A 269355-nucleotide genomic window follows, 5' to 3' on the forward strand; every position below is an offset into this window, starting at 1 on the left:
ATAATCAATAAAACTGTTTGGTGCTTCTTTCTTTTTCTAATTTATATTCACAAGAAAAAAATAGGATGAAATAGCAATGGGAGATCAGTTAAAGCTATCAGTACAACCAGTCTGGGAAAAGAAATGTGGTGCAGATGTGAGTGGATTGCTTTTCAGTTGTGAATCCAAGGTAAGTCAAGTCATACATCTGGACTTGTAAACACTCAGTTAATCTTTTAGTCTCTAAAATACGTCCGCTGTAGATGATGCTGAACTCTTATCTTTCTGAATCGTTGTATTGGTTTACTTGCTTCTAACCTAGCATGGAAATGGTGTGTGTGCTCTGGGGAGCCCCTGGCTGGTGTTCTGCTGGCCACGGCGCTCTAGATTGGACCTGGCATCATCATTTACCTCTGGTGCATGGCTGATCTGATTTGAGGACTGCAGTCATTGAATCATTTGTCATCTCTTTCCTCTGTTGGAACGTAATTTTTATCAGAATTCTCTTGAAGAATGCAGTTTGTTACCAAACTGAGAGCTGTTCCTGTGTTTCCTGAGCACGACCCTTGTCGCACGCCTTCCTTGTATCCCAGAAATGCTGCTTGTGGCAAGAGGATGCTTCTAATGGACCTTTTTAAAAATACCATAGAACTTGTGTAGAGATGGAGCTTTTGATTGCAGGTGTTCATAATTAGATTAATTTACAAAGTAGATCAAGCCAATGAAGGAGCCATAGAAAACTGACTGAGAGCTTATCAGATTAGCTAAGTAGAGCAATTAATCAGACAGACCATAACTGCTTGGTTTCCTTTCTTAATCATCATCTTGAGCACTGTGTGGTGCTTTTCACCTTCCATTAAAGACAGTGTTTAATGGGAAGCGTGTTTGATGAGACAGTTTCCTTCTTGTCTCCTTGTGACACGCATGTCCTGGGCAGTGTCAGCAATGGCACCGAGCAGCCCCACCAACGCTGTGCTGCTCTCAGAAACCCACTGACATTCCCAGTGCACAGAGCAGTGTCCTGGAAGGGAAAAAATGTACAGCATGCTCTAGCAAATACCTGGGACCTTTGGCAGCCCTGCCTGGTGGTGTGCTTGCTTCTTCCGTCAGCACCAGTGTTGTCCTCGTGGTTGTTCCAAGTGGCATGAGTTCCCATCACAGACAGTTCTCTGCACTCCGTAGCAAGTTAGGTATTGGTGTAGGCCAGGAGAAAGAGTTGGGTTTGGTTCTCATTATTTAGATGGTTTTCCACCCTGAACATCTCTCTCCAGACCAAACCTCCAGAGTTACCTTTTCCTTCTCTTCCAGAGGTCAAACCATTTGCTTTCCCACGTTGCCAATGAATCCTAAGGCACGTCAGAAAGTGAGGAAGTGTAAGAGTTAACGCTTCTTACGCCAAAGCTGAAAAAAGACAACTTAGCCAGATTTGGCAGTGTGTGGTTTCTGCTTTCAGAATTTAGAGTGTTACCATGCACTTATCTTTAAAGTGATTTTCATTCTTCTTCTGCTATAGAGCAGCTTTCTCCCCATGAGAGAAAAGCTGATTCCAAAGTTGATTTTTACTGTGAGTGCCCTGCCCTTGTGTGCTCACCCAGGACACTTGCTGCGACACTCCAGGCTGCCGAGCGCCCGGCAGCACAGTGCTAGGGTACGGGCAGCTGTGCTAGGGGGAGGGTTTTCCTGGCTGTTCACACACAGAGATCAGGGGTTAACAGGTTAACACAGAATCACGTCTGACAGGTTCCAATATGAGACAGTTAAGAATGGTTCCATCAGCATCGCACCGCTGGGGGACTGTGCTGGCGTGACCTGTGTTGCCGTGGTGGTACTGGGGATCCCAGGACTGTTTCAGGTTTTTCTTTGGTGTCTCTGAACAAGGGCAAGATGCCAGGATATGACCAATAAGTGAATTGATACAGCTGAACACGGCCTCTGTGTAGCTTGTGTCTGGAGAGAGCCCTGAGGTGCATGACTTGGGGAGGGTATTTTGCTGTGCCTAGGCTTGAGTTAGTTGATTCTTTTATCGCTTTGTTGAACCTAAGCTGAGTGCATGCGCTGTATTTTGCTGGTAAAATACAGTGTTTTTACCAAAACATGTCAAGTTCTAAAACCGCTGATAAGACAGGATCTTAGTTTATAAACCTTTATTACTGCTAATTAATTGGAAGCACCGGTTCTGGATTTCCAGTCTGGAGGGGGTTCCATTTATTGCACCACTTCCTGAAAAACAAGCGGCATTTCTGAAGCATGAGGATACAGCAGCTTCCATGTCTACATGTGGGGAACAGTGGCACAGTTTAATTATCTGGTAGAAGATGTCACTGAGAAATTCAGATGCAAGATCAAAAATACCTGTCTAAAAGGTGTCAGAGATCATTTATCTACTGGTTAGGTCAGTGTGTACTTAATTCTAGTCCAAGGCAACCCCAGAACTCGGAGCTGTTCCATACCAGGGGCAGCTTACAGTTGGAACTAGCTTCTGGCAGCCTTTTGGTGGGGGAGATGAGAGCAGCACCAGGCTAGATGAGGCTGTTGTGTCAGTGAGGCTTGGCTGCGCTGGCCGGCGAACGTGCAGGGGAATGTGTGGCTCTGTCAGCCGCCCCTCTGCCTCCAGCGAAAGCACCGACGACTGCCGGTGTCACCTGCCTTCGCTGCTGAGAACCAACTGGTGTGCGCAAAACTGACTCGCAGAACAGGTAGCCCTTTTCCACATGGCTGAGTGCTCGGAAACTATTTAATTTCTCAAAGCCTTTCCCTGTGGACGTGCGAAGTAGCTCCTTGCCTGCTGTTCCGTAGGGCGCTGTAGCTTTGGGGCAGGATGAGCCTGCTCAGCAACCTGAAACAGCTACTTGCCGCCTTCATTTCTTTCCCAACGCTGTAGTAAAATATTAAAAATATCACCTTGGAAGAAAGACTTGAGAGCTGTAAGAACAGGGAGAGAAATCATATTATGCTATAATAGTGCTCTATAATATATGCTGTTATATTTATTTAAATCTTTCCATTTAATTGATTCCCTGCCTATATTCCACTGGAGGCAATATTGTTTTACCATTCCAAGTGGCAAAGCTGGAGAACAGGTGATGCAGTAATGGCAGTCAGTAGTCCTTCTCAGTCTCATTTCTGTGGGGTATAACCATTATTTATGCTTTTGTTTAATCCTTGTAAGTCTGATATAACTATTTATTGTCCCCTGGTTAAGTATCCTTAAACTTGCTTTCATAATAGCTTCTCTGTCACAAAAAGGATGTGTTTTGTCCAGCATCCTTAATCAAGGTCATTGTTATTTTTGGTTTGGTAGTTGGGTTTATTTCTCCTCCATGGAGTACATTATTTTTCTATGAGAACCTTGATGTCATGGATGAAATGCTGTATTCAGTAAAAAGCAGAATAAAATCCCTTTTGTAATAGTCCGAGGTTTATGGCACAAATACTTATATTTTTAAAAAAACTTACTGTTTTCTATCAAGTAAGAATATTTTTACATTTACTTAAACACTGCATCAATATTTCCAGAAAAATACTTCTTTTCCTCAAATTTCCTTTTTAATAAAACATAGCCTCTTTGAACTCCGCAGACCTCACCATCTGTTACTCAATTTTCACTCCATAAAATTTTGCTGACATCTGTTTAATCAAAAATATTTTTATAGTCATGGAGAAATTTAGTTCAGACTTGGTATTATCCTGTTCCTGCGCGCCAGCCAGAGAACGTGAAAATAATGGACAGGAACCCAGGGGAAAGGAGAAGCCGAAGATGGGGTGTGTCAGTGCCCAGGGCGCCGCTCAGAGCTGGACGTGCTGGTCCTGCGTGTGGTGCAGAGGCAGCCGGCGATGGTGCAGCTCTCCCTCGGCGCGGGTGGGAAAAGCCAGTGCCAAGCGTGGCAGGTCTTCGTTCCTTGCCCCACTGTCCCCAACCGTGTACGTTGTCCGGTTGAGGGCCCTCACCCTGCAAGCTCCATCGCGCGGTGGAAACTCTCCTTCCAGCACGGTCGGTGTTAATGAACTGCCCCAAGCTGGGGTTGGAAACTTTCATTGCATCCCTCCCGCTGGGTGTCCTGCCCCTGGACAGCGAGGCGCTCCCTGGTTTCCTCAGGCTTCCATCAGTGCACGCCTGTTGGAGTTCGTGGGGGATGTAAGAGTCCCTGTGACAGATCCACTGAGAATTATTAGTAAGATCTTACTTTTAGTCTGTTTTTTTAGAGGACATGAGGCATATGCAGTCACTGCCTCTCTGTCAATCTATTATTTGGTTGTCTGTCAGGCTTGATTAGGAAATTTTCATCAGGATTGTGGTCTGACAGACCCTTCCCATCTCCCATATGGCATAAAAGAATTAACATGTTTTTCAGCAGTAATTTACAACATTTGATAACCAAATAATGATGTATTTTTCCATTGTGCCTTTTAGTTTTCATCAACGTTTGTCAGTTAAATTGATTTATTAAGGCATGATATGTTGTACCACGTATTCTAGCTCTTGGAGAAGTGGCAGTGTTGTGGCTTTGCTGTTGTGCATTTTCTCTGTAGCTCTTGGGCTGGCATATAGGCAGAATTTCTCTTCCAGAATGATTTAGCTGTTTACTGCAGATTTATGTTCTTTTGCGTGCAAACTGAATTGATGTTAACACTGAGTAATAAATTTAGAATATTGTTATTTAATTGAATCTTCAGCAGAATATGCTGATTATTTTGAGTTTAATGATGAAGAGCAATGCTTTTTAAATTTTTCATACAAATCCTGTTAGCTGCACACTTAGTACGTATGTATAATTAATCTGAAGTTGTTATATTGTATTTTAAAATAGTATTTTCTTAACTTTCCTAAAGAAGAAAACCATTTTTTTAAAATGATGAGGTAGAAAATATCAATTTAAATTACTCATGACCATGGTTTTGTCATGCTTAGAGCCCCTCCCTAATTCTTTATCCGCAAAGACACTATTTATCTACTCATAAGTTTTCTTCATTCAGAGGGACTTATTAAGGTATGCTTGAAAGAAAACTATCTGGAAGCATTCTTTGGTTTGTTTCTTCAATACTTCTGTGCCCAGCTTGTTGCCACTTTCAGGAGGCTCTTTGAACTGGTTTTGTAGAAGAAAACCAAAGGTAATATGCTGTCAAAACTGTTCATTAACAGGAATGGATTTTCTTCCCTGACTCAAAGTTTAAAAACAAGTGAAAAAGTATCTTGGTTTGCACACTCCATGGATTAGTTACATGCTGGTAGCAAATGTCTTCAGATAGGAGAAGGAGTGGTTGTTTCCTGGTTAGTCTCCTGATTTTCAGAAAAGCAGCTTCTGTGCGTTTAACCTGTGGCCATATGGCACATTTCGTGCATTGTTCATTTTGTTTAAGGCCATTTTTCTAATCTAAGTGACTTTTACAACCAAATTCTTTTTATTACAACTGTTTCCCTGATTTCCTCCAGTGCTGTAGTTTCTCTTCATAAGTAGGGGAGGAAAAACCTGGCCACATTAAAACCCAGAGTGGCCTCTTTCCTCTTGTGGCCGCTCCTCCGCAGGTGAGGGCGCCGATGGCTGAGGGATTCACAGTGAAGCTGACACCCACCTGCAGTTGGTGTTTCTGCGTTCCCCCTCCCCTCGGTTCCGTTTGTGTTGTCAGGGGTGCTGTGGGCTGAACCACCGGGGGTCGCAGAGTGTTCTTGTTTGGCCCTAAGTTTGTCTGGTTATAAAGTACAGATGTTTGCAGAATGTTGTCCATTTTTTGTTTAGCTTCCCACCCCAGCTTTGGCCACACCTTTTTGTCAAATTTGACACAAATCCATGAATAGTTCTAAATACAAAATCTATTTTCAAATGAGTTAACTTTTACTGAAAAGTATTTCCAATTCTCGTGTTCCACAGTAGATTATAAAACTTTGTGTAAAAAGTGAAGTTTGAAATATATGCAAAAATTTTAAGTGCCCCTTTTCTTTATAAAGCTAATAGAAGGTAAAGTTAATGGAAAGTATTCACTTTACACTTGGATGTGGAAGAGAATGGGAACGGTTTTATTTTTTTCTATAAGTAGTAACTTCATGGGATTATAATGTCATATTTCTTGATAATACATAAGTGCTTTTACTCCTACATGTACTTTCACAAAATGTAAATTTAGTGAGTCACATTCAAAGTACAAAGGCACCGGGAGTTTGAAAAATTATTTTGCTTTATGCAGCAGAAACCATTATTTGATATCAAGTCTCAAAACTTTTAAATCATCGAAGTTACAAAAGTATTGCAATAATTATAGTAAATACTGTGAATAAGCTATTCAGTTGATATCTAAATATAGTTTCTGCAGAGAATTAATAGACTCTTCTGGTTTACATTTGTAAAATAATTTTAATTGGAAGCAATTAAATAAAATCCCATTACTGCAAAGTAAATTACTGCTTTCCAAAATGTTTTTAAATATACATATATTCCACTTCTATGTGAAAGCCTACTGCAATTAAAGTTTGACTTGTTTATGTTCCATAGGAAGAGGTGGAAGTCAGACCAAGGAACCCAGCCATGTAGGTAGGGTTACCCAATTGCAGAATCACCAGACTTCTCTTGTTTGCAGCAGTTTCTTTTCTGTGAAGCGTTTGGCACTGCCACTGTTCGAGCCAAGATGCAGAATTAAATGGACCACTGCCTGAGCTCTCTTTCTGAATTTATAATAATGTTTACGGTGTTGGTATTGTCTTGATGTTTCATGTATTTAATATTTCAGTTCACAGAAGCGTCTGACCAAAAAATGCTTCTATAAATTGATCCACAGGAAGGGTTTCTGCTGGAGTTTTATAACAGTGACTATGTTAATGTTCACATTAAATGCCTTCCTTTTACACTAACATGGTAGCAGTGTTGTTTTGGCATAAATACTTGATGGTAAAGATAGCCTAAGGACAAAGTATTCCCTGTAACACTTCTTTCTGAGTGCCTTATGAGTCAGCCATAAATAATAAAAAGCCAGTATTTTGTTCTGGAACAACATCCGTGCATAGGAACAATGAACATAAAATAGTCTGTGGGATAAGTGGAACTTGGTTTTATGATCAGAATGTTTTGAAGAAACTGAATTGCTTACCCAAAAGGCAGCGGATAGAAGGAGACACCTTTCTGCTGCCGTGAGTAATTATAGGGTGAAAAGGTCCTTGCCAGTCAAAAACGGAGTAAGCTGGCCCACATGCCTCGTCCAGCATGCCGATGGGTGTAAGAAGACGTTGTGCTGTGTCCCTTCCATCTCCAGCTGCAGTGCCACCTCTCTGCGTGGGGACTAGCAAATGAGCTCGAGCAGAGCAGGCACTGGTAGGAGCAATGGTACCGAGCAGTTGTTTCCACTTGTGGTTCAAGTGTTCAGGTCATTCAGAGAACAGGAATAGGTTTTCACATGATTTCACATGCACCTGGATTTGAATGCTGTTACTGGTACATGCAGGCGCCTGCACACAATACTTCCTATCCATATGAACATACACTTGATTTCATCTGCTGCCTAAGAAGTGAGAAGATGAGATAGCAGTGATAATGCATTACTGTAACCTGGAGTCAGCAGGCAAACATGTATTTAAATGCTAGGAACAATGCAGATGTTTGTCCAGTGTAGCAATGGCTGGGAATGGGCAAAAATTGGCCGTTTCCTTCATCCCTTTTGCAGTGACGTGCCCTTGCTCGAGAAGATACCAGTGTAGGTGACATTGCTACGGAAGTAGTGGTGTGGCAGCTGCCTGTGCTTCCTCTCGAGTGCGTCACTGCCAGATGAAATGTTTACCCACCTGCCTGGCAGAAAAGCACATTGCAAGGGCTCGGAGAAGCAGTCCCATCCAATGGGTGTGTTTATGGTTTGTGTTATGTTCTCCATAACTGGACATAAAAGGTCAGGAACGGGAAAGTGGTGGCGTTATACCGCAGTGCTGATTAGTCTCCATTATTTAAGACAAGACAGTTGTTATGAATTCGTGTCTGCCTCCTGCTCCAGCGATGAAGGATCACTGCGTGAGAGGTGAAAAGGCTTCTTACAAGAACTATAAACAGCAGTTCCTATCCTCCTCTTTCACTTATTTTCCTACTCTCGGGAATGGTCTGTGCCATGCTGCGTAAGAGAAAAGTCGTTCCATCTAGCTAACTTTTCTAGAAAGGATATGAAAAAGAGATTTTATTATGTGAACATGAATTGAAATGTCTTTCTAATGTGATGTCCTTTGTGTCAGGTATTTCATGTACACAAGAGCATTTTGATATTGTAGTGACATTTACTATATTTCAGACTATTATGAAATTTAATGCTTATTTTAGTCACTTGACAGTAACATTTTTTCATCTACTCGTAGCTGAAAAGTCTATTATATGGGATTATTTTTTAGATTTTGTTTTATTTTTTTATCTTTGTTAATAGGACATTTTCCATGGAAACTTACACTTAGTTTGTGTCTCCAAGGATTAGGACAATTCTAAATTGATGACTTTTATTCTTATTACATTTCTTCTTGTCAGATTAAATTTGTATTATATATGAAATATCAAGTGAAACTGAAAATTTCTAGATGTGTTCTAGGTATTATTTGCTGTTGCATTTGGTATGTGTTACATGATAGGACATCAAGCAAGCTTTCTGTGTTCACTTGTCATAGTGTGAGGATCAGCTGATGAGAAAATGATGGTTGAACATCTCTGCAAAGGAACATTTCAGCAGCTTTTATGTACTGTAATTTAATGCCAACCTAATTACCTCTATTTTGACAACATTAGAATGAGCACTGTTACACGGGAGATAGCAGACTAGTTAGTAAGACCTTGTAGTCAGTATTTATGTTTTCCTTTCCTATTGGTTGATCGCGTTTCCTCAAGCCGTGGATGACGTGTTCTCTGCTGGGGCGTAACGTGCTGGCGCTCGCGTTAACCTCCAGCTCCCTCCCGGAGCTCTCAGTGTTCAGGTTTGTTTAATCACAAATGAAATGAAATCTGTGCAGGAAACATTTGATCCTTTTTGGATCAAATGAAAATACTTCTGGCTTTTCTCATTTCTTGATACAGAATGATTCTGTAGCGATCCTCATGGTATTGCTGCTCGCACTCGATCATCAGGAGCTGTCGCAGTGCTGCAGCCTAAACAGATCAGTTACCTTGAGCTGAAGGTGGTTTTGAAAGAGGAGAAATAGCTGTATGTGCCTGTTCCGCTATTTAACAGTCGAGCGTGGAATGTCTTCAGGTTTAGGGCTTGTTTTTAATGGCCACGAGTCCATTTACTTAAAAATCGCCAGGAACCCGCAAGGGCAGTCAGCAGTCCTGCTGCGCCGCTGCTTGGCTTTCATGGTGAAGGTCAGACCTGTTGGCCTCCCTTCCAGCGGAGCGGAGCGCAGGGCTTGGGACCGGGCTGCTCGCTGACACTCATCGTCTGGGCTGCCCTGGACACAGAAGGCTGACGGCACAAAGAGCCAAAGTAGTTTTTGTGTTTGCAGAGGTTTCTCCTGGTAATTCAGCTAAGGACTCCTCTCAGTTCTTCATTAACAGGCTCGTCTGTAATCAGCTCATGGGGTGCCAGGGGAACTTGGCGGTGTTTGGGAACTTGGCTGGGTAACTTCCAGCCACTCATAAATCGTTGTAACCAACTGGCATGCTCACTGCGATTAGAATTCAGGGATTTCTGAAGGAGCTAGAGGAAATCTGTGATGAGAAGACAGCCTGCCCTACGGGGAGTGCCCATTCTGAGACTCATCTTTGGTCATTTTGAGACCAGTCCAGAAGCCTTTGGCTGTTTTCATCACTCTGGCACGTGCAGTAGTTCTCAAGTGACGATCCTCTGGACTAAGGGTTCTCGTCATTTACCTTGGATGTTCTCTCTCTATTGCTTTCTTTGAGACTTCAGTCAAGAGATGAGCATTTAAGGAAAAATAACTTGAGGAAGACAGAGGACAGGCTTCTAAGTGACTGCGTACTGTTTATATGAAGTCACATATAAGGCTGTTCAGAAACATTTAGGGAAATGAGATAAACTGGTTTAAATTTCCTTTGTGATGATACTGTGGGTGAGTTCATGAGGATGGTACTGAATTTAACTCTCAACATCATTGGTCACAAACACACATTGTAGACTAGTCTTTGCTTAATTTTATATCTGCAATTATTGCCAATTTAGTGTGTTACACTGTTTGTAGACAGATACTTCTTTTTTATTTGTTCAGCCAGTGCTTGTCTCAATTGATGGTCTAATGCAGCAATTCCAAGAGAAAATGGTGCTCAATGCGCATGGCAGAGATCTTCCTTCAGTGCAGTTTCTTTTATGTTCACATTGTGGGGAAAAAAAGGAATCAAATATTCTCCTCTGAACTTGACACTGAAGGGTGCAGCTCACATTCTGTTTCCCTTATTTCATCCAGAGCCCTGTGAAGGTCTGCAGAGGCTGAAGTCAGATTTCTGAAGGGAGAAGGGGCACTCGGTTGTCTGGCAATATCCTGCCCTCCGTGATACAGACCGTTATGATATACAGCTGGGATTTGGTTTGTGTGGCTCTGGGTACATGGGAACATGTGTGTTTGTGTTCTGTTTTTCTGTGAGCATCCAGTATTTGTCCAGAAAGTATACATAGAAGCATTAATACTTTCATTAAACCTTTATCTTTGATTTTTTCAGGGTTTTTAATGTGTGTGTGTGTATGTCCTGACAATTCTTACCCTAAAGAGCCTGGTTATCTTCACACCTCTGTTTAAGAATCAGTTGTGCAATTCCATGCCTACCCTGTGAAAGGCAAACCTCCTTAGAAACGTTTTCACCCTGATTCCCATCCTAGTCTGTGGATGGTGACCTCTTTTCTTTTAGATAGAAGACAAATGGAGGCATTTTACTTGAAGGAAAATGCATACAATGATTTTTTAATGTCTGCATTTTCTCAGCTGGCTCCTGAAATTTGAACGAAAGGAAAAGAAATTATTCCATTCCCTTCCATCTCTTAAAGGACAACTCCAGTGTAACTCATTTGCATGAGTTGGAAGTCTGGATAGCCCTAACATTATTATCAGGTCTCAAACCTCATTAATGTCAGCATCTTGATGAAGAAGCAGAGTTTACTGTTTATATTAAGACATGCCTGCGATATGTCTCTTTATTGCGATCTTTCCAGTCTGGTGGTAACTGGGAAGGTGAGAACCGCATCAAAGTTCCAAGAAGAGCTGTGTGCTAGAGCTGAGGACCTCAGGGTGTTTTTCACTAAACACAAGAAGGTGAATTATTTCCTTTGTAGGTGCTGCATGCCTACTAGAGGATCAGTCAGGCTGCTCAGTCTAGAGACTCTAAAATCAGTATTGTGCAAACACCATTCCCTCTTACATCAGGTGCTGACAGTTCGAGCAGGACTTGCAGTGTCAGCACTGTGTGAACGTCGGCACCGAGGCAGCGAACCAGCCCACTCCTGCTTGCTGAATTCAATGTATTGGTGACAGAACTTCCAAAGGCTTTATCCATTTATATATAACCACTCAAAAAAGGGCACACATACATGCACGGATACATGCAGATGTAAAAGTGGTGTGCTTTGTCATCTACAAAATGATGCCAAATTACGCTAAAAACATTTTAGCGCATTTTCCTTTGCAGCACTAAGTCAACTGGTTGAATTTGGGCTTTGTTTTTTTCCCCTTGAGCACTGCAACTATCACAGTTCAAAGATGCTTAGTTCAACCTCATTTGTTTTTTCTGTTTTAACACCACTGCTAATAACTATTCTCATGTGCCTATGGCACTTGTGATTTGTTATGAAATGTTTTTTTCTTTTGACCATATGACTTAAGGCTAGTGATATTTTTACTGAATCATCACGACTCCAAGAAAACGATGGCTCTCAATGGCAAAACACAAACTGTTATCTGCGTCAGAAAGCCTGCTCAGCATGCATCACAGGGCTGCGCTTGCTTTGCTGCTGCAGAATTCCCTACCGCGTTGCCATTGGTGCCTTGGAGTTAGTGAAACCATGACTGCTTGGGGAAGAAATTAATCCAGATAGGAATTTAGGATTAAGGATTAGTTCAAATGTTTTTCGGTTTTTAGAGAATGGGGAAGCTTTTTTGATGATAGAACTCTGGGTTTGACTTCTGGAGAACCTCATTTCTTCCACTGCTGTGATGTCAGACCTGATGGGCAGTCAGCCAAAGGAGTGAGGAGAAACAAGTGCAGCAGGAGAGCAGAAGGGAGAGGAGACTGGTGGAGCTCAGCTCAGGGATACAGAACATGGGCAGCACCAGGAAAAGGCTTCGGTCCTTTGTGTCCAACACTTCCCCTCTCTACCCTCACTTTCTGAGGAGAGGGGACAGTTGCTGATTTGTAATTTATTTTTTTTAGTAAAGAATCCTGCAGAGATTTGTGGGATCTCACTGCTGAGGGTTTTTTTTGTTATTCCTCCCCTTGGTGCTATGCATAAACTATCCTCCTTTCTATCTTCAGCTCCCCATCTGTTAGCAGAAAGTGATGAGTCCGAAGAAAACTGCTTTGGAAAGTAGGGTAGCTTCCCTCATGGTGAGGAGCTGTGAAAGCTTGACAAGTTCATTGTGACCATTTGACTTCTTTGTCCTCGTTGCTAATTATCAGAAAATGGCTTGGTTTTACCTTGTGCAAAATACGTGTCTAGCTAGAAAGAATAAATTATTTTAATCTCCTTTCCTGGGCTCATAATAAATGCAGTTTGTTGAGATTCCTGTTGCATATGCATGATTTCTTGCTGAGTTTCCAGAGAGAAAAGAATCTCATAAAGAGAAATGTTGTGAGGTGATTCATTCCCGAAACCTAGATTCCCTTCCTGACTTAGTCCGTGTGTCTGAGCGGGCGTAGGAGAGGGGAAAATGCAAAGGGAGAAGATGAAATGGCTGAGGAGGAGCTGTGAGGAGCTGGCAGCTGCTACCCTCAGAAACATTCACATCAGATCTGGTGGTGCACTGTCGCATTCATCCTCATTTTCCCCACACCAGTAATTCCTGAGTCCCTGGGCCAGCAGTGGTCACTTTGGCAGGCAGGTAGGGACAGAAGGACACTGAGTGCCTGCCAGCAGTCAAAGCAGATGACGGTGCTGAGGGAAAATAGCCCTAAGAAAAGGCTGCTGATCCCTGCTGAATACCAAAAAGCTGCTTGGGCAGACGATCTTGAGGAGTGTCACCACTCTTGGTAGAAACTTCCCTTCTAATCCTACGTGTTATTAGACAGCAGAGGAGCAAGCAAGGCAACCTTAGCTGAGCTAGTCACAGAGCTGTTGGTCTTGAGTTTTTCCTGCTCTCAGGTGTATAACCATTCTACATCCTTAGTTTATATTTCCCTAGGACTAGTTTCTTCTCAAGCTCTTGCCATTGCTGGCATTCTTCTCTGGCTGAGCTAGAACTTATTTTTACTTAAATGGTTTGAACTATTGTTGCTGTTGCAGTAGTCTGGAGCACTTCGTATCTGACAGATCAAGTGCCATGAAGGATCTATACCTTCTCTAACAATTATACGCCAACCTTGATAATACTGGAAATCAGAATTGTGCTGATTTTTGCATTGAAAGCTTGGATCTTGTGTTGTGATCCCATGTATCTCTTCTTATTCGGGATTTGCTGTTACACTGTACGTGATCACTGGAGTCTGCACCAGCCTTTCGTTGGAAAAGCTTGTGGTATATTTACCCGTTGTACAGGCTGGGAGTGTGTGAGCTTCTGTTTGTCCTTTATTGTGTTTTTCATAATTTAGTTGCATCTTCATCACCTGCATCCCAGAACCGACTCACAGCAACCCTGTGTGCCACTTACATAAGCTTTATTTTTATATGCACAAAACTAGACTTCCTGCCCAGAGATAAATCGTGGATGCACTCTGACCTGCCTACATTTCTATTATCTGGGTCTGTATAATCATTGTCTAATAGTAGTAAATAAAAAAGAAAATAATTGCTGAGAGTATTTGCTCAGTGAGCAGGGAAATCCCTTTTGACAGCTGGAACACGCATTGAACCTTAAGGCACACAACAAAAAGTGATGAATATCTCTAGAGGGGCTTTTCCTTTCTTCCCAGCCCTTTAAGGAAGATTGAGGAGGGAAAGCACCAAGGAAGAATACAATTAGCTGGCAAGATGCTTTACGTTGCCTAAAGCGCACATAAGGTTTACTCAGAAACAAATAATCAGTTTGATTACATTTATAGAAGTCCAGGCATGGGAGAGATAATTAATCCATACAGTGGCCGAAAGGAATTCCTGTGTCCATGAACTTGAGCGGTGATTGGTTTCCTTTTCCATAAAAGATCAGAGTGAGTTACTGTTTTATTCTGTAACTCTATTTTACTTACAAGGTTCTAAATTAGGAGGCCTGCAGGGTAAAAATCCCATTTTCAGCAGTCGTTTCTTCCTTTGTTCCTTTCCCTCTTCCTGCCCCCTCCTGCTTCCGTAACTGCAGCTCCTGTCCTAGCCAGGTAGGGTGGCCAAAATAGCTCCTGCCATCTGGAGCAGCCACTGGGAACCTCACGGTGACTTCCTCTCCGTTGAAATGTCAGCTTGAATCTTCTCTCCCTCGCTTACTGCTCCTTACTTTCCTTTTCATTTTGTTATTCATTATTCAACAAGGTGACTGTTGTGTTTGTGTTGATGTACAGTGGGCATGAAAAATGCTGTGACGAGAGAGCTCAGTGTTCTTTCTCCTCTGCCTTCGCCATTATCCTGATCCCCATCATGGTCTGGCTGCTACTGATAAGTCATCTCTCCTGTGAGAATTACCTAGCAGGAGGTATTGCAATTATGTTTAGATTCAACATGAGTGCAGAGCTGTCTAAATTTTGTTTTAAAAGATATAAATAAAAAAAAACTTTGGACAAGCCATTGTTTTTCAATTAAGATGAGGTTTTCCCTATCATTTTTAACACATTCTTGCATTTTCAGATGTGTAGTAAATTGCTGAGCTTTGTGATAAGCAAACTAAGCGTTGCTTTTTGTCCACAAAGGTTATTGCTGCCGGCGCGCCACTAGATGGGCACGTCCACGTAGTTCTGTTTTTCAATAAGCTGCACTTGTAGTTGTAAGGTTGGTTGGGATTGTGCCGTGGGACCTTGATGATGAAAAGTCAGGAGCTTATTAAAAATAATTCTTGCATCAAATTAGTTTAACGATGATTTTAAGACACTCTTCTGATTAATCGTATGAATGTTTTAAGATGTTCAAGTGGATGTTGGGGTTAGAAGAGAGGCAGTAGGTGGTTGCAGCAGATGACACAAGGCTATTGGCATTTGGCTGTGCAGAGTATGAGCAGGAAGGTCTGTCAGCTTCTCCACACAGCTCTGCCAACAGCGCCCCGTCCTTGGTTATTGTGGACAGCAGTGTTGTAGAGGACTGGAATGTTTAATTGGTTTATTTGACTGAGGAGCAAGATGTTTTAACTAGACCCTGGTTTCTCGAAGCATTTGTGTAGTTTCTAAGTTGGAAATGAATAATACACAACGTGTGCTTTAGAAATACTCATTGTGTTGAAAATTGGGAAGTGAGTATGATGTCTGATATTCCTTTCAAATATCTGTCCTGTCATTTTTGAGTTGTCTTCCCCTTGGTGATGTCCCCACAACACGTGCAGTGCCGCAGGCTGTAGCACCAGCCGTCTGCCATTTCCAGAGAAGGATTTTTAGGATCCCATGTATCTGTTGCTTACAAAGAGCTATTTCCATTGCTGTCTTGCACTACACTACACACACTACACTTGATCTTAGCCAAAAGGCCGAGAAGCACTCTTACATGAAATCAGTCTATTCTGGGTCAAACCTTTCTTATTGGTATGGAATTACGGACAACAAAAGATGATGGGAGGAGGTTACTAGTGAACAGCGTTTTGGTTTCCACAGCCACTTTTGTTGCTGAGGTGTTCCCGCTCGGGAAGGGAGCTTCCCAGAGATGGCTACGTCCCAGTTCCCCCTGGGATCTGAATGGCTGAGGTTTGTCCACGTGCCTTCAGCAGCGAAGACTTTATTCATGGCCTTCCTTTATGTTCTTCCCAGTCTGACAACTCACCATCACAACTTAGCCCATAAAGAAATGGGGTTGCTTAAAGAATTAGGGGTGAGACCTTGAGCTGCTTTTGGAATTGCCTGCGAGAGACTGGATATACAGCTGCTGTGTGACAGCGACGTAGAAGAGAGCAGGTTGTCACAGCTGGTGCCAACCTGAGCTGGTGTATCATCTTCACCCTGTACTTCAGCTCCACTGGAACGATAACCACAGCAGTCTGTGCCCAGAAAGCCGGCCAAGGAGCTGCAGTTTCCCAGCAAGCTGGAAGTGAAAGGAGGAGGGAGAAATGGCAATCTGTGTTTGGTGTTGCTATAGCAAATGGCTGTTTCATGTGCCTCTTGAAAGCCACTTTATCTGCGAGCTGAGTTTGGGTATCTTGCTGCCTGCTCCCTGTGACTGCGGCTCGCGCTGGGCACAGCATTTGTCGGTGCCTGTGGGGATGCAGGAGCCCCTGCTGCTTTTAGTGCCGTGGTGCGGGGCCAGTAGCTGGGGGAGCTGGGCCAAGGCTTTTCAGTGCTTGCCAGTGTGACAGTCCCTCAGACTATCGCTGCAAACCCAGGAAGGGCTGCGAGAGATGCTTTTGCCTAATTCTGCACCAAGTGGCTACCTTTGGGGTGTCAGAGCTATAAGCTACACTGGTCACCACAGAAATCTTTCAGTTTTAGGGGTAGCATTTGGATGTTTTTCCTCCTGGATGAAGGCTCAGAAGGTTATTTTTTCATTTGCTCCAGTATTAGATTTCTTTGCCCTGTTTCTTGAGAAATTAACCTTTGAGGAATTCAACAGATAAGGAAATCCTGCAGGGTATGGAAGCTGCATTTTAATTTTAGGTGCTGGTTTTAAAGGAGGAGGCATTTGGGCAGCTATCATTCCTTGTACAGAAACTCTTTTAAGCACTAGAAATCTGGAACAGTCTTTGTGTTTGAGGCAAATAAAATATGCCTTTTTTTTTTTTTCCCTGTGAGCCAGGTTAAATTAATTGGAAAGAAATGAACCTGTTCTTTCTGACTTATCCTTTTTGGCTTCAGAAGGCTGTTTTGAAGATTGATCATTCTGAGCAGGAAATAGGATGGCGTTTTGCATGAAATATCTAAATTATTATTGGTGATTGCAATACCCAAGTCAAGGTGATGAGCTTTGTGTAGGGCTATCATTTAGCAATCTGCAGCAGCTGACTGAGTAGATTTTGCTTTACTGGTGTCTTTGGGTAGGAGTCTGAGCAAAAAAAAGATTGCAGAGTTGCCTCGTGCAGAGCAGATGGTAATGGCTGTAAGGAAGCAGGAGACCAGAAGGCTTTGTACAGTGCCCGTTAAAATACTTACGTATCGGATTTATTCACAGCCTGCTTCTGGGGTGGATGCATGCAGAATGTGCTGCTCTAAACTCTGACAGTAACAAAAGCTCTGGAGGAGGCACCGTGACTGGTGACTCCATCGCCTGCCCTTGGGAGAACGGGTGCATGGCTGGCGTGGCTCTTGGGGAGCGTGCTCCGTAGGGCAGTGCTGTGCAGGTGAGGCTTTTCCAGGCATCAAATGCTTCCATTGATCCACAGGACAAAGGCAGTCAGGTGGGGTTCCCTCCTGAGAGCGTCCTTTCCAGTTAATGACGGAAGTGGGAGGAAGACCAGCAGTTTGGAACGGGTGCCTGCTCATTCTCACCCATGCAGGGAGCACGCAGTTGCGCTGCTGCCGTTACTGGGGGTAGATAAAAAGCAGAAAGCATTGTGTTTGTTATTTTCAAATTGGAAAGCAAAGAGTGAAGATTTAATGTTGTAAATTATTATTAGTACTAAACAGAGTATTTTTTTCTTACTATGGTAGGACTGCAGTTATCAACAAACCCTTGGAAGGCTGAGAAGCGTTGCCCCTCCCAAGCGTGGTACTGCGTATTTTGATGGGCCAGGGTGGTTTTTTAAAGGATTAGGTATGTCTAGTCCCATTGGTTTCCCAGGAACTGATTTGTTACATTAGTTTCATACTTTTGCTTTTGATCTCTGTAAATAAGGAAAAATATTCTGGCAATCCAATTTCCTTGTGGTAGATGACAGTGCTGAAAGTCTGGTCTTCTACTATTGAACGCTGGCTGTGCGGGTTCATGCCTCTGCTTTTCCTCCTCAAGTGGTTTCTCTCTTTTACTTTAAATAAGTAGGCTCCTTACTTGACAAAGACTAGTCTCACTCAAACCTGAGGTGTGTAGGTGTGCCACTGTGCTTCCTCTGATTCCCACCTGCAAGAACATACTCATCTTTTGAGCCATTGTCATATTTTCCCACCTGCTCTAATTGATTGCCGTAAATTCCAGAATTACACTGTACGAGGTAGGGAGAGCAGCCCAGGGCAGGTCATTAACAGCAGCACATGCACATGGTTTCGGTGTTACCTGACAAAGCACTGAAGTACCGTTGAAGTCCCGTGAGCTTCTAAGATGCCTTCTCCCAAGTGACAATACCTCTGAAGTGCCATACGTAAGGGCAGCTGCGGGCTCAGGAGGACTTCATTATTTCTATATGTATTTGAATTCTGTTCTTTCCAGCTTCAATTTTTGCAGTGCCTAAATCAAAATGGCCCCATTATAAACTTACAGTCAGTTTGGTAATAAAACAACTTAATGGTATTGTATAAACATGTTTCTTCCAAGGAGATTTGTTTTGAGTGAAACCATATGCACATGTTAATGGGAAATACTTGACACGCTTCTGCTTTTCTGCCATCTTTTGTATTTGTTTTCAATAGTTATTAATAGCATCCTTCTGAAACTTCGTTGTGAAGAGAATACACAGCAGATTTTTTTAGTGCCGTAACCAGAGAACAATTTTAAATGTCTTGGATGTGATTCCAAACAGAGCTGAAAGAGAGTGAAATACTGTGTAGTCCCTGCGTGAGTACAGAGCTGTAATTACACTTGGGGACTTTGCTGATGTTACAGAAACCACTCGAGCAAAACCCCATCAATAGATAAATTCTCAGTCTATTTTCAGTATAAATCAATCTGTAGGGAGTCTTCCCTGTGGAGCTCCTTCTTTGGAACTTGATATATAGTGATCTTGCTTTGAGTTCTGCACTCATTCTTTGGAGTGGCCGCAGCACTGGGTTGGACCGCTTCCCACCTCACCCCTCCAGTAACACAGCTGCGTTCCCCGGGTGGTACCTTTGGGGTGTTAAAATTGTTGAGTTCTGACAGATGTGGACTCTGCTCTCTCCCAACACGACGCTGTGTTCTGTGTGTGCTGTAAATCATGCCTCTGTCAAAGATGTGCTTGGCAAGCAGTGCTCGCTGGTGCTCGGTGTCTCACACCTCAGTCGCCTCGGGAATTGGGTGTGGATGATTGTCTGGCTGTCAGCAGTGTCCACTTGACTGCAAAAATATCGCCTCGCTGTCAAGAGGTTTCCGCTCAGCTGAGAGGCCGTGGCGCTTGCACAGGGACGACTCTGTTCTGCTGTGTGAAGCTGCTGCCAAGGCTTCTGTGTTTGCAGACATGGGGGACGTTGGCCCAGGTCAGGCCAGGTGTCCACAAACGTCCTCAAACCTGGCTCCCATGTCGCAATGATGAGCTCAGAGACCACCCAGTTGAGCAACAACATCAGAATTGTCTGCTATGTGCATCGTGTCATGGATTCCTTTACTGAAATTCCTCTGGCACTTCCATGTCTGGTCACAGGGTCTTGGAAGCTCTGTTCATGCTGCTTCATGGTTCAGCCATCAGCATTTTCACATGAATAGCTTGGCTTTGCTCGCTGCCTTTCCTGGTTACGGGGGATTCCGTGGAGCCCTGGTCGCAGCTCAGTTCCCAGAGGGCTCTGCTGGTGCCCTGCTGCAGGTGGGGGATGCAGCGCTCCTCCCGCTCTGCTTCCCAGCTCCTAACCGGCTGTGTCCTAAAAGCTCGGGTTGCCTGTAGGATCTCTGGGTGACTTCATTTTCAGAGGACTCCCTTCATGAAAGGTGTTGTGGAAAGCTTGCTTACACCTACTAGATTTTAGACTATCCAGATGCATCACTTCATCTGACTGTCCTCATGCATGTGCCTGCAGCAGGTCTGTGCAGTTCCCTTCACAGAAAAGGGGAACTGATGTTCCTTCCTGAAATAGGGTGTTTATCTAGGTGTTTATTTATAGATTTTAATAATTTCTGCTTATGTTCATGATCAAGGTGCCAGGGTTACCGGTCAGCATTACTCAGGTATCCACTGTAACGTTAAAAACTGAAAATATCCACCTCGCCCCAGCTCAGCTGCTCCGGTCTGTCCGCACTGGAAGGGGGTTTTCTTCACTCGTCAGCCGGCAGGTGCTGCTTGGGAACGGCAGCTTGGTTCAGGCTCAGCTTACTCTGCCTGTTACATGCAAACCTATTTTGATAAAATCATTACTGAAGCCAAAAACGTGGCTGAAGCTTTAAGCTATCATTAGTCTTGCCAGGGCTCAATCTATTGGGTTTTATGCTCTTGATACCCAACAGATTTTTTTTCCCACATCCTCCTCCTCTATTTCTTTGTCATCCTGCTTTTACATGCAATATTCCTTTCTTTCTTATTTTTTAACCACGTTTCTGCCCAGCTGGAGAGTGTTACGTGTTCCTTGCTGTCAGGTTCCGTTGCCCGGGGTTTTCAACAGCCCAGTCAGTCCATGGGAAGCTCTGTTTTCCATCATGAAGGATAGGTGGCACTCTTGTTATTCCTGTGTTGTTCCCTGAAATAAATCAGGTGTATGTACTCTCTCAGTCAGATTTCTTTTTATAGAGTAAGTGCTTTAGAGAGCGTTCTTGAACATTGAAGAGGTTTTCATTTTTATTTCTTTAACATATGACCACATACTTAACTTGTCTGAGTGTGGGGCTGGTTCACGGTACTCTCTAGGAAGAGAAAATGTTATCTTTAAGAAGACCTCACAAGTAAGTGCTCAGTCAGATAGCATCGGCTCGTTTTGCATAGATTATTTTTGGATTTATGTATTTTCTTACATTTCATTAGCCAAAGAAGAAAGCCAACAAATCTTTTAATGTCCTTTTAACTGCAGTTATTTTTACCTTTATCCGTAGTACTTTCTTGTTAGTTCTGTGTTGAGTATGGAGTTCAGCTGGCATGACAGTCCCAGCACCCTTGAAGGGAAGGAAATGGCATGTTAGCAAGTGCTAAACAGCTGATCGCTGTCCCTAGTTTTATGAATTGGTTGTAGAATTATGTAGGGTTGTGAACTAGAGAGTTTTCTTTTATACTTTAAAAGTCCTGAAACATGGAAAACTGCATGCTGTGTAAGGTAGGATGTTTTGGATGGTTTCTGTAACTTGTTCCAGCTCTACAGAATGCTTTCTCCTCTTACCGAGCACACAGCTAGGACGTGGTTACACAGAGGTCTTTCAACCTTGGTGCTTGATTACTTCAAATCAAATCCATTTCATTATTACTCCTGGCTGACAGCTTCGTATGGTCGAGGCAAAGTGACTTGGGGACCTCAGTCCGGTTGCTCTTGATCCATCTGTCAATCTATTGATTCTGTTATAGGTCTTTTATCCAAGAGTCTCTTCCACGTGAATATCTCTTCACAGACTTAACTTGTCAGACTTAACTTCACGGAGAGTCCCAGTTGAAGTCTTTTCAGTGGAGCCATTCTCAAGCCCTGAGTGTCCTGCAAGGCTTCTTTTGCCATGCAGTTCAACTGGAAAATAAAGCAGCTAATGTGGAGGAAAGTGTGAATAAGAAAGGAGAAGCTTATTATAGACAAAAAATACATTGGTGTGATTTTCATCAAACATCCAGTAATAGGTGTGACCACCTTGTCACGCATAACGTGTGCCAGGCTTTTCGATGTGTTTCTTCAGTGCTTTCATTTTCATGAAGCCCAGGAGGCTGAAGCATGGCTGGGACACTACCTTACGGTATAAACTTAGTTGAAAGAAAATCCCTTCTTGGAAGAGTTCCCAATCTAATTTAGATTTTAGACATCTTCACCTGAAAATATTTAATTGGTATATATGCAGTTGGAAAAGAGTGCTTGATTTGAATTCTGATGGTGATTGCATTCTGCAATTAAAAATGGATTGGAAAGTTGTTTTAATGGATGAAGAAACGTTTTATAACTTGGCAGTTTATGTTACAGTTTATATTTTTGGTGCCCTGTGTAGTACAGGCTCTTGTATTACTCATCCCTTCCTTTCTCTCCTGCAGAGGGCAGTTTGGTTTTGTTTTCTGGTTTTTCTCTTTTCCTAACAATACCCTGAAGTGTTTGAATTGAAGAGTCCCAAATAAAAACCTGTTTTGGGGCAGGAAGTATCTGTGATGACTTGGTTAACATTTGATTTTACTTCCTAATACCAGGTCAGCTTTCCAGCTATTAGATGCCATTAAGGCAAAGTGTTCTGTGTATTTGATATAAAATGCAGGCCCCAAATGGTTGTGGTTTTTGAAGTGGTTTTTGAAGTTCACACTTTTTTGCCCAACTGTGGGAGTATCAGCATCTTTCAGAGATTCCAACTTTGGTTCTTATTTAGGCTTGACATTTAATGTGCTTGTCATTCTGATTATTTTACACCTACCTAACTTCTTCGAGCTTGAGGGATAATGACAATACTTGAAGCAGTTGTGAAGGGTAGCTGTATATTATTAAGCAGGTACCACACTACAAGTGGAAGGAAAAAGTCCTCAAGCTAGTTCTAGAATCATTTGATTTGTCTTGCATTATCTCAGGTTCAGCTATGCGGCTCGGTTATCTGGTTTGTTGCCAGGAAGATAAAGCCTTCGTAATGTTTGATGACCTTTTATTTACCACTGTGTTTGTGTGTATGTAGATGTATAAAAAATACATAATGCTGGACTGTGTGCTTACGTTGTGTCCTTTATGACCTGGGGGTGTGGCACTGCAGTGATAGGTTTCTGAATAGTTACTTAGGGCTTACATTTTTCCTGAACTTGAATTAAAAATGAAAGTTTTTAATATCTAGAACGTATTTTGTCCACTAAACCGAGATCGTGCAGAGTTACTAGCGCAGAGTTACTCCTGGTATGGTGGATCTTAGCAGCTGTCCTTAGTCTTGGTTTATAGATAATTGGTTTGTAACTTCAGCAATTAAAATATGATTGAAAAAAATACTGAGTTGATTGTAAGTGTACTTTGTGTAAAGTCTTTTCTCTCCCTTTGTGAAATAATTACATTAGCCATTGGTGTTGAGCTGTATTCCCATGGAAATGTGTGGTTCCCTGCAGACGTGTTCACACATGGAGCTATCGTGCATCCAGCAGGTACTCCCTGCCTTGCAGGACTGCTGCCCGTGAGTGCCATCTGCCTTCTTGAGCATCTCTTATGAAACACATCAGAATGTCATTTATTCATGATGACACCATCATGCTGACCTTCAGAGCGCTCAGTTATTCACTTCCAGGTTCTTCTGTCACACAAGACACACGTGGAGAATCTTTCTCCCCAGCCCCCTTCCTCCCTCTGGCCGACACGCAGATGAGAGGCCAGAGGGCTGCAGCACCGATGAGTGACGGGAGTGACTGCTGGGACTGAGACTCGTAGTGCTGGGCTAATAATATAGATCTTTGGTCACAGAGTTAGAACTTTTAAATCAGTTATTTAACTGCAGAATGGTCTGTAACCATTTATGACGCTGGATGTTTGCTCTTGCATCTGTTCCTCCTTTGTGGTATCCTTTAGATCCATCCTCATTTGTTCTGTTAATTTACTTAATTCTCTGGGGTTTGTCAACTCTAATTATCTTTCTTCCAGTTTTGAAATAAAGATTGATGAACCAACACGAGAAGACCCAGCTGGGTATGTAACTTGGAGCCCTGTTGATGAAGCACTCATTGGTTTTCATAAGACAACAGCACGGTATGTTGGTTTTTCTTTTTCTCCCCAAAATGACAAATCCACTGTTGTAACTTAATAGAAATCCTAGAAAATGGAAATGGAAAATTCCTGAGGAATTCACCTCTTACTGATCAACAAGATATTAATTTTTGGATTAGTGACACCAGCCAAGGAAACAAAAGTTCACTTTGCCATGCCACCGGTCAGAGATTTCTGCCACGTAAAAATGCTATTTGCTCTTCTCATCACTGAGGGAGACCTTCCCCTAATTCAAAGACCGATTTGCTTTCTCTGACCGTTGCGTTGTATGTAAGTGTGACAAATGTGTGGTTTGGACTGCGTCCACGCTGGCTTCTGCCATGGCCAATACTGAAACACAACTAATTTTTTTTTTATTTATATCATGAGCTATATTGTATAAACTAAAACTTAATAAAATTAAATTCTTAGGTCCTGGTCAAGTGCTGACATGCGTGTCATCATGCGCTGTGTGCTATGAATCTCATCCTTGTCTGATTCTGAAAATGCTCTGTCTAAGAAGCGAGGAGACCTTTTCATTTCTGTAATTAGATGGTGGGGTGTCTTAATTGTTAAGTTTTGGAAGCAATAAATTTTGCATGATGATCCACTTAGACCAGCAGGAATGTAAGTGACGCTTTTGGGCAGGGGGCAGCACCAGATTATTTGAAGCATTTCTGTTGGTACAATGGCACTAGGAGTGAGGACGCTTGCATCAGCTGATCTTTATAAACGTTAAAACAAAGTTGCCCGGCTTGCCCTGAATGAATGGAAATTCCATTATTTTTAATGTGAAAATTTAAAAAGTGGTACTTATTCTGGATTTTCTGTTGAACAGGAAGTGATTCTAGTGATTTGTGAGTGGTGATACAATAAATGTACAATCTCTATTTTCATTTATTACCTCTCTTGTCGTGAAAGGTTCATTAGACAAAAAGGGAAAATGGGGCATAATAATCAAAGTAATATAGAAAAGAGGGAACTAGGACTCACTGTCTACTAAATCAAGTCTTGGGCTTATGAAATAGTAGAACCAATAAAGAAAAATTAATAAGTATTTACTCTTAAATAGTTTTGTACAGTGAAGTGTAAGATTACTTTTAATTTAAAAAATTACTAGGAGATGTCTGAGCAAATTTGCTTTATGACAGCAATAAATGCAGTCCCAGCATGGTAGTGACATTGGTTGCCAATTTCTTGGGAAAGAAAAAGAATCACACTTGTCTTTTTTTTAGCAAGGAGACAGAAACGTACTAAGAGTCTGTTTGTAGAATGTGTCCTCCTCTGTGACCTGTGCCCAATTACTTTTGATAGGAAAAACACAAAACAATTAATGACCACTGCTTCGATACAAAGGCTTTGCATCTTTCCCATGAGCAGTTAAGGAGGCTTTCTGCAGCGTAGAGCAGCATCCTGCCGGTGATACACACTGCTCTGATTGAAAATAGTTTTGAAAAGTTGAACATTGCTAAAAAGACAAAAAAATAAAGCAATAACTGTCTTGTTTTGGTAATATTTTTAAAATAATTTTTTAAAAAGAGTTATGTTATTTTTGTGTGCTGTGGGTGATTTTCATTTTGTCTTTGCTGTTGGTACTTCCCAGCTTTTGCAACAGTGTGTGATCCTTTGCACTCCCTACGTCCCTTTCCGCAAGCCGGAGAGTCTGTCAGCAAATCCAGAGAAACTGGAGAAGGGTTAGTGACTGCTCCAAGAGGAAAGGTCCCTTGCCGCACTTCCCTGGTCAGCCTGGCTGCTCTGGCTCCTCATGGCTTTGTTCCTTATGTGTCTCTATTGTTCCAAGATACAGGGTTTGATTTTTTGGGAGTCTTGGTCCTCGGCACTGTCTGTGTGGATGGACTCCGTGACTTATGAAGTGATGCTTTGCTTTTTCTGTACACAAGCAACACATGGGCTGCAGCCAGTGACTGAAACTCACAAAGTATTTGAGAGTGTGTTTAAATGCAAGGTTTTATAGAAAATGTGAATGTGTTACTTACTACTTTTAATTTGATTCTCATGATAGGTTTCTGGAGAGTGCTTTGGGGCTTTTTTTCTGGCGCTATCACTCTTTACCTTCATGCTTATGCTGATTTTCCTTCTTTGCCTGAGCCCATCACACTTGCTATCAGTAGCTCCAATTTCCTGCCACCTGTGGTGGAATGCATTTCTTCATTATGAGCTTTTTGCTGCTTCCTCAAGTTTTATTTTTCATCAGCTGCTATGGAATTTTTACACATCATTTGCTTGTCCCACAGAACTTTATCACAGGATAGATAGGAAAATTGCTGCTTTCTAGTTCACGTTAGCCCAAATCACTGAGTGTCAGCTCCTGGCACTAGCGCTGGACTGGCACTAGGTTTAGTGCAGGAGGATTCAGTGCAAGGCTGAGTTTGTTTGGTTTGGGTTTGTGGTGGGATTTTACTTTTTTCCTTACCTTCGAGTGATAGGGTGCTGAGATGCCAGGGCTCGGTTCTGAGGGGCTGCCCTGAGCTGGGCTGCAGTATAGGAGAGATCACTACCTTTTGTTCTGAATTTGGTGAACATTTTTCTTCGTGTCATTTGCAGTAACTTTACATCTCTGTTTTAGAAGTTATTGTGTTTTAAAGAACCTCTTGAAAATGAGAATATAAGCAGGATCTTACTGCTCCCTATTAAATCTTCATGGCAGTGATATGCTATGAGTCCTCCTGCCCAAATCAGAACAGAGGAGAACTATAAATTACATCTCCTGCTGGTTTTATAAACACAAATATATATCTCACTGTTGTCCATTAGATGGACTTTCCCACACTCAATTTAAAAACCTCCCTTTTACCACAGGAACAGCTGTCCAACACCTCATCTGTAGTAGGCAGTTTATTCTCTCCATCAGCGTTGTATTGGAACAAGGATAAAAGCCGTGGCGATGTCAGCGTTACAGAAATGAGCGCGTGTGTGTGTATGAAGGCAAATGTAAATGGCAATGGCTTCCCAGCATCCAAAAAGGGACTTGACAACTGCAGATGTCTAGCTTAGAAACTGTTGGAGGAAAGAGAAGCACTTGGTTTGTTTCTCAGTGCCAAATTCTGTGGTGTGCAGCTGGTGTGAGCTGGGCACCAGAGGCGAAGTGGCATCGCAGGTGAAAGTGTTCATCCAACGTTTGCCTGTGAGGCTGCTGTGGAGTAACACCTGGTGAAAATAAAAAGCAAGGAATAATTTTCTATAGTTATTTTATTATAGTTATTTAATAGTTCTTTATTGGTACTTTTATCCTTACTCTTTCTGAACAGTCCTGGCCCCTGGGATATAAATTACGGCTTGAAGGGTGATGCCTCCACATTAGTCTCTGTAAATGGCTTGTGCTTGGCAGGAGGAACCTCTTCATGCAGCGGTCCATGGTGCAACTGAAGGAGCTGTGGGAATGACCTCAGTGGGTCCCCCCGACCTCTTCCAGTTCCTCTGTCACTTCCTGGGATGTGATGCTGGCCTTACTCCCATCAGCTGGGGCCTGCCTCCTTTTCTTTTTTTCTGTGGTAGTTCTGGGGTTTTGTGTTAATCTTCTGCCAGACCTCACTGCTGAGGAATTCTTCCTCTTTCCATCATACCCCATGTCCCCAGAGAACTGGCGCGCAGTCAGGCTGGAGTAGTGTGATTCATCACTGTGAATGTCTCTGTCAGTCTTGCTGGGGAGATGCCTCTGAGACAGAGCCCAATTCTGTGCCCAGTGTGCAAAGCCTTCTCTTTCAACAGCTCAACTCTTTTCCTTTTCCTCTCTTTCTTCTAAGAGTGCACAGGTTTCTACTTGCCAGTGTGCTTTATGGATGAGATGAAAATACTTGACGAGGTGGTGAGGTTGCAGATGGTGCTGAATCTTTGTTTTCTCATACACTTTTTTCAAATGCCAAGAAGTTGCATTCCTGAAAATTCAGAAGGGCAAATAGTCCTGTACGATTTCTGACAAGGGCTGGCAGAAGGTCCTTCCTCTGTGGGAAGAGTTTTAATAATAAGGGAGCTTCTTGTCTCTGGAGCTGGTTCATGAGAGACATTCTGGATCAGAAGTTGCGGTTGAACTGGAGTTTGTGATGATCAGAAGTGGGTCACCTCTAGTTATTGGAGAACCACAGCAGGTGTAAGAGAGACTTGTTAGAGGTTGGCTGGTAAATTTTGCCTTTTGTGAGCACATGTGGTGGTATGTGGGCAGTCAGAGATGGCTGCAGAACACAGGTGTTTGTGGCTCCAGGTGAGCAGCTCAGGCAGAGGGAACAGTGAGGCACTGTTTGATGAGAGAAGAGAAGAGAAGAGAAGAGAAGAGAAGAGAAGAGAAGAGAAGAGAAGAGAAGAGAAGAGAAGAGAAGAGAAGAGAAGAGAAGAGAAGAGAAGAGAAGAGAAGAGAAGAGAAGAGAAGAGAAGAGAAGAGAAGAGAAGAGAAGAGAAGAGAAGAGAAGAGAAGAGAAGAGAAGAGAAGAGAAGAGAAGAGAAGAGAAGAGAAGAGAAGAGAAGAGAAGAGAAGAGACACGCCCCCAAGCAATCCAAGTAAAGACCCAGCACAACTGGTTTAGTATTTTAGAATAGAATTAAGGGATAGCAAATTGGGATTTGTGAAGGCTAAAGTGGAGGAGATTGCGATAGTTAAGACGTGGGATTATTAAGGATCAGAGAATTTTCTATCTTGCTTTCATGGAATTTGAATTAGTTTTGATAAAATATACAGTGGTAAAAAGAAAGGAAAAAAAGAGAAGGAGAAAGGAGGAGAAAATTACATTGTGCAAACCTGAAAAAAGAGTTTTATTGCAGACTGCACGTGAAAGAAAAGTGGCAGAAACAGAAGATTCCCTGAAATCATAGTAAGTATTTTGAATATTAAGAGTAAAAAAATGAACTTTAACTCACAGATTTCTTTGCACACGCATGCACAACATGGGGTGTGTGTGCCTGTTCAGACATGGACTATTATCACTCATCACCAGCCGAGATGCAGTGAAGATTTCATTGCAAGATTTAAAACTTATGAAAAGCTCTGTTGTTTTTCATCCAGAGCCTCATTTTAATCCTTTGATTTTGCTGTAGAGGTCTCAGCCTGTGTTTCATGTTTTTTTCATAAACTTTGTGTGTAGCAAGACTTTTGTTAATTCTGCTGTCAAATGACAGAGGTAGTTTTCATACTATAAATTAAAGAAGCATCATTTAGATATTTTTTTCTTGCTTTACATTACGACATTGCATTGTGCTTACAAAATGCTTTCCCAGTATAAGACATTTTCAAGCTTTATGCAGTGGCGGTTCAGTTCCTGTGTTACAAGGAGCTGGAAACCAATATGAATGATGCATTTTGAACAGCTATTTTGGTGGTGCACTCATCAGCTTAGGTACGACTTTACATCAGATGGGGGCAATGCTAGTTTATATACCTCCTCCACCTAGCTATTGAAATGAAAATCCATACAGCTGGAACAGGAGACTGTAATTTGGATTTATTTGGAAAGAACATACCTTAACATACAGTAGGGAAAACCAAGGCAGGAGCTCAGGGGTGGCGAGTAGTGATCAGGGAGCTGTGACGTGGGAGAGGTTCTGTGGGCTTTCATCCACAGATGTTTGTGGTGCCCCAAGAGAAAACAGTCCAAAGAAGCTAAAATAATATTCAAACTGCACGGAGGCATTATTGACCACAACACCATTCGTAGATTTTGAGTGTTTCTGTAAGTCCAGGATTTAAGAGTTCTTTCTAACAGATCTTTAACATTTCATTTTTGTGATTTTTATCTTTTTCTAAAGTAGCCCTTTATCTCGTATTCAGAAATAAAAGGAAGTTCTCCTAGAAGAAACGCATACTACTTTCTGCAGACTCTCTTACAGGGAGAACTCCTGTTGCAAAATGACCTGTATCTTTAGTGCAACTGATTTGGAAGAGTAAAAGGTCAAGAATCTCCTAGTGTGTTTTTGAAATCCATGTGTCAGCATGGCGTGTTCCAGAAAGGCTCTTGGGACTCTGTAGAAATTGCATTTCTCTTTGGATTTTAACATTATACCTAGAAAGGATTAGGTGATATTCATTTTGGCTAATGGCCAAAGGGTAAAATAGAAAATATTTTTAGAATGGAAGATGCATATTGGAAAAGATACGGACTCAGAGGAATGCGGTGTGATGAAGTATTTAGGGTTTCATTATCTTATGTGAGTGATGTAGAAAACTGCTTCAGCGAACTTCTCTCTGTTAGGCTAAATTTCCATGTTTTGTTCGCCATCAGTTGGTTAGTGCAGTATTATTCATGATCTTGTTCCCTGCAGAAATGTAACTCACCCAGCACAGTATTGTCGAAACAAAAATAGAATTTCCTAGAAAGCAATATTTAGCTGTTGATTTGTTTACTCACTCTGCCTTTCTATCACCCATTCTTTTTCCAGAGTTGCTCCCTGTTGGTAGTACCCGTACAAGACGAGTCTAATTTCAGTGTTTAGGAGCTTGTGCAGACTGTGCTCAGTCTCGTATTTTACAGTATGTCTATGCAGTATGTAGTGTTCTTTAATTCAATGTAAAGTTGTTTAACTTTGAACTACCCATCCTCAAATGCAGGAGAAGCTGTAAGAGCTCACCCATCTCTTCTCTGTGCTCTGCCCTGAGTAGCTCATACATTCCTCCTGTTGTCTGAGGGTCCTTTCCCTCTAATCTCATCAGTGGCACTGAACCCAGCACTGTAAGCAACCTGTAGAACCTGTATCCAAGCGGAAAAATCAAACAAGACAAAGATTTATGCAGTTTTTTGATTATGAGCTTGTTCTGGGATAAGGGAGCTGTGTGACTCTCACAGACATTAACAGGAATGGTGACGGGTGTTTGTCACTTACGAATGAGAAACCTGAGGGTGCAGAACCTTCCCGAGCATGAGCAAATACAGAGCTCGATGCGCAGAGGTTAACTTTGCAATTCTCACCAGGCCTCATCTACTATGATAATTACTTTCGGCACCTTTGTGTCGAGGCCTAATTCATCTTGCAAAGATAAGGTAATAATTTACCACTTAACCTCATTCTCCGTGTGCCAAATAACATAATAACACAAGAAAAACTTAGACGTGCAAGTTGGGAGCGAAGAATGGAGGCCAATGTCTTGGGCAAAAGCAATATTTGAACAGTGAAATAGTCAGGATGGGAAGAAAATTCTACCTCAAAACAAGTCGTGCTTTAGCAAAGGGTCTTGCATTAGGATTTTTACTTGGTAACCTGAGATTTGCTGTGGTGAAACACGTGCAATTCTCCAGCAAACATTTGTGGATTTCCAAAGAGGACATGGTTCAGGCAGGATTGCTGCCCCACCAGCGCCGTTTTATGGTGGGCTCTATAGGGCTGCATGCTGCTAGTTAATTTTTAGTTTTGTACTGTTGCCCAGACACACCATGTGCAAACAGGCCTTGGCCCAGGCTGAAAAATCCCAAAGCTGAGACCGTTTTTAGTGTATTTGGAATAGGGATGGCACAAGTTAGTCCAGATAAAGGGGGGAATATTTGAGAATTCCCCAGGTGAAAAAGACTGCAATTGCAACTCGGCATCTGCCAGGGAGATCTAACATGTAGTTGATAGCTGTCTCGATGCTTTCTCCATTAAGTCCTGTGTGAGCTGTGTTTACAGTTGAATAATTGTTTGTCTGTAAATAAAGCTATTGCAGCTTTCTTTCCCTCTGTAAGGACAGTTTTAGCTTAATTATGTAGAAGAGCGATGTGTGGGGAGCTGGGGAATGTTCATCTTGTGATTCATTTTAAATTTGCTTCCTGTGCGTTTGCTACTCACCACACTTAATTGAGCTTTTTTTTTCCTTTCTGCATGGAAGAACGTGCTTTCTTTCTTTCTGTTTTTCGTTTCATAGCTGACGTTTTCAGTCTTTCTAGAGAATTGAAGAAAGGTGAACAGTCCCTTCTTTCCCGGTCACCCAAGTGGGATGATACACTGCTGTCATTTCTCACTGTGTATATTTGAACAGCTGGGGAATCACTTTAGAATTGTTCATGTTGTGACTTTCTTAGGGAGCAATAGAATAAAAATCATGAATTAATCGCTTCAGTGGACCTTTACTCCTCTCACGGCAAAGTTTCACAATACTGGAAGCACTCGGTATTGTGTCAGTTCCCCAGAAGCAGTCATTATCACCTACACACTCGGTGTCAGTGCTGCTTTCTGAAGAGATGAGTGCCTTCTCCTCCTCCTCCTCCCCCGTGCTTGCTCAGCTTAGTAGGAGAAGATCCAAATTACTGCAGCCGTACAGGATGGAAGGCAGAAAATAGTGCCCTGGATCTGGCTGCTGCTCCAAGGAGAGAAACGAGGCCCAGAGTTCTGTTCCCCTTCCCAAACACGCTGATGCTGCGCTCGCTTCTGCCGCCAGCGGAACAAGCCTTGGTGCTGCCTGAGCCGTGCCGGGGGCTGGGGGGCGCGGGGGCACAGCCGCACGCACTGGTGTTCGCTTTCTCTGCCATACAGAAGGGAAGGGAAGCACAACTGCAAAGTAACAATAAACACAAATCCAAATCAAAGGGGATCTTGAACCAGAAAACAAGCTTTTCTTTGTTTTTTTCTTTATCCGTTTCCTCTGTTCCTCTCATCGGGTACCTGTGCCTGTGAGAAGAGATGGTTAATTGGCCTCCCAGTTATTCACCAGTCACCTGGCAACCACCACTCACACCTCTTCTTTGAGCATGAATATGTTGTCTTTACCTGGAAGGACTGACAAAAGAAGAACAGTGCAGCGCTTAACTGGGGAATAAAAAGGATAAAAACCATTATTTTCTCTTTCCACGGCTGCCGTCCCGTTCCCTTGGACACTGCCTGTGCACCCAAGAGGAAACCCAGAACAAGAACAAGGAGTGGTATCACAAAGGAGAAAGTTACTAAAAATGCCCCAAGCAGCATGCACTTGTATCAGTGATGCTTGCTTTTGTAGAACAGAAAGAACAGCAGCGTTCTTTGATCTAAATTGTGTCTACCGAGGTGAGAGAGAGACAGCAGAACAAACTGGGAGGAAGCAGGAGCTGCTGCCCCATTGGAAGGATGGGGGCGGAAGGGGGTGGATGGTTTTTTCTTTCCCATCTCTTAAATTTTTTGAATTTCCAGTCATGCTAGCTAAGCACTCAATCTGGGTGTTTCTGCTGAAATTTGCACTGAAATGATTCTAAAAGCTTTTAGATTTTCTTTTGCTTCCTGTTTAGCATTCCTTTGAAACAAATGGCTGAGATTATAATTCCTTGCTGCAATCTTTTCCTGTCTTTAAGCAGATTCATGCAGCTAGAAGTGTAAGATTTTAGGTTTGGACAGTCATCTTCGTAAAGAAAAGGCTGTGATGGCAAGATTTAAATGCTGCAGAGAAAGCCAGTGGCAGCAGAAGTCTGGGTGATGGCATTTCCATGTATTCTATGGAATTTTCATTTCAGAATGTTTAATAGGTCTCTTCCACTTATCTTTTCTGGAGGGGTTGTATGTTTTTGGAGCAGAGGTTTCTAAACTGTGGTGCTAACGTCACTAGTGGTACGTTTCAAAGTGGTGTGCAGAGATGGCAGCTCCCCATTCTGTCTGCACAGATAAAATGCCTTTCTGCAGGCTGTTCCTCTGGTGTGGATTGGTCCCCAGCAGCTGCTCCTCTGCACCCTGCTCGCCGTTCCACGCTGCCGCCCCGCAGAGGGCCTTGTTGGGAAGAGGACCACCAGGCACTGGGTAGAGGGCAGATCCTCGCCACGGGCGAGTGAGCCCGTGCACCACGACAGGGGGCAGAGGTAAGCGCGTGGCGCTGGGATTCCAGTTTTGTGGAGCAAGATGGGAAAGGATTCTGAGGTGCCGAAGGTGAGGTCCTACTGCCAGCGTTAGTGCACAGGTGAAATAAGTTTGGAACTCCTGCCCTGCAGAAAACAGGGCTCTTAGTGTCACTAATGGTTTTCATATTTAAATAGTGGGCATAGAGATAACACAAACCCTCAGATCGGTGCTTTGTCACTAGGAGCTCATAGAAGGACAGAAACAGAGTTGTAGAAATGTGGTAGTAGGAATGAAAAAAACCCAACAGTGACCCTTTGTACGGAGTTCCTTAAGCCCTGTGCATGTGTGGGATTTGAGGAGATGCTCCAGGTGTTGCTCAGTGCATACAGAAATTTTGCATGCACTTAACACAAAACTTGCTGCATTCTGAAGGAGGTTGGTTGGTTTGTTTTAAGAGATCCTAGCTGAAATCTGAGTAACCACTTACAGTCCAGTTTTATATCTGAAGGGATCTGGAAATAGAATTAAATTGAGAGGGGTGATTTTGCCACAGGAACAAAGAACCTTGAAAGTGGAAGGTAAGCAAGAAGAGCAGGAATTGTCTCACAAGATCAGATGGAAGTGCTGGATGTCCTTCATACCTCAGTCTCACGTGGACTTTGATGCTTGGTAAGTTTATGTTCTGAGAACTGGCCAGAATGTATGTCAATTAAAAATTGGGATAAAGACCTCTTGAACAGTTGAGGTTATTTCCCATGCATGAAAAGAAGTTGTTCAGTGTTTTTAAGAACTCACTGGATGAAGTCTGTAGTCCTCCTCAGCTCTGTGTGGTTACGTTCGGTAGCGCCTGAAAGATGAGTTTACACCTCTGGATTTTTGCAGCAGTGCAGCAGAGTGCAATCAGATTCTTCAGTGGTTCGGCTACTTAATATTTCTTTTATATTTATGCTATAGATTGTATCTGTCTACGAAAGATCTTCAGTACTGAGAGACTCTCTGAGTGCTTAGCAATCTTGTGCTTGTCCTTACTGTACATTTGGGAGCTGATCTATCGTGTATATATTTAGGAAATGGACACGGTGAAATTAAATCACTTGGTCAAGGTTACAGGGAGAATTTGTGATGGGTGTTGAAATTGCACGTTGATCTTCCTAGCCCTGAGCTAATACTGTTGCAGCAGGGTCATCTTCCTATCTCAAAATCTCTTCTTTCATCATGGGCTTGTTTGTGGCTGTGGCAGTTTCCTGCAGACACAAACTGTGATTACCAGCCTGGGAAATTTCCATTGGAAAGCTATTAAACACGCAGCCCCTCTCCCCCACCCCAAGCTGTTGAGCAGGATGAACTCCAGCCTCCTTAAGTACTGTGAAGAATTTAGAGCTGTAAATTTGGAGCTCAGAAGAGCATCAACCAGTGTTTTAGTTGGATGGAAGGGAAGTACTTTATTTGAGGTAGTACTTTGAAAAAAGTGTCTTGGAGGTAGTTTGAGTAGGAGGAGCAGAACTTAGCTTGGAGTTGAAGGTGTTGTCCTGCCACAGACCACAGTGGCAGGTGGTTGCTGCAGAGGAGTCATGGGGTGGAGGAGGATGTGCCCACAAGGTTCTGGGTAGAATTACCAAACCCAGGTTTAAGTATCTGGCTTGAATAGTGATCATATCCCCAGTGTGGAGCTCAGCACAGACTAATTGCTCAGTCCTTCAGCATTTACCAGGCTGGTTTAACTGAACATAAGCTGTGCTAACATTCATCCTTTTACAGCTAAATATACATCTCTGTAGTCTTGTGGAGCTCGAGCTGATTGTGTGCTGATGAGAGGGGCGACTTTTTATGTAAGATGTGTGTAGGAGATCTGAGAGAGATCTCCACAGGGATCAAAGCTTATAAATGTGGAAACAATTATTTACAGATGAAGGGTGGAGTGAGAGACGAAGGGAGTAAAGGTTCTGAATGTCGCTGTTATCTCCAGAGAGTGCAGAATATCACACTGTTTGCTTAGTATAACCCAAAACTGATGCCAGACTTCGTTAGGTGCCTGATTTATAAAAGGTTGGCTATTGGTTTGAAAGTCAAGAGTGAGATTAGTCAGGAGCCTTGTTGCTTTATCTTCTTAACAACTAGAGGTCTGAAGACTTTAAAAACAACAAAAAATCCAAACAGCTCTTTATAAAGTTATGGCTCAGTCTTTGTAAAACAGCATTGCTTCAACTGGACTCGATGCTGGGTTTTGTAAGTCCAGTGGCAAGTGTTTGCGTTCCTCTTGCTGAGTGGCTGAGCGCTGCACGAGTCACTGGTTGAGTCTGAATAGAATCCCTTGGATTAGTTCTGTAAGGGACAGAGAAACTGAAGTGCGTGGCCTCCAGCTTCTCGTACTACTTATGCGTTTCTTCCGTAAGGATTGGAATCACCAATTTACCTTACTCGTGCGGATTCTGCAAACACACATAAGCATACTTAGTGATGTAACTCCATTGCGATTGCTTTCTCTGTTCATATTGCCCAAACAAATCATACATTTAAGTTTTCTCATGAGACAGGAGAAAAGAAAACGAATTTTCTTACAAGTGAGGTAATTTTGGCCTCTACAGGCTGTGATTTCAGGATGCTTTCAGGATGTCTGTCCTTTGTTTGTGGTGACTATTACTTTTCTTTCAAGAAAACATAGGATCCAAAAAGCATATAAATTAAATATCCTGGTGCAGATTCTTATTTTATTGCTGCTATATCTCTGGTTTGTATAATTCACATTTTCCACTGAATTTCTTTAGTCAAACATGGGTGGATTTCAGGTGGCTTCCACCCCTGTCCTCTGTGAACCGTGCTCATCATTTTGTGGCTCTTGTTCTGTAGGAGACGGGCAGAGACACAGCGTCAGCTCAGAAATGGGCAGAGCTGAACCATCAGGATTTTGTGCATAAGCACTAGAAAAAGAGAGTAACAGTATTTCTGCCTTAGGATCTGGCTTTCCACAAATGAAAGATAAGTTTTGGTGTTGGTGGAAGAGAGATGACTTCACAGTAGCTGTGTGGGTTTGTATGTTTTGGGTTTTTTTGTTGTTTGGTGATTTGGGTTTTTTAGCAATTCTATTTATTTTAAACTGTCAGAATGTATTGGTATAAAATTTGGAAAAGTTCCTTATCCCCACAGTTGAGTGCTGGTCTCTAGTTCCGTTAGTCTCTTCTGTAACAGGACTAGACATGATACTTGATGAAAAGATCTGAAAGTGTGAAGCTTCAATGCAAGCGGGCACTCTTCCTTCCAGAACACTGAGTTTCTTCCATCAGCTGGTTTGCAAACACCTCCTGCCACACCCAGTGAATTACATATTCTGAACAGAATGAGCTTATTCTGATTCTTAACAATGGGACAGACTGGGAGCTTGTTTCTGTGTAATTATATTTAATTTATTTTTGGTTTAGACTGTGAGAAAGTAAATGATGTGAAGCCAGTGCTGGTTTCTTATCTCAGTGGGTTTTGGAAGCTTGGATTGGAATCTTCTCTCCCCATTCACAGAAGTTACCAAATTTCCATTATTTAAAAAGTAGAAAACAGAATTCTGAATTATGTTTTGTTATATATTTTAATATTTTCTCTCTTACACATATTATGATCCTCCTTTGTTGTTCCTGAGGTAGAATTAATGAAATGGCAAGAGCAGCAAAACCTCAGAGGGATTTAATTTTACAAGTAATATGCTGAGGGTTCTCATCACTGCTTTATCTAAATATAATGCTGTAAGCGTCTCTGTTGCTCATGAATAAGATGATGTTTGGAAGCTAGAGCAGCTCTCAGGAAACCTAATTTTCCTCTCCACAAATCAAAGTTAGGAGCATTAAATATAATTAATATGGAATATCCATATTTAACTGTTTTATGGTATGTAGGCACACAACATTCATATGTCTTTAGTGAACTAAGCGACAATGTGATGCAGGACTGCAACATTTATTTTTATCCTCAAGGTCAACTGACTTCACTGATTCAAAAAATATAGGTCTTAATCCTAGCTTTGAATGTAATTGTGTTATTTCGCTGTATACAAATTACCTCTATATAAAAGCATATGCATTACTTATTATCTTCTTTTCCTTGCGCTTTTGAAAAGAACTCTATAAACTGTGTATTTTTAGAGCAGGAATGTCTGACTTGAACAACAAAATGACAAGATACATAACAAAGGTATGCAGTTCATCTTCATAGGACAATGCTGTGTAAAAACAATGACTATTTGTATACAGAAATGATTAAGGAATCCTTCCACATACAGGAATTGCTAAGAAGTAATGCTATTTAGAGTAGAATTTTAGTGGCAATTGCTTATCTGATGGTGCTGGTTGCTTTCAGAATTATTAATCTGAAATGGCAGCTGAATGCTTAATGGTCTTAAATTATCAGCCCCTTAACAGCCCCTGTGTGAACCACCTCCTAACAGTTTAAAGAGCAGAAAAGAATAACGCTTTTCTGGCTTTGACTGGTTTACAAGTGCTTCAGATAATTTCCCCCTCTTGTTCCCTTTTTTTTTGCAGTGATAATAAACATTGCCTATTTATTTTCTTACCCTTCCAGTGAGGCTTTTGTATTTATTTACTAGTAATTTACTTTTATTTTCATCCATTCTTCATATGTTTCTGGAGACTGGGAGGTTAGCGTGGTCTTCACATATTGGTCAGGTAAGGGCATGTGCCAGGGAACAAGTGGTACGGTGGTTTGTGTAGCCTCAGCAGCGATCTGCAGATTTATTACTGGATGTTAAGGGATCTGACAGATTTGTTTGGAACAAAAGCCTTGCGAAGGGGTCATGTCCATGAATTAGCCCTGGAAAAAGGTGATGATGGTGTTGGTCATCCAGACAGCTGAGTTCTGGAGGAGGCCTTGAGTTATGGGCTCCCAAATTTGCCTGCTGGTCCTGGATCGCCTCCCTGTGGGCTCTGCTGCCCTGTGGAGGGGAGCTTGCCAGGGTTTGTGATGTGAGCCGACAAAGAACCCAAGTGAAACACACCAGTATCACTTTTCCCCTCCAGTATCCTGTGTCTAGCTTAAAACTAGCTGTCATTTCCTTCCTCCATTGCAAGCGTGCTCACAGTTTCTGAGCATTGTTGGATTTTTTTGAGTGAAGACGAGCAACATTTCTGCTTCTGAGAAAAAGTAGTTAAAAATCTAGTCAACAGCTCACCTAAAGCTCACAATCCGTGCTGACTGGTAGGTGAACCCAGGTGGGATCTACCATAACTTTCTGTAAGTAAGAAGTGTTCTGGGTTCTTTCTCCTTGTTCTTCTGGTTCCTACACTGCCTGGCTGCTTTACAGCACCCTTGAGTGGCAGAGGAGATACTGCCACGTACTGTTTGCCCCCGAATCCTTTCTTGACTCATTTCTGACGAACACAAGGATATGTTTCTTTAACCCTTTCTGAAGGAATGGAACTTTTCTGTTAGCGAGGAGTGTAGGTATCTGCTGCCCAGGAATGTTCCTTCTGAAAGAAGATTTGTTTCGAGTGTCAAAAAATAGTTTTTCACATCTGCATGTGATATGGAAGAATCTGTCTTTAAACTAAAAAGAAGGTGGAATGTTTGTATAATGCTGTTGTCATACTCTTAGGAACGTCTTAGACTGTTGAGCTCATGAAGAAGCTGATTTCAGCTGTGGATTTAGGTTTAGCTGTATCAGATGTTGCAGATGCTTACTCTGGCAAGCACAGATCACTTTGGAGGAGACCGTTAAGATGCTTCTCTGTCATTGCTGTGGTTCGGCACTGGCAGGGGGCCAGGTTTACTTCAACTTTATTGGGAAGCTCAGGCTTATTAATGCTTCTTCCAGTTAACTCTGCTCTCCTTAGATTTTGTTCTTCTTGAAAGGGCCTAATGACTTTTGTTCCTGCTGGAGAGTCTGGAGCAGTAATGCTGTGGCAGGGAGGACAGCAGTGCCAGCCCAACCTTGTAGGCATCTGCTCTGTTTGGGCAAGGCTGCTGGGGGATGGAAGAAGAAAAATGTGTATGTTCATAGGTGTCAGATGGTAGAGGAAGGACAGGAGGTAACTGCAGTGTTGGCTGGCTAGTAGGTTTCCATTCAGATGTCAAGAAAGCTGGGGTTCTGATCTAGGAAGTGAGCCGATCAGGACTGCAATAATTTATCAGTCAGAGCAATCAGTGATTTCTGCAGTAAAATAAGTGGGGTAGGTATAGGAGACAGTCCAAGGCAGCTGTCAGGGTACGTGTTTAAATGCATGCTGCTTATCTCCTAACCTTCAGTACTTCACCAAGTAGACTCAGGTATGTCAAATACCATTCCCGCAAAGGCAGGAAAGGGTTAAACAATCCAGCAAGTTATAACTGCTGTAATTTAAACTGGTGAATACACCTATTTTATAGTTAGGGAAATTGAAGCACAGTGGGATCAAGTGACCTACTAACAACTCATAGTCAAGAAACAGCAGGACAAGTCCTTGAATCAGAGTGCTCTGAGGTCCCTCTCCTCTGCTTCTTTTATTAGGTCATATTGCTTCCCAAGATAACAACATGTTTGTGCAGTTTGGAAATGCAGGCTGTTTCTTTGCAGAAATATTACTGGTGGATGTTACAAAACTGGAGAAGCACTGAGTCTGAAAACAGATTTAATTCTTGCTTTTAAAACGTAGCAAATGAGATTTAAAAATATGAAAGGCTGCCAGTCTGCTGTTGCAGTTGAAGGATCTGGGTTGTGATTAGAAAAACGTTAGAAATCTGCTGCTGGTTTCCAGTGTTGCTCCTCTGGCGGGACCGTTCCCAAAAAGGAGGTCTTGGTCCCCACCATCCTGAAAGAGGAATTAAAATTATGTTCCTGCATTTCCTGTCATTAATATCTCATAAAGACCTTGAAATGTTCTTATGATTCTATCACCAGCAAGTATGGAATGAAATTTTTCCCCAAAGGAGTTCATAAGACTCTTTCTTTTGCCTCTGAATATTTTCTGAGTCGTCAGTTGAAGTTTTACTAGAGAAGCAGTCTTTCAAGCCACATTTGTAGCTCAACAGCTCACGTCTCATTCCTTTCGCATCCCGTTGTTGTGGGGGTTTTTTAAACTTCGTCCCAAGGAGCATTTTTCTATTTTCCTTGCCATTTCTCTGCTCCTTTTCTGCTCCATTTCCACTTCTTGCCCCCAAGTTAACACGGTAAATTATTCTGTTGGAGCTAAATATGCCACGGGATGCTTTAATAGGCATGAAGATGCGCTGACAACTCTCGGTTTCGGCGGAGGGGCTGTGCAGGCGGGGTGTTGTTTGGCAATGCCTCGCTATTAAATTTTATGGTGGAATATCTAGAAAAAGCGCCAGCCAGCGTCGCCGCCACTTTGTGTTGCACATGTGGAAAGCCAAGCGCGTCAGAAAAGTTCACTTGTTTCACGGTTATGTTTTAAGGAGCAGAACAAATGGGTTTGGGTTGGGAGGGTGGGTGTTACAGTCGGTGTCGGTGCGGGTCGCGGGGCGGCAGCGCGCGCCGAGCCTGCAGCCAGAACCGCGGGGCTGTGCCCGGGCCTCGGCGCGGCGGGCGGGCCCCGGGCCGGGCCGGGCTCCCGGGGAGCCGCCACGGGGCTGAGCGGCGCGGGGACAGCGGGCGCGGGGCGCGGGGCGCAGCCCGGAGGCTGCGGGCTCGTTCACGTTCGTGGCTGGCGGCTGCCCTGGAGAACCGGCCCTGGGTGCGCGCGGGCAGCGCGCGTGTCAGGAATGACTCCGGTGCACTGGGGCTGTGACAGTATGTTCAAACTAGGATTTTTTTCCTTTCTGATTTTTTTTTCTTATTTTCCTTCTCCTCTTGTTCCCTCGCCTATTCTGTTAATCAAAATTAAGAATTCGAGTACTCCGGACTAAGTGTAATGTGTGCGTTGTGGTCCCGTAGAGGTCAGGGGTGTCTGTGAGCCGCGGGGCTCCCGCTGGCGACACCCGAGCGCGCCGGTTATTCTCTTTGAACTGTTTTCTCTCCACCCAGGGAAGACACCTTTAAAAAAATCTTTTTTTAATGGATTTCGGTACCGCGTCGACCAACGTTTTATTGCTTTTGAAATTATCTTTAAAATTTGTATAGGAAAAAAAGGGTTTTTCGCAGCAAAACCATTTCGGTTTATCTTCCAGCTTTTGGGCCCGAGGCCCCCGGGAGGCGCCCCGGAACCCGCGCCGGTGTCCCCCCCCCCGACCCCCGCTGCGGTGGTTCGGTCCGCGGCGGCGTCCGTGCCGTGTCCCCCCCGCGCCCCCGTGGTACTTTCCGCGCGCGCCCGCCCCGCGCGGGAGATGCTCGCGCCCCCCCCCCCCCCCCCCCCCCGGCGCGGTGGTTCGGTCCGCGGGCGCCGCGCGCCGCCCGCCCCGCAGGTGCCGCCGGCGGCCGGAGCGCGAGGGAGCGGTAAGAGCCGCAGCGGGGATCGCGGTCCCCGGCTCTGACCCCGCTCTGCGCCGCCCCCAGGCCCCCGGCCCCAGCCCCTGCATCCCCCTCACCCCCGTCCTGAGCGCCCCCAGCCCCTGCTCTGCCCCAGCCCTCGCATCCCCCTAACCCTCATCGCCGTCCCCTGCTCTGCACCATCCCCATCGCCGTCCTCTGCATCTCCCTCATCCCCGTCTCCTGCATCCCCCTCACCGCCATCCTCATCCCCTGCGTCCTATCCGTCCCCAGCCGCTGCATCCTCCCCATTCCCATCGCCATCCCCTGCTCTGCATCCCCCTCACGCCCATCGCCATCCCTTTCTCTGCACCATCGCCATCTCCCGCATCCCCTCTCCCTCGTCCCTTCTCCCCCTCCCCCCCATCCCCGTTCCCCCGGGCTCCGGTCGGTGTCCGAGTTGCCGGGAGAGGGTGCGGGTTGCCCCGGGAGGGGTGGGAGCTGCTGCGGGAGCCGCGGAGCCGGCGCTTGGCGAGGAACCCGCCCCCGTCGCCGGCGGCGCCGCTCAGCGCGGGGAGATGCGGTTGGAGATCGGTAACGAGGGGTTGTTGTTGGTCTTGGCTTCGTAAAAAGGGATTGCGGATCCACTTCGTAGCCCGCAGCTTCTTTTTTTTTTTTTTTTTTACCGTCACGATGCGTTCCTGATCAGCATTGACTCTGCGCGGCCCCGTGCGCGGGGCTCGCTCCCTGATCCCAACAGCTCCTGATCCCTGGTCCCAGCAGCTCCTGATCCCTGATCCCCAGCAGCTCCTGATCCCTGGTCCCAGCAGCTCCTGATCCCTGGTCCCAGCAGCTCCCTGGCTCGGGGTCCTGCGGGTCTCCGGTCACATTCGGATTTTACTTTGCTCGTGTTCCTCTCATTTTAACAAAAGTGCTGCCTGTGAAGAAGTGTTCCGTATTTTCCCCGCAGTGCCTTTAAAATGGTTAAGTTTGTGACTCAGGCAGTGCAATGAGGCTCTCGGTAGGTTCTGTTCAGTAATGCAGCATGAACATTCCTCCCCCCCCCCCTTTTTTTTTGGCGTGTGACCCTTTTTTCATCCTTTTCACATATCTATCTTCATTCCTGTCACAAATTGCTTTTGGTCCAGCACAGCAATGGTAAATACATTTGCATTTTCACAGAAAAGGTAATTTTTTTTTCCTATTGCAAGTCAAAGCTGAATGATATCTCTCATGTTTTCTGCATATATAAAAGGGTTTTATGCATGTATATTGAAACAGCTTGAAGAGTTTCATGCTTCTCGGTAGGATTATCGGTTACAGAAGACACGGTAATGATGAACTGGGTATCATACTGTTCTTCTAAAGGCTTCCATTAAGTGACTTTTTAAGAGTGCTTTTGTCTTTTAAATTTAATATCATATATCTAGGAAGCAGTTCTAAAGGATTGTTTTTTTTCCCCCTTGCCTCTTGCTCCAGCATTTAAAATACACAGCTTATCTTCTCTAATGCTGTTAAATTTGGGACGCAAACATTTTTTAATCATACTAAAAATTTATGTATTCTGTCTGAATGTTGACAGCGTGAGCACATATTCTGCTGATATATAAGAATGTTACCAGTGTTTTCATTTTTTTATTTTCATCCTTCACTTCTTATTTTCAAGTATCAGTTGTGCATGTACTAATTCCTTGTTACATTTTGAAATAAATGTAGAAGTCGTGACCTTGTACCTCTCTGTGACGTTTGCTGGAGCCCCGTTATGCTGCAGTAGGACTCCAGCACCTGGTAGTTCTGTAAATGGAACCCTCCTCCTTTTGATGAATGTAAATACTTTCACAGGTCAGACTTAAAATAACGTTTGGAAGGGAGGAAAACAGCTTATTTGATTCACCCAAATGTGGAACCTTGTTGAGAATAAGCTTGCGTTTTGCCAGATTTTTCATGATGTTTTCAGGTAGAGACAAAGAAGATATTACAATTCAGTGGAATTTAGCAAGTATTGCTGTGTTTTTCTTGCTGGTTGTTGAAAGTTAACAAAAATTAGTTGTACTGATATTATACATTATCTGATCAAATGGAAAAAAATCACAATTAAAATTACATGTTTCTGAATAATTTTAATATGTCGGTTGAAAAAAGGGCTAGGAAAAAAAGCTGAGGATGCTTATGATTTAGTCATCTGCTCCTAAAGAGGTGGTTTTGCTTATTTCATATACTAAAATCTGATGTTAGAGCTGCAGTCTCCCCCTTGCTCTCATTAAGATTCTTCTCTTGTTGAGCCCAGAAGGAAGCCATGAATCCTGTCCGAGTGGAGGCTCCCTGTCCGTGTGGCTCAGCTGCAAATCAAGCAGCAGAAATCTGTGTGACTGGGATAGTTCTGCTGCCTCTGCAGCACCTGCAGTCCAGGCGCGGTGCTTGCGATTAGGAAACCTCAGCTCAGATTCAACTTGCCAGGGCGTTATTATGCACAGCAGGGATGCTCAACACTGTGAGTCTCTGTGGAACTGATGCTTGTAGATCACCTCTACAGACATTGTGGTCACAGGTAACATATCCTTAGTGGAGTGGTTGCATAAGAGTGCAATATTTTTTCCTAGATAGGTTATGTTTTGTATACTATATTTTATAATATGCAAGTATCTATAAGTAAAGGGCATATAGGTTATATAAATATATAGGCTTTAATTGCATATGTAAACTGATGAAGGTGATTGGTAGCAATTTATGGTAATTTTTATTTTAAAATTTTGTGCCCTTTTTTTCACAAAGCATAAACGTATGGTACAATTTTAAAAGCTATGGGGTTTTTTGTTTGAAATTTTACTGGTTTTAATCACATCTAGGAGAAAAACCATGCTTTTTATGTTATTTTTCATGATGTACGATCTTGTTTTGTGCATTAAAACTGGAAGTTTGCAAGTGAAGAAAAAAGAATCAATTTATAATAAAAGGATTGGGAATGAAGCATATGTTGAAATAGCCCAAGGATCGGAAAATAGTTCTAAGAGGCTGGCGTACTGTAACATGCAGGGCATATATGTACCTTCCTAGCACTGCAGGTCAGTGAAGCGCAAGGACTCAGAAGTGATGCGGGATGCCAGCTTAGGTATCGGACTCTGTGTGGTTGGGAACTGGGAACCGAGTTACAAAGTACGTCCATTCTACCACATCATAGAAGACCAAGTTCATCTTGTTGGTAATATGTTTAACCTTGTCTTTAAAGCAGCCATGCATGGTTCAAGCATATACAGATTGTGCCCCACGCTGCCAGAGAAATCCTAGAAGCAGTTCTTGTGAAATCCTAGAAGAGAACCAGTCATAATAATTGTGATTTATTTGAAAGAGCTTATGCATTTTTTACTTTTTGTCTCCTTTCCACATCCGGATCAAGGTGAAATGTGTGGTAGAAGCCAGCTGATCTCAGAGTCAGAGAACAGTGACATTGGGAGGCACCTCTGGAGATGTTCCAGTCTAGCCCCGCTGAGAGTGTCCAACCCATAGTGGGGTCTCCTGGAGCAGGTTGCTCATGGCTGTGTCCACTCAGGCTTTGAGTATCTCCAAGGGGGTAGGCTCTACAACCTCTCTAGGCAACTTGTGCCAGTGTTTGGCCACCCTTACAGTTTTCACACCTTTAAATGGAATTTTCTATGAGCGTTTGCTCTTGTTGCCTTTTCCCCTTGCACTTGGGCGCTACTGAGAAGAGTTTGGCTCCATCTGCTTTACTGCCTCCCATCCACTCCTCATGCCCATTGATGAGGTCCCTCCTGAACCTTCTCCAGGCTGAACAGTCCCAGTTTACTCAGCCCCAAGCTTGCATGTCAGGTGCTGTAGTCCCTTTATCATCTTTGCATCCCTGCATTGGACTTGCTCCAGGAACTCCATGTCTCTCCTGCCTTAGGAGCCCAGCACACAGCATTCCAGATGTGCTGGGTGGAGGGAAGTCTCGCCTCCCTCATCGTGCTGGCAGCGCTCTGTTCAGTGCAGCTCAGGAGTCTGTTTGCCTCCTTTTCTGTTGCTGGCTCACGGTCAGCTTTGGGTCTGCCCCAAGCCCCGGGGTCTTTCCTGCAGAGCTGCTTTCCAGGCAGCTGGCCTCCCTTTGTTGGGGATCCCGAGGTTCCTGTTGGCCGTTGGTCCTGCCCACCCAGCGCTCTGGAAATGGCAGCTCAACTGCCTGGTGTTACCAATCTCACCTCCCCACCTGTCATCTGCAGGCTGCTCTGTAATGAAGACTTGGCTATTGTGTTGCAAGAAGTCTCTTGGAAGGAGAAATCAGACCTGGAACTATAGTTTCAAAATGTAGCCCAGAAGGGAAGCACTGTGTACTGAAAAATAGCAAAATGGGGCCAAGATCCTGGACACAGTTATAATTAGGAGTGTGGAAGTTATGATGCTGAAGTCCAGTGGGTTGCACCAGTGTCCTACGTGCACTTTGATATCTATATAAACTTTTTTGAGGGTGAAATAGGAAAACCAATGATTTAGGTTTACTAAAAGCTTATTTTATATATAAAAGAACGAAGATTCACAGCTGATGAAGTAATTTCAATTGACAATTTCGTTCACTGCGTTTCAATTCAAGTGAGTTAAAAATAAAACCATATGAACTGAATTAAAAATAAATTGAGTCTTAGTCCAGTAGGATTTGAATATTGCTGAAAAATCTATCACATAAAGTAAGGAAATAGGATGGAGAAGATGCTTATCTGTTAGATGTTGGGCAGAGGTATCTCAGTAGCCATCTCCTGTCCAGCTTACTGGCCGTCCTAGCTCTTGATCTCTGGAAATTAGTTAAGAATTTGGGGTAAACGACATACCTCATACTCATCTGAGAAGATGTTTGCTTAGACTTTATTGTCTTTAGTACGATAAGTTATCTACCGTGCTCTTTTCGGGTTGTGCACCATAGTCCGCTTCAATGCAAACTTTGTACCTCAGTTTTAGGACAAGAAACAGCATTTTAAATGTCTGAAAAAGATTCCTCCCTCAGCCAAAGCCTGATAGAATTCCCACCTTGCTTGAGATAACAGCCAGGGCACTGCAATTGTGAAGTATTGGTTAAACCGTGCATTGGGTTGTTGAACACATAGTTTAGGTGAAAGCTGAGTCCCTTTGCATACTATCCCAATGCTTCCAGTTTACTATAGAATGGGGGTTTTATATTGGCCTTTCAACATCAGGTCAGAAAGAGTCAGTCTGAAGCATTCTGGGAAGAGTGTGAGTGGAAATACCTCAAACTTTTTCCATTAGCCAACAGGCTCATTGAAGCCGTAACAGCATGTGAAGAACCAGAAGGGTGGGCTCACGCTGACCAGGAGTGAGAGCTTGCCGTCCTTGGTCCCAGAGCGTTGAGTCAGCCAGCGTCACAGGGGAGGCTGGACATGGCAGACCATACTGGGCTTGGATACTGGGGTTTCTTCAGGATGCAACAAGCCTAGAGCTTTTACCTTACTTGATCTCTCACACACTGCCCTAGGCTTCCCCACAGCATTTGTCTGCATGCATCTCAGAGCTCCTGGATCTTCCCTCACTGCCAGGGTCTTTCATCCAGTCTTCACTTTTTTCATCCTGGGCACCCTTCTTTTTGCTGAGTCTGCTTTGGGGAATGCCTTTTTTCAGCCTCTCCCTCCTTCTGGAACTTGAGGGTCTCGGTTTTCCAAACAGGAGCACAGCATGTGGTGCTGCCTCCTGTCTTTCCCTCAGAGGACGTCCCGCTGTTCGTTGGTCCAAGTACTATCAGAATTTGCAGCCAGCAAGAAGCAGGCTTATGCATGAGAGTTGAACAGGTTTGGACATACTTATACTCTCCCACACATCCTGCTATCTGCTGTATTCTACATTTAAGCAGAATTTTTCACATACAACTGTAGTGTGCTTCTCCACAAATAGGAATGGTGAGACCCTCCATTCCCGTTGCCTTTCGGAAACAGCCGTTGCCACCCAGTCTTTGTTGCAGTATGCTTCTGTCTGTCAGTGGACCTCAAGAAAACAGCTACACCTGACACAAGTGTGGTGACTGCTTTGGCGTGTGCAATATGTATTGCAGGATGGATGAGTAGATTGTATTGGTCACGCTCAGCATCTGACTAACCTTGACACAAACACTGATGCTGATGAAGCACAATAAAAATCTGCTGCTGCCGTTGCGACTTGTCTTTCAGAATGGTACTCTCTGTGTCACAGAGGTAATTAGAACAGTGTTCCCAATAAACTGTTCCAGCCTCCTTGGGAGATGTGTGATCCCAAATGTCAGGAGGCAGCATTGATTTGTGTCCTTTGTAAGTCAGTTTAGGAGGAAACAGTTGTCCTGGCTGAGGACAAGTACTTAGTTTTATGCTGCAAGCTTACTGCATTCCTTTCCTTGCTTCAATTATAATGAAGAGTTTGCCCGTTGTTCTAAAAATGAATCAGCTGATGTTTGATACTAAGGGACCAGTGAAATGTAATTGCAATGTAAATGCACGTTGCTTTTCACGATGAAATGAGATTGTCATCCTCCCTCGCCCGGTACTTAAAGGAATACCTATTTATGAATACCATAGCTGACCTGGGAAATGCAACAAACTCCACACAGCTTCTTAAGATACAATGCAGAATGTTGCACTGCCCAGGGAAGGCACTGGCGTTATGTTGGGACAGGTTCCCTCTGTAATGCTGTCATGGTGAATTGTTATGCAGAGAACTGCAGGATAAAATGGTAGTGCTAAATCAGCAGGACTGCGTAAGATGGCTGAAAGTGCCATGAGAACAGACTCTTGGAGCAGGAGGATGACAGGAGCAATGATGTGCCTGATTGCCTTGCAGGCCTGGGAGCAACCTTTTAGTTTTGCAGGTTATTTTCTTTGGTTGCTACTAAGTGTTTGGTCTCTCTCATCCCCACGCTGCATGACTTCGCACTGCGCAGGACATATCTCTGTCCCTGAGGGGCAGGGCAGAAGGGGCTGCCTTGTGTGCCTTGAGCTGACCTGAAAGAACATGAGAACTGCCCTAGTGTTTCTCTTGCAGCATCAGGAAGTCCCTGTCAGAGCACGGGGGGGTTTGACCTACTGTTTTATTACTGAACACGTGTGGGGAGCTGTTAGTCCCTGGTTTACATATATGCACCACTATTTGCAGAATCTTGTTTCTGTTCATCCAAAAGACTACTGGGTACTTGTATCTGACCTGCGTAGCGCTTAAATATTGGAGATAGGTATAGAATGTGGAGGGGTGGAATTAATTTACACATTTGGGCTGAAATGGGTGGATGAAAGAGGGGAGTATGCCTTTTTCAGGAATATGTGCTGTAGCGGCAGGTGAGATGCGGAGGTGGGGCCTGGCCTCTGCCCTGGCTGGGGGAAGCTGGGGTGGTCCAGCTGCTGCTGGGGCTGCTCACGGGCTTGCCCTTGGTGAGGGCACAGTGTGCTCGTGGAGACAAGGACTGCTCTGCTGCAAAGGCTGGGTTATCTTCTTACGAACCCGAGTATAACTGCTCACTGTAAGAAACTATAGGTACCGTGCCATTGCCTCCCCTGTGATGGATTCTTCCCTCCCCAGGCAATGTTTACTAACTGATAAAAAGAACCAACAACCCGAGGAAGGGACAAAAACCTGCAATGCAGAAATAGGATTATATATTTACCAGACTTCTTGTGTAGACAGATGATTAATATAGTACCAGCTACAGGGTTTATAGCTTGGTATATCATTGAGGCTCCCTGTAACTCTAATGTGAAAAGATAATAAATTAAGTGTCCTCTTCCCTGCCCTTGTCCTCTTTTCTCTAGTTTAGCAATATGCTTAGAAATTCTAATCTGAAAACATGATTCTGATAGTGGAACTGAGGATGGAAGGAAATGAAAGAGAAAATGGAAGACATCTGCAGTGTTTTTTTCTTGAACCTTTTGAGGCATTAAAATTGAGTGCATGAGATCTTAACATACAAGCCTCATTTACATATCTTCTTTTGGATTAAGGGGGTTGTCTTTAAAAATATTGCTAGGAAGGTATTTTTGGTGGTTTTTTTTTTTACTTTTTAGAGAAAATGAATATAATTTCCTAATTGTGTCCCATTTCCTTCTAAGGAAATCTAATTCCCTACCTTTCTCTTATCTGGAGCAGATAAAAGCCAGAGATAGAGGACATGTTATTTTTAAAGTTTTTATTATAAGTAAGGTAAGTAGTGGTGCTTTTGGAGCTTTAATTGTCAAACCCTGAGAGAAAGGTAATTATAATATTTAAAAATTGAACTGAATGAGAATGCTACAAAGGAAAAAAACTTGTATAGTAGCTGGAAAAATGCCTACATGTTATTCCTTTAAGACAAGGCATTTTATATTGGGAGCCAGTGCCCCCAGTCTCACTTCTGAAGTCCTCTGGCTTACGATCCCCTGGAATCAAAGCAGACTAGAGTCCATGATTCTGAATGAAGCCTCTGTGCCGGATTTCCTACATGAAGTGAAATATAATGCCTGACTCTCCTCTCTTTAGGTAGAGGCATAACCCAGGGGTAGCGACCCTGGTGTAAAGACTGAAGTAGTACACTCAGTGCAGAAGCTGGTAGCACAGAAACCAGAAACTCTGCAAAAGATTGTCTGCTCATTAGGACAGTCCTTTAATGCAGAAAAGAAAATACATATGCATGTATATATGTATGCATCTATAAAAGCAGCCCAAACAGGGAGCTATTGCTATAAAATCCCTTTTGTAGTTTGGTTTACTGTGTAGTTTAATTCCATTCAAAGTTATTCTTTCAGTGGCTTTCTTGAAAACAATAACAATCTTGTACTCCCTCCCACGCACCACATCCACTCCCTTCCTCAGTAATTCCTGTTTGACCTTACAGTTAGTTCTCCAAGAACTTCCATAGCAGCTGCAAGATATTTCTGTTTCGGAGTTGCCTCAGGACCACTAGCAGCATGGTGCCACATTGGTCTGCTTTTTGTTTTGTTCTGCAGTGAACATGGTGCCTAGAAGCCTGAGGTCTTCAGTAACTTGAAGTTTTATATGGATTTCACTTTCTCTTCTATGGTTCTGCCTCCAAGCTCCCCTACAGAAATAAAAAGACAAATATGAGACCACTTGTGAGAGAAACGTTTCTCGGAAGCTATGGAATTTGTTCCTGCGAAAGACTGGACAGACCGTGGAAAGAACCTTTCACTCCATTAAGTCCCACAACACAAAACCTCTATGGTGAAGCCCATAAGGGCGTGATGAAGCCACTTTTAATTCAGTCTAGGAAGGAAGAGGGAACATATCTTTTTTTAAACCTGTGAGGTGCACAACCCAACAGAAGTCTAGAAATAGCAACTCTTCCCCAAGCCTATTATTATGTGAGTTAAAGTAAAGATTGTTCAGCTTCCATGAGAGGCAGAAGGTGTGAAGTTCCGTGCTTGCCTGTAAGAAGTAGCCTCATAAGGAAAAAATATGTAGGCCAGTGACAGGAGTTTGGAGGTTTTTTTGAGCTGTTTAGAGAATGGAAAACTGCTGGATGTAATTAAGGAATTTCTGAGGGTCTGTGTTACTAGTGGCAAATTCTTCTGTCTGTCTTGGTGCAGACTGAGGTCTTGACCCTAGCGAGCCTCACAGATGTTTACAGTAAGATTTTATAACCACAGCATGTGCCTGTGATGCTGGAGTTGGAAGAAGACTTCCATGGTACAGCTCTCTGGTCCTAGTGCACAGGCTTGACCAGTAGCGCTAGTGGTGACTGTCTTACCTAAGGAGTACAGTAAATATGTAAAGAACTATTGACAAGGAAATAAACCAACTGAAAAGCCCGTCTGTCCGAATTGAAATCTCTGACATGCATTCTCCCAGTGCCTCCAGAGCAGTGCAGCTGCTGTCAGTCTGTCCTTCCTGTATCCATACCATCTACATGTCCCAAAAGCCTGCAGTGACTTGCCTCCCTTGAGCCTCATCATCAGAGCCCAGCAAGGTTGATTTTAGCTCTTCATCTCTCCCAGATATATACCCATAGGAGAAATGTAATTTGCTGTGTGTCTTTGCAAGTCTTTTTGAGATGAGTTATTGAGAATCGAGGTCATGCTAGTTCAGCGTGGCAGCTGAGTCCCTGTGCTTGGTTTTCCTTATAACCAGTGTCTCTGCAGAAATGTTTGACTTGGATTTATTGCTTGACTGTGTCACAGTCTTTCCCCTTTTTCCAGACCGTGGTTGTATTGGTGGTTGTTGCTTGTTGATCTTCTTCAGCATCATCTGCTTTCATTAGCATTTTTGAACAAAGGCGTGAATCAGGATAAATCACAACTAATAGAAATATTGGAACAGATTATCATTTTGCAAAGCTGAACTCTCTCAAAGGAGATTACGTATTTAAATTGAACAAATGCAACTTCATAAATAAACTAAATTAAATATCATCTAATTTTACTTTTGAAGCCAAGTAATTTTAATCCATACTCCACTTCTCATGTAAATATTTCCCAACTCAGTTATATTCTTTGAAGCATTCTTATTCATATTTTAAACCTAAAAACATGCCAAATTGAACCACAGTTGTGTATGCTAGATAACTGTAAAAGCTTGGGGGTATCACAGAATAATCTGGGAACTAGCAAGAGGAAGCAATTGCTTATGTGAGTGTAGCAGTAGCAGTGTAAAAATGTTTTTGGGAACCTAATATTTCTCTCTTAACACTATCTGACCGACGGCATGTCTGAAAAATCCTTTCCATAAATCCCTTATGTATAGTTCAAAAGGAAGCAATAGATGATTAGAAATCTATATATTTCCCAAGGGAGAGTTTGTGCAGGATCTCTGGTGGTGCATGTATTGCACTGATGGTCTTCTTGTTCATAGATGGAAGAGATGCCTCTACTGCATAACGCTTTCTTAGAATTGGGAGCACCCCTAATGCATTATGTTGTGATGGGAAATACACTTTAATTATCATTTTGTTAGACAAGAAAGAACCTTTATAAAAAGAACATATGGTAATAAGGTTCAAGAATCCTTGTTACATGTTTCACATAGTGTTTGAGAAGCTAAAATACAGTTTTAGGCCACTGTATGTTAAGCCTCAAAACCACAATCAAAAGTCGTTCTTCAGGAGCAGACTTGAATGCAGATCTTCTTCACGTGTTTGTGGAATTGTTATGAACAGGTTGTAGAGCTGACCTGTCCCATGACTACAGGGGCTGAAGGAGCTGACAACAGTTTTCAAATATACTTCATTTGCCAAGTAGAAGAGATGTAATATTTTAGACCAAATAACTCTTTTTTTTGTCTTAATATCTTGAAGACCACACAAAACAAGAACAGTGAAACAACTGTTGGCATTTTTTTTCTGGTTTTAATATGAACACATATATTTATGTTGTAACTCAGCAGTTCCTCTCCAACAGTAGAAAAACTCTTCTATGTAAGATTTATTTTCAGATCAAAATCACTAATATTGATAGTTTTAGTAAAATTATAGTTTTATTACAACTCTTAGATTTTCATGGTTATAGCTGAACATAACTTTTCCCAGTATTTGAATTGAGCGTGTGCTGCGTGTAGGAACAGTCAAGCAGAGCTTGCTGATTCTCTGGCACTGCTGCAAATGACTGAGCGTTGTGGGGAAAATGCACAGTTAGGAAATACCTGATGCACACTAAAGTCTTTAGCTTTGCTAACGAAGATGGCTTTGTTCTGGCTGCTTAGGACCAAGCTCTGTGGCAGCCTTGATGCAGAGACTCCTGTTAGGGATGCAGCCGCCGGAGTCCTGGGCTTTTTTTGCTGTATATTTAAACTGCTGTGCCCAGTGATGTGCGCAAGAGCACCACAAGGACGCTCTGACTCATGCAGGCTGCATCTACAGTGAAGGTCTGGCTGGCAGTAAGGTTGTTGGGAGTCTGGTTTTGCACGTACTGCTGAAGGGAGGTGCAGCCCCTGGCAGCGCAGATGTGCTGCAGGCAGGCTGCTGGTGGCCATCAGCGTCAGACCCCAGCGATACGGAGTGCGAGAGCATCCCTCGCAAATAGGAGCTCTGAACAGGTCTCCTGGCTAGGAATTCTATCACATGGCAAACAAAAAATAATGGTTGGTCTCCAAATGCAGTTTCATCTGGAATCACAGATAACTGCTAGCCCACAAAGGAGATGTGCAGATAGGATATTTGTTTGGTGTGGAGGAGGATGGGTGGTGATGGTATGAATGTTGCGGCATTAGTGCTTTCCTACATTTTCAGGCTGTCCTTGAGCACATTTGCAGTGATGATGAGATCACGGGAGGGGTAGCTTCATTAGTGGAAAGAAGCAAGAGAGCAGTTCACAAGCTAGATGAGGGTACTACACAAGTGAAATATTTCCATAGCCCTGCATCTTAGAAGCCTCACTGATGCACAAGTGCTTGTCCCCAAATAGTCCATCATTGGTAGGCAGGTGCTTTTCAGGGTGGGAACCAGGGGAAAGGTCGGATACAACTGTATTGATTTAAAAAAACATTAAATGAGACCCAGTAGAAATAGTAGTTACTAGATTTAGACTATTTTTGCAAAATGTGATGCAAAACATTCAGCTTAACAGCTTTGGTATCTTTTGGTAGTGCATACACCTGCAGAGAAAGAAACGGAAAAGCGTAATTTAATGTATTTTTTCAAAACAATATTTTAACTCTTCTGCTGTGATTGTAATAATTTTCTCACCACTGAACTCCTGGATACATTCCAATATTTATGAATATGCCTGTTATGATGGACATGATTAGATTCTATCCTTCATTTCAACTGTCTGTTAATTGCAACAACTGATTTTGACGTATTCAGATCTTCTAAACATATTGCTACAATTAAAAAAGACTGATAAAACCCACTGTTTTATAGCAGGTGAAATACAACCCACTTTTTAGTGGGTGCCATTGCCTAGTGCCCTTCCCGGGGTGCACGTGAAGGAAAACCAGCAGAGCTGAACTGCAGGGTTAATGCCAACTACTGGTTGTGCAGGTGAAATGTCTGGAGCTGAACGCCTATAACTGCTGATGTGACGAAAACTTGTCACCAGCCAATCTCCCTAGAGGGAAACATTCAAGAGCAAGCCTCGAGGGGCTGTGGGATGTGCCCTGTCTAGAGGAAATATCTCCAAAGCTGTTTAACAGTGTAAGCCCGAAATATGGGCTGAGTCACTATCTGTTTTTCAAAAGATCCCATTGATCCCATTAATCCCATGGCCTCCTCCAAACATCCTCTGGTTCAGAGTTGTGTTACAGCAGATTTGGAAGAGTAATATATGCTATATATGGATAGGTATCATTAACATCAGCTGGCATCATCCTACATAGCAGTTGGGATCATGACCAGTAAAATATTCAGATGTTAAAGAAAAAAATACCTGAATTAATTAGAATTACTTGTTTTTCAATTAATTTTTAATTAGGTCTATTTAAAGCGTTTCAGCCTTTATTTTCATGTTCTACAACTTTTGTTTACTAACTGTTTGTAATGGCATGTTTTTTCAATCACATCTGTTTTGCAGGGTTTTAACCAAAATGGTTTCTTTCTAGTGGAGCTACACTAGACAGGGCAGGCCCCGGAGACGTATCAGGTGTCTCATGTTGAGAATAGCCAGTGTAAGTCTCAGTGGAGAACCTGCAGGTTATCCATACAAAATCCATATGAAAGAAATGGGATGAAGAGAGAGGGTCTGTATTCTCCGTCTGTATTTTAGGCATATGTCTAGAGTAAAGGCAAATAACTTAAGTTGGTTGACACAGCTAGGTGTCTTTTCACATCCTTCCTAGAAACCTCTGCCGTAATCTCATTCTTGGTTAATGGATGCAATAGACTCTTGTTGCAAAGTTCTCAGAATAATGATTTCATTCCAGTTTGTGCAGTGACTGTTTTTTGCATGCATGGTGTTTGCACACGTGGATGTTGTTATAAGCCTCACTGTGCTGGTTGTACGAAGCGTAATTTGAATCTGTGCTACGTGCAATCTATATATTAAATAAATAGTGCATGTATATATGCATCAAGAAGTAGGAAGAGGCAGGATCCTGTGGGGCCAAGAACATGGGAGAGGCCCTGGCAGTACAGGATGTGAGGACAGGATAAAGCAGAGGACCACCAGACCAGAATATCAAGAGGGGGGGAAAGGTAGGAGAAGTGGATGTTGCCTGCTGGAATAAACAGAGCCAGACACATCTCAAGATGTAGGAGTTATTAGAAGGTTCTGGTTTATGATACACTTTGTTTCAGGTACTGAAGGACTCCTTAGACTCCCTTTCCCTTTTAAAGCAGTTGATTATGGTGGTTGGGTCGCCTTCCCTGGAGGTGTTTAGGGTGCGGGTGGATGAGGTGCTGAGGGACGTGGTTTGGTGTTTGGTGGGAATGGTTGGACTCGGTGGTCTGGTGGGTCTCTTCCAACCTGGTGATTCTGTGATTATAACTGTTTTGTAAAAAAGGGCTGTCGTAAATACTTTAGACGTGATTATAAATATCACTTCTCTGTGTCTGAAGATCTATCAAAGCTCTACATACCATTCAAAATGAACCCAGGCCTTTGCATCTGCCTGATCTTGTCTATTCCCTTTTTCTGAGGATTTGAGAAATGTAGAATTTTTCTAGGAAATGGAAAAATATGCAGTTACTTTTAAAACGTCCCGAAGTTAGCTATCTCTTTTGCAGTTCTTTCTTTTTAATGGTATTTTCTGGAGAAAACCGTGTAACTACCGCATACATTTCTGCAATGGAAAAAACCCGTGGGAAGCAAACCGAGCAAGCTGTAATGGACTATTAGTCAGATCGTTCTCGAGATGAGACATTTAATTTCATGCAAATTGAGGACTGTTGTCTACATAAAGCACGTGGTCATAATACATCTCTTGTGTTGTTCGTTTTTAAAATGTGCAAACAGCATTAATATAATCTAAAAGCTTTGTGTGGTTTTTGAATACTTTGAGCTGGCATTACTTTTCTTTCTCCTCATTTGAACGCTCACCGGCAGTCCCTGTCAGGATGGGAATCTCCTTTAGAAGACTGGTCGTGTTTGTTCCTGCCACTTGGTCCATGACACGTAGAAGCTATGTGCAATTTGTGATTATCTCGTTTGGTCCCTCTTGGCACATGCTAAGAATGCAGCCTATTCCAGAGGTAGCAAATGAATGTATTCTCTTTTCTTTGACCTTAATTTTATTTATGGTCTGTGGAAAAACCCTGGGCTGCTTCAGTTAAATCAGACAAATCTGATCATGAGTTGGGGCGGTGTGGGAATATATGTTCTGCCAGTGTTGCATTTCATCTTGTGTTTCATTCTTCTTTTTATTTTCATTTTTCTTTTAAAAAAAAATTCTCTCTCCTCATGTTTGTGAAGATTTAACTAGAAATTTGTTTTAAAATATGGGATAATTGTCAGAATCGAAATTAAAATTACTTGTTTTGTATGACTAGTAGGTGATGGAGAAAAGAGACAAACCTGGAGTCTCTGCTGGGCGTAGAATTGGGTATTCTGTGAAGCTAATTGATTGAGTTTTCAGTGTATTTATGGAAGCAGGCTGCTTTTGAAAATGAGCTGAAGAAAGCAGGTACAGATGCAGGCAATAGCTTATGTGGTTTGAGCCCAAGGCTGAGATCATTTGTAAGGTAATATCAAATACCTGTGCTTCGATAATTCCATGTATATCTTAGCATTTGCTGCTGAAGGTTGCCTTCTTTTTCGGAAGGTCACAGAATCATGATTCTTCTTTGACTGTAATCATTCCAGTATAAAAGCTTTCGATTCAGCTGTTGGACATGATTGAGATTAAAGCTTAGTCCTTAAGGATGAACATCTTGGGCCAGATAACCTGAAAATTGTTGAGCTTCCCATCTGCCAGGAGAGGGGCTGTGCTAAAACTGCGCTGGACCACGGCTGAAGGCATCAGGTTAGACCCTGTAGAAGGTGCCATGGATTTCATCGGTAACTCTGCGGGCAGTTGTTCTCTCTGGAGCACTCAGATTTGCACTCTGAACTCTCCCAGAACACTCCTGTCTGTGTGTGTTTGTATATATTTATATATAGGTATAGAAGATTGTTCTATAGGATTGCTTACTGAATTACCTGGCCAGGTTTGAATTGTGAATGGTTTAGTGTAGGTTCATTTACACATTAATTGGATAAAACTTAATGAAGGATTAAGTACAAACTTTGTTAGCAGCAATGGCAAAGTGGTGTAAGTCTGTCAGATGTTGTTGCTGTGCCGTTTGTTTGAGAGAGAGGAATAAGGTTATAAATGGCACCTGCCATCTGAACGTCTCTGAAGGATGGGGAAGGAGCCTTTCAGGCACATGTATTTTGCTCTAAATCTGCAGTTGGTTTTACATGGATACGTGTACACAGGTCTGTCTTCGTGCAGGAGCATTTGTCAGGGGAGCCGTAGGGCTGCTCTGTCGGCAAAGGCTGAGAGCTTATAATGGAAACCTTTTGACAGGTTTTCCAGAGAAGAACATATACATGAAAATATAATAATAAATAGCCGTGCAGGTATTTGTAGCACTTTAAAAGACTGAAAAAATGTCTTAGAGAAAAGTTATTACTTTTCTTAAATAAGGGTACTTTAAAAAGTATTGGAAGTTTCTTCTCTCATTTCAGTCTCTGTCTTCCCACTTCCTGACAGCTGCTGCTCAGCATTTCTCTTCCTCTGCTCAGTCTTGATGAGCAGTGGTAGAGTTTTTGGGGTTGGTTTTTTTTAATTCCTGTTGGGCTTGAATGCAAAGCAGTGGGTGCAGCTGAGAGGGGAAGGAAGGAGCAGGTAATGCCATGAATTCCATTGCAGCTCTGAACTGATTATAGATTTTTTACAGGACTAATGTCAACTATGTCTTCAGTGTGGGGGTTAAAAGGCTAATTAGGCAAATATATCTTTCGTTAGGGATGGATAAACTGGTCTGGAAAGTTTAAACAAGATGACAGAGAGTGTTCCAAACTGAAGCCAAGTGGAAGTCTTCTAAATGGAAACCACATCTAAAGGAGCTGTTCTACTTAAGTTGTCTGGATCTCCATCCATATTTTACCCATTGACAATCACATCATCATCTTTGAACTCATGTAAGCAGCATTAAGAACATCTAATAGCAGTTCTGTCTCTTTTGTATCTTTCATCTGTGTTCATTCCCAGTGTGTTAGATGGTAGCAGGCGTGGCAGCACTGTTATTTCATATAAACACATGCCTAAACAAGTTCTTTTTATAAGCAGAGCAATTTCTAAAGCCAGGTTACCTACAGTTCTTGTGCTGTGTCCCTAAATTATTATGCCACGATGTCTCCATTCCCTTGCAGATGTTGTGTGCTTCCCCTGTAGTCTTGCGTTTGATCTCCATCTCTGTTTCCAGCCTACCCTCACGACATCCATATCCTACTGTGGTACATCCACAACTTCCTTTCCTTTCTCCTCTCCCTACAAGCACCCCTGCCTGTCCCTGATCCCCTTTGCCGAGTGGTGCCAGGGCCCCCGGCTGCCTCTGCTCTTGGGGGTGTGCAAGGACTGACCATTGGGTAGCCTGAGAATAACTGCTAAGCCACAACTTTTCCATCACAATCTAATGTGGTTTCCTCCTTCTAATCAGACCCGGAGAGATAAGCAAATAGTCAGGAAAACTGTAGAACCTAAATATTGGTGAGTTATCTGTCCTTCATCAAATTGTCTGTAACTGGCAAGTGAATTGGAACTTTCTCAGGGGGGGAGGTGGGGATGGGCAGCGTTACCGAAGCCTCGTTTCCTGGGGAGAGCAGGCTGAGCCGTGAGGAACAGTGTTGGAGAAGAAAACTTGTTTTAGAAGTATAACTTCTAATTTTGCCAGTGGTTTAGTAATAAAAGCTGCAAGAATACTAATTGTCTTCTACAATAAAATGTCAGAACTATGTTTCAGAAGATCTACTTGTGTTACTTGTGTTAATACAAACATTCTATACCTGCTTGTAGCATGTTAAATGGAGGAATGTATATTGATTTCAGATACATGTGCATGCCATGTATGTTATAATTCACCTGTTAGAGGTGGAAATGTCCCAAATTATGCTAGTTATACTAGGCTGAAAATAATTTAATTGCATAATTTCTTCTGTTGTTATAGTATCAGTGACTAAAATAATTATTTATTAAACATTTTTGCAGCAAATGACCAAGATGTTTTGTTGCTCAGTACCAATTGCTGGATTAGGAAAATGGATTACATCTGTGAGTAATGAGTTCTTAAAGCTCCTGAATGAGATGATTTCTGTAAATGTCTGCTTGATGTCATTAACCTTAAGCATTCTGAGAAATAACTGACCCTATTATATAGATTTGCCTTTACCTAATGTTTTGTACCGAATTTACTCTGTGTATTTATTAATACACTTGTGAGATCTAACTGGAAGTCACTTAAATTAATGTGCTGGATTTCAAAAAAGATGTAGGAACTTAAGAACTGCTGTACTTGAACAGACCACAAATCTGCTTAGACCTGTGTTTGCACAGTCCTGTTCATGAAGTGATGAGTGATCTTACAAAATAATGGCATGAACAATGAAAAGATTGTGTGTTTAAATGAGGGCATTACTTAGTAAAATCCTTATCTTATGTTTTCTTGCCAACAATACCACTTTTTAAGGGTTTGCCTGTAGTGATCTCTCAGTCAGGGGAAGTTCAGCTCTGAAATTAGGGTGCAGCTGCCATTGTGAAGCCTTGGAATTAAGTCTCGGTGCCAGGCACTGGCATGCCTTATTCTTTTCCAGGCAACCTGTGGAGAGTTCACCGTAGAGCTAGTACAGGAAAATTTACTTATTTCAATTTTATCTGTCTAAAGTAGCTAAAATGCCAGCAATAAACTGAGTGAGATGTAGAGCTGGAAATTGTTTTCTCAAATCTGAAATGATAAATTATAACTTCAGTACTGGTCCAACTGGAAATGCAATTGTGTAGGCATACATTCTCTGGCTGGGTGTCTTGTTTTAAGGCATGTGGTGAGAAATATGCCATTGGGCAGTGGGAAAGAAAAGCCTTAGAAATGAGGTTGGTAACTGAGCTTGTTAACAAGGACAGCTTTGGGGATTTTTTTTGAGGGGTAAATGTTCTGCATTGCCATCAAGCGTGATATTTAGTTATGATGCTCTTCACATGCTGTTCTAATTTGGTGTATTTTCCTTTCAAATTGCTTTTGCTGAAAAGATGAACAACACAGCACTGCAAAACCAGCTTTTAGGGGCAGGTGTGTCACCGCACATCGGCTGCTGTGGGTGAACTCAGTGCTGGTGGCGGGAAAGCTCGCCACGCGTCTCCTGCTTTTAGAGCAGCCTGGTTTTGGGTTGTGGGTGGTTGTGGATGCAGTGACTCACAGGGTAAGGTCACACATAGCCAGCTTGGCTTGGAACAAAGACTCTGATTTTCTGCCTAACGTCTCCCTTGGCTCTGTAGATGGGAGCCTGCAGCTTTGTGGAACTGCCAGACAACAGAAAAAGGCAACGTCAGTGTGCTAGCATCTCCCTCTTCTCTGAACCCTGCTGTCTGGATCAGCTGTATTACACCCACAGACACAACAATGATGTAGAGGAAATAAACAGTGTGAGTGACACTGCGAGGACCACAAAACCCCAGGTCAGGCAGGCGACCGCAGCCTCTTAAGAAAATCCATCCTGGCCTTCTGTGTAGCAGGTCGTTAGATAATTCAAAGCAAACATGGGCATTTGACAGTAACATGAGAAGAGCAGGAGATGGATGGACTGAAAAACCTAATTTTTCTTTTTTTTTCCCCAGCCCTGTAGTGTAAAGGAGTTCCTGTTGGGCTCAGGGCTGCGGAGAGGAGACAGGGGCCTCATCTCCACCTTGTCTTCTCCCTTGGTCCCTCTGTGGCAGGCAGCAAAATTCTCATCCTCATGAGTTTTGCCAAGCACTTCTTTTGAGAGACCCATCATTTCTCTTTCTGAGTCCTGGAGTTATCTTCTGGCCTGGATGAGTTCCTAGTTGTCTTTGCCCTGTTAGTCAGGTATTCTTTGTGCAGTGGGCTGGGAAGGAGTGGGAAGAAGTTTTCAAATAACATCCTGGATTGGTGAGAGGAACCTCTTTCTGATGGTTTGGTTTGGGCATCAGCTGTAGGGTGAGGAATGGCTGTCCTACTTCTGATTATTGATTTCCTGGGTGATGCTGTTTGTTCTCTCTGTGCCCTTTCTCCATGGTTCCCTTTTGCGGTGTGTGTTTGAAAGGTTTCAGCTCCTGACAAGATGATGTATTATTTTTCTGTCTTGCTGGCGAGGTTCCTTTCCTACTTATTGATGCTTCCAAATTTAAGCCTAGATTACCTGGTGGCAATTGAATCAATAATAACAGAATTTTATCTTTTTTTTTCCCTGAACATTCGTTAAAGAGACTAAAAGCATACAGTGAACTCCGTGCAGATTTTATGGAAAGAAAGGGACTGAACTGAACAGGTAGTATTTTATTTGGTTGTCATCAGACTGGGTTTAAATTCTGTATTTTTCTGATTGACAAATAGAAGTCAATGTAGCAGGAGAAAAGACAGTAAAGAGACTTAAAGTGGTTGGTTACCTGTCTTCTCATTCAAAAGCTATTGAACTGCTGTGGTTTGCAGTACAATGTTTTTGAAGCATTCAGAAACAAAATGTTTGTCAGATCAATGTGATAAAATTTGGAATTATTGACCTTTGCTAACTAAAAGACTATTTGTAGTCTTTGCAAACTTCTTGGTGGAATATTTTTGCAAAGACTGGCATAACTGATGAAGTTTTGTAGAGGCTTTGGCCTTTAGAACTGTTTTCTCCAGAGTGATTTCTGCTCTCTTCTTAAATGAGATGATTTCTGAAGATCCCTCAAGTGAGGGATTCCTGACAGAGGAGAGGCAGCTGGTGGAACTTTTTACCATAGTTACTTTTCTATGTACTACACAATGGGTGCATACTGACACATTTAAGTAGGTAGTTTAACATGTGTTTGGTTTCCTTTGGGTTCTAATTGTAATCATCTTGGTTTAACCATGATTGCATGCTTTGATTTTTTCCAAAATTATTTTACATTTTTGTTTGTTTGGATTTTTTTTTGTTTTCTGAGCAGCATGCAGCTCTCATCACAGAGTTCATATAGGATATAAAATCATAGGATGGTTTGTGTTGGAAGGGACCTCAAAGCCCACCCAGTTCCACCCCTGCCATGGGCAGGGACACCTCCCACTGGATCAGGGGCTCCAAGCCCCATCCAACCTGGCCTTGGACCCCTCCAGGGAAGGGGCAACCACCACTGCTCTGGGCAGCCTGGGCCAGGGCCTCCACAACCTCACAGCAAAATGTTTCTTCCTAAGATCTCATCTCGATCTCCCCTCTTTCAGCTTAAAACCATTGCCCCTTGTCCTGTCCCTGCAGACTTTGGTAAAAGGTCTCTCTCAGTTTTTCTTAAAAGTCCCCTTTATGTACCCAAGACGACAATAAGGCCTTCCTGGATGCAAAATAAGCTACTTATTTGAAGTGCAGAAGCATTTTTCACAGGGAAAAAACCCCACTTTAAGCAGTGTATAAGGTCTGTGCTGTGGTGCAGGGATGTACAGGCATTGTGATGGTTTTTCATACTGTACTGACCAGTATGTTCCATATCGATGTTGTAATATACCTAAATATTGTGTGAAAGTGTGATATATTAAATCTCTTTGTTTATTCCTTCAGTAAAGCTCCCTCTCTGAGTACTGGCAACAGTTCCTTGAAGTTATGGTGTCTATGGTTACCATTTCCTTGGAACAATAAGCAACGGTGACTGAATGGCTTTTTGAGCCAGAAACAAGATCTATGATTGTGCATTCATTTCTTATTAGTAAGGGTGTTTCAAAGAAAGATTGAAACTCAATACTATGTTAAAGTTATAAAAATGAAAATTAAATGTGTTTCCTATGTTTCTTCCTGTAAGAGCTGCGCTCTCAATGGGCAAACACATGGAGTATGTGACTTTGCATACAGGAACTGAAGCATCCATTTCTGAATTGAAAATATAAATGAAGCTCAAATGGGATGTGGGTTGGGAGTTGTGGAAGACCAAGTTTAGGCTCGGCTTCGCTCAGGCATGGTGAGTCTTGCTGCTATAAAGAATGTCTGAGCTGTTACAGGTGCTTAGTACAGTCTAAACTGGATGAACAGGATGTAGTAAACAGATTACGGCAGTGTTTATTGGTAATTCATTCAGATGTAGGAAGGAAAGGAAGCATTAAGTGGTGTATAAATAGCATAAAATGAAGAGGTACTGTGCAGTGCTGAACAGTTTGCAAGTTAACTGAGCAATATCTCCAGAGATTTCTCTAAGGAGAAGCAAAAAACAGTCTGCTTTGCTAAGTAGGATTGAGATAATGATGCCTTCGGTTTGGAAGGTCTGTTTTCAGCAGAGGGATTAAGCGGACTTGGCAGTTCCGTTGAGCTTGACGTTGATATTGTAATGAGCTTTAAATAGCTGATTCCCAACACCTCCTGCTCCCGTGCCCCTGAGGTCAGCCCCTGGGTCAAGCGGAACACTGGGGGATTGGCCCTTCGCAGCCCAAGGGACGTGTCCCCGTGGGGAGCTCAGTCTCCTGGAAAGCTCTTGGTTCATCATGACTGGCTTGGAGTGTGACCAGCTGAGGTGAAAGCGCAGATTACACTGCTGCCATCTGCTAGAAACCTCCTGCTCCTCAGGCTGCGGCTGCGGCACTTGAAGATGTGGATCAGGGGAGCAGGCACGATGACACAGCAGAAGAGGATGGTGACGAGATCTGCTTCTGCTCAGTATGAAAAGCAGTGGCCAGACCATGCAGTGCTTGTGCCTTTCAGTCACCTCCCCTTTCACTGCTTTTATGTAACAGGATCATTGGTTAACATGCTGTTAACATTTGCACCATTCCGTTCCAGAGCACCCAAAATAATCTTAATTTCTGCTGTAAGAATCTGGTGAGTTGCATTCTTTTTGTTTGAGAAAAGCCAACTGAACACTAAAATATAGAAGCAGAACTGAACTGGTACCTGCAATGTTGCAAAAGAGATCAAAAAAATCATCATGCTTGTCATGCCTCAAGGACGTACAAGACCTTGACATTTCAGCAGAGATCATTGTGTCTGGCATCTGCAGATTTTCATCAGGAAGGTGAGCAGAATCAACCAGAAAAAAAGAAATACAATGAAAATATTTAAAATATTGGGCTAAAGGTTGGACTTGATGATCTTGGAGGTCTTTTCCAACCTTAATGATTTTATGATCATTATGATCTGTGGAAACCAAGTAAAGTAAATGAAAAATCATTCAATTAATGTAGAGAATAAACCTAAATGAAATTAGCTATTCTTAAATAACTTTGAGCTAAGCATGACCCAGGCATTTTTATTCTGACATAATTCCAAAGCATTGCTGTTATTCAGGAACAGTAATTTTGGAATATTAAGTTCAGCTCATCCCCAGTGTGGAGAAAAGAGGCAGCTCCACAGGCCTGTGCGCCCAAGTCAGGGGTCAGCAGTGACAGATAGATGTGACATACAGGGGAGCATGAGAGTACTGCAAGAAAATACCACTTCTTGGTATGTCTGTTTCCAAATAAATAGTTGCAGCCTTATTTCTCATCAAGTGTCAGAGAATAGATTGTTTTACAATCTGCATTAATGTGTTATTTCGTATAGCTAAGTAACCATATGGTTAAACCGCTATAACCTCTCCAGGATACAGAGGAGAGAGGAAATAGTGAAGTCCATAGGAGCATTTTTACTACTGTGAGTGGCTTTGGAGTATCTGGCTCTCAAAATTCCAACATTTTAACTGGACCACTACAAATACTTGTACAACTTTTTCATCATTTAAGGAGAACCTTGTTCCATTTCTGCCAAAAAACTCAAACCAAGAATTTCCATTCACACCCCTCCAGTCTAGGAATAAGGCAGTAAAGAGCTGTTTGAAACCTAGAGCCAAAATTTCTGTGCTCTGTGTGTGCGATGGTAGAGGTACAAATGGTGTGACTTTGATATTTCCTCTTTCTTTTGATAAGTTATCATGCTAATCTTTTTTCTGAGTTTTTTATTTTCCTGAGAAGCACAGATGTGATATAACATCACACCCAAAGAGCACTCAACACTCTTTCAGCAGGAACTTCCAGATGGTCCAGCTCATGATTTTTCATATTACAGTGGAAGTGACAGGTTCACCTTTGCTGTTTGTTTTCTTCCTGGTAGTATAGTAAGAAGGGCCAAATACAACCAATTTCGGGGTCTGTTTTTAAACAGTGTGGGCACAAGTTCAGCATCAGAAATGTGAGCTTTTCATTTGGATAAGTTGGTAAGGGTGCAACAGAGATCAGTTTGGGTTGGTTTTGGTTTTCCTCTCAATTTGAGGCAAATTTCTGGACCAGAGTCTAAGAAAGAAATTCTGAATCTATGACCGGAACTGAAAATCTGCCCCGTGACTGATGTAATCAAGTTTCAAGTCATGTGTTAGGGTATTTTTTCTGTTGTTTTAATAAAGATTATTTTTACCCAGAGAAACTCTATAGCTTGCAAAAGAATAGTTTTCTGCCACAGAGTAAAAATATAGAATCTTTTCAGCACATTGTTTACCTTTTTCTCTGTACTACAATGTTCTTTTAATGAAGAAAACTCACCCCAGTGCCTGTTAGAGTTGTGAAGAGTGCTTCTCCAGGTTGTGGGAAGAGAGGTTCTGTCAGTTTGACTCTGTGGAAGCGATACAGGCTGGCCTGAATTTTCCTCAGCTCTTCTCATGTCGAGCTTCAAATTCAAAGATGAGAATATCTTTAGAAATAGATTTTCCTGTTCAACACTGTCTTCTCTTATTTTTGTCCTTTTTGTGCATAAGATTAAATATAAAAATCATTAATGTGATTCTTTGATGCTTGCCAAAGCTTTCCATATCAAAGTCACCCACTATAATTTATAAATAAATTTGAAGATATTTACAAATGTTTTATGCTTAAGCGTACTTGGTAATGGTAAAGCTCCTACTTTTCAGTGCACATGTTATAAGCTAAAGGTACCATTCAGTTTTATGATGTTCTAAGCTATTCGACAAACCATTTTCACAAATGTACAAAAATAAAAAATGAAGTGAATTTTTAGGAATTGCTAGCTTGTATTTTTATAATGGTTGTAAGTATTTAAATTTTTCTCTTTCTGGTGGAGACTGATGTTTTTGAGATTTTTAATTGCTTTTAAATAACATTGGTTAGCATTTTCTATTTCTGAATTTGACAAAGATGCTCGGGCAGCTAATACAAGCGTGGATTAAATTTAATCTGGGGAATAAGTAGGAACAAAATAAATTTAATATTATTAACACACTGAATTTTTTGTTATTAATATGGAATGGTTGGATTCATATTCATCTCAAATATCAGCAAGGAATTATCATCTTGAGCATTTCTCAATTCCAGCTGGTGAAGTGCAAATTAACTCAGTTGTTCTGGGTGCACTTCCTGAAACCTTATTACACTCCATGCTTGTTCTTTGACTCACACTGAGTAGCAGTCACTGGCAGAAGATGTTGGTGGGGATTTTACAGATGTGCCAGGGTTTCTTATCTTCATATATATGTTTTTCTAGAGTGACTCTGAAATGTGAAGAGTGACTTGTCCTTGTATTGCTTCATACTTGGAAGAGGCAATGTTTTAATTCTGTGCTAGCGATCTAGAGCTGAGGTTCTGCCGGACCGATGGTGTTCACATTTCAGGCTGCTGAGTGGCATCACCTTCCAATGAAGCAAATGATTTGATGCAAGATAAGACACTGGCAAGGAATAGAGAATATATCTCTCCTTCTGCTAAATCACATTAATGTGACACTGAAACAGAATCTTTTCCTCCAACCCATAATTTATTTCTCAGGTGACTTATTGTAAGCAGGAAATGGTTGGAAAAGTGGCTCTGGAGAAACCACTCTGGGATTTGGCATTTGTGGTATAGTGCTGCCTTGATAAAGTCATGCTGGACTGACTGTTTATCTGTATGATACACCCATAAATTCATGAAGGAGCACCTATATCGGTATACAAGTCTTTAACCCAAGAGCTGTTGTCATTTGGATAAGGGCAAGTTATCTGTTTCTTGATTTTCCTGCTTCATCTTCAGAAGAATCTTTGGGGATTTGTGTGTTTTAGTAGTCTGAAAGGAGAGTCGTGAGGCTCGCATTTAGCTCTAGAAAATGCTTTGTGTTGACAGGAGTTATGCAAGCCCCTCTAGCTCTCCTCCTTCCAAGAGGGCTTCTCCGTGGATTTAGACAAACAGGCTGTGAAAGTAATGCAGGCTTTGTGATCTCTCTGGCCCTTGGCACTCGGAGACAACAAGAGAAGAATTTCTGTTTTGAGGACTTCTGCTTAATGATTTTAGTGATGGGCCTGAATTTCAAGGAAATACGCTAATTTCTTAAAAAGCACTCACTTCGACTCTGTAAGATGGAAGGGCCCATAGCAGGGACACTGTCGGTCTTGGTATATTTTTTTTGATATTTTCACTTTTTGTATATTTTCATTGTCATATTTACAGAAGAACTATGTTGGGGAACATGTGGTGAACAGTCTAAGCACACAAGGACATAAATGCAATATTAAAATCCTGTTCTCTTGGTTTAGATCTAACATAACACGTGATTAAATAATAATTTTACTGAGATTGAGAGGGGTTTTTTAGGCTTCTGCTGTTCTACCTGCTTAAAAAGCAGATGAGTTACTGAAAGATGGTGTGGTTCTTGTGAAAAAAATCCAGTACAGAGCCTTTGAAAGTAAAAAACATTTACTTTTGAACATATACTTCTTACTCTCCTCAAGCAGAAAATCTGTTGTAATATTACAGCAAACTTTGTCAAGACAGCTGCATTTGGGTGAGCTTAGGCTAATGAGTTGCGAGAGGATGTCAGTAGCAGCCAAGCTGTGTGAGAGACATGAGGTGATCTTACAGATACAATAGATGTGTGCAAATTAGAGAGACTATGAAACAGATTCAGATAGTTCCCATTTGATTCCTTTATATTCTTCTGGCTTGAAAATTGCTAATGGCAAGTGTTTAATAAAACCTAACAAAAGTACTGTTGGGGCACGTTTTGAGGCGTGCCCCTTTATGGGTGCAGATTGATCCCTCTAAAAATCAGCGGAGCAAGCCTGGTCTGTCTTGCTGGGGCACCTTGAGTGTGTGGCAAGAACATTTCTCCCCATGCCATTTTCCTGTGACACGTGTTGGCTCCGTTCCCTGTTGGCAGAGGGAGAAGGGAAGATGGCAACTTCCTGGCTCTCTGCGTGTTTTCAGACGACAGCACAGAAGCTTCTGTAGTGGAGGAGGCTGTCGAGTGAACAGCTCCTCACACACCGATTGAGGGGCATCGATCGTGCTGCGAGATCCCTTCGACCTGCCTAACAACGTAGGGTTTTTAACAGCTGTGTTTGTCCATCGGTTTGTATTCCAGCAGTAGCCAACACTGTGTTATAGGCTTTTTCAACTGTTTTGGGAACCTGGAGCCATGATGGCTGGATTGCACTTCTCAGTTACCTTTGGGGGCAGGAACTTGACACCTTCATAAAATATTACTGCTCAGTTGCTATCTATATGTCTGAAAATGTGCTGCAGTGGTATGTCCTAGATACTGCTGCGATAGCACAAAAATCCCTGGAGTTGAGCTTGGTTTTCCCTTTCTGGAGATGAGGTCAAATTGCCTTTGCACGTGCAGGTTGTGTAGCCCCTTGGTTGGGAGAGATGTCGATGAAATACAGAGGGGCAACAGACACTCGTTCATTAAACGCAGAGCTGGTGGTTGATTTGTCACAAAGTCACTGGCTTATGTGGTGCCAACATAGGATTTTTGTTCGTAATTCATAGTTCTTACCCTTTTTTTCAACTCTGCTTGCAGAAAAGTGGTGTAAGCAAAATTGTTTGGGAGATGAGAAATAGAAGATCTGATATAAAGGTCACCTCTGAAGCTGTAACAGATACAATCATATTGATTTAATCAAACCCGCTTTTTTTGTTTCAGGGTTTTGGTAGACAGTTTGTTGTTTTTTTAAATCCTAGTTTCTTCTAAACGTTCTTTTAAATGAACTGTTTTATACTTAGATTTGAAACCATGTTGTTAAATTTATGGAAATGCAGGTAAAGGTGGCCTCCATTTTCCATTACTCTCTGCCAAAATCACTGCTTCCCAGTTTTGTTATTCGTTTCGTTGTTATTTCTTTGAATGAGATTGTGCGTTTTAAAATGTTGCCGAAGATGGCCTTCTGATTTTCTAAAGAGAAAAGTCCAATTCAGAAGTTGAAGTATTTTATTGGTTGAGAAGTTTAGGGGTGTTTGTGTTGTTCCCCCAGGCACAAGAGCCCCTTGGTGGGCTTCCATTGGCTCCGTTCTTTGCTTGAAAGAGCACTCACCTGTGACCTGGCACACGTGCCTTGGTACAGTGGTTTGTGAGGCTGTACAGACTCACTGTCTCTTATCTTACATAGACCTCTTAAAAAAACAAACCTGGTGCCATTGTTACAGATCTACAAACAAACTACTTGGACCAGAAAATATTCTCTCTGCTACCAAAGGTATCTAGACCAGTAACTTATATTTGTGTACAGGAAAGTGTGTCTATAGCTGGCTAACAACAGTGGTCCTTATAATATAATGTGCAGCTGCCGTTCAGTTGTTCTGTGCTTCATGCAGATGTTAAAGCAGTGGCAAAAGTGGCTTTCCCAAATTCATACATTGGAATGGTCTTGAATTCCCGTTTCCTACCCTGAGAACCAAACACCTGACGTTTGGTTTCTATAAATTTTAAGCACCCCCAGTGTAGATTTTTGGCTATTTGAGTTCATCACAGCAGTAGCAAATAAATAAACCCCTCCCACCCCCCCTCCCCAGCTGACTCTTCCTCTGTTAGTGCAGATGACGCAGTGTCAGGGTTATTCAGGATGGGAAGCATCATAAAGATAACGTAAGTAAGTTACTTCAGTTCTTAAACTGAGACTCCTGCTCAGGTCCGGAATAGCTCAAAGTACACAGTTACCTTCTTTGAAAAGGGAATTCGATTACAAAGTGTTTATTTGTGTAGATGTTTGTGCGCCAGCAGTGTTTTCTTTGAAGTGACATGTACCTCGCACCGGTGTGGAGCAGCCACTGGTTCGCTCTTCCCCCGCTGCTCCCGTGCTCATTGTTCGTGGGCTTGGACACAGTTGTGGATTTGGTTGACTGTGCCCAGGGCACTGTGCACTTCTGCAGGTCGCCATGCCGTTTGGGCTGGGAATAATTGTCGAATGTATTTATTGGTTACTCTTTGCCTGCTCTAAGTAAGCTCCATAGCGTGTGCAAATCTTGATAAATCAAAGAATTACGTTTCAGCAGAACCAGTTAGAAATGATCTCTGAGTTTGCCCGTGGACCACTGGAGTGAGCAGAGCTCCGTCTGGATGCACAGAAATGCGCTGATAAGCACACTGCTTTGATTAACGGAGTATGCTGTGGGTTTAGGCATGGGGTTGGCGTGTCAGTAGCAAAGAGAGTTGTAGGTGTATTTCAGGATACACCTGGATTTTTAAAGCTTAGCCAGAACATCATAGAATACTTGCAGGACACCGACAAAAGATGTGCTTCGTGTGTATTTTGGCTCTGCCGTGCAAAAGGCAGACTCGCTATAGCATTCTGGATTTATAAGACTATGAAAACCAGCCATTTATTAGAGTTTCAGTGCTTTCTTACTCAAGTTCTTGTTTGGACATAAAGTATGACTAAAGTCCATGTTTTTTGCATAGGTGCTTAGGCTGAGTCCTAGCAAATGGGTCTTTATCATGTTTATCACTTTGACATAAGAAAGGAGTCATCTTACTAACGGCAATTGCTGCTCAGCGCTTAAGAAGCATTTTCTGTCTGTTGCACTGCTTTCATGTTGAGGTGTAATTTTGGTTTTTATTTTAGATCATCGTGCATGCCTCAAACGTACTCTTGACAGGTTGTATAGTGCCATTTGTTTCTGTAATACTTACAAGTATTTTAATTACCTAGATTTTCACAATTTATTTTAGTAGTTGGGTGAAGCGATCACTAGTATTTTTTTGGAGTCTTTTTTTACACAAACCCAAGAATCTGGGACTGTCTTTCAGCTCAGCTGTGCTGTAATGGAGGGTCTGTACATGTGAAATACTGCTTCAAGTTCTGATTGCTGAAGAAACCATTAATTTGTACAATTTGATCTTCCAAGGTGAAGATCCATCAATGCTTATTTTTAAATATAACAGTATAATTCTTCTAGACTGTCTTGCAAATATTTATTAGGCCTATGGGAGAAAATGCTGTTTTACAAAGACCCTAACATAAAGGAATCAGCAGTTAATTTCATCACTCTTTCATAATATGACAGTGTAAACATAATTTGCAATGTTAAAATGTAGTAACCTGTACTGAGAGCAATTTTAAAAAGCTGCTCTAAGAGCTTGCTTTCTTTTTGATATTTTACAGGGTTTTTTTTTTCTAATCACGATTCTGTCTGTTATTGATGGCACAGAATGTTTATCTGTGAGAAAAGAACGGATTTGGAAGGCTCGGAGTGTAATGTTGAACCAGTGTGATGTGGCTGTGGTGCAGGACAGAGCCTTGTCTGGGCCTGTGGATATATAGCCACCTTTGCATTCTCTCTTCATAAAAACAGTGGTTTGTTGTTTTTTGTTAATGTGCATTACTGCCACTTGGCTCACTTATTTTTGTGTGGACGTGTTAAAACTGAAGGTATTAGGAACTTCCCCTTTTCTCTTGCCCTTTATTTCCTCTGCACTTTAAGTTGAGAATAGTTGTTCAATATGTGTGTACTCATCGTAGAAGAAGCCTGCTACAGCGCAGTGTGGGCAGGTTTCACAGGAACGGAGCTGGGCTTCCCTGTGCTGTCGAAGCTGCTGCTCAGGAGGTGAGACCAGATGCAGGAGCCATGGCTTGGTCGCCTCTCCTCTTCTGTAACTTTTTAGCGCTGAGGGGTTCAGTTTCGTCTCCTCCTTGGTCACGTCCAATCTACTACCTCTTCTTTTCTAGAGTATTTGCATGACAGATGACATGCGTGGTGTTCTGGGTTTGGTGGGAAGACTTTCTTTGTCTTTCCCTTCGTATGAAACACTTAAGTCAGTAGAACTCTAATGGCATCTTACCTAACCTCTTACCTAACTTCCCAGTAGTGATTTTAAAAGTCTGTTTCTGATTTGAGCCCTCCTGACTTCAGCGGATCTTGTTCTGCTTAGTTTTGCGCATGCTGATATTTGTTTTGTGAGTAAGGAGCTCTCTCCTCTCCGGCTCCATAGCCTGAGGTGTGCGCAGCCCAGGCTTTATTTCCTTGAGGAGGCAATAGTGCATTAAAGAATTGGGCACACAGGAACTGACAGGGCAAATGAATCCCCTTTCTTTGCTCTCTTCCGTGGCCAACAAGGGAGTCCTGCAAGAGACAGTTTGAATTATCTAGAACAGAAAACTGTAGAAATGTCATTTTATTGCTTGTGATTTGTTGATAAAAAAGCAGTTCCCTACTCTTGTTCCGTCCCCGTGTGTTGTGTTGCCTTGTGCTGTGTGTCTTGCGACGCAGCGCGGAGCTCCTCGCGCCTGCCCTCCTCCAGACAGTGTGCAGCCGGCTGGGAGAGGGGAGAGGGAGAGCAAGGAGGGAAATCCGGAGGGGGTGGAGAGACAGGGCTCCCTGCACAGCAGAGGGGTGGCTCTCCACACTCGTGCTCAGACCGCTCAGAGTCACTCGCAGGTAAGGACATCAGCCTGTGGTCATTTGTGACGCGTGCTGTAACGGGGAGCTGGGGCGCGCTTGCATAATTTATCTCTTGGCTCAGTAACACAGAGAATTCCAGGGACGGGAGACTGATGCTTCTCACGGTAACCTTCTCGCTGTACTTTGCTATCCATCTGGATGATTTTATGCTGTCTAACCAATATTTTGTGTGCTGTGGGAGAGTGCGCAGGCGGTGTGGGAAAGGGGTAGCAACTTAAGTTGATTTTAAGTCATGAGGCAGATCCGAGGAAGAGAATGGCCATTACTAGCTTGCACAGCCAGAAGGCAAAAGATAATTGCTTTGAAAATGTCTCCTGCATTTTAGCTTTAGAAAGTATGATAATAGAAATGAATAATTATAATAAAATCATAAATGTAAAAGAAAACCTAAAATTTACTGGTTTTGCATCACTTAGTGATGATGTTGTACCTGAAATATTGATCAGCTGCTGATATTCTCATTAGCAGTTGTCAGATAGTGTACCTTTTAGCTCATTATGAATGGAATTTCTTGGGATGGATCTCATAGTCAACAGTAAATGTTCAATATTATGTGAAATGGAAAGAAAAGAAGAAGTTTACTAATTACTAAATTACTTTACTGAATAGTGATTGTACCTTGCATAGATTTCTGTATTGAAAATTTACATGCTTTCTACTTGGCCAATTTTAATTAATTAATAATTTTAATGTTTTTAAAATGTATTCAGGACCAATTAGACTAAATACTTTACTACTGGATGGAAGATATCGCTATTCCTGCTCTTTGTTGGTGATAGAGGAAATTGGATCATGGAATTATTTTTTATAAAATACAGCAACATTTCACAATTTATCACGTTTTACGTAGTCAAATTTTGCTTATTCTTTGTGAATAGATAGATAGTGCAGTTTTAGCTGAAATTCAAATGGTGTGGAATGTCTGAGTAGGGTGACATATTTGGATCTGCACATCCTGATGTGAAACATGTAGCTGTAATGAAAGAAGTTAGCTGAAAAGGGTTCTGAAAAAGGCTTGGTTTTTTTTTAAGGATTCAAGTTCCATCTGAAATATTGGCAGACAATCTGCCATTCACCAATTCAGCTAAAAATGTATCCTAGACCAAAGCGTTTTTCATCCCCCTGAGAGAGACAGTCCATAATTTTTTAAAACGTTCCTATGTGGGCAAGCGTGTGAAGCAGAATTCTGCCCGAAAACCCAAAGTTGGGGAAGCGTGGTTATGCAACCGGGATTGCATAATTTTGCATTTACCCGTGTTCCAGTAGGAGTTTTCTGGTATCACTGGTGCTTTAGGAGAAAAGGGTGCAGGGATGTGACTAATTACCCTCCTCCTTTAAGGTCATCATGTGTCCTAATTTTCAAGGAGTGTCCTTGCTAACAGGGACAACCCTGGAATCTTGGAGGCTTTACTGAAAATGGGGCAACGTTCTAATTTCAGGAAACTCCCATGTCAGCCAGGCAGCCAAGCGGCTCCCCAGCCTCACGTGGACTTGGAGGGCAGCTGGTGTAGGACCAGGACTGGGGCCTGTGAGGTGCAGCTGTGGGATGCAGAGCAGTGCTGGCCGCTGGCTAGTCTGTTTCTGGGGACCAACACTAGTGCAGACACAAACCCCAACCTCCTCTGAGATATAAAGGAAAGAAATTGGGTTTTCTCTTCAGAAATTTGTTCAGTTTTTCCTTTCTGTGACTTCCCTGTAGCTACAAAGCTAATAACTACTCATGAGACTGGGTCAGCCGAATCGAGTTATTGTCCCTTTCCACTTGAATGGAAAGCGCTGGCAGCAAATGTTGGTGCACTGGAAAGAATTTCCAGAGAGGCTGAAGCTAAATGTAAAGGAGGAAAAGCTTGCTGTACTCCCTGTTCTCAGGCAGTTGTCAGAATTAAAAAGTGGATTTAAGCAGCATTCAGATTCGTTTGACTGCTCTGTTAACTCTGTACCGCCACACACAATGTTTTATCTGTATTTTAAAATAAGGCAGTCCTGGGCTTATACAAGAGGTTACCCAAGCACTGGAGAGAGAACTCTCTGCCCTGCTGGGGCTGCACCGCTGCCCAGGACCTGCTCGTCAATGTGAGTGTCTTGGTAGGACGTTAGAACACGCAGTCGTTGCGTTCGGTCCTGTAATCCAATGTGTGAACTAAATAGGAAACTGCATGCATTTTTCATGTATGATGGTGTCTCAGTGCACATGGGAAGACTCACCTCTGGTGGGTGTGGGGTTTTAAAATGTGTCACAGACACGTCTGCTGGTTGCCTCTGTATTACAGCGAGGACTGCTCTTTAAAATAAACAGAGTTACTGCAGGTTTGTTTTGTAATGGTATAAATACTTGGTGCCAGTTTAACAATACCTGAATGGGTTTAAAAGAATGCAGTTTTTTATTTACACCCGCTGACTCCTACCTTGGTAAGTGACAGTTCTAGGGTTTCATTACTTCCCCTTCTGTCATTTTGCAGGATAAAATTTCATGCATCTGCCATCTCAGTTTCTTTTCCTTGCCGGAAAGATTTCATCTGCTCCCACTTCTTATCATTAGAATAATGATGCAAAATTTTCTCAAGGTTAAGAAAACTGCTGGACCCTGCTAATTGAACATGGGCACGGTGCAATTGTCCCGTTCCTTAAGTGAAGAGTTAGGAGGGTCTTCTGTGGGGAGGTTGTCCTCTTAGTGTCAAGGGAAATGTCTGTTCGTAACATACTCATCATTTAAGGGCCAGGTTTTCAGTTGAGGTGAAGGAATGATTTTGCTTAAGTGTTGGAGCCGATGTGCACAAGTAAAAGCACCTGTGGAGCAGTTTGTAAGCTATTTAATGCTGGAATAAAAAAAATCAGAAAGTGTTTGCACATTCCTTATTAATTAAATAGAGAACACTTAAATGATAATGCATTGTGTGGATTAAGTCCTACAGTTCTCATTGCTGCTAATGGGATTTGTAAGTGTTGCAAAATCCATATGCATCACAGCAGGAAGGTTGTTCCGGAGTGCCTTAGGAAGCTATCCAGGCATTATTTCTGAAACTTGGTTGGAGTGACTGAGTTTCCTACATCCAATCTTAACTGGATTTGCCTTTAAGAGGCTCCTGCTCTGAACTTCACTGCCCCATCATCTAATCCAAATACACATACCTGTTTGGTTTAGCAGGCTGTGAATTGAACAGTGCTGTAGGTGCTGCTGAATCTCCAGACGCCCAGGCAGCTGCCTTCTCTGTAACAAGTACCTTGTTCGGGTTTGCTGGTTCTGGTTCTTAAAACTGTCTGAGCAAGCTGTCAGTGATGTTCTTATTTGGGTGACGCAACCAAACTGCTCTGTGCCTGGCCTGTTTTGGCAGTATGTGGGTATCCAAGAAGCAGAAGTGAGGATGTTAGTAACATAAATTGTCTCGGGAAAGCCATGCTACAAAGCAGCAACAATGGATTTTCTTCCATCTGAATTCTGTGGTTTAGGCCTGCATTAATACTAGGCTCTCCTATCTCCTCTCTTGGGTCGCAGTTGTTTGGAAGAGGTTTAGCGGCTTCTCCTGCTTTCTTCAGACACTTCCATGCCTCCTTCATTCTCCAGTTTTTCTACTAGGTTGTCTTCCTTGCCATGTGGTGTGACAGCAGAGCCTCCACGGACAGAGCCCCGGTCTCCCTTTCCCACGCACTGCATCCCGGGGGAACACAGAGCTGCTGAGCATGAGATAATGCCCTGAGACGGTTGAGAACTAAATTAACATCCTCTTCTGTGCTAGGAGATGCTCCCACCGGTTATCGGTGCTGCCGGCTGCCTCCATGTTGCATTTTCTCCATACTTGCTGATTTTGTTGTGGTTAAAACATCGGAGATTGACTTCAGTCATGGGTTCTCTCTATATTAATATTGTGGCTGCACTGAAGAATTGATTGACAGGGGCGAGTATTTCCATCCTTTGGGATATTCAGAGCTGAACTAGGCATGACCCTTAACAAGCTATTCCACATCTGAAGTTGACAGTGAGTTGGACTAGATGACCTTCAAGGATACTTTCCAACCGGAATTATCCTATAGGTTTGTTAAGGAGTGGGGTGGGGGAGAGATATGTATTTGATTTGAAGTTAATTGTCAAAGTAGAAGAGCATGGAAGTCTGAGCCTGTGTTTTCACGAGTCACATGTAGCTCTTGACTGGATGGACTTCAGTGAGTGTTTGTGCTATTGGGGTCAATGGACCTTCTGGCAGACTTGGGACACTGATGGCAGTTTATGCTTAGCAGTTAGCATGATCTCGGTGTGGTTGACTTGCCATCTTTCTTGATGTTTTAATCTTATTACATGACAGATTCGTAATTTTCTGTTGTTCTCTTTTTCTGCTGTTCTCTTAAATTGATTCCACTGGTTCCTCTGACAAGATAGTTTTTTAAAATGACTCTTTCAGTAAAGCTCCTTTCGTTGCCATTGTGGTGTTTGCAAATGTACATTACATAATGGTCCTTCTTTCAGTAAAAGTTTAAAAGCCTGAAATACTGCTGTTCTTGTTAGGCGAATAATTTGATTTTGAAATTTTAACCCTTATTTGAAGGGCTGTTTCTGTAGTTCTTATGCCTGATGCCTAATATGTTACAGAACAGTTGTTTATGAATGGAAGTTTTCTTAATGCAAACTTGTTGGTTAATGCACTGCAAAACAAATGATCTCTAGTCTCAAAGTGTCTTGAAAGGTTAGTTCTGGGAGAGAATTTTAAACAATTGAGTTGGTTCCCCATAAGAGGGAGGCCTAGCTCTGAGGCCATAATTCAAAATGGAAATCTGTGTCATTTAAATAAGAAGCTGGTAATAAGACACAGAAGGTCATGAATATCAGTAGTGCTAACTGAATTATTTATGATGGCATGGGAAATAAAAAGATTATAGGGACAAGAAGTAGAACTGGAGTTTGAAATCTGTCTTACACCAGCAAGACCTTTGGTACATTAGGAGCAGATCGATAGCCTGAAGCAGTTGGTGTCGAGGCCTCTGTATCTGTGCAGGTTTTACTTTGGGACTGGATTTAGTCTGGAGCTTTGGCCTGGAAGTGCTCATTTCATGTGACTAAAGTTTCCCAAAAGCCTGTGAGTCTTTCATATCTATATGAGTTGAATGATTTTGGTGGGAACCTGCCATGAGGCTTCTGGTCTGTTTCCTCCAAAAGAAATTCATTTCATGAGACCCAAAGCTGTTCTGCAAGCTGAAGCAACACACAGTAAAAAGGGATGGTTGTAGGAGTTGCTTCAAAACTGTGGCTTTGCTCAAACCCAAAATGTGAATGTAGGGCACAGGAATGTCATCTGCCTGGGAAGCCTGTTGTAAAAATACATCATCTTATCCTCTGATGGAGAAGCACAGGTCCTTTTCTCTTAAAGGAGAATTTATCAACATGAACTGCATTGGGTTAAAATTCATTCTCTTTGAAGTTGATGGGAAAGCTTCAGCTGCTGTAAACGGGCATAGAATTAGGCCAACGCTCATCACTTAAGGGAAATCAAATCTAGGCTAGAGAAAAGGCAAAGATCAACTCTGCACAGAGACAGAAATAGTTCCTGTGTGTTATTCCACCGGTGACTCCTGTGTGCACGAGTCGGACAGCAGTTACTAGGGCAGATGCCCCTCCGCTCGTTCCGGGTTTGAACACCGAGCTGGTGGTCTCTGCTGGTAGGACACCGCTGCCGTGCGGTCTGGCTGCAGCGCTGCTGGCTGTGGACATTGGCCTTTCAGGCACGTTAAGCCAGCAAACGTTGCCTGCAACATTGTGTTTGGAGAAGCCCTTTTTGAGCACTAGAACTTTACTCTTTGTGTTACTGTTCTTCAGACTTTGTGACAATTTGTGAGTTCGAAGGAAATTCCTTCCAGTTTGTAGTGCTGAGGTTCCAAATAGCCTGTGTGAAAGTGGATCGAAAGACTTCAGAAAATGGACACATTGCAGTATTACTCTGCTTTTTACTGTGCTGTGGTGATGACAATGTTCAGAGCTCTGCAGGACGATGCCCTGTAATCTGCCTCTTTGTGTGTTCCTGTACTGTAAGTAGCGATGCCTGTACAAAGAAATCTGTTTTGCTAGTTAGTCCTTCGGTGCTGAAGACTTTAACTCCATTTTAGGCACTGATCTGCTTTTCTGTGTTGTGTTTGGCCAGAGTCTCTAATTGTTCTGGGATAGCAGAGAGGTATCTATCACTGGAGTGAAAGGGAACAGGCTGTTGAAGAGGCTGGCTGTATCTGTGTGCTGGGATGTCGTTCTGGTACACGCAGTTTCTTATGCAATGCAAATACAGCTCTGGTTATGATTTGACTCTGGGAAAAAAGCTGTCAAAAGGAATGACAAATCTACCAGTGTTTCTCATGCAATTAAAATGGCAGCTGCTCTTTGCGTGGTTGCTGTTTCTTCCTCTCAAACTGGTGAGCTATTCTGAAAAGGAAAAAGCTCTTGTTTAGGGTCCTCTGGCTTCTGTACATCCCTGATGTCGGTGCTGCTTTACACTGACCTAAACCCGGGGATGTTTTAATCATGAGAGAATAAGCGCTTTGTGATTCTGACATGGCTTCCTCTCTACTCTGAACTGCATCCTCGATTATTTTAATCCGACTGCTGCCTATTTAAGCATCATACTGTGTCTTGAATGACAGCAGAGTAAACAGATTCAGCAAATCATCTGTTCGTGTGTGCTCGTGAGTGGCAGCTCAGGTCAACCAGAGAAGCAGAGAAAGGGGAGTGCACACGGATTTCTTTGTGTCATTGCCTTTGGACTGTGCTATAAATGAAGAGCAAGAGCTCTGTCTGTTAAAATGAGGTATGTGTGCTTTTGGCAGTCATAGGAGGATGCTGGGGAACTGCAGCTTTGAAAAATGGTTAAATAAGTTTAGATGATAGATGTACATTTTTACTGTTTTTATGATTTCTTGAAGGTCACCTGAGTTGCTGTTACAGCAACACGGACGTGTCTCTTCTGTTCTTGTCATTGCGTTTCCACAGGGAAATAGAAATGTTAGACATCATTTTTGACAGTGGAAATGTAGGTATCTTTTATGTGGTCATGCTGGAACTTGTTAAGATTTGTTCTTGCAAGAACTTACAAAAAGCAAGACAAACATCTGAGGAAGTATTTTCTGTTCATTTTCAAAGAAGGTGAAACAATAGACACGCGAACATATGTGAATAAAGCTATGATTATTTAAAGTGTTCACCTATAAAAACTTAACACTGACTTACATAGTGAGCACCAGGTTAAGCAGGCCGTGGCAGGAGGTGGTGTCCTGTTAATCCACAGCCTGGCTGAGTTTACTATACTGAGAAGTGAAGTGGTTTTAAGTCTGATGTGTGAATTATTTCAGCTGGGTCCATGAAATGTAACCAAGAAAAGCTGATCTGCTGTCAGGACGCGTGAATTTGCTTCTTTTGGAAATATACAGGAGACGAATGGTATGAAAACCTTGGAAACAACTGGATTGCATTTTCTGTTTGCTTGCAGTTTCCACGTTAAGTCAGTGCAGGGGGATTGAGTCAAACAGCAGTCTGGGGTTAATCATGGCAGTCTCAGTGTGTAAGGCTTTCTGTGTTAAATCAGCAGACCTTGCACACAACATGCTATGGGTATGATTAATAATGTTCCTGATTTTAGCTCTTTTACAGACAGTTGCTGAATATTTGTAGGCCTGGTGTCTGACCAAGCAACGTGCCTTTCATGATGGGTGAATTTCAAAACTTTACTGGTGACATGAAGAATTCAGAGACGTAGCAAAACCACTTTGGTTCAGAAGCAGGAATAAAAATATTGTAGTAAGTGAGTGATTTTTCTTTAGCACCCTTTATCCCTGAAAGAATTGAGAGCCCAACAAATCAATAAAGCAATGAATTGTAGTAGTAGATGCAGCTTAAAAATGGGAGCAATCAATCTATCTTGGCATTTGGGGGGTGAGTGATTTCTTCCAAATGTCTCAAGGTACTTCTTCCAAAAATTCCCATTTATTAATACTCTGATTGCGAATGAACACAAGACTTGATTTCATTTTCAAATAATCACTTTAGAGTCAAAGGCCAAAACATTCTGTGTTGTATCACTTTTTGAGAGGTGTGAGCAGGGGGGTACCATTTGTTTTTCAGAAACTTTATTTGGGTGAAGAATGGTGAAGAAAAAATATGCTAAAAACACGGTAAATTTCTGAAATCTGGTATCCCTAGAGCAGTTATACTCACAAGAGACGTTGTTGGGTTTACTCCTTTTGCTTTCAGATCTGCCTGGAACCCGAAGTGGAAGGTGTCAGATCTAGTGAGTGCAGAATTAATGACACACATACAGGCACACATACCCAGCCCACACTCCCTCCACCCCTAAGACCCCGTCATCCTCTCAAAAGCAGTTATGACATTTGCCAAAGGTTATAGAATTTGGATTGTTTCACAAAGCGTTAGTGCCTTCGGCCTTCTGGTGTGGAAGGGAACTCGGGAAGTCTGGGTTCAGTCCCCTGTGTGTTTTATTTTATATGTGAATTGAGTCTCCCTGCTCTCTGGAGAATATTCAAATTATCAGGCCATAGAATTATTTTCACACTTTCTTTTGCTCGCCAATAAATATATGGTGGGTTTGATTTCTTTTTTCCTCCAAAGTAGAACAATTTCCACTTGAGAGACTGAAATCATAGCATTACTGCCTGTATGATCGGTGTGGACCTTGGCTGGCAAATACAAAGCACAGTTTAGTGGTCTCATCCCACTGCTGGCCACTCAGTAGTACTGCCGGTAGAAAGGAGCAGCGGGCAGCATGGGAAGTCCCCCTTTGGTAGCATCACAGGCTTAGGTGAATCTAAAATTGATGGGTAATTGCAGATGAGTGGTGCAGTTTGACCGAGAAGCATAAAACCAAGATGCTCATCCAGTAGTTAGGTAGTACTGGAAAAGGCAGGGCTTTGTGGAGCCGGGCAAGGGGCTTTTGCTGTTCCATTTGTGCTGTGCTGATATATGGGAAGCTAAACTACTGAGAAAGAGTAGTTTTGTTGCTTTACCTCACCACATAGACTTGTTGTTTATCATGCAGAATACATATAGAGTCAAATTATATCTTTAAGTTTAATAACAATATAGTTATGCACTACTCACTATCATTTACAATTGAAAAGCACATATAAAGAAATGCAAATTAACCTCTAATGCCAACCCCAGACAAAAGTGACAAATCAGTTACCAAATCTTTTATAGTACAGGTATGTAAAGAAAAAAAAAAAAGAAAATTTTAGGTCTTAATACAAATCCAAGGAGTTGGCATCTGTTCTGTAGCTTGTCGGAAAAATGGTGGTTCTGTTCCAAGACGAAAGATTTCACTGTGAATGCTTGCTGTCAGCCTCTTACAAAAGTACCTCCCCAACTCAGTTTTCTCTGCTTAGCCCCATCACCATGGTTAAGAGGTGGGGAGGGAGCCGTTCCCAAAACAGACAAGTCATTTGCTGGAAATAGATTTTAGATCAACACGTTTGATTACAAAGAGAAATCAAGCTGAGCCGTTGCACTTTGTGCAACACAGGTCTGTGTTCTCTGTAAGAGACATGGTTGAAAACAGCAAAAAATCATGCTCTGTGGCAGCTGAGACATCCAGATGGTCTCAGTTTATCCCTCATTAAAACACATTGCGGTGTTCCAATCTTTTGATAAAGATAGGCTTGAATAGCTGTGGCGAGGCCCATATCCTAAAGAAAGGTCACAAGCATTTAGGCAGTTACAGAAAATCCATCTCAAAGCAAGCCGGTGCCCTGGTTCCACACCAGTTTGCGTACGCGTGGGAACACCCAAATGGAGATCCTGCCAGTGCTGTTTGTGCACAAGGCCTGGTGCGAGTTGGTGTAGGTGCGTGTCCAACTGGAGTCGCTGGCTTTGTGCTTTTCTGCGGTTACTGGGGCTCTCCGAGTTTGCTGGACGTCTAGGACTTGATACTCCTGATTGAACACATCGCAAGTGGAAGCAGCACTGCAGTGTGGTGATAACAGCGAGTGCTGCAGATATTAACGGTGTCTATCCGAGACCTGAGAGAGTGCTGGTGAGACATTTCCTCTGTACCTTCTCCTGCCAATACTTGGAGGAGGTAACAGAAGAAAAGCAGCTGGAACAGTCTCATCCGTGGGTCAGATGGCCGCAGAGCAGCAGGATACTCGTTTGGAACTTGCCATCCTGCTTTATTTGCCGAAGAATTAATGAGGACCCTGGTTGTGCTGAAATTTGAGCGTCTGCTTTGCTGGATAGAAGTCTATCTATTCTGCAGCTAATTATGTCATTAATTAATCTATTATCTATTGATGACTGGCAAGAGAGTTGCTGAGAATGATTCAGAACCTACATGGAAATTCTTAAAGTATTTATTTCCTGAGTTTTAGTAACTCCACATTCTGCTCTGTAGCCAGGACCAGCCCTTGCACAGAGTTACAGTATAGGTATTCTGAGAGACAAGTCCTGTTTCATACTTGTTCTCTTGGGTTTTTTTTTTCCGTATATTTAGAGAGCTAATGGAGTTCAAGAGATGCAGAGTGGGAAGATTAATCTCTCTCCCCTTTGCAGCTCCTAAAGAAGCAATAGCTTTGTAGTTTCGAAAGAGAATGTTTTATTTTTAAGTTGCTATTAATAGAACTGAAAATTAAAAACTCATCTTGGTTAGGATGAGTTCCCGATTGAACTTGACAAGGAAGAAGATATTTCATTAAAGTACCAGGCATGATGATGGCTTTAAAATAATTCTGTGTGTTAATAGCTAAATTATGAGGTGATAATCTGATGGTCTATTTAAAAATGGGTTTGCAGGGGGATTTTTAGGGTGACCCCGTGGATAATAACGTGTGGTTGTTAGTACGTCCTGCTCTGCTACTTATATTTTTTGGCTAATTGTATGATTTTAAGGTTGGGCAGCAACATTGTACATAGCTGTGATCACTTTTTTATCCATCAATTGATGTCTGTTGCTGTTTTATCAGCTTATTTTTCTGAGCCATCAGCTGGGATAATGTGCTTGAGGGAAAATTATAGCCTACATCAGTGGTTTTGTTACAGCATGTTGTACATTATTGGTAATTTGAATGCACCCAGATAAAAATAGAAAGGTTAAGTAGTTTTCCAAATGTTGCTGCTGTGAAGCAGAAGGAGCGCAGTGTCTGTACGATACACGTTTCTGAGAGAAGAGCGATTGGGTTGTTTTCCCCCTTGAAAAACTGCTTGCTAAAATTAATGCTTTCCTTAAAGGTGAATGCAAAGAACAGTTTGATTTTGAAATTTCTTTCCCTGAACTCTTTTTATTCATTCAGACTAATGAGCCTGGTGTGTGTGCGCTTTTGTGTCGCTGTGTGTGCCTGGAGAGTGCCTTCCCGAGCGCAGGTGTGTGTGTTTGCGGCGGAGCAGGAGCTGCAGTCCAGCAGCGGCTGCCCTGTGCGGCGGCTTCGCAGCCCAGCGGCGCTGCGGCAGAGCTGCCTCGCTCTGGGCATTTTCTGCCAGGGCTCTTACACGTTTCTGATCGCTCTCAGATGTTCTCGGCAGAACGGAGCGATGCTGGTTTTGTGACTATTTATGCAGAGCTCATCAATGATTTCTGTAAAACCGCAGTTTGTGGGTTTTTTTTCCCAAAACAACCTCTGAATTCCTTGCATGAGAAGGATCTGTGCAGGGAGCACAAGCAAAAATGTCGTGTTTTGATGCAATTGCCTGATATACACATATACTGTTAATCCTTTGCGAGTGTCCTATTTAAAATCACTGCAGAACATCGCTGTATGTCTTTCAGCTAATGCCTACTGAGATTTAAAACCTCCTTCTTGGCTGCTCTCTTTCTTAAGAGTGACCTTGGCTGACAGTTTCTATTGTACAACCGAGTCCTGCAGGGCTTTATTTTTTTTTTCCTCCCTCATTCTTTCACATGGATTTACGTGGTGCTGACTTCTCTATCCAGTAGCTCTGCTTCAGTTGCATTGCAGTTGAGATCTTCATAGTTATAAATCACTGTGGAGAACACATGTTAATATTTTATTTTTATACAGATTAAAAGTTTCATGTTAGAGTCTGACTTATATGAATGCTTCCCTTTCTCCTCCCCTAATTAAGGAGAAGGGCAGTCAGGTGTGGTTTCATGGCAGGTGATAGAAATGATCCCCCTGATGCCCTATGTGCCCGCTGGGAAGGCAAAGGGGCTCCTGGCAGCGCAGGGGTTCACAGCCTCATTTACCAGTGGGAGATGGATGAGGTGACTGCTTGCCCCCCACCAGCTCCATTGCCTGTACCCTTAGAAGGCTGGAAGGAGACTCACCAAATCATAGTTTCAGCTGCAACATGTCATTCTAAGTTTGTATTACCTGCAGAATCTGTGTGTGCTCATGGCTGAGGATGTCTGCACTGGAGTTTGGAAGTGGCAAGACTTGGAGTTATGTTTAGCAGCAAAGATGGGTAATTTTACCTTTTTAAAGAAAACTTTTAAAAGCTGGGTGGTTTTGTGTGACTGTAAACACTTTTTTTGTGGATTTTTTTAAAGCAAAAGATATACATGTTGACGAATGATAGTTTTTGTCTTCTACCATTTCCCTTGTTTTCCATAAGATGTAGCAAAGCTAAGGGATTATTTTTCTTTACCTCTGGTGTTTGCGTTGTTACGTACTGAGAGTTCATTGGCGTGAAGAAGATTTAAACAGATGCAAAGTTTTATAGGAAGATAATTCTAAGATGTGTACTGGGGATATTAAAATACTGATAGCTTAATTTTTTTAGTAACTTATAATCTCTAAAAGTTTGATTTTAAATGTTTTGTGACTTATTCTGTCAGAATTCCTTATGAAAAACAGAAAAAAGAATGTAGTGTAATAGGAGCTGATTTAGGTTTTCTTACCTATTACTGTAACAAATAGAGAGGAACTGTCTATCTGTGGGAAATGCTGAGGAAAGTCTAAGGGAGGTGAAAACTCTCATTAGATAGTGAGAAGACAAGGAGCAGGCCATGGCTGGTGTGGAACAGTCGTTGCCTGCTCTGCAGAGGGGCACGGTTCCAGTTTGTGGTACGCACCTACCAGCAGGCGCAAGGGGATGCAGTGGCATTCAAACAGGATTGATTGCAGAGGTCGGTCCAGGCACAAAAGGGGCTGCTCTGTACAGTGAGAAAAAGAGGGCATTGCTGTCCGCACGTGTGTGGGAACCAGACACAAAGAAGGCCTAGATGGTTTGGCTGTAGGTGACCGGTGTACGTAGGTAGGAAGCAGGATGGCCAGGGTGAGCCCAAGAGGCAGCTTTTCCAAGTGGTGCGTCTCTCCCCGGTCTGCGCTGCTGGAGCAGCGCTGTCGTGCCCAAGCCGTGCGCAGCTGGGGCTTGCTCTGCCTGTGCCTGTAGGGTCTGCGTGCCCCCTTCAGCGAGAGCTCTTCTCCAGGAATCGCCGATTGCTTAAAAATCCAGCTGAACAGAATGAAGAGATTCAGATGGCAGACATCCTTGTGCTGTGCGTGACCGTTCTGTGCTTCTAGCCAGGCTATGTGGAAATGGCCTCCTGCCTTGAAAATATGCAGGCAACAACAATAAAATCTGCCTTTGATGGTCCTTATAGCGCCAAACACAGCTGTTAACTATAATTTGCTCTCTTTGCTCTCATTTTGGAGAACTGCATCCCATCTCAAGAACTAAATAGCGTCATCTTATCATCTTATGTAAAAACTATCTCTTTTTTTAAAAAAAAAGAAGAAAAAGTTACTCAAGTTCTTTTTACTGTCAACAAAAAGAAAATGGGAATTTGTTCAGAAAAACAGATTGGAGCATGCAGTTTTCCTTCACAGACACTATGGCAATACTGCATATGAAAAATGTGCATTTTAATTCTGGTCATATATTCTATTCACTCATTAAATTGCAATATATTGTAACTTTTAACACCCCGATTATTTTCTTCCATATTTTGTTCTTCCTGTTTCATTATTCTGCTTATAGTTCTTTTGCACGGAAGCTGCATTTTCTGAATCTCATTAATCGCCGATGGTGCTGCACTGAAAGCTTCAGTATTCGTTTCACGGCTCTGTCTTTTCTTACTGGCACAATCTGATGCCTCTGCTAGGGAAGCCTGGGCAGAGGGTAGGGCTGCCAATGCAGACAACAAGGTAAGTTTGTTTGGGTGGGTGTTTTCCTCTTTCTGTGTTTTCCCTGCCTCTGGGCAGCTGATGGAGATGCATAAGCTGCTGCAGCGTTCCATCCTTGGCACAGCTGTGTGCTGGCTGCTGACTGACCGGAGGTGCCCCTGCCCTGGGCTGCCTGTCCGTGTTCCCCACTGCCTGGCCTTGCTGCTATCCAGGGAGCTTGGGTTTTGGTTTTTGGTTTTTTTTTCTAAAGTAGCCCCTGAAAACTGTAGAAGTGAGTTCCCATTCTGTGCAAATGGATTTCTCTGCTATCAGTTTTGAAGCCGCTCTTGGGTAAAAGGCATTATTGTATGTATGAGGCTGAGACAGAGCGTTTGGGATAAATACAGCAATCTGATTCCATTTTGGTATGCTGTGCTGTGGTTCTCCCGTCTGTTAATGCACTCTGATTTTCTTTATTTCTTTTAAAGCACAACATGACCAACAGTAGGCAACCAATCCTTTTTTCTACTCTTGTTTGACAGGAGAACAAGAAAAAGAGGCAGGGAAGCCCAGGGTTTTTTTGTTTCTTACCCTGACTGGTTTCCCTTGGGTGGCTCTGCAACATGTTGTACTTTTCTTAGGGTTGTGAGTGACTGCAGCAGTTTTGCATTGGGTGTTAAAGTAGGAAAGATCTTTTCCATTAAATGCATTCAGATTTAATCATGTCTGTAAATTGTATGTGTTGCAAAGTATTTCTAGTAGGGTCTAGAAGAAACCGTGATACTTGCTACATAATCATCTGTGCCAGTAATATTGCTATTTAAACAAGTGTTTTCAGCAAAATAATCGGCCACTGGGAGTTTCACATGCTGGAGGTAATTTCTATCTTCTTTTCCCTTTAGGAATCACTAACTTTTCATCGGGTACAAAAAACATTGACCCGTGCTCACGTTTGCTGTTGAAGGTTCATTTTTTATTTTCGTTCCATTGTGGCAATTTGAGCTGGTGGACAGAAATGCCGTTTGCCCAAACGAGGTTTGGTTTGGGCCCTTCAGCCCCTGCAGTTCCAAACAGGACATGACAAAGCGTGTTTTAGTGTGTTTTGGTAGTCTGGATTTCCTCAGATTTTGTTCTCTCTGTTATCCCGTGGATCCATACTTATGAAGAACTTGGTATCTGTCAATGTTTTAGTAAAATTAATCCATTGAAATGATATTTCATGTTAATGAGTGACCTTGAGCTGTGCTTCCTCAGAGGTACAGGTACGCTCTTCTTCCTTCCATCTGCAGGAAAAGGCCTCCATTTATCTACAGTTTATTTAAAGAATGATAACATTCTGGCTTCCTTGAGTATTTGAGAGGATTGTTAGGACAGGACTCTAACCAGTACTGGAATACTACATGTGTGTAAGAGCTCTTAGAGCCGTTAGTGGGTGACGCAGCCCCTGGGGTGGTGCTGGCAGAGCAATAATGCCAGGCGCTTTCCAGTGTCTGTTTTCTGAAACGTGCAGGCCAGACAAGGGTTGTGGGGACAAATTGCGGTTTATTGATTAAACAGCTGATAGATGGTTCAGAAATACGTAAGATTTGCCTCATTACCCTCACTTTTTCAGATAAAATATTTCTGTAAAGCATTGTTCAAAATCTGATAAAGAAGGTAAAATAAAGTTAAGACGTACGTGTGCTTACCAGGAGAAATGGCCGTTTCTACCACAGCATTAAAACTTTGAATTCGTCTTAAGGAATGAGGGTTAGGTATAGAGAGGCCTGTTAATATTTCCATAATGAAACGATTAGTAATGCACTGAAAAAAAAAAAAGAAATAGGATTAGGAATCAAATTCAGTGTCGCTTCTGAAGAGAGACTGAAGAAAAGTCCATAAGGTTTTGGCCATGGTGGGGCAGAGCAGGACTGACAGCTGTGTTTAATTGAGCTGAAGATCCTGTTTGTTGTAAGGAGCTAGTTGACCTCTTTCTTTTAAGATGTTCTGGAGAATTTGCTGATTAAAATGAGGTGCAATCAGATCCCAAGCACACAGACTGTAAAAGCACTGACTTCTCAAAATCCATTGAAATCGCATGCTTCAGGCTTTTCTCTCCCCAGCGATGAGGGTCACCTGGTAGTGCCCTGGCTGGATTTAAGAAATCTGGTGACATGTAAAATGCACGACTGAGGGACAAATGTAGAATGCTTGTCTTGATGTTTGTGTCCCTTCCAGCTGGAGATCTTCTGTGATTCATGATGTTACTAAAGAAAACAATCTGATTTGGGGCCTGGTGAGTTTAGGTGCTTTTTTGGATCAAGTTTTTCATCCTTGTCCCCTGGGTTGATGCTGTAATGGACTAGAGCACAATATTAATTTTTGCAAAAAAGAAGCGGGAGGAGAGGCTTCTCAGCCCATTTGAAGAAATGTTGAAGTATTTTCCTGAAGATGATGCTGAAGAGCTTGTACGTGCGCAGTAGATCTCTCTGCTCCATAACTGGATAATGCATCTTTTCTGTGTTATCTGCTGAAAAAGAGGTGCTTTTTTCCTCCCCTGCTCCCCCTGCCCAGCTCTGTAACTGCTGCAACAACCTGTGCTGGATCCTGGCTCTGTGCTGGGATATGTCCCTTTGCTGATCAGCTTTTGCTTTTAGAGCATTTAACTTACATTGGGGTTGTTTTCACATCTATTTTATTTAATGAAATGCGAATATCTGAAGTCTGAATATCCTTAGCTTTTTTTTTCCAGATGTGTTTTTGATTAAATAGACAACATAGTTTGGAAGGTGGCCTTCCTTGGAACAACTGTGCTGTGTTGGTCTGTGTAAAATCAATGCAGCTATACATGAAACCATGAATTTTCTAGCTCTTATATAGGTGTAGAGTGGGTATCTGTTCAGTGCCAAAAGTACAACCCAGGAGAGCAGGGCTATGGGTTGTTTAAGAAGGTGGTAAATAAAGAAGCCCCGTAGCTGCTTTGCAGTGTGGAAGTAGAGTCTTGGGAGGACAAATAGCTGATTAAAAAGAACCTTTCATTGTATCACTGAAAGCAAAACAAAATAAATTCATGTTAGTACTCACAAGAAACGGGAAAGTTCTTAGAACTTGTGTGTGGCACAGACTTTAGTATACGGATCTCATCTCTTTGGGCAGGAGATCCCTTTCCAGTGCCGTTCTCTGCTGTTGAGTGGGCTCTGTCCTGGGGGCGCACTCACCGGTGGTTGGCCCCTTGCTCACATCCAGGCGTGCCTGGAGTCGGCCGGGCTGGTGGGGCTGCAGAGCACAGCCAGGAGTAGTCCCTAACTCGGACGAGTGCTCAGGGATGGGTTATAATAAACATCGTTGGGTTTCTTATTGCAGTCTGGCTGCTACCAGCATTCATACAGAGTGGAATCCTGGCGTCGGAGGAGGAAGGATTTCATCTGCAGGACCTGATCCAACCCCCAGAAGTCATTGATAGAGTCATTTCATTGACTTTAATGGGATGGAATGGATTCCTTTAATAGTATTTGTGTTTCTGTCAGGAGTTCATTTGGCTTTGCTGCAGTCATTTACATGAGTAATGGTGGAACACGGACATCGTACCAAACTGCAGACTGAATGACCGTACACTGTAACAGGGCATGGAGGTGGTTTTATCTCCCAGTTGTTATTTTAAGTTTCTCTTGGTGTAATGGTGCAGCATGGAAAAAAACTCAGTATGCTTCTGAAAGTCTTTGATTCCATTTAGCAGAAGTCCTAAGTAAATAGGCTTGTTGTATTGCCTTCAGATAATCAAAAATATCTTGCAGGAGGCATGGAATGACTTTTATTTATCACACCTGATAAAACTGGCACAGGAAAGTCCAGGCTGACTGGAGACACAGATTCGTGCTGAAAGGACTGAAATAATTGTTGTTCTTAGAAGAAATTCTGATTATTTGTAGGTACACTGTACAGATTTCTCATTCATGTGTGCTCATCATGAATGAATTACATACAGATAATGCAACTTGAAATTCATTATGAAATTTAGTGGTGAAGTCAGGAATGTTTTGAGTCAGTGCTTAACTACAAAGTCCAGTTTCTCTTTCTTGACCTACTCACAACTTCTTAGTATTAAACAAAAAATTCACACTTGTGAAGGTGCCAGTGTTCCTTAATTCTTCTTACTTCTGTGTCTTGTGTGTTCCTGATAAATAAGCTTCAAAGTCAGTATTTGTTTTAAGAGAATGTGAGTTTGAGTGTGTTTGGGTGCATTTGATTAGCTTCATCAGCTGTTTGGACAGACAGTCCCATTTTCGTTCTGGTCCACAAAGATTATATTCCCAAATGGATAGACATTTTGTCTTGGACATGGGAAGAATGAGACATTGTAGAAGGTGGTGCACTGAGCCACAGTTGATTTATTCTGCCCAGCTGGAGACTGCTACAGACCAGGTGATGGAGTTTGTTCTCAAACGTTTTCACTTTGCTTCCAATCCTGTTCTGTCAAGGAATGGGATCCCTAATGTAGGGAACAGAGATAAGTCTAGCACAATACCTACTTCTCACTAAAACTTGCAGCACTTTTTCCACCTGTATGTTGGGGGTTCACCTTACGTCCCCAGGGACCAACTAGCATTACATCTGTAGCCAAATAATCCTCCCAGTGGGACCGTAATGCTGCACGCAGAAGAGTGGGAGCTGCTCATCCCTTAGCTTAATTTGGGTGGAACCGAATCTGTCTGCCTTCTTCCCGGTGGCACGATGACTAAATAGTACCAGGGCTTTGCTGTTCTCTGACTCTGCCAGCCTGTTATGAAGTGATTACCTTATCCTTCCTCCTGTAGTGCAAGCAATTCCTTCATCATCAGATTTTGAAATCACAGTTAGCATAATCTTAGACAACAATTCAGAAAAACAGTCAAATTGTGAATATATCCTGATTTTTTTGAGTCATCATTAGTCTGTTATTTGTCCAGACATTTAAGGGCTGTGAAATGCAAGTCTCGTGTTATCAATCTGGTGAAATCTGGTTTTTTACCTTGCTACTCGTTTTTCTGCTGATAGATGTCCAAATGAAATCAGATGTTGGAATACATGGTGGTGATATCTACTTAGGAATCATTCTAACACACTGTGAAAATATTTACAAGCTTCCAAGATGAGGCTGCTCCTGATTAGGGAAATGGAAGAATAGTTTTCCCAGCAGGCCTGCAGTTAACTTGTCCAAATTGCTTCTGTTTTAATTGGCGTGCATTTCCTTTAAGCAGCTAGAAGATGAAAAATATTTGACTTGGGCTCTACAGGAATGGAAGCCTATTCCCTAGGATTTAGCCAGTCTGGAAGAAAAAAAAGACCAACAGATAATTCGAGTTTGTAGTACAGTTGAACAACAAAAATCCATGATGTCTTTGTCAAACAAAATGCCAGACCAAGGTGAAGACTTCTTCATGAGAAAAATAAGGATAGTGCCTTACTTGGGTTTTCTGGTATGCGAAGTCTTTTGGTACCTGAAGTGAATCTAGGTGGGCTGCTGGTTTTGGTTTGTTTTTCTTTCCTTTTTCCCCTCACAGCAAGCTTCAGGAAAAATTTTTTAACCAGGTTTCTTGTTCCTAAAGTGTGTTTCAGAAGTGTTGGTAAAAATAAATAACCTTCATTAAAACATACTGCTTTTGTCTGGAAGTACACCCCAATGTTTTGTGTGAAATTAGTTTTTCTGTTGCTGGAGATCTTTATTTTTCTTTTGCTGAACATGTCTGTGGAGAACTGTTTTCCCTATAAAAGGAGAATTGTGAGACCAAATATGCATAACCTGGGAGGAAATGATTGTGTGCTAGAGTGGTGTCAAAAGCTAGGCTCTTGGGATTTGGGGATGGGGACTCTTCATGGCCTGGGAAGCATTGGGTTATGAATTAAAACCACTGAAATACGCTGTGGATAATGGTCTTTGGATTGAAAAAGATTGAGTGGGCCTTGGGTCAAAGATAGTGAGAAATTTCAGCCTGGAGGACCTGAGAAGACCCAGGGCTCCTCTGAAAAGAAAGGGAGAGGTCCTTAAGCTCCCTGGCCATTTCCCACTTCAGGGCAATGCACCTTCACTGCTGAAGCCTGTGGCTTGTGCCTGGGACTGCTGGAGGTGTTATTGCCCTGGTACCTTAGACTGTAGCAGTGGGATTAGTGTCAGACGCTGCTGCAAATCTTTGTGTCAACTAGTGATGCAGCCTTGCCCTGCAGCTGGTGGAAGCAGGCACCCCGGAGTGAAATGCAGTGCACCCAGAGATGTCCCCTAGAAGGAAATCGGTCTCTGTTCAGAGGTGTATGTTTCTTTTCAGAGCAGCTGGATCTGCAGCTCCTGTGAGGCAAAAGAGCTGCTGCATGATAGCTTGAGATAGATCTGGATGGAATGGGTGAGCTTGGCAGCTCCTGGGTAACATCCATCTGTTGTTTTGATTGGAAACAGGGGTGTCGCTGGGGCTTTCTTTGTTCAAATACACATCCTAAAAATATCAGGTTTGAGTGTGTTTTGTAAACTAATCTCCTCCCCTAACCTCCTCCTCACCAAAAACCCACAAACACCTCCCCCTCACCACCACCAAACCTAGTGCAATACTGGGCTTTCCTGTAGAGGACACTCAAAATTTCTCTCACTTCAAGTATTTGATCTGTTTTGAAGACGTGAGGCCTGCAGCCCCTCTGGTGGGGGCATGTTGCCGTGTGCTCATATCACATTTGTTGTTCCTCTGCTGTTGTTAGAGGGGCATTAATCTCTGGGGAGGAGCAAGGTGGTCGGGTGGTACCCATGCCAGCCTGGTGCACACTCTGGCAGGGTTCCTGGCCTTTTCATAAAAGAGATTCGAGGACCGAATGAAGCCTGCGGATATTGTTCCACAGGGCTGGAGAGATGTGTTATTGGTGAATAATGTTAGTCATGCTTTTTGCTCTCTATATTTTATCATCTGCCTTTCAGCAACATGAGATGGTGTTTCCCTGGTATCATAACATCAGGTGAATCATGAAGAGCACAAACTCAGAGTGATTGGTTTTTGAAGCGCTGAAGGAAGTGTAAACCTCATATTTGTTTTTTATCAATTAATTGAAGGTGAAATTAAAAATTAAGCAGGCAAATGAATCAAGCATGCTAAAAAGCAACAAAGCTGTGTTGCTGCAGCTGTCAAATGACCATGAATTTCTAAGAGCAGAAGCAAATATATTCACGTATGGCACAGTGAGATCCTCAAGAGAGAGGCTTTGATTGAGAGTGCTGGATGTATCCCACAGAAAAATCAGGTAGAAAACATCTTTGATGTGGAGTTTAGTACCCTTTGCACCAGTTAGGGAATTGGTAGATGGTTCTTAGAAAACACTACCAATTGTCTTTGCACTGTGGTGCTACGCAACAGTTTAAGAACAATTTTATTATATTAGAGGAATGTTTAAAAACACAACAGGCCAGCAAATCCCTGTAAACTCTCTGTTGTGTCCGGTGGTTTTCTGTTTGATTTGGGGGTACTTTTTTGAACATCTTGGCTGTTATAACGCGCAGTGTTCAGGATATTGAAATGTACTTACCTTAGGAATAGGTTCATCTTTGCCCACTGGAAGTAAATAGAACTCTGTCATTTTTGCTAATATTTATGATTATTGATGCCTCATTTTTTCTTGATCAAATCTGGGTCTGCTCTTTGCGTCTGTCAGCAGCAATTTACCATAGATTACAACAGGCAGAGTCTGAAAGGCTAGTTTTGAGGAAGAGGAGCACGGCATCAGTGGAGGCTGGTGATTCTCTGCCTCTTGGGATGGAGTCTGCACTGTTAGGCATCTGTGATGTTTCTGTTCTGTATTTATTTTCAAACTAATGCTACAGGCTGATATTGCTTCTATTCAGCATACTGATCTATCCTGTTTGAAAATACATAAAGTAATAAGTGGATAAGACCCTTTTCTGTGTTATATGTAGGGAATTATCTAGAAATTAATTGATACTGCAGAGTTGTTGATGGAGCAGAATATCTTCTCCTTGGCTACTGCTTGGCAGATAAAGGCCCTGTTTAATTTCTATTTCCAATTTCTCTTTGTTGCATTCTGTAACATTGTTGAGGAACTTTGGTACTTTTTTTTTTTCTTCCTTTTCTCCACAGCAATGAAAGGAGCATTGGATTTTTATCTGTAAGTGAGAGGGCTGGTAGAGGTCATTTGTCTGGTTGACCAAGGTAGCTGAGACAGCTCCACAGCAGATAATGGCGCTGTGAGCAACGAGCAGTCAGTGCAGGCGGCGAGCCGAGCTCTCTTGCCTGCTGAGCAGTGGCGATGCAGCTCAGCCAGTGGAAGTGCCAGGCCTGCGTGTTGTGGTAGCTGCACGTGGGCAGGAGATAAAAATTCTTGCACAAAGATAAAATTGGACTTGAAACACTTTGGGAGGATGCTCCTTCTGTCTTCTGTATGTGTCCTCATTCCCATTGTATTGCTGTACCTAGAGAGTTCATAGCATGCACTCTGATTATGTCAGGCTTGCGTGTCATTAGGCTGGTGGTGTGCTCTTTTAAAGATCTTTTTTGTTAGTAGTCTATTCTGAGACCTATAGATTAGACAGTGTGCATGCGCTAACCCGCTTGAGGCAAAAAAAGAGACCTTTAATCTCTGTTAAAACTCTCTGTGCCAAATATAATAGCTGGTTTCAGCAGTATTTAAACCGACTTCATTATAATATAGGAAGGGAAAACAGGTTTTAAGGGCTGGTTTTAGCAAGTAGTCAGCTGTCTCCCAGATGGTCCAAATGTGACTTTTCAACGCTGCACACGATAACAAAGACAGGAAGAAAAAAGAAAGGAAAAAGAAAAAAGCACCCCCTGGCCCCTGTGTGCCTGTATATTTGTGTGTGTCTGTGTCCTGGCTGGATTTTCAGCTGCTGGGGAAGCTCTGTGAGCCATTGGCAAGTGTGCTCACGGGCAGCACTGAGGGAAGGCGGCCCGACAGCTGCCTTGTGCAAGGCATGGCTCTGGCTGCTCAATCCAAGACACTCAAGGGTGTTATCTCTTTTCTGGGATGTGCTCACTTTCACAGAAGGCAAGGCTGCAAGCTGTAATGTATTCAAATATATTCCGAATTTGTAATGGTGGTTCTAGTTTTTCCACTGTTTTTACTGTCCTTGCTCTGAAAAACAGGTTTACTTTAACCCATCCTGAAAACTAGTAGTGTTTAAGTAATGGTTTTTACATTGTAGCCTTTCTGAGAGAGTCTTTGCTCTTGTCTGCAGAGGCTGATGTGGCTCTGTGAACCAGAGCACATACTGGAGGTGCATCTAGCGATGGGTCCAGCATGCTTACTTATTACTATTCATGAGCCATCTCATTTAGTGAGGGCTCCTGGGACTTGATTGAAGTAAGCAACGCTGCTCTTGGTGCTTTAGCAGTGGAGAGCTTTCTCGAAGACAGAGCTAGTGCTGTGCTCAGTGTCAGGGCTGGCTCTGACTAGCTGCAGCCTTTCCCAGGGCATCTGCGTGCTGCTGCTGTGTAGTCAAATGGCAATGATAGCGTAAATTTGAAATCATCTTTGTAAAGTGTTATTGCTCACCTTTGTAATGAGTCGTTTCTGTTTGTTCCCCAAGGTCCAGAGGAAGAACTGACCATGTAGATGCTACAGCTTGGGTGCAGCATAATGGGAAGTGGTGAATGGAGTGGAGCTGGTCTGCAGCCTTGAGAGCAGCCGTTCTGTGGACCGCTAGCCGGTCAGGGACACCTCACACGCCAGAGGCATACTCCACGTCGCTTGCCTGGCACATGCTGGATTCTTTTTAACTTCGTAGGTTGGAATTCAAGATTCCTTTCCTTCGATTTTTAAACAGTTTTAAGATTGTATCAACTATAACGAGTGGAGCAATATAATCAGCAACAATGGGTGACATGACAAATAGTGATTTTTATTCCAAGAACCAAAGAAATGAGGCCAACCATGCAGGAGAGTTTGGGTGCACACTGCAAGAACTGCGCTCCCTCATGGAACTTCGAGGGACAGAAGCAGTAGTAAAAATTAAAGAGACCTATGGGGAAACAGAGGGGCTCTGCAGACGTCTGAAGACATCACCAACAGAAGGTAAGCATGTTTCCCTTCAGCTGAACAAGGGGACTTATGCAAGTGCTCTCCAGGTAGTGAAAGAAAGAGGTTTTGTTTCAAACCTGAGAACAATTCTCATGGCACTGCCATTATTCCCAACAATAATAAGGTAAAAGAAGAAACTTTAGAGAAAGAAGATAAAAACAGTCCAGCTATAGCTGAAGCTAGCATTAGGATGAAAGAGGTTATTTATTCAAAAAGCTAAATACATTAATTCTTCCTTAAAAGGCAGACAAAAATATTGGCACCTGTTCTATGTCGTTATAAAGAGGTTTTAACATATGTGCTCTTGGGGGTAAGAAGCTGCATAGTAATTGCTTTGGAAGAATTTCTACATATTTAGACATCTTGAGAACATGAAATGACTTTTCAAGATACTCTTCATGTTACTTTGTTGATCGATATGTAATTTATATGTTTTCTTGGTTACTAATCTTGACTTACTATATTATTGTAGGTAGTTTTGCTTAAATTACCAGTACGTGACTGTCTCAATGCTTTTACTAGTTGGCCTTATTTTCTACGTATAATTAAACTCCTTACTTACGTTTAATGCTACCAATAATGACTTCACAATATCTATTCTTCTAAGTGTTTTTGGAGTTCTCTACCTGATCATCAGTCATTAGTCTAGTTTTAAACATTCATCCCAAATATCTCCACATAAAACATTCACAATAGTGGGATGCTTCCCTCTCCTCATGGAATTTTACTGTTCGCCAATTTCTGTTTTACTGCAAGTAAAATTCTATTTAATTCTAAAAATTCTACTTTCTTCTCTGTATTTTCATCTCCGAGGTGTATTAACACTTTTGAAAGTCGTATACAGTCTTTCAGTCTATAATATTTATCTTTTAAAATAGCCAAGGTGTTTAAGTTATTTTCTTTTCCAAGAAGATAGAAGTATTGGCTTTATTCCATTCTTTCTTTTTTAAAGTTAATAATTTAGTTACTTCCTCTGTTTAAATTCTTGAACATCTTGCATTATTGGTGTAATCACAGACAGTTATAGTGTCACGTCATTTGTTTTTATAAATTGCTCTAGTTGAAGAGTCCCAAAGGAGCAGCTATCAGTGTTTACTCTTTGTGTACCTACGCTTGATCATATACAATCTTAGTATTGCTTAAACACTATAAACCTGTTAACAGTTCCATTTCAGCAAAGAATTATTAAGCTAATTTTGTATTAAACTGAGCAGCAAACTCCAGCAGCATTTCAGCGTTCCTGTGCAGTCTTGCGTTCTAGAGTGGCCAGTGGCAAATCGAACAGTTTATAGCAGATCTTTCCCATTTTCTTGTCTTGCCTAAATACCTGATCCTTCAGACAGGATCTCTTTACCTCTCTGGAGGTTTGTCCCAGACGGACGCTGAGGTAGGAAAATGAGGCCCTGCCACTTGTCTGGGATTTCTGGATGCCTGTTGGTCTGTCAGGATGGCCTAACTGCTCCTGCGCACCAGAGAATCGACTCCGCAGAGAACATGCGGCTATTCTGACAGGTCCCTGACACCTCTGAGCAAGTTCAGAGAGAAATGTAGTCTCTGTATTTATGCGCGAGAACAAACATCTCCCTCTAGGGATTCAGCAGTCCCTCAGCAGTTTATGGAATGTCAAAGCTGAAGTCTTGGGCTGGGTGAGCCCAGATCACTTCAGTGACTTCAGTAAAGTTTTGCCAACTCATTCTAGCAGTTACCTGGTCAATGTGAACTTCAAAGGGATTGTTAGTGGTGTTATCTGTTGAATTTGTGACATCAGGGAAATTTAATTCCTCATATCAGAATAGAGTGTATGGACTCAACTCGTGTGGCATGCTGACTGCAGCAGTAATCTATATCTGATACTGCAGATAAGGTAACTTTCCTCTGAGCCTTACGTGCACTTCATCACTTGTGCATTAGGGAAAAACATTTCCAGCTTCAAGTGACAATCAGCATAGCCTTAGATTCGTGAGGGCTCTGCTGGTTTTGAATTTTAAATTGGATCACATAGTAGGAATTACCAATCATGCTAAGTTTTCATCTTATTTTTAGTTGTTTTGCTTGGAAAAATAATTTCTGGAGGGAATCTCTCTGAAAAATATTGTGTCAAACTGAAATTTGAGTTTGAGAGAACGTATTCGTGAGAATTCAATAGAAAAACTTTAAAGACTTTTGTCAAATATAAGCAAATATAAGCATGCGTTTAGGCATGAGTCCCCTAGGCATTTCTTTTCTTACATCCAAGCATAGTGGAGGTTAAAATACAGTGAAGAGGATATTCTTGAAGATGTATGACTGTCCTTAGAGGAAAAAAACATACTAGTTCCTAGTGTGGAAATGGAATTTTTACATTGGGTAGATGTGTTTTGTAATAATTTATTGACATGCTTAGTGGAGGCTCCCATAGAGTTTTATCTTTTGGTATTTGCAGCAGACCGTGGATTCCCCATGTAATATCTTTATGAAATCCTGTCATTTGACACTATGCCTGAAAATGACTATTCCACTGGCCTCTTCTTCAGTGGAGCACAGTTAGCTGAACTTCCACAGTCAGTTGTAGTCTGCAGTGCTGCACATTTCACACCATTTATGAGGAGTAACAGAATAAGCTTTACTGCAGGGACCTTCTTCATTCAATGGGCCAAATGGGCTCTTGCTGAGCAAGAGTGCTGGATGGATATGAAGGAAATGGCCAAAAGGACTTGACCCATAGAACTTGGTTCTTCCCTGACTTGTAGACTCTTTTAAATTGTATTTTCATAAGTCTTCATATGGCTTAAGTAGTTACTGGAACAGCGGCAAAATATGTATCCCCAGGCACATGATAATTTGGTAAAATGTGGTCTAATCTGAATTTACTGGCTTACTTGGTATTTAGGAAATACTAAGTAGCAACTAGCCCAGAGTTTACTCAGCAATTAATTTCCCATGTTAATATTTGATGTAACACCTGTGGACTGGTAGAATCAGTCACTTACACTAAAAGTGCCTTTTTGAAGCTCTGTTTTCAAGGGCCTGAACTTCACAAGGTAAGATGTTTTATGCATAACTCTGATGTTCTTTATGCTGCTGTGAAGATACTTACCAGTGTTTTCTGAACTCATGTATTAATGCAGTGTGGAGCTTTAGAAGTCTGCCGAATTCTGAGTAGAATAATATTTGCATGCTGAATGAATTCATAACATTATTGTGGATTACAAGGCTTCAGTCTCCTTTTTAAATTTTCTTTCATCGCTTTTCTAACTATAGATGCAGCGTGGATCCCAGCCCTAAGTTATGCCTAGGGGATTTCCTGCATTACAGTGATTATATTATAGTGGAAAGCTACCATTTAGGTGCTCATAAAAAGAACCTCCCCTGAAATCTATGGGGATACTTTTTATGAAAAATTACGAAGACGCATCTCCTTGAATTTTCTTTAAAAATATTTTTATTCAGATTAGTTTCACTTTCATTATTCTGGTAACAGAAAATAAGCGGGATCTAGCTCTCATTCTGCAAAGCAACACTGAATCCCCCGCTGGGCAGAGCTGTGGTGACAATTGTATAATTTTCCATGCTATCTGAGTCTCTGAGGCCCACTCGAGCATTAGTGATACCTTATAAAGGACAGCTGGTAAAATGGGATGAGTTAGTTGGATGAATACCAAATGAGGCTGGAATCCAGGCTTCCCAGTGCTTAACTGTGTTTTACCCACAATTTTATGTAGTACACACCAATTTACAGTAAGGTTTTCATCTGCCTTCCCTTCACATTACAAAAATGTTTATTCCGTATCAGCACACATTGTTGAATTAACTTCCGTGATTTCTTGCTTCAAATACTTGGATGCGGTAATTTCCAATGTGCATGAAGAGGAAAGCTGTATATTTAATTTTTATGTGAAGAAAAACCATTTCTGGGTGTGATATCTGTGTGATCACCCTGGACCAGCAGCTCCAGAAGGTGCTGTGTGTTGGTGGTGATGTTACAGCACTACAGAAGTTCTTCTGGTTCAGTGGGTAACCCAACAGGCTAAGGTTCTAAGATATTGCAGATGCGACATTATTACATGAGCTGCTAGAAGCTGCTTTTATAATAGGAAAAATGCAGCTTTGGTTGTTTTTTTTAGCTGTATTTCTCTTAGGATACGTGGCAAGAGAAAATATTAATTAGCAGTTACGTGATAGTACTTCGTGTGTAGAAGATGGGTTTTTAACTGTCATAACTGCCCTTAGTTAAGATAGATATCAGATAAGTTACTCTCGTTTTTCAAATGCGTCTTTGTTTTACAGGAGATGTGGACCAAGTATCAATTAAGCCACCTGTGTAGGTGTGTTTATTTTTCATTATTACAATCTAAAAAGCCTTTTACAATTTTAATTATGAGGTAAAAGATACATCATAATTAAAGATACCTCAAAAGAAATACTGAATACAACAAAATGAACCAGTTGCTATTACTACTCATGAGTTTTCATTTCTCGGTCTTGCTTCTATGAAATCACACCTTTAATAAGGTAATGTTCTGTTTTGAAGCTGGTCTTGCTAGTACTACCGGATTTCAGTTCAGTGCACCGCTATGTTGTTATATGTTACAATAGCTACAGAAATGTAAACAATTTAGAAACTGAGAAAGGAATGAAAGATACCTGATACTAGAAAAAACATCTTTACCCTAAGAGTGTGAAGCCCTGGCAGAGGCTGCCCAGGGCAGGGCTGGCGTCTCCATCCCTGCAGGGGTTCAAGGAGCGTGTGGCCATGGCACTTGGGGACTTGGTTTAGCAGGCGCGGTGGGATTGGGGTGATGGTTGCACTGGATGAACCGAGAGGGCTTTTCCAACCTCAGTGACTCCATGATTGATTCAGACAAATATAAGATTAAAACAGAAATGTAAAATAATTGATTGCCAGAGGCTGAAGTCTGTAAAATCACGGTGCTGTCTAAGGTAGATTTTGAAAATAAGAAATTGATAACAGCATAGTTTTAGCTGTTGCTAAAAGAATACACTTAAGTCATGCATCATTCATGAAATGTTATGTATAGGTTCAGAATTTTCGTAAGTTATTTTGAACGTAAGGCCAGGATGAATATCATTCCACTCAGGAATTGACTTTGTTGTAAGTCTGCATTGCCACCTCTCCTACAGCAGGGTCTAAGACTTGGGTTGTGAGTCTGAGCTGAAGTACATGGAAAGCTGCAAAGCAGAATGTTAAAAGCACTGGAGCAGAAGGCCCACCACTCCTCTCTCCAGATCACCGTGCTGCCCAATTCGCCGCCTTCTCTGTGGTGTCAAAACACGACTCGCAGGTGAGGCCTGCTCACCAGCACACCCAGGACAGGAGCCAGACGCAAAGTGCACGGCTAGTCCTGATCTGTACACGCTCTCCCCATGGGAGGGCTGGTTTAAACAATGAAAACCGCCTCCCCCATGAAAAAACCTCTTGAGAGTTGCAGTTTGCAATGCTTCTTTCCTACGTTGCATGGGAAAAAAAAACTGTCAAGCCTTGAACTCGTATTTCACCCAGTGACGCGTGCAGCGTGAACATGGCTGAGCTGGTAGGAACCTGTGACGGCTGGACCTGCTCCTGTAGTCACTTCAGTAAACGCTGCCTTTGTGGGCACGTCCTGGTCCCCACACCTCTCTGGGTGCACTGTGGGCCCTGGGGAGTGGGGTGCAGCTGGGTGGAAGGCAGGTTCCGAGTGCTCTGTTGGTTTGGAGACAATGGAACAGTTTCTGAACCCCTGAGAGGCACAGGCCTTTGCATTTGGGGGGTTATGCCTGGAAAGGGGGAAGCGGAGGGAGGGACAGGCAGTGTTTTTCCCCACCTGCACCCGGGGCTCCTGCCCTGCGCTCTCCTGGCAGAGCAAGACGCTGAACTGTGTGATTTAGCTGGCCGCTTGCAGCTCTGTTCTGTGGGGAAGTGCAGGGTCTGACCCACCTTCATGTTAAATGCTGTTGTCATAGTTAGTCTTCTAAGATTGGGAACAGATGGGAAAAATCTAGGTGAGATGATTGCATGTTAATAACTTGGCGAGACAAGGAGTTCTGCTCTGGCATACAGGGGTGCCTCAAAGCCCTACAGAAAGTGTCTGTTGAAGCTGTGGTACTTGGCCTTAGTGAGGCTGAAGCTGGCTCTTGTGTTTCTGCCTTTGGACGTGTGCGTCAGCACAGGGCCGTGCAGATGTGCTGGTTCAGAGATTCTGTGCCACACTCCTGGCGCAGCCTCAGGGTTGGATGGAATAGGTTTGTGCATCTGATGGTCCCGCTCTCTGCAGCATGTTACATATCCATGATATAATATCTACATGTTTAATGATTTGAAAGGAGTGCAGGGAGCATTCTTGGCAACCACAGTTATTTTCCTATCTAATGCTCCCATTGTTTCTGTAATTGAACAGCAAACATTCTTCCAAAGGTTACCCAAACATCAGCATCTCAAATGAATGGCTTAGATTTTTCTAGGTGATAAGTATGATTTCATCTTTCCTTTTGTTTCTGGGTTTTTGTGGGTCATGCCGCTTGCTGATTTACTTCAGCTTTATTCATTTACTTGTAGAAATCTAGAGAAATATTGCATGATGCATTTTCTCTGTCAAACTTCTCAAATAAACGTAAGCTGGATCACCTTCTCCTTTGAGAATCCTAAATGGTTTGCAAAAAGCTTCTCTCTGTGTAACCAGCATTGCTTTAAATTAAGGTTTGGAAAGGAAGAAAGCAAGTGAATGCCTTCTGCCTGTTGTATTAGGGAGCCTCAGAGATTTTTTTGAGGCCAGCACTGATTTATTTATGCGATTACACAGGAGGTCATCTTCCTCTCAATGATTATCTTCAGCGGGGATGGCACTGTTTGAAAGGAGGATGTTTTCACGCAAACGGGGTTTTCCCCTTCCCCTTAAGACAGTCCAGTAAATACATACAGGCAACATTTACTGCCCAGACAGGCATTCTGCTCCGGTACCTCAGGTTTAGAGGAATAGAATAATGAATGGGGGTGAGGTTTTGTGCTTATTTTGCACAACTCTGATAGTTGTTTGTTGTAATTAGCTCAGTTACAACTCTAGCGTGTTGTAAGCCAAGAGAGAGGCTGACCCAGCATCTTCCAGTAATTCTTGCCCTCTTTCTAAGGAGGTTATGACCAGTTAACATTTGCCATAATGTATCATGCCACAGGTTTTTCCATGATCTAAATACAGTGATGCAATACACTATGTCATTCCCTTTTTAGAAAAAAGTGATGGCAAGTGTGGCCTTTTATGTGGTGCAGTTGATAAATGTGTAATCCCGTTCTGGGAAATAAAGGCTTGAGTTTGTTGGCATAACTCATTCATTTATTGTGTGAAAAGAGATGAGGCAAGATCTCTAACTTAATAGCAACCCTGTACACAATGATGGGGGAAGGAATTTTTAGATTTCACAAACTGTTGCAGTTACGTCAGCAGTCAAGATTGCAGAATGGGATTACGTTGGCAGTGCTCTCTCAGAAAAAGGCAATTAGTCCTTTACTTGAAGGATCAAAAAGTGTTCTGTCGTATGCATTTCCATGTACGTGTATCAGAGCAGCTTCTGTGCCAGGAAGAGAAAAGATGTCTGTTCTCCAAGTAACGGTAACGAAAGAGCCAAAGGGAGGAGAGGAGTGCGGAGCTGCCGCTGAGCGCTGCTGCAGCCGTTCCTCAGCACGGCTCTGTGGAGCCCTTGGAGGAGTAACGGTAGTGTAGCGGAAGAAAAGTCATCTAGGGAATGCCTTGCTTCTATTCTATTGCAGGGCCTAGAAATCCATAAATATATATGGAGTGGGTCAGCTTGAGTGAAAGCTGATTTATCTTCATTTTGTGTTGGCTTAGAGAAAGCTGCAGGAAGACAGCAAAGTCCATTATCCCAAATGAGTAATCCAATCGATGTAGCCAGTTTGTCCTTGATGAAATTAGGCTTTGTCTTTGCAGTATATTGGAGAGAATGAAGGGATTTTTTTTGCCTTACTTTGTCAGTGTCCTGTGAAAGCAAATGGTTGATATGCAGTGGCTTTATGCTTTTGTCATTGGCCCTGGCAGAGGAAATAGAGCACAGCCTGTAGTCAGTTGTCTCAGCTAACACAGGGGGGCAAAAGGTGCTCTCTTCATAGTGCCACCTTAAAATGTACAGATGAAACCATTAGGTGCATCTCTTCTAGGTGTTTCCATGCTTTTTGCCAGGTGTCCCCACTAGTAGTGATGCTGCTTCCACCTGAGCTATGGGAATCAGGAGACTTTGCTACTGAAGTCTTTGTAAGGATCATCCATGGATTGGACAGATGCTGACAATGCCGTACCCCACAATAACAGAACTGTTGGACTCTAAATTCAACGTGGGGCTTTCAGAGTGCCAGCCTAAGTTCAGAAATAGCATAACTGAGTGGCTGGTCATTTTTCCTTTGGCGATGACTAATATGAGCAGACTTGGGATAAGAACAGTGTCAGATGCAGTCGTGATTTCCTGCCTCCCGTCCCCTTTTGCTATTGCTGCTTCAAATCTAGACTGACCAAATCAATTGTTTCCATCTGACGAGTCAAAAGTTGATGGTGTTTGACATGCCTGTTGCTTATACAGGTGAGCTGAGTGGAAAATAAAGCTAAAGATGTATTTTTGGCAGTCAGCTCTGTGCGCTTCCAAGACAAACATTTGGATTGCATTTGGAATTTGCATTTCCTCAATACTGACTTCCTTTAATGCTGTGTAGCCATGTAACAGTTTCTGCCCTGCCTTCTAAGCATCTCTAGCAATTATTTCTGCCCTGTTCCCAGTAACGTTTCTCGACATGTGTCTAGGTATTCTAGAAAATACACTTGCAGTTGCAGATCCTGAAAGGCGTAAGGACAAAGGCCTTCCCACACGTCTTGAAAAACTGATCCCCAGCTCTGACACAAAGAACCTCTTTTCACAGATAACGGATGCCATAGGCTGGCATAGCTTGCCGTGTGAAATAGCAACTTCCTTTCTAACTCCCTTTCTGAGTGCTCATCAGGAATCCCATGCCTCACCTTGCCTTGGAGCTGGTAAAACAATGCATTTTTATGTCCCATGCTTATTGCCAGTCTGGACTTGGCAACCACAGATTATATTAAATGCAGAGTATTTCTGTTATATAATAGCAGTAGCTGGGTGTATGTAGCTGCTGTTTCTGTAACAATAGCATTTACTGGCCCCCATTTCTTCTTCGCTTTCATATGAAAATCTCTAGGGACTGCAGATACTCTTTTCCTATGTAGATTGTGAGCTGAGTTGCTTCTGTTAGAAGCCTCGAAAACCTAAAATGCCATGGCTGTGCTGCTCCTTTGACTGTTCCTTTTACATTTTGTGTCAGTCCTTCCTCCGTACCGCTTCCCACACAGGTCTTTTTCAGGGTGAGGGCTCTCAGGTGCAAAAAGACTGAAACAGTGAAAAGTAGGAAGGAAAATGGACTAAAGTTATAGAGCAGTTCAAAAGCTGTAATGATTCGTTTCTCTGATTAGCATTGGAGATGAGGGAAGATAGGGAATATCCCAGTTCTTTACAGGTGCACTTGAAGGGAGGGCTTGCCCTTACTGCAGTTAGAAAAGAACAGGAGAGGAGTTTTTCCTTAATGCATTCAATAAGAATCCTGTTAACTGCAGCAGAATTTCACTTTGACTTCACAAATGAGGACAGAGCTCCTCAGATGCTGGATACTGTTTGTTTGGAATCATGTCAGTGTTAATGCAGGAAGACAAGTGTATGGTAATGCTCTAAAATTACGGTGCAACTGTTATGTTATAATCTTAGCACATAGTGTAAGCACTTTTCTAGGCACCTTGGTTAATTCTTTGCTTAATGCAGCAGATGTAGTTTTTCCACAATTTTTCTAGCAGTTTCAAGTCACTGCCTTAATTTGGAAGTTTGGATGGCAGATTGGATCACCATGAGTGTCCTTGTGCTTGCCTCACTTCAGGTGTATGTTGGCCCCCACCCTTTCCCTGGCACAGGGACTGAATTGTCAGAGAGCGATGATTCTTTTTTGAGCCACTGGTGGGGTTTTTTTATGTGTGTGGTTTGTTTCTTTTTTTTAATTATACCCTGAAGTGATTTTGCATTCATTAAAAAACCCCTAAAGCAGCAGAGAACTGTTGCTTTACATCATCATTCTGCTTTGCCAGCAGGGCCATGACTGCTGCATGGTTTTGTATGGATAGCAGGGTTCATCCAGCTTGACATTCGTAGTCTTGCGGTACCGAGGCCAAAATACATGCCTTGTCTTGAGCTGTAGTCCTGCAGCTTACTTTTAGGCTGTGAAAACCTTGGAGTGCATAAAGTTGCCTGTCTCGGTGAAAATCCCTCCTGTTAGTGGCTGATAATTGATTATAAGGGTAAAACAGCAGGGCAAGGTCCAGCCAAAGCCAAAGGACCTACTAGCTTCACTATGTAAATTGTCTTGGTTTTGCTTCAAGAAAAACCTCAAAAAACTTTAAAGCCCCCTGTTTTCTACAGAAGTGTGGTGTAAATTTGGGAAACTGTTCAGGTGTGGAGTTGTGCTCACCTGCTACCTTTGTTGGTGCCGATGAGGTCCCTGGGCTGCTCCTTTGTTCTATTGTTTTCTCACACCAGTGAGTCTGTACGGCGGGTTCCCGGGTGCAGGGGCAGTCTGACAGTGCTCACCCTGTCTACCGGCTCAGTAACCACCAGCCAGGAGGTGTGGGGCTGACTGCAGAACAGGATGCTAGGAGGTCAGAACAATGGCTTCTCAGACTTCAGAAATAATACACTGGAGGGAGCCATGGAAGTAAATCGTTGGTGATTGCCAGAATTGCAGGGGCATCAAACAGGAGCGGTACAGTGCCACCTGAGCTGGGGAGTGTAGTTTGCTCATCTCTGGTGTTGGCCAGGCCTTGATGCTTCAAAGCTGTAGGTGCTGAAGGACTGTACAAATAAGGTAGCTAAGGAAAAAAGATATAAATAGGTTTTCTTCCCAAGGAAGTTTCTGTAGTTGATTTGCACCTTCTGATATTTTGCCTGCTGACAGACACGAAAGCAAATCTGTTCCAGCCCACAAGGTAAAAACCATAGGCCAAAACTACAGAAGTGAACTGTCAACCCGAACCTCATGCCCTCTGCATCGTAAGATGGGCATGAGTGGTTTGTTGTATTACCAGAGGAATGAGAACAGCTTTAGTGAGTGTATTGGCTGTGCAAAGATAAGTTCTGTTTGCTTCAGTGATTTGTCCCTGCTCATTTGGTTTTCTTTAACGCTAGAGCGTAGCTGAAATCATTTGCTTCGATATGAAATATCAGACGGCAGAATTCCTTAAGCTTAGCTTGTCCTATTGACTGTTTTAGATTGACCTCTTAGTAGAGGACAGAAAATACACTCAGGATGTTTGCACGCCTGTGCGTGCTCAAAAATGCCGTATACAGGCTGAGCACATGTGTTCATGTATTTGTTAAATGTTAAATCAAAGTCTTGGAAGAAACTGAGATGTTTTGCCTTCCACCCTAAAGACTGCATGGTACAAACTCTGAAGGGTTTTTAATTATTTAAAAATAACTCTTGTAATGATAGCTGTTCCAGCATTACCAACATACAAAGACTTTTAAGGTGAAACCAAGTGTTATTTCCCTCCTACCCCCCCAGACCTAGAGATGTTATTTTTAATTTCTAATGTTAATCCCACTTAACAAGGATATTGGCGTGGCATGTTTTGGCATGAGATGCTGGCAGTGCTTTCTGCTGCTCCACTTTTCCAGAGGTATCGATGCTGACATTAACGTTACTAGAGCTAGCAGCTTAAAATTATGGAGAAAAATCTATGGGTTCTTGCTCTGCAGTGGCAATCAATACCGTTTCCTGAATGTAAAAATCTTTGTCTCTCCTGTTCTCATCTTCTCTCCAACAAATCTTCCCATGCTCAGCAGCTGCTTCAAGGGACACCTCACCTTGCTCTGTGGGTGTGGAAGATCCCTTCAGGGATGATGCTGGCCATGCTCTTGCGAGTCACTTGCAGCCGCTGTCTGCTGTGCCAGGGTGACTGCTGGCATCCTTCCCTAGGGAACCAGCCCAGTGCTTCTGCGAGCCTGTCATCTTTCCTGCCTAGTTGTGCAGCGACAGCAAACAGAATTCGAAATGAGGTGCTTCAAATTGTTGCCCTGAATCTGGGACCCAGTTGGGAATCCCCTACACTTCTTGTTTGATTGGGTTGCTACCATTCCATGGTTTGGTGAGGCCTTCCTCTTCTCTTACTCTTAATTTTGAGCAGTTTAATTTACACTGTAGCTTAAAAGCCCTGAATTTTATTTTGGGGGGACGTACACAAACACAGACAGACAGACTTCTTCAATCTTCCTGGATGTCTTAAAGGATTCAGCTGCATGAGATTCCCTTGCTATCTTTAAGAAGACATTTGTGCCAGCTCCATTTGAATTTGGGAGGCAGAAGGCGCGGAAATAGACTTAAGCTGGTTTAATTTGAAACACTTTGAAAAATTTTCATTCTATTGTTTATAACTGGTAGCACATCTTACCTGCCTGGGTCTGTCCCTGAAAGTTGTGGTGGTCCTTGCTTCTGAGCTCTCAACTGTTAGGAAAATGCAACATGTGTTAGGAGAGATGAACGTTCAGCTCAACACACCTGCCGTGAGAAAAGGGCATTCTAGCAGATTACCGGTAGCAAACATCGTAAATTTGTTTTCATATATGTAATTTCTAGAAGGTATTTATTCGTATTACAAATTCTCCCTCTTTTCTCGTGTTGTTAAATAATTGCACATTAGTGTGAGTGGTCAGTGATGATAGAAATGTTGCACTGATTAGTTTAAGGAGTCTCGTTACCTTCATGCTGTTGTTTCAAGACAAAGCAAAATGTCAAAGTCCACATATAAAAACTAAAACTGATGGGAAATGGATTTTGTGAAATCCCTGCTGCCATGTGTCTGAACTTGCAGGCCAAGTGGTAAACAGCAGCATTTATTCTGGGAAATCTCAAGTGATACACAGAGAACTGGAAGGAGCTATAATTCGTGTCCTGCTCTGAGTATCTGTATTTCCATATTTAAAATCCAGTATAATGTTCCTGCTTATGGACTTTCCAATATCTGAATTCATGCTTGTAGACAATCTGAAACAATTAATCTGAGTTGTATGCTGTCATGACTTCATACCAAACCATTCTTTGTTCACTTTTCTTTTCTGTCTTCCATCACCCTTTGGCTATATCCGTTTTTTCATGGTACGTATCTTCTATTCTACAGCTTCCTTGAGGTCCTTCTCAAAAATCTCTGTTTTGGAATGGGTTATGAAATCATCCTTGTGGCCCTGGGCAGTTCCTCTGTTGTTAACAGAGATACCTTCTCAACCCCAAGCCTTTGGGGAAGACTATTTTCTGGTGTTGGCCAGGGCCTGTGTTGGGCATTTGTCTGATTGGAACTTGAGTCTTTTGGCAGAATTCTGTCTTCTTTATCCACTTGGGTTGTGCTACAAGATGATGGTGATCGATTTAATATTACTTGTATAGCTGGTTGATTATGACTGCATTAACTATTAGATCTGAGATACTAAATAAAGTCGATGCGATTGAGCAAGATGGATTGAATGAGTAACTGGACGGTCTTCTGTAACTGTTTGTACCAGTTTCCAGTTGACGCTATTTCAGGACCAGTGTTTACATTCAAACTTGGCTTGTGGCTTTGAAAAAAACCCAAACAAGTTACACAGTGATTTTAATATTGTTTAAAATTGCATCCATTTTCATTTCAGAATCTTTGGAAAAAGAAATTGAAGTTGTTCTTTGGTGGAAGGGCTTTCAAGAAAAATGTTTTTGCAAAAAATTAATTTTGAAAACTTTAACTGTGTGAGATAATTCCATGTAAAACTTAGAGGCTGAAGTTCAGTATTTTAAAAGTTGGGAAGGACTGGCTACTTGTGTTGATGTTTTCATGTATGCAAGAATTGGTTCTTGTTCTGTATTCTGACTTAACTCTTAACTTTATTCAAGACAGTGATGAAATTCTATTTCCTCCTTAAACAAGTTAGTTAAATTTTGAGTTTGGGGCACATCGCAAGAATTTTAAGTGCTTTCTAGCAAAGGTAATAATAATAATAATATAACGGTCAGTATTCATGAGAAAGTCTTCTTTACTGATAAAGTTTTGTAAAATTGTTAAAGAATTTCAGTGCTTTGACTCATTAATCTACTCTAAAAATCTATCTAGTCTAAGAAATCAAGATGTAATTATTAAAAAAAATTGTTAAAAATGTTTAATATAGTAATTTTTGCTAGAAAAAGGTTGAAGGTTTTAAGGTATAATGATGTGAACAGGTACTCTTCTGCTTAAAATATTTTTTTTAAAGTTTCCTACTTAAGGCTTCCTTATACTTAACGAGAAATTAATTTTGTCTTTGAGCACTAGGAGGAACTCTGGAACAGCAACGTGCAGAACCTTAATTAATTGTATTGAGTTCCACATGTAATTCAGAGTAAGCCCGAGAGCGTGTCTGCTGCTCGGCAGAGGTGTGCTCCTTGGTTCTTTACAAATCCGAGCTTATGGTGAGAAAGCTGTTTCTGCCTGAACTTCAGTGCTCACTTTCCCACTCAGTGTCCAATATCATGAGAGACTAATTGTACGTAACCCTCTAAAATTTATAAGCATAACATTAAAGGAAAAACTAATAGCTTTAAAACAGCCAAATATGTAGTCTGTAGCGTGTAGAAGTATTATAAAGACTGGGAAACTAGAGAAGCGAGCATTGGTAAGTGGCAGTGCACTAGCCCCCTCTAAGTATGTCGGTGTCGAAGGATTGAGACTCATTTTGGTTCCGCATGAACTGCGTAAGCATTCATGGCACATGTTGGCAGGAGTGCAGAGTAGATAACAGCCTGGCAGTGCAAAGTGACCCTGCTGAAAAGCCAAACGCTGGGTTGTTCAATGATCCAGCAGCTCATTAAAGGGAGTTGGTGAGCAAAGCTAATTACTAAGCATGTCCATGTCTTTTCAGAGGTGAGCGCCTGACCCTCCTGTTAATATTGTGTCAGTACCTGTAAGTAAGGTGAGCTGGCAGGCAACATTAATTAATACATTTGTTCAGTTTATCAAAGGCTGCAGTATTATTAGATAGGCTGTGCTGAGCTGGGAGACGTTTAACAGGAACCGAAATGGCGAATTTTACGCTGCCAGTTTTGTTTCTGTTTGGCTGTCATTGTACTTTGTGTAAAGGAGCCCAGTCCATGCACTAAGAATCCACCCTTCGCACAGTCTTCCCTGCAGTAAGGGTAACTAATACAGGAAAATTTGTTCGGAGTTTGGGTTCTTTCTGTTGTTTGTGTTTTGGCTTAATGCTTAAGACCTGCTAAGTGTTGGGAGCTACCAGTGGATTTGTAACTGCTACCAGTCTGTGGGCTTGTTGGACAAATGATAAATGCTCTTCTCAACAGGCAGCGGCCCTGCCTGGTACTCAGATGAACTTTTGTATGACAGGGCTAGGTCCCAGGTGATGATGGTTCCTTGGGGAGGAGAGGGAGTTTGCTTTCCGGAAGGCGTTGTCTGTCCATTGGAGGATGGAGTAGGCCTAGACCTTCACCTACTGCTGTTTTTACCACCAAAAGATATCGTATTGCTTGAAGTTATTATGTGGGAGTCTGTTCAGTTGAATCTGCTTTTCCTGTGGGAATCTGTTGCAGGTTACTGCTGTTCATCCTTACCCTGCTGGGCAGTGTAAGCAGAGCTTCACTCCGGTCCTTCTGGGTAGAGGGGGAATATGGAAGTTTCACTTTACAGACACACTCAACAATTTGACCTTTCTATAAACCTGAATCAGTGGCTGATAGATGCCACCTTGACAGCACCTGAAGAACTGGCAGCTGTATTTGTTGTTCTAATAAAAGAATGCTAAATGACCAAGATGCCTTAAATAAAGCACTGAGAGTGCTCGGCAAGCAGGCTTAGAGGAGAGTTTCAGCTAGGGATTAATTGTATCAGTCAGATAAAAAAGTTAGATTTTCCATTAAACTGATAAAGCCATTTATCTGTCAGGTAAATGAAACATAAATGCCGCATGCTTTCACACAAGCTTTTAAGTTGTTTGGTGATATGAGAGAATCACATTTTACTTCAAAATGCAGAAATATTTTTAAGAAACATTCTCAGCAGAAGTGGAAATGAGTAGGGAATATAATCCTTGTATTATTGTTATAATCTATGGTACTTGCTGGAAAGGCGACGTTTGTTGCATCCCGTGTTCAGCACCACCGCAGTTACCCGCCCCTTAATCCAGCATGTTGGTGCCAGGGCCAGATGGAGATAGTGTTCCTGTTCGTGCCATAGGCTTTGCTACAGAAGTTTTAATTCTGCATTCGTGTGTAAGACCTAATTCTTAACTCTGAGGAATCCTGTAATAATACTCTGCTTTGCTTTGTCATGTATTCCCCAAATCCTAGTTATTTCTATGTAGGAGGCAAAGCAATGTGCCAGTGATGGGGTACACGTGCAGCACAGCACTGACTGAGGGGATTCTTTTTGCAGGACTTCAGTATTTCAAGGCAGTGTAATTTGTATGTCCTTTCATCGCTTTTGTCCAAGGTATGACATTGAGGGGCAACCTTCAGAGCAAGTGGTGAGTGAGAAGATGGAGATCCGTACCGTTGAGATCCCTCTCCTCATGGCCCAACCGTGACACAAACTCTTCAAAGCAGCAGAACTACTTGGACAGTTATCCTTTGGGTCTCTCCCCATGCAGTGCTGCTATAAATACCTGAACTAGTTAAGGAGCGGTGGCTCAGGTGTGCTGTGCTGGAGCACTCCTCTGGCCACGGTAAATATTGATGGGCTCTGCAGCACGTGACAAGCGGGAGAGGCACTGCCTGAGTATCTTCCTGGAGGAAATTACCTGTTGCTGCTATAGTCTTTGCCCAAATCAGCTTTTTATTGCTGCTTAAGTGTAGCGGAGGAGTTTAATTTTGGGTGCTATATGAGGAACATGAATGCAGAGTCCCAGAAAGGCAGCAGAAGTCCAGGTGAGCATAGGGGGAGGTCCTGCCCGAGAGAGCTGTGGGGACAGGCCCTTGCCCGCAGTGAGGAAGAGGACCCAGTGTCTGATGGGGAAGTTCCTGTCTGATAGGAACTCAACTCTAGTGCTGTTTCAGGGGTACTCGGGAACAGGACAATACTAGAAGTGGGCCTCAAAGAGGACCTATTTGCTTAGGGGAATTAAACGTTGCAGAATGGTGAAGGAGATTTGTCAGAGTTCTCTTGATCATTACATAGGAAAGAACCGCTATCGATGACGGTAGCTGGCATTTTCATGCTTGACTACTTCATCCAGCTATTCACAGCATTCATGGCATTTTCTGCAACAGCCGTAGGAGAATAGAGCAGAACAATTTTTTTTCACTCCCACTAAACCTTTCCAGCAGAGGAGGAAAAATTAGAAATGGCTTAAAGCAGAGCCCAAGATCCTTATAAATCTAATATGGAGGAGGGGAAGGATGTTTGTGTTTATCTCCTTTTAGCAGCAGCTGTTACTGTCTGGTAATACTGCAGTATTGTCACTACTGCCTCGTGCATTTGATTCAATGTATGCAAAGCTCTCCTGGACAGTTCTGCATATGGCTCCGCTGAAGGTTCCTCAGCTCCTCCCTCTCCCTGCATCAGGATTTTTAGGGCAGCGTACAGTCGATTTTGCAGGGCTGCTGTGCCACTGTTGAGGTCCACAGAGGCACATCCCAGGCGTCAGTACAGCTGTGGTTAAAGTGCCCAACGCCATGTAGAGCGAGCAAGTAGCCTTACAAAAGTCCAGACAGTGAGAGATCAGCTCCGATTTGCAAAACTAAAGCTGTTGACAGTATCACTTGTCCTGTGTGCGTTTTACTTCCCCCTGCATTAACTAACCCACAGCCTAGAGAAGTAAGCCGAATGCCATCCTATACACCAATGTTCTCCTAACCTGGAATAAATGGACAGCAAGGGAAAAATCCTGTGACTCGGGGAAAAAACTTGCCTGTTGTCATGAGTTAACTGGTGAAAGAACATTAGAATACTGAGAAATGGTGCTGTATTTAGAGTTTATTCTGTGCGGTGGCAAGGTCAATGCCTCATTCCCTGTTCTGTGTGCCGAAGTACCAGGGTGTTCTACCATAGGTCACAGCTGAATGTATTCAGGAGGGTTGGTACCACAGTTCCCCTGAAAGCCAGGTAAGGAAGATAGGCTGCGTAAATTGATCTGGTCCTCTGCACAGGAAAGAGATGCTGTGTGTGGAAGTCAGCAGTTATTTCCAAGGTCTCCGGGGAAAATATTTGCGTAGTTATTCTAACAGAGGCTTCAGAGGTCCTGCTTTAAAAAAAAAAAATGAGCAAACCCCCTCAAAAAGCCAGCCATGAAAAAAGCAAAAAGGTGCTGCAGGTGAATAGTTGAAAAGAAATGCTTATGCTTTGAAATACTAGGGCTGATCACAGACTTGCTCCTGTTTATGACTCCTTGTGTTGCATGTGCCTTTTACCTTCGTATTCCGTTGTTCCAGAGCATAGTCTCATTATATTGGAAAAGACCTCTAAGGCGATCGAGTCCAACCCTTAACACAACACCACCATGCCCATTTAACCCGTGTCCAGAAGCACCACTTGTAGATGCACTTGAGTTGGGCTGGGGGCTTCTCTCCCAATACTGGTGCGTCACCCCATGGCTCATCTCTAGTGAGGCTGCTTGTAGCCTATAGACATGACGCAAGGCAAGTTGTTAGGGGGCTATTGGCATAACTGGGCAGGTTATCTGTGTAAGTGGTAGCATGTGTTGAAAAAACATTGATGTTTTGGAGATGTCTGGGTACGTTTTTCTGCAAAGCGGTGCAACATCCCATGTTTCCATATGAAATTGCTCTTAAGAATATGCTTTACTGCTGCCTTGGTACATTACCTTGAGTATCTGGCAGCAGTGTTGAGTCAGCAGCCCAGGTACCTGTGTAGTTTTGAAAATACCGATATTGTCTGATAGTTATTTGTAATGCTGAACTTCTAATACTAGGCTTGATCTCTTGTTGTCCTAAGCAGTCAAGCTTGGTAAGAAATGTCTTTTCTCCTGAGACTTCATACAATTTATGCTCTGACGGTTATGCAGTTACTGGTAAAAGTGAATTCAAAAAGTCCTTTCTGAGCAGTTGACTGATAAATAAAAGATAGCCAGAGAACAGTATTCTGGCATGTACGTTACGTAAACTGGAAGGCAGAAGGACACTTCTCATTTTTGGTGTGGACTTGTTTGCTCATTTTGATGAGGACTGGTTGCAGAATAACAGTTACTATAAATACCTGGTAGGAAAAGCAAAATTTGATTTAAACTGTTTAAACAGTTAAACTGTTTAAACTTGGTAGAATAATGGACTCTCACTCAGATTACTGATCATGAACCTCTTTGAACAGCACAGCATGTAAATAGGATTGCCTCTCCAGTGTGAGGTACGTGTCCAGCTTTAGACGGTGGGTTGGGTAAATGGTGAGCTCTGTGCTGTGGGGGCACCGCGTGGAGCTCTGCGCAAAGCCCCGTGGATGTGGGATTCTGGTGCATCCCTCTCCGCACCCGGGGCTGTCCGTTCCTGCTCCGGGGCTCCGTGGTCACTTCAAATCTAACGAGTGGCTTTGTGCCAGTGGCAGCGTGGCGTTTGCTGTACGGAACCACGAAATCTTTCCCAAACTAGGAGGTCATTATGAATAGTCTCAGCTTTCTAAAAACATATTGGGCACAATACTGCAGCGTCTAGGAAGGTTCATGTGCATCTAGTTTGCGTTCAGTGCACTTTGTGAGATCTTCAGGAAGTTTTTGAGCATTTACTTAATTTAAAAGCACATAGGCTGAGTATGTTTGTATCTAAGCATGTGCCTGGAGAGTTTAATTTGGAATTGGATTATCCATATATAGAGCTAAACTGGGTGTTAAGTAAAAAGGAAGCTGTGTGTTAACTGACTCTGTTCTGGAAAGAATTAATTAGAGCTTGAGAAATACTTCATCTGCCATTTTGTTAAAGCCTTGCCTGCTCTGCGATCCTAGCAGGGACACCAAATCAAGGCTTTATTCATCCTCTTTTGTTATGTAGTGATGTTGCTAAATGTACAGGGAGGTTGGCTGTTATGCTGTGACTGCAGCAGATCAGACTCCACAGTCACCCTGTCAAGCTCTTCCAAGCTGATATACCTGTAATGCTGGGAACAGGAGTAGCTAAGAAATAATATCTGCATTTATTGTTTGAGATCTGAAACAATGAAAATCAGGCTGCATAGGTAAATTTTTAGAAGGTGGTGGAAGGGATTCAGAATTTTTTAAAGTCACAGTAATCTCTTTTGACCATTCTGTTTTGGATGTGATCCGTTAGGATTATTTTCCTTGTCTTTGACAAAGCTATATAAAATGTGATGCAAAAAACTATCATGAAGAAAAATCAATTTTTTTATCATTTAATAAATAGTTTATTCTTTGGTAATAGGTAGTTTGTCAGAAGTTTAACATTGCACTGAAAGGAACTGATTTAATTTTGTCAGCTTGACTTAATTTTCTGTTCTATATTTGTAATTGTTGTAAAACCTTACAGCTTAGAAAACATTCTTGATTCCTGAGATCGCATTAGTGACAGGTTGTTTAATGAACAGCACTATTGAAAGGTGTTTGAAAATAATATTGTGTCACTACGATTGTGAGAGAGTTAATGTGAGGCATTAAAGTCACCGTGCAGAGGAACAGGCATGGCAAAAAAATGCGAGTCTCAAAACAGTAGCAGGATGCTGAAAATGGAGGAGGGTAGAAATCAAAGAAAGTTACTGAGTGGTTGCTGCCTTTTCTTGCGGCAGCTACATCTATTAATGGTCGTAAGTGTGGTGGTCCCAGCTACTGTGTCTGTGGCACAGGCTGATCTCCAGCCCAGTTCTGGATACTTGGTTAGCAGCTGCTTTGCTTATTGCTCAGCCTGTCCACTCCTTCTGCGCTTTGATATTTCAGGCCTGCCCAGGAAGAAGTGCCCTGTTGACTTTTCCTAAAACCAAGATTTGACTATGAAGAACTGTCGGCATATTCATGGGTTTTTAGTCTGCTCTTTTGAACCTATAAACTTTTTTGCGCTGCACAGCTCGCCCTGGCTGTTTGCACAGAAGCAGAGGACATCCAGTCAGCAAAAGAAAAGCTGAGAAGTTTCTTCTTGGTAGCTCAGATCACTGTTATCCTTCCTAGTAGTCTACACTCACATGAGAATACAGGCATCTTTATGTTTCGCTAGTGCCGTTCTGTGCTTCTAGAACAGAAGAACAGATAGGGGATTCTGATGGTGTTTATAAAGCTGCCTGGCCAATTGATACTTGCTGAGAGGTGCTGGTGAAGAGCCCTTGATGTTGTCATTGCAAGGTTGGGTAAAGAGGCAGCCTTGTAGTCCACATTCTCAGAGGTACATTCAGAACTTTCAAAAGCAATCAAAACCCTGGCCTGGATGCTTTAAAGCGCATTTGATAACTTTTTATGTATTCAACTTCCATGTGGTGCTTCATATGTTTGTTTTTCGTCTCATGACCTTATTTGTGGGATAAAGGTGGCAGTGAACATGGAAATTTTCATAAATACTGTGTATATGTGAATGGGAAGAGCAAATGAGTGGCACTAGATAGCAATGTTTATTGTGTCAAGTCTTTGGGATGTCATTTATATGTAACTACATCTAATTAGTGCCATTCAAGACTCCAAAGCAGATGCCAGTTGTTGCAAGGGATGTGCCTGGTTACTTGTCATTTTGTACAGTCAACTGGCACCATAGCACTGACAACATGTTAATAGTAGAGATAGAGGAAAGGTTTCGGTACTGGTGCTCGTGGTCATTTTTTAGTAGGGAACATTTCTCTTAATGAACTATAATTAGGAAACTGCTGCTTCTCTGATGAGAGTTACCATCTCCCTAGGGCTTGGTTGCTTCTGATGAATAGTGATAGCTTACAGTTCCTCCTTCCACGTCATCTCTAGGAAGTGGGCACCATGCTTCCTCTGCATTGTGAGCAGTGTTAGAGAATGAGTTCCCATCAGATCCAAGAAGGAAGGACTCTCATACTTGAAATTTTGGGATACGCTATTTGTTTGAGAGTACATGCTGAAAAATAACGTAAAGTGATGGCTACTTCAGCCTAAATTCAGGCAATATTGAAGTTAAATGGAATCTTTCAATGATAATTTTGCTTTTGATTTATATGCTATTTCTAAATGTAATCAAAAAGCAGTATAGCTTTATGTGAATTGGCATCCAAATAGCAAGGCTTCACTTTGTAATGCTACTCCCCTCACCCTGTAAAATTGCCTTTTATTTAATTAAGACTCTCCAGGAGGCTGACACTTTTCTGTGGCTGATCCAGCAGCTGTACTGCAGTGATGAACCTCAGGAAAAGCTAAACATCTCTGACTGCTGTGACTCTTGGCAGAACAATGGGAAAGATCCTCTCTGTGTTGCTGAGAAAACAGCCTTCTAGCTTTTACAGCAATTTTCTTAGTGATCCCCATAATACTCTGCCGTGGGGGTTTTGATTTTAAAACTAGTAATTTTGAATGTTTCCCTAATGTAATTTAACTTGCTCTTTTTCAGAGGTGTTTAAAGGCACACTCAGACGCTACACTTGCCAAGATATTGATGAGAATAGCCTAAATACCATTAGACTTTACATATTTGCTACTAATAAGCAAACTCTAGCTCTTATGGGGACAGACCAGGTGCAGATGTCAGGCTGGGATGCTCAAGTCCAGTGGGATTAACCTCCCTCCCTCATCTCTCCTTTATTTTGCTCATTAAGTAGGCTGCAGTGGGTTTAATTTCCATGTATCCTGGTGTCCCAGAGTCAGACTGATTTCTGATTCATTTTTCTATTCTGTAGTAGTCATATTCTCACTGAGAAGTGCAGATTTTTTAAGAATTACTTCTGTAAGAAGAAGAAGAGATGGGATAACGGAGGTGTTAACACCTCAGAAATTGGTAATAGTAACGTGAAGCCTCTGCTTTCTGTCAAGGGAATTGCCTTGGTTTCTGGGAAGCTATGCCGGTTCTTACAAACTCTGCATTCTGTATTTGAATAGTGGCAGCCTGATCCACAGCCTGTTTCAGCTCAGCCTCGGGTGCTTTTCTAGTCTCTTCGGGCCATGCTGAAAATAGATGTCTGCTCAAGATGCATATGTGAGCCAGACTTTGGTGGAAAGTAGGAGACAATAAATCAAAGAAGGAGAAAGTTTTACCTTCAGTACACAGCATTGAGTGGTGATGTGATGTATTCCCGAATTTGAGACAGACAGCTTGAGGAAGCTCAAACAAATATTTAATGAAGAGAGGTTAATGTTAATGAACACTGAGTGTGCTGTTACCAGGCTCCCTGCGGTGCTGGGAACGCTGTCCTGACATGCGAAATAGGAGAGCCCTTCTGGCTGCACAGTGCAGGGCTCTGTGGTTGCTGCAGGTGAGCGTTCAGAGCTGAAGGAGTCGGGAGAAATTGTTTCCTGAGCTCGTGGGGTTTTTAATGCTCGCACAGGCACAGATGGGTTGCTTTGCTTTGTGATAGTTTGGAGTCTGAGGATGTCTGTTTTTAAATAAATGGTAGCAATTACTGATTTGCGTTCTGTCCCTCTGTACAAAATAATTGAAAGATAAATATCTGACATGCTATAAACTGGTTGTTACAGAATTTAGATCAATAGTGATTTTTTTTTTTAAATAGAAAAAGTTACAGAATCCATGCAGAAGATGAAAATTCCTCTGAGATGCTCTTTCAAAAATTAACTCTGTTGCATTAAATCTAGACAAGACATTTTGTGGTAGTCATTAGATTTAGACACAAGGATTGTCTCCCCTACTTCTACATGGAATGTCAACACCATAGGGAAGCTTCAGGTATCTTCAGGAGTAAGCTCTTCCCATAGCTCAGCAGTGCTCCTTGCACCCTCTGTGCTGGAGTCAGTGCCCCACGAGCAGGGCTGTGCAACGATTGACTGTTGGGCAGTCAGACAAAGAATTCTGTGCAGTTTGGAGCACAAAAGTGTGCTAAGAGTAGTCCTTAAAAAACTAGAGTGCGTCTGCATTTTCCCAAGAGGCAATAAATCCTGACATTTGAGATGATAGACCTGTTTCTACTTCATGAGGAAAAATTCTCTCCTGGCTTAACTACTTTGAAGTTAATTTCTCTGGCAATAAATTTGGTCCAATATGTCAATGCAAGCTTAACTCACTTGTGTTCATAGAGATTAACTCAACAGCATCTTACGTATGCCCAGAATAATTAGTTTACCGTCTCTTGAGGTTTATTTAATTAATTTAGAATGCTTTCCATTTAGAAGATACTTACTGCAGAAACAGGTCTGTTGCAGATAAGAGAAACTGCGAGTGCTCCCAGGGTCCTGCCCTGGGCTTATGAAGAGAGAGCTGGGAGCGGAGAAGGTCGCATTGGCTGGAGCTGCTCTCTCTCAGCCTTCTTGATAAGAGTCCCAGCAACCTGGCACAGTTTGGCACCTTAAAAATAATATTTGAATACATTTTTTTTTTACATTTTCATAGTACTATGCTTTTTCCGATCTGCTAAGAGCCATCGTAATACTGAAATGTTACAGCTTCGGAGAAGATAACTTATTTATGGGAAAGTCTTTTGGATCTGCTGACAGGCAATGAATTTTTAAAGGGAGGAGACACGTCAGAAGCTAAATAATTAAGCTGCGTGCCTCCTCAGCATTTTATTTCCGATATGGGCTATTGCATAAGCGGCATTCGGCAGAGCCAAGCCCTGCAGCGGGTGGCTCGGGGTCCCTTCTGCTGGGAAGCACTGTCCTCCTCTGGAAGGAGCTGAAACTGCACAGGCCCGTTCGAAACGCGCCTCCGGTGCTTACAAGTAGTTTCCTAACGGTTTGCTGGAGTAAATAGAATCGTAGAGTCGTGGAATGGTTTGAGTGGGAGGGATCTTAAAGGTCATCTAATTCCGCCCCCTGCCATGGGCAGGGACACCTCCCACTGGATCAGGGGCTCCAAGCCCCATCCAGCCTGGCCTTGAACCCCTCCAGGGATGGGGCAGCCACAGCTTCTCTGGGCAGCCTGGGCCAGGGCCTCCCCACCCTCATGGTGAAGAAATTCCTCCTTATGTCCAGTCTAAATCTGCCCCTCTCCAGTTTATAGCTGTTAAACAGATGCGTTAAACCTGTGGCTGTGCCAAAGCATTCTTCCCTAGCACAGCCTGCCCAGTTAGACCAGCACCAATTTCCACCCGGCTCAGGTTCCAGCCCTGTCTTTGCTTACCATGGCTGCAGCCTGGACGTAACGCTACACGACACGGAGGCATCGCAAGCTTATGAATATACTAGAAGCAATTGCTGCCCTTATCTTCTGTCTCCCGTCATCAGAACTGCAGTGTTTGTTACCTGTTTGCCGCTTTCTCTTCAGTAAAAGACTTAAGAACCTCTGGTTTCCGTGGGAAATCGTGAGAGAATTCTTTGGTTGGTTGGTGTAGTGCTGGAAGCGTTCACCCCACTCTGACTTCCATGGGCTGCCTGTAGACTCAGGCCACCGTATCAACAGGGTGGAAAACCAAGGCATCAGGTTCAGCTGATGAATTATGTTCACTTAAAATTGTCCCTATCCTTTTGCATCCTTTACAAAAGTATGTGAGGGTGTTTGAATGGAGTCGGTGTCTGGCTCCTAGCTGGAGCCACTTTCCCGCTCCCACCTCCCAGCCCAAGCTGCCCTCACACAGGGCATTGAACTCCCTGGTGATCCTTGTAGACTTCCACATTTTGGCATTCTTTACGTTTCTTATCAGCTAGACCTCCAACCTGGAAACTCAGCACCACCATCGCTATGTAAGCAGCATTTTAAGTTGAGCGAATGCTGACCTGTCTGCTGTAGGTGACATACAAACTTCTGATGGTCTTGGAGTTTCTCTCCAGTTTGTTTGTAGGAGTATAAATGGATGTGCAGAGAAATATCACGTTCAGATCATTGGAAAACTTCCTTCTGGTATTGGGGGGGATTTGGGAGGAAGTTTGTACAGATGTGCATGTATATTCACTACGTGATTATCTACCAGGATTTACTTCACATGGCAGTTTAAGAACAGTGAACTGTTGTTGAGAAGCTATTTCTTAGTATTTGCAAGTTATTTATCACTAATTATAACCAACACAGATGCAATGATTAGTCGGCAGTGTGTCAAGATTAAGGCTGAGCAAATCCCAGAGAGCTTAGTGCAATTACCTGGAGTACAGACATTCTTGACTCTGACTAGTCCTACCCTATCCCAGTCGTCTTATACTGTCCACCATTCCCTGCTCTTGGGGATTGATTTGATGCCCAGGGAAGCTGCCTGGTGTGCGAGACAGATACCTGTAGCAGCAGGAACCCGGTTTTCACTGGGTTTTCAGTGAGGTTAGGATTACGAAACATCGAAGGAACTCGCATGAATCAAGGTGATATTTCAACAACAGCCTCTGCCTGTTCTGCAGAGGCTGGAGCTGCTTCGCAGAGCATTTCTGTCACTCCAGGAATTACCTGTGTTTGGATGGTATAACTCGCTTGCGTGTTCGAGAATCATTTTCTAGCCTTCTGTTAGTAGTTTGGGGTTCAATGAAGGGGGTGAATATAGAACAATATCCTTTGTAATGATGGAAGTTCAGGGTGTTCAGGAAACGAGGAGTCAGTGTAGACGCCTTGGGAGTTGCCAGTTCAACACCAGCTCTGTCGAGCCCTCTGTCGTTGCTGGTGCCCTCCTGGCTGCTCCTCCCCCTGGAAAGCTGATTGGCACGGAAAGCCTGATCTAGCCGGCATAGGGCCCTGCAGACCTGTGTAACTCGCAGTGGATCCCCTGCTAGCTCTGTTTGGGCTTTTCTCCCATTTGTCCAGTGCTGCATATGCATAGCTGTGTGGCTGCCCTGCTCCACTTCAGCGCGACTCCACTCACTGGAGTGTCCCTGCTGTCCTCAGAGCACGTTCTGGCTTTGAGTCTGCTGAGCAGTGCTGCCTCTCCGCACTCTTTCCTCCTGTGGTCCCAGTGTTCCTCCCTAGGTTTGTAAATCAAACTCTAAAAGTAAGTTTCTTGTATCTTGCACTTTTAGTGGAAATGCTGAACTCGGATGATAAAACACCATTTATAAGTGATGCCTATATGGGGACTTAGGAACTCAAGCCTTTTAAAGGGTATTTCGTTTCCCTGTAAATGATGTATTTTTATTTCTTGATTTCTGTTTCTTTTATTTTTTTTGTTTGTGACCTTCACCACATCTATGTGCTCCAAGAAACCAAACTGATCATATGTAGGAATATTTGGGCTTTGCTGTTTTACTACATCTTGTATTTCTAGATCTGTGGCAGTCATGGCTGATGTAGCATACTCCTAGAAATTTCACCTCCAATTTCAAGACTTCTCTGAGGTTTATCAGCGTTTCTCTGAGGTTTATCAGTGTTTGGGTGCTGCAAAATTTGGCCTTTCTTCCTTCAAGGTCTGATACCCACATGTAGTGCTGGGGAGCCAAATAAAAGCCAGTGTCAATCTGAGTTTTGACAAAAATATTTCCAATCCTTTTGCTTGGCTGGAATGGTTAATGAGCCAAGGAGATGTGTTTAGTGGTTCTCAGTGTCATTTTCCATTTGTTGTGTAATTAAGGCAGCTTATCCAGTGATATAATGGAAAGGAGTAAGGTGAGCTGGGTCAGAATTGTTTTATCTACTGATAGATTGCAGTGGCTGTGTCTTGGTTACAGCTGTAAAACGGGCCATCCACAGTTTTAGTTATAATAGCTTCATAGTTAGCTGGGTCCCTGTCTACGCATCTGTTACTGTCTCAGCTTCAAGTCCAGAAGTCAGTGGTTATAATTTTCTGACAGTATGTAAAGATAATGTGTTTGTTCTTAGCATTCTTAGAGGTCTCACATTTTTTCCGGATCAGAAGAGTTATGGCATGAAGAGATCCACAATAAAAGACCTCTAATGTGATCTTTCAGCTGCATGTAATTTTAGGAATAACTGGAAGGTTGATTACCTTCCATTTTCTGCAAGTTTCAGAAGCACTTATCTCTTTTCTGTCCATCAAACCCTCCACAACAGAAGTGCCGAGCTGAATCCAGCATGTCCATGGAAGTAGTATCTTTACTCATTCCGTGTTGCATGTTAGAAGTGGAAGCTTTACAAATCACACAGGCATGTCCTTCTCATATGAGCCCACTACTTCTGAACAGATTCCGCTAGGTGTGTGCCTTCAGCCCCTTTGCAGACAGTGACCATAGCAGCTGCATGCTTGGAGAAAGCTGATTTCCACCAGCGTAAGCCACAAAGGGCCTTTTGGTTCTCTGGAGTGATTTCCGCCAGAGACTGCGCCTTTGTTGTAAAGATACTGTACCTTTTTATGTAAGTATAATTTTAAAAAGGAAACAAATAAGTTAAATGTGCTTTGGTGAGTGTCCACCCCCCCCCCACTCCAACTTTGGAGTTTAAACCAGAGCTACTCATCTCAGCTTTGTGTTTCATGTTATTATTCAGTGTTGGTGTTTATAGTTTTCACTTTCCCTTGTACCATCACCTGGTATCCCTGACATTGTTCCTGCATTTGTGTATACTCTTTCTGTCTCTGTATGAATAAAGGGATAATTATGTGACAAATATCTGTGAGTTATGCAAGAACAAACACTTTCAATCTATGTTATGACATCTATTTTGCAAACTTTAATCCATGTAGATTAGTTTTGTCTGGTTTTTTGCACAAATAAAACTTCTTGAGATTTGTGAAAACCCAAACATTTGAAATACATGGGTGTGTGAGGATCAAGAAGTGTTCTGCTGTTAATAATTTGATCATTAAGTTATGCAAATATTAGAACTCTAAAAGCAAAAAGTCTGTGGCTGCATTTGCTGTGAGGATAAACAAGACCTTTTGACCATCACTGGCTTTTGTGCAGGCGGCTAACATGTAAACCTGTGGTTGCCTTTGTTGCTATTATCATGTTGCTACATGTTAATACTTCTGATTTCAGTGATCTTCTAGCACTGATACTACATGAGGTCGGAGCTTGTGAACTTGTACTATTTGAAGACATTTATGCTGATGCTTGGAGTATCGTTCAGCAGTTTAGATGCTTTAAGCTGTGACTGTTGGGACCCTCTCCGGTTCCCAGCTATTCATTGCCACTGGTCTTCAGCATCAGTGCTGTGGTTTTTGTAACTGTGCTAGGAAATAGATCTGGAAAAATGCCTGGCTGGCTCAGGAGCTGACCTTGGGGTCAGTGTTTTACACTTGGCTTTTGTACCACTACTGCATGTGCTCATCAGGGAAAATCAGTGAAGTCTGTTATCTATAATGACTTGTATGTAGCACGTGATACGCCAAATTGAGATGTAAATTGCTTTATTTATCAATATGTTTGTGTTTTGCTTGTTTTCAATCATAATTCAAATCTCCAGTGTGCCAGAGAGCGGACTAAATGTCTGATTGTAATTTGTAAACACTGAGTGGACATAGGACAGGGAGAGAACATGAGAAGCTTGCTTGGTATCGCACAGATTCCAAATCATTAATGTTTATTGGGAAATAAGCAGCCTAATGACCGTGTCTGGTTTTCAGGTAAACAAATATGTTCCAGAAAGCATCCTTTGTCACCATTCCTGGGATTACAGCTTTTGGATATCTTGCTTAACCTACCTGAAGGCAAATTTCAGACAGAGGTTTACTGTTGAAACAAATCCTCACGGTTCTCCGTAGCACAAGAACACCCGGTCTGCTATTTTATGCCACTAGGAAAATTATCCCTCAGATTTTGTGTAAATGCAGTATTAAAGGAGTTTGTTTCTGAAGAGCAAATACGCAGTCAGTTATGTACCAGTGATGTGGTGTGTGAAGAGCAAAGTGGTGTGCAAGGACCTTTGTTACCTGACCATTTGCAATTTGTAATTTTCTCGTAAGGCTGATATGATTCAGATAATTTCTGCCCTGTACTTTCCTCCCTTTAAGTGGTTGCTTGTAAGGCAAAATCTTGGCTGTAATCTTTTTCCTGCATGTAAATGCATTGTGAACTGAGAAGGTGCATTTGAAGCCAGGAAAACCATGTTGTAGGTACCACCTTTCTTTGTTTTGAAACAGCAAGAACACTGATGTGATTGCTTGGCAATCCTTCCTCGTGCCCCAGGAATCTCCATATTGTCCCCTCATACAGAGATGTCTCTCCGTGATTAGCTCCCTGTCATTCAGTTCGTTTTTCTGACAGCAGAATGCGCGCTGTAGCAGTGAGTCATGGCTGCAGAGCTGCTTCAAGGACAAGCCAAGGGTGTTGGAGCAGCAGCTCGAAAAAGCCAGGTTTCAGGACCAATTCAACAGTTTTCAGCCTCAAGGAATTTGACTTTAGGAAGCTGAGGACTTGGTAGTGAAGCTACTCTTCTAAAAATCAACACAGCAAAATCTTTAGATGCAGTTTCCTGTCGAAATTTGGTATTTTTCCCTGTGGTGCTGCACAAAGCAGTGTTACATAAAGCGCAGCAGATGCAGTCTGAATTCAGGGGCAGGGGGAAAGCACTTAGCAAAACCAAATGTGCAGTGCCACAGCAGAGGAAAAGATCTTACAGATACATTATAAGGAAAAAGAACTTCCAGGTGGGGACCTGACGTGGAGCTTTAATAACTGCCGCAGCCTGGTATTGATACTTAATTTAACATTCTATGATTTAAGGATATTTTAAATAAGATTTACAGCTTGGCAGTTGCTTCTGATTTCTGTGGCATGTGGGTCCTGGCTGGGGCAGAGCACTGTGCTGTGGAGAGGAAGGGTCTCTGGGGCCAAGGAGGGGGCACTGCAGCAGCACGCTGGCAGGAGTTCCTGGGCAACGCGCTTGGTTTCTGAACCGTCTGCTCACCCCTGCAGCAAAACTGCTGCTGACCTCAGCACAGGATTGAGCTCTAAATTAAGTGTTTATACAGTAGAGCAGTCTGCATCTTCACTGCAGTCGGAAGTAGGTGTTGACAGCGTGTATCCAGCTCGGTTTCTTTGATGGTTTAACTACAAAGCTGGGGCGCCATGGGTGTCAGCGCTGGTTACCTGCCTGTGCGGGCACATACAAAATCCTGCTGGGGCTTATACGGCTGACGCCTGAGGTCTTGGGGCTTAACCATCGTTCGTCATGTGATTAGGGTTAGAAGACTTTGGTGCTCTTGGTGTGAGCTATGTCATGGGGAAGTTGGAGGCATAATGCTGCAACTAGGCAGAGCAAAGTCCTTTCTAGAGAGGGAACTCATGAACCAAATAAATACACTTTCAAGGCATCGTTTTTTGAGAAATTTGGTCTATGTTGGTTCTGGTTAGATTTGATTGCAGTAGTTGCTGAATTTGGTCGTTATGTAACAGTCTTATTAAATAAATTTTGTATTCATAAGATAAAAGCATATTAGAGGACTGAATTGATGCTTTTGCATCAGTTAATGGTATCACCTGTCTTCTTCAACCATTGGCAGAGGGAGCATTTCACATTTTACAGATCTAGTGCTTTGATATGTGTGAGCTCTGTGAAGCATTTTCATGCTGTGTTCCTCGGTGCAGGTGATGGTCTTCGTGTGCATCATCCTGAATGCCCGTGAACAGTAAATACTTACTATAGATGAGAAGCCCGTGGTTTTATAGCATTGGAACTGTAACAAATTAGCAAACTGTATGAATTAAAGATAACTTTCAAGATCGAGAACCTTTCATCTCGGGTCGCTGTGATCAAATTCAGCCTGACTCAGGATTACTGTTTCATGGCAAATCAGTCCAGTCCAGGAGGTAGGGGAAAGGTGAGAGGATCAAACATAACTGGTACCTTTGTTGAATGAATTGCTCTGATAGTGCTATCTGAATGAAATTGTGATACCTTCTCACTTTGACCAGCCAGGTCGGACAGGTCAGAGTTTGGTAGGTCAGTGTAAAAGGAGCGTGGGCTACCTAACATGGGTCGTATCAGTCCTCTGAGGGCTGGCTGGCACTGAATTTAAGGACCAAGCTTAATTGTAAATAAAGGCTGCGACAGAAACAAAGCTCAGGAACTTAAAAGATTAGTGCTGTTAGAGTCTTTTTATGTCGTGAAGCCCTCTTTCCATAATAACAGGAGTTATTATTTTTTTCAAAAATGTTCTTGGGGGCGTGTAAATGGAAAGTGGCATTGGTACTTGGTATTAAAAGTCTCATGTAATTGCTTTTGAAGTTTTTGTGTTGGCTGCTTTTTTCATAATCATTAAACAAATACAGTATTTTTCTTAAGACTTTCCAAGTCTTGCAACACAAGCAATGTTATCTTTTATTTTCTTAAAGGGCTTTTCTTCAGTGTTATTTGGAAGCCTGCAGAGTACGTAGTATTCTCTGGTCATCTTCTAAGACATCAGGACTGACAGTATATGGATATTGCTACATGCTGATCTCCCCAGAGTGCATTTATTTTGTGCTCTTAAAAAAGCAAGCAGGCAACTGAACAAGTCTTCCACCAATCAGGAGTGAAACATTAAACAACCTCTGAGGATAGCAGGTTCCCTATAGTGACTGAGTAGTTCCAGGGAGAAAGTGAGGAGATGTGGAGCAGCAGAGACTCGGAGGGGAAGGAGGGAGTGCTGTCTGGTACTTACCAGTGGTATTGGTTTCTTTGAGATAAAATGAAGGGCAAAATAAGGAATGTGGGAAAGGATACAGAGGGAAAAGCTGTTGGGATGATCTTCAGGAAGAGCAGTAGACATAGGAGGCACATAGGGAGACAGGGAAAGTATAGATATGTTTTGCAGAAGGGATAGCAGAATCAGGGCAACTCACGCACACACAGTCTGCCTTGCAGCATCCTAAATATTTCCACAGGACCATTCAGTTAATCTCTGCTTATCATTTACATAACCTGTAGAAAACAGATGCGTGCCTGAGGTGTCTGCCTGAAAGGGAACGACTGCATCTTTAGCCCTGTTATTTCAAGGTGCTTGCTCCTCCTGTGTTCATCAAAATCGTTTCATAATATAATAGTACATTGTCAGTGCCATTGAAACGGATCACATTCTCTAAATATTGCTAAAGCGCACATTGAGAGTGTGTCTGATTTTCTTGTCTTTGGCTCTTGTCAGTGTCAATGTGTGTCATGCTTAAGGGATGTATTAATGAACCTTCTTTTTATCCTGCCCGTTCTCTTCGTTAATGAATAATGATGGAACAGAGTAGGCAGTTGGGTCATTTTATCCTTTAACTGCGATGAGCAGTCCTGAGGAGAATGCTGCATTGCAGCTATAAGCAAAAGGGCTGTACAGTTGACAACACACTTTTGAATCCTAGTCTGTGTTTCTGGAACATTCTTGAGTTTAGTTTCCCAAAACATTTTTTCTTAGGAAAGGAATCTTTTTTTTTTTTTTTTTTTTTTTGCTATTTAAGGAAGATTTATTCAAATGCCTTCTATTCTGTGAACTTGGAAACTTGAGCTGTGTTCAGCAGCCATTGCAAAGGGTGCAGGAAGGCTTCCATTTCAGAGTATTTCTGTAGCAGTTGGCTAGCAGCAATTTGCATAAGAGTTTGGGCACCGACCTTATTGTGAATTTGGACTGATTCTCCCCAAAACTTTTTGTGGAAGGCAGGGGCTATATGAGAAAAAGCAGCTGCCCATTTAAGGAGCTGTGCAAAGAAAAGCCTGTTCTCCTGCTGACATAGAAGCAGATGAAAATCAAAATAAGATCTCTAATTAAGGTTACTAATGAGACAAACTGACACCTCTGAGTTAAGTCAGGTAAATGGTTCAAATGTTCTATTCTTAGGCTGAGCGTAACTTGAGATAGCTTCATTTTTCTGTCTCTTTCAATGCAAAGACTGTAACTAAGTCCCTGAGGAGTGCTTACCTAAACCTGTGCCTCTGTGTGACACAACAGAAGTTTCTGGGTGCCTAGAATTCCACTCCTTTTTCATATAATGAGAACATTGGGTTTAGTTGCTTTTCTTTAATCTCTTTTTGCTTCTTGGTCTTCTTTATTCTCTTTACTTGCAAGAATTTGTTTCTAATTTGACAAAGGAAATGACTGTGTTCTCTTGTTGCCCGGTGTGTGGCTTTACCTCCAGATATCTGTGTTGCCGTAGTTGTGGGATGAGGAGTATGTGTCTCTAGCAGTACTTTAGAGAAGCTGAGGTGAAAGTAGTCTAAATCAAACACAGCCTGAAAGATTTACCTATTCTCAGCCTGTGGATTTATTCTGGAACATCTATTCCTGATTAACCACGATGGCTTAACTCTGTGTATGGATGTTCTTATTTTGGATTAAGAATGCTTCTTCCCAGTTGAGCTGGATTAGGCAAAGCAATGAATTAATAAGCTGTAAGTAAAATGAAGTGGCTAGCATGATGTAAGCATAGATAACCACTGTGCAAGGAAAATAAAGTCATAATTTGATTAAATAACTTTAAATTTGAGATCTCATTTTAAGTAAAAATTTAAGCTTCCACTTGTGTAGTAGTTGACGAGTTTTCAGTGGCCTTTTGGATTGCTGTAACTCCATTTTTTCTACATCAAAACAAAAACTGGAGAAGAGTCTGGAGAGCTTCAGTAGTGATTATTGCATTCAGATTAGGTGGAATATGTTGAGGGCTAGTCAAGGCGATTGGCAATATATGCTTTGTATAAGAGAGAGTCTATTCTTTTGGGCTTTTTAGTGTGCTGAATTAGAAGGCATCTGTGGGTGTTGTGTTCCTAATGGAGTTCTGATGCCTGTGGGGGTAAGAATGAAATAATGCTGTACCCCTAGCACATCTTGGGATTGCTTTGATCACAGTTTATATCTTCTAATAATTCAAAAATAAAATAGGAATCAATAAAACATCACTTTTCACAATGTTGAAAAAGGCATCTCTTGGTATTATCCTGATTTTATTACCTGTATATAAGGCTAAGAGGTCGTTGGAGGAATCATGTTACATCTGTTTGAACAGTGCCATCACCCCAGCGAAAACGCTGCCACTCATGGCAAATGCCCTGCTCTACTCCACTGCTCTTACATGTAGGCAGCTTTTTTGGACTGAATTAACTCATTACCAGAAGACTGGAAAGTCTTGAGATTTTCCATGCCATCTTGTCTCAGCTTGTCTAGAAAATGGGGCAGTAAGGAGCTTGTTTGACTTGCTAAATTATCAGAGCCCAGGGACTTTGACTATCTATCTGCGTTCAGATATGCACTTTAAGTGTGTTCGTGTTGGTACCTTAGCATGAAATCTTACAGTGTCTTTCACTTCTGTTGTTCTTCCAAGTCTGTGCAGTACTTAGGTCTATGGGAAAGGCAGATAGTGGTGTAAAGGGTGGGCACCGCTCGTTTATGAAGGGGATGGTGTAAGCAGGTCGTGATGAGTGCAGTGGTGTTACGCAGGTGAGTGCAGCCCAGTTAGAGGTTTCAAAGGTCTGATTATTTTAATGATACTGAGCAGTGGGACATAATCCATTGGGTGCTTGAAAAGTGTGTTATTATCTTACCATCTCCTCGTGGGTTGGGCGCTGTTGTTTTGAGTGACATCGCTGTCACTTGTGGGAGTGGCAGTGGCATTTCATGTTGCTTGCAGATGGCATAATGATTGTAGCACTTTGTTTTCTTCAGTGTCCTCACTTTTTCTTAGATATCTTGCATGCTCCCCAGAATACACAGCAGCATAAGACACACCATAGTGAAAGCTCTGCCTCTTGCGAAGGCGTAATAGCGCAGAGTGAGTACGGTTGCTGTGTGGCTGACAGGCTGACATCACTTACAGCAAAAGCAGGTGACGCTGACAAGGATAGCAATGAAATTAAGAGGAGTTGCCAAGTAGCAGCACTTGGAATTAACAGCTCAGAAAAATAAGGCTCATTGCTATCTGGTTTGTTTGTTGTTTTTTTCTTAAGTGAGGGTGGGAAATAGTCATCCCATGGAAGCAGACTCTTTTGACTCCATTATAGATATCACAAAAATGTGTCTCTTCCTTCAGAAAATAAGATTTATTCCTTTGTTACTTATTTTAATGTAAAGGATTAAGACATCTATGTGGGGAATTGGCTACCTTAACCTATACATTCCGGGCCTCATCTAGAAAAAACTCCCTTTTCCATGCTGGTGTTGTTATGAGAGCATATGTTGTTATGCTGTGTTACTTCTAACCTTTCCGATAGGTTTCATCAAGTAAATATGAGCTATAAGAAGGGATGATGGTTGCAGTGACATGTAATAATAGTAAAGATCCTTCGTATAAAAGGAAAGATGCATGGGACTTCCAGGATCCTGCATAGGTGCCTCATGCTGTACTGACTTAGAAGTCTGTCTGGTGTGTCTTCAGCTGCATAATACCTTCCCCTCTCAGACCATACTTTCCCATTTGCACAAGCTTTATTGCTTGGGCCTTTGTTTCACTGGCAAATTGGAGCTTGGTGGGTAATACCTAAACCTGTGCAGAGGGCATTTGTACAGTCAGCTCTAAACCACAATGTTACCTTCTGTGCAAGTGAAATCCTAGTTTGGTTTAAATAACCGAAAGAGCTATTAGAAGAAACTGTCTCAAGGCTTTGACTACTTTTTCAATTATGTGCCTATATTCTTCTGGAGAAAGGGGGAGGAAGGAAAGAAACCATTGTGTTCCCCTGTTCTCTGTCCATCTCTTCCAAAAAGCCCTTTTTCCTGTCAGCTGCTGAGGTGCTGAAAAACCCGAAGTACCCAGAGTCTGTGGGGTATCCTGCTGCCTTGGGGTTGGTTGGCTTAGCTGTAGTAGAGAACTTCCATGAGTTTTAGGTTCACTGTCTCTTAGTGCTAGCTGAAGATCTGCTCTGGCACTGTACTGCTGTTCGTATGCAATTTAACAGGGGAAATTTTGATGACTTCTTTATTATCTGGTTGATAATAGTGGAAGCTGGATGATAGAGATATTTACTGATTATTAGTATTTATTATTATTGCTGCCCTGAATCTGTCATGACTTTATTGTACTCAATACTACATCAAGATAGAATGGAAGAAAAACACCTCCAGGAGCCTATGGTACACAAGATGAGACAAATGTAAATGGTATAATGATTATTGAGTGGAATAGATGAAGAAACGATCTCTGGTGGGCTGGTTATCTTCCCTCTCAACAGCCATACTCGCACCAACAGCAATACATTTATTATAAAGAAATACTAACTCTTCTTTCTTCGTGTTTAACCTTCAGCTCTCCTCGAGGCTTTGTTACTAGCCTTTGCAGAAGCTTTTTGTTGTCTATTTAGGCAAGCAAAATATTTCTCATCTGTTAGGATGTGTACCTTGCCCTTAATATTTCATGCCTCGTGTGTTGCCTGGATATTGGTCATGCGCTGCATGTTAAGTCCAGCCATTAGATCATTATGAAACTGTGCATGCCCTCCAGGTGAGTGGCTTCTTTGGGCTACAGCAGCACCACGGCGGAAGGCTTATGGGACATATACTGGGTGATTTGTAATTCCAAAGGCTTTTACTTTTTTGGACAAATTCTTAAAATTTATGTAAACAAAAGTGAGCAAGTGGTATTAATGAAAGCGGGTAATGAGGTTCATTGCACTTTACAGACAGCTTTGTTGTTCTGAGATTAGAATGAAATGATTATTTGTTGAAGCTCATTCACTACTGAAAATCATGTTCAGCTTGCTGAAACCAGTAAATGCTGTCATTAAATGTTCTTCTCCTGATGCACTTGATTCTCTCAACTGATTTCATTTCAATATGACCTAAACAGACTTCCAATGTACTGCATGCAAAACTTTTTCAAGCAACATGCGTGATAGAGCTGGGAGGTCACAGAGGCATCCATTCTAGCTGTGAATATTCTCACTTTGTTTCACATCTTCACCCTGTGTTTTAGTTTGAAAAACATCATCCTCTGTTGGGAAAAGGATTCAGTGCAGCCTGTGTCTTTGTGGTACCTGGTACCAAAGCGGTTGTTTGTTTTACTTAACACTTGTTAAACAAGTGTTAGGAAGACTTTATGATCTGATGAAGGCTGATGTTGGATTACATCATACTGTGCTTAATAACATCATTCTACAAAAGGGACAAAAGAGACCTTCCTCAGGATTTGATCAAAACTGCAACAGTAATCCCAGTTTTCTGTGCATGTCTCCTTGCCTTCCTCAGTTTCTTAGGTAGGGACAGTTTCCCAAGGCAGATCTCCTAAATGGAATCTATTAGTTACTGGCTGTTCACTGAAATTGAAAATGTGACATTTTCAGCTGTGAAAGTCACTAGATAGAAAACAGTTCTGAGTCTGAAGTGGAAGGGAAAAAACCCCACTTGCTGGTATTTCTAGCTTTTACAAGAGAGAAAAACAAAATACTGTGTGGAAATTTGCTTCCAAAGCCAGCGAGTAAAATCCTACTGAAAGTATTGAATGTGGGTGTGTGTTGGAATGTTCTGTGTTACAGCAGCAGTAACAGGGATGATGGTTCCAATTCCTGTTCTGAAGTTGTGAGACTCTGTGCAAGAGGTGCGGGAGCTGGTCGGCCTGGGCAGGTTGTCCTCAAGTGCTGCATGGCAGGGGTTATTTCATGGTTAAACGTGAATAAATGGAACTGGGGAAACATGGTAAAAAAAGTGGAATAATTGTGGAGATAATACTCTGTGGTGGTTTACTTTTTATTTTCTGTGAAGACCTAGGTAATCTGATGCTAGGAATGCTCATCTCTTGAGAGGAGAGCTTGAGACTAGGCTGGAAGGAGCTCGTCAGACACAGCTCTGCGCTCTTGTAGGAAGAGCTCATGCCTGTCCTGTCTCATTGTCACTGGAGCTCACTAGTCAAAGCAGCTGTTTTCCCTCATGGTGTTAATACCAGGAGCCGTTCAGCATCGCTATGAAGCCTGCACTTCCCTCACTGAACAGTTTTTTGCAGTTGCGTTTACCTAATCTGTGATTTTTAAATTACATTGTTTATGGCATTTGCTATTTGAAGTGGTCTGCTTTTCTGGATGCATCAGGAAACGTACAGAAGGAAGCTAGTGAGTAACGAATGACTTATTTGCACAATAAGTGCAAATGTATATTTTACATTCTTCTTCTCATAATGTGATGTGAAACAGTCTCTTGAAAATTTTGTGCGTTTTTAATTGTAGTTTTAGTTGTGAGATGCTTTTGCTGTTTTTGCCACATCTAAATCATTGTTTGTCATGCTCCGCTTGACTGCAGTGGAGATGACTGTCAGAGAAATACAGTTTCCCAGGAAGCATTAATTGAAATGATATTTTTATATTCGGCATGTAGTAACTGACAGCTGTAGATAAGGAGCAGAGAAAATCATATTTTTCCATTTTATTTAATTTTTTTCTCCAGCCCAAAAAGCAAGAATGCCAGATGAAATCAGAAATGCATTTAACATATTGCACTCTGCATTGTGGAAAACGTTTTCTACGTGATCACTTTTGTTCTGCTGCAAATTTCAAACAAATTTTTGGGAAAATTTTTGGAAATGGGAGACCTTAAGAAATGATTCAAGTACTGGAAGCGTCAGTAATAAATTTTCACAATATTTCCTCACCCCATGTATACTGTTTGTATATAAATTTAAGCCGAATCTGCATTATCATTCTAAAACGCTCGCGTCAAGCAGGGAAGTATTGCACAGCTTAGACATAGGAAAGCTCTTTAAAAAATGAAAATGTGCATGCTTGTGTGGACAAATCAACATAAATCCATCTAGTCTGTAGTTTATGGTCACGCAGAACACAAGATAGAAGGCTGCTGCTTTTGCTGGTGACACGGGAAATCTGAAGTCGTATTGAAACTGGTTTTTAGTCCCCACTGGTTCCTTTCCACTTCCTTGGATGATTTATATCTTCATGCAGATATGGTGTTTCCAGTTACTTTCCTTTATAGTGAATCCTTAAGGGGCAAGCGAGAAATCAAAAAGAATATTCTGGAGCAGCGATGAAGTCAGTAAGTGCCCGTAACGCCCCTGGCAGCAGGAGAGCTGTCTCCTGGTTGGAGGTGCAGGTGAGGACAGGTGTCCTTTCCTGCTCGTGCTGGGCTAGTTGCTGGTTTTGCCATCTGCACGGCCTGTCGGTGTGCGCTGGCCTGGGAGCGGCGTCCTGCAGACCTGCAGCTCCTGACAGTGTGAGTGGGCTCACGTCCCCTTCCAGTCTCGGGGCTGGGCTTCTCCAGAATGCCCTCAGGACTTCTCAGCACAGCGCTGCCAAATAAAGCAGCTTCTTTGGCAAGGGGTGCCTCCCTTGGGCCTGCTGCCGGCAGCGGTGTGGAGGATCTATGGAAGCGTTAGCAGAATAAACACCCAGTGTTCCCTCAGATTTTCAGTCCAGTTTCTCATAGCTGTACCTCACTGTATAGCTTTCCTACGGATTTTATTGTCCCTTTCCGACCTTATCTCTACAGGACTGCTTCGGGCTGTTGTGGTGGGATTGCATCCCTTGGGATGTAGGTTTTTTTCCTCAGTACAGGAGCTGTGTAGCTTCTGGCATTCAGTGGGAGAAAAATGATTCCACCAGATTTTGCTCAATGTTTTTTGGGGGTTTTTTTGAGTGATGGCCAGATATGAGGAGAAGGAAACCTTTTGGTTAGAACTTCATTTTCCAATATTTCTAAATGACTTACAAGAAAATACATTTCATAACTAAATATGAATATGCTCTTTTTTTCACGTGAGACTGACTTGATTAGTGATTTCACCAAGACATAGACTTACAGAAAAGAATAAAGTCATACACTTGATTTACCCTTATCTATTTAGAGGCTCTTATGGAAGATAATAATTATTATGAAAAAAAGAAAGAGTATGACTAAATAAAGTTTATGTCTAAATTCCAGTGTAGATTGCCTAGACTATAGTTTGGAAGATAATGGTGACTGTAGATGCTTTAAACTCAGCCTAGTCCTCAACCTTATGGTGTCTAAATGAACAGTTTTTGTCTTGGAGAAGAAGCAGCTCTGTGAGTTCCAGTGTTTCTCTTTTGCTTTGGAGGCTTCTCAGTATGTGGGTGTATGTAGATGTGCATTAAAGTCGGTGACAGGGCAGGATATGGTTACTTCTTGTGGTCTCCTGACAGTAAAGCATCATGGCTGGGTAAATCTAATCAGGTTTGTTGAAAAACACTGTGGCTATTCCTGTGCTGTTCCAGCCACCCCTTCCCTGCCGCGGAGTGCCCGATCACCTCTCAACTCTGCAGCTGGCCCACTGCTGCACGCTGCTGAGCGGTACGGGAATATAGACATTCTTCAGGCATCTCTCCCTTCCACATCCTAATGTGCTTCCTAATTGTGCATTTTGTTCATGCTGCATTGCATGAACATTTCTGCCAAAACCCACTGCCACTCTCGGTGCTGGTCATGTACTGCCCCATTTATGCATGAAGTTCATGCTGCGTTTGGAGTAGGTTGTCTGAGGGCTGAGCGCAAACAGCACTTGCCATCTTTAGTGAAAATCCTCCCGTGTATCCTCCCTCTGAAAGCAAATCAGACAGTGCCTGTTTGGCCTCCGCTGAAGGCTTGTTCCTGAGTCAGATCCATCAGTGGGGACTGGCTCCCCTGATCACTCGTGTGCGTTGTCCTCACTACTGCGATAGATGTGGGTTGACGAAAGGGCAACTGCCCTGACTGCTCAGAGCCTGTAATTCATGTTTCATCAGGGACAGCGTTTGTCCCATGTGGGAAGCTGACGGGAGCTTATGGAGGAGCAGAGAGGTTTGACACGTTATGGTTTGAATTGTGGGGAGTAACACAGACACTCTGCATAGTGTCTGGAACCCATCTGTTACAGTGGCACCAGGCTCCAGGTACTGAAAATTAAATGAAGTCAGGCAATAATAACTACAGCACACCTTGATCTGGGAGAGCAGGATAGTGTTTCTGAGAAGCTGAAGGTGAAATGAAAGTCTGATGAGTTAACCAAGTGCCAGAAGCTACACAGCATATGTAATTCTGTACCTGAGCGAAAGGTGAGGCAGCATCCCTGCCTGTACGGTGGCAGGATCGATGCGGTCAGAAATGCGTCGCTCGCACCCTGAGGAGATGCCCTGGGGCCTGGCGCTGGCAGCAGACAGTGACGCGCTGGCCTCAGTGAAGGAGACAAAGCTGAGTACCGTTAGCACGTTAGGATCCTGATTCCTTCTGCTCGACATCGTGAAGGAGCTATTAATAGGCTTTCCATTCCTGAAGTACCCCGGGGTGGATGCGCTCTGGAGAGACAAGGGCCTGCCCTGCACGGCACGAGGAGAGCAGGGTCCCTCTTGCGCTCTTGCAGGTGCCTCTGTAGCCCTCCCAGGTCAGCTCAGTTTAGGTGTTCCTCTTGTGCCGTGGGTGCATAGGCGTGCACGTTAAAACCTACAGTTTGGAAGTGTTCCAGCTGACGTCAGACATTATTTGGCAGATCTGCGTAACCGCTTGGTCTGGTGCAGTTTTCCTGTGCCGAAGGTGGTGTATGGGCACAGATATTCTACCCTGACACTTGAAAGCCTGATTTTTTTTCAATTTTTTTTTTGCCTCACCCCTCCCCCTTCCAAAAAAGGTGCTAGACAGGCACACATTAATATAATTTAAAAATAGGATAGAAAGCATCTAAGTGGGTTGTTCAGTGCAACAAGACGTTCTGGCACTGTATCCTTGAATTGAGATGTTCTTAAGCTGAAGGATCATGCAAAATATGTGCATTTTTATAGCCACTTAAGGAACCATATTGTTTCCTTTTTACTTTCCTTGCACACAGAACCTGTGACTTCGGCTGTCATTTGTCGCTTAACAATGATTTTTGATGCAGTTCATCCCAGCGGTTGTGTGGCAGTACTCATACAGCGAGAGAGGTTGCTTTGAAGTAGAGCGAGGCATGTTTTATTGATTTATACTTGGAGGTCATCGACCTGAGGTCAGAACAAAGATAAATGTGCTGCTTCTACTGACACTACCAACTGCCAGCAGCTACTCCAACTTCATCCCAGAAATAATTTGTTTGTGCTTTATGATCCGTTTTCAGAAGTGATTGCTTACGTGTATGTATGTACATAGGTCTTATTAAAGTAAACCTGCTAGTTCAAAGACTGTTTATGATTAAAACTGGCAGGAATTAATACTAACAAGAGTCTGTAAGGATTCTCTTCAAACATAAGGACAAATCATCTTGCAAAAAAAAATTTTAAGTGGAATATCTACCTAACTGTTACTATGGCACAGCTGGTACAGCTTGTGGTTGTTCTTGGAGGTATAATTTATAGGAATGCAGATATAAGTGAGCATTTTCTATTTCACTGTAATTTTAATTTTTGTTTTGTCTTGTTTTGTTTACAGGATTAGCTGGCACTGCTGCAGACCTAGAAAAAAGAAAGCTTATTTTTGGAAAAAATTTTATACCTCCAAAGAAGCCAAAAACATTCTTACAGCTAGTCTGGGAAGCGTTGCAGGACGTGACTCTTATAATTTTGGAAATCGCAGCCATCATATCTTTGGGGCTTTCGTTTTATCAGCCGCCTGGAGAAGGGAATGAAGGTAAGAACTTTTTATGAATGTCATTTGTGTACGTTTCAGTAAAACCAGTCCTACATCTCAAATTAATGTCATCCCTACCCTCTGGAAGGTCCCCAGCAGGGAGTTTCCGTGTGGTTTGTTCCTATTACCTTTACATTTGGTACTGACACGTTTTTTGTATGCTTGACATTTCTTTATGCAAATAGCTGAACCTCGTGACATATGCTAAACAAATTAAAAAAAGATCATAATGTTCTTATAAAACTGGAGTATCTTTGTTTCCATTTTCACCTTTGAGCTTGCGTTGGGTGTTTGTTTATTCATTTGATGGCTGTTTGCCATGTTTTAAAGGAGAAATATGTAATTGTATGTATAACTGATGTGTCCTATCTGCATGAGCATGGATGGGTCTTCAGCTAGTTTGTACCAATGAAAGTCACTGATTTTAGTGTTTATAATTATACAGGCAAAGCTAATGAGCCTGGCTTAAATTAGAGGCTAAGTGATGTTACTTATAGCCTGGATAATGCAGAATCCTTCTGTGAGAGCTGTAGGAAGTTTTAACACCCTGCCCGCTTCCCCTCCCTTTTTCCCCTCTTTGGAAAGTACTCTTGAATTCACATGCTTAAAATATTCGTTCCTCTACAGAAATGCAAGATTTCCATTTCTGGCAATGGATCCAGACTTGGCGCCCCCCACCCCCACCCCAACCCTGCTCTCTCACAGACTTATAAAGCTGGATTAAACACACTGTGTGAAATGACGTGATCAGCTTGGCAAATGGGTAAAGAATGTCTTCCTCTAAATATAGCCTTGAAAGGCTGCTTGCATTTGCTGCAGTCTCCTTTGGCTCCTTTCCTTGGCGCCAAAGGAAAGGAAGCAAAAGGAAGACCCTTCCTTTTCTATTCACAGGCAGAAGGAGCAGTAGCTCTGCACAGCTCCTGGAGCACGGTTATGGTTCTTCAATCTTTTATGTATGATCAGGAATCTTTCATTGCTTTCGCACGGAATTTTGAATATGTGACTACTGATTCAGCAGGTGTCTGCATTAGGCAGGAAAAGGGAAAGGAGACATTTGGTTTTTAACTGAATAAAATGTCGTCTATTGTTATTACTTCATACAACTGACATGGTAGAACAACTTGGGGCATTGTAAACCAGGAACGATGCTTTGCAAATTTAGGATTTAGTTCTGCAAAGTTATTTCTTATGCACAATTCTGCAGCCAACCCTCTTATTTTTTAATTTGTTTTGTGGGAAAGGATTTTTGAAAGTAGGATTGGTTTTTGCCTTAGTAAGAGGGGAGGTGTGTCATCAGATTGATTTGAAAAAAAATTCTTCCTACTATTTTGATCCTGCATTTAAAATGTTTGTTTTCCCATGGGAAGTTATGACGCATCTGAGATTCTGAGACAGTCTAAAAAGCTCAGCAGCACGGCCTGGGAAAAAGTGTCTGTGCTTTCCCACAGCATGGTGTTTTATTCACTGGTCACTGTTCTCCCTGTGTTTTTAGAATTGCTTTCCCAGAAGGTTGGGCCATGTTTGACACAGGGAGAATAAATCAAGTTAGTAAATACCTTTACTCTGGCTCTTTGAATACATTGTAAAGGTCTCTTACGTTTTTCTGAAATCTTTCTCTGAGCAGCTGTATAAATGTGGGAGATTCCCTTTCCTTTTGAAACTACTGCCAAGGATATCTATGGTTTATTGATAGATATCCCTTTTAAAGAGTCATAAACATTGAAAAACTGTCATGTTAGGCTTGGTTTTGCCTTGGTGTACTCGCACTTGAAATTGGTTTGATGGTTTTGTGTAACCTTCAATAACCAATTCTGAAATAAAGTTATATGCAGACTGATTTTGACTGAAGTTAAGAAACTTCTTATGAAGAAACAAAATATGCTGTTTTGCCTACGCTTGGGCCTATTTATTGAACAACTTAAACCATTTCTTGAAATGAACCTGGATTCAGACCAGTCATGGGAGGAGACTCTCTCTGAGGAGACTGGAGTTCTTTGGAAGATCTCGGAGCCATGTGGACACGGCCCGGTTGTGAGGGGTGGCTGTGCTGGCTCCCATCGCGTGGTAGAATTAGGCACTGGATGTGGCAGCGCTCTGCCAGGACCCCGGCGATGCCGCTTCCCAGAGCTGCAGTGAGGAGGGACCTGGGGAGCGGAGGGAAGAAGGGAGTTTCTCTCATGCTGGACATTTTGATAATCAGCATTTTTCTTAAAATGCTGCCTTACAGGAAAGCTCCAATAAGAAAGGGGTAATGAAGTAAAGTTTTATGGACTGTTTCACACTGATTGATTGGTTTCTTTCAGCATTGCTCATTGACATGCTACTGTCTTGTGATATTTCATTTGTTTGTTGCTTAGGGCTGGCTTGAAAAGTTGTGACTATCTGAAAGTGCCAGCCTTTCTTGGTAGCAATAAGGAATAATAAAGTGAAAATAAGAGAGTGTGAGGGAAACACCACCATGTGCATATACACTGCCTTGATATCCAATGCCTTTATAGCTGCCTTTCACATATCCTTAACTTCTCTGTACCAATGACCTCATTAGGTAATATAAAAAGTTGCAGGTAACTTTATTTTTAGAGTTGATGTAACTCTTTCTGGACACTTGAAACCTGCTTTGATTTTTGAAGCTCTATTGTTTAAGTGCAAAATATTTTTCTCTTGAGGCTTCTAAGGGAGGAATACATGATAAAATCCACACATCCAAAAATATTGGATTGCATTAATGGCATCAGGAACCTTCCGTTGGGTTATAGTCTAATGTACCTGTATGTTGGTGCCTTTTGCTCTATTAAGCAGTTATAAGCTCAGAAGTTCATATTCTATGTGTATTTCTAGACTGGCTATTTCCCCATTTTAAGCTATGAATGTTGATCCACTGCCAAGTCCTTTGACTGTAGTTTAATTGCTTTTCTAAACATCTACAGCAGTTTGGTATGCTCTTTTAAAAAGTAAGGAGATTATTATCTTCAGAATTGCATTCAGTTTGCACTACTGGAAACAGTTGACATTTCTGCAGCTTTGAAGTGTCGGTAGTGACCTTTCTCAGCCAGCCTTAAATGGAAGCAAGAGTTATCTATTGTTGATAGTACACGACGTTTTTGTTCTCCTACAGTTCTTCATTTAAGATATGGGTGAACCTTGAAAAATATGATTTCATTTTCTGCTGCAATCACAAAATCTGATCCACATGAATTACTAGATAATAGTGCAGCTTGCTTTTATTGCTTCTCCAGAAGCCACTTCAATTCCTGCGTATTTCTTATCAGGAGTGAAAGTTTCAAGAGTTTTGTTCTCAGAAGCTATGCTGGAGTTGTTTTTATGATGTACTTTGCATTGCCTTTTACTGTCTGATGGGCCGTTAGGAGCAGCTGAGAACTTCTGCATCAGTTATTGCCAGCCCAGTGGCAATTGCTGCTCTCCTTACTGACCCACACAGAACTGTTCTTCCACTCATTCAGAAGAGTCCTGAACTGCTGCTGCATGATGGCAAATGTGTTTTTAATGAAAGAAAGCACTGTAGTCTTTACTACTGTAATGGTGACGTAGGGGTGTGACGCAGGCAAAGACTTTGTCCCTCAAAACAAACTTGTCCTGTACCCTGGGTTAGTAAATTACAGGTACCGATAACTGAGCCCATGGTCTGTAAAGAGAGTTCCATGAATATATGGGATCTTGGCTACATTTTTTTTTTTGTTACATAGATTAGAGTTAGTCTTGGACTAAAATAGAAATCCTTGTCTTTGTACATCAGTGCGTGGTGAGATCATTTTTGTATACAGTTTGTAAAGTATCAACTATCCAGTTTTTAAAGAGTAGGGAAAGCTGTCTCCAGGGATCAGGTACCTGGACTGTGATTTCAGACCATCGCATTGTGTGTGGGTCTTTGAGGTCCCTTTTGGAAAAGAGAGCTTGGACTTGGTTAGAAACCCACCAAGGGACTGAGACTTCTCTGCCTCGTTGTGGGTGTGGATCTCAAGTAACACCCCCTCACCCCAGTGTGGGTTGGGAAGGGCAGTGTTGTGGTTTGGGTTTGTTTATCTTTTGGGGGGAAGGCAGGGAAAGGTGTTGTTTGGGTTTTTTTTCCTTTGTTTTTGTTTTTTTTTTTCCCCCTCTTTCCTCTTAGATCTCTGCTGAAGCAGTCAGTTCTTGCAGGAATGACTTAGTTGCAATTTGCAGTTCCTCTGTCCCTTTCTGAAGCCGTCTCCATACAATCTGCCCTGCAGACAGCAGCACTGCCCAGGTTTGGTGCATCTTCCATCTGTATTCTCACTGAACCTGTTAAAAATTTTCAGTCTTCTGCTAACACCTTCACCTCTACCTTCCTTCTGTCTTCAGGCCTGATATCACGTGTGGCTCTTACTACCTGGTTGCAAAACCCACTAATGATACACTTGACAATTTTGTACCGTTTACCTGAGTGTAACAAACCTTTCATTTATTCTTCCTTGAATTCTGCTTCCTTAATGTGGATTACAAAGGGGGAAGAAAGTAGCCTGAGTTAAGGAGTTCTACCATCCCAGTGCTCACTGTGAAGCTGCCGGCATGACATCTCTTTTGGGCGTACAGTTTTTGCATCTTGCAGGGGTGGAGGGGTGGGGAAAAGGAAATGTCTTTTTGGCTGAGGTAGCTCTTGTTAAAATCCCCAAGGCTAAACTCTGTATTGAAAGCAAAGTTAAATGGTTTGCTACTCGGCTGAGGTGCAGCTGGGTCAGCCTTCCCCTTATTTATGCAACAAGTTAACGAACAGGAAAAAACACAGAAACAGGGCACAGTCATCTGAAATTTGGTCCTTCAAAGGCACTCGCATCGAGCTGTTGATGGTGTGGCTAAGCTGCTGCTGCTCGGGCCTGTGTCTGGCATGCCTGCTGACCAGACTACATCTGAGGTTCACTGCTTGGGAGTTCCCGTGTCGTTCATATGTATCACTCATACATACAGCGCTTGGTCAATGAGGACTGAAGTTGGGCATTTGAATCCAAGAGGTTATCTGTATAGTTGAGAGAAGATCCAGATCCTGTGGGGTTGATCGCTTTCCTTTTTCCTTTGCGGAGCTCCCTGTTAAGGTAGTTCTCACTGGTGCTCGTGGTACAAGTGGTCTGTGTGTAGCTAGGTGATCCTGTGCACGTATGTTACCCTGAAGCAGTATACGTGTGCGGATTGAATGGACGGCAGGTCACAGTCGGACATGGAGATGCAAGAGCTGACAGCTCATCGGTACTGGATTTGCCAGAGAGACAAAAGTAAGGAATACGACCTTTCTAATACAACTCTAAGGTCATGTTAACAGTATCATTAATTGTTCTGTATTTGCATGTGTAAACAGCTCAAGTTTCTTACTGAGATTTTAACCTTTCCCATAAATTGGTTTTGTGGGATTTTTTATTGTTTTGTTTTACCTGAGGGTAATTCATACCCCCGGCTGCCTAGATATGCAAATAAGTCAAAATCCTATACCAGTTTATCTTCAGATTCACCTGTGAAATTTGTCTTCTGCTCCTGTGTGTTTCTTGGCATGGAGAGGAATTTCCCTCCCACTGAGGGATGCAACCACAATCGTCAGCCTGCTGGGCTGAGTCAGCGGGTGCTAGTCATCATCGCACAGAGTCACAGACCCGTTTGGGTTGGAAGGGACCTCAAAGATCATCCAGTACCAGCCCCCTGCCAAACCTTCTTTACCAGTAGTTGTGACCCAACTACACTCATTTTAGTATTTTCAGAGAACCAATGTTTGGAATCTCTCACTCCTTCAGTAACCAATTCCAGGACAATTTTTTTCCCACTCTCCAACAAACGTTTTTCTTTTTTTTGTTATTTCCAGAAGATAAGCTCATTATGTCCTCTTTCCAAGAAGTGTAATGGCTTAGTAGATTGATCTGTTTTTCTCTGGGTATTCTAGAAATGTTACATTTTTCTGATGAAATCATCTCATTCTTAAATTGTATAAATACATAAAATGCCTGCTGTGGAAACCTTGAAATAAACTCTTGTGTACGCAAACAGATATTGGCGTGGGAGAGGCACACAGGTGGCATTTGGGCAGGAAGCAGACGTTGGATATGAAGCGAAGAGCAGGATTAGCTCTGCGGGAGCACTACCATCTCATCTGCTATTGGAAGTCAGACTCGGCACTGTTCAATTCAGTGGTAGAGTACAGTCAGTTCCTGCCAAATGTAAACATACTGTTTGCATTCTCCTCGTCTTTATTAACGTTGATCATTTGTGTAACCTCGCCATTAGAACTGAGCCCTGCATGTGATGTAGGATTTCATTTAACCAAGGAACACTCATGTGCTCCCTTTGTTCAAGTGACCGTGGGGGTTAAGCAGTTGTTTTAAAAAATTAAAGAAAGTAAAAGCACTAATTATTGAGGAACTTTAACCAAATTTAATTAAACTTAATTGAAAGCAACCACGTAAAAATCTTGAATCATCCTCTGAGGAATTCAGCTAATTTTCTTCTTAGTGAGATGAAATGAGTGTAATTGAATATGAACTATCATAATGCAGCATTTATCCATTTTACCTTCTTGTTACCCATACAGCTCATATCCAGGATTTCATCAGACATTTTCCTTAGCATTTTAATTCAGTTGGGCTACTCACATGGCAATGAAAGCCCATCAGTGCTTTGACAGACTTCTGCATCCTGAGGGTCTTGCAGGGCCAGTTTGAGATCACAGGGCACAAAGGGTTTCCACAGGGAAGTGCTGTGTGTATGTCTCCCTGTCTCTAAAAATGTCTCCCAAGGTTTCATTAGTATGCATTTAATGTATTTGATTAATGATTGAAGGAATCAGAAATGTCAGAGATGAGTCAGCTGAACAAAGTTAATTCTCTCTTCTTTGTGGCAGTTTTAACCTTTTTTTTTTTTAAAAAAAAAGTGCATTTTACATGCAATAACATAAATTGCATTAAAAATACATAAATGTAAGCAGCATAAAAATCTAGTTTGTAAGGCCAGCATTGTTATTCTACAAATCTCCTAAAATCACAGCAATGCATAGCACAAACAACTGTAAATCTCTTGCCAGCCCTCCCAGTTGTTAAGCCAACGTTAAAATGAAAAACTAATTCCACAGCCTGTGTGTGTACACTTCATACTAAATATGTCACCAAGTAGTGTCTTTGGTACACTGAAAATCCAATGTCTCTGTAAGTCCTTACCATTATGCAAAATGTATTGTAGAAAATGGGAAAATTCATTTTAATCCTTTGCAGTGGTTTGAGTCTTAACTACCGTCCTGCCTCATGAGCTGGGTCAGTACAGAAGCAAACCAGCCCCGCGCAGGGACTGCAAATGTTCTCAGGCTTTTGTTGCAGATGCTGAAAACAATAGAAATTAGCAAACATCTCTATATCTCTTGTGTATCTCAGAAGTTCAAGGGAACAGCTGAACTGTTTTGTAACCCTCGCTGTCAGTGTCAACTAATCACCCCTTGGCATTGCAGGCAGATCTCACTGCCATCTCCAGGGTCTTCGGGCTGTTTGCAGGCTGTAAGCACGGGCCTTGGTTTTGGCGACTGCCAGCCATTTGTATGGTGCAACATAATATTACACAAAACCAGATTTGACTTATAACTTAATTTCATTTTAGCCTTTAATTAGAACAAATTTGGAATTCTGCACCCCCACCCCATTTGTCTCAGAGTACTTTCAAGTGATTGTTTTTATAAGTGTTTTGATGAAACACGAAACTGACACCGAGGTGTCAGTTATTGCTAGGACCATTCAATTGGGAATGAACTCTGTTACCTTTATGTGAGGGCCGAGGGCTCACCAGCCCAGCTGAAGGGCATTTACACCAATGCACACAGCATGGGCAATAAGCAGGAGGAGTTGGAAGCTGTCGTAGGGCAAGGAGACTGTGATACTGTTGCCATCATGGAAACGTGGTGAGATGACTCATATAACTGGAGTGCAGCTATGGTGGGGTATAAACTTTTCAGGAGGGACAGGAAGGGTGGGAGAGGAGGCGGAGTAGCCCTCTGTGTTAGAGAGGACTTTGATACCCTTGAGCTCGATTACAGTGAGGATGGAACTGAGTGCCTGTGGGTTAAAATCAGAGGGGCCCACAAGAAGATGGATGTTGTGGTGGGAGTCTGACACCTAGACCAGAAGAAGCAGCTGATGAGCTCTTCTATAAACAACTGGGGACAGTCTCAAGATTGCTAGCTCTTGTCCTTGTGGGAGACTTCAGTCTTCCGGATTGGAAGTACAATACAGCAGAAATGAAGCAGTCTAGGAGGTTCCTGGAGTGCGTGGAAGACAACTTCCTCACACAACTGGTGAATGAGCCAACAAGGGAGGGTGCCCTCCTGGGCCCGCTGCTTGTGAACAGTGAAGGCCTGTGGGGGATGTGGTAGGAGGACGCCTGGGACAAAGCGATTACGAGATGATAGGGTTTTCAGTTCTAGGTGAGGTGAAGAGGAGGATTAGCAGAACAGCCACATTAAACTTCCAGAGGGCAGACTTTGGACTGTTCAGAAGGCTGGTTGGGAAAGTCCCGTGGGAGACAGTCCTTAAGGGCAGGGGAGCCCACGAGGGCTGGGAGCTCTTCAAAAAGGAAATCCTAGCAGCTCAGCAGCAAGCCATCGCCATGCTCCGGAAAAGGAGCCGGCAGGCGAGAAAACCAGCTTGGTTGAGTAGGGAGATCTTGAGAGACATCAAAAAGAGGAGGAGGGTCTGTGAGCTTTGGAAGAAGGGACAGGCATCTTGGGTGAACTACAGGGAGGAAGTGAGATTGTGCAGGGAAAAAATGAGGAGGGCTGAGGCCCAACTAGAAATCAAATTGGCTAAGTCTGTGAAAGATAACAAAAAATCTTTCTATAAATACGTTAACAGTAAAAGGAGGAGTAGGGAGAATATTCAGTCCCTACTGGATGCAGAAGAAACAACAGTGACAGGGGACGAGGAAAAGAATATGCCTGATTTTTACCATATTTTAAAATGCCTATAAGTGATCTACTTCTAGAGTATTTAAAATTGCATTAACATTTTATTTAGTTATTACTGTGTTTTCTGAAGCTTCTTCATTACAAATTTCTTGATTCTTAATTTCCTACTCTTCTGGCTGGCTATACAGTCTGTCTGTCTTTCTGACTCTCCCGTTTCCTTTGAACCCATCACTTTTGGAATGAGATAGAACAAGAGAGATTCTCCTCATCCAATACTGGTTTGAGGGTGATTTTGTCAGTTGATATTATTATTGCGATGTGGAAATCTGGAAATACAGATTTGGAAATAACATGCATTTGGCATCTCTGTAAGAAGCAACAAGAAAGCAGACATAGGTTTACACTCAAAGTTAGCAAAGAGAGCCCAATTCCAGTATCTCTCTCAGCCCAAGAACAGAAAACTCTAAGAGAAGTATGGAAATGGTATTGTATGCTTGATGGATGCCAAAAAAGAAATTAGATGTATCACTGCTAAAATACAGATGGGATGAAGTGGAACATCAGTTTTTGGGAGCCAAGCATTTATCCAATGAATGATTTTACTCTGGCTTTGCTTGACTGTATCGAAACTCTCCGTTCTGTGGCGTTCTGCAGCACAAAGCATGCTGAGGGAGCAGGTTCATTGCTGGGTGTCAGTGACAATAGGGAATGACGTACATTTAAGACTTGAGCTGGCTTCAGTAACAACATGTTAAGAACTTGTAAAGTGCAAAATGTGAACATTGTGTCCTATGGGACTTGCAAATGAAATAATTGTTTCATAATGTAAAGTGCCCTACATCTGTTTTCTACAAATCTGTGTTGGACTGCAAAAAATTAAGTCCCATAGATACCGTCCCTTTGTTAGAGATGTGTAGGTCATTGACCAAACTGGGCTGCATTTAGATACATTAGATAGGTTTCCAGGTTGCCAGGCACGACTTAACTCTCGGCTGGGGACATGAGGTAGAGTTAGAACTTTGGGAAGGAATGTAAAATACTCCCCCATATTTTCCAGGAAGTGATTCTCTAGCAGTTTTAATTCTGTGACTAAAACCCAGCAGGACACAACCTTGCAAGCACTGTTGAGTAACTGCCCTTGAACTCTCATTAACAGAGACAGAGCACAACTTTCAAGGTCTGATTCTCAGACCTGACAGTTGTGGTTTACCTTTTGAATATGTGGCTCTTTACTGCTTTGAGCAATATACAGTAACACCATAGCAAATGGATGGCAAGCTTTTCCCTTGCAAACCCTAAAACAGGGCCTGTGATTAGAATTCTCGTCTTGGTCTTTCTCTGCTCTGTGGCATCATAAGGAAACAAAACAGAATATTAACATTATGGAAACACTGGTATGATCCTGTTCTCTTCTTTGCCTCTGGTGGAGCTAGGACCCCATTCCTTTGACTGGTCTTTCTGAAATGCATTTCCTTGGAGGTGCCAGTCAGGAGACTCTTACCTGACACAGTTCATTTTGTGAGGCTGTGTGAGTATTTTAAAATTGCTCTGCTCACTAGTGTTTGTGTTCGGGCTGAGCAATGTGTTAATATATATATATGCTTTTAGGGCTTACAGATTTGTTTCCTTGCGTGAATATGTCAGAACTGTGTAAATATTTAATAGTGGGCTCTGAAGCTGACAGTTGCATAACCAGCCTACAGGGACAGGATTTTGATTCTTCTCTTCTCTCCTCCTAGCCCTGAGACCTTATGTAATGAACTGATGTATCCCAGGGCAAGGAATTCCAACATTGCTTCCAAATCAAAGAGTCACTCTTGGTGAACATGTAAGCACCCCACTCCTGAAGTGTGTGCGATATCAATATCTGCTGTTGGCAAATCCCTGCGGGGCCGGTCACAGAAACAGACGTGTTTCTTGAGAACCTAGACTGACTGACTGCAAGCAACTAGAAAATGTGTTTAATGGTTGACTAAGTCCTTGGAGAGTATAAGTGAAGGACTCTTCACTTATGAAGTTCTGGTAGTTTCTGCCCTGTTGCTGTGGCTCTGCCCCGATGCTGAGCTCCACCAGCCCGTGCCCTCGCTGACTGGTGCTGGGCCCTTGCTGGAGGTGATGTCCCAGCAGCTGCTGGATCATCACCAACTGGCAACGCCTTTAGGACTGTTTTTGTAGCAAATGAAGGAATTTATAAAAATAAATACTACAGTATCTGTTACAGCTTAAAAATCTTGTTAAGGAGGGAAGTTTATGGTATTTATTGCATAATTTTTTGTTACTGTTCTTTTCCTCACAACTGAATATGTTTGATAAAGTAAGTAACAACACTTATGATGTTAGTAACAGGAGCCCGGCTCTGCTAATGGAAAAGCTGTGACTGAGAGCTGCTCAGTTTGCTTTAATAACATCAGTGCTGGAGTTGTAGCTGAGCAAAAATGTCTTTACAGAGAGTGATGAAATAAAAAGTTTTTCTTATGGGAACTGTTGTCTTTCTGATGACAAAACCCGTTTGAGTCACTAAAAAAATTGTCTCTGGGGGTGTTATGAGATTTTCCTAGGGAATTTAAATACCACAAGGTATTCTCAGCTTAAAAATAGAAATGTGTAGGTTGAAATGAGTAGCTGAGAGGTATGTGCTGTAGGTTGGGGCTTAAGGATACAGATGTTCTCAGATTTTTAAAAATACGCTTCTTCTGATTTAAAAATTACTGTGCTGCAGCTCAAGACTGTATGGTTTGTAATTATAATCGTTATCCTCTTCAAAGCAGCTTTAAAAATCTCCTCATAACGATTTGGAATCTTAAAGAGATATGGTGCTTGTGTGCTTCTTTCTGTATTTGCCCAGATTTTGTAGATATTACGAGAAATGAGGCTTGGAATGGTGTCTGTGACCTTAAAAGCCCTCCAGCGTCCCACGGGACACGAGCCAGGTGATCTGTCAGATGATGCAGTCTGGCTATTTGTGGCCTTTTCCTTGTTTTGCCTTTCCTCAAACCAAAACGAGGGAAACCCAGGTCGCCGTGACTTCAGATGGACTTATGTGTGCTGGTTTAAATGACTTTCCCACTCTTTTTTTTTTTTTTTTTTTTCCCCCTGAATCCTCTTTACTTTTGGATTCAATCTTCCTTTCGTCTTTCTTCTATCAAAAACTTTCCCAACAGTCTTTGCTGACCCATTTCTGCTCTAATGTTAAGCTTTTAAAATTCTGTTCTCCTTTCACAAGCTTGTGAAAGCTTGTGTCTCCTTGTTGTATTTCTGGCTGTATAAAGTGTATAAAGGCCCTGCTTTCAGGTCCTTCTGCTTCTCTGTGAGGAGTTTGGCTCACCTGTATCTTCCTGTATGCTTCTTCGGAATAAGCCAACCCACTTAATGATTTCAGCTGCTTTTGCTATGCCACAGGAGTTACAGCCCTTTACATTCCTGACTTGTGGTCAAATCTGTGCCATCTCAGTTTCAAACTGAGTTTGCATTTTCTGTCTCATCAGGATGAGACTTTAGGGAGTGACACACACACGGCGTATGTTCACAGTTATGGTAGAAAATGGCTTCATATTAAAAACTCATTGACTGCTTTGAAATGGAATTTTCTGACAGATAGGTCCTATGTTAAAGAGAATTTTAAATGAGTACTTCACAATTCGCTGTCTTGGACTAAAACCCTGCCATGAATCATGTGCATATTAAAACTTCTTTTGTGATGCTTCCAGTCTGTGCCTCTCAGTAAAATGTCAGGCATATTTTTTGGTAACTTCTGTTATCAAAACAAAACTTTTGTTTCCCAAAATTTTTGGGAACTGAATACTCTGTTGTGAAAGCATGGCAGCAGTCTTAGACCGAAACACAATTTTTTTAACACTTAAATGAACGTTCTTAATAAACGTTAGATGCTTTAAGCTATATTTTGCTACTTGGGCATATGTGTCTTAATTATATTTCTTATTTTCCTCCTGTCCGTATAGTCGGCACTGTGTCACTCTGGGTGCTACAATAAGGAGGACAGTCAGTATAAGTGTATACTTAAGAAATATGTGGATTTATTCTCCTATGAATGCAGACAGTTTCTTCCTGTAAGTTCGTAAAAGTCTATATTGAGTTTCTAGAAGATCCTGTGTGATATAATGGCAGAAGGAAAATAAAATTGGTTTCCTTAAGTATATAAGAAAGAATTCTGTTTTTGGGGGTTGAGTCTTGTCTTTCTTCCTTCGACTCCGGGTAACTTTGTTGCAGTTCATTTGCAAGAGTGATTTCTAAGCTGGTTGATGAATTATGGTGCTTATGTTACAGGGAAATCTTAGTAACTCAAAAATAGAAATCAAATTGCTTGTTAATTCCTTCTAGTGACAGGTGGTGAATATACCAAAATTAAACTTTAGTCACAGATGGAAACAACACGGTTGCCAAGTTGTTAAATTCCCTGCTAGGTGGGTAAGATGGGTAAGAGTGATGTCAAATGCCTACTTCATTCAGTACCTCATGAGAAAGAGATTTCTTTCCTCCCTCAGTCTCTTTTCAGGAGGAGACTGAGATTACTTTTATTTTGTGACTGCTATCTAGGAAATTTAAATAAATTTTAGTTGCATGCGGCTTTGAAATAAATAAGTAGCAGATGTATATGAAACAATCCAGAATTAACACTTCAGCATTAATACATAGAATGCATTTTTTAAAATGTTTTCCTTCATAAAATAATGTACTTCCTGTTCCAGAAGCATGCCACTGTATTTCTCTGCAGGGAAGAATAATGAATTCATATTAGGCTATTATTTTTACTTAATATTCCATAACATGTTTCATGATCAAAAATAATCGGTTTTCTTTCATCTTAATTTAATGTTCCTGCTTTCTGTTGATTGATGTTACTCGTTGTAGTCCTTCTTGCCACTCTTAGTAAGCCCTCCTTATTTCTGGGAAGGCTGACAGCTCAGGTGAAGCTATCAGCACTCCTATTATGTAACAGGATTGGTGCCTTCTTTTTCCATTTGTTTAGCGTGTGTTTACAAAGGATAGCTTGTTAGGTAGAAAAATTAAAACAGCTAACATTTCTATGGGTTTGTTTTCTTTCTGTTTTCCTCAGACATCTTTATTTCTCCCTTTCCTGTCTTCTGCCATGCCTTATTTAGCAGACAGTACTTCAAAGAGCAATTCTGTTCTTTAACCTGGTTGGTGTTTCACAGCAAATTTTCCTTCTGTGCTAAACGCAATCTTTGCTTGACTGAACGATGGTTAATGCTGTCTTTGCAGGATGTGGTACTGCAACAGGAGGAGCTGAAGATGAAGGGGAGGCTGAAGCTGGCTGGATTGAGGGTGCTGCCATCCTGCTTTCAGTTATCTGTGTGGTACTTGTCACTGCCTTCAATGACTGGAGCAAGGAGAAGCAGTTCCGTGGACTTCAAAGCCGTATTGAGCAGGAACAGAAATTCACTGTTGTCCGAGGGGGGCAGGTCATCCAGATCCCAGTGGCAGAGATTGTGGTTGGTGACATCGCACAGGTGAAATATGGTAAGTTTTCTCAACTGGATGACTACTCATCTGAACTTCACTTGTTCTCCTTCCCTTTCTAGCAGAATAGATTCACTTCACTGGAAGTGATTTAAAAGGTAGAGAATTCTGTGTTGTTGTTGCTGTCCATGGTGAGATAACAAGCGGGCTCTTAGGGGAAAAGGAAAACCCAAGATACTTGCTATAAAATTGCAGTAGGTAATGAATTTTGGTTTTGCGATCTTAGCTTCATTTCACTGACAAGGACTGCTCACACAAAGGTAGTTCTCTTTCATGGAGGATTACACTGTTTGGAATTTTTGAGTCCTGTCCAGTTAGGAATGAAAGGGAGTATTTTTAACTGCTCTGTGGAAGGGAGTTGTGCCTCTGTGTTCACCCCAGCTCAGAGGCTGCTCCAGAGCTGTGGATCCTGCACATCCTCCCACATCGGGAGCTTCTCGGAGGTGGTTGCCTTACAGTTACATGCCGTAGGGAAAGCCCTCTGCTCCACTGCCCAGGGAGACCTTTGCAGGAACTCTGTGTATTCTGTATTTGACTGAACAAGATAATTCCAGCAGAATGCCTGTTCTGCCAACCATGAAGTCTCTCCTGGACTCAGCTAAGGGCTTCCTGGGAGGAGAAGGCAAAAGGGCAGCATGAGCCACTTCCTATGAAGGCTGACAGAGAAACCTTTGTGTCTTGTTGCAAAGAGTACTCCACCTGCCAAATCTCACTGAGTGTTACTTTTGTCATATGTTAAATGTGATACGTTCTGATTTCGGGATAGCATTAGGCAAAAAAAGATTTGCAAAGGGCCTTCCCTATAGGATTGCAATATTATCGCTGATACGGACTGATAAGGCAGTTACTCTTTCACCTTTTCTTTAATTCCACGTTTAAATGTCATAATTGTTAATTGTGATTGTGTAATAAAAATCATTATGTAATCATAAAAACAATCTCACTGGACCACTGTGGTTTTCCTTACCGTGTTCTCACTGACAGGTGATCTTCTGCCTGCCGATGGGATATTTATTCAAGGAAATGATCTTAAAATTGATGAAAGTTCTTTAACCGGAGAGTCAGACCAAGTCCGCAAATCTGTTGACAAAGACCCAATGCTGCTGTCAGGTAAATCTGCTTCAGTTCTTGCTGAGTTCTTTTTTATGCACTGCTTTGTTCGTGGTTTGGTTTAGTTTGATTTTCCATGCCATCAGGTTTTGGTAGAGCAGATACAACTGATCTTTTAAGCACAGCCACTGGCCTGTGTCTCTGTCACACCGAAGCCACACTCTGGTTTTCACTGGTGTGCAATTATTTCTGATCATTGTACTTGCTTTATAAATTGAGAAACTAAAGAAACATTTCTAGAAGAAAAGGGAAGTATCACTGAGGGAAATAACCATTGTTTCAATTAATTGTATGTTGGTTTTAATTTAACCATTAAATTTCAAAGCCTTTTAAAGTCTCCTTAAACACTTCCTTCGGTGCGTACTAGAATAATATACAAAAATAGGGATTTTTGGTGTGTAATTATACTGGCCTCTGTATAGAATTATGAAGTGTAACATATCTCTCTTGGTACTATAGTGAAAGTCTTGCATAAAATATTTAATAGTTCTTTTAATTTTTTTAGCTATATATGACTTCAGTTGCATATTTTCAGGTACTCACGTCATGGAAGGCTCTGGACGAATGCTTGTAACTGCTGTTGGTGTGAATTCTCAGACGGGCATAATCTTTACACTGCTGGGTGCTGGAGGAGAAGAAGAAGAAAAGAAAGATAAGAAAGGTAAGTTTCACAACACGTAAGGCTGCTCCAAAGAAGGCTCTTGGGCTTTGTGTAGGCAGAACTCTCCTCAGTTCTTGAGAAATAAACGCAATTTTTGAAACTGCCTTTTTTGTTTACATTTTTGTCATTACATGTCACACAGAAAAACAGCAAAAGCTGTTAACCAATAAATAAATTGGATAACAAGATGTTTTTCCCATGTGAAATTGCAGGCTCAGTGCATAATTAAATGCAAGGGAGTACATGGACATACTCCCATTGCCATGTCTTCTTTGCATATATCCATGCTCACCTAAAATTTGCTAAGGTTTTGCTCTTGTGCATTTACATCTATGTAATATCATTTTCAGAAAAGAACAACTTGGCCATGGAAATGTCTTTGAGCTTCAAAATGAAATAAATAAATAAATAAAGCTAATCTGAGGCTTTCTGCTAGCCTAGCTGGGTGATGTCAGTGATGGACTGCAGAGGCATTTTGACTTGTTAAGGTGGAAAGGTCAAACTAAGAATAGAGAAAGACAAGAAAGTGGCAGTAAATGTTAACAGAGTTTAACTTTTCCCTGTATCAGTTCATGAAATCAAGCCATCTCTTCAGACTTCCCACCTTATCATGGTGTGATGTCATAAGGAATTGATAATTTATGGGTTGCACACTAAGCAGAAACATGTGTGTCCTTTCCAGTTTTTGTTCATACAGTCTTGTAAATTGTTTAAGTCTACTTTCAGAGTTTTCTTCCAAGTTTGTTCTAAGAATATTTACTTTTCTGATGTAGTTAAGGGTCAGTTAATACATTCTTTAATGACATTTCCACTGTTTTTAGTAGTTTTCATTGTTAACAGCAATGTTTACTTATAGTTTAATGAACATCTTAGTATCTGTCAGGCAATGTGATTCCACCTTTTCCATTTCCATCCTTTTAATTTGCAGTTGCAGATGGGAAGGCCAAATTCAAATGGTTTTCTTGAGCTACAGTTTCCATTTCTGAACATGTTCAAGTGTTTGCACTTGACTCCATGTCACTCTGAGGAAAACTCTTTTTACTTGATGCAAGACAGTTTACCCTTTCATTTCTGAGCAATACCTGCTAGGCACGGTCACTTCTAGGATCATCAAAAGGAGAAAGACCAAACTTCCCAAAGGAAAACTCTCTCAGACTGATTTTGAACAGTTTCTTGGAGTCTGATCTTGCTGTCACTAGGAGAAAGGCAACATCCAGACACAGACCTGTCAGGATCTGGCAGCATCTGTTGTGACAGCATCTGAGGACATGGTAGATGAGAAGAAGCAACCTCAGGACCGGTTCGGCAGTGGGAGCTGCCTGCCCTGAGGTCCTTTGTTTCACTGGGGTGGCCTTCTCTGTGTATTATTTTGCTCAGTACACTGGCGATTTTTCGTGTTTCCATGTGGATAGCCTTGAAAGAGAGAGGGAATTCCGAGAGAGCAGAGTAACGCACTGCACGGTGGTGATGACAGAGATTCTGGCAATGGTGCGTAAGGGCTGGTTCTGTGAGACTCGCTCTAACTGAGTGTAGCTTCAGTGCCGTGTTTCTGGTGTTGCTCACAGCTCTGTGCTGTCTGCAGAGGGCGGGCTGAGCGCAGATTGAGGCCCACACTCGAGTTATCTGCTCTCCTCTATGAACCTGTGACTCTGAAATTCTATCGGTCATCAGTGTTTGTTTTGGTCTGCTGTGGGTTTGCTTCTATCACTCGTTAACATTTTGTAACAATGACCATGCAGGTGTGAAACAGGAGGATGGACATCAGCTTCCAGGTAGAGTAAGAACTGCACTGCATCAAATGAGAGGACCAGGCTTTTAGCCAGCAAGCTTTGGTGTCAATCAGGGTTGAACTGTGATTAAAATAATTATCTCTGAATCAGTCCAGTTAAATTGAAGAATAATTCCAAATCAACAGGATTGTTCATGGCAAACATTTAGGTGTGCACGCGTTCTTGGTGTTGCAAATCTTAGTGTTAGGTTTGGGCAATCAGTTATTCTCCACAAGTAAATTATGGTATATTAAATGTTGGGATGCATGATTTGCTGCTCGCGGTTCATGCTGTGCTGGTTACTGAGTATCCAAATGGAATGAAAAATAAGCATGAGGAACCAAAACAATTTAAGTTATTACCAATCATGGTAATCAAATTTACAATTGAAATTTTCATGAATGCAGTTAACACAGAGTGTGTTTTTAAATCCGTATGCTGTTTATTTTCTTCTCCCAATTTGCTGTTTGTAAATAAAACAAGACCATTTTTCTTGAATAACAAACCAGTACAGCGTGAAACAGTTGCTACAGGCCAAGTACTGAGGAAGCACAAGAGTCTCAATCAGGATTCATCACAGGACTTGTGTTCTGTTGTGAGCCATTAACCAACAAAAACAACACAAAGCTTACAGTATCTGGTATTTGTAGAGATGAATTTTCTCTCATATTAAAAACCATAATAAAACCGTCTTTGAGTTTTTCACCTTCCTGTTAGGAAGGATTGCTTGACCCATGTCTCTCCAATGCAGATGATTGCTGAAAACAAAAAGAGCATTTTCTTTTCTAGTACTTTTTTTATCATAAAAAGATAGTTATTTAATGTCTGTTATTTGGATTTAAGTAACCCATTATTCTCTTCAAGGCTATATTTGCCAAGATTCTGTATGTCTTCTGCATTTCCACATGCAATATTGAAAAGCTTAATGTTTCTGTTCAGATCAAAGCGCTTATTAACTAGGTTACAGCAGGACGGAGGTTGAGCCCATGTGGGACTGGGATATGTCAGCAATAACGCATCATAATATGAACCACTGCGTAAAATAAAAAATATGTAATGTTGTCTGTACTATGTAGTATGCTATGTATCTTGAAACTACCCATAAATTGCATAAATTCATTAACTCAAGGGAAATATTTCAATCGTTTTAATATTTGCATAAGACTTCAATTAAAGTAAAAAAATTACACCTGAAAACCAAAGCAGCATACATAGTACTGTGTACAATCAGTTCTCACCAACTTTGTTAACTTTATTAAATATCTTTAGTGTCTGTTTATTTAACTCTTAGTATGATTACTCCATATATGAGTTTTTTGTCCTTACTTTGTAATAACATTTTGCTTTTAAAAGTTATGTTAATTAATTTAAAACATTAATTTTGGAGAAAACAAAGCCATGGTATTCCATAAATGTCTTTTGTTTTGTCATGTGCATTTGTTCATGTTACTATTATTATTTATTCTTTTTTTTTATCCATTGTTGCTCAGTAGATTCTTCCCATCCCTCCTCCCACCCTCCTTCAGCTACAGATGGTGCAGCAGGTGCAAATGCTACCGATAATGCAAATGCCAGCTTAGTCAATGGTAGGTCAAGAACACCTAGTGTGTTTTATTTGATAGATTTCTTTCCTGACTGTATGAGATTCTCTCTTCCTGTTCAGAGCTGCACAGATGTTGTATGTGCATGTGATTACCCTCTGAGAGATCCTGCTCCATAAACTCTGTAGTTACTTATAAGAGATGCCACAAAGATGCTGCGACTTACTGTCTTTACTGACACAGAATTAAGCACGAGAGAGGGAGAAGTAGGAATTATGGTCTACTTGCCTTTAATTAAAACTGTAGTTAAAAGGAACAGTTAAGTAAGGCTACTTTCAAAACTTTTGAGTGACCCGTACATGAAGCTTCACTGCAAAGCTCTTTATTTACACATTTGTCAGCACAAGTCTGAAAGAGAACACCGTGGTAAATGGTTTATATCTTCTTTTCTTCAGACGTTTATGCTGAGCCATGCAAGTTACTGGGTACTGAGTTAAGCATCTGCTGAAGTGCTTGGCTGGATGAAACCAGTGCTCAGTGAGATGCAGAAATGAGTCCAAAGTTTTTGTAACCTGGTCTCTCTGTTAGCAAGTTTTAGTTGCTGGGTAAATATCTGTTGTATTTGGTCTTAATGTCTAAACTTAATACAGAAAATTAGTTCCAAGGGATATTAAATCAGTGTCTGAAGCATGTGGCTTTCTGTCCTCTTCTCCCCCACCAGAAATAAGTTACTGTCCCTGTTCAGAGCTGAGAGACATGCACTCGGTTCTCTGCAGTGCACAAAGCGTAGAAGTCATTTTTTTGGGCATACTTTTGCTCTGAACTCTTTTGAGGTGAGGCAGTTTAATTAATTCAGCAGATCTTTGATCAGCATGGGCAGGAGACATTTTCTGCAGTTCAGCTTATCTGACTTTGTGTTCAGAGAACAGACACTTGGCAAGCAGAGTTAGATCAGATGGGTTTGGAATCGTCTGGGAAATGGCCACAGTCTGGTTTCTGTTCATACTATGCATTGTTGTAGTCAGCAGTGATGAGGAGTTAGATAGCACTTAGAATGTAGATGCTTTGGAGGGGAGAGAGGAAGGAAACAAAGTTCTAAAGCAAGGAGACTAAGGTCATATAGGTATTTTTTCAACCTGGATCAAAATAAGTTTTTCCAATAGTGCCTGAGAATTCTCCCTGAGATATGACTGCAAACAAGCGTTTTTACCAAATCTGTAATACCTCTAAGCAGAAGGTACCTTCAAATAAGGAAAGATGCTATATACTTGAGTAAATACTTAGCTCAGGAATGCCATTGCTTGTTACTTGAATAGCAACACCTACCCATTTAAATAAAATGTTATTATCTGAGTTGTCAATATACGGTTGACGCAAAAGAAGTGGGTTTCTTTCCCATCACTGGCATTACAGTGATAAATTCAGTTAGGTTTGTGACACAGCTGATTTGTTACCTGCTGTCTCAAAGGAACTATTATGGGTTCTGTTGGATTCACAGAATCACAGAATAACCAGGTTGGAAGAGACCCACTGGATCATCGAGTCCAACCGTTCCAGGAGTTGAGACTAAATACATAATTGTTTGATGGTGTCTTTATTAAAACTATGGACCATGTGTTCCACTTTTAAAAGCTTACAAGTTAAGGTTATGAGCAGATCAGAAAATGTTACAGAAAGATAGTAATTCATGACATTTTGTCCATTTTTTAAGTAGTGTATTTAGAAAAGGGCAGTTTCTTAAAAGCAAATACTAGAAGCTGCAATTGGTGTTTAGAGGTTGTTTACCCCAAATCTGGTTTGAAAGGAGTGCTTATCATTGATGGGTAGAGCCCCACCTGGTTCCTAAATCAGGATTTCCATCTTGGATTGTTGCTTGTTGGGTTTTTTTTTCCCCACATTTGATACTTGGAGTACTCGATAGTTAAAATTATATTCTGATTTAGAAACATCATACCAGACTCAGAGAAGTGTCTCAGCTGAAATACTTCACATCTGCTGTGAGTTCTGTCAGTTCTGGCATAGGTCCCCTCATGTTCAATTCCTGCAGAGCAATTTGCAGTTTTAATGTATTTTGAAGTATGCTCTGAATTATAAGTGAGATTATTCAGTAAGCGCATAGAAGAATTATCTGAAACTTCCTATTTGAGACAGTGCAATCAGGTTGATTCTTTCATAGTTACCCTGGGTTTTATTAGTCCGTTAGCTCTGATATTACACTGCGTGAAAGAATTTGTCATGATTCACTTCAGACATGTTTGATGTCACTTTTCCTTCTATATATAGATTTGCAATGTGTGACTGGCTTGGCATGGAGAGGGCTAGAACTCACTTCTATTGCAAGATGAAACAGTTTGGAAAACCAGTAGGGTGTTTCATATTTCCTGCTCCATCACAGCAATCGAGAACACAACTCGATTAGCTTCTCCAATGGATTCCAAGAAGTTCCTCCAATGTACAAATAATTTCTACTGCCACTGACAGGTGTTTGTTGTTCTGTCTCACTGGCTCATTGTGAAGGACTGAGAGAGATCGAAGGGAGTCCTTTCTTGGAGAGATCTTTTGGAGATGTAACTGTATTGGAGTAAGAACTTAGGCAGTAATGGTGCTGTGGTGATGTTCCCAAAGACAGGAGTTTTAGTGAGAAAAAGCCAACAACCAAAACCTTTTGTATTCCAATTCAAGACCTTCACAGTGACTGCACAATACAACTCTTACTAGAAACCTTTTTTTTTTTCTAAACCTTCAAATTTTTCATCCTTGCTTAGAAAAGCGATAAGAATACACTCAGATGAATTCCTCTGGTTCTCAGGGCCCAAACACTGTTCCTTTTACTTACTTATTTCCAAAAGAAAAAGAAGAAAAGATTGGAAAAATTGTGTAAAAACATATTATGTTTTATAGGAATTATATACTATTATATTATTATATATTATTATATATACTATTATATTATGTATAATAATATAATAATATATTATCAAAATATTAAGAAGTACTCATATGTTTAATACTTCTAAACACTGCAGAAAGATCAGGTAGGATTTCTGGTCCTAGCACTGCCTGAAAGGAGAAAGGATCTCTCAGCAGTAGTGATTCTGTCATCTCAGTTTCTTTCTTAATTTCTTTCTTCATTCATAAGCCAAGCACAGGGTTAAGATTATTTGAAACGAGGAGGAAATAAATCCTTTACAGCTTTCTTTTCTTTATCATAGTTGCCTAAATTGCCTGTTCTTTGTTATTCTGCCTCAATAATTGGAATATACCAACAAAAATGGCCATTAGGCAGCTCTGCAGTTCAACTTGCACCACGTGCGGGAGTCATTGAGGAGATTCCACAATGAAAACGAACTTGCTTTTGTTCAGGTTCTCAGACCCGTGCCCCTCAGCAAAACCTACATCCTTGATGTAGACACCCCCTTTTTATAAGTCAAGGTACAGCCAAGGCAGGGAACAGAGTTGGACATAGAGGCAGCAGCGAGTGCTGACGGGCTCACCTCGGCACGCGTCGGCGATCCATCCCAGCGCCGAGGTGGCCACATGCAGCGATGCACCCTCTCCTCTGGTTCCGTGCTGGGGAATCTCCTGTAGCTTGTGAAAGGGGGGGACATGTTGTGGGGATTGATGGTGATTAATTGGGCCGCTTTTGCTCTTTTTGAGAGGGATGTTTTTAATGATCTCCCAGTTCCTGTGAAAACACAAACATGCAGGAATTGCATCTTAGCCTTTCATTTACCTACTATTTATTCACAGGATAGACGGAGCAATTCAACACTTACATTGAAGCGTGATTTATTCTGCTTTATTATGCACGTCAGTGCCAGCTGCATTGTTGCAGGAAGCCAGAAGAACAGGATTTAATTGCCATCATATTTATTTTGTAATTGTTAATGATGCATTTCTTATTAGAATGCGTCAAAAAATCCTGTAGAGGTGTGCTTCACTGTCAATTTGCTAGCATTATTTCGTTATTGTGCATAGTGCATACCTACAAAAAGAGAATGTCATCCATTCTGAATGTCATCCTTGTAGAACTCAGTAGTCTTTTCCGTAAGATAAACTAATTTATAAGTGGGAAGGTTTTGTAGGGTATCCCACCAAGAAATTTTTAAACCTTTTGAAATTGTTTATAGGTTACTCAGCCACAAAAGCTTTTTACACTCTGATTTGTACTTTGCCATTTTTATTTCACATACGCTTTGAAGTGGCATGTTTTCAATTTAAAAAAGAAATAAGGACTTCACTGTGGTAAGACTATATGTAGCTAAAATGTAAAATTGGAAATGACAGATGCACTTGGCAAATCTTCCTTTAGGATAAACCTGAATGTAGGATGATCACCCAGCAATTGTATTTACAGGAGTAAATTCCCAATTAATACAATCAAGGGAGGAAAATGTAATCTTAAAATCATATCTGAATCTGACTTACATTTATATTTATTTATATTTGTTAACACTATTATTTATATTTTGTCTTAGTTTACTAAATAACGAATTTAATTCTGGAATGAATTAAGAAATGCACTCTGTTTTCCAAAACTAGACCTGTGGGCTTTTTAAGTCCCAGCTCTCTGAAATTTCAGTGCAGGGATTTTGTTCAAATTCTGCTTTCCATTGGATTCTTTTTATTAGTCCCACCCTCTAAATTTATGCAATTTGCTCATAGACATATATGCTGATATTTAGGATTGTATGTGTTACAACCTTGAACTTGACTGCAGTTCTTTGAATGTGTCTGGCTAAGTTGCCCATGCTGCTAAGTAAATGTATGATACCAATGGTTGCTGATCATAAAGAACATCTGTAACGTGCCCGTTACTTTTGTCTATCTGTTTGATTTAAATTCCCATTTTCATGTTCTGTCTTGGGTGAAGATTGTTTACTGTCTGTTGTCTGTTGAAATTTTTCATCATATAGGCAAAATGCAGGATGGGAATATGGAGAACAGCCAGAACAAAGGTAATCTTCTTTCGTATTAAGGAGGTTGTGGATTTTATGTTTAGCATGTAGTTACGTTCTGTTAAAAAAATAAAATGAAAATCTGTGGTTTATTCCTGTGTGTAAAAATGGCCCTTTTGTTCAAACAGAACGTTAAAAAAACCCAAACAACCAAACCCAACAAAAACGTATCAAAGAAATTGGACCTTACACAACACCAAGATATTTAGGATAGAAGATCAATGTTTCTAATAAGCCACTTATAGATGATAGTTTTGTGTCATAAAGCTCATTTGAATTCATTATTCTTGTGCGAGTTATGTACACTATGTTTTGTTAGTGAATTTCCAACCCTATTTTTGATATGTCTTGTCGTTTTTGGTGTTTAATGGTGTTGTCTGGACACGTTTTCTTTTGCAGGGAGAAGGTAAAGTAATAACAAAATGAAACTTTAAAGCCAGAGGTTATTAAGCAATTGAAAAGTGTATCGTAAGGGTAAATAATAGGAAGATTAAGAATCTTAAGAGTTTCTTATTTAATGTATAATCTCAGGAAGATATTGAAATAAACGTTTTGCTTTCTCTGAAGCAAAGTCATGGTTCACTTTTTATTATATGAGATGCAGCTATCATGACTTCATGTTTTCTTTGAATTATGCCAAATAAGTAAGATAAACTATAACTTTCTCTTTTCAGATAATAATAAAGATTGCAAAGATGATGCCTCCCAAACTGAATAGATAAACTCAGTGGTTAATGGTACAAACCTATTAAATAAAATTATCTTAAATGAATAAGTTTTAAGGTTAGATAGACGAATCAGATTTCCAGGTCAATTAAGCATGGTTTTGAACAATCTGTTCACAAATGTCAAAGCAAAGCTGTTTCATCTCATTCTAGATAATTCACTTCTGTCTGTGTTCAATGCAGAACAGACACATACACATATATAAATCGGAATGTCATTGCTTTTAAAAGTCATGCCTTCCTCTTTGATACCAAAATAAAGTTTCCTTATATTAGCATTAGCGTTCTTTCATGAGAGGGTGGTTTACCCTTTACACGATGCGTGCTTTCTGTGGGAGAACGATGATGGTATTGCCATCAGACCTGATGGCAAACTTGCTTGAACGCTGAATGCCATGGAAACTGCTAAGGTCTGGTATTATCTAGAATAGCGGTTGGCAAAGTGCGCTCTGCTGGGCACCGAGGTGCCCGTGCAGCCAGGGGAAGTGGTGCACAGGTCATTTGTGGAACCACACTACCTGCACAATGTTGCCATTCAAAGTATGACTATCAGGCTGCATTGTGCTCTCTGAGCTGTACCAAAATGTAGGGAAACACGGACTGTCTGTTTGCTAAAGCATTTGTGCTCCGCTATTCTAAGAAGTCCTGCACTACTGCTATTGGCCAAGAATTTGCAAGACATTAACTGATATATATGTGTATAATGCGGTGTCACTCATGGTGTAATAAATAAATAAAAGCCCTGATAGTTTTCATGGTACTTGACAAGCAGCGCAGAGCACAGCCCCATGTGGGTGTGCTTGTCTGTCTGTGCTCCTGCAGAGCCCTGCTGGGGCCCGGGGGGCAGCTTCTGCCCTGGGAGTGAAGTGCAGTTCTGTGCAGTTACCATCATCTGTGTTGCCATCAGCCCCTGCCATGGGTGTTGCTGGTTGAATTCTGTAAGTACCAACACTGAGATAAAAAGGATGGCACGTACTTTTGGAGTAACAGTTTTGTTCTGCATTGTTAGCCAAGCAGCAGGATGGGGCTGCTGCCATGGAGATGCAGCCACTGAAGAGTGCGGAAGGGGGAGAGGGAGATGACAAAGACAAGAAGAAATCCAACATGCACAAGAAAGAAAAATCTGTTCTTCAGGGGAAGCTGACCAAGCTGGCAGTCCAGATAGGAAAAGCAGGTATGGCTGGGTAATGAACCCAACAGCAGAGTGTTGCACTAGCAACAAAGGGGCTGAGAACAAATTACTTTTAAAAGAGGTAGGTGTGTTTTACTGCAAAAAATGTGTGTGACATTGAAGATATTTTAGTTTTCTAAAACTTAGCTTTCATTATCAAGAAACATTATCCTGGGCAACAGGAATTGTAATAAATATTTGAATCAAAATAAAATGTAGCTTTTCTTATAGTCAATGTGCCGAACTGCAGTAATTATGTATTTAATTTCCTCTCCTATTAGAACTTCTGAGTGCAGTTTCAGAATCTCTAATATCATCTCCAGTATCACTCATACAGTATTTCAGTCTTACGGATTCCAAAATCATTCTATTCTCTCTTAATATTCATGTTCCTGCCTTCTATTCAAATATGACACGTCTCTTGACCCTTGTATCCGGTACCATCTGGTCCCTGCTGTTAGAAGTAGCACTTCTTCTCCAACATGTAGGTAGAAAGTGAGAATCTTTCATACTGACATAATGTTTACTAGGTTCATTTTTCTAGTGGTATTAAAAAGATCTTGATCTGTATCGAGTTCCTTGGCTGAGGCCCTACAGCAGATTTCTAACTCTACCTGGGTTCAGTCTCCTTTATTCTTCTTCATCTGATTTTTACTCCTGCTGTTTCTTGTCATTCTGTTTTAAGTTCATTACACATGGTTGATCACAACACCATGATGTCTCTTTTTCTCACCAGTACATGATGCAGAATCTCTTTAATATCCAGTTTCATGGTTTGCCCAGTTTCATGTTCCTGCAGCTTCTCTGCTTTGTTGCTAGTTGTGCAAGAAGCATTGGTATAAAAACACTTCATTTCTCATGGTCATCAATTTCTTAGATTACATACTTTTCTACATTGCCTTCTGACCATTACTCTCTCTGGTATTTTGGCACGCATGTGAATATCACTTTTAAAGTAATTGTATAGGTGTTTCTAACCATAATGTGGCAAGTAATATGAATTAAATTAATTAATCATTGCCTTGTTTGGTTTTTCTTCATCTCCGGGCATCCTGTGGGGATGTCTGGCATTGTCACAAGTATTTGCCTGAACAATGTTTTAATGGATTCCTTTATCTTCTGTCATTTAGCGATGTCACTGACTCATCTGTTTCCCATCAACCTGAGCATCTTTTAGCTTAACATTTCATTTTTTTTAACTTCAGTCAAGACATGAAATTCACAGTATTCTCCTTGTATTGTGTGATCTCACTAGAGAGAAATTAATTTATTCTGAAATACAGGCTTAACTGCTTCATAGAAAGCTGCCAAAGAGCAGGAATCATAGCAAGGCAAAATAGATATTCTAACGGAGTTTTTATTTGTAAACTCAAATCCAGGAACAAAACTGTGGAGGAGGGGTGCTATCATAGCAAAGTCTGTGCCACTGTGAGAGCATATGAAATCCCTGGGAACTTTTGTGGATTCTGTGGAACAATTATTAGTCTCCCTTGTGCTATCCTGTCAGTGTTGGACCTCTCTTGAGCCTCTCCTCATAGAAACATGCACTGCCTGTATGTGTCCCTTTGGAAAGGGAAAGCTTGGCAACACTAGCATATATCGCGTTTTCAAGAAGAAGGGTTAAAACTGTTCTGTGGGTCATTCTGCAGGATTGCCTCATTGAATTGAGCCGGACACATAAGCAGGGCTTTTCTAAAATGTTTTATACACCACCGTAAAGGACAGGAGACTCCTTTTCTCAGGCCTCTTAAGATGGGCTTACTGAAAAGCAAGATGAGTGTTTGAATATGGATAGACAAGTAATTTGTAAAAGGGGGAGGTTAAAAGGACGGACAAATGTTGTACCACTCCAAGTAATGTACTAAATTAAAAAGAATTTAGCTTCAGCAGCTGTGGATCTCCTGTGGAACCAGACCGAGGAGTTTAAAGTCAGCAGTAAGATGGTGCTCAAAAACTGATGCAGGAGTCAGTGGTAGAACTCATTGCTTCCTTACTCTCCAGAATGCATGCCCACTGTAAATGCACTATAGGAATGGTTTTTCTATGTCGTAAAACTGATTGATATCATCATTGTTGGTACTGGTGAAAAATGTCACATAGAATAACAAAGTAATTTTGTATCCAATTCAAAGGTAATTTTAATTGCACATGTTTTTAACGTGGGGGTTTTATAATAATGGATTATTTCTCTTTTCAGGTTTGGTGATGTCTGCCATCACTGTTATAATCCTGGTACTGTATTTTGCCATTGACACGTTTGTGGTCAACAAGAAGCAGTGGTTGCCTGAGTGCACTCCTGTCTATGTTCAGTATTTTGTTAAGTTCTTCATTATTGGTGTTACTGTACTTGTGGTTGCCGTTCCTGAGGGACTCCCACTTGCTGTCACTATCTCTCTGGCTTATTCTGTAAAGGTAAGAAACATGGAAAAGAATTCTGGGAGAAAAAAGCTGTTCACTTGAGTTTACTAGTGAGTTAGGCTTCAGGTTTTATCAGTTGTGATGAAACTTGGCCTGTAAATCAGTGTGCTCAAAATCTTAAGAGGAGTAAAATTTCTCTAAAGTGAAACTTTCTTTTATATTGAAAGTATTTCTGACAAAAATGCAAATTCCTATGTGTTCTAGTATAGCTCTTTAGAACTACGCATTCTAGGACTATCAAGTAGTAGTAATACTGAATTAGTTTGCAAAGTTACCAGGAACATATTGAGCAGAATTTACCCTGAGAATAATCCAGTCGTCTGATACAGAATAACTTTGTCTTCACATTTTCTTGTGCGATAGTACAATATTTTGACAAGGATTTCCAGTCTTCAGGAACACTTTTAAAAGAAATTAAGAGTTTAACTGGAGCTTTCACGTACTTTTCTTCAATGCAGTTGCAGTTCTTTTTAGCCAATGTAAATGACACTGTTAGGAAATTAAAGAGTCTTAAAATCCTGAACTTGTGGATTACTCCGTTAACTACCTAGCAGCTTTCTCAGATGGTTTTAGCAATTCACTCTGGTGGGCTTTCTTTAAATGTTCTGGGAGTCCTCAATGAAGATTTTGCAAAGTTTATTTCCATTTAGTACGCAAGCAAACGAACATAACATTAGGAAGGAGTAGCTTGAATCATGGAATCACCAGGTTGGACAACACCCACCGGATCATCGAGTCCATCCATTCCTATCAAACACTAAACCATGTCCCTCAGCACCTCGTCCACCCGTCCCTTAAAAACACCTCCAGGGAAGGTGACTCAACAACCTCCCCGGGCAGCCTCTGCCAGGGACCAGTGACCCTTTCCATGAAAAATTTTTTCCTAATGTCCAGCCTAAACCTCCCCTGGCGGAGCTTGAGGCCATTCCCTCTCGTCCTGTCCCCTGTCCCTTGGGAGAAAAGTCCAGCTCCCTCCTCTCCACAACCTCCTTTCAGGTAGTTGTAGAGAGCAATGAGATTGGACTGTGTTGGTTTATCAGAGGTGGAATTATTGCATGGATCCTCACAGCCTGGGTGTCTGAGAGAAGGGCTGGGTTGTTGCCCGGATCAGAGTTGAAGTTGAGCGAGTGCTATGTTCTTATGATCAAGACTAAATACATGCTTTCTTCCTTTTTGTAACTGATGTTAAAAGTCTGTCAAAGCAAACCTTGAAGGTTTTTTTATTTTGCTTTTTCTCAGAAAATGATGAAGGATAACAATCTGGTCCGCCACTTAGATGCTTGTGAAACTATGGGTAATGCTACAGCCATCTGCTCTGACAAAACGGGGACGCTAACAACCAACCGGATGACGGTGGTCCAAGCCTACGTTGGTGATGTCCACTACAAAGAGATCCCTGACCCGGATTCTGTACCTGCCAAAACCCTTGACTTGCTGGTTAATGCAATTGCTATCAATAGTGCTTATACTACAAAAATCCTGGTAAGTAGACTTTTCCTGTCAATAAAACAAAACGTAGCAGGAGGAGTTGTAATTTCTTTAAGTGTTCTTATTTCCGTAACATCCTGTTGTTGATTACAAAGCACTGAATACTGCTGAGGTCCTCAAGATGATAAGAGATGCTGTAAAACCAGTTTATTTGTTTTTACTTCAAGGATAGAGATGTCCTTGTAGGTACGAGACCTGGCTACATTTTAAACTCTCCTGCTGCTGTTGGATTGAGATAGCCCAGTTTCAGTGCAGGTAAATTTGCTGACACAGCTGGTTTCCACTGAGAATTCATAGCTCTAAATTTATTTTTGTTTAAGAACTTTCAGTAAATTCTCAAATAGGACAAATTGAATTAGTTAAAGCAGTGAAGTTAATGATCTTCATTCATTCTGGTTTGAAGTGAATTCCATCCAGAAGTATTTTGTTCAGCCTGTAAAGGAGGACAATGGAAATACCATATTTGCTTGTGCCATTAGATTCCGAGGTACAGAGCTAATTAAGGGCAAAAATCTTCTGCCATTCCAGTGGATTTGTCGGTCAAGCTTCATCTTCATATGGCAGAATGAATTCCTTTTTTTAATTTATGCATTTATGTGTTGTCTTTATTATAGCTCTTTGCTGAGTTTAGTGCTACTGGCTTGTGTGCACTTGATGTTTGTTTTCAAAGTAGCCTTTTAAAATAGAATCGCAGAAAACAATTGGTGAAATACAGCTGAGTGCTGGAGTGTCCGTTTCCTTTAGTTCTTGCTACTTAAATGTCTGGGTATTAGCTACAATTAACACCTAGAAGAATAATGTTCAGCAAAACCTGATGCAGATGTGCTAAGTGTGTTTGTGGCAAAAGTGGTTTAGAAATGAATGCTCCTGAGGGTTGCGTAGCCAGGGATAGCACCCAAAGTTGAGGAACAGCCAAAGCACCTTCAGAGTCATCTGTGCTGGGATGCGCTCACTGTTCTGTTTGCACTGAAAGTTCTCGGGGAAGGGAAATGTGTGGAGAAGCAGCCGTATTGTTAGAGCCTAGATAAGGTTAGAGACTTCTGTAAAAAGAGAAAAGGAGTCAAAGTAATCCTCAACAGACAGGCTGGGATTAAGACAAGGAAATCGGGCAAACTGGGCTGAAGGATAACAGGTTGCTGTATAAATATGTGTTTTGATACCTGCTCTAGGGGTAATGCTGGCCACCAGCACCAGTCCTCGCTGTCCCAGTGGAGTCTGACACTGGGAGGGCTTTGGGAAAATGTTACCAGCGCTGGCAGAATTGTCCTCGTTCCTAGGAAACACCAAGGCAGAGCTCAGGCAGACTGGTTGGTAGCGAACTCGGGTGTGATGGGCAGAGCCAGACTCTGTGCCAGCTCTGCTTCCTTTGCTTTACATTTGCTGTTCACTCTGAGTGCTGGGGATCAGACACCGTAACAGTGTTTCTGGTCAGTTTCCACATCGGTTTCCAGTTTCCATCCTCTCCATAACTCAGGACAGGTTCAGGTATCTAAGGCAAGGGAAGGCGTTAGACTTTCCAGAGTGATGCATCTGCAATATTAAGTGTAACGTTCTTTCTCTTGTGGTAACAGTTTAACTCACTGGAAAATTTCTGAACAACTTCACTTTGGTCTTAATATAAATTTGATTTTGTTTTCCGTTGGCTTGACTTAATTGCTTCTTGGTGAGATGAGTTACATTTGCCTATTAAAGCGAGTCACCATTTCAGTTCTGGTTTTAGGTCTGCAGAGAGGCTGATTCTCTGCAAAAATGGTAAATAGGTGAAATCTGCTGGAAATCACCTTTGTGCTGGATGCATATCAGATACCACTTATCTGTGTAAAATTAATAGTGATGTTTTAGCTATTATAACAGTATTGTAAGACGAAACCTCGTGATATGGGCCCCATGAGAATAACAACTCCAGCATCAGAGGAATTCATTTTGTACATACTTTATAACAAGCTTAAGCTGAAGATACAAGGTATTGTTCCATAGCCCTCATTCTTTTTAAGTCATAAATACAGTAAGGGAGTTGTTTCCAGGTTGAAGTATACAGGATTATTTTTCTAGCTGCTAATACTGCATGCATACTTGTGCACCAATTCTTAGAGCATATTTAATCAAATTGTGAATATCAGTTCAAACCCAAAGGGCAACTAAGTGTTATGTTGCCAAGATTGAATTTTACATATTCTATTTTTGGTTATCTAGTTATGCATATGCTGCAGATTGCGCTTTGTATGAACTTCAGTGTGATCACATATGGGACCATAAAATTAGTCAAGATGCTCTGCTGAATGAGAAATATTCCCTCTTGCATTGTCTTTTGATTAAGGGGCAATTGAACCATTGATAAAAATATAAAAGGAAAATATCACTGCTTGAGATAAAAGATTCGAATTTCCCTGAGAAATTAAACACAAATTATTCCGACTGAACAATAGCATCATTAAATATAGTTCTTTTTAATGCTTTCCAAGTTACTGGGTGAGCTGATTTTGCATTCCATTAGCTTCAGAGCAACTTTAATGCTGCTTTTATGCTGTTTATGTGAAGCTGTTCTCCAGAAAACCTTTCTTTTCTAGTATTTATCTCTTAGGTATCTTTCCCACACAGAAATAAAAATTAGACTTCATACATTTTTGCATGTGTGCTATAATGAGGACTGTAAAGCTTCTCTTACTATGAAAAGGAAATTTGCCTTTTGGGGATAGTTTGATTGCACTTGAAGCAGAAGCACATTGATTTGAATGTCGCAGGGCAGCAATGACATAGAGACAGCAAATATCAAAAGTGGTGTTTTGGACCCTTCCATTGAGCTCTTCATTCCATAAATTCAGTTTTATTAGAAAAGTACTTCTTCTAATATTCTGACAACTGTTCGAGAACATAGATGATGTGCTTGCTGGATGGGTGTGATGTGTTTTTATTATGAAGAGATTGAAATTCGTATTGAGTTGAGTGAAGTTCAGCACCAGTGGGAAAGACGCAGCTGAAGCCGCTGTTGTTGGGGATCCAACCCAGGCATTTCGTTTGGTGCTTGGCAGGGGCACAGGGTGGGGAAAAAAAGCTACTTATGCCTGTCTGAGGTGAGTATCCAGATCTGCACCAGGACTGTTCTCAGTTCTGATGATCTGGAGTGCCATTATGTGGCACAGTGTAGCGGCATCCTCTACCTATGGATCTTGAAGGAAAAAGGATGGAGATGTCATGGAAAAGTGACAAAGCACTCACTCCCTTCCACAGCTTCTGCCCACTTAGAAAAAACAGAAATTTCTGTCTTTATCTTGATTTCCATATGTTGTTCCCCGAGTGATAACCAAGTGTATAATTTAGATATACACTATAGATGGGACCAGACAAGGCAGGCCAAGGTATCTTTTTATATGTAATGGAAAAAATTCCCAACAATAATTTCTTTAAAACTTTTTCATCAAGTCCTTAGTAAGCATTTTCTCGGAATAAGTGAGGCAGGAAAAAAAACAATCTATAGTGTGCATATTATTTACTGTGTAAATAATAATTATTAGAGATAATATATCATGTAGCTGTTTGTTTCTGCTTGTAGGAATGGCAGTTAGCAGAATGGTGATCTTCACACATCACTTGCCATTGAAGTTTTATATAATAAGAGGTACAAATATAGCTTTTCTCACTAAATTTGCTACTGAGCTAATCACTTGAAATAATCACGCTTAGTGAAGACTGCTTGACCACATAAAGCACTGGACGTGTTGTTATCCCAGTCATGCCCTCTCTGCTGTCAGTACACAGGGGCTCTGTCTTGCTATCAAAATCTTTCTTTAATAAAGTCTCTTTTGGGAAGTTGTGTGCAAGGGGTGGAATGGAACCAGCTGCCCCAGGGGCTTCTTGGCAGTTGCCTGTGGGATGGCCTTACCTTGGCAAAGGCTGCCCTGCAGCTCTGCTGCAACACTGTCCAGCTCCCTGGCCGTTGCGCCTTTCCACAAGTGGCCAGACTGCCAGGGGGAGGCAGGGTGCTCAGATAGAGCTGGATCTTCTCATCATACAGGAAACGATACCCGGAACGGCACTTGGCAACTGGACTGCAGCTCCCAAAACTCTTTTCCTTAGTTCCTAGTCTCCTTCTCCATCACAGAAAGGGGCGACTGTCCTGGCGCAGCAAAAACAAAGATGGATAAATAGAATAAACCCTCACTGTAGAACATAGCGTGACAAATTGTTCCCATACAAGCAAAAAGCTTACGATCAATTTAAATTGTATTTCATTATTTCCTTTCTTCATGTGACAGAAAACAAGGTAATAAAACCCTCCTTCATAATGACCCTTTCTGCCTTCACAGTTTGGTATCTGGAGATTCCATTTATTCCTGTTGGAATAAATAATCACTGCAAGCATATAAACAGGCCTGGCGGTCACTTGGAAGCTTTTTTGTTACCATAACATCACTTGCCATGTTAGCTTTTTTTTTTTTCCCTGCTTGCCCGTATGAAAATGAGTATATTGGATTTTTAACTTGCTCTGTTGCAACCAATTTTCCCTATTACCTTGCACATGATTTTCTTTTATATTATTTATATTACTTTCATGTTTGTATTTCCACTCATCTTGCACTGGCATAAGATGATTCACTTATGGGGATCACTGCCAGCTATTCCCAAATGCGCCTGTTAATAAACGCAGGCTTTTAAGGTCATGTTTCCTGCAAGGTATGCCAAAGTGTTTTCATCTTAGTATACTTGTATATAAACAGAATACCTAAAAATGCGTATAAATATTGTCTGATCATTTTTAGATCCCTTTAAAAGAAAACAAAACAACACAATTAATTATTTTAATACGTACTAATTTTTTATGCCTGTGGTATCCTGCTGAGCTGACTGAAATACCAGGTAGGATTTCGTGTTAATGCTTCGTAGGGGATATTATCAGGGAGCGTGTTTTCCTGGCGGGTTTTTTATTCTGTGGTTTCTATTTATTCAAGTTAGCAGAGGATGAAGTTACCCTACCTACCCTTCACTCGAAAGGAGAAGGGCTGACAGTGCTTCATGCCCCTTTGGAAGCGGCTGTATATTTGGAAGAGGTGAGAGACAGGTTTTTCTGGGAGAATTTTTCCATGAAGGACAGGATGTTCAGCCTCTCCATCATTCCTGTCCTGTTTCCTTCTGACTGAGTAATCAGATGAAAACTGGCTGCAGTCTTGCAGCCTGCTCTCCTGCCCAGCAAAGGCATCATTTGTAGTGTCCTGACAAGGAGGGAGCTGGCCAGAGGACTGAATTCACAATGCAGCTCAAACATTACCCCACCAATCACGCAAAAAAAAAAAACCTCAGAGAAAATATTAGATAAGCATTGCTCCAACATATTATATATACTTGAGCTCATACCTTTGGCTCCCCAATGCCCTCTCTAACTAACCAAAATGAATTTAAAAGTAATTTCAGCTGAGACACACTAGTACAGACTTGGAGGGGTACATTTGGTATGAGAAGTGAAATAGCTGCTCCTGGTGATTTAGAAATGGATGCTTGAAGAACTGTTTTCCTTACTCTGGAAATGAGTATTGTTAACAGAGAAGAACTATAATTATGATGAACTGTAATCATCTAGCTTAAGTCAAGTGAAAAAACTTAAATGTTTCATTGGGAAAAATTTGCCTTGCATTTCCTAAATTCAGCTCCTTAAACTACAGAAATTGTTTGCTGTGGTGCTGCAACCACAAAAGCACTGAAGATTAAGACCGATTTTTGCTTTGGTTTGGTCTTTCTAGAAATTTAGTTTTCCTAACTGAGATGTACTTTGTAGAAGAAAATAGAAAATGCAAAGCCTTAATAAGTTTTGCAAATGCAGACTGATCAGATCAGCACCTGTAAATACCACCTCTCTTGTTGAAACTCAGGCATTTGATGTGAATGTGTAAAGGCAATGCATTTTCTGTTAGTTAATGATGTAAGGATTAAATTCTTGCAAAGTCTGATCGTTATCACCATATGTGTTTCTCAGATAGTGGCAGCGGGTCTTTGTTGGCTTGGTTTTATGGTTGGGTGTTTTTTTTAATGTTTCTTCCAGTTCATTAGCCTAAAGTGATGATTTAACATCACAGTGCACAACAGGATTTCCAGTTCTAATTAGTAAAAAGTGTAGAAGAGGTTATGCAAATTAAACTGAGTGTAGAAATAGATAATGTGGAATAGATGGTGTACGTTTCACAGCTTTGTGGCTGAAGTCCAGGTACAGTGGCTAGGAGAAAGAGTGGCATGAGAAGCACTTCAGGCTACTGGCGGGGTTTGTAAATGTGATGTATTTTATAAATGTGGTTAATTTTGATTAAGAGAGTTAACTAGTTGATTGAAACTAAAGAAGATGATGTAACTGGAATTTCGATGATGACATGGTAAGAAACATTGAATAATGTTTTCATAGACACCCTTGAGGAGAGAAAGTTTTGAGGTGCTTGGGAGAAAACTTTGTAGATGGCTGTAATATGTGTTGGAGTGACTCAAAGGATGCTTTAAAACACACAAGTGCTCATTGGATCACTGCTATAACTAAAGAAAACATATCTTTGTTTCCTCAAATCTAAAAGATGAGCTTTCAGCCTTGAAATGGATGCATTAATGCTTGTAATGTTGGCAAAACGATATGTAAACCCTCATATGGGTTCTAATTTGGAAATACACCTTTTAAACTGCAGACATTGTCTTGAAATTGAACTTCCACTGCCTGATCCACTCAACATGATGCAGTTTGTCTCCTGTCTCTGGTTTCCGTGTCTGCCACACTCATGAAGCCAGTCTAGTATCAGCCTGCAGTAAAATGTCAGTTTATTAGATCTAAAACAAGGTAGCAGATGTTTGGGCTGTCATTATGGAGCTACCAGTTACAATTCTGCAATTAAGTGCAGTTTCTCTTTTGCACTCAACGACAAAGTGTTCAACTCGTTTGTCATTCATGGAAATACAGCGAGCTTTTGCCAAATATATGGAACAAATTATCAAAAATGTATAAAATCTGTTAATCTGTTCTTAATTTTAATCAATGTGGTTTAGAAATGGCACATTAGTCCCTGGTCTGTGTTCTTCTGATATTGATAATGGGGTGAAACATGCTCTTGCTTCTTTCTTTATAGCTAGCTTTAACTGAAACCCTGTACTTAGACTATATTTAAAGTAAACTGGTTGTTAATTAAAGTAAGTTAATAACAGTTACTGTGTCTAATTATTTTGATTACATAGGTTACTTGTCAAGCATTCTTGTTGCACTTAAACAAAGCTGGAATGGCCCTGGTATAAATCTAACAATTGCTAGCTTCCTGGGAATGGGACTGTACGAAAGGATGAGTGGAGATCTTTTAATGTCCACATTTTGAAATGGAATACATTACTCTCAAAATTTGAGAGCCAAATTGTCATTAAATGACATGTTATAATGGAACATATGAACGGTTTTGATCAGTAACAAAAGGCAAGTTCCTTGAGCCAGACAAACAAGATCTTGTATAATAAATGAGACTCTGATGAAGAAAATATGGAGCAAATCTGGGTCTTTAAAACTCAGTTTGATAAGCTCTGGAAACACTAAAGTTGGAGTATCCTAATCACAACTATGATTAATCAGTAGTGTCATAACGAAGCAGAGCTCATTCTTTGCATGGTAATGCGGTGCATTAATGTACCTCTGTTGAAATCCAGCCGTGAATCGTTGTCATTTCGAATTGAGAGGGGTTTAAAAATTATTTTAATTTTTTAAATTAAAAGACATCCAGTGTTCTGTTTTAATTATTTTAATCTTGAAATGTAGACTTTTTCTTATAAAAGGAAGAAGTTCAAGTTAGAGAAACAGAATTGATGAGGATATATAAAGGGATAACTCATGTGGTGCTTCTTTGTACAGATTTGCTAAATCTGACACACGTCAGTGGTTCCTTAGAATCAGAATTGTTCAGTTACATGTGCAGAGCTTTATGAAAACATATTATTAATTTTAAAAAGTTAACAGTTAATATTTTCATAATTTGAAATAGGAAATTCTTGCCCTGGCCCCAGTTAAATTAATTACATAGTTAAATATAGTTAAATATAACTTTGTTAACTACGTCAAATGTTGCTTCTAATATAGCTATCATGCTTTTTCCCTGGTTGTGAAACTGAAGGAAATAGCAGGTTTTATTCTGATGAGTTCTAGTAAGTTCTTTATAACCAGGAGTGATCTCCGATGACCAGTGTAAACTGCTCGTGTGTGTCAGCGAGGCAGGCTGAAACCTGGCTGAGCTGCTGTCTGGGGGTAGTGATAACAATCCCCACCTGGAAGCTGGTCACTCGCAGTAGATCCCCGTGACCCATTAAGGGGGTCCAATGCTGTTGTACATCAATTAATCATCGGGATGAAGAGGCTGAGTGCCTGACGTGCAAAGTGAGGGTTGACTGTTCAGCCTGGAGCAGAGGAGGCTCAGCATTATCAGCATGTGTAAGTTCCTCGTGGGAACTTACAGACGGAGCAAATAAAAACAGTGAAGCAGATGGAGTCTGACTCTTCTTAGTGGTGCCCAGTGAAAGGAGAAAGGGCAAGGAGAGCAAACAAACATAGAAATTCCATTTAAACACAGGAATCCACATTTAACTGTGAGACTGGTCAAAGATCTGCACAGGTTGCCTAGAGAACTGGTGGAGCCTCCCGCCCAGGTGGTGTTGAAAACCCAGCTGGAGCTGCTCTGCTTGAGTCTGCTTCCGCGGAAGCACTGGGCTTGGGTGCTGTCCTGAAAAAGGGAGGCTGGTGCCTGTAATTCTGTGCAAATGTGTACACGGCTAAATGAGGAGCGGCTGAGAGAGCTGGGGTTGTTTAGCCTGGAGAAGAGGAGGCTGAGGGGTGACCTCATTGCTCTCTACAACTACCTGAAAGGAGGTTGTAGAGAGGAGGGTGCTGGCCTCTTCTCCCAAGTGACAGGGGACAGGACAAGAGGGAATGGCCTCAAGCTCCGCCAGGGGAGGTTTAGGCTAGACGTTAGGAAAAAATTCTTTACAGAAAGGGTCATTGGGCACTGGAACAGGCTGCCCAGGGAGGTGGTTGAGTCACCTTCCCTGGAGGTGTTTAAGGCACGGGTGGACGAGGTGCTGAGGGACATGGTTTAGTGTTTGGTAGGAACGGTTGGACTCGGTGATCCGGTGGGTCTCTTCCAACCTGGTTATTCTGTGATTCTGTGGCTGATATGTCCATCATTTACAGTTAAATTGTGAGAAAAAGAAACAATTTTCATGTTTGTGGTAGTATTTTTTTAGCCTTATGCTTTTATTATTCAAATGAGCCAAAGTTAAATTTGTCCTTCAACTAGAAGGGAAATTAATTATTTGCCTATAAAATTAAGGGCAAAGTTATTAGCTCTCTGAATATAAAGATAAGTGGAGTAGACTGTCACACCAGTGTTTCAGTCTGTTCTTCATGCATGATTTCATCTTCTTGCATAATCACTCTTGGGGGAATTTATGGATAGTTTCCTTTTCCCCATGTTCTGTTATGAGCTGCAACAAGCGTGAGACCATATTCACTGAGGCACATCACTGCTGCTCTCTTAGCTCTGCCAAGCTGATAGGAAATGTCACACTGATACATCGCATAATTAGAGCTGGCCCCTCTCTGCATGATTATTGCCTTGCTGTTATTTAAGGCAACAAGAGATGGTGAAATACACCAGGTTTATATAATGTTATATATGAATGAACCTGTGTCCATCTCAAGTGCTAGCAATGAGATTTATGTGGTACCACAGCACTGCATTAATTAAATAGATTGTTGCATCATTTTCAAGTCTATCTTCAGGTAATAGAAAAAAATATTAAGTGGTTATCCTTCTAAAAATAAAAGAATCATCCTGCATCAGCACTAATCTGGTGCAGGAAGCCTGGATTTGAATATCCTCCAACTGTTGTGGTAGATCTAATTATGCCAATTGTGCCTAAATAACTTCATCTTTCTGGCTACAGTTATAAATGTATTGTTTTGTACCCCTGTATGGTGATAAGTCACAATTCCTGTCGCAAATCTCCTAGGAAGTTTGGCCAGATCTGATAGTTAAATGGTTGCTGGATAACGAGGCAGGGTGTGGGGAGCAGTGCCAGCTGTCGTCGTGTCTGTGCAGGGTGCGGCACATGGCCAATGGGACAAGGGATCCTGTCCAGCTGCTGCTCGCCCCTTGCTGAGCCAATGCCACTGGCCCCGACAGGGGAGAGGTTGTCTTATGGCTTTAATGACTGGAACTACCTGCGAGCTGGGGCCCTGGCTTAGGCTTGACATGCAATGTGTGTTTACTTTGAGACTACGACTTTGCTGCATGGGACACACACGATACAGGACAGCGATCATGAAATTTCAGATACTTAATTATGTGATCATGGCTCGAACAGCACGTGTCCTTCTTATTTATTTTAAACTTTGGATATATAATGTTCAAATAGGCAGAGAAAATTCCTGCACATCCTGGTCCTTATTCTCTTTTTTTAGCAAAATAAAATATAGAATGGAAATATATTTAAAATATATTTTCCTCTGTCTGCCTGTTGGAAATGGAGTTAAGATGGAACATTCAATATGGATATAGTATTCTAGCAAAGTTAGGTTTTTATCTTAATCAAATTGAGATACTTACAATGATCATTACTGTAAAGGAATAGCTCAATCTGTAGAACACAGAAAAATAAAATAGAATAAAAGGAGACTTCAGGTAATATATGAAGTCCTTACATTTTCATTTGGAAAAACTACTTGGATCTTCTTGCTAGGTCCTTTCATTTCACATCAAGAGAGGCAATGAGAAAAGTGAGGTTTAGTGTGTGTTATGGTAAAAATGGAAGTGTTATCATTTCCTAGTCTAATTTTAAGAGTTGAAGTACTTTAAGTTATGTCCAAAATTTTATCTTTCTTCCTTATTAACCCATGTATCTGTTAATTCTGAAAATTCCTTTTGTAATCTAAATTTAGTATTAGGCCAACATTAGCATTTGGGTTGGTATTTTTAAGCCTTAATAATACAGTGGTGCTTTGACCTAGAAGCCTATTTTGATTTGATAGTTGTCACGACTTTTTCAACATCTGTCTGCAGTTTGGTTTACATGCAAGGATTTACTTAGAGTTGAAATGTTATTATTATCCATAAATGATATAATGACCTGGAAGAAATGTTTGAAACCTTTGTACAAGGATTGGTGGAAAGTTTGTGGTGATTGTAGGAAGTCCTTGGGCAGGTCTCTTCCCAGTACAGAACCTGCAGTACGGAGTTGGCTTGTGGCTCTCATTGAGCTCTTGAGAAACGATGTGTTTGGAAAGACTGAGTTCCTGTTTGCAAATGACAGTGTGTTGGCAAAGGGTTTTCATCCTCTGAGGAGTCAGTGGGGGTGTTCCTAGTTAATTATTCGAAAGTAACTCCTTTGGGCTGTACTTTTGTTTTCCAGGTGCCATAAACAGCAGATTTCAGGAAGAAATGAATTTAGATACAGCACGGTAGGAGGTTTTAAAAGGCAGCAGCTTCTGCAAAGGATTGTCAAGAGCAATCTGCAAGGAGATTGGTTTTGGCATATAGATTTTGCTCTGAAACAGCACAGGAAAGGAAGAGCTGCTTGCCAGCTCTCACTACCATATGCTTTGTTGTAGTGTAATGTACAGAGAACACGGAGGCAGCAGCTGCGCTGGAGGGAGGTGGCCACTTGTCAGATAGCGGAACCTTGCTGAAATGTCTGTTTATTTTCTTTTCACTAGGTTTTTTCCCCCTCGCTTACGTATTTGCATTCGAAAGATGTTCACCAAAAGAAATCTATTTTTAGGCCACAGTAAGAAGAGGAGAGAGTGATCTACTTTCTGTTGAAATAAAATAATCCTTGAAGGACTCATAATATTTAGTTTTATATACTGTGGAATGTGGGTAGCTTTTATTTTCACAATATCCATTCACATCAGGGGATAATGAAATCATCTGTATAAATTAACTGGGATTGTACATCTTTGATGGAAAGAAATCTGTGTTTTTCATTGGTATCCCGTGTGTGTTTGCTGGAGGCTTGAACACGTTTGCATTTAAGTCAGTGTTGAGATTCACTGACATCTGTGGCAGAGAGAACCAAAGCATAAAGGAGGATAATTTTTATATTCAAAATGGAAGGAGCTTGATACGATGTGCATGGAGAATTCAGTCACTCCTAGCATCACTACCCAGGCAGTACACTTGATTACTCTGTTGCTTTGAGAAGCCTGAAGACTTTAGCATGTTTCAGGAATTGTGTGCCTCAGTGTCGTGAAAATGAACCTTATTTATTTAAACCAAACTGTGTTTTAAAGAGTATTTTTTGACTCCTGACTGAGCTTTACATATCTACTGAATGTAACAATCCTTCCAGACACATATAACTACAAGCTCTTGGGTTTTAAATTAGGGATTCTTAAGTGAATTTGAGAATCCAGAGGGAAGTTACATCACAGCATAATGGGATTAGAGCGGGGCAAGTTGTTATAGCATATAATAGCAAAAATATATCATAATAGCTTTTTTGCTGAGTGCCAGTGTTTTACACTGACCCTGTAGTAAAGCTAAAATATCACAGCGGCATAAATTTGGCCTGTGTAACTCAGTATAAACGATGGTTTGTATAGAAGAAATTACATTTCTTTTTGGAAGGATAAATCTCTTTGAGGCAGAGATGTTTAGATTATTATGTATTGCTTACCATAGATGCATCTTTCTGAAACAGAAATTATGTTACTTGTCTATCACCAGGTATATATTTTCCTGGTGATACAAAGATTATATGGAAAAATTGTATTGATTTGCTTGCTTTAGTTCTAAACCAGACTGTTATTATCTATCTGACTTCCATTTTTCAAACCAGCTGTAGCAGGTGATTATGTGGAATACTTACTAATGCTTACTGAAAGGTCCCCTTTTCTCTTTTTGTGGTTGTACTTGTTGCAAGAAGTCAAATCTAAGTCAGATTACTGATCTGCAACTTCAATTGTTCCCAGCACTACCTCTCATCCTCCTGAGGGGTGATGTAGGGAATTCCATCTACTTAGGAATCCCGTTTCCAAAACAGCTGGATTTTAAAGTCTATAGTGCAATTAAATATGGATTCTGAATATAGGCCTGCAGTTTTCATTCTGCAAAATATGAGACAAAAGTTTGTCATGTTGATAATGATGGCTTACGGCCTTGTCTGGAGTCGAGTCAAAACCGGTTTTCAAAACAAATTAAGGACTTTCCCTTCTTTTGATTACCATCATCTGCTCTAGCTTAAGCAACACTTTGTTCTAATTCTACTAAGTACAAGAAAATTGAAGTTATCAGCAGTCAGTAGCTTGCAGATGGGTTGCTTCAAGTGAATCTGAACACTTGACAACACAGAAACTTTTTGTTTGGGGTGTATTACACCTAAAAAGGTTTGTAAATAAAATGATTGTGCATTTGTTTTCATTTTGAATGGGAAGGTAAAGCCTTCCTGGTCCCTAGATGGACTGAGAGCTGTTAGGAGTTGGAAAATGTTTAGCCTACTCTGCATTTTCTAACACATACAGCATTTATTGCCTGAAGCGGCAGGCTGAGGTGTGGTGATTCTAGAAGCAGATGCTTTTAGATGTAGAATTATTCTTCAGTCTATTGTTAGAAATACCTTTTTAACTGATATTCGCTGTTGATGATTAGATGTGGGGGGTTTTTTTACATAAAAAATGCCTAGTAGAAGAAAGAGGACGGATCTTTCTTTAACTTTTATAACTTTAACTTTTATAACTATGAAAGTAAAAAAGGCAATAATTCTGAACAAGTGAGAAAAGGAAATATTCTGTCAAATGAGACGTTGTTGGTTTTGAGCCTAAAGAAAGCCCCTCCATTTTTAATTATGCACTGCCAAAGCATCCCAAGCCATTCAACTGCCAATGCTAATTTCACAGGAAGGGAGTGTAGGCAACCCAAAGCAGTGGTTTGTCTGGAGGGATTTCCTTACGGTGGGAATTGCTGCTTCCAGTCTGTTAGAGCTCGGGGTTTTTTGCTAGCTTTTAAAATTCAGCAGACACATGGCTGCAGGGTTAAGAGTTTCAGATCTTAAACTGTACACTGGAGCTTTATTTTAGATGGTTCACAAGGTGCTACACACTGCTTATCATTAGACAAATTTATACCTAGTTTTGTCTTCCCTTCAGCCACCAGAAAAAGAGGGTGGTCTACCTCGCCAGGTCGGCAATAAGACAGAGTGCGGCCTCTTGGGGTTTGTCCTGGACTTGAAGCAGGATTATGAGCCTGTTCGGAACCTCATCCCTGAGGAGAAACTCTACAAAGTTTACACATTCAACTCTGTGAGGAAGTCTATGAGTACAGTCATCAAAATGCCAGATGGGAGCTTCCGAATGTACAGCAAAGGAGCTTCTGAAATTGTCCTGAAGAAGTAAGTTCAGCGGATTAATTGCTGTGTTTCTCCAAGATGCAAACTTTCTGTCCCTAGTAAGACAGAGGTGGGAATTTTGGTATTTGGAATTTACTGCTTACAGTAGAAGTAGGACCCACTTGAGTAGTACAGATTGGTGGTGTTCTTTGCTAAATCTATTTTTAAGAGCTCACTCTAGCAGAACTGTTTGGGTTATTTGTCTTGTAACTGGCTAGCCAAAGAATTGAGTCGGCATTGGTAATGTACAAATGGATTCCTAATGTTCAACCTATTGGGAAAATAAGGATTTTTCTATTTCATTGTGAGCTATCAGCTCATTAATTACATGGGCATTTGAGGAAATAATGAATGAAGGGCTCTTGGCATCTCTGTAATAATTTTAGTAGTGAATCATCTTTTAATATTTAAAACTTGACGTCAAAAATGAAAATGCTGAATGAAACAAGCTGATACAAGGAAATACTTTTCAGCAGTTGTGCAAATACACAATCATTTTTTTTTTTTCCATAAATAAAAAAGATGTTCCAGGATCCTTAATGCAGCTGGTGAACCTCGTATCTTCAGACCACGTGACCGAGATGAAATGGTGAAGAAAGTGATTGAACCCATGGCCTGTGATGGACTGAGAACGATCTGCGTTGCTTTCCGAGACTTTAACAGCAGCCCAGAGCCTGACTGGGACAATGAAAATGACATATTATCTGACCTGACTTGCATTTGTGTTGTTGGCATTGAAGACCCAGTACGGCCAGAGGTATATCAAATTTTTATGTTATAAACTATTTCTCAGAGAACTAACCATAATTTGAGCTACAGATTTCTCACAGCTTTTGCCTTTTTTTCCCTTTTTTAATTAGCTCTGTCAAAGATGGAAGTAAGCTTTAGAAATAGACTGTACTTTTAAAAAGTTAAATAATTAGCTTGATAAAAATCAATTATTAATTGACTGGTATTTAAATAAAGCAAAATAGGGCTTTTTGAGCTACAGGATTGAGATGACTTAAGCTTCTGTTGAGAAGCAGTATACAGGAAGACTGATCAGAGATTTTATTATGGGCCCAGATATTAAAGAGTTTTCCTTTAAGTAATGCAGTGAGGTACAACTCAGAAAGTAGAGAAATGACTTGCAGTGATTAGAATTGCCATGATTATAGCTGCAGTGTGCTTGCTTCCCACAGAAATCACGCATGGGCTTGGAGTTTTTTGTTTTACTGTAGCAGCTGCACTTCACTGATTGTCCTAAGATCATACCTGGTGGCTACTCCAGAAACCTGCTTCTAATGTTGTATTTTGATGAGGGAAATCTTTGTCAAGAAAAGGCTGCAGATTTCATGGATGCTATACCTAAATGGCTTGTAAAAATATGACTAAAATTTGAACTCAACTAAACAGAGAAAACCAGTTTTCAGGTGTGCACATTTGTACATTATATTACTGCAGGAATACAGAAGGTGGATTAAGAAGTATAAATTTTGTTTCTGACTGGTGTTCATGGTGCTTGATAATTAATTTTGGTAGTGGAGAATTAATTCTGCATTGTAGTTTAGGAACAGTGACAGAAGGCAAGTTCCAGAGTTGGAAGTGCCGGCTGTAAAATGCAGGCATTTTAGCTGTCATTGGTGCTTTTCTGGCTGACTCAGCTGTGCACGCGTGGCCAATGCTGCTGTGTCGGCACAGCTGCAGCCGCGGGGGGATGTGAGAGCTCCTGCCCCAGCACCTCCTCACGTGGAGACAGCAACGAGGGCTCTCCTGTTCTGCTCCAAGACATCTACTCGTTGATCCTGCTGTTACTGCAGTAGGTGATTAATGTCCATGGTTTGCTTTGGAGTAAGGTCATTGAAAGAGAACTCGGATTTCTTTTACATGAAAAGAGTGGGTCCTGATGCTGCAAAAAGTAAGTAGTTTAGTGCCAATCCTTGTCTTTTATTTTTCTGTCTCATTTTACATTTTTGATGGATCTTTTTTGAATCACGTTGAATTATTTATTTGATCCACATGTTGGACATGTTAGGAAATTATTTTCTTTACTAACATATCAAAACTATAAATTAATCTGCTTTATTTCCCTGGGTGCTTTATAATGTAGGCTTTTACATGCTTCTGAATGCTGCGACTTTGGAAACTAGCATGATATAATTACAAATATAGGTACAACCACATAATTATGTTTGCATGATAGTGGCCTTCCTTGGGTTTTTTTCAGTATCAAGTACATTATAATAAAAAGTAAATCTTGGTTAGGTAAAAACTGTAGGATAAACTCCGTATTTCTGCAGTAATAAGATAAACAGGATTCAGTCTATCAGTTGTCAGATGGTCCTGTGCTGCTAATCCATCTGTTACCACACCTGACATTGTGTCTTTAAAAACATTTAAAAGCACTCTTACGATGTCCTGTCCACAACAAACTTGTAATGCTCAAGTTCACACATACATATATATATAAACTCAGAAAATTTTTAACTGGCCATGGCCACTGGAACCATGAATCCATCCTCCTTCCACCCTCCCTTATGAAGTTGATTCATGATAGGCATTGGTAGGAAATAGCCGTAAGACAGGTTATGTGTGGTAAAACAGACTGGGGGAGTGCGCAACAGGAGGATTTGCAGGAATCATTGAAAACAGCTGCAAAATGTCCTCTCATGTGATTATTACTGAGTGTTCTTTTTAAGAGAACTGCTCCTATCTTGTAGAGAATAATTTCTTATGAGCTTGAGGAAAAAATATAGAATTACTAAATATGAAGAGATTAAGTCTGGCTTCTGTTTAAAGGATCAAAGAAGATGATGGCAGGAAAACATTTCCTTTCTAGTTAATTATTTGAATGTACTGAATTTTTGTAGCTTAATACCAGAATATGCAGTAACACTTCTTATTGTGAGACGCGCAATAAAGTGTTTATTGTTTCAGAATTGTACCAAATGTTGGACACATCTACAATTGCTAGGGGGGACTTTGGGTTTTGGCTTTTTTTTCCTCTTTGTCCCTTTTGACTATTTTAAGGTGGTAATTTAAAACAACGTTTTAATTATTATTACTTCACGTGTTGGTAAAAAGCAGTAGCAATACCTTAGGAAAAAGAAGTGAACCAAAATCCCCAAGCTGGAAAGAAACTATACGTTTCAGAAAATCTTTCTAGGTATGAAATACCTGACTGAGTGGGAATATCATCATGGACAGGTATTACTGTGGTGAAATCACCGCTGCAGATGGAATTAGTGAGATGTTAGGCTGTTATAAGGGAACTTCCTGTTTTGCCAGAATCAAGCCCACTTATTAAAGAGAATGACCACTGGGGTCTATGAATTTTCAAAATGCTTTCTGTAGGGGAAAAATGAACGTAAAAAATTAGAAATATTGCTACAACTGCTGTTTTACCAATGTTCTCGGTATCCATGGGTATCAGAATGTATTCTGACAGAGATGGTAATGAGGTGATTCCAGTGAAACTCCAGTGTTGCCATCCCAGCAGCCTGTAGTACCCTTGGAATTACATGCTCATTTTTCCTGGGGAAGGCTCAGTTTTTTCCTTTCCCCAAGCTGAATTTTGGCATTAACAAATGCAAAATGGCAGCCTCCTCGTTTCCCCAGCGCCCCTGTGGCATGTTGGTTGTGCACATTCTTGGAGTGTTTGAAGTGGGAATCCTGGTGGTGCCTGAGTGTCACACCAGCCTGGGTTCAGAGGGAAGGGTGCCTTACCCATTCTGATGGCATTGCTGGGCGCCTTCTTGCACTGAATTTCCTCCCGTATGTTGAAGGGAATGATCTGGATGAATTGTTCAACAACGGCTGGCAGGGAGATCAACCACCGAAACTGGGACTTCTGCACAGCTCCTGGGTGAATACAGACACCAACTTACTTATTATGGGAGCTGGTTCTATCAAGCACCAAACTACCTGCTTGATATATTTCATTTCTTTGTTTTTGTGGGGGTTATTTTTTTCTCTCATAAATCTACGAGAAGAGAACAAACAGAATGATGTCTTGCTCTCGTAGATTCCTCTGTTGATTTTGACAGTCTTTCTGGGTTGATTTTAATGAGTCTGCACTGGGTTATACTGATTTGCCAGTGTACGCCTACAATCTGTTATTTCTGGGAGATGAACATAGATCACTTCCAAATGTCATCTATTTATTTGTCACCTGATTCTGGTAGATATTCCTGCTTTGGGTATTTTATTTATGCAAGCATAGTTTAGAAGGTTTTCTTTGCAGAGAGAAAATAAACCAGAATATTTTAAAAAGCTTACTTAAGCTCTGCAAACCTGATGGAAAATATCTGCTTCCACTGCCTACTCAGTCTGCCAACACACTTTCTTCCTTACAGCAATAAAAAAAATATGAACAATATTTTAACTGTAATTACTGTACACAGTATTAAATCAGATGCTACCCACCAGCTGTCCAAAAAATTAAAGGCGAGGAAAATAGAATAATTTCTCTAGTTATGTCTAAGTTTGAGATGTATTTGAAACTAGGTTGTCCTCCTGTGACCTTGTTTAATAGGCCTGGCACTTCATGTGAATAGACCATTTTTTCTGTTTGCACTGTAATTTATTTTCCTCCTTCATGGCTCACACTGTGATGGTTTTACAGAACATGGCTGTGATGGTTTTACAGAACGTCATTGAAATACGTCACATCCTGTGCACAAGGGTCACCACAGTTGAAGTGGATACTAAGGGCATTGCAAACTGGTAAATTAAAGGTAGTCAGGGTTATTAATGTGGAAACTGGGTAAATCAGGAGTCATTTGCTTAAGTAATAGATTTAATCTGATTGTATGTTCCCCACAGAACTCTATTTCACAACGTTTAAAGGTGTCAGGGGCAAATGACGTTTCCAGGATACCACTTGTGGGAAAGAGTATTCTCAGTTAGCAGAGATACGGGAGCGGGAAGATAAACCTCCATCCCTTAGATTTTCTCTTGGCTCTGTAAGATGTACTGAGAGTTGTTCTGCAAAGAGCACTTGGTGTGGCTGTAGTCTGAGGGCAGAGTGAGTGTTCTTCACAGTTATGGGAGAGGGGCTGGGCTCTTCCTCACCTGGGTGTTAGCTTGGTCAGGCGTTTTGGTAAACAGACGCTTCATGACAGCCTTTAATAAAGATGCAGAAACATGGTGGGAAATTGTACTCCCTGATTACAGTAATCACTGTCTACTGTATGGTTTCAGGGTGAATAATTTCAGTCCAATGTGCTGTCGGAGACAGATTGCCTTTCTGGCACCATGGGATCCTGAGGCACTCAGCAAGTTTGCCACGCTGGATCGGAGCAGGGGCTGCCAAGTGAGAGGCAGTGCCCTGCCCTCAGCAGTGACACTTCCTTGTAGCTATAGAGAAATTAAAATATCTAGAAATGCACAGAATTAACAGTGTGATATTGTAGGTGGTGGCTCATTTGCTTAATATTTTCTGTATTAATGGATGAAATGAATCCATTCCTCTTGGCACTGAGTTCTACCATATGCTTACCTGTGATAGAGGTCGTGATCTGCAAGGTGCACTGAACTTGCAGTAGGGTGCAGCGAGGCTTTGCTATTGTAGCCAGTAATATCCATTTCCATACCCTTTCTTAAATTAAATAGGTCGGTTTTGTCAGGTTTTGAAAAAACTTTATGATTATTTTAAGATTTTTTCCATAATCATACCATTTGCTTTTGGTTTCCCTTGGAAATCAACATGTCTGCATACACAGTTGCTGATACAACTCACTACAGATGGTCCCATTGCTTTATCCGTGTCATCTGAATAAGCTCAGCTGATAACATAGCAGCAATTTGCAACCAGCAGGCAAGTGTATGTATTTGAGGAATTCTTTTCAAATATGGCACTGACTTCATATACCCAAGTAACTGTATTAAAAGAGCTTTAATTATGAGGAATCAATTTCCTAGCACTTGCATATTTCAATTACATATGAACTTTTTCTTTTCAAATGGGCTGTATATGACGCCAGGTCAGTACATAGCTTCTACCTTCACCACGTGGGGCCTGTTACACACTGCATTCTATCTCACTGGTATGTGTACTCTGCAGGAAAAGTCAGTCCTGTGCAGAAAGGGGCATAACTAAAATAATTATTTTATATAATTTTATATTTTTATAGATCTATAAATTATTCATTAAATTTTAAACTAGTGTATGTAGGAATCCCACCTGTTGATGTGCAGGAATTACTGTAACAGCACTAGTGCTAAATTAGAATAACTTTTTAAATAATCCTATTGATTGGAAAGTTTAGATCAGAAGTGACATAATTTTCTGTACAAGTTACAGGTATTCTCAGTTTGTATTTTCATGTATGTTAGGTGCAACATGCTGTAACTCGATACTTAAGGTCAAAAAAGCTGCAGAGCCCTCCTTTTTATTAAAGTCAGGAGAAGCGTTAGACAACTGATCTAAAAAATAGTTTGTGTGCCTCTTGTTACGAGATTTGTCATGCCTGTGGCATAACCTCAATTCCATGGAAGCCAAGTAGCTGTAATCCATGCCATAACCTGTATGATTTCTCTTTTTACTGCCTCAATTTCTTAGCATCAAAATATCCTGATTGGAAGCACCTCACTTAAGTTTTATTTCTTACCTAGGAAGTTTTTCTGTTGTATTGCTGTCACAGGTCCCAGAAGCCATAAGAAAGTGCCAGCGAGCTGGAATTACAGTCCGCATGGTCACTGGAGACAACATCAATACAGCACGTGCCATTGCCATAAAATGTGGAATCATTCATCCAGGAGAAGACTTTCTCTGCCTGGAAGGGAAAGAATTTAACAGGAGGATCCGAAACGAGAAGGGAGAGGTAATTCGTATCTTAAATCCCTATATATTATGAATACATTATTAAAGAAAATTGCAGTCTGTACTTCACATGGTGTAGAGCCACTGTCAGTTCAGTGCTAGCCTGCTCCAGTAGGTTGTACAACTATGGCAGTAGTCTACAGGAAATCAAAACTAAGCACATTAACAGCACGTTTGTTAGCGAAGAGGTGAATTAATTCAACAGCAATCTGTGTGTCTGATTCTCATAAAAATGCAGTCTATACTGAGAATCAGCTCCCCTCATTTATTAGTTTCAGACCACTTTATCTCAGACACTGCTATACCCACTCACTCTAATGAATTGCATAAATTAATCTATTCTTTGGGGAGATTTTTAACCTCCTAGTGTACAAGATGTGAAGCTAACACACAGACTATAGAAGTCAGCTTTTAAAAAGAAAGCTCTGTGCTTTGTCTTTGAGTCCATCATTAATGAACAGATGCAGTCTTATTCCTTGCATGGATTGATGGGATCCTGGGAACATTAGTATGCACATCAGATTTGTTTGTCTTGCTGTTGGTATAGAGAGAAAATTCTGCTGCTATTGTTGCAGCAAAATGAAACGAAGAATTTCAATTAAAACACAAAATAGAACAACCTCACACTTCTATTTGTGAATGTGTTTGATCAGCTTTGGGAATCTCCACCATCCTGTATCTGGAGCTGTGATTCTTAGTGGAATTACCTGTAGAAATGCTAAGATAAGATTCATTGGATACTGTGGTGAAATACAGGTGTTTATGCCAACAGCTGGGCTTTGGCAGCAGCAACCTGGCTTTTTTGACCTTGCTTTCATTTGCAGCATTGGTGGCTATGATAATTTTCCTGTACTTTGGGTGAAAAGTGGCAGATCTGAGTAGTGAAGTGAATTGTCTGACACACAGGCACAAATGTATTTTGCATTTTGATGATCACAAGCTAACGGTTTTACTCTTCGGGGTTTTCCTGTGTTTCCCACCTCCAGATTGAGCAAGAGCGGATTGACAAAATCTGGCCAAAGCTTCGAGTGCTTGCTCGCTCATCTCCCACGGACAAGCACACTTTGGTTAAAGGTGCGTGCAGACTGCGTGCCTCTGCGTGTGAATTAATGCCCCAGCTACTGAAGTATGCTTGGCATGTTATCTGTGCAGTAAAAAGTTTACCTTTACAAGTATATCAGAGTTGATACCTTTAATTGCACATCTATAAATAATGCAAGGAAGTTTTCCTGGTAATCAAGTCTCCTGTGTTTGTGTTGTACCTGAGCCTTCAAATGGTAGGAAACTGGTTGGCAGGAGTAACAGAAATACAAGTAAGATGTCTGGCAAGTAGACATAAGCAATCTTGTATTTCCCTTGTGACTTCTAACAAGACTAGAATGACGCTCCAGCTGGGAACAGAAAATGTGTGTTTATGGGTCAGAAAGAAAATATTTATGAGAAATAACTTGTTCTTCATACAAACAAGAGGGGACATAGATTTTGTAGTATTTGTCCAAACGTCTTTATGAAGAAAACAAGAAAAAGGTCATTTGGAATAAATCAGGTTACTCAAGTGCATCCGCTCTCCCAGAATCATATTTAAACAGTATTCCAAGATAAAAAAACTTTGTGTTACAATAGCAGTTGCTGGAGATCATTTAACCAGGAACCGCCCTCTTTAGCATGACATGTATGGAGAGAGGTATTTTAAGCAAATTCTGTTTTCCTGTAAGCTCACTAATTGTATGACTTGCATTGGCTTCCTTTAGATTTCTCACTGTATTTTTAGGTTTTGTCCCGTAAAACCTGCACTCACAGCCCACAAGGCCAACCCCATCTTGGGCTGCATCCAAAGCAGCGTGGCCAGCAGATTAAGGGAGGGGATTCTGTCCCACTGCTCTGCTCTGGTGAGACCTCATCTGGAGCCCTGCGTCCAGTGCTGGAGTCCTCAGCACAAGAAGGACATGGAGCTGTTGAAGCAAATCCAGAGGAGGCCACGGAGATGATCCTAAGGCTGGAGCACCTCCCACATGAGGACAGGCTGGGAGATTTGGGGTTGTTAAGCCTTGAGAAGAGAAGGCTGCAGGGAGACCATAGAGCAGTTTCCAGTACAGAAAGGGGCTTGTAAGACAGAGATAAAGTTATTAGCAGGGCCTGTAACCCCAGGACAAGGGGTAATGGTTTTAAATTAAAAGAGAGGAGATTTAGATTAGATTGAATGAAGAAATGTTTTTCTATGAGGGTGGTGGGGCACTGGCACAGGTTGTCCAAAGAAATGGAAGAGGTCCCCCCCCTGGAAACATTCCATGTCAGGTTGGTCAGGGATCTGAGCAACCTGGTCAAGTTGAAGATGTCCCTGATCATTCATATCCTTCAAGGGTCCTCTCCAACCCAAGCTATCCTATTTTGTTTCCACATTCTCTTACCATATTGTGTACGGATAGAATACTCCTGTAAAAGAGGGATTTGTTTGCAGTTTTCTTTTTAAAGCCTTTTTTATATCTGTAACTGACATTTCTTGTTAACTTGAAATCATATTCTGTTCACTTTGAAGCTTACAGTTTAAAGACAGCTAATGAAATGAGAAAATTTCTGATCAGGAATAACATAATTTCTGGCCATGATAAGAGCGGGACCAGTGTAGGTGGAAGCCCCATCGGCAGATGGCTGTGACTGCTGTCTTTGTGATGAAGAAAGAGCTGGATGGTTTTGCTAAGGCCCTAGAAAACCTGGAGAGACCCTTAGCAATTTTTGGAGGAGCTAAAGCTCAGGATAAGATTCAGATGATCAGTTACATGTTTTCAGCTGGGTGACTGCTTAAATTATAATATATACTTCAGTAGGAAATTGTTTCTGGCTCTGTCCTTTTGGTATGGCAAGGTTTTATTGGTGTGACTTCATAGAAGACTGATTACAAAGCTTTTTGAACAGCATTTAGTTTTAACGCCTAAATGACTGTAGCGCAGAAGTTCCATTGTGAATTTGAGGATTGGATCAGGTATGTGGAGTGTGTGCAGTGTCTGTGAAGAGGTCTGGAAGCATGGGTCATTCAGAAGAGCTAAGATATTGTGTCAGCCTGGCATGGGGCGCGGGGTGGGGCAGCTGGAGGCATGGCTGTTACCCTCTCTGGCCTCTGCTAGTCCAGTGGTCTCTGAAGTGAGGTGCACACACAGCAGGGACGATCCGCTTAGAATATTATTTACCATTATTAAATAGAAAAATCTTTTTAAATACTGTTTTTTTCCATCTCTGTCTCATCCTTTTTTAATGTATGTTTTCCAAGGTACATAATATATTAGTACAGGTGTATAGTTTATAAATAACAGACATATTTTGGGGGTGTGTGCTTGAAACAGTTCTACTGAAAGGTGTTCACGATTCAAAAGGTTTGGACAACATAATTATTAGCTCCCTAGGTTAGTATCAAACCAGCATCAAGTTAGCTGAGGTCCCATCGCTGCCCTAGCACATGCAGAATCCTGTCTGACAGCCCTTGGAGGACACACCTTGTACAGCCCAACAGCGTGTTTGCTTCGGAGACACACAACACTGTGTTCCATTAAGTGGGTTTAGCAGTCCCTTGGGGGAGTACTCATTGGAATCATTTGGGATTTTCCCTTGAAAGGAAAGTGAAACCTTTGCCAGGGAAAATGAAATCAATGAAGAACTGGAGAAAAATAAGCACTGAATGCTGTTTTGTAGCGTATGCAGTTCAACGATCCAGAGATGTTTACCAAATGCCGTATGCAGCTAATACAGCTGATGGTTTAAAGAGATAACAAGGCCAAGCGACAGAGCAGTTGAGTGTCTAATGAAGTTCAAGAACAAATCTGTGGAAAATCATCATGGAACTTTTTGCTGGTAATACTCCAAGGGCCATTAAAAGTTACGGGAAACTTTTAAATGTTCACAAGTTTGAGCCCTTTTGTTAGAATGTTATGTTTTTCTCAGACACTTGAGGAATAGAGGATTTTCTTTTCTTTGATGTATTTTATCTGCTCTGGGGTAAAGGCACATACCACAAAAAAAGTAAACTTTTTATATTTAATTTTTAATGACATACAGCTGCTGGAGGGAATATTGTTTCTCCTTAACCCAGCACAATCCCACCCAGCAAAAGGATAATTTTTATTTTTCTTTTTGTTTTTACTACTGCTATGGGACGAGAGAAAGGCATGGCTCAGCATTTCAGGCAGGGCAGGCAGTTTCTCTGAAATACTTACGGCTTTTAAGTGGAGGTAAATTGAAAAAAAAAAAAGTGTCAGAATGGTTTATCATCACAAACTCTTTCAGCGAAACAAAAATGTCAAGGTATCTCAATCCAATAGAAATACAATTTCTTCCAATTTTTATGACATCCATTGGTGTTATTTCATATTCTTCTACCCTATTTCAAATGCATATGATTTTTACTGATCTGTCCTTATAAAACTATTGCTGAAATCCTTCAGTGTTGTCATATTGTATTTTAAAATGCAATGGGAAGCAACTGTTCGGTACCAATGCGAAATATCAGTTTATCTGCTTTCCAATATGTTTAAATTAGGCTGGAATTATTTATCTGTGATATTAAAAATAACTATTCTGTTCTCATGTAAGGATGATTTATTAACAAGCAGAAAGGGAACATTAAAGAAGAAAATATTTTTCCCTTATTTACTAAAATATTTCCAATATTATTGCATAGGATGAATTATATTCATGACCTCATTAATGTGGACATGCCATGAGACTAGGTAGAATAATAATAATAATATAGAGAAGTGTACTAGCAACTTGCAAGTAGTTTTGATTTACATTTCAGAGAAAAAATTGATATTTATTTTTATTCAAATTCCTACAAAGAAATATTCAGAAAGTTGACCTGATCCACTCTGTAAAAAAGTCAGCTTCAACTAACTCTTCTCCTAAGAGAAGAACATAAAAATAGTTTAAAGGAAGCAGGAGGGACACTGCATTTGAATCCAGAGGATTTTTTGGTCTCTGGTCTGTGTAAGCGTCACTTTGTGGGAGGCACTGGTGCGTGCATAACACAGACACCTGTGCATTTCAGCCATGTTTGCCTCTGCCGTTCTAACATCACGCACTTTGTGGAGCTCCGTTCACTTACTGGTGCTGTCTGTGCTGTTACAGAGAATGCTTTGGCATTAACCTTTGAAACTCTGTTTCTGCACAGATTTAAGGATATAACTGAAGTGAATTTAAATTTTCTCTTTCAGGCAGATTTTATAAATTTTTCTTAAATTAACAGGGGTCTTCAGAAAGTTTCAAATTATTAAAAACTAACCTGAACAGAACGCACCTATGAAAATATATCACTGCATCTGTCTGTGTTTAGCTTGTCAGAGAAATATAACTGTGTAAGCGTATGGGATGGTCAGCTTCACTGTATCAGTGACACCTGAGCTGGTGCGCATCTTTTAAATGCTCTGCTGTAGCTGAGTTTTTCCTGTCCGCCTGGTTTGAGTTTGTCAGTGGAAACAGAAAGAAATATCTAAACCCAGAGGTTTTTTCTCCCAGAACCAGAAGTTTCTTACTGGTGCGACTCTAGAGGTGACAAAGCAAGTAAGAATTGTTTAAATAAAGCAGCATTTGTTCTGCAGTAAAGGGAGAACTGAAAGCTGTACATGATGTTTTTGATCTGAGCCATGGGTACAGACAGCTCCTTGTAAAAGAAATGGAAGGCACATTGTTGGTTAATATTCTTTATGTTACTATCCTGAGTGGATTTGATTTAATGCTTGCTTAATGTTACAGGGAGGAGGGTGGAAGTGTATTTCACTAACAGCTGTATAAGCAGTGCTGGTACCTTCCATAGCAAGGTCATACACAGCGCCCCTCAACAGCCACGCGCAGTCATTTTACATATGATCTCTTCCCCCCAGCTGCCCGCTCTGACAGACTCGTGCCTTATGAAGGCTGCCTGACTCCCCTCCAGATTCCAGCGGAGGCTGCCAGTGGAACATGCGGGGCTGCTATGCTCTGGGTGTATTCCTGTGGCTGTTGAGTAACATTTTTTGACAGAGGGCAGTTGTGGCCAGACAGCTTCAGATGAGGGAAGAGACCAATGAAAGAGCAGAGGTTGTCCTGGGAGGAAGCTTGGCTGAGGTTTGGGCATTCCTGTGCTATATCTTGCAGACCTGCTTTTATTAAAATACCATTTGTAAGCATCTGACTGGAGTAAAACAGTTTATTCCAAAGAAATCTCCTGGCTGTTAGAGATGACTAATTAATACCCGAGCTGGTGCTTAGCTGTTGTGAATGTTAAGGGAATGGGCATTCTCTTTGTTGGCAGGCTGTCAGGCTGTCTTCTCTGAACAGCACCGAAGTCCCAACAGCAGTGGCCATGGTGTCGAAGGTGTGAGGCTGAGGTGCTGCTGAGAACCGAGACCAGCTTAACACCCTTCCATGACTGCTGCTGATGCTGTTCTGTACTCTGGAGGGTGCTGGGCTTAGCCTGGCTGCACAGTTTGCTTTTAGGGATACAAATGTCTACTAAACCTTGTGAATGACTACTAAACCTTGTTAATCACTTGTCTGCATCCCGCCGCTGGATGATGTGGGGCAGTTGGTAGCTCAGTCATCGACAAGAGAGCACTGCTTACAGATCTGTTGGAGTCTCTGTAGCTTGTTGTGGATTTGTGCTCCCTTTGGGAGTCCAGTTGTGAGAGGACATTCTCTGCCTCTTTGGAGCAGTTAACACCAGGATGTGTCAGAGATTTTGAGTTTTTTTTCTTGAAGCTTAAACTATTAATTTCACATCAAAATATTGGTTAATAGCAAGAAGGAAAGAACAAGATAAATGCTTTTAACAGCACAGGCAGCTGACGTTCCTGTTTATTTAGCAATACCAAAGGTAAATCACCCCAACAAATGGAAAGCTCTAATTATAAGATGTTATCAGAATAACGTGCTGTTTGTCTGAGTTCATCCTGCCAATGGAAAGTGAATAGGTTTCTTTCTGATTTTCATAAGACTGAAAAATGCAGGGCGCTAACTGCTTCCACACTGCATTGCAATCTTCTGGGGGCCTGATAAGCCTGCACCTTGCCAAGAGGCAGCTATTGCTCTGTAATCTGCAATTTCCTATTTCTGGTTAGTTATCTGATATGGGGGTTAGTTTTTTCCAGAGTAGAATGAAAGGTTTGCACACTAGGTAAGTTTTGATAATTGTTTTTAGAGATTATGACTTTGTGCATAATGTGTTAGCGAAAGGAAGTTTTGTCATTTTTCTTCTCTGAGTTATTAATACGGAGAGGTGCCCTTGCATCCTACATAACACATACAGTTTTCTAGACTCATACTCGAATGGACTCTGACACGGAAATAAAAACATGAGTGGTGAATGATCCCCATCCTATTAAAAAGCAGGGCTACTTCTGTAACCTGAGAAAAATCCTTTACTCTTTTCCTTACTTTCCCTATCTGCAAAAGTGAAAAATTCTCCCCTGCAAGCTAGTTGTGTGAAGCTTGATTCACCAAGTAAAAAGTGCTTTCTTTTCTCAGATGATCTCAAAATGAAAGTAGAAATTATTTTGCCTATTTATTAAAATGCTTGGCTCCCAAATTTAAATAATTATTTTTTATGTTCTTAATCATTGTTTGGCAGAATTGAATGTATCTGTTAATGTTAATTTGGGTCCAGCTAAATAAAATTCATCAATGCCATTTGTTATCTTTAGGTTAAACTCATTGCCAGAAGGCATCTCAGTAAAGCAGATACTACAGTTCAGTCCTAGTTTAGGAGGGCTTTAAGCATGAACTTAAGTCTTTGGCAAATTGAGCTGGGCTAAGTGAGTTGACTGTGACAGGTAGTTTAAATAGTAGAAATCCTCCAGAAAAACATAATGAGCCGATCCCTTTCCCTTTGACATCTATGCAAGTTTTATTGGTGTTTTGGTCATGCAGGATCAGAACCTTCCATGTAAAAACTCTCATAGTGATGTGCAGTAGCGATGTAGTAGTGATGATGCTGTGTTCATCATTATTTTCCTTAAAAATCAGGTCTATGTGATCTCTGTAAGACTTGTGTGGTGCTTTGCAGTCTATATTACACAGACTCTGCTATGTTGTAGAGGGCAGTTTTATGTTGCTGATCATTTTCTGTGTACACATGCATGCACAGACATGTCCATGTTTTGCAGGAATCATCGACAGCACACAGGTAGAGCAGAGGCAGGTCGTGGCTGTGACCGGAGATGGAACCAACGATGGACCAGCACTTAAGAAAGCTGATGTTGGCTTTGCAATGGTACCATCTTGAGCATATTTATGAATGCTTGTGTCATTATAATGTGATGTAAGAGGTTTTTCATTTGTTAAGTGCTGAGTAAGTTGCTTAGTTCTTACTTGTTAGTGAAGCAATATGTTGGAGGGGGTGAGTTATATTGCTTCAGGTTGTTTTATTTTACAATGTTAGATTTGCTGGTGCTGGCTGCTTTGATAGTTTTTCAGAGTTTTGTCTAAAGTAATTATTAGCTACTGCAGAATCCTGTGCCAGTACAGAAAAGTGAACTCTGTCCTTCAAAGCAGTGGAGTACTATTTTGCTTTGTTAAAATCCAACACTAAATGTAAAGGGATCTTCCCAGTGTACTCTGACTTCGAAGACACAAACTTGCTAGACTTTATATAAAGATGCAGAGTTCTAATTTTTGTTCATATATATTAATAAGATATAATCAATGATAAAATTAACTGAGAAATTCAGTAGACATAAAGCATATAATTTAAAATACTCAAAACTATCATCACATGAACTCCACTGAACTCTAACAATTTGCTTTTCTGCATCCTTATTCGCTTTCAAAACCAGGCCAAGTTAGCTAACCTCCTAGCCCATCTAAAATGCAGAATATGCTCAGCAGTCACCGTTGCTATGCTGGGGAGTCTCCATCTAGCTATGCACTTTGAATGGGTATGCAGAGATTTGTATCCTAACTGTCTCTGTACTTTCCAGTAGGTAATTTCATCCACAATTAATTTTTCCAGGGTATTGCTGGAACAGATGTTGCAAAGGAAGCCTCTGATATTATCCTAACAGATGACAATTTCAGTAGTATTGTGAAGGCTGTGATGTGGGGACGGAATGTCTATGACAGCATCTCTAAGTTCCTGCAGTTCCAGCTCACTGTTAACATTGTGGCTGTGATCGTGGCGTTCACTGGAGCATGCATTACCCAGGTAAGGTTAACTTCAGGGGTTGCCTGGACTATGGGGCCAAACCCTACCAAGGTACCTTTTGTTTTAAGTAGTAATGGTTTACATCTAATTCTTCTGCTGTACAACAGAAAGTATGCTTTCTGATATTCTTCTGAACATTAAGAGTGTATTTAGGATCAAGCTGCTAAATGTTGAATGACTATTGATATAAAGAAATGCACTAATCCATCTTCTCCTGGAAGTAAATTGCTTTCAGGAGCTGTTGGCTTTTGTGCTGCCCATATGCAGCTCCCTGGTTTTGATTACATATTATTGTCATGGCTGAGCTGAGCTTGTGATTTCAGGACAGAAAATGTTAGTGCTTGGGAGAAGGAAGAGCTTATGTGACTTTGCCTTTTCCTCCTCGAATATTTCACTATGAAATCAGTACTACTTGATGGATTATGGAATGGGACTATTGTTTTCAAGAGAGCAGTACTGACACACAGAAGTAATCCCAGCAGGGGATCTTTTTGACTGATAGAATTATTTTGTTGCTTTCAGGCAGTTCCTCTTAATTTCGGATGCAAATGAGAAGCTCATGAAATGACACATACAGTTGGATCTCATTTGTATCCCTCTACATTAATACCTCACTGCAATCCTGGTGTACATGCAACAAGTGTAGGTCTTTTACAAAAAGTGCAAACCACATTTTTTACCCTTCAAATTACTGCTTTTTGTTAAATAAAATTAAGGTTCTTTTTTCCTAGAAAGAAAACAGGGAGTTTGGAACTAGATCATTTTTAAAGTCCCTTCCAGCTCAAACTATTCTATGTTTCTATGAAAACAGGATGTGTTTAGTACAGAATGAGAGGTTTGTCCTTCATTAGAAAACAGCAAAGCATTCAGTTTTTTGTGTTGTCACTCTCTAAAATAATATAGAATTCAGATGCTGCAGAGAGCTGCAGTTACGAAATGCTTCCTTTGATTGAGACACGCTATAGGAAGTTGATGCTTCCCTGCTGTGTGCATCATACAGACGCACATACCCATTTCAGGAGGTAAATTTCACCTCATGCACACCTGAGCAAAGCAATGAATAAGGCATTAGCTCTGCTCCAGGGTAAACTTACATTGTAGTCATGGAATTGATCCTTGAAACTAGAAACCTAGGTACCTTTACAAAACTGTGAGCTCAGCTGAGGCCTAGGAGAAGCTTGACATTTAGAGGCCATTTTCATGCTGTAGAGTAGCAGTCTACCGGTTCCCAGTTCCTGCTCGCACTGTGCCCCCACCAGGTGGATAGAACCATCCTCATTTCACTCTTCCGAGCTATGTGGGCAGAACTAGTGCTGGGGCTGGGACTCTGAGAATTCGGAAATGGCTGGGTTTGAAACAAGTGCCAGTGATCTTGACAAATGAAATAACTATTTTATTCTGTACAAAGGAAGCACTGAAACTGCAATTCATACGTTTCCCAAGAAGTAAAAATTTGGGGCTGCTAAGTGCTCGATCCCTGCTGCACTGCCCCTAGGTCCTGACGGTGCCCAGTGTCACGACTTAGCCTGTACTGCAGGACAGAACTACTGATGTTGAATAACTTTTCCCTTGGGAAGTATTTCCAAGCATATTGAGAAACTGTTTAGCTGTAAAGTGATCATTGCAAGTAACAGAATGCATGTGAATAAGGACTGAAACTCCAGAAAGTCAGTCCTCCTGGATTTCTGTCAGTGGTACAAAACCCTTTAGAAAAAAAGTGGTAACAGCGACATCGCAAGAGTGCCACCATGGGCACTGAGGCCAGGGCTTCCTTGGAAGACCCAGGCATTTGATGGCTGCCTAATAGCATTTATTTAAGATTTTTTTTTTTTTTTGGCTAATGTCCAGTTTTTTTTCAATTGCTCTGTGAAAGCATGAAGAGAAATAAATTCTATTTTTTAAACTAAGGAACTGCCGGGTTATTCTTGAAGAGGGTAAACATTACTGAATCAGTGCATTGACTTTTATATCTAGTCTAAGCACGTGTGTAGTGCATAATCAGTGCAGGCTTATTCCCCTTTTTAATTCTGGAGCTTTCTTCATCCTTTGAATCATTCCATTGGCTTCCAGAAGGATTTGAATCAGACTTAAGGCATTTATATTGCCCCAATAGTCTGTAAGACCATCACTGAGCCTACCAAGTCTGTTGTCCCTTCTTTACAGTTTTTAAGTGCATACCTCCTAGAATTCCTGTGTTTCTGACCAAATAGATTCTGTTATTTAATTTGGCAGTACCAATGCAAATCCAGAGAAGAGGTCTGAAAGGAGCTAAAATTGAAATAGTAGCAAAAAGGCATCAGTTATTTCCATTGTAGTTCTGTTTGCACTCAGTAGCCTGGTTGCTGATACTCTCAAGTAGCTCTCACTTCTGTCTCATTCAAGAAGGGTCTTGCCTTACGAGTAAACATCATTATGCTACGCTTTGACTAAAAGACTCTAGCCAATGAAAGGGCATTCTGTTCGTTTGGCTCATGAGCTTTACTGAAAATCACACTTGAGAACATACTGTACTCTCTGGGTGCGATATAAAAAAGCTCTAGCACAGAATGCATGAATATACCAAAAAGCCTCACATACAGCAGGCGGGTGCACACACAGAGATCCAAGTCTGCAAAACTGTACACAGGTCTTTTAGGCTAGGAACATTTAACAAACAAATGAAGCTAAAATCTTTAGCTTCCAAAAGGCAACACAGCTTCCTCTGACCTTCAGAATTAATTTCTCTGTCTAGAAAGCTGCCTGGAGGAGAGAGACCTGGGGGTGTTGGTTGACAGCGACTGAACATGAGCCAGCAGGGGCCCAGGTGGCCAAGAAGGCCGATGGCATCTTGGCTTGGATCAGAAACGGCGTGACCAGCAGGTCCAGGGAGGTTATTCTCCCTCTGTACTTGGTACTGGTGAGACCGCTCCTTGAATCCTGTGTTCAGTTCTGGGCCCCTCCCCACAGGAAGGATGTTGAGGCTCTGGAGCGAGTCCAGAGAAGAGCAACGAAGCTGGTGAGGGGGCTGGAGAGCAGGTCTTACGAGGAGCGGCTGAGAGAGCTGGGGGTGTTTAGCCTGGAGAAGAGGAGGCTGAGGGGAGACCTCATTGTTCTCTACAACTACCTGAAAGGAGGTCGTGGAGAGGAGGGTGCTGGCCTCTTCTCCCAAGTGACAGGGGACAGGACAAGAGGGAATGGCCTCAAGCTCCGCCAGGGGAGGTTTAGGCTGGACATCAGGAAAAAATTCTTCACAGAAAGGCTCATTGGGCATTGGAACAGGCTGCCCAGGGAGGTGGTTAAGTCACCTTCCCTGGAGGTGTTTAAGGGACAGGTGGACAAGGTGCTAAGGGGCATGGTTTAGTGGTTGATAGGAATGGTTGGACTCGATGATCCTGTGGGTCTCTTCCAACCTGGTTATTCTGTGATTCTGTAATATAAAGAAGGTCCCCATTGAACTGAATGTTACTTTGCTTTTAAGTTGTCAGTTTGGCTTTCTTTGGCACGTGGAATATAATTTTAGTCTGCGATCAATATTCAGATTAATGAATAATTAAGCAGGCTATCCTTTTGGTGACATTTCATCAAATCTAGAGTGAGAAAGAGTCTATGTAGGTAATAACATTTCTTTCACGCTTCTTAGTATTGTCTCTTGAAATAACTGTTCTGCCGTTCAGAACTGGCATACTGGCATGCTTTCAGGATGAAGCTTGCATAACCCTGTTAATTTTAAATAAATATTATTTTATTATTTATCTACCCAATACCTGCTCCAGTGAGATGCTGCTGTTGGAGAAGTATCTACCATATCTGCTATTTCTATTTTGTCCTGGTTTGCTGTTCAGTAGACGTTTAACTCCATGTACAAAGTGTATGTGATCCCACATGCTACTCCAATGTTATATAAGAATTATAAAGGAGTAGCAGTGGGCTGTTAAAGAAGTTATTATGCAGTCTAGACAGGACTGATTCGAAGGGTCATTTGCTGTTCTGTCCTGGATCTCGGCATGAAGTCATTTTAAGGTGAGAGAAATCTTATTCTAAGCAGCACAGGAATTAGATACCTGTCAGCAAGCTTAGCACAGCTGCTGCCAAAAGTGAGTGGCCTCTCACAGGGAGCTGACTTACATCATCTCTCTTTCAGTTTACAGATCAATGTGTAAACCAAGAGTTCTGAATTGTCAACTAATAATAAACTTTATAATAATGTAAAGCACTCGGAGATCTCAGTAATACAAGAAAACCAAGCTTAAAGTAATCTCTCATTAAAAGCTGAATCAGGATTAAGTAACCTCATCTCTGTAGGTGCTCATCATTGTGTGTCCAGCATGTGCACAGCACCTGCAATGGGAGCACAGCGGTTACCATTGCTCGGCTGGTGTCAGTGCAGTCTGTGTGGCACAGCGCAGCTGAACTGGATTTGTTTGCCTCATCTTTCAGTTAATCCAACTCATTTCCCTCTTGCTTCCTTCACTCTGTGCTACCCAGTGCATGCTTCTACATTGATCAGTCTGTGGTGATCCTGACCAGTTTGCTATAATTGCCCTTTTTGTTTAGCAGCCATTATCTTAGATTGAACCAGTAATTTCATTCCCCAGCTGATTTAGGAGACAGAGACTCTTGATTCTGACTTTGTTCTCTGAATAACATTTTTTCAGAGCTCTAGACTGGCTCAGTGAGGGTTCGTCTTCAGAGCTCTGCCTACAATTACTGTGTATTTAGTACTTCCAATGAGTCATTGCTCCACATCTGTAGGTACCTTACAGAGTTCTATACATGCCTCACAAAGCCAGGAGGTTCATCCTGTTTCCTGTCCCCAACATATGCACGGTACCAGAAAATACTAGGTCATTATGTTTGGGGCTGTTAAAAATAATCTGTATGTGTACAAAATAAAGATTTTAAAATGCAGTTCAGTTAAATGGAAACAGGTTTTCACTGTGCTGTAAAGCTAGCAGGTTTATCTCGATGCCAGATTTTTGTCTGTCTCCAACTGTTGAGGCAATGTAACTATTCAAAAAGACTACATTAAAGAAAGAAGACAAAGACTGTGTTTTAACATTTTACATTCAGATTATTGTTCTTGTACTTTGAGAAAACTTAATGTTTTAGCAGACATTAGGAACTGAACACAGTGACTCTAAAGGATGTTATGTTTGGAAAATTAAATGCTAATTAAAAAGCACTGTAGCAACGAGCTGCTGCATGAATCACTTATTGTTTTTACAGATCTTGCTCAAAAAATGAGGATGTTCTATACTTACATGTATAAGGCAGTAATTTACACAGTTAAAATGTTTTACTGCAGAACCGTATTTGGCAAATCCTAAAATAATAGCATTGGCAAATTTGAAAAAGCTGCAAGATAAAACGCAAGGATGTACTGTTCAGCTTTGCTTTGGGAAGGCTTAGAGGCATGGAAGTGGAATTGAGGATGCCACCTCCATACAATTAGCAGACAGGGTGATAGGGCAACAGAAGCGAGGGCTGATCTTTTTGTAATTTACGTATATAAAGTTTCCCTAGGAGAAACGCTCGTTTTTATGAATCCATGCATATGTTCTGTGAGAAGTGGGACTAAAGAGGTAAGAGTGAAAATACCTTTTTATTCCCTTACAGTTTGTCATCTATATCAAAAGTAACAACCTCTAAAATTTGTCAGGCTCTGCATGTTGCAAAAGATTTGCAGTTTATTTCCAGCCTTTGGTGATCTGTACTTTTAAGTGTTTCCAAGATGAAGTGCAATATCATCTCATTTAAGGGACATTTTCCTTTTACCTCTAGGCCAATGCTAACCTATTCCAAGATCAAGTGGAAAGGAGTTTGACAAATAAGTGTGATTTTGGGTGGTTTTCAGTTTCAGCAGCTTTCATCCCCCCAGATTCAGAAAGTGAATTCAGAATTATTAGCTAGTCGATGAGTGACTAAAATGCAGTGAAAAGAAGACTGAATTTGCACCCCACTCGTATAAGCGACTGAAATCTGTAACAGAAGCCTGAGCTTCTTCTCTGGTCTGTATTTTTCTCAGTTTCCATCAACTAATCAGAAATCAGATAGACTTGCAGTGGGAATTTCATTCCTCTGCCTGCCTAGACTAATGTGTTTAATGTTTTGGCTTCAGCTTAGATGAGCTTTCGCACTTGACTGAGCAGAGTAGCACTGCCAATAATGGATAATTATTAGGGGCACCACAGCCACCCAAGGTGATTGGCAGTGTGAAATGGTGAGAACATGTTGCTGCCAAAGCTGACGACTGCCAGTTACAGTTGTGTGATTTAGAGACTGAAAGCATCTCACTTCATTTTGCAAAGAAGATGTCAGACTCTGATAGGCACCTAAATACATGACTGTTTATTAAGTGTAACAGGCAAATTCAGTTTTATTGACAGGGAAGTCAGCCCATGAAGTGGAAATTCAGATATTGTAACATCTCAAAGTAGGGAATGTTTCTCAAGGAAACTTATTAACTTGACAGGTAAAATACTACAAGGAAAATGCTTCAGTAGAAAACATGTTATCTTTATATATACTGTGTCCAGGTTTAGGGTCTCTGAGAAACAAACTGCTTTCAGTGCAAGTACTCTCCTTGCCCAGTTAATGCAACCCACAACCAGGAGGTCAATAATCTATTAATGTTAATCTTCCTCCCTTCCCCGATGTAGCCACCTGTGAAAGAGTAGGTTGCTTTTCTCCATCCCTTTGAATAAGGCAAAAATGAATGCTTCTTTATAAATAAAATGTATCAAAATAAGTGTAAATATAGGGGTGTTAAAAGTGTGTTTTCAAGAGGAAATAGGTTTTTATCTCAAGGGAGAGTTGGAATATAAATTGGGTACACAAGAGAGCAAACCACTTAGCCCTGTCCTCTATATGTCCTTGGGATACTGAAGGAGTATTGGCCCTCACTATTTCATAGTATTTCATAAAAAATGAATGTTTAACCCTTTGAGGGAAGGCGCAGGGCTGCCTGGGTTTTACTCAGTGAAAAGGTATAGGAGTTCTTAGATATAAGAAGAGAACCTACTTTTATTTTTTCTCAGTACAGCTCCTTGAAGCAATTGCATCTATCTGGCATTACAGATAAATTACAAATAAAAACTTTAGAACGGTTGTCTAGAGCTCTCCTGAGAGCTGTGTTAGTTTGCTTTGTTTATTTACTTCTGGGGGGTTTTTAAACACCATCTGAAGTCCTCTGTAACATGACTATAGACTTTCTTGAACTGAGTGACGGAAGAGCTCCTTCTAGCGGTTGGCGAGCTGCCTCAGAAACTAAGTACTTCATGCTGACAAATAGTAACGGGGTTTTTTTTCCTTTCCAGTTCCTTGGTTTAAAATATGGAATCCTGTTACCCAGTAAAAGTGTAAACGTTTTCTTACTTTAGCACATTTGATATAGTTTAATGCATTTCGGAATATTTTGTAATTTCAAACATCAGGCGTTTTTTGGTCACTACTGTTTTTAAAAATTCTTATTTAAGTAAGATGTATGAATTGTCCCAGTAATGGTTTCATAACTTTTTAGTAACTTCAAACTGTTTATAAAAAAAACCAGACAGGCAGTAAGAGTTAGAGTAAGAGGAAACATTACTTTTAAAGCTGGTTTAGTATAATTTTTCTTTCATGAAAGACACTCTTTAATCGTTACCCAAATTCAGCTGAAAATTGAAGCATGATGCATGAGGTGATAAGAGGGCATTGTAAAATGCATTGTAGTGTCCATGTTATGCTTTTAAATGTTCCTGATATAAGTGACTGGAGGGAAATCACTCATCTCTGCTCAGATCTCTGTGCTCCCTGTGATTCTGGTCTCACATAAGAAGAGAGACCATGATAGGTCAGAGCAAAGGTCCGTGTATTTCAGTGTCCTGCCTTCAGCACTGCTTCAGTCACATGGGAAGTAATAATCAAATCACAGGGAACGACCTGGCAGCTCTAGGAAATAAGCAACTTTCTCATTTGTCTCCCCAGGACTCTCCTCTAAAAGCAGTACAGATGTTGTGGGTCAACCTCATTATGGACACCTTCGCCTCACTTGCTTTAGCCACCGAACCTCCAACAGAGGCTTTGCTGCTACGAAAGCCATATGGCAGGAATAAACCTCTTATATCCCGTACCATGATGAAGAACATTCTGGGCCACGCTGTTTATCAGCTTACCCTCATATTTACACTGCTTTTTGTCGGTAAGAAAATTTGTTTGCTTGTTCCTTCATTTGAAAGCATCTGGGTCTTGTAGTGTCAAAATGCTTTAAATGTAAGCACTTAATGCACATATATTAAGTAGGACAGAGCTGTTTAATGGAATTAGAAACAGGAGGGGAAACAGAACAGATGTGGTAGAGGGATTTCTGTGCCTTTCATATGTGGTTAACATTGAGAAGGGCCTCAGTGAGCTTTTTTGCCTCCTAGAGGAAATGTCAGTTTGGGCATAGAAGGTTCCATTTTGTTTGGAGTATCTAGCCTGCTTCTTCTATAGTGAAATTTCACTTTGACTCCTGTAATCTTTAGTAGGCCTGTAATAAAAAATTTTAAAAAGGCAACACAAAAATAAAGATGCATTTTACCAGTATCTGGAGAATCTCTAATCAGGAGCAAAATGTTTGCACAGTCAGGAAATAGTGCTGATCTTAAGTAGCACAGATAAGCAAGTAATCAGTTTTAAGTGATACAATAACACTCTTTTGGCATATGTATGTAGAATGGAGATTAAAAGGTTAAAAAATCTAATTTATTAGACTACTGGACTCTTCTTCAGGCCTTGCTAGCAATGGATGCTTTTTATAGGTTGTATTTTGGAGAGGAGAGGGAAGGAGGAGGAAAGTTTCTTGCTGCAGGGGATAGTAGGGCCTCATAATAGATTCTGTTGCAGTAATAAGAGAGCTTGCTCAAAGGAATGATAATTTTATTAATTGAGCATTGTGTTCTTATCACTATGTCATCACTGTTAAATTGCATGTGTTGCCTTTCAATTTTTTTTCTCTATATACAGACTTCCATATAAACTGTAAATGTAAATTTATGATTCTTTGGAGTTTTTGAGCTCTGCTGTGAAGGTCTTGGTTTACTTTATGACAAACTGGCGGTGTATTTGGAGTGCTCCAGGGAGGTTACGCTCTGTTCATAGGGAGCTGCTTAAACCAAAACATTGCCAGGTTTTGTGGAGAAATGCTCTGTGATGTACTTAGGCTGACAGTGCATTTTGAGAATGTCTAGTGGATGTAAAGAAATGGTAATGTCATATTCTCTAAAATGGGTGTAGAAGGTCTAGGTAATTCACATGACTGGTAAACATCTTGGAATGAGGGCTCCTGTGCACTTCATGGGGCAGTTTCATGTGTGTTCAGGCTGGAGAAGAGAAGGCTCCTGGGAGACCTTATTGCAGCCTTTCAGTACATACAGAGGGCTTGTAAGGAAGACAGAGATTTTTCATCAAGGCCTGTGGTGAGAGGTCAAGGGGCAGCAGGCTTACACTGAAAGAGGGTAGGTTTGATTGAGCGTAAGGAAGAAACTTTTCTGCGTTGAGAATGGTGAGGCAGTGGCACAGGCTGCTCAGAGGAACTGCACGTGCTCCATCACTGAGAGTGTTCTAAGTCCAGTTGGATGGGGCTTGGAGCAACCTGATCCAGTGGAAGATGTCCTTGCCTGTGGCAGGGGCATTGGACTGGATGATCTTTAAAGATTCCTTCCAACCCAAACCACTCTAGAATTCTATAAGAAAAGAGGCCCCTTTTTGTATTAGTCAGATATAAAGGTGATAGATCATAAAAATAAAGATCAGTGCCTGATACTTTTAAAGCAGACTAGCAGAATGATCAAAACCAAATCTACTGAAAACCAGGAATATCTGTGATTTGTATCACTAGTATTCTTGAATGCCTGTCAAGATTTTGCCATACTGGATTAGCAAATGGCTAAGAACTGGTAAAAGGTGGTTGCTTCTTATAATTGTAGAAAATTGCAGACGTGCTGTCAGTGGCCTCAAGTGTTCAGTACCAAAGAAGAATTGACTTCGTAGGATGATTACTTCTCGATTAGAGGAAAATATTACCAAAAACTCTTTGCATAGTTATGCTGAGTTATTAGATAAAATTCATCAGTTGAGAAGCTTATTGCTCAGGAAGTTTAGATGTCTTTTGCTCACTGATTCTGCCTATATTACAGTAAGTGCAGAAAGAAAGATGGGAAAGCAGAGCATAGGAGGCAACTAGCTAACGCAAACAATGGAAATTTGTTTGATTGATTTATTCTAATGGAAACCTTTCTTTTCTTATACTTAGGTGAGAAAATGTTTAAGATTGACAGTGGGAGGAACGCACCACTGCACTCCCCTCCTTCAGAGCATTACACCATTATCTTCAACACATTTGTCATGATGCAGCTTTTCAATGAAATCAACGCACGGAAAATCCATGGTGAAAGAAATGTCTTTGATGGCATCTTCAGAAATCCTATTTTTTGCACTATTGTACTGGGTACATTTGCTATTCAGGTAATGATTTAGGCAAGAATTAGTAACTATTCATCAGAAATTTACCTTAAGTTTTTTTCTGTGTGGGTTTTGTTTTTTTTTTTTTTGAACTCTAAATGCTGTAGGATGCCGCCTTTATGGTAAACCAATTGGTTTCACAAATCTTGTCAATGAATACAGGTGTCAATAATGGAAAATACTATGTAGCCATATTAACATGGCATAAGTTTTGATCATTATAAATAGGTCAAGTCTGAAATTAATATGAAGATCTGCAATAATAAACCCATCAAGATTTGTTGATATTTAACTGGGTTTTTTAGAATAAACTATTAAATAGTATACCAAACAATGGCAACAAAGCATTTTAAGTTATTTTACTTCTCTATGAATAGAAAAATTGGCCTTTAAATAGTTAATGCTGATTTATTCTTCTGAGGTTAAACGCCACTGCCAAATGCTACTTGGTTGGCATTCTCAGTAATGCTGCTTCTTGGTAGTGATTCATGTACATCCCATGAGTTTGCTGTCCCAGTTAATGTCAACGTAATTACAGAAATACACACGTTCCCTGAAAAAATTGTACTTTTTCTCCTGTAAGAGAACCCTTTAGCTCTTCCTCCTGTTCCTGTATCCACCCATTTGCTGGCACCTGTCCTGTACTTGATACCACTTAGCATTGCCTTTTAGAAGTCTACTAGAGCCCTCACAAGTGCTTGGAATTGAGCTATTTCTGTCTCAATTCTGCAGTGGCATCCTGGAAGCTGTCGGTATGGGGACCGCTCTCAGGGAAGGAGTAAGGAGGACAGAGCTACATGAATCTGGACTACAGTGGTTTGAAACAGGAAAGGGGAAACAATAATCTATGGGAGAAAGGACACTAGTGATTGTTAGCAGAATTGATAGTGATGGTTTTCAACAGCTAATTAAAAAACATGGGTTTACTACCCATGAATTAACATGCCTTTAGGAGAGGCCTGACAAATTCACAGTTATTTGTAATTTTATATTTTTAATCATGGATAAAGTTTGAGGATGTTTTCTTAGTTCTGAGCATTACTGCACTCAGTTGTCTGGCAGAAGAAGAAGTGTCCTCTAGCTGCAAAGCACATTTCTGAACTGCCTGTTAATTTTACTCACTCTTCCCTGCTTCCGTAGCAGCTGAAATCATGAAGAGCGCAGTTCAGAATTCTAGGTTTGCATTCTGACAGTGAATCAAAAAGGACATTGTAACCTGAGAGTGCTTATACTGTGAATCTTGCTTGCTTTTAGTGTCTTTTTAAAATCAAGTAGTTTTTCTTGGGACAACAAAAGATTCATTTTTCTATTAATTTTCCACTTAATTTTATTACGTTATGAAACAGAGCTTTCTCCAGTGTTGCTTGCTGAAGCGATGCCAGAGAAGTATTTATTTTTTGGTTGTACGTTTTAATAGCTGGATGTGTGAGCCAGGTATTTTATTCCAAAGAGAAAATTATTGTCTCCAGGAACTTGGATTATAGAGATCCCAGAAGTGTGTTTATTTTGTATTTAAAAATCACTTAGAAAGCGTGCATACATATTTACTATACTTTCTATGAAGTACAGACTCATAGACTTTGGTATTTCATGTTTGAGTGCAATAGTTCTTTTCCCACCCTTTTTCTCCAACAGGACCAGATTTTGGCGTACTGTCAGTGTGGTCATGAGAACACATTGAGAAGTGTACAATAAAATGTTAATTGGAGGGGGGAAAGGTCTCTCATGTACTGGGTATTCCAAAATAAACTACTTCAGGGTCAACATACCATCAGCTGAGAAGAGTCAGAAGCTGGGAGAATACAGTCCCATTTTCTCCCTGGACATTCATATATGACTGATGTTAGATAGGACACTAAGAAAGTCTGACCTGGACTGGCTTTATGACCTTTAATTTTGGGTGCATAAGTGCCTGTGGTTTGATTTTTAGTGACTGAAATTCAGCAGCTTATGCTGGATGGATTAAAAAAAAGTACTGGTAGCTTGCCTTTGTGCCATCTCAGAGTGTCAAATGGCGCACTTGGAATATAGGGCAGTATTTTGATTTCGGGTGTTGTTTCGATTCAGAGCACTGAACGGTCGATTGTTAATAATGCATTTGACTATTCTACCAGTAAAATATGTTGGAATCAAACCAGTGGGGCTGTAGTATGCAGAAAGATAAAATCTCAAGTAAAATACAACTAAAAATTTTTGTGGGTTTTTTTGTGGCATTTGGATTTTTAAGGGAAGGGGTGTTTTGTTTTGCTTTGTTTTTTTCAGAAAATATTTATCCCCCTTTTTTTTGTTCATCTTTGTAGATAGTTATTGTCCAGTTTGGAGGAAAACCATTTAGCTGTTCTCCCCTGCAGCTGGACCAGTGGATGTGGTGTGTATTTATTGGATTAGGAGAACTTGTGTGGGGTCAGGTAAGTGTCGAGGAATATGCAGATTTCTTCCTTTTGTTTTTATAAACAAAAAATGTGATGTTCATAATCCTCCTATGCTGCTGTTTCCTTGATCTCTCACAAAGTCCTGTTTAGCACACATTGAAATGTGGGATGTTCTCTAAGTACTTCAAGAATAGATGCAGTAAGGATAACCTATCCCCATTGTTCCTTTTGATTTTTGTTAATTTTCATATCTTCTCTTTCCTTAAGCAGGGTGTGCTATCGCCAAGGTCGTCTTTAGTTAGGCTTTTTTGTGAAAGGTGTTTGATTCATAACCTAGTCCACTTGTCACAAACCCAAATGCAGTAAGGGCAAATGCCCTGTGGCCTCTCGGCAATAGCATACCCAGCGTAGCAAGGGTATGATCAGCCATAACCAAGCTTTGAAACAGAAAAGAAGTTCCAGTTCTCTGTCAGCCCACCGATTCCCTCACTGAAACGGCCAGCCTTGTTGTGGCACAGGACTCAGTCCAGTGTATTTGATACATACCTGCAGTGATCCTCCATCCACCTCCTTGTGTGTGTGAAGGAGGGAAGAGGGGACAAAAGAGAAATGGATTTTGTCCTATAATAGTTGCAGAAAAGTGCAGCTTAATTCCTGTGTCATTTTAAAATTCTGCTACAACCCATGTCATCTTTAGCTAATATAAAATTATATAGATGTAAAAATAAGTGTCAAAGAGATAATTGAGTTATGTGATCTGTCTGAAAGTAACAGTACAGAATAGTTAAAACGCTGCATTATTGTTTTACATACAAATACATGGCGAAGTTAAGAATAATGTTAATTTTTTAATCTTTGAATGAATTATTAAGGTATTAAAGTTGACGCCACCTGACATTGTAAAAAAATATGTGAAAAATGTGAAGTTAATTTTGCCTGTTTTGTAAAGATACATTATAGATCAAGTAGCATGCCACAATGTTTCTTGTGGCATGCAATAGTGAAATGGTTCTGATGGAATTGTAATGGATAAACGTCAGCTTTCAAAACTGATTATTTGTTTTCTTATGGAAAAAAATTTTTTTTGGACAGTTAAGCCTCAGGTATTTTTTTTTTTAAGAAATAAGCTTAGAGTCATGAAAGCTTTTAATGCCAATGTTGCTGAAAAGCAGCACTATTGGATTGTTCTAATGTAATCATTACCTGAAGATGGAATTTGATTCATGACCTTGCAGGGGCAAGACCTAAAATCAGTTTGATAATTCTTGGAAAGGAAAGATTTGTTTTCAATACTGACTTTACAAAGGGGAAAAGAAAAGCAGGGAAAGGGACAACCACCCTAGTAGTTTTATTAGATCATTCCACTGTGAAAAATATCCCACAGCCTTTGATCTATGTACTATTTGGCTTCTGAATTTTGTTATCCATGGTTATTACATAACCACTGAAAACCAAGAATCATATTAGCACCTGTTTCCAATTTAAAGATGAACGTATTTGCCCAAGCATTATTGTGAGAGCCTAGCCATTAAATTAAAACTGGTATTGGATACCTCAATGATTTTATTACTGAAAAGACCACAGTTTTGCATAAAGCAAATATAGAGGGACAAAGTCTTTTTCTTGTCACATTTAGTGACCAGAAAATAAAAACACAAGCTAAAAAATTGCATTAATTACGTATTTATGTGATTTACAGTCTGTGGTAAGTCCTCTCTTCATGGAGCTCTACAGTAGGAGAGACTTTTGCTTTAGAAGGGGTGCTTCTCTTCCTTCTCAGCCTTTTCACTCCTGTAATGACTGAACCTGCTGTTCTTGTGAACCACTAAAACCAATCAAGATTTTCAGGTATAGATGTTAGATTTTCAAAAGGTTTTTAAGGTATGGTTTCTAGGAAGCCAATCTGAGATGCTTTCAGAGACATTTTTCTGACAGGTGGCCCTTGTCACTTCTGAAAACCAGGTCTGTCTAAAATATTTCATGTTACATTCCCAGAATTATTCATCACTTTTGAAAACCACAATAGTTTAGTTCCTTAATCTATATCCAGTCTATTGAGTCTACCGTTACCTGAATCGGGCAGGTGTCTGCAGATACAGAAAACAAATGAACAAACAAAAAGACATGTAAATACTCTAAGAGAAGAATTAGAGCAGAACCTACCAGCCTGGCTGAGAGAGGGCATGAAGGAGAGGTATGTTCTGTCACGCAGAATCACTGCCAAATACAGCTGTTTCCATGTGCACTGGCTTGCAAGTACTTCTTCACCACCAGATACCAAGCAATCTCAAGTAGCTTCTCTCTGTAGAGTGCTGGCATTGTAGTGTTTTGCAAGCTGGGAAGCTGAAGCAGTTTCAGTAAGTATTTAAATGACTAGCGCTTATCTTTTCTGTTTTTTCTCCTGTTCTGTCTTTGCTTGTGTCACATGATTCCATTAACTTTCCGAGCTTACATTGTGTTTTTCAAACCTCGAATGTGTTTTCAAAAGGTTCTGTAGTAGCATCAAAGCTCTTTTTTTGCCATTTATCTGTCTTTATAAATAACATAATAAAAGTGTTGTGGGTCATGGCATTCAAGGAGACACTCAGCAAACTAAAGAGTTTATTTCCTTCCTGAAAATATTTGGTGCTTTTTCACGTGTCTTCCCTATATGTATTCTAGTTTTCCAAAAGTGTGACATATATCCTCACCAGCTTTCCTGCAACTGTCTGGTTCGGTCTCCATCTTTCACGCATTTGGGCTCCAGACATGTGGTTGCTCACTGCTGAAACAGACAAACAAAACAGGAAACTGCAGCTTTTCTGCTAAATGGGCCTAACAGTTAATTTGTAGGAGATGATTTTTAAGAGTTCAATGTGTTCTAGGTCATGTCTTGTTTAAATAACCATCTGCTCATATTTTTATTCAAACTGACAAAAGAATTCAGAACAAAGAAAAAGAGAAAATTACTGCCCAAGAGGGCAACACTGACGTGTATTTAAAATAATTGTGTTATAATATTGTGTAACCACAGCATTTGCAAAGTTTTAAGATTATTAGGCATTTCATGTATTAATTACTTGCAAGGCACCAACAGAATAAGAAGGACTGAATTAATCAGAATTTATTAGTAATAAGGACACAGAATAAGAAATAGCCAGGTAAGACGTACAACAGGGAGACACACACCTTTCAGAAACCTGAGTATTTATAAATGTTGAGAAAAACATTTCAACTTTCTGAAACAAAGGGAAGCTGAATACACAAACCAGTGTAGTATGAGAAGATTAAACGCATGAGATGCAACTAATTTTCAGCTCGCATTGACGTACATTAGATACTATAAGTCAGTAAAAATACCTAAACCCTAGCTGTAGAACTATCAGTCTTGCTAAGTTTTCTTTCAGTCATTACATGCAAATATTTCCATCCTCTTTTAGGTTTTTCATGGAAGGACCCAGACTCAAACATGCCCCATTGCTGTGTATAGCCAGTGTGGTTTAATTATGCAAATAATGCTGACTGAATCGTAGAATCACTAGGTTGGAAAGGACCCACTGGATCATCAAGTCCAACCATTCCCATCAGTCACTAAACCATGTCCCTCAGCACCTCATCCACCCGTCTTTTAAACACCTCCAGGGAAAATGACTCCACCACTTCCCTGGGCAGCCTCTGCCAGTGCCCAATGAGCCTTTCCATGAAAAATATTTTCCTGATGTCAAGCCTGAACTTCTCCTGGTGGAGCTTGAGGCCATTCCCTCTTGTCCTGTCCTGTCACTTGGGAGAAGAGCCCAGCTCCCTCCTCTCCACAACCTCCTTTCATGTAGTTGTAGAGAACAAAGAGGTCTCCCCTCAGCCTCCTCTTCTCCAGGCTAAACATCCCCAGCTCTCTCAGCCGTTCCTCGTAAGGCCTGTTCTCCAGCCCCTTCACCAGCTTTGTTGCTCTTCTCTGGACTCGCTCCAGAGCCTCAACATCCTTCTTGTGGGGAGGGGCCCAGAACTGAACACAGGATTCAAGGAGCGGTCTCACCAGTGCTGAGTACAGGGGGAGAAGAACCTCCCTGGACCTGCTGGTCACGCCGTTTCTGATCCAAGCCAAGATGCCACTGGCCTTCTTGGCCACCTGGGCACACTGCTGGCTCATGTTCAGTCGCTGTCAACCAACACCCCCAGGTCCCTCTCCTCCAGGCAGCTTTCTAGACAGACTTCTCCTAGTCTGTAGCTGCTCAGGGTTGTTGTGCCCCAAGTGTAGGACCCGGCATTTGGCCTTGTTAAACCTCATGCCGTTGGTCTCAGCCCCGCGGTCCAGCCTGTTCAGATCCCTTTGGAGCCTCCCGACCCTCCAGCAGATCGACATTTCCACCCAGCTTAGTGTCGTCCGCAAACTTGCTAACACTAAGTATTTTGGGACTAAAATCACAGAATCACAGAATAACCAGGTTGGAAGAGACCCACCGGATCATCGAGTCCAACCGTTCCCATCAAACACTAAACCATATCCCTCAGCACCTCATCCACCCGTGCCTTAAACACCTCCAGGGAAGGTGACTCAACCACCTCCCTGGGCAGCCTGTTCCAGTGCCCAATGACCCTTTCTGTAAAGAATTTTTTCCTAACGTAAAATGGAGTTGTATAAGTGTAAACTACAATTAGCAATATGTTTCTCTTAGCTTTCCTGAAAGACTATAGATGTCATTAAAATACCAGTGTTCCTTTGTAATTAGCAGATCATTATACCTTTGTTATTGAATGAGGTTTATGTTTTCAGTACTTTTTTGTAATTTTAGGTCATTGCAACCATCCCAACAAGTAGGCTAAAGTTTTTAAAGGAGGCAGGGAGGCTCACTGAGAAGGAGGAGGTCCCTGAAGAAGAACTCAATGAAGATGTTGAAGAAATTGATCATGCAGAGAGAGAACTTAGACGTGGACAAATTCTCTGGTTCAGAGGACTCAACAGAATCCAAACCCAGGTATGCTAAAAGTAAATGCCTGCACAATCTAGAAAAACATCCCTAATCTTTGATCAGGGCAAGATAACACTGTAGGGAAAGCCATGGAGCATCTCTGTGTGTATATGGTCGTACTTGTTAATGGCTTTATTGATTTCAAAAGGAACAACAAATGAAATAGTAAAATAGGCCAACTGACCAAAGGAGGGTGTGTAGTGGAAGAGAGAAGGTGAAAAGATTCTGAAATGATAATATGCAAAAATATGACTACTGTTTTGAAACTACTTTGAATGGACATTCTTTTTCTTCTTCACTGATGGCAGATCATAGAACAGTGCTCCATGGAAAAGGCTGTCTGTGACAATGGCTATCAAAATGTTATGAATGCTTTCTAAAACATACTGTTCTGTTTTGGCAAAAATATATTGTTGCTGCTACTTCTGCAATAACAGAATAAATTGTTGATATGAAGTACCACTTGAGAAAAAAACATAATATTTTCTATTCTGGCACTTCCATATTTATATCATGATTAAAAGGACTTAATTTTCTTTCCTGTTAGGTAAAGAAAAATGTGGTTCTGGATTTATTGTTAGTAGTGAGGACCTAAGCATCCATTAAATATGGAAATTAATATGTTCGCTACTATGAATGACTTCTTAGAAATATCTTTTTTTAAAAAAGACAAACTTTTGCTACATACAAAATTCATGGCACTTTTAATATACTAAATATTTGCACTGAATCGTGCTGCTAAATATAGTACAGATTAGGATACCTAGTAAAATTTGTCCTGTAGTGCTAAAAAAAAAAAATATTTCAAACTGTTTCACCTCTTTCATTGCAGTGAAGTAGCATGTTTTATAGCTCTCTAGTGCTCTCTCCTTGGTCTTTCTAAAATCAAGTATTTCTGCCAGCTTGCAGAAGAGACCAGCTCTTACAGACAGATCTGTACTTTCTGTATCAGATGTGAATGTTTTACATGGTGCTTACAAGAAAAAGAGGTGAATAATTAAGAAAAGTATTTTTTCTTTAAAGAATCTTTTAAAGAACATTTTTATCTCAGAAGATTTTGATTTTTGTCTCCAGTCAAGTTAAACAGTCCTTTCTCCCTTTTTCCATCTCAAGATACGTTATTTTTCTGGAGAAAGAGATGCAGCAATGAACTTCAGAAAAAAATAGAGGAGAGCAGTTAAGGAGAGTTAGGTCTCTCTAGTACATCTGTAGCCAAAAAGGCAAGAGGGTGGAAACTGGGTTTGGGTGAATTCCCAAGGTTCTGTGGTGAGTAATTAAATATGGATCTTCAGCTTTGGGGTTGTGTGTCTTGGCTTTATTGAGTCAGGAGCACTCATCATTGGAGACATTCAAACGGTCCCAGTATAAAGGTGAGAAAGAGGTGCCCAGGTAATGGTGAGCTTTATGACAAGATGACTTCTAAATATGCATTCTTTTCTTCCTGATGGCTGTAGGAGGAGTGTTGTCTGTTGGCATTTCTGTCAGGAGGTCTTTCTGGTTGTGGTGAGTGGAAACAACTACAAGCACAAAAAAGCAAATTATGTCCTTCCAGTTCTTTGTCTAGTCTGAGGTAGCTTTTAGTTCTTCTGCATATCTTTGTCCACTTAATTCACAGATAAATTATTATTCTTTTACACTATTTAAAACAGAATGAACATTAATTACATTTCTTTGCTAACATCCATCATCTGAGTTTCATTTCTGCTCTAAGCTGTAGAAGAACCTTCAATAGGATGTATTGTTTCTTTCCTGCCAAGAGGCATCTGTGATTTTTTCTTATTTTGTTTATTCAGTGATTTTGATTTTTACACCCACTTTGTATCTGTGGAATGATGAATGGGAAATAAAACGAAATGGGCCAACATATTAAAAAGGAATTCCAAAGTGTCCGCTGCAGAGCGATGAACCTACATGCAGGTCAAATTAGATCCATTGCTGGATGGATCTTGAGCTTAGTGCATTTTGATGCGCTGTGTGTTGTGGCCCATCCAAGTGAATTCACACACTTGTACTACGTTTCTCAGGAAGCCAGCTAAAGAAGAGTTGATGGAAGAAGATGAGGATGTTTGTAGCATCCTTGGGGAGCTGGAGGATTTGCAAGAATCCTCTGATGTCTAATGCACTTCTGGAGATGTGGAAGAAGGTAGAGCATCCCCTCACTTTATGTATATATGAGGATGACAGTAAGAATAGGAATAAACTCTAGACTCGCTCACGACTAGACTGATCGTTCAAATCCTAACAAGACCAGTTTCCACCATTGCACACTTGCGCTGTGTATTAGATTATCCTTATTTTGGCTTATTTTTCTATCCAGCCATTATGGGACAGATAGCCACAGCACTCAACCAAAGCTTTTGGTCCTAGAACAGTTATAAAGAATCTAAGATAGGTGGGTTTTTTTCAGGTCACTGTCAGATCTCCCTGGTAATGCTCCTGTAAAAACTCATCCACGCTGACAAAAAATTTTGCAGTACTAAAGACAGGTTTTTTTTCTGCACAGAGGGTTCCAACGTAGACACCAGAGAAAAGATTTCCTTTGTTGAATCTTGCATTGAAATGTCAGACATATTTCTATGGAGATGCACATGAATTTACTGTAAAGAAGGACGCATGAAAAGTGCACATAACTAGGTCAAAGACACTGGCTATCTACTTGTGATTTTCTTTTTTTATCTACTTTTGTTCATTTAGATATTTTGTTGTCTTACAACTATACTGTAGGGCTTCTCTGGATGGATACATGTTGTTCTCTAATGGGAAGTGTGTTTCCTTACTGGATACCTCTCTCAGAAGCCCACTGACATAGGAAGTTTTGGAAGATAAACTGTTAGGCCAAATTCTTCTCTTCTTTCTTGGCTTCAGACAGAACACAGCCCTGTATGTCACACTTCTAGGGTTGAAAAGGTTGTCATCCTCCCCTACGAATTATTTCCATGAAGATTTGTAGCTCCTTTCTTCAGGAGACCAAGTGAGTTACATATCTGTAACTCTTGTTCTCTGGAGAATCTCTTAAATACAGGACTCCCTTACCTTTTCACTCTTACACTAAGGTCTTCCCTTGCAGTTTATTAGGAAGACATTTGTACAGCTAGAAATGCCCTTTGGTTTAGGATTTATCATTGGTGTCTTCCACAGTGATACACACTTCGTGTGCTCAGTTTAAGTCTTTAAACTCTTTTTTGAATCATCTCTTTTGAAGAGTGCTCTCTCACTGGTGTTAGATCATGAAAACCCAAGATCTGTATTTAATTCCACCTTTGTATAGTGTACATGGCAGGTGAGTATTTAACATGCCTTCATACAGAAACAAGGGTTTCAGCCTGTGTTTATTTCTAGATGTCCAGTGTGTACCTTAGCGAATGATTCACTTACACCCCTGTTCCACATGCCAACTCATCTCATATTGTATTTTTTTCTGTGGTATTTGTATAGACATGTAATTCAAAATACTGCTGCAGAAAGGACTGAGGGCAAAGCTGTACATCTATTGGTGTGCACAGTTAAATGGATGTTATAAACAGGACTGTCATTGGTAAAGAGTGGGTCAGTGAACAGACCAGTTATACAAATCATGTTTGTATAGCAAACATTTGCTGTGACAACTTTTCAGCAGTAAACTTTGAGCGCTGTTAGAGTTGGCTGTGATATGATTATTCCCATAAAAACATACAGGAAAATAAATAATGATGTTCAAACATAAGATTAAGGGAGGAAACACATCCATACCATTAAAGATAAAGCTATATGAATTTGTTTATGTTGACCCCAGCAGAAAATATTACCCGATTTATTATAATGCCTTCAACTTGGAAAATTCAGGAGGGCTTACACCAAGATTTGTGCCGTTTTAATTGATAAATATAGCACTTTACATTCTCCCAACTATCACCTAGGCTATGTAACTTCATAGATTTGGGTTGCGAGATACAAATCTGGAACAGTGGGTTACTCCAAAGAAGTTGGTTGAATTCTTCTAATGGATTCGACTACTGTTGCTTTGTCGTGTTGTGGTTGTACTGATGTAACAAAGAGGACATTGGGGTGCACAGGGATTTGTAGCATGTTTACTTTCTGATATTACCTGCAGCTGATCCCTGGCTTCACGTTGGTACAGAAAGCCTGCTTGTTATTGGATTATACTGCTAACAAGAATGTCCTGAAATACTTAGCTCTTGTTTTAACTCATCTTCTCTGGTGATGAATAAAGTACCCGGGAAGGTATTCAGGATGGGTATATCAAACTGCATACAACAGACATATGAAAATAACATGTAGAAATTTGTAATGTTCTTTGCTGCAATAGCCAGTGCAGTTCTGCATCATTTTCTGTGTGATTTTAAGTGCTCTATAGAAAGATAAAATATTAATCTTTTAAAATCTGTAGTTATAAAATATCAGCGGCCATGATCACTAATGCTTAGTTTATACAAACTTTCATTATAGAAAAAGTCAGATGAGATATTGGAACAGTTTCTATTTTATCAAGCTAGTATACTGACAGCCCTGGTTTTGTAGATAAAACTGAGTTGTATTTTTAATACTTTAAAATCTTTTTTATTATTTGGTGTTGGTACGCTCTCCCCCCCAAAATACAACTTAGTGACTATATTTTCCTCCTTCTGGAAGAACACCTAGAGAGCAATAACAAAGTGGTTTTATTCTCAGTAGGAAAAAAGAGGAGATTTGGTCTTATTTAGTTTATTTACATATAAATAAAAATATTTAAAGATTGTTGTTTCAGCTCTTCTAGCTGCTTAAACTGATGCAGCTCCCCTGCCTCTTATGGAGCTGTTGCATTGTATGCAGGCAAAAAATTTGGATTATTTCATATTTAACAACATTAAAAGGAGCAGTTAGAAGTATTTATTTCAACTGAAGTGAAACTGTGTGCACGGTTGAATTGTTGTTTTTCATTATTAATCCTGTCAGTTATGCAACTGTATCCATACTTTAAGCAACTTGTCTCATTCTTTCCTCATTGCAGATTGAAGTAGTCAATACTTTCAAGAGTGGCACTTCCTTTCAGGGGGCTCTAAGGAGACAGTCCTCCGTCACAAGCCAGACCCAGGATGTAACCAATATTTCTAGCCCTAGTCACGTATCGTTATCCAATGCTCTTTCCTCTCCTACCAGCACATCTGCTGCTGCGGCTGGGCGTGAGTGTGTATTCTTAATGCATCAGACCTACAGAGATGCCAACTTATGTAGCAGTCGTTTCAGACTGAGCTACTTTGCCCTTTACCATTTTGTCCTGTGATGTTTATTAGTTTACATATACCCAGAAACACACAACAATTGCTTTGTGTACAGTAGATACTCTCCATGATTCACTGCAAGTTTTGTTAATTTACTATTAGGACCAGAATTTCTGGTCCTTTTTATCCAGTGAATGGAGATATTCATTTAATTGAGGCTCCCGTGTCATATTTTCTCAGTCTCTTTGGATAGTTATTGTACTGCTTATAAAAAATGTACTTTAAATGATTCCACAAATATATTAAGCAATATAGCTTGTCAGATCTTTCCATCTGGAAGATGGTGTGTTATACAAGCCACTCGTGTCCAAGCAAGATGTACTCTAATTAGCGCAGCTCCAGGAGGAAACGGAGAATCAAGTTCATGATGTTATGTAGAGGTTTACAGGAATGGTGAAAGAACAGATTTGTTTTCTCTAAATTTAGTGGGAGGTAAGCATGAAGGAAGGGAGTAACCTAGACGCATTAGAAGACAGTACTGAAACAGCAAAATAAATGTGGTAACAAATTTCTTTGTTTGAAAAGCAGGTTTCTAAACACTGAAATCCTGACACAACTCTCTTTTAGATGCAAACGAACTAGTTAAGTGAATAAAAACTTTGAAGTGGATAATAAGAAAGGGCTGCTTTAATAAAAGCAAAATTCCAGTGGCTCAAAAAGACACTTGCAGATCTAACTTTGGGTTTATATTTTTATTTCTTTCAAGACTCTAAGTAGCCACTTTGTTTTACAGCATAGCCAGCATTTTGAAAGAGTATTTATATTTATAGAACTCAGTTTACAAGCTTGTCACTTATTTTATGAGATAATGCAGTCTATTCCGTATGCAAGCATTAGTGAAAAGCTGGCCCAGCAGAAGCCAGTCATGGCTGGCTGGCCAACAGAGAGGGAAGGCAGACAAGAGAAGGAAATACAATTCTAGAAGTCTTGGAGAAGAAAAGGAAGCCTGACCTTTCCATTCGATTTGAGTGGAAACCCCTCACTATCTGAACATGAAGCACAAAGTTTTGGATATGCATTAGAAGTTTTGTTGGCATTAAGTCAAAGGAGAAGCTTTGCTTTTGCTAAGAATCCAAAGAGCTGTTAAGGTTCCAGCTTGGGCCGTTGCTCCCTGGAGAAAATGTGTCTCTTTCCCTGCCTTTTCTTGGTGGAAGTTTGGTTTGCTTACTTTCACTTCAGCAGCACTGACCACTCCAGGGCAGCAGTACAAGCAAGAGAAGATAAGACGTTCCACTGCGTGCCACAGCCCTGTAACCTGCTCCTGAGAACCCAGAGCCCAGGTCCGGACCCTCATGTCTGCACTGAGCAGGACAGAGAACACCACACACAAACCAGTCTCTCATCCAGGGAACCACTTCCCATAGTAACGTTTCTGCATTAGAGCAGAGAGTAGCTCATTCTGCTGTGGTGGCTGTCCCAGTAATTTCCTGTAGCCAGCAGTCTGAGAGGAGAGATCTAATAGAATTAAAATAGATAATTCATCTTCCTTCTGCAGGAAAACAACTAAGAATTGAATAGTCTTGTTTCTTGACAAAGGCCTTACTAGATTAGGGGCTAAAGTTAACAGGAGGAAGCTCGATCTGCTATGGTCTTTGGTGTCTCTGTGTGGAAAAATAAAACAGGTCTATGGAGTTCTCTTTATCAGTGAGAACCACAAATATTCCGTAAAAGAAAAACCGTAAGTGATTTGTTTCGCTACCCAGAGAGATGTACCTCTATTGCAAAGAACAATTAGAGTTTGGGCTTTTAAAATGGTACTTCTAGACAGTTACTGTTTTATTACTGCAATATAATGTCTGTTTAGTATCAAACCAGTGTGCACTTCAAATTACAACCCTTAAGGAATTTCTGGTTTATTAATACAATGATGCAAACCTAGTGAATGACAGTGAAAAAGCAATGAAAAAGAATTCAGGTTTTATTTTTACACTGGGTATTTATAGTTGTTTGTTCATCTTTCATAGCCTGGACAACCTTTCCTAGTCCAAATTCCATAGAAATGGAGTATGTTTTTGTGAATTGGCATTTTCTGAGAAAATTCCAGGTGCACAGAATACACCTAGGAACACTTTTCAGCTCCTTGCTTAAACTGTATGTGGTGGGACAGGATTAACTGCTTTCCTTGTAGCTGCCCAGAATGCATTAAACCCAGAATTATTACCTTCTTACTGTGAAGTGGGAGGGAATAATGGGGTAATTGTGCCACTGATTCTCAGGTTTCGTCGAATCATGTGCATGGATATACACACCATCTTCTATCACTGGAAAGCTCTTACAGCAAGGTGGCTTTGGATAGCAGCTCATCTCACACCTGCTTTGGTGGATATGTATTTTATATGCATTTTTTCCTACATTTCATTTTGGGAAAACAAAATCAGGTTGAGTGGGGCAATGGATCATCTTTTTTACTTTTGAAGTTCAGAATTAGGAACAGAAAATATTAGCTTGTGCTTAAAATTAAGCGTATGCTGAAAGCCTTTCCTACTACATTGGTTAATTAGGTAGGGGGTGAGTAGATCTATCTGTACACAAAGTAAATAAGTTATTCTTTATTTCAGTCTGTTTATATCTGGTTCTCAGATGTTGTTTATATCATCAGTAGGTAACCCCTTCAAAAGGACACAGTTTCAAATTCTCCAAGACAGACGCACATTTAACATTCTTTAGCACCTGCCTGTCCTCCTCCCTCCCATTCTCACATATAGTTAATACTGTTCCCAAGTGGAAGCAGCCAGAAATTGCAGATCCCTGACCAAAAAAAAAAAAAAATTTCCCTTCTTTCCTAAAAGGTTATAATTAAAAAATACTGTTAGGTGTAGAAAACATTGGGGCAACTACAAACAAACAAAACCAAACAAAAACAAACCCCGCCAAAAGGCGACCTCCCAGATCACAAATCTGCTGTAGCTTCTGTATTTGCAAGTACCTTTTGCTTTATTTTCTAGAGGCCCGTCGCTTTTGAAAGTTTTGGAAGTGACTATTTCACAGAATCACTTACAACTTTTTATTATATTAACTCAAGCAACAGTGGCCTCAAACAAGGCACTTGTGAGGATGACACAGGAAAAAATACACAGTGATGACTCCAGGTTTCATAGAAGCGAATTAAAAGCTTACCAAAAAATCACAAAATATTTTTCCATCATAGAGATCTCTGAAGGTTGGTTGGTTGGCTTTTAAGGAGTGTTTTTAAGCAAAAGAAGGGCACAGCACCCTTAAAGCTGTATTTTCACTCTGGTTCACTTCTGGAACGGACTACAGTCTTCGAAAGTGAGGCTAATTTGCACAGAAAGACAACTTTTTTCATTCTCCCTTTAATTAAAAAATAGCTGAAATTTACCTGAGTTACCCGACAGAGACTGTCTTTTACAGATAGAAGCTTTCTATGTGCAACACTGGCCTCAGAGTGGCACGAGTGTATAAGCATCTGCAAATTGTGTCAAACTAAGCTAAGAGCAAGTTTGATGATTCTAGTGTGCATCACAGTCCATCTAGGAGATAATTTAGAGAGAGATTAGTTTAGCCATTTGTAGTATGTCGTGTATGAAAATCAGATTCTTCTGTATCAAGAAAGATTATTTACTGTTCCAGCAGCTTTTGTTTTTCTATATTTCTTACATATTTTGTTTCCTGTAAACATAATCATTATTCAGCTGGACAGACTTTGCAACCAAAACTTAAGATAAATGTAAAAACTTGGATCAGATTTTCTCACAACAAAAAATGAGAATGAATTTCTTAAAAGTTTTTTTTTAAAAAAAATCTTCTGGTTTAATACATGTGAAGGCAAAGATCTGAGTATTGATCTGTACTCAGATCACAGACCAAGTGGGAAACCCACCTTAGCGAAGCTGTCAGCTGCTTTCTGTGGCAACCTGATACAACTGCCACATGCAGAAACAGAAAAAGGAGCACACGACTTTAAAGGAAGTCCACATCTAAAATTTTGCTTATAAAAAGTTGCACCATTTGGTAGCATAGTCATACACCATCACCTGACAGAGCCAGTGAAGAGTTTCCACTAGTTATAATGAAGCTTTCACAATCCTGCTGGGATACGCAAGATCAATGTCAGCTTCTGTAGCTCTTCCCTGCAGGGCAACTAACTATGCTTAAAGTCTAGATATCAAACCAAGCCCTCAACTGGAGACGTGGAATGGCATGAAGCTTTAGACTCCTAACAGAGAAATATGTTCTTTAAAAGGCTTGTATAATATATTCGGACTTTTCAAATCCCCTACAAAAATGTCAGACTCCATAATTTTGCCACAAAACCTACATTAAAGGAGATTTGCTGTGGAAAGTGGGAGCCATGCACATGGTTCTGATCTCATGCTCTAAAATCCAGTGGAAATGATAACCATGATTCCTTTTTGAGGGATAAAACTCAGGCCTGAGGGTTTCACGGAATAAAAAGGTATTCTGTGTTCTTGCTACGTGGGGTTTGACTTTTCAACAGCACTTACTGGTTTTACTGCATATTTATGTAGAAAGAGAGTAGCAGATATAATGTTATGCACCTGTTTTGCTCATTAAAGCAGAAACCTAGAAATTATAATTTTTTCTGAAATTCACTGGGTTTTTTACTTTATTTGCACTTTTGCATCACACAATCCAGAATATACCAGCCACAACATTTACAGGTGACTCCAATACATGCAGTATCTCCTCCTGTGGATACTTGATCTGATTTTACTCACCTAAAACTGGCAGGATTCACAAATAAACAAAACCAGATATACTGAAGGTATTCCTTCTATTCCAAAGCTTTGCGTATGCAACTAGCACTTGACCAAACTCGTTTACTTTTGTATAACTATAGTCTTGATCTAGAATAGTCTCAATCACACATAAGAGTTGGCATCTCTTTGCAAAACTGACCTCTTGTTTACAAGTTTATACTAATCACCTTACTGATCTTTCAGTATTGAATTTATTTGCTTTTGCAGTGCCCTACTCTCTACTGTCTGAATATTAAATGTGTTTGTTTTCCCAGAGGGCTAGAGAACATTGGACAAAAAGGTTCAGCAGGAGAGAGTGAAATAAAAAGAGGTTGTGAGTCTTTAACCTTGAGCCTGAAATGAATGTGAACCAAACTCAAGATACTTGGCTTAGATGAAGCCAGGTAAACATTCGAGTATAAGCCCACACACTACCAACCACAGTGCATCTGCTGGTGCTTAACAGGCCTGGTGTGTTTTGCCTAGATTGTTGTACCTAGGAGTAAGATTCTCAACTTCATCTTTTTCTTCTGATGGGAAAAATTGGTAGTATCTAAAATACTATTTCTTTTACTTTTCTTGCCTGATGCAGTATACTAAATCTGACTTTGAAGGTGGGATGGAACTGAAGAGTTTTCTCTATTACAGCTACAGAGAAGAAAGAAGTGGAAACTTATAGCAATGTCAAAAATGTCCTGAAGTGTTGTCCCCACAGTCTTTTGTTTAAAAGCAGTTCATTTTTTTCTGTTGTCTCCATTGCTGTGAGAAAAGGCAGCTGTATCACACTGTGCGTCTTCCCTTGGCATTGTCAATATCATGAAGACATATCACTACATGAACTCTACATAGTTCATAATAAACCAGCCCTTTGGGTTCTATCCATTGTGGGTATGTCCCTGCTTTTACATGCTGTACAACCATAACGACATAAAATGAAGTTCATCCGCTTTATTTTGGCTTCAAAAAAGTAAAGTGGGCTTTGTTTCAGCAAAGCCACTAAATATTTTTACACTAGATATTACTTCAAATTTCAAACTTAAGCATGTATTAAGAGATTTCGTTGCTGTTGGGCCATGTAACTCTGGGTAATTTTTTTTCTTTCCAGTTCTTGGCTTAAATATGGTAGTAGTATTATATAGAAATTAAAATGTCACCTTTTTATCCAACAAATACTCTGCCTTGGTTTCCACTAACATAAGGAAAGTTTTGTTCGTGTAAGCAGTAGTTTAATACACTGGCATTGGGCTATGAACAAGATTGTGAATTATAGTATCATGTGGAAATTCTGTCACTGAGTGAGATGCAACACTAAAAAAAATAAATGTTTTCTTCTAGATGCAAAATTTAAACTTGAAAAGGCAGTTTCTCAAGTGAAAAAATAATGGAAAATATTTATAGATCTCTGTAGAGGAATTTTAAGAAAAGATAGTTTTCTACAGCTCTTTAGTGAAGAAAACTTATTAGAAAGTGAACATTAGGTATTCTCAGCTTTAGGGATTTGCTGAAAATTGGCCCTTACATTGCTGTTGCATTCAGAAGATTAACTGCTTTATGTATCAGCAGATCTGAACCTGTTCTAATATTTCCAGTAAAAAACACTATGAACAACAAGCAGAAGCTGTTCTGGTAACATCTGAATGTTCATTCAAGACTCGAACAGTCCATGCCAGCACTTTGCCACAGAACTTCACAAAGTGCTACAGCCGCTGGCTGACTCTATATTCTGCAATTCTGTCTTCAGATCTAAACAAAAGGTGTTGGCATGGTGGTCTTTTTCAGTTCAAGCAGTCACTGCAATGCACCCAATTCTGGTCATGGCAGACAGGTTTCCGTAACTGCCTTTTAGATACAACCTAAATCTGTATTTTTGCCTCAGCTGTGTAAGGTGTTAGTCAGCTTGCTACACTGGCTGAAAGTTGGGTATAAAATGCAAATTAGGTGCCAAATTATGGTCTTAAATGCAATGTAGATGCTTTCCCTGCTACGGAACTTGGAGGCTCATCCATTGAAACTGGTTCCTCCCCTACTGACTTGTAGAGGCTTAAATACTGTTTGTGTGACTTAAAGAAAAGCTTTACTTTCCCTTGATTCTGCTGGATCTGTTCAAGCATAATATCAAATTGCACGCTTTTTTATTTAAGTAAATATTTACCTTTATGAAAATGAATCCAACTGGCAAATAAAACCTAAATCTCTGCAGTAAGTTGTGGCTGTATGCAATGAAATTGCTTTGTTACTTGATCAGATATAGCAAATGGCTGCAACTGAATGAGCTGTTATTTTTATTTAGATAGCAGAAATAATAGGTAGCTTTGCAGAAAATATCATCATATTAGCCCATACTATACAGTAAACATGTTACTAAAAGTTTCCTGACTTAAAACAGGACTAAACGGTAACATGTTTTTAAGACTGCCTTGACAAAACATACTATTTTTTCATTGTCTAGACTGATCACTTTTCACTTTAAAATACAAGATAGAAAGGCATAGATAATGAGGGAATTAGTATGTCACCTCTTCTTCCTGAGTTCAAATCCTATCTTTAGTAATGCAAATTAATCTCTTATTCCAGTTTGTTCTCGATAAGAACTGTCACATACCACAGCACAATACAAAGATATTCAGCCCTCATAAACCCTGGTTTCAAAAAGATGTTAGGTTTACTATATGACTGTAGTGTGTAAAATTTATTATCTTCCTCCTGTATTGCACCTCTGCCAACCACCTAACACCTTCTAGTATCCCAGGACCTGGCCATGCTGTTCCATACCACTCCAGTTCTCTTATTTTGAGCACAGCAGTTACACGAACCCCTTTTGTGCTGTGCCCGAAATGAACAAGAGAAGGGAGAGTATTTTGGCTGACCGAAGGCCACGTACCTGAAGATGGCATAGCTAAATGCTGCTAATAGCATTTTTGAAAGGTTATGAATATTGGGATTCAGAGAACATAAACAAGGACAAAGGTCAAAACAAGATCTAAATCCAAGTCAGCCTCTTTCTTAAATGTGCTGAAATTCTGTGCAACTCAGACAATCCAACCACAGGATCAGCCAACTCCCACAGCTGTAACGCTGGTACCCAATATCATTACTAAAACACAGCCTGCCAATAAAAGAGGAATCAAAGCTTTACAATCCATGGTGTCTTAGGCCAGCCACTAATGTGCAGCGTATTTACATGTAAAGATACACATACCAACCACCAAGTCATATCAAATGTGTGTGGAGAAACTTTCATGATGCCTGCTTGCACCTTTTCTGCTTCTGCCTGTGTTTTGGTCTCCCCTCTAAGAAATGCTAAAGATTCGCTCATGGACTACATGGAAGTAGAAGGATAGAACTCAGCCATAAAACATTTGCCAACAGATCACATTTGCCATTCTGTTTTTCCCCCTCTGCCCCCTCAACCCCTCCCAAAAAAGTTATGTTTTTTTCAGCAGTAAACCAGCACAAACCTTCACTTCTTTTCTGAACTGGTAGGTCACTGGGATACAGAGAGCATCCCTCCCTTTGCCCACCCACAAGGGACTTGGTGTCCCCACTCTGTAATGCTCCTCACTCTCTTCCTCTCCTTTCCTACTGGGAAAGCAATTCACACTGTCCCTGTCTTGCAGGTTTTTTTTCACCTGTGTTCTTACAGTGAGGTGGTTAATGATGTTAGATGGACCCTGGCATAATTCAGCTGGCCTAGTTTAAAGACTGCATATATGGCATAAATTGTGTAGCTTTCAGCATTTAACATTACTGTTTTACAACCGAGACACAGAAAATGAAAGAGCTTGCTGTTAAAAATGTAATGCAATTCAACCCTACAATTAACACATTACTTTATTACAGTTTAATATCTATTAAAAAATTAAATGGCTAGAACAGTGGGTCTATACTCGAGTGTTTACCTCACATATGCATGAAGGAAATATAAAAGTTGGTTCAGCAATACTATGTTCACATTATCCAGGCTTCCAAGTGTAGTTGTTGTGTGCAAGTTATCTCTGTTCATGTGGTAGCTGTGATTTTTTTTTTTTTTCCCCCCCGTGGTAGCATGATTCTGCTTAGTATTTTGTCTGCTTGGCTTTTTGTGCTCTTGGCTGCATTCATTTAAATTTTGCTTTAAAACATCAATATTACTTAAAGTTTTTATACTTGGCTCCTGTGTGTCTCATACGTACCCATCCAACCCTGTGTGTTCTGTGCTTTTCTGTTTGTGAAGTGTGATATGTTATGTGTAATGGTTTTTTAGCAATACAAAAGAGACTTTTTTAATTAAAAAAGCCTTCCTACCTACTCACTGCAAAACTATCAACATGCATGGTTTTACATTTGCATTACAATTAACATGGCTTGTCTTTTACTAGGGATGCACCACACGAGTGGACGTTGGCTTTCTTTAACCAGTACTTTCCATCAGTTCTTTGATGGCTTTAAACTTGGTTTATTTTAATATTGCAGTTGATACAGATACTCAAAATGCACATAACTGAGCCACTCGTTTATGCATATAACATCCAGAGACTGTGGACTTCAGCTGCCTGCACTGCCCTAACCATATGCTACATTTTTCACCAAGTACTCTCTAACACAGTGCCTGCCCTTGGGAGGTGCTGCCTCTGACCCTGCTTTCCTTTTCTCCCCCCAGATCCGTGTCGTCAAGGCATTCCGTAGCTCTCTCTATGAAGGTTTAGAAAAACCAGAATCTAGAACCTCTATTCACAACTTTATGACTCATCCTGAATTTAGGATAGAAGACTCCCAGCCCCACATCCCACTCATTGATGACACAGACCTAGAAGAAGACTCTGCTCTCAAGAAAAACTCAAGTCCACCGTCTTCGCTGAATAAGAACAACAGTGCTATCGACAGTGGAATAAATCTTACAACTGATACAAGTAAATCAGCTACCTCTTCTAGTCCAGGAAGCCCAATACATAGCCTGGAGACGTCACTTTAGCTGAAAAGGTCACTGCAAAAAAAATTGAAATAAAATCAAATAAAACAACCCACAGCAACATAAATATATATATATTAAAAACATTGCTGGCTGAAAAGCTGTTTGAACTCTTATTCACTTTGAGACAAGTGAATGAATTGTTGATCGCAATGGTTTTGGGGAAAGAATGAATGGCTGATTTACATACCCCCTCTCTTGTGCCCTTTCCGAAAAACAAACAAAACTACTCCTGCATGAATGTACTGTACACTGCTGGCCCTTCTTTCTCTCCTTTGGTTTCTTTTGATTTCCTTTTTTTTTTTTTCCTCCTTAAGCAGGAACTGCAGAGGACTTCTTTCTGAGGCTATTTATCCGAATCACTGGTCTGTGAGTTTTTTGAAATGCTTGTGTGGCATGGACTCAATTGTATAGATTAATTTAAATAACTTTTTTGAAGTTGCAAAGCTTAACTTGCACAGTAGATTTGCACCAGTTGGACAGAGGAACTTAAACATTTATGAGACTATATATAGAGATATATACATATAAGTATATACATAATTAATTATATATATGTATATATCTATCTATATATATATAGTTATATATATATATAAAGTTTCTTTGTTGGCATGTTGCCTTGTTTCTGCTCAAATTGCTCTGACTATTTTAACTTATTTATGTCCTAAAAAAGAATGTAATTTGTTTACAAACCTGTAGATAATATCCTTAACTATTTGTAGGGTTAAGAAAGCACTTCCTGCCGAAGTAGTATAAAATGGCTCAGCTCAGCTCAGCTCATTGAAAACGTCTGTAATATCGCACCCTGGATATTTTATTACAACTGTGTTCTGATTTCTGCCTGGGTTTTTTTGGTTTTGGGTGGTTTTTTTTTTGTTAAATAATGTAGATACTGCTAGTCAATAACAGAAGGAGCCAAACTATAACACATTGGATGTAGCATTGTGATCCTAAATACAGGGAGGTAAAACAGGCTTCCTTTGTTTCAAATAAAAATCAAAATTATGAGGTTCTCTCTTTTTTTTCCTATCCTCTGATAATCTGCTTCAGTTTGTTTCGGTGCAACATACAGTAACGGAGGCTATTTCATTCTTTAAACATATGTCAATGGCTTCCAAAATATTTTTAGAGAGCTATTATATGAAACTGAGTTGGGTTTATAAAGATAATTTAAAGTAAGTTATATATGGTTTGTCTATATGGAGATAAAAACTAATGTTAAAATATTGTGATATATTGTGTTATCCTTTTCAGTTAGTAATTCAGGCATTTATTTCCTTATTACTTGCAACATATGGGCTGTTGGCATTTTGGATCAAAATCACCGTAGGTTGTTGCTTTGGATTTGGTTTTTTTTAAAGAAATATATAGTTCCTGCACTACTAGGACTGAATGAAACTTTATTGATTGTATAGTGAGATGTGCTTTGTGTGATTTTGTTGATTTTTTATTTAACTGAGCTTGTCTTCCTGCAGTCACGAGGTAATACTGGAACACAGTAATACAGTATTTTAGCTTGAGCTTTCTACAAAGAAAGCAATTGTGAAAAACTGCAGCATGGAGGGTGAAAAATAATTTTCAAGATGGTAACAGCCCTGGTAACTTAAAATTTATGAGCATATAATTGCTGTGTCAACCACTTGAACGCTAAGCACTTTGTGGACCACAGATTTTTCATAAATAATTTTTGTATTTAATATAAAGTTTGCTTGGAGACTTTTCAGCATATGACCTTTTCCATAACTGTATGGCACAAAAGACATTTGGAATGAATATGACTGATTATGGGTCAGAAAACACTCTCAAACTAGCTTGGTAAATTGATTTGTTAAGGCGATACTGGTTGTCTTAACATTGGCCTATAGAGTGGTGCCTCACAGCAGTCACCAGAACTAAACCAAGCCAGAGCTTTCCAAAACATGGTTAGACTCACGGCCAAGCTGCATTTTTAGGGTGCATCAAGCCTGTTCAGCCAGGTAACACTCTAACCAGCTGAAAGTGCCAGCTCCCAGACGCTGGTGTGGAAGTGTGAATGTTTTTGGCTCCAGCTCTTAGTTTGCTCTCTGATCCAAACTTTTCACTCAACACCAGAACAGGTCAATCAAGGCAGATACAACTCTCTCCAACATATAGCGTGACCCGTTCCTTAACAGCAAAAAGCTAGCATGAAAACAGCATTATTTTAGCTAACTACTAGCAACAAGGTGATGGAAACTCAGTCAGGATTGTTCTTTGCTTTGTAAATATGGTGATTAACCTTTGTATACCATGTATTGGATTTCTATGGTCTGTCCAGGATATCGTATTCAGAAGAAAAAAAAAAAAGTGTTACCTATTTACAGGGAAGCCTCTAGCTTTGGACTTGAACATCTACAGAAACTGTTAATACTGGAACAGTTCATTTTCATGATCTTAACACTGACTGACATTTTGTTTCCCAACACTCTTCATGATTCTCCTTGCTTTCATTTTTTTTTTACATTCTCCTGTAGGAGTACTACTCCCTAAGGTACCATGTGCAGACTTGAACACTGTTAAGAACATGAACACTGCATTCTGTGTATATAGAGTAAAACATATATAAACTGAGATGCATAGACAACTTGGGCTTTTGTGAGCAGAGACTGTGCTTTATGTATATGATAAATGATAGTTTGTTGTTTTTTTTTAAAGCAGAATAGCTATGACCTTTCAACTACAAGTCATGCATCACAATTCCTTTCTTTATTGCTTGACCTCTCTGTGATGGGAACAACGGATCAAAACCCAAAATGATCAGTTTGTTACAATTCCCTGCAATATATAAATGCTCGCTCTCTACGTACTGTACTTAGCAGCATGAGATTTGTGGACAACAATACAGTGGTACATTGGCAATCCATCCCACTAGGGGTTATTAATATATGTTCATTCATCTGTTTTTATGAATTTTTTTATCTAGACAATAATTGTAAATAAAGAACTTACTCTGTCTGTTCATTTAATACTATGCAAAAGGTTATGCTTTCTATTGTTATTCTTATTCCTACAGTGTGATGCTGGAATGTTTGTGGTTTCAAAAAAAAAAAACCAAAAAAAAAAGACAACAGTAAGTAAAATATGTGATGTAAATTATTTTATAGTTTGAAACAAAATGATACAGTTTTACTCTTGCTGCTTTCTGTCTAATAGATCTCTCTTGGCAGGAGCACAAGTGGAAAATTTAAAGAAATAAATTCACAAAGCAGCATGAACGACAATGGTCTGAACGTAACAGCTTTCTTTATTTTCACCCAAAGCCAGTAGATCTAGCTCTGGATTCCCACTGGGATATGCTAATGTAAAGGTGTATGGATTTCTGGGCTGGCAGGCAGGAGCCTGCTCACCACACAGTGGCTCCACCCCCACTGCACACAGGCGCTGAGCCAGCCTGAAGCGCGTTCCAGTCCTGTCTGTGGGTCAGTGCAGTGCACAGACAGAGAACACGGTCCGTGCAGTGGTGATGTGCGGTGGTGGGAATGACTGATGTGAATGCTGCAGGGAAGTCAGCTGGAATTACTAAATACAGGCTAAGTAAAATGAATGAAGCCCCTGTGAGTCTGTATATGAAACAATTAGTTTAATCTTGGTCCTAAGACCAGCAGACTCTGGTCTGTTTTCCTGTCACTGTGGCCCATATGACTTATCCCTCCATTTATATCTATTTTTTTATCTCCTTCCCTCTATGTCAAGATCAGAAAAAATGATCTTTAAAACTTTCTAGAACTGGGGCATTCAGTCCAGGGCCTTAAAAACCGAGCAAATGCAGTGTCAGAGAAAAATGGAATTCCCATTCTGGTGCCCACACCCTCAGCCCAGAAGTTCCTTCTTTTGTTTCCAGCTCAGACTAATGCCGATGTTCCATAAGCTGCACGCAGCCTGTGATCATACGGTATTGCTGCACTAGCAACAACAGGGGTTAGAAGTCAGCCAGACAGACATACTGGGCAGAACTTTTCTCCCACAGTGTGAGTTGAGGAACGGACATATAATCTCATTTTTAATGGTAAAATGCTCCAAATGACATTTTTTTTCCTGTCTTCTCAACTATATTTCAAGCTCTTGCCCACAAATTCTATGACAAGAAATATCTGATAATGGCCAAAACTACAGTGAAATAGTACTGCCCTGTGAGAGAAACTGCCAATTAATAAAAATGTATTCAACACAGTAAATTCAACAAAAACCTTAAAGAAAACAGTTGTTAGCTAGACAGCAGATTTCTTGGGTTATTTCAGCTTTACAACTAATTTTGCAATTAGTTTAAACTGTTTTCTGGTTTGATTTTGTGAGCTTTACGTAACAGTCTGAAAATATTTTTCTTTTAATTTTCTGTCACTCGTTCACACCCTCCCTGCAATGTAAATATATTTACAGCCTCTGTCCAAGGGCTTTGGGCAGGACACAAAGTCTGCATGCGTTGAGGTGTCTGTAAGGGAGAGGACAGGGTTTGTTCAGTGTTTTAAGCATTCCGTAGGTGTTGAGCTTCTGTCAGCTTGAGAGATCTATTTTAGGAATTGCACCTTTTCAAGAGTGTTTGTAAAATCCTTTCCTTGCACTGCACAGATGTGAATTGTACCTGTAAATTCAAAAGAATAATGGGGATGAAATTCCCCACTACATTTACTTCCTATTCTTCGCATCAAATCAAAGATTCAGATAGGCACATAGTATTTGAAGTTATTCATCCATCATTGTCAAATAAGATTGACATCCTGATTCCAATTAAGAATGCCAGGTTTTATTCTTGCTGTTCTTTCATCCATACTGAATATATTGCTAAGGAGACAATGAGGGTAGTCGTGCATGCCTAGACAGAAAAATCGGGCGCCGATTCTGTATGCGGATGCTACACTGAATGCCACTGTACATATTTGTCATGAGATGTTGTACTGCTATGGAATGGGGGAAATGGTTCATAAATGGTGGATGAAGGAGAGGCAAAAGAGAAAAGCAGGGAGAAAGGAAGAAAATACAGGTGCATATGTAGTTCACCATACATTGAAATGAAATAAATTCCTAACTGTTTATTATTGGCTTCACCTAAGCATTGAGTTCTGCTACAAGAGGTACTGAAATAGTATTCTCTGTCTAACAGCCTTTTCCAACACAAGTCCACATTGGCAGTTGGGCTGAGGTTCCTGAAGTGAGGTCTGGGCATTTTGCTGGAAAGTTCTGATGTACAAAGTCTTGCCCAGCCGCTACGCCAAACCTGAGGTCTGCCTGACCAGAAGAAGATGATATCCAGCATCCCCTTCCAACTTATTTTTTTCTATTATTACATGATATGAAAATAAATGACACTTGTTGTGCTATTGGTTTACTTTAACATAGTAGCGCACTACTCACACAGGCTGTGAGAGGACCAGGGTTTGATGTTTCATCCTTCCTGTGGTACTATGGTATTATTAGTGTTGCTTTTGAGGAACCACAAAAAGGTAAGCAATAGATATTTCCTATTTATGTATTTGTTCCTGCAACAGTGTCAGACACTGACATAACAAAACATAACAATAAAAAGTACATAATAAGATTTATTCATGGCCCAGATCAGGACTAGGTTTCGCATGTAAATTGCCCTATAAACTACAAATCCATATTTCTGATTTTACCAGTCCATGAAATCCATTTAGGTAATGTTCAGTTTTGTTCACCAGCACATTGATACAAGAGGTACTAAATCAGACAGAGAAGTGTCTGACTTTGGTTTTCTTTTTACAAACAGGTATTAACTGGCATGTTACGATCTAACCTGATGGAAACTGAAGAGAAGTTATTAAACAACTTATTCATTAAATAAGGCAGACTGTTGAAAACCACGAATCAAAGGAAATGTTTAGATGGTTTTCTCCCATATGCTCAAACAAACTTTGATTTATCTCTGTATCTGGGAGGTCACATTTGCCTGGCACCAACTGAAGTGTTCGATTCCAAGTAAGGGAATGTACTTCACTTACTGTCTGTGATGGATTCATTACGTTTCAAGCCCCTCCCTCTACGCCTCCTGTGTGCATTGAAGAATCACTGGGAGCTGAGCTGCTATAAGCCGTGTTGGTGCACAGCCGATGAAACTCATTTTTACAAGACAGTCTACAATATGAAAATTAGAAAAACAAGTTATTTAGCTTTCTTGGCAATACGTTATAGGACACTTCATTGTTTGTTTAAGGTGACCCTATATGTATGTGTAAAGCCTCCTACTGCTTTCACCAGCAGGTTGCTTCAAATTATTTCAGATTTAAGTTTCACAAAAGGTATTTTAAATGATTTTCTAAAAAAGATAAAATAAGATGAACATCATTTGATGAAAAATGATGAATAAGTTACCAATACTTTCTCATCAAAGCAGGTCAACTGGGAAAACTTTCTTATGTTTACTTTGCATAGATATAATTAATTATCATTGTTAATTTGACCCACATTTGGAATTCTTTTACAAAAGACAAAGATTACAGGAATTATAGGACATGGCTACCTGACACGTACATAAATTGTGCTTTACCTTTGGGAAGTAACTGAGCTAAATGGAACACTTTCAGTCATAAATTTGAATGCCAAATGCCTAACGCTGTTCCATAGCCACCTGGGATAAACTTGCTGTTCCACCAAAAAGCGTCATGCGCCCTTTTCTGGAGCAGCATTGGTGTTTACGAAGTTACATGGTCTGGAGCAGCCTGCTTATCAACTGTTTCGTTGGTGGATGATTTCAGTTGTTTATAGCCAGTTCCATGATGGGTCTTGATGTGACGTGGTGGGGATGAGTTGCTGGCACAGAGAAGCAGTGGCAACAACAGATCAGAGGATCAAGCCATCGTTATTTCAGATTAAAATTACTGTCCTGCCAAGCCTACAACAAAGAAAACTGAACAGATGCCTAAACTGAACAGATGCCTCTAAAGCTCCCCATCCCCCAAAGACAGAGCAGTCAGCGTCTGTCTCACGACTACGATACCAAGCCTATCAGAGAGAACTATGGTTTCAGGAGCAAAAGTGCAGAGTCACTAGCATCTGCTCAGTGGCTGCTGTAAAGAAAGATGATTTTCTGCCAGACAGATGATTACATCTGACAAAATACCATCACACTTCACATTAGCTGAGATTCCTGCTTTAAGTAGGACAAGGCTGAGGAGATGGGCCTTGTTATGGGGCTGGGGGATGTACAACAGCAGTTGTATCTAGGGAAGCTGTTCCTGATTACATTCATACCTTTCTGGTGGAGTTCAATCTACTATGAAGAATTAAAATCACTTCTAGTTGATTTTATTATCCTATTTTATCCACTTGTGAGGGATTTGGATATTTTCAGTATTTTTCTACTATATTAACTGTGCTATTACCTATAATTCTCAGGTGATGGGAGTTATCTTAGTGAAACATGCCTTTTTACCTCTTTTCCTTCTGTTAATGTCAATAGCCTCCTCTATCCCACTACTCCAGGATATAAATTGTATTCTCACTATATAAGAAAACACAGACAAAAACCACATTGGTGATGTTTGTAATTGTAATTCAATTGCCTTCCTTTTCACTTCCATGTTTAAGGGTAGAAATGCTACCTGATAATAACAAAGCATTTGGTCTCCTCAGTGTGCCTGCCCACCTGACGCTGCCAGTACGTTCTGTTCTGGACAATCTGCAGGCTGATCTATAACACACCATTGGCACAGCATCCTTATGCTAACAGCATGCTAGCAGAGCAGAAGAGAAATGTGCTGTCCCTCCAAACACTAGAAACTACAAATAATAGTTGATACAACACTTCTGATAGAACTTTGAATTACCCCATATCAGATGAATACTTCGCCAGCTAGTTATAGTCAATAAAATGTTTGCTTAAGGTTTACATTCTTTATCAATGGAGAAACCACCAGCAGTCTTGTATACTTAAGTATTCATTTGTATTCTCGAATCCTGGCATGGGATGGAGCTGTAGTTACAATTTGAGATTCCTCTGTTTATTAGTTCAGGTAATGCATGTGCTGCATTGCACAAACCATGTCTTTACAAAAAAATCCAAAAGAGGCTTTACCAGGTTCCCCTCTACCCTCGGATTTGGTGGGGAACCCAGGCAGGTAGTTAAATCTGATGCTGAATGAACTCTCCTCATAAATTAGTTCCACAAAACATCATTCACAAAATGTTATCAAAGTAGAAAAAAACTGAGTCTGGTTTTAGAAAACAGCAACTAGCCATTGCACTACGCTGGCCTCAGAAAACACCTACTTCTGACATTAAGACTTTGCAGGCATGATCACAAAGGAGAGAAGAAATTCTGCTTGTACCACGCTAACAGCATTAACGCAATCTCGTGTCTGTTCCTGAGGCTGCAAGGACAGGTTGTCAGGATGCCAGAAGAGCCAGCACAGCTCTCTCCATTAGGTCTCATTGCTATGGCCCTATGAAAAAGAGCTTTCAAACTGTCACCATACACTTTGAGAAAACTGGTATTAAGGTAATTATAGTGAACAGTTACAAAATTCCTAAAGTAATATGTAAGTTTGCCGCAAAAAAACCCAACCCTGAACTCTCTATGCTTTATTTAGAAATTAATTTTCTTTAAGAGATAGGTCTCCTTCCCTTTTTTAATTTCTGAGAAGACTTTCTTTTAATGACATCTTCATAGAGTTTATAATTTCAATGACTGCTTGCAAGCAGTCAAATTGAACTAAGAATGAAACTACTGCCCTTGCCCTCCCTTACAACACAAACAGGTTTACTATGGTCATAAAGGTTGCAAAATTGCTTTAAAAAAACCAGCCTTCTCAAAAAGTCCTGTGTTATTTCAAAGCCACTAAAGCTCAAATGCTGATAAATGTAATTTCAGCACAGAAAAGAAAGGCTCATTTTTTTAAAAGAAAAATATTGCTAACACCTGTTAATAACTTTTCAAGCCTCAGGTGGCTAAAGCTCAATTACAGGCTACGCCAAAAGGTACAAGTGTTTCAAATCTTGTGGTGAGAGGGACTGTGGCATTTGCAGACCAGCAAAACCAGCAGGCGTAAAAAGAAGTCCTTTGAAGTCCTGTTCTGCAGAAACACAAGGTATCCAGAAAGGATAATGTTGTTACCAGCTGCATGCATCCAAGCAATTATTAAAAGTAAACCTCTGAGCTATATTATTTCTGCTGCATTAATAGATTTATCTAATTTGCAGCTATAACAAGTATCAAAACTACCAAAACCTGGAAGTCAGCCTGACTAGGTATAGGAGTTGCAGGTGTGGGAGCCACTGGAGATAAAGCACTGCTATGAGAGCAAACCAGCACATAGATAGAGGAGAGCGCTTCATGGGGGAAGTAGGGGAGAAACGTCTTGCTGTGTGACGGTGCTACGGAGCAAATCAGTCTGAGCAGCTATGTGCTGGTTTGTTAGTGTAGTAAAGTCACTGAGTTGAGAATGCACTAAAGGAGGGCAAATTTTATTTCTTAGAAATGCTCAGTGAGTAATTCACTTCTGTACAAGTATCTCCTTCAAGATTATTCTGACTTGCAGTGCATTACTAACCGAAACTGGAACAGACTGGTGCAGTGTTCCTGGTGAAGTCAGTAAGTGCTATTTGCTGCATCAATAGACACTTCCCCACTCTAGCCCTGCTTTGATTTATGGTATCATGTTCTTGCTTTTTTTTTTTTTTTTTGTCTGTCTCTTATTCTGCTGCCTGTTGTTAAGAGACTTTTGGGAGCTTCCTGGTAAGAGCTGGGCTTTTACAGGTCAGAATAGTGCAGCAAAGCTGCTCTGAGGGAATAATGCTTTTATTCTCTCATCCCAAAATCATGATTACCTTCAATGGCAATGAGGGCTGTTTACAGCTTATTAGTCCAGAACCCCCAAAATTATTTCCTGTCTTTGGAATATGATTTAATTTGTTGTCATTGCTTCTCACTTCTGTTCTAACCTGTTATGTTTGAAATTGCACTTGGAGACCTATAATCGAAACCTATCATGATCGTCTTTTTAACACATTGTTCTCTAGTTTTCACTGCCTCACAGTATCCATCTTTATTCCACATTGCACCTGCTACAGCAGATATATCTTTTACCAATTTCAGTAGCCATCCCCTCTCTGCTATGAGTTCATTCAAGCATCAGCACTCTCATCAGCACTCTGCATGGCTATTGGTGCTTTTTGTGTGTGCTGGACAAACAGAAGGCCAGCTAAGGGTGCAGGAGAATCGTGGGCTTGTACTTCAATTTTGTAGTTGTTTGCATTTTAGGACATCTTCCCAATATGGAAGCACAGAATACCTCAGTGTAAGAAGGCATGTTCTGTGATTAAACCCAATTCTTGATTATGAGAAAAGCATAAATTAATATTGTGATGTATTGCTGTCTAGATAGGGAGGCAGAATTAACTAGGAATTGCCCACACTAGAAGTCAATCGGATTCTAAAGATCCTTCCGATACTTCTGAAAAATCACTGAAAAACTAAGCTCCATCAGAATCTCTTGCTGCTTGCTCTTATGCTTAATCCTCACCTGCCTATCTCCATAAATGACTGTGCGATCAGTACTGTGTTTAGTGTTGATGTTAAATATTTTAAAGTCTCTTCATGAAAAGAAGGGATGCTAATGTCTTGTTGTAACTTTAAGGGAAACTTTTGTTGTTGTTTGTTCAGAGCCTCCTCTTACATAGTGGATCTGCATTTCCCTTTGCAGTCATAATTTTCAATTCCAATCTACCAAGTTGTATCCTATTTCTTTGAGTAACTTCTGTGTTAGTTTTATCAACGTGTTCTTCAGATCATAACACTGAAATTAAGAAATTATGCAACTCATTTTATGCACTTCTTGTAGCATTAAAGGCTGAGGTAACAGTATATAGCAATGGAGGGACTGTTGCCACAAGATTAATGTTTTTATTATGGACACAGGGAAATGCCAGGAACAGGGTTTTTTAAAATAAAAGTAGCTCATTTCTATTTAGAATACACAAATGAGCTTTTAGATATGAAAAACTGAATAGCAGTGCTTCAAAAAATGATGATGCTCTGTTCTTGTCCCTTCAACCTCTGCCAAACCTTCAAAGGTTTGTGATTGCAAAAGCCTATACCGTACGTACACAGCATCACCCAAAGGCTTACAAACCTGTCTGATGTGTACAACATCCATTCACCTTCCCAACAAATCTCTCCAGAGAAACAGCTGCCACGAGGGATAAGGGGTACTGGAGAGCATAGGAATTTGAACAGGATCTGTTCTAAACCTGTTCTCCCAAGACTTGGATTGTGTTAGATTTTAACAACAGAGAAAGGACTGTCAAGTATGAAGCACAGCCTAGGAGATGCATTGGAATATCAGTGACTGAGTGATGTCACTTTAAAAACTGTAAACTGCTTTTGTTTAAAGGATTATAGAGTACAACAGCTCAAATGCTCCAGTATCTAGCGACAATAGCAATACACATGATAATAACTGCAAGGACTCCCCATGCTCAACTTTCTTGATGCAGAGGTAATGCTCCAATAGCACTACCAATGGCGGAAAAGGGCATTCCCCACAATGTTAATGTGCCAAGCTGTAAGAAATACTCTTTCAATTTGAGTTGAAAATATAGCTCATATACCCTAGATATGAAGAACATGTTATGACTAACAGCAGATGGTGAGAGCATAAAATCAGTAGAGCTCCACTTCTCCACTGACCCTACAGCCCACGTTGTGCAGCACTACTACACCACAGTGCAAACGTCATGCCTGTTCTTCTGCAGATTTAGTAAGCATTGTACGCACACCAGGTACCACCACCACAGCAGCTCTTCTGTATGGAGCATGAGTAATTTCCAAATTATCTAAACTCCATCTTCAAAACGAAGTTATTTCTAAAGAATAGAAACAAGGCCAAATGCTGGGTCCTGCACTTGGGGCACAACAACCCTGTGCAGTGCTACAGACTAGGGGAAGAGTGGCTAGAGAGCTGCCTGGAGGAGAAGGACCTAGGGGTGTTGGTTGACAGTGGCTGAAGATGAGCCAGCAGTGTGTCTAGGTGGCCAAGAAGACCAATGGCATCTTGGCTTGTTTCAGAAATGGCATGGCCAGCAGGTCCAGGGAGGTTATTCTGCCCCTGTACGCAGCACTGGTGAGACCACACCTTGAATACTGCGTTCAGTTCTGGGCCCCTCACCAGAAGAAGGATGCTGAGGCTCTGGATTGTCTCCAGAGAAGAGTGACGAAGCTGGAGAACAAGGGTTATGAGGAGCAGTTGAGGGAACTGGGGTTGTTTAGCTTGGAGAACAGGAGGCTGAGGGGAAACCTTATTGCTCCCTGCAACTATCTGAAAGGAGGTTGTAGAGAGGAGGGTGCTGGCCTCTTCTCCCAAGTGACAGGGGACAGGACGAGAGGGAATGGCCTCAAGCTCTGCCAGCAGAGGTTCAGGCTGGACATCAGAAAAAAATTTTCCACAGAAAGGGTCACTGGGCACTGGAACAGGCTGCCCAGGGAGGTGGTTGAGTCACCATCCCTGGAGGTGTTTAAAAGATGGGTGGGTGAGGTGCTTAGGGGCATGGTTTAGTAGCATGCTGTAGGTGGTATTTTGTTTTCAGCAGCTGGATTATCAAAATAAGGCAATCAAAATTACACCATTAGGTTATGCAGCTATTCAGGAGTTTTGTGGTGATTGGTTGGTTTGTTTAGAAAACCCCAAACATACACCACACTCAACGGCAATGCAAATGGTGATACAAACGTCTTTGAGTTTTTTTTCTTTTAGAGGATTTTTTTTCCATTTGGCTTAAATATGGCTGCAGAAAAGGCTGATAATAACCTAATGACAGAGTAATGCATTTTTAAATATTTAGGTATAATACTTAAAACTTTCCTACACAAAAATTAAATCATCTATCTTGAGGATTAAAAAGATAAAGAAACAAGTCCATCAAACCATTCTTATCTGAACATTGAGCTTAAAGACCAGTCTTTTTATCATCCAGCAGTTCCTGTAGGGGATTCACAGTCTTTAGCAGGAGCACAGCTAAGCACATCACAAACACCCCAGCAGAGGAGGGAATGCTGTTACTCCCTCAGGGAAGGTATAGGACAAATGACAGAAAAACTTTCTGAGGTATGACAAGGAGGATGGCCTAAAGAGTTTGGGGAGCTACAAGCTGGTGGGCTTGAGACTGTAAATTGCATTCCTATAGCCAGAACTTTGTGTTTCTGGTACAAGAATGCAATGTTTCTACGAATCTTGTAAATGTAGCTCTAAGCACAGAGTAGGAATTATTCTGATGGCAGTGACATCAAGATGTTGGACTGGGAATATTGCTCACTGTTTGTTTCCTAATAGCCTTAGGAAAACAGGAAGAGAGGACAACGTCAAATGAACTCTATAATTATTATTTCTCTTTCTGAAAATGTTAGACCACAGCCTAACTCTTCTATCCCTTTTAAGGCAGAGTAGATGTACTTTTGGTGCAATCTCATCTTCTGTTGTTGCAGGTATTTATGCCTAGTGATTTTCTGTGAAGGTTACAATTAAAAAGATCAGCCATACTCCCTACTTCACATAACATATTCATAAAACTGCTATGCTCTGACCTTGCCTGCATAGCATTGGGATTAAGAGGGTAGATCAGTTTCATTCTGAGTTATTTCAAGAGATAACTTGCAACTGATATTTCAGTGCTCAGATTAGCCACACAGTGTCACCCTAGACCACCAAAAAGTCTAATAGAAGGCATTCTGCCTATTCCCTCCCTTTGAGAAGTTGTACTGGAAATATCCTGAGGGGAAAGAAAAGCTGTCTCTCACTACCAGGATACAAAGCAAAGCAACCACTTATTAGATGATCTTTAAGGTCCCTTCCAACTCAAACCATTCTATGATTTAAACGTGAATGATATTTATAAAAAGAGTTCACCAAGCTACAGCTTACATTTTGGTCTGGTTTTATCTTTCTATAAATGGTGATATATTCAAATAAATTAGTTAAGATTAAATCTGACTTAGGTTCCACATGCTGGGTAATGATGGATGTGCAGCTTGCTTTCTCAAAATACTTCTTAGTCTTAAAAATTCTGGATTTTGCTAAATATTCCTTAATTACTGCCTACATGCTCAAGGAAATAGAACAATGAATTGGTTCAGTTACAGAAAGCTCTGTAAACCTGTTAGTTAATTTTTACAAAGTAGTGCAATAATGATGCCATGGAGATAGGAAGTCACCTTTATCTTGGTATTTTGGGCTGCCTTCTCTTTGAAAAAGATTGATAGTGATGATAGCTAGAATTTAAATAAAACTTTTATCCTTTCAGCAACAAAACCACTCTCTTCATTAATAATCAATCTGATTATCACATTTGCACTTCCAGTTCTGTACTAATTGCTCCTAATGAAGTGCAAGCCATGACAAAGCCAAAAAGGCAGAAAAACAGTCAGCTACTGGGTGGCTGAACTATGCTGAAAACAAACACAGAACTATAATTTTTACCACATACCAAAATTAATTGATTAAAAGCCTGCAGCAAAACTCAGATTTATTTTATGTTCTGTCTTTTTCCTTGGGAATTAGCCTGTGGGAGCAGATGAAAGAAATGTAAAGGTTTTGCAGGTGGGTGTTTTGGGTTATTTTTGGTTTTGTTTAGTGGGCATAGGATTTTTGTTGGGTTTGCCATTTTTGAGACATTGGATTTCTTTCTTCCCTCAGTTGGGACTTTCTTTTATCAAAAAAAAATTGTGCATATATTGGTGTTGTAATGGCAAGGCAAAAAAAACCAGGGAATGGTGGTTAACTGCACCACTGACACATACAGCACAACAAGGTATTCTTGAAATCTCTTGACATGGAGTTCAACTCTGAAAAATCATACTTGAAAAACTAGAAAAGCTGTAAATGACCATTAAAAGCTTCTTATCTTCCTCTACTTGATGTTAACCCCACCAGCTTCTTGTTGTCTTCTTATTGTCTCTGAAGTACCTGCTCCATTTCTGTTTTCCACTCTTATCTGAGCACCCTCCTTTCTCACCACGCCTCAGAACCATAGAATTGTTTTGGTTCAGAAAGACCTTTAAGATCATCAAGTCCAACCATAAACCTCGCACAGCCAACTCCACCACTAAACCATGTCCCTAACTGCCACATCCACATGTCTTTTAAACACTCCCAGGGATGGTGAATCCACCACTCCTGTGGGCAGCTTCTGTCAGTGCTTGACAACACTTTCAGTGAAGTAGTATTTCCTAATATCTAATCTGAACTTCTTCTGGCACAACATGAAGCCGTTTCCTCTTGTACTACTCCTTTTTACTTGGGAAAAGAGACCAACACCCTCCTGGCTTCAACCTCCTTTCTGGGATCTGCAGAGAGTGATGAGGTGTCCCCTCAGCCTCCTCTTCTCCAGACTAGACAGCTCCAGGTCTCTCAGCCACTTCTAGAATATCTGTGCTCCAGACCCTTTCCCATCTCCATTCTCCTTCTCCAGATGTGCTCCAGCCCCATAATGTCCTTCTTGTAGTGAGGGGCCCAAAACTGAACCCAGGATTTGAGGTGCGGCCTCACCAGCACTGGGTCCAGGGGTATGATAGATAGCTGATAGACAGAAGCACAATTTACTTCATGTCTGCCACCCTTTCTGTCAAGTTTGTTCCCATCTTTTCAACATAATCAACATGCTACCCTAGGTGCAACACTGAGCTGGTACATACATGTCTGCTGGAAGCAGCTGCTGCTGAAAGCAGAAGAATTTGTATAGTTACTCTCTGATTTTTTTTTTTAAAAAATGGTAAATCGCCCATAACAGAAATTATCCTTCCAAAGAATATGAAGAATTGAACTAAAAGCACCATCTATAGACAGAAATCTTATAATGTCTTTGTTCCCTTGGGGCAATTCCATCCCTAATACAGTTAAATTAATTTGACTATGCTGTAAGCTATACTATGCTATAGTTAAATTTCAGCATAAATTTATAATCCTCCTAATCATCATAGATTAATAATTACATATTTGTAAATATGAATCAATGCCAATCAAGGGCAGCAAATTATTTCAGATTCGTCTTAAAATTCTTCAAGGACAAAAAATATCCTGCAGTTCATGATAGGAGAGTATGTGCTCAGCATCACATTTGTTTCCTTAGAAACTAGGAATCATGTGGCGTACAGTGCTAGTGGAGTATGCTCACTGTAGAAATCAATCGGGCTAATTTGTTGTCTTTTGTTCTGAAATCTATCCCGGGTTTCCTGCTGTCAACTGCAGCACTGAGAGCTGCCTCATATGTAAAAGCATGGTACAGGTGACTGGCTGTGTTGTGGACTATTAGTGCTGAAATCCTGATTAACATGGACAAAACAACATTGACTTTTTCCTGTGGGAAAGTTCAGCCTCCCTGTACGTAAACTTCCAAAAGATGTCTTGGCAAAATTAATTTTGACCAGTTAGAAGGGAAAAATTAGACAAATGACAGATCACAGCAGCAAAAGATCGCCTGTCAAAACAAATAAACTAGAATTTTTCTCCATCATTTCAATTCTATTCATGAACTGTTTCTTTTTCTTTGTATACAGCCTCAGTATTCTGCCAGTACTTCAACTGAAAGATGAGAAAACTACAATCATCAGGTGGAAAAATTCACAAAATAAGGTACTTGGTCTTTGCAGGACTTTTTGGGGTATGTTTTTTGAAAGAAACTCCCTGCTTTAAGACAGAAAAAGAATCTGAGCCCTGTGCTGCAGCTCTGTTGGTTGGCATTCATACCTAACAGTGTGTCTTGAATACATGATGAGCCATTCACAGAATCCCACAGGCTGCTGGGAGTTTAAATCTGAATTTATTCAAGTCCATACTCAATCTGATTTCCCTAAAGAATAAGACCTCTGTTGGAGCTCACTTGAATCACACTTGTTTTTCATTGCTAAACTGAGGTAGATGTTTCTGATAGTTCTTAGAAGTAGCGAAAACTGGGACTTTCTCTCTCTAAAAATAAATTTACATGTATATGTGGTTTTATATATACATACATATAGAAACATATATATGTGTGTGTGTTTTAAAACCCTACAGGACTGAGGTTACAATTCTTTTGTCCCCGGTTCATGACTGGACATGTTGCTGGACTACAGTCTTTCGTAACTCTTAATACTGCCATAGCATGTAATTGGATCATAGTAAAGAAACTAAGAAGGAACTCCTGAAAAGGTTTTGTTTTACTTGAAAAACAATTACCCCTTTTCTTGAATCTTTTGTTGTTTAGCACTTCCTTAGAGCTTAAAAGTATACGCATGCAAAGTGCATCATTTTATAGATAAATTAGACATCAGAAGTAAAGTAATGGGGGAAAACTTTGTCCCTTTCTTCCGAACCCGAGTGACCCAGCCACAAGCGCTTCCATATTCAAAGGCTATTGAACAGGCTGAGAAAGAGGAAAAACTGGGAAATGTAGCCGAATACCCACAGAGGAGGGAGCGGCAAGCAGGTTACTGGCCTCAGCACAGTGACAACTCACCAGATGTCTGTCCTGGCTTCACATTAGTCCCTGTTTTATGGCATGAGCTATAACCGCTGCTGTTCTTTGCAGCACAGCGAGTGTACTGTGTGAACTGGGGAGCACCAGGGACAGCAAACAAAAGCAGCATTTCCTGTTCTTGTCTGACATTGTAACTCCAACATCATGAGCCATGTTGCTGCAACAATCATGCTCACTACTGGGCCAAGGAGTTTGCAGGGGCCTGTAGATCAGGATTCCCTCAGAAGGGTTCTGGGTTCCCTCGGAATGCACTCCAGCCTGCACACTAGGGTCTGCTCTATTTTAAATAGAAACTTTAATTTAAAATTGAAATTGTAATTGCTTTTAAAAAATTTCCACCCATGATGGCTTAAGACACTTCCATTTATGGATTAGAACTTTTTATGTAGCAAATCCATTTACGGATTTGCTGCATGCAATTTGCAATGGCCACCTTCTGTGAAATTATCCAGTGGTCCTATAAAACTGATTGCCCAAAGGGCACACCTGGAAGGGAATGTAGTCCTTTCATCAATTAATCACAAAGAAAAGACACAGTCTTCGTGCTTCTCCAAGGTTCACAAACCCACAATGCTCCACTGCTAAATTCAAGGGTCACAAATTACATAAGGACTAATAACAACGATGTTAATAATGAATTAATGATTTGTGATGCTGGCAGCTGAGCTCTAAATATAATGCCATTCAGGAGTCTGTAGAGCCAAAAGGCATGTCTGCTTTAGCAGCTGATTTTCAGTTTCATTTCTTATCTAGCTTTAATAATTTGTTCTGTAGATAATTACAGTAGTCTGTTCTATATGTACTGACACTCGTAATTTTACAAAACTATTTTCAATTTAAACTGTCATCACCAATGAAAACTTAAATTGGACATATTGGAGGGTTACGATCTTCAATACAGCAAAATGAAAGCAAAGGAATAAATAGCTTGTCTAAAATAAACACCACAACAGTTTGGTTAATGGAACAGTCACAACCTTCTGTCAACGAGTTTTAGTGTTATCTGCCGTTAATTTAAGTCTTTCCTAAGAATAAAATAATCCAATTGTAGAATCAAACCTTTCCAGTTTTCAAATAATAGCTTAGTGTTCTGGGCTTTTTTAATCAGCTGCTGAGGAAGAATATTCAGCTATTAAAGCCAAGTGACATTTTTTTACTTGAGCTTATCCAAAGTACCTAGTTTTTTGAATTAGCACCTGCATTATTAAAGGCAATATAACATATTTTAAAACAACGTATTCAAAGTTGATTTCCATTTTGGCAACATTTTTTTTTCTTTTGTTAAGTTGCTTCAAGCCACTGATGCTGTGAAGACAACCTTTCTCTGTCTGAGGAGGCTTTCCAGCTCACATCTTTAATACAAAGTAGGCAGTACCTGTTACTCGTGACATTTTTAGGGGGCCCCAGGGGTGAGGGTTTACTACCGTATCTCTTTGAGGAAGTTATCCCTATATCTGAGCACGATACATATCTAAGCTTTAGCTAGTATACGTTTCTTCCAGGATGAAATTCTATTTCTGGAAGCATTAGGCCCAAACAAAAACCACAGGTTCCTATATGCTGAAGTAACCCCTGGGATCCTCTCTTTTGACACCTCTGCTTCTCCACTTCATAGAAAAAAGATTGGACAACCGCTTTTTCAATTGTGCTGCTTAGTCACCTCTAAAACCTGCAGAGCACCACTGCGCACAATGCAGGGATCAAACTTACACTCCCCTCTGGAAACGGCATAGATCTCTCTCTTCTATCTGCCTCAGTTTATGAATGGGTTCTCTGTTCCACTTGAGCAATACTTCTCTTTTGCTCACTTTCTCTTCACACTTGCAGATCTTACAAAAAAAATGCCTGATGAATTTTACTGAATGCCCAGACTAGAGTAAGAATTTGTGATCAAGATTACTGAGAAATAACTTTGACAGGCCAGGTCATCAAGAACTCTGGAAAAACATGAAGTGGATTTGTATACGTACATGGAAGAAGATGACACCCACATAAAACATGTCTTTTAATGTTTTTAAAGTTATTGCCAATCTACATCAGACAGAGATTTCATCTTTCCCTCCTCCTCAGTATTTGTATGATGTTCAATCTTTATCTTCATTCTGAAATATTATACTGGAACCTACTACCACATAAAAAAATATATTAATGTATTAACAAATAACTAAATTTGGAGTTGCAAAAATCACACTCAAAAAAAGCAATAACTTGCTAGTGACATATCACACAATCTGTGACAAATTCACAAAGATCTACTTCTCTTACACTTGCATGTTTTAACTGTATAGGCTTTTTTCCTTAAATCTGGTCTATAACTCAACTATCAGTTACTTGCTTTCATGCAGTAATTACCAGGAAAAACAGATAGCTGTGCTAACTGCTTCGATTGTCAGAATAGATCATTGTACCAAGGTGAAAAAAATCTGTTATTTGAACATTTCGCCATATAAATATAGCAGCAAAAAACTCGGGGGAGGAATGTTTTCATTCTTGGAAAACTTCCAGGTTTGGGATTTTTTTTTTGTAAAGAATTACAATTTTATCTCACTGTATGCCTGTGCTTGTTCGTAACATGACAGACTGAGGTACCGCACAGATACCGAAGACAACAGTCATTCATCAGAGCAGTGTATTCTGTTGCCATGACCTTATTTAATATCCAGTTACATTTTTTTATTATTATAAAATATTTTGTAAATCTGATCTATTAACCAGCATGCTACAACTGGCTAACAAATGCATTTCTAGTGAGATTCTCATCACTTGTTACTGTTCTTATTCCAGTACAAGCTGAAATACTTGATTCAAGCACAAGATATCACTTGTCACTGGCATTGGGCAGGTTTGTGCTACGGAGCAGGTGCTGCTGCATCATCAGCAACATGCTGGAAAACCAGCGTCTGGTGACCCTGCCTTCACTGGCATAGGGAATCAGTGGAACCTGCTGCCTGAGTTATGTCTGTAAGGTGTACCTCTAGCATTGTTAAAATGAATCACCATTTATAGACATAGCATTTTATCAGAGTATCACAACTTAAAGAGCATTCTTATATTCTTCCATTTAAAAATGCATGTTAACAGTATGGGAAACCTGAAGACAACCGCAGACAGAGGAACCATGCCTGCCACCACTAGTTATCTTGCAATATTTCTGATCATGCTACTCCCTCATCTATTGACCCACATAACTAGTACCAGCAAGTTGAGGGCAGATTTCTTGAAAGACTGGACAATACCAATAATCTGCTTTGCTTTGTTTCAATTAGTGTCCAGTTCAAGGAAATTAGACAGTGAGTAATGACACAGCTAGAAATTTAGAGATTGCAAGTGCAAAAAATCCTGAGCGTAATTCTCAACTCTGGGTAGACTTCATCTGGCAGCTCTCAGAACTGTTATTCAATGGCACTAGTGATGCCATAACCACTCTGTTCTGATACAACAGATATTTCCTGCCCTCACTTTGACCTCTCCCTCCACCTGCTTCTGCTGCATTTGAATGCCGTGCAGAGGAAGTGCACGCTCAAGCTGCCCTGGTATTACTATAACTGCAAACTCTCAGTGCCTAGCTGAGTTTCACAGTGGAGGTACTTGCCATTGCTTCACCGCTTCTGCTGTCATTATTAGCTATTACTTTCTCATACAAGTGGGATTAAGTAATGACAAAATATAAAATTTCAACTGCAGGATGTCCTTTGTGGCTCTAAATACTAAAGCACAAAAAGTCAAGCCATAACAGTCCTGTGAGCTCTCAAAGTAAACTGCAGCCCTTTATGTATGCTGTACTTTCCATTTTGATTTGGCAGGCTACCTGCCTTCTGGGTGGTCTTAACATCTCCAAGTCCTCAGGCAACTGAATGGACTTACTTTCCAAAGTAACTGGCCATATCCTCTTTTTTTTTGACATTATTCAGCCACTCAGTCCTTTCAGTTTCACTCGGAAACTCTGCTCTAGAGAAATGTTGGGTGGTTCTTACTTAGGATAAACAGAAAGCTTCTAGCAATACTGCATTGTGCAAAACCTCCAAGTGTCCTGTGATGAACCTCACAAAGTGAGGGATAAGGAGCACAGGGGAACTAAGTCCTGGCAAGTGTTGGCAGTTACAAGCACACCAATAAAATGGCTGAACACACTTCTCAATACACAGATTTTGTTTTGCCTCATAGCAGATAGAATATGTGATGCTGACAGAGCAGCAAGTGAGTTAGTAGCATGAACACACACAACAGTTCTTCCATTTCAGGAAAGAAATGTAAAGAAAACTCCTATTTAGCCAGACAAGACAAAAAAAAAGCCAAAAGTTTTCATCCCTTAAGAAGAACCCCCTGAAAACCCATCAGTGTTATCAGCCTTTTCCGGACCTATAATCCAGAGGATTATAGCCTCTGCAGTTTTAATTCAGCAGGTACTGCAGAAAGGCAACACTCTTTCTTTCTTTCTTTTTTTAATACATATTTACATTCCCTGATCTGACATGTTTGTAATTATCCAAATGTGTTTCCATTCCAGTATGGTGCTGTTTGCTGTCTTTATGCAGCTGCCATCTGGATTCTCACCAATCTGCCATCCCAGATTGTGAATAGCCCAGTTCCATTTATACAGGAATGATTATGTGGGGTTTTTTTAATTTAAAAAATAAAACCCACCAAACTTGCAAGTTTATTCTTGCAACTCGCATAAGGGTAAACAGAGGAGTAAGAAAAATATATGGTTGAAAAAGAATCAAAGAGGTAAATAAAAACTAGTTACATCAGTGAAGGCTCCTGGTATGCATCTTTCATATGTGAAGTATCATGTATTAACTCAGAAAGGAAAGAGTAAGCCAGAGCAGTATAATAATCTCCAGTTCCTTCTGTAAGTAAGGAATCCCTCATCTTTCATCTGTGACTTAAGCAGCATCAAGAGGGGTGCAGAACTAATTCTTACTGGCATCAGACATCAGAATGGAAAAACCATAGGAACCAACTCTAGCTAGGCAAAAAAAGTGAATTCTAACAATTGCTGACAATGTGAAGAACAGAGGTGCATTTTATTATACAGCATCTGCAGTGTAGATAGCTGAAATGCATTCATCTCGCACTAACTGTGCCGTTAACACAGATGTACCTGCTAATCTACAAAGCATGACTGCATGCAAAGTTTGAGGGCCAAATCATACTAGGTCTATACAGAGTAACAATGGCTTTATTCTTTCCACTAATCTGATCAAAACCTGCGAGCCTCAGGGGAACAGGGAGCCCTAAAAATTATATGCTTTAATAAATCTAATAGTTTTCTCTGAGTACTTGCTCTGCCTCAGAATTAAGGCACAGTCATGACAGTTACACAGACCTTTAAGCTGCTGCAATGGATTTAAACATGTAAAAAGATATTTTTTTGAGATAAGAAGTAATTGTACTACACTAAAGATGCACAAAAAATATTCAAGGAGTGGTTTCTTGTCAAGAGTTTGAATCAAGATGATGTAAATTTTAGTGTAGGAAATGCACCTAGATCTTTAGCTTTATTCTTCTTGTTGAATTTTTGCTGCCAAAGCTATAAATGGAAAAAAACCTCAGAACTAAAATTATGTAAAATCAGAATTAAGCAGTATTGTTAAAAAGTCAGTATTTCATTGAAGCCTTTGATTCTACTTGGTCTCAGGGACTTAGCTTCCTTCAGCTGGAAGCTCAGTGCTTTATGGCAGACCCAGAATTCCAAAGCTCCACATCCAAACACGGACAGAAAAATAGAAGTATCACACGAGTTATAAATACTGATCAGGTCTTCTGAAAACAGCAACAGAAATGTACCACACAGCTCAGCATATCTTAAAACTTGATTCACTGGGGCAATGCTTTAAAGTCCTGCATGCCTGTAAAAGTGGAGTTCTATTCATAGTTTGAATTTCTTTGTCTCAAAACCAGGAACTAAGAAATTCTGGCAGTTGTTGAAACTGGGTGTTTAACTCAAAAGTTTAGAGATTTTAAATCCTTTTGTATTATTTCTAGTGCATCTAATTTGCTTTTTTGCAAGTATCCTAGCAACCATTTCCCCCTCCCCTTTCTCCAGTACCATAAAGGTTAGGTAAGGATTCTAGAGAGATTGGCCTAAAATATAAAACAAACTGCTGAAGAATCCTTCTTAAAGGCACAACTCGTTTTAGTAATATTCTGACAATTCCAACTAACTTTAAGGGAGACCAAACAAGAAGCAGAGAAACAATCCTGTAATGCTTCCACACTTTGCAATGCTATGGAAAATCAGACTAAGGGCTTAAGCGTCGCCTCAAAACTAGGCAACGTTCCCTACAAAGACTCAGGGACAAACTTTAATACAGTATGTGGTGAGACGAACTCTGGAAGCAAAACAAATATTGAAATGTATGCAAAACCAGAATTCGTTCTGCTGTAGCAAAATATCTGCAGCAAAACTTAGATACCATGGAAGCACTCGTTGCTTTTGCAGTTCTGATAAGATTTATACCAAGCCTCACTCCTGTCAGTGTTAGCACTGGGGGCTGTCAGACTATGTTAGATTTCACCAGTGCTAACTGGAGTCTGAAGGAAACCATGCGGGGTGTACTCAAGTTACCTATTCCAACAAACGGCTTGCTTCTGCCCAGCACAAAGGTTCTAAACCAAACAGCAGTTCCGAATGAGGAAGTTATATTTAGCTATTTATGAAATTTTAACAACTTAAGTCAAAATCTGGTAGGTTGGGTATGTCCACATGGAATTAAGACTGAACAGTCTGGAACAGTTGCTGGAAGCTGTGTTAGTTGCACAATCCTCTGGGCTTTTATGCTAGGGTTTTTTTTGTTTGTTGTGGGTTTTTGTTAGTCTTTTTTTTACTTGGAGATCTTTTTGAGCTACAAGACACGTGCTCAACACAGATGCTTGTCCAAGATCAACTCTCCCAAGCATTTATGCTGTTTATTTAAAAAACCTTTTAATTTTATATTCTAGACCTAATTTTATTCCTGTATCTCTATAAGTAAATAGCTACCATGAGGTAATTACAAGGATGGTTATTATTCAAATACAGCAGGGATGGAATTAAAATTCAGCATTTTTTATGAAATAAACGTACATTATTTTACACTTATGCCTATTTTAAAAGGCTTTAATATAAAACCTGAACATTTCTGTACTCTTTCACAGTTTGCATAACAATAACATAAAGCCCCAAGTCTTTAAAGTTACTCATAGTAAAAGTATTTATTGATCAGAGCTTTACAGAAAACTTATACAAACCTACGTGCTTTCACACAGTTCTATCGTATCGGGCCAACTTCAGTAAGCTGGACAGCACTGAATCTTTTTGAGAGAAACCCCTTATCATTTAAGGAAATTACCCACCAGAGGGAGCCTGCACTGCTGAGCTGCTACAGAAGTGTTCCTACCAGCACCAAAAAATTTAAAATAAATAAAACCTTACCTTCTTTGCTACGAGATGGACTCATTAGCGCTAAACACGCTTTCCACGCCAGCTGTACAGCTATGCTATAAAACCACATCCTCGGCAGCAGCCAACTTTTATTGCCTGTAAGAATCATAGAATAGTTAGGGCTGGAAGGGACCTTAAAGATCATCTAGTTCCAACCCTCCTGCCACAGGCAGGGACATCCCACTACATCAGGTTACCCAAGAAGTTCAATAGCTACTCCTTTTCCGTCCTTAATTCAGACTTTCACCTTTCCTGGCTGGTTAGGAGAACGCCGACCTCGTGCCGAGCTCTGCCACCCAGGGCAAGACCTTCTCCCCCTTCCAAGGCATCGTTTGGGAAAAGGGAAAGCGCAGACCGTGGAAACGCCGCGAAAAAGATCAGGCGTTTCGAAGAAATCCCTCACCTGAGGGATTTCACCCCGGGAGGGGCTCAGGGCAGGGCTGGATGGGGCGGGGAGCCCCAGGCCCCGCGGGAGGGGTCCCTGCTGGGGGCACGGGGAGCGACTGATGGGATTTGAGGCCCCTTCCCACCCAAACCAGTCCATGACTCTGTGATTCCACAGGGGGCAGGGCAGAAGGGGCTGCACCCCAAACTCTATTTGCAGGAGGTCTTTCACTCACATCTGCTGGCAGCGAGGCTGCTCAGCTGCAACTCGGTCAATTCAAGGAATACAGAACAAAAACGTCAGTTATTAAAGATTTACCAGAGTTTGTTAGTTACGGCTGCGAGAGAACAAAGGCAACGCCAAGGCCGACGCCAGAGCTACCCGCCGCTGCGCCCCGCGACGCCCGGGCACGAGGCACCGCACCGCGCGGCGGCTCCGGCCCCGCTTACCCGCCGCGCGCGCCTCCCGCTTCCTCGCGCCTCCTGCCGCCTCGCGCGCGCCTCCTGCCGCCGCGCGCGCCGCCCGCTTCCCGCCTCCCGCCTCGCGCGCGCCTCCCGCTTCCCGCTTCCCGCCTCCCGCCTCGCGCGCGCCTCCCGCTTCCCGCCTCCTGCCGCCGCGCGCGCTTCCCGCCTCCCGCGCGCCTCCTGCCGCCGCGCGCGCTTCCCGCCTCCCGCGCGCCTCCTGCCGCCGCGCGCGCTTCCCGCCTCCCGCGCGCCTCCTGCCGCCGCGCGCGCTTCCCGCCTCCCGCTTCCTCGCTCTTCCTCGCGCCTCCCGCCTCGCGCGGTTCCCGCCTCCCGGCCGTAGCCCTCGGGCCCCGCGGAGGCTGCGCCGCCCCGCCCAAGCGCCCCAGAGCGCAGCCGGGGAGTGGGAACTGACTCGGGCTCACGCTTGGTGAGCGGCTGCTCGGGCACATGTGTCTTCGCCAGAAAACGCAGGTTTTATGAAGTGCGTAGGAAGCTTCCTCCCTGTTCGGCTGAAAAAGACGAACGTGTGTTGGGATTCCGTCCCGTTCCCGGGTGGGCGTCGACGGGGCCGCCGAGGTCACTGAAGATGCCGAGTCTCCTAGACCAGTGCCCCCCTGCAAAGGCCAAGGAAAGGGTGGAGGCACTTTCCACCACTGAAATTCAGGTAAAATCAGCCTCGTCTAGGAAGACCCACTGAGGTTCCATTCCATGTGTAAAGGAGGCTAACAAAAACTTCCAGTTTTATAGTAGTTTTGAATAATGCATGGACAACTTGATAAATTCGGTGTGTGGTTTTCTAAGCATGGTCACTGGAATTCTGCTGCTGACGTAACTCATGGTGAGGGCTACCTGTCTGATTGTGAATGAGAGATATCTTTTGTTCTTAATAACGTTTTAGAACTTGAGAGACTGGTCATTTAATAACGCGCAATACCTCTGACAAGCGGTTTGGCCTCCATTTCTTAGGTATAAAATGGAGGATGGTCCATAACCAGAAAATACACTGAGTATTGTAGTACTGGTTCGCTGAACAGTTCAGTATATGTTGTTTAAGCTGGAGTCCATTAAGCTGACAAATGCTTTATTGTAAGTTTTTGTTATATGGCCCAAAAGTTTTTATGTGGTTTTATGGACTGGAGGAGACAGCAGCCAGCTTCCCATCTTGTGCTTTGTTCACTAGAACGTGGATACAGAAGAGACTTTAGTTTCAAGGCTTGAAAACAAGAATGGTTAGCTGTGATCTGGAATGGCATTGTCCCCTCTGCTTCTATCCCAATCCTTCTTATCCTTAGAAATAAGCAATTTCAGAGCATCTTGTCTAAGACTGCTAGTATTATGGGTTGAATAGACAGTTGAACAGTTTCTTTTCACATTCATTAGTGCTGAGATTAATTATTGTTAAATATCAGTATTTTATACTGAATGAGACAGTTTCGAGATGAAAATAAGAAAAGTAGCAGATGATACTTCAATATGTTTATTCCTAGTTTTCAGTTCAAGGACAGTTGCACTGGATGCATGTTCATCCAGCCTAACCTGCTAACCTCTAAGTCAGGCTGAGCTTTTGCCAGGAAGATGGGACGATTTCTCCCCAAAACCAGCTGTATACCTTATGGCTTGAGTGTTGGGGATTTGAAGCAAACCTTTTCAGCCTGGGAGGTTCTAACAGAAAAAAAAGGGTTTCCTCATAGCAAATCTGAGATCCAAAGCAAAAATCTCCAGGTTGAGGGAAGAAGTTAACTTCCCAGAGATCCCTGACGAGAATTATGGGTGCATTTACATTAGCGAGTCAGCCTGGCAGAGGGGGTTTTGAGGTACAGATATTTAGCCTGAGAGGCTGTGCTTGGGGGTAGCACTCAAATCCGTTTCTGTTCCTTTTGAAGCAGTTCTATTCTTTGTGGAACCAAGACTAAAATTACACTCTAGACACCATTTTGAGTGCTTAACTTGTAATGTGAAGGCAAGGTCCTCCAGTAATTACAGTTAATTTTCTTTTAATTGAATGCCTTTTCAATGATGCTGGCTGCCTATCCTCCAGATGACTGCTTCTCTACCTGCTAAGAAGACAAACTATGTTTAAGCTTCTCTTCCTGTAATAAGCCACTTGAAGCTTCTCTGTTTAATACATGTCTAGTGTATTCCCATTCTGCCTTTCTTGGTAAGAAATGCGGGAATTAATATAAGGAAAGCCATTTAGTTTTTTTTCTTTTCTCCAGAATGTTTTCTGGCTGCCTGAAGTAGTTTTACGGTTTGCATCATAGCCCTCCTGTGCAGTTCCAGTGCTGATATGCACTGTCACTAGTGGAACATTGCCCACAGGCTTCACAAACGTATTCAGTCTGAGTGTGACATATTGTCTTTGTTCTGGGAATGCAGAACAGCCTTGTCTGATGATAAGTTCAGCTTCTAAAAATAACTGCACATCAGGTAGCTAACCGTTTTTTTCCAAGACCTAACTCTAGAACATAGTAATATGATGTACTGGCTCCCTACAAAGCTCCCTCTCCATTTCCTCTTTTTAGAGAAGAGAGAAATGTGGGGAAGAAAAATTTATGAAGATTAATACAGCTCTAATTTCTTGACAAATAATAACTTTGTTTAACTTCAGACTCTTTCCTTTGAGGTGTTTAACTTTGCAACAGCTATTTATTAACTCTGTGGCTCAATTAATTTTTAATTAAATGAGTGTAAGTAATATAATTCTAGGTTACTTCCCATATCTCATCTCCATCAAAACAAATTGTTGACCAGTCTGGGAACAAAAGTCTAGAAGTTACAAAAAATGACAGATAGTAAGCTTCCTTTTGGAGCACTGAATGGATTCCTGGAGTTGAGTCTAATCATCCCTTTTTTTTTTTGTTTACCCCAGGTAGTGTCCTTGGATATCTATACAAACTGTGATAGTGTAAGTTTCCACATACACATTGTCTAATTACAGAGCAGTAACAAGGCTTAATTCTGGTTTTAAAACACTGAGATTGAATGCTTCTATAATCCGGCTTTTTCTACCAAGGCTAAGCAGAAATTCCCCTGGCTTAGAGAATGAGCTTTCTCACAAGCTTTTGTCATTGTGTCTTGGTGATTCCAAATCTCTAAGATTCTTCTGTTCTCAGAAGTGTGCTCTACTATGTTATGAAGGCAAAGCTCTGGAAAGTCTGGTGTTGTTGCTTTCTACTTAATTGAACGCAGGGATACATAGTTGCTCAATGTAGACTTGTTACTAAAGATTAACAACAGCAACAAACTGCCTGGTATGGCAGCACAGGCAGAATTATTATTGTTTTCCAGTAATTTTGTTGCTTGTAGAAGTGATAAACATGGGAGGAACTTGTCAGCTTGGGAATTCAGCAGAAGGTGGGGAGGTCCACTCAAAGGGACTGTATGTCCCATAACTCAGCAGAGAAAATGTGTTTCTATAACAGTGTACCTACCAGACAAGGATTTGGGAATGTTAATGACTTCAGTTGGTTTTGTTGCATACAGTGTACTCTCTGGTCAGCGTGTAAGAGGACGCTGGTTCCTACTTTTACACTCATTTCTGTTTACAAATGGAGGCAGTGGCATCCTAGGTGGTCCAGTGTTGTGTTTTCCTTGATGCTTTTGTATCTTCCTGGGAAGTAGAAAAGGTCAAAGAGTTAATGAACTTATTTTAAGGAATATCAAGTTGTGTTCTAGCCAGATATTCAGCTCTGACAGCACTGTGTGACTGAGCCAAGGGCCTGCTTTGTTGTCATCCACCTCCTGTTGAAAAACCTATTTTCTAGATAATGGACTGACCACTCAAGAGTATAAAGGAGTGGAGGAAGGTGAATGTTTACTCTGTTGCTGGAGTAGTGTTAAAGAGCAGCAAGCAGTGAGTAACTTCTGCTGTGTTACCAGCAGCCTGTAGTATCTGTTCATATTGCAGCAAGTGGTTCTCAAGAAAACAGCAGTGATATGACCTGGTTTGATAGCTGTTAATTTTGATTAACTAGCTGCTGCAAATCATAGGTTTACACAACTGTATCTTTCCATTCTTTCAACACATAACACTTTAACAATAAGAGGCTTTTTTGAAAAATAAATGACATAACGAGGATTTAGCTATAAATTGTAGGTCTTGGCCCTTTGAGGGAACAGTCATAGAATACATTTTCTAAGTTGTTCCTAGAGTCAGTGGGAGATTTAACCAGCCTCTTTGAAAAGGTATCAGAGTAGTCATGTTGAGGCACTTCTGGTTCACCCAGGCAAAGAATGCTTGTAGGTGGGGAAGCTTACTCTCCTGAGCATTCTTGCTGCTACCTGTCTCCTTAATCTGCGTTGCACATTGATTGTCCTTGTGGAAGCAGAATTCTTAGTTCAAAATTTGCTTTCTGGCTAGTTGAGGTATTTAAATTAGTCTTAATTTTGATGCCATATAGCATCCAAATACTGATGAGAATACTCAGCTTCAGCCAGAAGTGTGCCTGGGATTGACACAGAATTTACTGTCTGCACAAATCCCTTTGGAAGGTTTATGAGATCACAGCACATCTGGGCAGAGTTCAAAGCTGGTAATGAAAATGAGCAACTTTGGCTGATTTTTAACTGCCAAGATATTGTTCAGGTCCGTGAATCACTCCTTACAGCAATCAGGCATAGTGCTACCAAGCTAACAACATAAATGAACAGAGCAAAATTTTGTTGATGAAGAGAGGACTTCCTGTGCATAGTTTGTTTACATTCTTCAGAAAGCACCTGTGGAAATGGTGTGGAATATTGTAGGAGACAGTAGAAATACTCCGCATACAAATAGTTATGTATCACATCTGGAAAGCGCTGCAAATACCCAGCGTGATCTGGAATGTGTTGTAATACATCAATCAGTATTAACTAAAAAAAGCGAGAGGGCCATTTTAAACACTGAACTATGACATTAATCATGTCCAGATGTATATCTTGTGTGCGAACAGTGGTAAATTTTGAAGGTGTTAAGAGGAGTTCCTGAAATCTTCTGCTTTGCCATTTTACAGATTAGGTAGCATTCACTACAGTATTTTGACCTTTTAACATCAGATTTTGAATGCAGCTCAGGAACTTTCTTTGGCATCTTCATTTTAATGCAACCCAAACGCTTCCTGAGCAAGCCATTAGGCAGTAGCCAAATTTTGTTGTAATCAAATGAACTCATAGATGAGTTGTTTTCTGTGTGTGGCCAGGATTCTGATCTGCAGACATAAAAGGAGACTTAGAACTTCAGGACACTGTTAGTGAAGTAGCGCTGAAACAAGTAATTTGAGAAATCCTGTAGAGCCACTCTGTTAACAAAATGCTATATACATGCAAGTATACAGTGAACATTCTTTTCACAACCAACACACTATTAAATTGGTGTCTTGCTGGAGGTTGTCACTCTGTTTCCATTGGTTAATGTGCTATGACACAATCACATAATCCTGCATGAAAGGTCAGTGCAGGAAACCCAGTGTGCTTCTCTGTGTAAAGTAGCATTTGGTGTGCAGTGGTTTGTGCTGCAGTTCACAAAGTCCATGTGTAATGTTCGGTCTGTGATACAAATTTGTTGGCCACGCAGCAATGAACAAGCGTTATTATTCCTTTTAGCTGAAAGTGCAAGCAGCGCAGCAGAGAACAGCTGCTTTGGAAACTCTCTGCCTGCATAAGACCATGTCTCACACCCAGAAGATTTCTCTTTACTGAAAGCAGGCAGAACCATTGCTCTGTCAGAAACAGTTGACCAACTCTGCAGGAGCAGAGGGGCACCATGCATGTGTCCTTGTTCAAGGCTCGAGTGAATCCCAGAACTGCACTGGCAAACTCTTAACAAGCTTAAAAATATGTAAAATAGAAAGAAACATTTTACATTTGAAAATCCACTGAGAACAAGCATTTGAAATGTAATATTTTCTTATTATTACTAACAAAGACCTGAAATTAGTTACATTCAATATCTGATCACTCCAAACCTTTACTGCTGCTTTTAAAAACAAACCCTTTCCTGGTGTAAAACTTCTCTTTCTATTAAGTATGCATATGATGTCTTTCTATTACATATGTAATGTTAGTAAAGAACCAAGGAAACTCGCATGTTCTGGAAAGATAAATGCACTTTCAGAGCCATGATACAGAGCCATATCGTAGAATCATAGAATGATTTGGGTTGGAGGGGACCATAGCTACTTTAATCATCCCCATTGTCAATGTCTGGGATGCACAAGACCCTTTCAAACTGCACACAACTGATCCAGTGCCATGTCTTGGCTCTCTGCTGCAGAAGAGGGGAGGCAACCTTACAAATTTAGCTCATGAAAATTTTATTTTTAAGTCCCAGATCTGCAAGGTACCTATTAAGCAGTTAATTTCAGGCATTAGATGTTAGAAAAAGCTAAACTTTTAAACACTTGTTTTTTAAATTGATGCCTAGCATTCCTCAGCATAAGGAAATTTTCCTACAGAAAAAGAAAAGTCAGCTTTTATTCTTACAGATAACGGAACAAATTAATGGAGGGCATAGTTTTACTAAATTACAACATAGCAAAATATTAGTCCTTTCTGTGCCAGGAAGAATTCCAAACTTTGATATATTAAGCATTTAAAAGGTCCTCTTATTCACCTCTTATTATTGGGTTTAATAAAGAATGATACTTTATTTCATTTTAACATTTGCATTGCATCTTCACTCCAGAAATCAATGACCCTTTATTCTCCATTTCAACAGCACAAAGTATTTCCAGCAGTGATCTGTTCAACACAGTTTTGACCTGTACTTTTTAGTAGCTGACTATTATAACATTTGAGAGTATTCTCTATTTTGTGTCTTAAAACGTGGAAATGTTGCTATTGCTGGGCATAGTGGGGTGTAGGTTTACAATGTTTTTGTTCCAGTCTACCAGCTATGTTCCATTTTGACCCAATCACAAAATATATGTCTGCAGGTGTTGGCCTGATGTCAGTTAAAAGCTGATTTTTCACAGCTGTAAAGAAAGTATTTTAGTTGAAGTTGTTTCTTCAGTACTCAAGTTCTGCAACACCATGAAAAAAAAATAAGACGGAATGTATTTCTGGTTAAAAATGCAATGATAAAAAGCAAAGCAGTAAAAAAATCTTTAGTTACTTCTCAGCAGTGCACAGAAATGCAACTTGGCTGAAATGTCTGCAATGCCGCATCATTTGCTCTGTAGGAATCTTGTTGAAGGCATTTAATTGTTCATTAGCGATATACCAGCAGACAGCTCAAGAAAGGATTGTTTGCTGGGTTAGTCCAAGTTGTCATATGTAATTTATGTGCTAGAGCAGCTGCAGTAGCTTAGTGTCTGTATAAATACACAGGTTCTGCTCTAGAGAACTTTGTGCATGCTGCTGTCTCTAAAACTCTAAAATCCTTGCAGTGCTGAAATGTGAACAAATGCTGAATAGAGTGTGTTTGATCATAGAATAATAGAATGGGTTGGGTTGGGAGGAACTCTAAAGCCCATTCAGTTCCACCTGCCCTGTCACAGGCAGGGACACCTCCCACTGGATCAGGTTGCTCCAAGGCCCATCCAACCTGGCCTTGACACCTCCAGGGATGAGGCAGCCGCAACTTCTCTGGGCAGTCTAGAACAGGGCCTCCCCACCGTCACAGGAAAACATTTCTTTCTGAGATCTCATCTCAATATCCTCTTTTGCAGCTTCAAACTGTTTCCCCTCATCCTGTCCCTGCACTCCCTTATCAAGAGTTCCCCCTCAGCTTTCCTGTAGCCCTTTTTAGTACTGGAAGCTGCCCTGGAGACTTCCCATCTCCAGGCTGAACAACCCCGGCTCTCTTAACCTGTGTTCATACAGCAGGACAGAGGCATGAGGATGGTTGGTTGTTTTTAGGGTTTTTTTCATAAGAAAAAGCTTCTTACTTATTGTTCTTTTTCTCACTGCTCTAAGTGCTAGCAAAAATAAAAACCTGCTTTTTGTGAGCTAAATTGGCAGATTAGGCTTTGACACAACATAGAAAAGGTCTCTCTCCGGTTTGAATAAATGACTGCTAACTCTTAGAAGATGTGTATCAGTCTCACTGTTGCAGGTTCCCTCCAAGTGCTGTGGAATGTGCCACCCACTCCTGCTTAGGTGGTAGGATGGTTTGGAAAATAAAATGCTTGCAGCAGAAGGAAAATGGGATCTCAGACTGACAGCAAGAGACAAGAGAAGGTCCCCAAAGGGCAACATCAATAGATGAAAAAGTGTTTTTCACAGCTCTCTTGAACTGTAAATTCAGCATGCAACCATTGTGAGGCATGGGCAGTAAATATGAGAGATCTGGAGTGATAGCTGTTAAGCCTGTCTGAATAGAAACCAAATAATCAGTTGGTGCTTAACTAAAGTTGTAATCTGCAACAAATAAATCTTTTTTTTTTCCCCATTGCAGAAAACTGTTGAGGCAGGAATCACACAGCCTATTGCTTTTTTACTTAATTCCAATCTAATAGCATAGCTAAGGGTGTCTTACAAATTGCTTTGTGATCTTGGGCTTTTGATCCAAAGCATTGTGTCAGATCACTATCACTAATGAAATGCTTATTGTATTTCTTTGCTTTTGTGTAGCTGTTTACCCATGAAGATTCTAACTTTGTGAAATCTTTACATAAGGCTTGTGCAGATTTGGCTTGCATCAAATCTAAACTAAAGGTATTAAATCTGGAGGGGATTTTTGTTCCCTCCTCCCTTCAGTTATAATGACACAGGGTTCTATGTTGTTGAAACAACACAGAAATCAACAGTTACAGTGGCTTAATAAGGAGAAGAAATGGTGCCAAGCCCAAGCCTTTTCATTTCCAAAGCTATATAACATGACTTCTGCTGACATTAAATACTTGCATGATCATTGTATGAATGTCTCCATTAGGAAATCAGCTCTGTTCATGGGAGCTTTCATTCTAATGAGAGTTCTGTTTTGGACAGCTATTTATTGCCTCTTTTTGTTTGTTTTATTCAGGAAAACTGCAACACACTAGAGGTGTGTATATGGGCCAAAAGATTGCACAGTGTAGCAGAGACTTCACTCTTGTTCAGTTGTAGTGCTACAGAAAATGAGACATCCTAAAAAGGATTTGAAGCACAGGGTAAGCAAAGCGTCCTGATTTCCAATAAGAGTTATACATCCAAAGCATGAGAAGCAAAATGCACAACTGTATCATGCGGTTTTCTGAATGTGCCTTCGGAATTATGTCAAGGTTGGGCACTAAGGACGACAAAAGCAGAAGAGTCCATCTTCCTCATGTGTTGGTACATGCATTTATGTCTTGAAAGTATGGACCAGGTAAAGTCTCAGAACAGAATAAATTGAAAAGTAGACAGAATGTGAGTTCTGGCAGTAACCAAACAAGCTTGAGTACGGTGTATTTTCCTCGGTGTACCT

The 269355-nt window shown here is 41.0% G+C and overlaps 1 protein-coding gene across 9 annotated transcripts; it reads left to right on the forward strand.

The window, feature by feature from the left end:
- Window positions 1-23684: 23684 nt before the first annotated feature.
- ATP2B2 (ATPase plasma membrane Ca2+ transporting 2) lies at window positions 23685-235597 on the forward strand. 9 transcript variants are annotated; one of them, XM_069865498.1, is made up of 24 exons: window positions 23685-23789; window positions 97083-97567; window positions 140758-140955; window positions 155093-155350; window positions 156335-156460; window positions 156996-157121; window positions 160384-160476; window positions 165348-165389; window positions 167124-167288; window positions 169483-169697; window positions 170943-171185; window positions 185329-185570; window positions 186090-186324; window positions 192191-192370; window positions 193356-193443; window positions 200496-200602; window positions 201341-201532; window positions 209477-209690; window positions 211785-211996; window positions 214294-214401; window positions 219135-219317; window positions 224299-224470; window positions 229566-229621; window positions 233930-234065. In XM_069865498.1, exons 2-23 carry the CDS (start codon window positions 97369-97371, stop codon window positions 229571-229573), a joined length of 3606 nt encoding a protein of 1201 aa, XP_069721599.1. In that variant the 5' UTR covers window positions 23685-23789; window positions 97083-97368; the 3' UTR covers window positions 229574-229621; window positions 233930-234065. The 9 variants fall into 9 exon arrangements, with proteins under 9 accessions (XP_069721599.1, XP_069721598.1, XP_069721594.1 ...); XM_069865497.1 differs by lacking the exon at window positions 229566-229621 and having other exon boundaries at window positions 233930-234093; XM_069865493.1 differs by lacking the exons at window positions 224299-224470; window positions 229566-229621 and having other exon boundaries at window positions 233930-235597.
- The last annotated feature ends 33758 nt before the right edge of the window (window positions 235598-269355 follow it).

Source organism: Phaenicophaeus curvirostris, chromosome 11 (assembly GCF_032191515.1).
Source record: "Phaenicophaeus curvirostris isolate KB17595 chromosome 11, BPBGC_Pcur_1.0, whole genome shotgun sequence".
Lineage (NCBI taxonomy): Eukaryota > Metazoa > Chordata > Aves > Cuculiformes > Cuculidae > Phaenicophaeus > Phaenicophaeus curvirostris.

What these genes read in the sequence shown, in the direction of transcription:
- ATP2B2 (XM_069865493.1), top strand. Translation starts at nt 97,369, where the DNA reads ATGGGTGACATGACAAATAGTGATTTTTATTCCAAGAACCAAAGAAAT. An exon ending in GCCTGGAGAAGGGAATGAAG is followed by an intron (nt 140,956 to 155,092) that starts GTAAGAACTTTT and finishes CTGTCTTTGCAG; the next exon opens with GATGTGGTACTGCAACAGGA. An exon ending in TCAACAGAATCCAAACCCAG is followed by an intron (nt 219,318 to 233,929) that starts GTATGCTAAAAG and finishes TTCTCCCCCCAG; the next exon opens with ATCCGTGTCGTCAAGGCATT.